Below are 223,647 nucleotides of genomic sequence, written 5' to 3' on the forward strand. Positions count from 1 at the left end.
AACACTTGAGTTCAGGAGAAGAGCCCAGACCTACCTGTGCCAGGTAACCATGTTCATTGGCATTGAAGTGCCAGTGTGGGACTCGGAGGCCATTACTTTTTATTCTCAAGGTTCCAAAAGTCATGTGTGACTTCTGCCTGTTGAGGCTGGTGCCAAAGGCCTCTTCTTCAACACTGAGGTAGTCCTTGAGGTTATTCCGGTATCGTGCCCATTGGATGGCACCACCTGGCAACTCAAATACCTAGAAAAGCATGACAAAGGGAATGTTGTCAGGAGGGAGAGTATACTGCTTGAGCTTCAGAGCCATTGCAGAACTGATGCTTGCAAGGGGCAGTGAAGATGAGAGGCCAAGGCAATTAAGAAAAATTCCTAAATACATATTATTCTTTCTAAGGCAGTGCTAGGCTAAGGAGAGTCCAACACTCTAAAGGGTCTGTGAACTCAATGATGGGAGTATTCTCTCCTCTGGTGCAGCTTACAATCCAACTGTGCCTGTCAAATCTTGTGCAATTCCCCTCCATGTCCTCAAAGTCACATGTGCACAAAGTCACCACAAAGAGCCACCCAGGACCCTGCGCTCAAGACCTTCCCTCAATTCTTCTGGCCTTGCAAAGATATCAGTGGGGAAAACAATGCAGTTATTGCCCTCAAGAAACTTATCATCTAATTCAAAGACAAGTAGTTGTTCAGTTGTGTCTGATTCTTCATGACCTCATTGATCATAGTTCACCAGGCCCTTCTGTCCTCCACTCTCACCCAGAGTCTGTCTAAACTTTGCTTGTTACTTCTAGGATATTATCTATCATCTCACTCTCTGTTGTAACTTTATCCTTTGCCTTCAAATTTTCCTGACATTGGGGTCTTTTCCAATGAGTCCTGTCTTCTCATGTCACTAAATTATTTCAGTTTCAGTATTTGACCTTCTAGTGAATTAAGATGAGTTAAATATAGACTGATTTGACCTCGTACTGCCCAAGGGACTGGCAAAAGTCTTCTCCAGCTCCACAATTTGGAACTATGGCACTCAGCTTTTCATAAAGTCCAACACTCAATCATACATTGCTTCTGGAAAAACAATTTATGTTGTTGTCATGTCTGACACTTCCTGACACCATTTTAGATTTTCTTAGGACAGATACTGGAGTGGTTTGCCATTTTCTTCTCCAGTGAATTAAGGCAAACAGAGATTAAATGACTTGCCTGGGATCACAAAACTCAGAGACAAAAGTATCTGAGGCAGGATTTGAACTCAGGTCTTTCTGATTCCAGGGCCAATACCCTAGCCACTGAACTACTTTACTGCCTCAGAAAAACAAAAACAAAAACATAACTTTGACTACATAGACCTTGGTTTGGCAAGACGATATCTCTGCTTTTTAGTACCCTGACCAAATTTGCCACAGCTTTCCTTCCAAGGAGTGTATTTTGTCACCATCCACAGAGATCTTTGAGTCCAAGTATATAAAATCTAACACTGCCTCTATTCCTTCTCTGTTTGCCAAGATCTTGGTGTTAAGATTGATGTTAAACTTTTATATTCTCATGTACCCAAAATACTTTAATTAAGATAGAATATAATGAGAGCAGTGGGGGGCCCCAAAGCGCAGTAATAAGTTAGAGCAGGAAGAGATCACTTTTAGTTAGGTTGATCAGTTATAATACATAGAACAGGCAGCAGCTGGTTTTAACCTTAATTACAGAGAAGGATTTCAACAAGCTAAGATCAAAGGAGAGTTCATTCCAGACAGGGTGTGTGGAGGGACAGGATGAGAAGAGAGAACAACTAGGAGAGCAGGTTTATTGAAACAAGATTAAATAAAGGGGCACAATTGGCAAGGAAGAAGGCAGCCAGTTTATCTTATGGGTAATAGGGAGTAATTTTTAACAACAGTCAGACTTAAATATCAGATACTTATTTTCACAGCTATGGGAAAGGTAAATTGCAGAAAGGGGAAGCTGAAGGCAAGACAACTAGTCAAAAGATTTACACAATAATTTCCATAGTCCAGGAAAAAGATAACAAGGACTGAACTACAGTAATGCTATTTGATTGAAGAGAGCAGATGTGAGAGACCTGGCTGTAGAAAAAGTGCGTTAACTTCAAAGAAGAAAATTTTGTAGGAGATAGTGACAGAGCTAGAGTGTTTCTCAAACTCATTTGTGTTCTCAGAAAGAGGGAGACTGAGGCTTAGCAGAAGTTGTTACAGATCAGCTGTAGCTTTGCTGCAAGCTACTTCTTCAGCACAAATTGTTCTTTTTTAAAAATTTTATTTATTTAAAGCAATAGGGTTAAATGGATTGCCCAAGGTCACCCAGCTAGGCAATTATTAAGTGTCTGAGGCCAGATTTAATATTATTTTTTATTTTTTGGCAAGTCAATGGGGTTAAGTGACTTGCCTGAGTCTCACAGGTAATTATTATTAAGTGTCTGAGGTCGGATTTGAATTCAAGTCCTTCTGATTCCAGGGCTGGTGCTACATCCACTTCACCACCTAGTTGCCCACACAAATTGTTCTTATCATACGCCTAAAAGGAAGTCCAGGGGTGACAGCTGCTCACATACCCTCAGGACTGTCCCTGTGCTTCTTAACTTTGCTAGCTTCTCTGGCCTGGACCATTCCATCTGATTGCCAAGGAGAGAAGGCATTTATGGGGGGGCGGGTAGACAGCTTTGATCTGCCCCTCCCCCCAAACCACAGTCCCAGACATCCCTGTCCCTGTTTTCTTCCTGATGTTAATTCTGGCTGACAACACAGCAGAACAAGGCTGGCCTCAAATGCCTCTCTGGCCAGTAGCCTGCAACCTGGAGTGGATAATGTAACAGCAACAATCTACCCTCTAAGGGTTACACAACATTACACAACCCGGTGAGGAAGCTTCAGTTATTATCCCCATTTTATAGATTAAGAAACTGAAGAATAGAGATAGAGAGATTATGACTGACTGGAATTTGCTTAGGTCACATAGCTAGTAAATATATTAAGGCTGGAGTTGAACTCAGGTCTTCTTAGCTCCTGGGTCATGGCTCTATTTACTGCACTTCCTAATCAATGTTGACCCACCTTACCCTTCTTGTTCAGGTAGGGCCCCAGCTGTTGCCTCCTATTATCCAGAAAGACTCATTTATTGAAATGTTTAATAAAAACCCAAGTTGTCTGTTTAGTAGAGTGATGCTTAATAACATGTAATTCCTACCTTGGATTTATGCAAATGATTAAGAAATTGGAATTTAAAATCAACAGGATTTTCACCCTTTGGGTCACTGGGAGTTTCTGGTGTTTGTGAAAGGTGGAGGTGATGATCCGCATGTGGCTGGATGTCGGAAATGTAAACCAAAGAGAGTATCAGCACACCTATCGCTGTTGTAATAACACAGGCCAGTAGACACACCAGGAAGATATTCATCAAAGACCAGGGGCTCTTCTTTTCCTATGAGAAATTATGAAGCCATGATTTTTTTACTTGTAAAGAATCTGGAAAATCCTTCTTCTTAAATTAAATTTCCTCTTTTCCTTTACCCAAAAGAACTTTAATCTTATTTTTATTAAACACTTTTCCCAAGAGATGGAGATGGATAGATAGACAAATGAATAATAGATGAATAAATACATTAATAAGTGGATAAATAAATAAATGAATAAATAAATGAAAAACTAAATAAATAGACAAGTAGATAATAAACAAATGTGAAATAAAAAACAACTATATGTATCCTCTGGGACAATTGAGAAATTTTAATACTTTATTAACCCAATTGTAACTACAGAAATGTCCTTTAATCTCCCTTTGTATAAGTTCCCATAGCTTGGAAATGAAGGTGTTAGCTCTCTTCCAGCTCTGAAAGTACATGTATGTCTATGTAGACAAAAACAGGGGGCAGCTAGGTGGTGTAGTGGATAGAGCACCAACCCTGGAGTCAGGAGTACCTGAGTTCAAATCTGGTCTCAGACACTTAATAATGACCTAGCTGTGTGGCCTTGGGCAAGCCACTTAACCCCATTTCCTTGCAAAAAAACAAACAAAAAAAAAAGACAAGAACGGGAAAGAACAAGTATATATCAGCTCCAGGAAAGAACAATTTTTGCTCTAATATTTAGCATAATGTCTGATGAGAAGGAAGGAAGAAGGGAAGGAGGGAGAGAAGAAAGAAAAGGAAAGAGAGAAGGATGCATATAAATATTTATTAATGCAAATCCCTGGAAAGTAGGTCCCATTATTGTGTTCTTTTTATAGTTGAAGAAATTTGAGCAAACAAAACTTTAATGGCCTTTCCAGGATCATTCCACTAGTCTAAGGACAAATTTGAATTCTTGACTCCAGGATTATTGCTCTATCATTAGACCACCTAGATCCACAGCTACCACTGAGTAGAAACTTTAAAAATGCTTGTTGACTTAACTTGTTATTATCCCTATTTTAGAGAGGTTCTTAGAGGTTGATATGCGCAGGGTCACAGAGTTCATGTCAGAAGCAGTGTTTGAACCATCTTCCTAAGATGTCAGTAGGTGGTGGAGTGGATAGATTGCCATCCCTGGAGTCAGATGGTCCTGGATTCAAATATTACCTCAGAGGCTTTCTAGCTACATTACCCTACCTGGGGCAAGTCATTTAAGTTCCTCTTCTGTAAAATCAGAGGAAGAAGGAAATGGCAAACCTCTTCAGTATCTTTGCCAAGAAAACACCAAATGGAGTCACACAACTGAAATGACTTAGCAACATGACAATGCCTTATAGAAGCAAATAAAAAAGATAACTTTCTGTCCTACAGATAGAATGTAGGGTAGATGTAGCATATTGATTATTTTTGATGCAGGTTGTTTTGTTTTGCTGGGGGAGAAAAGAAGTCAAGTGCTTAACACTAAGTGCTTAAAATATGAATAGGAGAGATATTTCCAAATTTGGGGCACTAAAAAGAAACCACCAATTTCACAATTTGGCCAAGGGCTACAGAGACAACTTTGTCCCCTAAGGTAAGAACCAAAGTAGGGACTGCTTATTTTATTTACAATTAATGAATGCATTTGTGCATATATGTCTTGCATGATATCTTTGTAATGGGATTCTTTTCATTCATGAAGAATGAAATCTCTAATACAGCATTTTAGGGACTTGTCTGAGGCACAAAGGGTAACTTAACAGCTTATAAGTGTCAGGAGTGGGGATTTTAATCTTATAGTTACTTAGCTAATTCCAAGTCCATATTCCCTATTAATACTAACAGATTCTATGTCAGATTATATCACCTTATTCAATATGTGCTCAATATGTGGATAGTTTAGTCAATCACTTATTTAAGGGTGGATCTGGCAACAATATGCTAGATTCTGTCAATGTTAGTATTCTAGGGAGTTTTTTATTGTTCTATAATACGTGTGTGTGTGTGTGTGTGTGTGTGTGTGTGTGTGTGTGTGTGTATTTGCAAGGCAATGGGGTTAAGTGACTTGTTCAAGGCCACACAGCTAGGTCATTATTAAGTGTCTGAGGCTGGATTTGAACTCAGGTCCTCCTGACTTCAGGGTTGGTGCTCTATCCACTGCACCACCTAGCCGTCCCATTCTATAATACATTAATCAATTTCAATGAAAAAAGACTCCAGAAAATATGATTGCATTAGAAAATGTCTTCTAGAAAAGTAGATATTCTAAATTACTGCTTTAAAATCAATATATTTAACTTGTTAAATTATTATCATTTTTATAAATTGTCAGCAATAGTAAATTGTCAGCAAGTGACTTGCCCCTTCAAGGATATATAAATAAAAATTGGAATTCTGCTGATGAGGAAACTCAGGGGAGAGAAATAAGTGACTTGCCCATAAGTGACAATCAGCCAATGGAAGAGCCAGGTCATTGGACTCCTAATCCAATATTCTTTCCTATTTTACCAACTGACACTCTTAATATATTTTAGACATTATTATAATTATTATGTTTTGTTTTATAACTATTATATAATTAAATCTAGTTATTGAAACACAAACAATTTTGAAGGGGGAAAGCCTTTTGGGGGAAGAAAAGGCTCTTAAGCCATTGATACTCATTAACCTTACATTACAGTATTGACATTAACCTTTACTGACAGATAGCTGGTCCCTGGTAGAACTAGATTAAGAACACCAAGACAACAGAGAATCAAGAATGACCCAAAGTATGGGAGAGGAGAAATTGACTCAATTCAATTCCATATTTTTCTTGCCCTGAAAGCTAGGATCAGGGTAAAAACAGTAGCCGTCTGAAAATTTATTCTAATTATTTATAGGCCTATTTTTAAAGAAGGATATGTAGTTCTTTTGAGAACAAGAAAAAGAAATGTTTCTGAATTACTCTGTATATTATATATACATGGTTATCTATACATATATTCTTCACTTGAATACTAACATTATGTATAATTACTATTATAACTGCTTTATTGCTTGCAAAAATAATTCTTTACATTTTGCTAGATACACAAAACTTCTATATCACATAGATCTATAAGCTTTCCATTCTTTAGACGGATAGTTTAGCTCCACAGCTAGGTGGAGCCATAGTGCAGAGTGGCTGGCTTGGAGTCAGCTGTGTGACTCCGAACAAGTCTCTTAACCTTGCTAGCCACAGTTGCCTCATCTGTAAAATGGGGCGGGGGGAGGAAATGGCAAATCACTCCAGTATCTTTGCCAAGAAAACCCCATAACCATCATGAAGAGTCAGGCATGACTGAAAAATGAAACATCATCAGCATCATTTTGGATTGATCATGTTATATATTATCCAAGTTCAACCCAACTCAGGATCCTACTCTAGAATCAGAAAAATCTGAGCTTTCATCAAGAGATTTTGAATCCTATTTCCTCATTAGGTCAAAGTAGATGTGATTTCTAAAGTCCCTAACAATTCATTAAGTTCATACTGGAATGAAAAAATAATAAAATAATAAAAACTCTTAACAAATAGCTTACCACCTCAAAAGAAGTGTTCACCTTTTCCTTAGATGGGGTAGAGGAAAAGGCATTTTCATGCATTTCAAATGCTGAATTTTCCATTGGCCAAAAGATGTGGATTGGATGAATCAATAGAAAACAAAACCACTGGGTTTGTAAGTGGATCAAAAGGCTCTCTGAGAGGAGAATGTTAGTATTCCAGTGAAGCAACCTTTTATAGCCAAAAGACAAGGAAATAAGTGATTTGCTCATCTCTAGCTCAGAGATAAAACCCTTTGAAATAGCCAGCAAATAAGAATTGTAAAAATACTTCCTTTGCCCACATAACTTTAGTAACTTGTGGGAAGGATCTGCCTATTTCTCAATTTGACTTTGAAGTGAACAAATTGCACTGTGTACCCATTCACTCCCACCCCCACTCCACCCCTCCTCTGTCTCAATCTCTCTATCTCTGTCTCTCTTATACTCTGTCTCTCTGACTCTGTCATACTGTCTCTGTCTCTCTCTGTCTCTGTCATACTCTCTGTCTCTGTCATACTCTATCTCTCACTCTTTCTGCCTTGTCTGTCATACTCTCTCATATTCTATTGTCTCTGTCTCACTCTCTGTCTCTGTCATACTCTGTCTCTCTGTCTCTGTCTCTGTCATATTCTATCTCTGTCTCTCTGATCATACTCTCTCTTTCATATATAAAGAGACAGACATAGACAGAACAAGATATTTGGAGAAGCTATGAAAATATTGTTGATGGTGGGCAGATCACATAAACTTAGTATCATCATTATCAAAGAGTGTGAGGAATGACTGTAGTGAGATGTCCATGTGAGTTCCAAGGAAATGTGGTTCATTTTTTTACTACCTCTTCCTTCAGAAATTACATTTTATTGATATATTTTGTTTTTAACGTTCCTAAGTTTCTTCCAGTATCCCTCCCTCAACAAAGAATATTTTTAAAGAAAAAAGAGATAAGCATCAGCACAATCAATTAATACAGCAAAAAAAGGGCTAATAATAAATGTAATGTACCACACCCACATATCTCCTACTTCTTCAAAAGAATGGGAGGTGTTTTCTCCTTTTTTCTTTGGAGTCATATTTTGTAGTTATCATTCTTGCCATTAATATTGTAATCATCATGTATATTGTTTTCTTGGCTCTACCTATTTCAACTTGTAAATCTCTGCTTCTCCATATGCATAATTTTCATTTCTATTTTCCATTTATGTACCACAATTTGTTTAGCCATTTTCAAATCAGTAAGCATCAGTTTTATTTCCTTTTTTTCCTATTACCAAAGGTGTTAATATAAATATTATGGTGTAAATGGGGAATTTATTGTTATCAATATCCTCCTTGGAGTATATTGACTCTGGGTCAAAGAGTATGAGTCCATTAGTCGCTATTTGCATAATTCTAGGTTGTTTTCTCAAATGGTTATACTAATTCACAGCCCTGCCAATAACTGTTTTAGTGTAAGTATCTTCCCACAAGGTCTACATGTATGGGAAGTGAAAATCTAGGATCATTTTTATTTGCATTTCTCTTTTTATTTTGGAGCATTCTTTCATATGGTTATTAATCATTTGGGATTCTTCATTTGAGAGCTGTTCATTTTATTGCTTTTCAATTGAGAGTTGTTCATTATACTTTTGTGTATTTGGTTAATGTGGAACTATTCTACTAATGAAAGGAAAAACAATAGATAATACAGAAAACATATATACTTCATTGTTCAGTTGTTTTTCAGTCCTACTCTGCATAACCTCATATGAAGTTTTTCCCTCAGCAAAGATACTGGAGTGATTTGCCATTTCCTTTCCCCCTTATTTTACAGATGAGGAAGTGAGGCAAACAGGATTAAGTGACTTGCCCAGGGTCTCACAGTTAGTAATTGTCTGAGACCAGATTTGAATTGAGGAAAATGAGTCTTCCTGACTCCAGGCCTGCCATTCTATCCCCGGAGCCACCTTGCTGCCTCTATGCAGCATGTGATTCACATGAAATGCACATGTTTTATGGGACTCAGTTTCTTCCAAGGTAAAATGAGGGAAGAAGTTAAACTAAATCATTCGAGATCCATTAATTACTGGTAATGAGATATTAGACAAGCAATTTTACCTCAGTTTCCTCATTTTTAAAAAGAGCATAGTGGACTAAATGGTCTAAATGGTCTCTAAGACTATTTCCAGTTCTAAATTAAAGATCTTATGATCTTCAATCCTGGAATATCTATCAGCTTTTCTAGTTCCAATGTCTTTTGATTCTCTTGGACCAACCTACCTTTCTTCCTGGTGTTACTGTATGGAAATAGAATGAGGGGCAGGGATGCTGGATAGAACAGAAGAAAGGAAATAGAGCAAGGTCCAATTAAACCATATATTCTCTCCACAATCAGGAAATCAAACTAGTACCCTGTACTTTGCCCATAGAATATTTCTTTTGTCATAGTATGATGTTCAGTAGTTTCAGTTGTCTGACTCTAGGTGATCTTATTTGGTGTTTTCTTGGCAAAGTATTGGATGATTTGTCATTTCCTTCCCTAGTTTCTTTTACAGATAAAGAAACTGAGACAAATAGGATTAAATGACTTGCCCTGGTAAAGCTAATAAGTATCTGAGACCAGATTTGAACTGAGAAAGAAGAGCCTTCCAGACTCCAGACCTGGTGCTCTATGCACTGCACCATCTAACTATGCCAAAATGACAAAGTAGGCTCATTTTTGCATGTGTGGGGGTGTTTCACATTTTCTTTTTTGTCATTAGAATATGATCATAGTATTCCCTTCATTGAATGTTCACATGAAATAGTTGCAGTTAATGTAATTAATACATTCTTATGGAAGCAATCAACCAGAATTTTTCCCTCATTGAGACTTTAAAAATAATCTAGACCAGTATCTTTATTTTATAAATAAGGAAACTGAGACCCAGAGAGTTTAAAAACTTTATCCATGACTATTCATAAAGGCACTGGCAGAGCTAGGATGAGAGCACTAACTCTTGGGAAAATCCTACTACATTATGTTGCTGACTACAAGTAAAAACATATACAGGTATGTGTATATATATATATACATATATAATATGTATATATATATATATGCATATGTATGGATATGAATTTTATAAAAAAGTATCTATGTGACCTCTCTGCTAATCATTTAGCTTTTATCACATCTATCAAAAATGGTCATAAGTTTAGATTCCAACCCCCTAGGAAAGGCCTTTTGCAGACCACATGTACTGCCATGGGAGTGTTCTGGGCCTATACTCATGCGCCTACCATCTGCCAAGCACTGGAAATACAAATACAAAATGAAATAGCCCCTGTCCTCAAAGAGTTTCCATTCTTTGGAGTTGTCAATGGCTATATAAATATAAGAACATACAGAATAAATACAATGATATATTTTAGAAGCAGTTCAATGTAGAGCTATTGCCAATGAGCCATGGGACCCCAGGTGAGTTAACACCACCTGCAACTTGAAGGAACTGGATTAGAGGTAAGGTCGTTGAGAACAGGGAATAGGGGCAACTAGGTGGCCCAGTGGATAGAGCACCGGCCCTGGAGTCAGGAGTACCTGAGTTCAAATCCGGCCTCACACACTTAATAATTACCTAGTTGTATGGCCCTGAGCAAGCCATTTAACCCCATATGCCTTGCAAAAACCTTAAAAAAGAGAGAGAGAGAACAAGGAATATATATAAAGGGTTTATCTTTGTATCCCCAGTGGCAACTCAGTGCTTTGCAAAGGAACACTTTATTAAATATTGCATTGGGGTTGGATTGGAAGTTCCTTCCAGCTCTAAATTCTATTACCTATTATTATCTATTGCTGAATTCTGAGTCTAATTAAACTTTAATTGTTGATGTGCAATCATTTTCAGTTGTTTCTGATTCTTTATAAATCTATTTGGATTTTTCATGGCAAAGATACTAGAATGATTTGCCTTTTTCTTTTCTAACTCATTTAAAATGAGGAAAATGAGGCAAATAGGGTTAAGTGATTTGTCCAGAGTCCCATCCTAATAAGTGTCTGAGGCCAGATTTTAACTCAGGAAGATGAGTCTTCCTGATTCCAGACCTGGGAGTCCACTTACTGTGCTACCCAGTTGTTCCAAAAGAAGGTTTATTTTGTTTAAGAGATACAGTTAGTAATTGTAAAGGCCAAAGATACATTTTGGCGATTCTGCTTCTCGCTCTGGCTTTGGTTCATTTGAGCACCAAGGTTTTCCTGGTCTCTTTTTTTCTCTATGGAAACAACTCTCAAGTCAAAGCAAATATAGCCAGAATGGAGTAGAGAATCTCTCAAGTCTGAGAATGCAGAAATATGCCTCAATGTTTTGTTTTGTTTTTGTGTTTAATAGGATTGGAGGAATGTTAGGGACAATGTCACCATTACTAAACTTTCTGTTACACATGTAACAATACATTCCAAGTGCCTATCATGACAAGGCTGTTGTCCATCCTAATTTCCAGTGGTTTGTAGTTTTATTTATGCTACAGCCTAGGGACAGTTGCACTGAAAATTATTCTAACTCCATTGTATTCTAGTGGACTTTTATCTTGAAAATCTATGTTTCCCATGGCATACTCCCTCCATGGTTAGGTATATTGGCCTAGAGCCTACTATAATTATATGAACATATCAACTCCCAAATCCATAGTAATGTTCAATGCCATTTTTATAATAAATAGTTAGCATGTGCTAAATGATTTACAAGTGATTATTATTTCATTTGATCCTCACAGCTTCCCTGAGAAGCAGGTGATCTTATTATCTTCATTTTATAATCAATTGGATTTGAGGTCTTCCGGACTCTAGTCCGACTGCTCTAGCTAGCCATTGCTATCTGTTAGGATCGATTGAAAGAATTCCGGATATATGGCTTAGAGAGGACAAGGAGGGTCCATTCTAGCAGCCTCAGACATTTCAAGAGCTATCACATGGATAAAGAATTGGCCTTGAAGGGAAGCACTAGGATTTATAGATGTTAGTTGTAGAGGTAAATTTTGATTCTGTTTAAGAAAAACATTTCTAAGAATTGGAGTCAAAACTGGAACGAGCTGTCCCTGATAGTCTTGATGCAGAGACTTTTAGCCATTTGTTGGAAATGTCATTAAGAGGTGATTTTTCAAGGGTGTGTCCTAGATAAGATGACCAGCTTTCTTATTCTGAGATTCTGTGCAAATATTATCATACCTGGTTTATTGATGAAGAAATAGATCCAGAAAGGTGAAATAACTTGCCCATGACTATACTACTGGGAAGTCATCAGAGCTGGGATTTGAAGCCAGATATCCTGACTATAAATTTGGCATTTTTTCCACATATGTTTAATGTTCCTAAAGACAGACTTCTCATAGAAAGACTTAAAAGAACTGAAGCAAAATGAAGTGAGCAGAACCAGGAGAACCTACAATGACAGTGATGTAAATAGAAAGAACAACCACAAAACCTGAAGACTGCAAGATTATAATGAACAAGCTTGCTTCCCCCCCCCTCAAAAAAAATAGATGAGAAAATGTATTTCCCTCCATCCTTTGAAGAGGTAGGAATTACAAGTATGGAACACTGAATGTAATGTCAGATTCTGTTAATATTTTAGTAGCTGAACTACTTTTTCCTCCTCTTAGTCTTTACTCTGTTTCAGAACTGGTTCTCTGAGAAGGAGAGGTGGTAGGTAAGACACTCATCCACTAAACCTTTCTACACTTCCTTGGCTCCTAGTAAGCCTGCTTCCCCACTGGTAGCTCTACTTGGGGAGAGTCCCAGGGCAGTCTTCAGAAAGCATAGAGCTAGGACCTGCTGGGAGTTGGACCACCAGCTATATGAATGATCCAGCAAGAACATCCCTCCCCAGATCCCCAGCCCTCCAATCCCACACCAGAACTACAAGCCCAAATATGTCAAAAAATTTATAAAGTAATTTATGAGTAAATTTAATCTTCATTCAATAGCTCTCCCCAAAACTGTAGAAACAAATTTTCAAAAACTTTAATATATCTCTTTTCTATGTTTATCTCCTTTACCAGGGTAATTTATGACTATTACAGGAGATAGTTCCTGTATTGACAAAGAAAGGAAATTTAAGCCAGAACAGAAATTAAATACATATGGAAGTTGTTATATCAGGGAACATTGAACCACATAACTACTCCCAAGGAAATAAATGTAACTCAGATTTGTTACCTATTTAACTTTGATCTATGACACTCATTTCCACTGCCAAAATGTCACAGGAACAAGCCCCTGAAATATTGATGCTCGATGATTATCACATTCAACTACCTGAGGCTCCAGTGAAAAGAACCTGCCCCAAAGTAATTAAATTGTCACTTTTAAGAATGATGGGTTTCTTTTAAATTGCGGATATTGAATTGGGCCCAGACACAGATGAGACACATTAATACAATATCTACAAGAGGCATGTAGTACCACTAAGGAAAAGCTAGGCCAGAAGTATTGGTGATCTGGTGGCTGAAGGGTCAGCCTTGTAGCCAGGAAGCCCTGAGTTCAAGAGTTGACTCTTACATATGTTAAGTATATAACTGAAAAGTTAGTTCAGTGCCACCATAGTAATGAACTCACAGGTCTGGTCCCAAAATAAATTAATCACTTTTTGTACTATCCAACATTCTTCAATATTGTACTAGAAATGTTAGCTTTAACTGGAATCAGGAGAACCTGAGTTCAACTCCTGGCCGCAGACTAACTTTGTGACTCAGGCAAGTCACTAAACCTGACTGCTTTGCAAAAAAAAAAAAAAAAAGGAAAAGAAAAAAAAAAAAGAAAAAGAAAAAGGAAAAAGGAAAAAAAGGAGAAATGTTATCTTTAACAATGAGAAGAAAAAGAAATTGAAAGGGGTGGCTAGGTGGCGTAGTGGATAGAGTACCAGCCCTGGAGTCAGGAGTACCTGAGTTCAAATCCAACCTCAGACACTTAATAATTACTAGCTGTGTGACCTTGGGCAAGCTAACCCCATTTGCCTTGCAAAAACATAAAAAAAGAAATTGAAAAAATTACTATAGGCAATGAGGAAGCAAGACTATCAGTCATTTGTAGATATATTTAAAGAATCAACTAAAAAGCTACTTGAAATAAATAACAAATTTGACAAACGTTTCAGAATATAAATAAACCCACAAAAATCATCCTCATTTTTATATATTTCCAACAAAGCCCATCAACAAGAGACAACAAGAGAAATTCCACTTAAAAATAACTGTAGACAATATAAAATGTCTGGGAGGCTACCTGCCAAGAACTATGTGATCACAATTACACAACACTTTTCACACAAATAAAGTCAATTGGAAAATTCATGGGTTGGGGCGGGGGTTGCTTAGCTAAGACTCTTTTTCACTTTATAAAAATATAGAGAAGGGATAGAAATCTATTTTTAAATAAAATCTAATCTGCCTTTTTTTGTGTGTCCATGGCCGCTACCATCCCTGGCTATGTTGTGCAACTGATTTTGGGATCTTCCTGTTCTGTTCATCCTAAGCAAAAGCATTCCATCCCATTTCCTCCAACAGATTGCCCCCTCTCATTCCACTTTTTTACTTATTTTCAATGTCTCTCAAGCTAGTGGTCCTGTCCTTCTGTCTACTGAAAAGTTGAAAACAAATGACCAAAAAGTCACAGAGGTTATGCAACCATAGTTCACTTTAACTGGCACACTTGGTTAGAGTTGTGGAATATTAATTCTTCTATATTAAGTTGATTGTTAGCACAGAATGGATTAACTGTATTTGAGTATTTATGTCCTTGTCTATGTGCATTGTTTTGCCTTTTATAGTGTACTTGTATTGTGAGTGATGTTAGCTAAATGGTGTTATTATCTTTTAGTGTATACTTTTAAAATGGGGCAGTCGAGTGGTAAAGTTGAAAGGAAGTTACAACAAGTCCTACTTGCAAGCCCCCAGAAATTATATGAGACAGCCTCTTGAGGGGCACAGCTATGGCAAAAGGTATTCAGAGGCAAGGAAAAGAAAGATATAGGTCTGAATTAGAATCAGTGAAGGAAAAGATGAAATCTTGTGAAAACCTAAGAATCCCCAAGCCCCCTTATCTAAAAGAAATCCACCCTTACCAAAAACTTCTATCAGCTTCTCATTTTCTATGCTCCCTGTCAAGTGGTAAGATCAGAACCTGTGGTTTCAAATCCCAGCAGATGATTACCAGGCACGGGGGGGGGGGGAATCAATCCCACAGGAGGGTCCCAACTCATCCTGTGTTTTACAGACCTAAGGATCTGTATCTGCATCAACTCAAGACTGTTTGTCTTAAGAAAGTGGAGACTAGAAGTTGGTGCCAGAAAGCAACCCAGGAAGGGTCTAAGGACCCTCCTTGAAATCTGTCACTCAGCATGACTAGGCTTCAAGGAGAGCTGGAAAGAGGGGTGACAAAAAGAGGGGGTAACATAGGTCATGTCCATTATCTCTTTGCTCATACAGGAGCAAAAGGTGTCTGCTCCAGTTGACACCAGCGCCACACTCTTAGTTGTTGTTGTTGTTTTTGTTTTGGGGGGGGGGTTAGGTTTTTGTCTAGGCAATGGGGTTAAGTGGCTTGCCCAAGGCCACAAAGCGAGGTAATTATTAAGTGTCTGAGGCCGAATTTGAACTCAGCTACTCTATCCACTGTGCCACCTAGCTGCCCCTAAAAGAAGCAATTTAAATATCAAGGAACCACAATCGGAATTACACGGTACTTAATTCCAACATTAAAATTATCAGAGGGTCTGGAATATGATATTCCACAGGGCAAAGTACCTTATATTACAACCAAGATTTAACTAACCTGCAAAATTCAGCATGTTCTTTCAGGGGAAAAGATGGATTTTCTTTTTTTTTTTGTCAAATGTTTATTGGGTAAATGGGGAAGGCAGGCAGGGACCAGGTTTAATCCTTCTTGGCTGCAGCCTTCCTCATGGCAGCCAGGACATTGCTGAGCTCCTCTCTCTTCCTCTTGGCACGGATGTGAGTTCCCACCCTTTTTTTGATGAACTTAAGGGCTCGCTTATCCTTGGAGACCTTTAACAATTCCATGACCCGCCTCTCATAAGGGGCAAACCCACACACCTCCCGGATCATGTCTCTCACGAATTTGGTGTGTTTGGTCCAACGCCCACGGCGGCGGCAGTGTCGCGGCTTCGCCACGTTTTTGGTAACTTTGTGGCCCTTGTTGAGGCCCACGGCCATGGGGTATCGGATGGCCATGGCTGCGGCGCAAGCATAGCCCCAGCGGCAGCCACAGCAGAAGGCGAAAAGATGGATTTTCAATGAAGTCGAGGACTTACAAAATTTTCTGATAAAAAGACCATAACCAGAGAATTCAATCTTCAAATACAAGACTCAAGAGATGCATAATAATAAGTCATAAAAAGATGTTGATTTACAAGGGTTGTATTTTCTATTGGGGCAGAGGGAGAGAAAGTACTTGGAAGGTCTGTGCATAATTAAATCATAAAGTGATCTTTAATAGATACTTTAGTTAACAAGGGATGTAGTGCTATAATTGGAGTACTTAAAGGGACAGAGGGAGGGACTGGACATAGACCATGAAGTGATTTTGCTTTATTTGATGCTTTAATGACAATTAAAGGGAGTGTACTTAGAGTGGAGGGTATAAATGGTTCATGAAATGATTTTTGTTTTACATGATACTTGAGCTCATGACATGTGAAGGAAGATACTATCTATATCCAGATAAATAGAAATACCTGTAGAATGGTTTTGTATATATATCTGGTAGGAGAGAAAAAAGAATTTTACATAACTATTATAAATTGAAAAACAATAGCAAATTATACATAATAGATTTCCAGTTGTGTGTGAAATCATTTTTATTATTATGCAGTTATGATAATACTTGTTTTAATTCATAAATTAAATATAAAATAAAACAAAAAATAAACTTATCCTTTCCTAGGATGGAACACCTTCATTCATTCAATCACTGGGCACTTGATAAGCAGATAGAGTTGGCTCAAAAATATTGGTGGGGGAATATTCACAGGGCAACTTCACTGCACGTGAAATGTTTCCCAAGCACAAGGCATCCAAAGCCAGCTCGACTCCTAGAGATAGATGCCTTTTGAACCTCAACAGAATGACTTCATTCAACTGCCACTTGGTAACAAATATATTTTGGTTATAGTCTGTGTTTTCTCAGTGGATGGAAAGAAGTCTCTGGAGAAAAACCCTCTTAAGAAAAATCCTTCCATTATAGGGTGCTCCTAAAGAACTGCATAGTGACAATGGTACCTATTTCATAGGAGCTTCATTAGCTAAGTTGTTTTCATCCTGGGAATTTACTCAGCAGCACTTTCATTGTGTCTATCACCCCCAGTCATCAGAAATGGTTGAAAGAATTAATGGGACATTTAAGACCTCCCTTGCTAAATTATCTGAGGATCTAGGAATCCCACTGCTGCCAAGATCCAGGAAGTAGAGTCCTGGATCCACTGGATACATTTTGAAAGAATAATACAAACTTCTTGGATTGTGGTGCCCACAGGGAACCTGACCCTGAAAATCAAATGGAGTCCAAAGCAGCAGATATCTGGTAAACCATGGACCCAAGAAACCAGTCATGGACTCAGGTTTCTGATTACTTCAACTATGAATGAAGACTTTCTTCCTCCATGATAGAAGTAGCAATTTTTTTCTAAACATACACTTAAGCTTTAAGTTTAACTTTAGGTTTCACTTAAGTTTTTACTATTTAAGGAGAAATTCCTGGAACTGTAAGTTGTTTTGAATTTTGATTATCAGGATGTTTGTCTGAACTGATATTAAGTCAGTAATAGAGAATGGCATGTCTGGCAATCTGAGGACTACTAAAGTGGATATCTGAACAAAGATTATAGAACAACATAATTGGCTGTCCACATAAGGCTCATGCTTGGAATCAGAGCTAAGAGAGTTTTTCTCTTGACCTATGAGAACTATTGCCCCTCTTTTTCCTTTTATAGCAAATTTTTATAATCAAGTTTTGTAAATCTGCATCATATCTATTAGGCAATTGACAAAGGGGGTACAATGAGTAGAGACTGTGGAGTCAGGAGGACGGGAATTCGAATCCTGTCTCAGGTTTCACATTACTAGCTTTGTGACGCTGTTCAAGTCACTTAACCCTGATTGCCTGGCATCCAGTCATCCTGCTCTATATCTGGCCACTGGGACCAGATGACTCTGAAAGAGAAAGTGAGACTGGTGACTTAGCACAGCCCCTCTCAATCCATGTACTTGTCATGGCATCACCTCCTGATGTCATGGTTCTTAGAGAAAAGACAAATATCATCATCAGAATAAAAAATCTTCAATCTATAAGGGGCTCTACCCTTCATGACTGAAAGGAGGGAATTTCAAAAGTTATGATTTTATATTGATTGGTATTATATATATATATGTTAATAATAATAATTTGGTTTCTAGAGATCCTTTTTACTGACACGCTCTGGGCTGGGAAAATAGAACAGAAGTGTTCCTTTAATCATAACAGGTCCTGCCCTAAACTGTGCTTGCCTATGTTAAGGGAAGTATCTCAGTATTGTAACCCTAAAACTATACAATCAACCCAGCTGTTCACCCAGGACTCTGACGTGGATGGTCACAAGTGATATAATTGTTTTATTGTCCTTCATGGTGGGCTTGTCCTGGGAAGGTCACTCAAGCCCCAGATCTGATTGTTCTATATCTACTAGCCTACTTATGATTATGGATAAATATCTAGCTCCACACTGGCAATGTGGTGCTCCAAGGAATGGAGTAATCCCATGATTTGCAAATTGGTTCCTTACAAAGAAAGTAATGAATAAACCTCTACTGATTTCTCTCTCTCTGGTGAGCTTTATCATGACCAGGTTAGGGACAGTTCAGTAAAATTAGATGAACAATTCAGGATAGCGTTTCATGACTAGAACATGGGTCTTGCAGGTGCTTGACAGAGCTCAGGACCACCTGGGGTTGGTGTGAAACAATCCTGGGATTTTGCTGTGGCAGAGTTCAGCCAGAGGGTGAGCACCAAGAATTATGGATATACCAAGCTCAGGACACAGTTGCTTGCTGGGCCTTAGCCCTGGAAAACAAGCGTTACTCCTAATAGTAAAAGGAGGGGTGGTCTTAATGTTATCCATGCCTCCCTCATCCAGAAAACAGCCTCACTTGATTCCTCCAACCCCACTATCCTGTATCTTTTACGTCCTTTATACTTTAAATCCATGACAAAAAAAGGTTTTTTTACAGGAGATACTATTTCTTCTCTTGGTCTCTTCTTAGTCCCTCAATCTGACTTCTGGGTTTATGATCCCACTGAAACTCTCTCTCCAAAGTTCCTCTTCCAATGATTGTCTTTTATCAATCCTCATTCTCCTTCACCTTCCTGTGCACTTTGCCATTGCTGATCCCTCTCTCCCCCTTGATTGATGCTCCCTTTTCTTTGGGCTTTCAAGAAGCTTCTCTCTTCTTGTTTTCCTCTATCCAACCACCCATTCCTTTGGCTTCCCATTAGCTCCTCTTCTAGAGCATGCTCTGTAATCATAAGTATCAGGATCGCTGTTCTGCTCTTCTCTTCTCCCTCTATGCTACTTTCCTTGGTGATCTCATCTTCTCCCATTGAGTTAATCACCATCTCTATGCTGACTGATCCTCAGGTCTTCCTATCCTGTCCCAAACCCTATTGACCTCCAGTCTCACATCTCCAACGGCTTTTCTGACATCTCCAAGTGGATGTGCAGCAGATATCTTAAACTCTGCATCTAAAACCAAACTTGTTTTCTTTCCCCTTAATCCTTTCCTTCCCTCCTCCTCTCACCTCCTTTTATGTAGCAGGCAATACCATTCCTCCTAGTCCCTCAGGTTCACAACCTAGAGGTTATTTTGGACTCCTCACTATCTCTCGCTATCCCCCATAGCCAACCTGTTTCCAAGACCTGTCGATTTCACCTTTTGATAGCTCTTCAATACCCCTCCCTCTTCTCTTCTGACGCTGCCACCCCTTCAGGGCAGACTCCCATCACCTCACACTTGCCTTATTACATCAGCCTGCTAGTGGCTCTGCCAGCCTTAAGCACTGTGCCCTCAATCCTGTCCATCCTCCATTTAGCCACTAATGTGATTTTCCTCCAGCAGAAATTTGACCAGGTTATCATTCTGCCCATTACCTCCTGTTCCTATGGTAAATGTCAAAAAAATATGCTCTTTGGCATTCAAAGCCCTTCAAGACCTAATCCCTCCCTACCTTTCTAGCCTTCTTACACCTTACTCTCTGATACATCCTCTTTTATCCATGAATAAGATGCTCCATTTCTTGGCACTGGGCATTTCCTCAGCCCTGGAATCCTCTCCCTCTTCCACTCCACCTATTCATTTCTCTAGTTTCCTTTAAGTCCCAAGTCCTTTCCTTGCTCCTTTAATTCCAGTGCCTTCACTCCCATTAATTATTTCCTGTTAATCCTATGTAGCTTGCCTTGTATATATTTGTTAGTATGTTGTTTCCTGGGTTAGGTTGTAAGCTCCTTGGGGACAGGGATTATCTTTTGTCTTTTTTCATATCCCTTGTGCTTGGTAGTAGGTACTTAATTAATAAATGTGTATTGATTGAGATTCTGTGTTTCTTTTTTTAGATTTTTCCTTTCATTGAGCCTAAATATTTCTCTTTCTAAATTACAGTAATTAGCTGACATTTGCAAAACACCTTAAAAACTACCTCATTTCATCTTTACAACAATCCTGTGAAGCAGATGCTATTACTATACTAGGAGGGGTTATGTGCCTTGCCCAGCTAGTAAGTGTCAGAAGGAGGATTTGAAATGAGGGCTTCTGCTTCTAAGAACAGGACTTTACTTGCTAGAGTTCCTGAGTTTCCATTGCTCCTTCTTCCAGGGGAAACTGAAGGATCTAGAAAGGGAAAAGTGGAGTGTCACCAATTTTGTTCTTTGCTGCAGTTTCTCCTGAGTAAGCTTTGGATGACTTCCATGTGACTTAGGCCTTCATTGTGATAGTAGCAGTAGTGATGGCAACAGTAGTGATGTCTAGTATTGGGTCCATAATAGCTCCATTCATCTCTCACCTCTGTCTTCTCTCAAGCATCTTGTTTGTATTTTTTCAGCTATTATAGAACCTCCTTAAATTACCAATTCTACTTTGAGATCCCTCTTTTCACTTCTGAACACTGTCATCAGTGACCTTCTACAAAAGTTATTTTTCAATTGGGATTCTTTGCCCCTAGTAATCCAGGAAACACTAGCCCAACAAGCATAAGGACACATGATGGAAGCAAAGATATTAAAAATACAGACATTCCTGGTAAAGTATGACCTCAATATGATTCAGAGTTTATAGGTCACTCCTGATTATGAATCGCTTAACAGTGATCTCATTTTTAAAGTGATTTTGCTTTCCCCTCAAACCTTTCCTAGATTGCTAGGATGGTTACATGTTCACCACAGACCAAGCCTTTTCACCTTCTGTAAAAGTATAGGAAATACTTTGATTGCACTGCTAAAAAATCTAAGTAAAATGTAAAATAAACTAATGATTATTTATCTTTATTTTTATCTAAATTAAATGTGCATATAAACATGTACAAATAGTAAATATACATAGATCTAATAGCCTGGAAGTTCTATGAGGGCAGATCTTATATATATTTTTATCTACTCAAATGCCTATGTATACATAGGAACTAAATGTTCATTGAATTTCAATTTGTGGACTCACTCACTCATTCAACAAGTATTTTCATGTTTCTTAAGTGCCAGGGATGAGGTGATATGTGGGAAGAAGGACAACCTGGTAGTAAGGGGACCAAACACCTGATCAGAAATAGATTCTATTGGATCTGATGATAGCACTGGATATAGGATCGGGCTCCATTGCTCATTATTCACTTCCAGGGCAGAGAGGAGCAGCTAGACTTTTGAGAAAGCAGGGGCATCTCCTGGGTAAGAACCAGACCTCAGACAAGGAGAATAGGAACCAGACTTCACTGTATCACATCACTTTATTTATTATTTTATTATTATTATTATTGTTATATAAATATTTTATTTGTTTTCCAATTATATACAATGGTAGTTTCTATCATTTTTTAAGATTTTGAATTTTACAAATTTCCCCCCCTTCCATCCCTTCTCCCCCCCACAGAAAGCAATCTGATAATATTTTCATTGTTCCCATGCTATGCTTTGATCAAAATTGAATGTGTTGAGAGAAAACTTATCCTTGAGGAAGAAAAAAATATTAGAGATAGCAAAATTATGTTGCAGATAACACCACCTTTTTTAAAAAATTGAAGGTAGTAGTCTGATCTTTTTGCAAACTCCACAATTCTTTCTCTGGATTCAGATGGTATTCTCCATTGTAGATAGCCCAAAATTGTCCCTGATTGTTGCACTGATGGAACGAGCAAGTCCATCAAGGTTGATCATCACCCCCATGTTGCTGTTATGGTGTATAATGTTCTTCTGGTTCTGCTCATCTCACCCAACATCAATTCATGCAAGTCTTTCCAGGCTTCTCTGAAATCCCATCCCTCTTGATTTCTAATAGAACAATAGTGTTCCATAACATACATATACCACAATTTGTTCAGCCATTCCCCAATTGATGTACAATCCCTCAATTTCCAATTCTTTGCCGCCACAAACAAAGCTGCTATGAACATTTTTGAACAAGTATCACAGCACTTTAAAAGACCAGGCTAGACATTGCTCCCCCTAAGCCCAAAGGTGAGCAGAGTCTAACTCTTAAAATCACGTTCAAAGTCAAGAAATAGGCTGGAAAAAATGAACAAACAACAAAAAAGAACCTTACCATAAAGTCTATTAAGGTGATAAGAGTGAAGCTCAATATAAATTTAGATGACAATGATTTGAAAACATCTGCAAGCAAAGCCTCAAAGGGAGAAGTACAGATTGGACACAAGTCCAACAATTCTTAAAATAGCTAAAGAAAATTTTTTTTAAAAAAAAAGAGTAAAACTTTATTTTTAAAAATCAAATAAACCTTAGAAGAAAAATTAGGGGGAAAATGACAAATTAGTAAAAGAGGCACTGTAGAAGGAAATGGCAAACCATTCTAGTATCTTTACCAAGAAAATGCCAAAAAGGGTCATGAAGAGTTGGGCACAACTGGAAATAACTAACCAAAAACAAACAAAAAATAATGAATATCTTCTTAAAATCAGAATTGGTCAGGTAGAAGCTCATGATTCCACAAGACATCAAGCAACATTAATACAAAGTCTAAAGACTAAAAAAATAGAAGAAAATATGAAATATAGGGAAAAAACTGACCTGTAAAATGAATTGAAGAGAGATATTTTAAGAATTACTGGACTACCTAGAAACCACAATCAAAAGAAGACCTTAGACATCCTATTTCAAGAAATTTTAAAGGAAAACTGCCCAGATATATTAGAACCAAAGGGAAAAATAGGTATTAAAAGAATGCCTATTTCCTGAGATCTCAAAATGAAAACTCCCAGGAATATTACAGCCAAATTCTAGATATCAAGAATCAAGAAGAAAATACTACAAGCAGCCAGAAAGAAAGAATCCAAAAGCTGTAAAAAATGCTTCTATAAATCATCAAAAATAATTAACCTTTTTAAAAAAACATCAAATATATATTGCTTTGTAGTAACACTATTCAGACCAGAGCATTTCAATATGTTCTAGCAGCAAATTCATTTCTAAAGTATTTTTGCTTCAATAATAAGCCTCCAGGTCAAAGAATTGGTATTTCATCTCTAAAATATCTGGATAATGTAACTTGATGTATTTTTATTTCTTCTATCTCAATCATACAAGGGTTAATAATTAATTTTGTCAATCACAAGTCTTATTGTCACTTCAGAAAATAATTTTGTTATTCTGTGAATAGTTTTGAATCTAAAAGTAAGGATCTTTATGATAGTTTTCAAGAACTCCTTGTAAAGTTTTTGCGCAATTACCAGATTCAATTTTCATTCAGTTCAGTTCAGTAAGTAAAGTTTAGTAATTCCTATTGCTTTCAGGATATAATATAAATTCCCCCATGAGTCACAACCTTCCTTTAATTTCCACTACCAGACTTATAATGTTATGTGACTTTCTATCTCCATTTATACTCAAAAGTCCTACATGCCTTGAATGCACTCCTTCATACTGGGCTTTTAGAAATACCTATTTTCTTTAATAGTCAACTTGATAAAATGGAATATATATATATGTATATATATATATATATATATATATACATACATACACACACATATGTCAGCTTGATATAATGATATAACTGGCTCTGGAGACAAAAGGACTTGGTTTCAAATCCTCCTTTGAATACTTATTTTGTGAATATTTATCATATGCAAAGCACATACTGTCACAAACATTATTAAGCTTGGCACCAATCTAAGCACTGGTGATATAAGCATGTGCAGAAAGACAGTCTTTTCCCTCAGGGAGCTTATGTTCTAATAGAGACAACATATAAAAATGGGACCATAAAGGGGGAGGGAAGGGAAAAGAAAGGGAAGGTATCTGATATCATTATATGGAGGGGAGGGAAGGAAAGAACATTATAAAGAAAACATTATAAAGACTAACAAAATATGTACTGTTGAGGTTTATGTCAGGTCTCTTTTTAATGAGTGATCATTATAGCTACAAAGAGGGAAAACAGAAGGTTGTGGTCCATATATATTTTAAAACAATAATAATAATTTTAGAAGTCCCACAAATTAAGAAAAGATAAAAAGATGATTTTATATATATATATATATATATATATATATATATATATATATATATATATATATATATATATGATGTATATGATGTTCCAAACATGTTTAGCAATTTTTAAGCCAACAACAAGGACAATAAAATTAAAACTGCATCAACACTTTTGGGACACTTTTATTTCACAACTTTGACTAGGGGGAGAATTCTTATCTAAATAGAGTTGATTAAAAAAAATATTGTGGACAGTTCTGAATTCACCAAATAAAACAGCTTATATTGAACCAAAAAATGTAGCTAGAAGTAAGGAAACAATTGGAGAATTCATAGCAAATTTACCTGACAAATATCAAATATACAAGATATGTAAGGAATTAACCTAATAAGTCTTCGATACTTTTTAGAGAAATCGGGCTCTTAATCTATTACTTTATCTGATTATTCAGAATTTGTACCTTGACATTCCCAGAATTCATATTCCCTACTTTTCAATCATTTTGATAGCATTTATTTTCAAGAGCTTCTAAATTAAATATTAATAGTTGATTCCAACAAACCAGCCATCAGTGGTTTCAACTTATATTAAAAAACATTACAAAAAAATCTGTGAGACTAATTCTACAAAGAATTTTTATTACAAATTTTATATTCACTTACAAAAATAAGCATACAAAACAAGGAATAAAATCTTCCAAAAACTCTTAGTATTTAAGGTGGAACCAATAAATTCCATCAATCAAAAAGCATTTATTAAGTATCTGGTATGTGCTCTGCAGACACTGAGAATATAAATACAAACAATGAAGTCATCTTTACTTTCAAGACACATCAGACAAAAAAATAAACAAGATGTTCTTGCATAGCATCACATCAGAGATAACTGATATGCACTAGGTAGAGCTGGGTCTAGGATCAGGAAGACCTGAGTTCAAATTTCTACTTCATATTGGCATGACCCTGGGCAAGTAATTTAACCTGTGTGCCTCAGTTTTCTCAATGGAAAAGACACCTACTTTCTAGGATTGTTGTTTATTAAAAGGACTAAGCACCTACTAGGCTTACTCCCTTTCCCCTTTCCCTTCCAGGTATCTTAGCTTCTATTGCTTCTAAATTTATTTTTTTAAATATAGATGTAGTCAATATATACAGTTACAATTTTTCTGATCTCATTGCATCATTTGTATAGATATTTCTATATTTCCTGGTATGTATCATGTTTATAGTTTTTTATACTACTGCAATAAACTAATAGATTAACATCATAATTTTATTTACCCATCTCCACTTGTTGGATTGTTTTCCTAATTTTTTGTGATTATAAGAACCAGGTATATTGTATACAAATGAGTCTTTTTCTCTTTGTAATCAAACTGGAATACCTGGATCCAAAGGTGTTATTAGTTTTAGGACTTAATTTTGTTTTTCAAAATGTATGTTTGTACCAGGCTAGTCATCATTGTATTAGTATGCCTATTTTCCCACCGTCCTAAACACACTAGATTTGATAATTTTTTGCTAATTTTCTCCATTCAAATGAGTAGAAATTGGCATCTTAAATTTTTCTTGGCTTCAATTTCTCTATTAAAGATTTGCATATCTTTTCAGGTTTGTATTTTCTCATTCACGAATAGACTACCCTTCCCTTTGGCCATTTTCCCAACAGGCAGAATGAATTGTCAGTTTTATGGATAAGTATCATCTCCTTACAGATTCTAAATGTAAATACCTGCATCTAATATATTTACTGCTACTATTATTTCTAACCTATTTCTTTTCATTTCAGAGACTGGTTTTTTGTGTGCTAAATTTTTGGGGGGATAGTAAAAGCATAAAATTTTTCTCCAATTTCTATTTGTTTGATAAAAATGTTCTTACTCAGATTTTATACTGAGATTCCCTGTTCTAATTTGTGTGTGTGTGAATTTTGTGAGGTATAGTTTCAAAACTATTTTTCTAGTTATATGACTACTCAATTTTCTTAGTTTTTAAGTGATTTAATTTAACCAATCCCAAGTGTTTTAAAAAAAAAATTATTTAAAAAAAACACCTTTTATTCAGATTGGCTTCCATCTCCAGGTTCCCTAGCTTAGTTTCATTAATCTATTTTCTCTATTCTTTTCCCATTACCAACAGTTTTTAAAACAAATTTAAATTTTATTTATTTATTTTGAATCGTGCAATTTTTCCCCTAATCTCACTTCCTTCCTCCCCCCCCCCAGAAGGCAGTCTGTTAGTCTTTACATTGTTTCCATAGTATACATTGATCTACATTGAATGTGATTACCCTAAGGAAAAAAAAATAAAGTATAAGAGAGAGAGCAAAATTACATAATAAGATAAGGGTTTTTTAAAATTAAAGGTAATAGTCTTTAGTTTTTGTTCAAACCCCACTATTCCTTCTCTGTATACAAAAGGTATTCTCCATCACAGATACTCCAAAATTGTGCCTGATTGTACACTGATGGAATGAGCAAGTCCATTAAGGTTGATCTTCACTCCCATGTTGCTGTTAGAGTATACAGTGTTTTTCTGGTTCTGCTCATCTCGGTCAGCATCAGTTCATCCAAATCATTCCAGGCTCCCCTGAATTCTCATCCCTCCTGGTTTCTAAAAGAACAAGTGTTCCATAACATACACATAACACAATTTGTTCAGCCATTCCCCAATTGATGGACATTCACTCATTTTCCAATTCTTTGCCACCCCAGAGCTACTATGAATATTCTTGTACAAGTGATGTTTTTACACTTTTTCATGATCTCTTCAGGGTATAGACCCAGTAGTGGCATTGCTGGATCAAAGGATATGCACATTTTTGTTATCCTTTGGGCGTAATTCCAAATTGCTCTCCAGAAAGGTTGGATGAGTTCACAGCTCCACCAACAATGCATTAGTGTTACAGATTTCCCACATCCCTTCCAACACTGATCATTGTCCTTTCTGGTCATATAGGTCAGTCTGAGAGGAGCAAGGTGGTACCTCAGAGATGCTTTAATTTACATTTCTCTAATAAATAGTGATTTTGAGCAATTTTTCATGTGACTATGGATCACTTTGATTTCCTCATCTGTAAATTGCCTTTGCATATCCTTTGATCATTTGTAAATTGGAGAGTGGCTTGTTTTTTAAAAAACTTGACTCAGGGGCGGCTAGGTGACTTAGTGGATAAAGCACAGGCCTTGGAGTCAGGAGTACCTGGGTTCAAATCCGGTTTCGGACACTTAATAATTACCTAGCTGTGTGGCCTTGGGCAAGCCACTTAACCCCATCTGCCTTACAAAAATCTAAAAAAAAAAAAAACAATTTTACTCAGTTCTCTGTATACTTTAGAAATGAGTCCTTTGTCAGAAATACTAGTTGTAAAAATTGTTTCCCAATTTACCACATTTCTTTTGATCTTGGTTACAGGGGTATTGTTTGTGCAAAAGTTTTTGTAATTTAACATAATTGAAATTATCTACTTTGTTTTTAATTGTGTTCTTGTCTTCTTTGGTCATAAACTACTTCCCTTTCTATAGATCTATTCCTTGATCTCCTAGCTTGTTTTTTTTATCTAGATCCTATATCCATTTTGATCTTATCTTGGTATAGGGTGTAAGGTGTTGGTCTAATCCAAGTTTCTGCCATACTAACTTCCAATTTTCCCAACAGTTTTTGTCACAGAGATTTTTTTAATCCCAAAAGCTGGATTCTTTGGGTTTATCAACAACAGATTACTATAATCCTTTCCTGCTATTGCACCTAGTCTATTCACTGATCCACAACTCTATTTCTTTACCAGTACCAGAAAGTTTTGATGACTGATGCTTTATAATATAATTTTAGATCTGGTAGGGCTAAGCCACCTTCTTTTGTGCTTTTTTTCATTAAATCCCTGGAAATTCTCATCTTTTTTTTTTCTCCATATTAATTTACTTACTTTTTTCTAACTCATTAATTTTTTGGAATTTTGATTGGTAGGGCACTAAATAAGTTGTTTAATTTAGGTAGGATTGTCATTTTTATTATATTAGCTCAGCCTACCCATGAGCAGTTATTTTCCCAGTTATTTAAATCTAATTTTATTTGTATGAGAAATATTTTGTAATTGTTTTCAAAAAGTTTCTGAGTCTGCTTTGGCAGGTAGACTCCCAAGTATTTTATATTGTCTGATGTACTTTGAATGGGATTTCTCTTTTTAGCTCTTTCTGCTGCATTTTTCTAGTCATATATATATATATATATATATATATATAGAGAGAGAGAGAGAGAGAGAGAGAGAGAGAGAGAGAGAGAGAGAAATGTTGAGGATTTATGAGGGTTTATTTTATATCCTGCAACTTTGCTAAAGTTAGTAATTATTTCTAGTAGATTTTAGATGATTTTGGGGGATTCTCTAGGTATACCATCATGTCTTCTGCAAAGAGTGAGAGTTTTGTCTCTTCCTTCCCAATTCTAATTCCTTCCATTTCTTTTTCTTCTCTTGTTGTTGAAGCTAACATTTCTAATACAATATTGAATAGTAGTGGTGATAATGGGCATCCTTGTTTCACTCCTGGTCTTATTGGGACTGCCTCTAGCCTGTCCCCATTGCATATAATGCTTATTTGATGGTTTCAGATAGATACTGCTTATTATTATTATAAGGAACAATCCATTTATTCCTATGCTTTCTAGTGTTTTTAGTAGGAATGGGTGCTGTATTTTGTCAAAAGTTTTTTCAACATCTGTTAATATAATCATATGATTTCTGATATGCTTATTGTTGATATAATTAATTATAGTAACAGTTTCCTAATATTGAACCAACCCTGCATTCATGAGATAAATGCTACTTTGTCAAAATGTATTATCCTAGGGGCTGCTAGGTGGCGCAGTGGATAAAGCACCGGCCCTGGAGTCAGGAGTACCTGGGTTCAAATCCAGTCTCAAACACTTAATAATTACCTAGCTGTGTGAGCTGTGTGGCCTTGGGCAAGCCACTTAACTCCATTTGCCTTGCAAAAAACCCCTAAAAAAACAAAAAAAAAATATTATCCTAGTGATAACTTGTAATCATTTTTTTTTAGGTTTTTGCAAGGCAAAGGGGGTTAAATGGCTTGCCCAAGGCCACACAGCTCACACAGCTAGGTAATTATTAAGTATTTGAGATCGGATTTGAACCCAGGTACTCCTGATTCCAGGGCCGGTGCTTTATCCACTGCGCCACCTAGCCGCCCCAACTTGTAATCATTTTACTAAGATTTTATTGAAGATTTTTGCATCTATATTCATCAGGGAGAGAGGTCTATAATTTTCCTTCTCTGTTTTAACTCTTCCTAGTTTAGGTATCAGCACCATATTGGTTTCATAGAAAGAGTTAGGCAGAGTTCCATCTTCAACTATTTTTCCAAAGAGTTTATATAGAATTGAAACCAACTGTTCCTTAAATGTTTGGTAGAATTCACTTGTGAATCCAACAGGCCCTGGAGATTTTTTCTTAGGGAGTTCAATGATAGCTTGTTAAATTTCTTTTTCTGAGATAGGATTATTTAAGTATTTAATCTCCTCTTCATTTAACCTGGGCAACTTATATTTTTGTAAATACTCATCTATTTCACTTAGGTTATCAAATTTATTGGCATAGAGTTGGGCAAAATAATTCCAAATTATTACTTTAATTTCCTCCTCATTGGTAGTGAGTTCACCTTTTTCATTTATGATACTAGCAATTTGGTTTTCTTCTTTTTTAATCAAATTAACCCGAGGTTTATCACTTTTATTGTTTTTTTATAAAAACCAACTCTTGTTTTATTAGTTCAATAGTTTTCTTCCTTTCGATTATATTAATTTCTCCTTTAATTTTTAGAATTTCTAATTTGATATTTAATGGGGGGGTTAATTTGTTCTTTCTTTAATTTTTTAGTTGCATGTTTAGTTCATTGATTACCTCTTTCTCTAATTTATTCATATAAGCATTTAAAGATATAATATATCCCTTGACAGCTGCCTTGGCTATAACCCATAAGTTTTGGTTTGTTGTTTCATTATTGTCATTATCTAGGATGAAATAATTTTCTATAATTTGTTGTTTGATCCACTCATTCTTTAGAATGAAGCTAGTTTCTAATTGGTTTTGGGTCTATTTCTCCCTGGCCCAATACTGTGTGTGATTTTTATTGCGTTATGATCTGAGAAAGATGTATTCACTATTTCTGTCTTCCTGCAATTGATCATTAGATTTTTATGTCCTATTACATGGTCAATTTTTGTGTAAGTACCATGTATTGCAGAAAAAAGTATATTTATTTCTATCCCCATTCAGTTTCCTCCACAGGTCTATCATGTCTAGGTTTTCTAATAATCTATTTACCTCTTTAACTTCCTTCTTGTTTATTTTATGGTTAGATTTATCAAAATCTGAGAGTGGGAGATTGAGGTCTTCCACCAGTAGAGTTTTGCTGTCTAAGTCTTCCCGTAACTCCTTCAACTTCTCTAGAATTTGTATGCTATACCATTGGGTGCATATATATTTACTATTGAATTACTTTATTATCTATGGTACCTTTTGGGAAGATATAGTTTCCTTCCTTATCTCTTTTAACAAGATCTATTTTTGCAGCTGCTTTATCTGAGATAAGGATTGCCACCCTGCTTTTTTTCACTTCAGCTGAAGCAAAATAGATTTTGCTCCAACCTTTTACCTTTACTTTATATGTATCTCTCTGTTTCAAATGAGTTTCTTCTAAGCAGCATATTATAGGATTCTGGTTTTTAATTCACTCTGGTATTCACTTACATTTTAAGGAGGAGTTCATCCCATTCACATTCAAAGTTATAATTATTAGCTCTTTATTGCCTTCCATGCTATCTTCCCTCTGTAGTTTCCCCCCTTTTTTTCACTTTATCCATATTCCCCAGTATTTTGTTTCTGAATACCACCACTTTCAGTGTGTTTGTCCCCCTATATCCAATCGCCCCTCCCTTTTCTTTCCCTTTTTCCCTATGCCCCTTCTTCCTTTTGTTAGTTCCTCTTTTCCTCCCCCTCCCCTTTTCCCCTTTCCCCTTTTTAAATACTTGAAAGGTAAGATAAGTTTCTTAACTGAGTGTATGTATGTATGTTAACTTTAAGCCATATCTGCTGTAAGATTCAGGGAGTTCTCACAATGTCTGCCTTCTCTCCACCATCTTGGCCAGAAGTCTCCAACAGTTTTAATAAATACTGCTTTGCCTAGTGTTAAAACTCACAAGGTTGTCTTCTTTTCAAATGTTAGTCTTTTCAGTTTTCTCATGTGAATTTTGTCATTACTTTATTCTATGAAGGAACCCATTATTTTGTTTTATATTGTGGTAAGTCATTATTATCTTAGGAAGTATTTACAAGGAACTATTTGAATAAGGAATATAGTCAAAGAAAATCTTTTGAACAAAAAATACCATTTTGATAAGTTATGAAGATATTGTCTTTATGTGAATACTTCTATAAAATGTTATTAAAAATTAAATTAAATTTTAAAAATTCACTTATTCCTATATAACTTGCTTGGTTTAGCTAGATCGTTGATCCAAATACCCAGAGATAGAAAGGAACTTACAGATATGCTATATTCAAATACAGTTAGAGCCAACATATGGGATTGTAAAGCACTTTGAATATGACTATTAAGGAACTAACAATACATTTTTTTGAGTTCTACATTTCCAAATTCCTCAATTTGTTTTTGTTTGCAAATACATCAAACCCTTAATATGTGTTTTGTGCAAACAAAAAAGATTATGTATCTTGTGTACAGAGTAGGAGTAAGCTTTCATTATAACAATTTTACATCACCTTAGACATTTTTATAATTTTCCAAGCACACTGAAATAGGATTCTGTTTTTTGTAAGCAGTCTTCAAGAGAGAGATAATAAACTTGTCGAGGTAATAAAAGAGAAGAATAGAATATCGCAAAAAAATCATAAAGATCTTGAAGGAAAGAACAGAAATTATCATCTAATGACTTAAACATTTACTAGTCTTAAAACAGGTAGGTTAGACTTTATGATACACCTCCAATTCTATTATTATGATACAGTATGAAGTTAAGGTACAAAACAATTCAATTTTAAGAATTTTATTTTAAGGAGGCAGAATGATTTATGATAATTACTATGAAATAATAAAAAAATCCATTTTAGTCCATTTGTGAATATGTTTTAAAAATCTCAATTTCTGTTGGTTAGAAAATTTTTTGTCTCTTCAGTTTTCCGTGATTCTATTAGAGATGATTTGCCACAAGTATCCTCAACTAGTTCTCTCAGACGGGACAAATGGTACAAAGCCCTTTTTGAAAAAAAAAATATATATATATAATAAGTAGAACACAGTGAATATTCAGTACATAGAGGATATTCTTATATAAAAAGAAATAACTAGATAATAAGTTTGATTACTCTATTTTGAACATATTCCCCTCAAATGAATTTCTTGTTTGTTTTTAAACTTAATTCTTTAAAAATGCATTTGAACCCTATTTGGGACTAATAAATAATTTATTTTATTTTCTATAAATGTTGTGAATGATTCCAAGGACATAAACATATGTTATATATATGATAAGTGTTATTATCTGCTGTTTAAGAAGTATACTTTTATATAACTTCAACAAATAAAATTCTTTGGTGTGAGACAAAATATTGTAATTCCATGTCCTTAGTTTCTGCCTCTTTAGTAAAAGAAATGAAATAATGAGTCCCTTCTCTACTAAGCAAGAATATACCGAAGATATTTTTAAAAATAAAAAAATACTGTGTACTCCTCAAAAGAAAGATAATATAGAAAAATAATAAAACTTATGTGGATATTCTTATCGAACTTCTAATTTCCTGGGCTTCCATTTTTTAAATTAATGAATGGTAGCATGCATTCAATTATATGAAAATATATCATACTTTCTAAGGCATATCTATGATACTTACCTAATGTGTAGAAATCCTAGGTCTCTAGGACATTCTCCCAATGAGAGTGACTTCAGAACTTGATTTAAAAACTTCTCCTTCCCAAACCTTCCATCTTCTTCACTGATTTCAATATTTATACTGAATACTCTAGATTGACAGTTCATTACCTCTCACCACTCACGGTCTCCATCTCCACTATATTTCATCTGCCCCTAATGGTAATGCATTAAATCTCAATATCACCCCAAACCACTCCACCTATTTTCTACTTTGCTTTCATAAAATTCTATCTTATCATATAGTCATTTTTCTCCTCCCAAACTTCATTGATAGTTCCAAATAATTTTGGTTTGAGCACTCAAAGGAATAGTGAATAAAAATAGGACAACCAATTATCCTTTCCAGAAGTGATGATAGGATTGTTTTGATAAGATGTCTAAATAAAATGGGTTAGGTGAGTTTGTACTCATTCACTCACCAATAATAATATTTCAGTCTTAGGGAGAATAAATGACAATTGACATTGAGGGATAAACTGCCAAAAAAAAAGCAAATTATAAAAAATAAACAGGCAAAAACTTAAAAATCATAGTTGTTGGGAATTATTTTGCACAGGGACAAGTTGCTTGAAACACCTCAATATCTACTGAAGATTATCATCCTATTATAGCACAGCATAATAAGTGATATTAATAATGATGACCAGAATCATTAAGAAAATGATCTATTATTTTATAAGTAATATTACCTATATGGTAAAAACTTGTGAAATACAATGTTTTAAATTTTTCTTTTTTAAATAAGTCATTAGAATTTTTTAAAGTTATTTCAGTATTTATATAGAGAGAGCTCAGTTTAGTGGATAGAACACTGACCTCAAAGTTAGAATCACTCTGCCCCTAGGCATAACTTCTTAGTTTCTTAAAACTATAAATTGCAGAGAAGGTATCAAACTACATGATAGAGGGAATTCTAGAGTTCCCTACATCAGTTAAATCCCATATTTGTTCACTATCCTCTATCCTACTTAAATCCTTAAATATAATTACTTATTTCAATAATTAGAATTTTGTCATTATTTAAAAAGTTATCAGATTATAATCTGTGCGTAAAGTCTCTCTGGGAAAAACAAAACAAAACAATGAATCTTAAAAGTTGAAAAATGCCAATGGAATCCTTAAAATGTTTCAAACCTTCTCCAAGGTTATCATAACAAGTGCTTTTCTTCCTTATTCCTTAACTTTCTAACATCCATTGGGAGAAAATGTCTGTGATTTAGTGAGAAACAGAATGAAACTAAAAAAAAAAAAAAGATTGCCTTGCATGATGTAGAACTGTAATCCCCACTACTGAGGGATGCTGAGGCTGTCCCTAATTCTGGGCTCTAAGTTGAGCTAAAACTCATTAGGTGCCTGTAAAAAGTCAAACATCAATATGATGAGCGCCTGAGAGCAGGGATCCCCAGGCTGTGGAGGAAAAGGAAGATTGGTCTCCTTTAGAAACTGAAAAGTAGTGGATTAAATCCATAAGGAACCACCATTTCACTTCTAGATTGAGTGAAATAGGAAAACTCAGTTTTTCTTCACTGTTCTCCCCATCCAATTCCTTATTTCTACTCAGTGTCTACTTTAGTTCAGCCTTTCGACACATCTCCTTTAAACTATTTCAATGGCTTTCTAATTGGTCTTCCTGATTAAATCCCTTTTCAATCCAATCCAGCCTCCAGAAATGACAAAAGGATTTTCTTTATGCATGTTAAAAAAAAAATTCTACACTCCAATTCAATAAACTCCAAGGCTCTCTAACCATTAGGGGAAAATAAAAGCTCCCTCATTTAGTTTTTAAAGGTCTTCACAATCTGGCTCCAAACTAACTTTCCAGCCTTGTTGTATATTACCCCGCTTTCCACACTATGTTTCAGTCAAATTGATCTGGCTGTTCCTCATACATGTCACTCCATCTCCCATCTCTGTACCTTTGCACTGAATATTTCTAATGTCTGAATGGGAGACCTTCCCCTCCTCCCACAGCATTCTTTCCTTCCAATTGCTTGTGTCTTCTCTTCTGAATTTGTATTGATGTATTTGTATTTATATGTACTATGTAGATGCTTTTATATATATATATATGTATGTATGTATGTTGTCTCTCCCATTAAAACATAGACTCTTTCAAAATAGGGATTGTTCTATTCACTGTATTAGTATTGCTGCCTTTGATATAGTCGGTACTTCATAAATATTTGGTGATTTATTGATAGCTCTCTAAGACTATGAATTAGAAGACTTGCTTCATTAAAAGAGAAAATTTCCATATAGATGAAATTATAAATCTGTATCCAAAAAAATCACTAAACCAAGAAGTCATCCTGGTTTTTAAAATCATTAAATGCTATTGATGTTAATACTCAATAATTTGTGAACAGAAAAGGACCATATATATACATTAGTGTCTAGGGACAATTTAGAAAAAGAGCTGTGTGCTTGCCCTGAAAATCTCAACAGGTTCATTTCTAGAGTTTGCATTTGTATTTTCCTTTACTATGCATATCAAATAGTATTTGAAAAATCCAATCTGCTAGCTGAACACAATGAGAAAAAAAATTGTTAGTGTTCAATTAATTCTTCTTGGCAAAATCCCTTTGCTGTCCACAAAAAACCTAAAAACTACATGGATAGTTTGTGCATTTGACTCAAGACAGTTAATGGACAAAAACCAACACCTAATCAAGGTTTGATATAATTAATGTAATGGCACAACAAATGATCAGGACAGAATTCCATCACCCCCTAAGGAAAGGGTTGTGGCAACCCTTTTGGTTCAGTATATGTATATTTGGGATGAATAGGTTGTAAAGACTTAGGGTTTGTTCACTTTTATGTGAACATAAGCTTAAGTACCTTAGACTAAAAGTATCGTCTTTGAAATTTGATCATCTAGGAGCAGCTAGGTGGTGCAGTGCATAGAGCACTAGCCCTGGAGTCAGGAGGTGAGTTCAAATCCGAACTCAGACACTTAATAATTACCAAGCTGTGAGACCTTGGGCAAGCCACTTTAACCCCACTGACTTGCAAAAGTTCCCCCCTCCCAAAAAAAAAAACTGTCTGAAATTTGATTAGCTAGTTCATTTGACTAAGAATTGGGATACTCTAAGAATTCTATATCTCTGTGATCCAGAATTTCCTTTTTAGACAAACTTAGCCCTTAGCAGTATCAGCGATCTAGTATAATATCTAAGAGTGGTTCCAAAAGGGCTCAATCAGCTAATTATGGACCAATTTAAATCCTAAGACTCAAAAGTACAATATATTCAATGAATCGGTCTTGTCCCTTCTTGTGAACTGTCAATATATTTGGCAAATTATTTTGATAAGTGGAATACAAAGTGAAACTTTGGGGGAAAAGTAATTTAAACTTTCCTATTCCCATTTCTAATACTGCTATGGTGTGAAAATGATCTAAATAGTCTACAATGCCCTCCCTGTAATTCAAGGCTTCTTAACCTGGGTCCATGAACTTGTTTTAAAAAATGATTTTTTATTTATTTCAAACACTATTATATATTATTAGCTTTTGCATTTAAAACATCATTTAGAAAAGAGGTCTATAGGCTTCAGCACACAGTCAATGGGATTCATGATTTAAAAAAAGGCTAAAAATTTCTGTCGTAACATTTATGCTTGGAAAAACACTGCAAAAATAGAACTCAAATTTGTAAGCAGAATGAAACCTCATCCTAGACCATAAAATAAGGTTCTTTGCCTTAATATATCCTTGAAAACTATCATTATGATGTTTCTGAAATCCACTAAGTATAGAGTATTATACCAAATACTGTGGTGCAAAAAAATGTCAGACATGGGGCAGCTAGGTGGCGCAGTGGATAGAGCACCAGCCCTGGAGTCGGGAGTACCTGAGTTCAAATTCAGCCTCAGACACATAAAAATTACCTACCTGTGTGGACTTGGGCAAGACACTTAACCCCATTGCCTTGCAAAAAAAAAAATGTCAGACATGGTTCCTTGTCTTTATTACATGCATCTCAGAGCCATCTTTGACTTTTCCTCGTATCATACTATCCTTTACTCAAGTTCTTTTGCCAAAATGCATTGGTTCTCTCTGAACAAGATTTCTCACAAGAATTTCACTATTCTATTTACATTACTACCAGCCTAGTTCAGACTATGATGGGCTACTAATTCTTTTCTCTGCCTACAGTCTTATCCTTCTCTAATACATCCTTCACAAAGCTGCAAAATGACCTTCTTCGTATATAGCAGGAATTTCATAAAAATATGACTCACTGAATTTGTTAAGGATTATCCTATTTCATTCCCTTGTTCCATACTGCTTCTAAGATGAAATACAGACACCTAAGTCTAATATTTAAAGCCCATCACAATCTTTCCAGCCATTATCATTGCTTCCCATTCATATACATTATGTTCCAGCCAAAACAGATTTTGAGCTGTTCCTAGACTCAATATATGATTCAAACATTCATTCATAGAAGTCATGTGGGGAACCTAAAATGCAATCTCATCTTTACATTTTAGAATCTTTATCTCCCTTCAAGCTTCAGCTCAGCTGAGCACTGATCTTGAAGTCAGGAGGATTGAGTTTGAATCCATCCTCAGGCACTTGACACTTACTAGCTGTGTGGCACTTGGGAAAGTCACTTAACCCTGATTGCCTGGCATCTAGGACCATCTCCAGGTGTACTGATTCATATCTGTCATCTGGAGGAGAAAGTGAGGATGGTGACCTAGCACAGCACCCCCCTCACTCAAATCCAATTCATGTCCTTGTCATAGTATCACCTCCCTAATGTCATGGTCTTCTTTGAGAACAAAAGACAAACATCAAGTGTTCTGCCTCTTCTCAAATTTCCCTGGAGAACTTAAGTCTGGATCTACCTATTACATTCTACATCTTATATTTTTCTATGTGCATGCCCAATCTTCATCCTTCTCAGTAAAATATAAGGTTCTTAAAGTAAGTGACTATCTTCAAAAAAAAACTTTTCTATATTTGGTAGAAAGGACAGAAAAGTGTCTTAACAAATATTTGCTGAATTAGGAGGAATATATATATATATATATATATATATATATATATATATATACATATGTGTGTGTGTGTATAATGCATAAATTACAGCTAGGTCCCAATTAGTACAAAAAGTGAATTTTATGAAGTGGTCTCATTATTCAACTTTTTAATATTATGTGTATATATATATATATATATATATATATATATATATATATATATATGTATGTATGTATGTAAATTGTCCTTACATATACAAAAATGCCATCGGAAAAAAATCTGTTTAGGGGAGGCTAGGTTGCACAGTGGATAGAGCACCAGCCTTGGAGTCAGGAGTATCTGAGTTCAAATGTGACCTCAGACACCTAATAATTATCTAGCCATGTGGCCTTGGGCAAGCCACTTAACCCCAATGCCTTGAAAAAATCTAAAAAAATAAATAAGAAAATAAGAAAACAATCCATATAATAGAATTTGAAATGATAGATTTAAAAGATTTTTCATGGAGAAATGTGCCCCAAGAATTATTAATAGTTTGTCCCTAAAGTAAACTCCATTAAATTATTAATTAGACATGAGTATCCAAACAGATTTAAATAAACAAGACAGGTTTCTTGAAAATGTTCAACAATGTTACATTTAGAAACTTCTAATGTCTTTTTAGGCAAAGGAATAGCTGAAGTTAACTGCCAATATTCTCATTAAATATTTTAATGAACATTTATATTCATAATTAAGAATATACTTACTTTTGAAGAGATTTAGCAATAGGAATTATATCTTCCTTTATAGAACCTTCATCCTCTGGAAACTTAATAAAAATAGTACAGGTTAAGTAGTAAAATATATAATATATAAATACTATACACATGTATACATATGTAAATATATAAGTATCCATATATATATATTTACATATAAACATGGTAAAAATTACAATGGGTATAAACTAAAAAATGTGGCATATAAAATTTTGAGCAAACAGAACCTTCCAAAACATCTTCTGATATTTTGAAATTATATCCACAAATGAAGTTCAAGAAAAAGAATGTTTTTAGCTTATTCATCTTTTAATGATCTTTAGACATTTCAATGAATATTTGTGTTCAATCTGATTACACTTACAGATTCATAATTTTATAATACAGCTGTATAATTACCAATCTAAGCAAAATTATTCTATTAGAATTAATAGTTATAAGGGGCGGCTAGGTGGCATTAGGGGCGGCTAGGTGGCGTAGTGGATAAAGCACCGGCCTTGGAGTCAGGAGTACCTGGGTTCAAATCCGGTCTCAGACACTTAATAATTACCTAGCTGGGTGGCCTTGTGTAAGCCACTTAACCCCATTTGCCTTGAAAAAACCTAAAAAAAAAAAAAAAGAATTAATAGTTATAAATAAAGAAAATGTGTTTCAAAGTAAATAAACTATACAATTTGAATTCTTTATTGATCCAAATATTGTCCATAATTGGACAGCTTGTTCATAAAACTATAATCTTGGACAAGAGACCTAAGTCATATGATCAAAGGAAGTGAATACTTATTTTTTTCAAATTTTCCCAATTTTTTGAGAATGTCAAATATGGAATAATTACTGCTGAATTCACAAGTTGAGAAGTTAAAGAACAATGGAGGGAAAAGCCTCACAAAACAATTCAAGAAACTAAAATTTTAACTCTTAAACTCTTACTCTTCAACCTCACAATCAAGTGCGGGGACAGAACTAGTTTGATCAGTCTCCCAGGCTTGTTTTCATATCCTAACTGTACAGAGTCTGCTAAATTTCCCAATGTCAAAGATTCATTTTAAGTTCCCTTTTTCCCAGTCCACAAGAGCTTAAAAATATTGATGATGCTCAAACCATGGGAGAGTGGGCTGGAGAGGGGAGAGGTGAAGAAGCTAAAGCATTGTAGAGCTAGCTAGACATGAAGGGATTTTTCATGTGAAAGGGAAATGAGACCAGAAACCAAGGATCAGAACTTTACCCTGGGCAAGGATCCAATCTGGTCCCATGCCCCAACACCTGAGGAAGCTGAGGACACCTCCTTCAGATTCAGAAGTCTGCATGGGAGAAAGTACATCAGAGAAATAAATAAGAAAAGTAAAAGAGGAAGAAAGAGTATTTGAGATAATCTATTCTGAATAGGAAGAAAAAGGCTAAGGGACAAAAAGTCCAAGAGAAAAAGATGGGACTAAGTATAGCTCCAGAACAGATAAAACAACAGTGAGATTCAAAGACAAGAAAAATTATTAAAAACAAGCAAACAGGGGTGGCTAGGGCACAGTGGATAAAGCACTGGCCCTGGAGTCAGGAGTACCTAAGTTCAAATCCCATCTCAGACACTTAATAATTACCTAGCTGTGTGGCCTTGGGCAAGCCACTTAACCCCATTTGCCTTGCAAAAACCTAAAAAAACAAAAACAAAAAACAAAAAACAAGCAAACAAAAAAGACCATAAACACTGAACAAGTATTAAAGAAAGCATCAAATAAAAACAAACCAAATATGCAAAATAAAACAAATTCTACAGATTTCTCAGGGATCACAGAATAAGCAAGAAACTCCAGAACTGTTCAAAAGAGAAATCAAATATTTAAACAAAGGTATTAGAGTAGTAATTAGATAGTAGAACAAAGTTCTCAATTCAGAATTACAACAATACAAACAGGAAAGCAGAGAACCTAAAGTAATAATGGAGAAAGAATATTCTCTAAGTTGTGGAAGCTATGAAAAATAAATGACATATTAAGAACTTTTCCACAAAAGTGGAAAGTAAACAATAACTTTGATCAAACTAATTCTGTATAAATCAAAGTGACTGACCTTAACAAACGGTTAAAGAGAAGTGACTTTAAGACACACAGACTTTCCAAAAACATAAAAAGAATTGAATACCATAAATACAGGACCAATTTGAGAAAACCATCCATAACTATTAAATATAGATTTCAAAATACCAATGGATCAAAATAGTATCTACAGATTATCAACAGAGAAAAACCCACACTTGAAGCTCCAAGTCATGTAATTAGTTATATTTAAGAATTTCAATTCTAAAAAGCAAAATTTATAAACAGCCAGGAAAAGGGTCTTTAGTTATTTGAAATAATTTGGAAGGATTCTGTAGCCAGAAGATATCAGAAGAATAAAATAGGATATTCCAAATACCAAAGGAGAAGAAGAATTGCCAAAAAGAAAAACAAGGCGGGCGGAGTAGGATAGAGTAAGGGACATTTTAAGCAAATGCCCAGAAGACAACAGAAGGGAGACAAGAAAGTAGGACAGCTTTAAAAGCTATATGTTGAATTTATTAAATAACTGAAGGAAAAGCAAGCTGTACATAAATGTCATGTTTTCCTGTAAAAAAATCATAGTAATTCGAGTTGCAATCCTAAATAAAATATTCTCCAAAGCTAAGCCTAATCATCACCAAAAAAAAAATGAATCTTCAACAAAATTGATTTGTTGTTACTCAATTGTTTCAGTTGTGTCTGACTCTTTGTAATCCCATCTGGAATTTTCTTGACCAAAATATTGGATGATTTTCCATTTCCTTCTCCAGTTCCTTTTACAGATGAGGAACTGAGGCAAATAAGGTTAAGTGATAGCAAGTGGAATAAGAAATACAATAGATACATTTCTCAAAAATAAAAATAGACATTTGACTTGCATACAGGACAGCTAGTAAGAGATACGCACAGGGACCTAGACAAAGAGAAAGGGAAACAACAGATATAATGAGAGAGAGAGAGAGAGAAACAAGAAACATAAATGTAAATAAGATAAGCAATTAAATAAATTGTCTTGTTTATGGGCAATTATTATCCCCAAAATGAAAAAAAAGTTTGTTAAGAGGTTACAAAAAATCAAGAGACAAAATGAATGTATATGTCTAAAGATTTAAAAGAATCTTAAATATCCCAAGGGAAAGATTAAGAGCAGTGGACAAACTTCATGCTCCCCTACAAGTTAACTGATAGTTTCTCAAAAAGTGTATGGGGGTTGGGGGCTTTTCTAAGTAGAGTAAAACTTATGAAGAAAAAGATCAGAAAGCGGGGTTAGAGAATAAATCTCATGCGAGAAGAGAAAATAAAACTTCAATGTTCCCAAGGCAATGGCTAGTGGGAGGAAAATTGTTTTTCTGTGATAAGAGTGAAGGGTTTTATAATGAATTTTACACAGGAAGAATAGCCACAACATAAAACTATTTTCTGTAAGGGTTGTATTACTTAGGAAAAGGTATTTACATGTTCCAAGAATCAGCATGCAACACCAAGATGACAAAGAGACAGAAACTTGTTCTAAAATATTTATTGTATAATGTATGATGATTCTTATGAAGTTTAATTTTTTCATGAATGAGAAAGACCACTCCCAAAATGATGGGCCCATCAAAAACTAAATGAAGGATCTATAAAACAGAAATATATAAATGGGAATTAAAATTTTTTATCCTAGAAGTTCCATCTCTTATGCATAAAATAAATAAGAAATGAATACACTTAAAAAGTGGAAGAACAGGTCTTAGAATCAAGAAGAGGAAAGAAATAAAAAGTAAATAAAAACTTTTTTTGAAGAACGTATCACAGTCTCTAATATTTCTCCTTTATCATAAGAATCATCATACGTTATACAATAAATATTTTAGAACAAGTGTTCTTAACCCTTTGGGGTTGATATTTCTAACAATATGAACTCCTCAGAATTGTTTTAAATTCAAAAAAGTAAAATACATATAATTATAAAAGAAAATGATTATAATTAGAGTTAGAAAACGTTCATGTATTTCCCTGAAATCTATCCTCAGGCTCCTGTTTAAAAGATGCCCCAGTTAATGATAACACTAACATAAAGGTACAAATGTTATGACATCTAAATTCATAAAATAAAAGTTAATTAAATTCAAAAAGACATTGACAATAACAGAGTAACTAGGTACTTTTTTTTAGGTTTTTTTTTTTTGCAAGGCAAATGGGGTTAGGTGGTTAAGTGGCTTGCCCAAGGCCACACAGCTAGGTAATTATTAAGTGTCTGAGACCAGATTTGAACCCAGGTACTCCTGACTCCACTACGCCACCTAGCCATCCTAACTAGGTACTTTCAAAGTTCATTTTTTTTCAGAATTAGATGAATCTAAAAAGGACAAACAAAAATAAAAATGCATAACTGAATGCACTGCTGGAAAAATCCTATTTGAAAAATTTATAGTCTTCTAAATGAGAAGATTAAAAAATGCATATATATATATTTTCAGAATTACATAGTACCTTTGCAAAAATAGACCATGAATAAGTACACAAAGATTAGAAATAAATATTAAAAAATTAAAATAATATTAAAAGATTATGTATGGATTTAATACATTAAAATGAATAATTAGCAATAATTAATTATAAATTGGATAATTATTAATTGTGATATGAAATAATCATAATATAAGGATTACAAACAAAAAATTCCATTTCAGTTATAAATGGAGAGTTAAGAAATCCTGAATTTTTGTAAGAAAGTCAAAGAACAATTTATAGGAAAAATTAACAACTATATGATTTTTAAAAAATCAACAGTAAGACAACATAACAACATTTTAGGGATGCAACTGATGCTATCCTTAGAGCAACAATTCTCTCTCTGAAAAAGTAACAATATAGGAAATGAGAAAATTAATTCTTTCAATATACCACTTAAAAACTAGAGAACAAGCAACAAAAAAGCACAAAATATTGAAAGGTCAAGGAGAAACAAAATGACAAAAATACTTGTAAAATTATAAACAATTAAAAACCTGATCTTTAAAGACTAAAAAACAGTTGCCCTAAAAGAAGAAAATCAAATTATATAAAAAGAACAACAAGAAATAAAAAGAATTAACAATCCGATATACACTATTATAGGCTAGTCTTGAAGAAAATTTAAAGGAAATTAATGTTTACCCTCAAAAATATAAAATACCCAAATTAAAGGAGTATGAAATAGAGCTATTAATCCAGTCCTACAAAGTGAAGCTGAATAAGTCATTATAAGGGGAAAGGTAATATCTATGAACTGGCATGCAGGGTTTATAGTTGATTTCTCTCAAAATCAGTTTATCCCTGTGATACACAAAATCTTCTAAGTGTTTTTTTTAAAGCTACCAAATTCCTTTTATAAGACAAATATAGTTCTTATAACTAAAAAAAAGAGGGATAAAGCAAAGGAAAAACTATAGACTAATGTTACTAATGGATATTGAAAAATTTTTAAATAAGATCCTAGCAAAAAACCTACAGAAACATAATTATTTATTATTTTGAAATTGGATTTATTCTAGGAATGAAATGATAATTGAACATTTATAAAGCAATTAACATAATTATATTAAAAACAAAACCAATTATATTTATAGTAATATTCATAGACAATAAGATCCTTTAGAATTTATAGCACTCATTTATGCCAAAAATTCTAAAAAGTTTACATGGTGCTATTGTAATTAATATAATTTTTATTTTAATATCACTTTAATATGATTAACGTGATTATTCTTAATGTGATCAAAAGCATGTAACTAAAACCAATAGCAGCATTATTATCAAAGAAGAAACACTTTAAGGGATAAAACAAGGATGCATCTTAACTGTATCATTATTTTATATATATATATATATATATATATATATATATATCTAGAAATGCTATCTATAAGATCAAGACAAGAAAAAAAAAGAAATTAAAGGCATAAAAAGGAGACAAAATTACCTCTAATTGCAATGACATGATAGTTTACTTAGAAAATTCCAGATAGTCATAAAGAAACCAAAACTCTTAATGGTTTTATCAAAGTAGGAGGTAATAAAAAAACTATAAAAATTAGCTTTTTATATAACAATAACAAAATTCAGAAGACAATAACAGAAGAAAACTTCTATTCAAAATAAGAGGAAAAAGCAAAAAATACCTAAAAGTTAATTTATTTACCATCTACACATTCAAGTCATATAAATGCCATCATGTAAAAAAAATACTTTTTAAAGACAATTAGAAAATCAGATAGAGATATACTCATTATTCATGATTAGGCTAAAATATAACAAAAATTATTATATGACATAAGTTAATTTACAGGTTTAGTGCCGTAATGAAGCAAACAACCAATGGATTACTTTATAGAGTTAGTTTTTTTTAAATCCTTTAGAAGAATAAAGGGGTAGATAAAGCACCGGCCCTGGAGTCAAGAGTACCTGGGTTCAAATCCGGTCTCAGACACTTAATAATTACCTAGCTGTGTGGCCTTGGGCAAACAACTTAACCCCATTGCCTAGCAAAAAAAAAAAAAAAAAAAACTAAAAAAAAGAAGAAGAAAGGATATAGAATCTTAATGGGAATAACTAATAAAGGGAAAAGATTGAAAAGGCAGAAGCACTTCCAGAAATTACACTATATTATAAACCAAACCTATGTGACATTAGTCAAAATAACCAGAATTATTTAAGTTTAGTAAACCAAAGAGCATAAACCAACTGGAGAAGAGCTCTCTTTAATCAGAACTTCTGGAGACACTGGAAATCAAATTGATTAAAAATTTATTTGGACAAGCATTCTATACCACACTTTGGAATCAGTAGCCTAAGCTTTTCCTGTGGTGCTTCTAAAGAGCTTGACATCACTGTGAAGGTGTATGGGTAAATTGAGTATTGCTAACCTAAAGAAAAAAAGCAGGAGAATATTTTTTCTTATAAGAAAATATGATCTCTTCAGAATAATATAAGTTCTTGTACTATTTGCTGTTATAAATATTTCTTAATTATTTTACCTTTCTTAAAACATCTTAGCAATTTCTCCTCCCAGATCTCTTGAAGTACAATGATTCTACTTGGATATTTAATACTATTTTGTATAATTTCTAAATTTCTATTCATCTCCTATATCTTTACACTTCCAGTAATTTTGTCTAACTTACTGGGGTTTTTTTCCTCCTAACTGATTAAAACACTTTAGTATTGTGAGTTAGATAAGAATCGTCTCCATGGTACTCCTTTCTGTTTGCAGAGTTTTTATGAGGATCCAAGAAGGCAGTATTTGTAAAGTGCTTAGTAAAGTACCCAGCACACACAGAACATACTGTATAAATGATTATCTCTGTCCATCCCTCTGTCCCATAAACAATAAAGTTCAATTTTGATTAAGTGGAAATTTCTGTGTTCTGGGTTAGTATGTTGATAAGTTCCAAATGGATACAGGATTTAATTATAAAGGATCAAAACAAAATAATTGGAGGAAAATTGATGGAAGCACTTTTCATGACTAGCTAAGGGAAGAATTATTAGCCAAATAAGAGAGAGAGAGAGAGAGAGAGAGAGAGAATAAAGGATAAAAGAGAAGATTTCAATTACATTGAATTGAAAAGCTTTTTATGCATAAAAATAATATAGTTAGGATAAGAAGAAAAACTTTCAACTGAGAAAATATTTGCATCAAGTATCTTTGGTTAGGTCAGTTATCCAAGATAGATTTTTGTGTTAATTCCCTATATAAGTAAGTGGTAAAAAATATATGATAGGTCTTCTGGGTTATTTTTTTTCTTAACCCCTTGACCTCTCCAACTTCTCCAAGAAAGAAATTATGTACCACAGATAAAAGCGATTTTAATTGTCTGCATGATGTAAGACACCCAGAAATCCAAAATAAATTTGAAAAAATCCAAGAAACTAAGAACTGAGTCCTGACTTCCTATCTGTAGGGGAGAGCCTAGAATGAATGGATACCTTGTAAAATTTGATTCCTTGAGGAATACAGAGAATAAAGAGATACTAGATAATTATTAAGGTTCATGGATCAAAGAATGAGGGTCTAGTTTAGAAAGAAAGAAAAAATTCGTAAGGAAGAAAGTGAGAGGAACCCTCTCTGGAAAGAGGAACAAAAAGTAGAATTTTTAAGAACAGGATTAATTAAAAAAGAAAAAAGGAAGAGTCAAAGAGTCTACTTGACTGAGAGGAAAAAGTGGAAGAGGAAGAATTAAATAATCAGATAAAAAGCAAGAAAGAACACCAAAGTCAGTTATTAACTTATTAAATATTCCAAATGCTAGCATTCAAATTTATAAGGGATATATTGATGTAGAAAATAAAACAACAGTGATAGATTTTATTATCCCTCTTTCAGTTTTGTATAGATCTAAGAAAGGTCAACAAAAGAGATAATACAAAACTGAAAAAATTGCTGGAGAAACTAAAATTGAAAGAGTTATGTGATTTCTAAATGGACTGGCAAAAGATTATACATATTTAGCTCTATCACCACTTAGAACTTTTACAAAAATTGGCCTGTATAGGGGCGGCTAGGTGGCGTAGTGGATAAAGCACCGGCCTTGGAGTCAGGAGTACCTGGGTTCAAATCTGGTCTCAGACACTTAATAATTACCTAGCTGTGTGACCTTGGGCAAGCCACTTAACCCCATTTGCTTTACAAAAAAAAAAATGGCCTGTATAGAGCACAGAGCACAGATGTATTGAAAACAAAAACAAAAAAAAAAGCAAAAAAAGTTAATCCATCCATTATAGACAATAATAAATAATTAAAACTATTATTAGTTCAGTGACCAGAAATAAAAAAAATAGATCCAAATGGAGAAATGGAGACTTAATAACAAAATCATAAATACCAAATGGGGTCAAAGAAAAAACACAGCAATGATTAATAAGTATGTGAAAGAATATGATGAGTAAACAACATACAAAAATTTCTGAGAAGCAGCTAAAGCAGGCCTCAGGGGAAAAACTCCTACAATCAAAGAAAAAAAGAGAAGATTGAATAATTGAACATAAATTTTAAAAATTAGAAAACCAACAAATAAAGGAACCTAAAATAAGCACAAAAGAAGAGATATCGAAAATTAGAGAATAGAAAAATTGGAAACAAAAAATTGAAATAATTAAAACAAAAAGCTGGTACTTTGAAAAGAATAGGGCAGAAAATTAAATGAAAAAGTTATAAATCAACAAGGTTTAAATCAAAATAAAAAACAATAATTAGAGCACCTTATGTACTATTACTAAGAAAATTGCAATTACAAAATAGAGGAATATCTTCACAAAACCCCAAAAAGCTAACATTATCAGAAGACAGATTGATATCTTAATAACTCAATCTTAAGGAAAAAAAAGAAAGAAATAGATCTAGCTGTAAAGGAACTACTAAAGAAAAAATTCCTGGTCCTGATGAATTCAAAGGAGAATTCTATCAAAATTTTAAAGAACAATTAATACCAATACTTCACAAATCATTCTTAAAAATTAAGAAAGAACACATTCCACCAAAATCCTTTTATGATATAAATGATGTAAATATAGTCCAAATATCTAAAATAGGGAAAGAAAAAACAGTGAAGGGAAAAAAGTCAGTATCATAAATGAAAATTTACTCAAAAAATTTATATCCTGTCAGGTTATAAAAATTTATCCAAGGAATCATTCATTATGACCAAATGGGATCAAGGATGCAAAGGGTAGTTTTGATAGTAGTATATGTATATGTATATATATATATATATATATATATATATATATATACAGAATTACTGATGATTTAAAAATTTTGATCCTGTTACTTCGTGAAGCTAATATCATTATTAGATTTTTTACAATTATTATATCATCTGCAAATGAGAAAATTGTCTCTTCTTTCCTGTGCTGATTCTTTAAATATCTTCCTAGTTAAATTTAATAGTAGACACAATTTAGCATTATTTCCAGTTTTAATGGAAAAGTTTCCATTGTTTCTCCAAGTCAAGAAACATTTATTAGGCATCTACCAAACTATGCTAAGAACTGGGCATATTTTTTTTAAAAAAAAAGGCAAAAACAGTGCCTGCTCTCAAGGAGTTCACAGTCTAATAGGGGACATGGATTAGAATCAACCATGTACAAACAAAATTCTCTATATGTGTGCATATACATCCATACACACAAATACACACACACACACACACACACACATATGTATGAGATAACTTGGCAATATCAACAGAGGGAAGATACTAAGATGAAAGAAGATAAAGAGACCTAGAAAAGGCTTTTTGTGAAAACTGAGATTTTAGCTGAGTCTTGAAGGAAACTAGGAAAGGCAAGAGGAAGAAGTGAGGAAGGAGAGAATTTCATTCATGAGTGTCAACTGGGGAAAATACATGAGTACAGAGATGGAGTACCCCATATGAGGAACAGCATGGAAGTCAATGTCACTGGATCAAAAGGTATTTTCCTATTCAAATTGCAGGAAGGGGCAAGTTATGGAGGGCTTTATAAGCCAAACTAAGGTTTTTATATTTTATCCTAGAGGTAACAGGAAGCCACTGGATATGAGAAAAAGGGAAAGACATGGTCAGATCCTTTGCTTTAGGAAGACCATATTGATAAGTAAGGGAGAGACCTGAGGCAAGGCAGCAAAGTTTGTGGAATAGTCCATATGTGAGGTGACAAAAGCCTACATAAGAGTGGTGGCAATGTCAAGCCAGAGAAAGGATTGTAAATGTTCTCCACCATAAATGATGTTAACTCTTGATTATAGGTTAGATGCTTTGATCATATTAAAGAATAGTAAATTTAGTGTTTTAAACTAACAAGTGATGGGGTTTTTATAGGGTTTTTTTCTGCCTCTATTTGACAAAATCATGTAGTTTTTTACTACTTATCACACAAAAGTGGGGGAAATTTTCCTACAGTTGGAAAAATCATTCCTGGTAAAAATCCAAACTAGCAAAATATTTTTTTTTTAGTTTTTGCATGGCAATGGGGTTAAGTGGCTTACCCAAGATCACACAGCTAGATAATCAAGTGTCTGAGGCCAGATTTGAACTCCTGACTCCAAGGTCAGTGTTCTATCCACTGCACCACCTAGTCACCCCAAAAATATAGCTTTTAATGTTCTTTGTTAATTTAGTTCATATTTTTCCATCAATATTTATTAGTGATATTAATCTATACTTCTTTCTCTTGTGTAACCCTCTCTGTTTGAGGTAATAATCATATTTACCCCTCAAATAAGGAATTTGGAAAGTACTTTCTTTCTCTATTTTTTTAATGACTTTGTATCAGGGTTAATTTTTCTTCAACTATCTGATAATCAAAGATTTCTATTTTAAATCCATCTGGTCCAGGTTGTTAAGGTTTTCCATTTCCTCTTACTATTTTATACGTCCATATTTCTCCATTTCAGTGTCATAAAATCAGAATTAGGTTCAAGGTTTCCCTACTCACACATATACTGGTTACAGGGCCTCAAGCTTCTCCATGATCTCTACTTAACCTCTCAGTGTTCCAGGCTATTCTCTAAAACTTTAACTTGCAGAGAAAGGAGCATACCTTCAATAGTAGAGAAAGTTTCCTCATCTAGGAGTTCTCTATACTAATGGAATCACAAATGCAATCCATTCTCTCTACCTTTTTCTCTACCTTTTCCTGCCCTCTCAGAAATCAGTCCTCCAACTACTTGTTCTAGCCCAGTCTTAGATATATTACTGTCACTACTTTTTTTCCTTGTTTAACTTACACTTGCCTGGCTAGATAAATGTGAGGAGTAGGAGAGCCTCATTTCTAGCTCTGTGTTGAAAAAGCTTTTTCCAAGTTGAAGAAATAAGTTCCTCTTTTCTTCTCTCCTAAGACATTTCTTTATGGGTTCAAAAATCTGTCTCCCATTGTTTTTTATTGACATCAAAAAGCATGTTCTCCTTTTAGATTTTATGTCAATAGATCAAAACACTGAACTTTTAAATTTTTCAAATTTATTTTTCATTTTCTAAATATTTATTTTATTTTTTATTTTTTCCAATTACATATTAAGATTCATTTTTTGTAAAATTTTGAGTTCCACATTTTTCTCCCTTCCTCCCTTCTGTCCCCGTCCCAAGATGGCAAGAGATCTGTCATGTACAATCATATTAAATATATTTCCATATAAGTTATGTGGTAAAAGAAGAATCACAACAATCGAGAATTAAGATTAAGAAAAAAACAAAAAAATTTAAAAAGTCAAAATGGTATACTTTGGTCTGTATTCAAATTCCACAGTTATTTTTCTGTATGTGGATACCATTTTCCATCACAAGTCTTTTGGAATTGTCTTTGGTCACTGCATTGTTGAGAAGAGCTAAGTCTATCATAGTCAATCATTAAACAATGCTGTTGTTATTGCATATTCTCTTGTTACTGTATACAATATGCTCACTTCACTTAGCTTCAGTTCATGTATTTCCAGGTTTTTTGAAATCCAGCTGATAATTTCCTATAGAACAATAGTATTCCATCACATTCATATACCACAACTAGTTCAATCATTCTCCAAATGATGGGCATCCCCTCATTTTCCAATTCTTTGCCACAAAAGAGGTGTATAAATATTTTTTGTACATGGATCCTTTTCTCATTCTTATGATCTCTTTGGGATATAGACCTTGTAGTGTAGTATTATTGGGTCAAAGGGAATGCACAGATTTATAGCCCTTTGGTGAGAGTTCCAAATTGTTCTCCAGAATGGTTAGATCAATTCACAGCTCTACCAACAGTACATTAGTGTCCCAGTTTTCCCACATCCCCTCCAACATTTATCATTTTCTTTTTCTATCATATTAGCCAATCTGATAGATGATATCTCAGTCATTTTAATTGGCTAATCTATAGTGATTTAAAGCATTTTTTTAGATACTATAGGTAACTTATTTTCTTCCTCTCAAAATTGCTTGTTCATATACTTTAATCATTTATCAATTGGGGAATGACTTGTATTCTTATAAATTTGACTCAGTTCTTTATATATTTTATGAATAAGATCTTTATCAGAAACACTGTTTGTAAAAATTATTTCCTAGCTTTCTCCTTTTCTTCAGGTCTTGGTTGCAATAGTTGTGTTTGTGTGAATACTTCTTATTTAATGTAATCAAAATTATCCATTTTGCATTTCATAATCTATCTCTTCTTTGGTCATAAATTCTTCCCCTCTCCATAGATCTGAAAGATAAACTATTCCTTGTTCTCCTAACTGGCTTATGTATCACCCTTTATGTCTAAATTATTTACCAATTCAATCTAATCTTGGTATAAGGTGTGAGATGTTGGTCTATGCCTAGTTTCTGCTGTACTATTTTGCAGTTTGCCCAGAACTTGCCAAATAGTGAATTCTTATCCCAGAAGCTGAAGTCTTTGGATTTATGAAACCATAGATTACTATAGCAAATTACTACTGTTTCTTTTGTACCTAACCTATTCTACTGATCCATTACTTTATTTCTTAGCCAATACTAAACAGCTTTTTATGACTGCTGCTTTATAATATAGTTTTAGATCTGGAATAGCTAGGCCACCTTCTTTTGCATTTTTTTCCTGAATTCCCCTGATACTCTTGACTTTTTCTTCCTCAGTTAAATTTTACTACTATTTTTTCTAGCTCTATAAAATAACTTTTGGTAGCTTGATTGGTATGACACTAAGTAGATTAATTTAGGTAGAATTGTCATTATATCAGCTTAGCCTAACATGAGCACCTGACATTTTTCCAATTGTTTAGAACTGACCTTATCTGTGTAAAAAGTGTTTTGCAATTGTGTTCATATGGTTCCTGGTTTTGTCTTGGAATGTAAGACTTTCAAGTATTTTATGTTGTCTACAATTACTTTAACTGAAATTTCTTGCTGCTGGGCTTTGTTGGTAATATATAGAAATGCTGATAATTTATGTATGTATTATGCTGATAATATTATGTAATATATAGAAATGCTGATAATTATGTATAATTTATTTTATACCCTGCAACTTTGCTAAAGTTGTGAATCGTTTCAAGTAGTTTTTTAAGTAAATTTTCTAAGATTCTCTAAGTATACATCAGTATACATCATATTAGGGGGTGCTTAGGTGCTGCAATGGACAGACAGAGCACCAGCCCTGGAGTCAAGACCTGAGTTCAAATCCAGCCTCAGACATGGAATAATTACCTAGCTGTGTGACCTTGGGAAAGTCACTTAAGTCCACTGCCTTGAAAAAACAAAAACAAACCAAAAAAAAAGGTTTACATCATGTCATGAGCAAAATGTGTTGTTTCTTCTTTGTCTATTCTAATTCTTTCAATTTCTTTTTCTTCTCTCATTGCTATAGCCAACATTTCTAATACAATATTGAATAATAGTGGTGATAAAAGGAATCTTTGTTTCATCCCTAATCTTACTGGTAATGCTTATATCTTATTGCCATTGCATAAATGCTTGCTGATTGTTTTAGATAAGTATTGCTTATCAATTAAAGGAAACTCCATTTATTCCTAAGCTCTAAGGAATGATTATTGTTTCTCAAAATCTTTTTCAGCATTTATTGATTTAATCATATAATTTCTGTTAATTTTGTTATTGATGTAGCCATTAATGCTGATTGTTTTCCTAAAATTGAACCATCCCTGTATTCCTGGTGTAAATCCTCCCTGAACAAATGAATTATCCTAGTGTTAAGTTGTAGTAATCTCTTTGCTAATATTTTATGTAAATCTTTTGCAAGCAATATTCATTAGGAAATTGGTCTATAATTTTCTTTCTCTGTTTTTGGTTCTTCCTGCTTTATTTCTCATTCTTAAATTTCTTTTGTTTTTCTAAAATTTCCCACTTCTTAGTTTTCCCAATAGGAATGCTTGAAAATCATCAATTCCTTTAACAATCCTTCCTTTTAGGATATGTTATTTTTGGGATATAAATAATTTACCTTTTCTTTTCAATTTACCATATTCCAATTATATTTCCTTGCTATATAATTCTGCACAATTCTAGATGAGATTTTATGATTCTATTTTTTTCTTTGATAAAACTTAGGAACTTGACAAACACATCCATAGGTATCATGACTAAGCTTTCCTTTCTCTCCAGTGATGACATATGTAATTCTATTAAACTTTGAATTCTTTTTCTTTGAAATTTTCTTATGATTTCTCCAAATAGAATTTTCTTCTTTTCTGACTATCCCACTACTATACTAAGATTTTCCACAATCTCTTCTAAGTCATCAATTCTCCTTGTGCTTCATTAATAGTTCTCATTATATTTTTATTTCTTCTTTGATTATTTTAATTAGGCCATTTGACATATCTGAGAAAGATCATTTCTTTCTCTTTTTTCAGGTTCCAGTTTCAAGTAGATGTAGATCACAGGGTGTGATGTCAATTGTATTCCTATTTGAAATGTAGGAAATCCTGGGAACTCTATTACCTATAAATTGGCAGTTAAGTCTGAGGAAATGACCTGAAGTGTTGAGAAGTTAAATGACTTTCCCACTGTGATAGAACTAGCATCTACTAAAGTCCCTGCCATATGGACTGGACTAATGGTTTCCTAAAAGACAAGAAAGCTGTCCACAACTTTTGATTAGTTCAGTGTACTAGGTTAATGCTGCTGAAGTGACTTTCTGGTCTCCTGAGGCATGCAAAGACCTGCCTATGGGGACTTTTAGAGTTGAAGGATGTTCCACTGCTATGGAAGTTAACATGCTCTTCTGATCAGACTAATTTTTTCCTTTATAGAGACAAAGAGACCTGATTCAACACCGTGTTCTTGTTGAATATTTCTCCTTCACTTTGGCTAAGTAAACCTCAAATTGAATCATTTTCTTTTCTAATCCTGAACATGAACCAGCAAACTAATCTAAGTCAGTTTTGGTCTACAATTGATTATAATTAGTAGGATTCAATTACAACAAACTTGTAGTTCTCAAAGTGAAGCAATAAAATGAGGAAGAAGCAAAATCACAGGTGAAAGTATGGCCTAATTCAGTAACTTGTAGGTCTTGCAGGTAAGCCCTAACAATAGAGTAGAAAGCTACTCTCTCCCAACTAGCGTACTGGATACTAAAAGAAGCTGAGAGAGGATAAAGATATCTTGAGAGGAAGAATTCCATAATTACTTGATGATGACTCTAGAAAATTAGATGGTCCAAATAAGAAAAATGAAATTTATCTATGCAGAAACCAGACACTAAAGACAGAAACCTTAAAGACATCAGCTTCTGCACTATTTGACAAAACTTGCTGGAGGAAACTAAAAAACAGCATGACAAAAATGAGGCAAAGACCCACATCTCACATCCTATACCAAAATAAGGTCAAAATGGGTACAGAATTTAGACAAAAAGGATCAATTAACAGATCAAGAACTACTCCATCTGTTGGATCTGTGGAAAAAGGAGAAATTTATGATTAAACAAGAAATTAGAGAATGTTATAAATGCAAAATGGATGATTTTGACTACATTAAATTAAAAATGTTTTATTATTTTTATTTTATTATTATTATTTTATTATTTATTATTATTTTTATTATACTAATAAAAATAATGCAGTAAGAGATTAGATTGAAAGCAGAAAGCTGGGAAACAATTTTCACAGCTAAGAGCTCTGATAAAGGTTTCATTTATAAAATATATAGAGAATTGAATCAAATTTATAAGGTTATAAGTAATTCTCCAACTGAAAAATGGTCAAATGAAGAAAACAAAACTATGAAAAAGTGCTCAAATTATTAATGATTACAGAAACACAAATTAAAAAAACCATAAGTTACCACATCACACCTATCAGATTAGCTAAGATGACTAAAAGGGAAATGATCAATGTAGGAGAGGTTATGGGAAGATTAGGACATTAATGCACTGTTGGTAGAGGTTGTGAACTGATCCAACCATTCTGGAGAGCAATATGGAACTAAACCCAAAGAGCAATAAAATTGATCATATTCTTTGATCTAGCAATATCACTATGGGGCCTCCAGCTAAAAGAAATTTTAAAAAACGGGAAAAGTCCCCCATGTTCAAAAGCACACACACATACACACACACACACACACACACACACAGAGAAATATATATCAGCTCTATTTATAGTGGCATCAACTAGGGAATGGTTGAACAAGTTGTAGTATATGAATGTTATGGGATACTATTGCTCTATTGCTCTGGATTTTACAGAAGCATGGAAAGAATTACACAATCTGATGATGAGCAAAGGGGGCAGAACCAAGAGAACATTGATCACATTAAGAATGTTGTGAGTTGACCAACTATGATAGATGAAGCTCTTCTCAGCAGTTCAGAGATCTAGGACAATCCTGATAGATGAACAAGGCCATCCTCTTCCAGAGGAAAACAAAAAACAAATACAGAATCTGAATGGATACCATGCTGATTTCTTTAAAAAAATTTCTTTTAAATTTTTCCCCCAGCTACCTGCAAAAAGCAAGTTTTAACAATTACTTCCAAAAAACCTTGAGTTCTAAATTTTCCCTTCTTCCCACCCTACTTCCCCCACTGAGAAAGCAAGTGTACGGTAAAAATGTGTAGCAATGAAAAACATTACTATTATAATCATGTTGTAAAAGTAAACATAATTCCCCACCCCCACAAATAGAAACCTCAAGAAAAATAAAGTGAGAAAAAAGTATGCTTCAGTCTATATTCAGTCACCATCAGCTCTGTCTTTGGGATAGATAGCATTCTTTGTCATAAGTCCATCAGAGAAACTGCTTCAATAATTTTTCCCACAGTTGCTATTTTTAGCTGTATTTCCCTCCATCCTATCCCCCCACCCCCATTTATTTTATTCTCTCTCTACTTTGACCCTGTCCCTCTTCAAAGATGTGTTGCATCTGACTACCCCCTCCCATGATCTTCAATCTCTTTTTGTTTCTGTTGTTTTTCACAAGGTAATGGGGTTAAGTGACTTGCCCAAGGTCACAACACTAGGTAATTATTAAGTCTCTGAGGTCAGATTTGAACTCAGGTCCTCCTGACTCCAAGGCCAGTGCTCTCTTCACTGCTCCACCTAGCAGCCCCCTTGAATCTTTTTTTTAATCACCTATTCGGGGGGGGCCCCCTCCCTTCCCCCTTTCCCTTTTCTCCCATCCCTTATCTCTCCTATTTCCCTCTAGGGTAAGATAGATCTCTATATCCAACTGAATGTATATTATTCCCTTTCTGAGCCACTTCCTATGAGAGTAAAAAACACTCACTCACCCTCACTTCTCCCTCTTCCACTCCATTGCAAAAGCTTTTTTTGCCTCTTTTAAGTGAAATAACTTACCCTATTCTACCTCTTTTCCCTTTCTCCCAATACATTTTCTCCCCTAATTAACTCTATCTTTTTAATATATTATACCTTCAAATTCAACTCCCTCCTATGCTTTGACTATATATACTCCTTCCAACTGCCCTAATAAATGAGATGGTTCATAGGAGTTATTGGTATCATCTTCCCATGCAAGAATCCATCAAATCCTTCATGATTTGCCCTTCCTGCCCACCCTCTTTATGCTTCACCTGAGTCATGTACTTGAAGTTCAAACTTTCTATTCAGTTCTAGTCATTTCATCTGGAAAGTTTGAAAGTCCCCTATTTCATTGAATGTCCATCTTTCTCCTGAAAGAGTATATGCAATTGATTATTGGTTGTTATACAAACTTTTTTTTTGCTTCTAGAATATCAAATTCCAATTGCTACAAGACCTTTTTGCAGAAGCTGCTAAATCTCATATTATCCTGACTGCAGTTTATAATATTTAAATTATTTCTTTCTGATTTCTTGTATTATTTTCTCCTTGACTTGGAAGTTCTGAAATTTGACTCCTAGCAGTTTTTATTTGGGGATCCCTTTCAGGAGGTGATTGGGAGATTCTTTCAATTTCTATTTTGTCCTTCTGCTTCTAGGATATAGTACTGTTTTCCTGGAGAGTTTCTTGAAAAATGGTGTTAAGCTCTTTTTTTTTTTGGTCATTACCTTCAGGTAGTCCAAAAATTTTAAAAATTATCTCTAATAGACCTGTTTTCTAGGTCAGTTGTTTTTCCAATGAGATATTTCACATTTTCTTCTAGTTTTTAATCTTTTGGTTTTGTTTTATTATTTCTTGATTCTCACAAACTCATCGGCTTCCTTTAGCTCCATTCTACATTTTAAGGAATTATTTTCTTCAGAGAGCTTTTACATCTCCTTTTCCATAACATCAATTCTGTTTTTATAAGGCATTCTTCTCCTCAATAGCCTTTAGAACTGCTTTTTCCAATTGATCAAAACTGGTTTTTAAAATGTTATTTTCCTTTTTTTTTTTAGCCTTTTGCAAGGCAAATGGGGTTAAGTGGCTTGCCCAAGGCCACACAGCTAGGTAATTATTAAGTGTTTGAGACCGGATTTGAACCCAGGTACTCCTGACGCCAGGACCAGTGCTTTATCCACTGCGCCACCTAGCTGCCCCAAAATGTTATTTTCTTTAGTTTTTTTTTATCTCCTTCAACAAGTTGCTGACTTGGTTTCCATGATTTTCCTGGATCACTCTCATTTTGCTTCCCAATTTTTTCTCTACCTCCTTTACTTGCTTTTCAAAATCTTTTTTGAACTTTTCCATATCCTGGGATCAATTCACATTTTTCTTGGAGGCCTTGGATACAGAAGCTTTCACACTGTTAGTTTCTGATTGTGAATTTTGACCTTCCACACAACAAAAGTAATTGTCAATAGTTGACTTTTTTCCTTGTTATTTGTTCATTTCTCTAGCCTATAACTTGATTTTAAGCCTCCATTAAGGTGGAGCTCTGCTTCCAGGGAGGATACACTGTCCCAAGCTTTTGAGGGTTTTTGCAGATGTTTTCAGGGACATCCCCCAGGAACCCTCTCAATTCTTCCAAGGTTTTATGAGAGACTATGACTTCTTTCCTCCTGTGCTCTATCTGTGGATGATCACAAACATTCCTTTCTTCCCTGGAATTGTGACCCAGATCTGTACATAGGTAAAGCAACAGAGTCCTGCCTCAGGAATAGCAAAGACAACTGTGCAGTCTCCCCTGACTACCTTATCATCTGTGGGTTGAGGGCTCTGGAAGCAGGTGCCAAGTGACTTGCTGCCAGGTGGCTCCCCAGGCCTGCTACTAGCCCCCTGGATCCCAGTCTATCCTGAGGCCTATGTTGGACTGGGTTCCAATCTCACCTGGTGTTGCAGTTTTCCTGCTGACCTTCCAAGTTATTTTTGGCAATCCCTAGGCTGAGAGGTCTGGAAAGTGCCATTGCTGCCTCAGGCCCAGGTGCCCCCTGGGGTCAGGTGCCTTGTGGTCTGTTCCTGAGTGGCTGAAGTTGGTTTGCTCCTGTGCATGCCTCAGCTGCATTGTGGAGCCTTTCTAACCACAGTGTAACAGACCCTTCCCATGGATCTTCCAAGTTGTCTTAGGCTAGAAAATTGTTTCACTTAGTCTTTTTGTGGGTTCTTTCACTCTAGAATTTGGTTAGAGTCATTATTTAAAGGTATTTGGAGTGGTTTGAGGGAGAACTCGTGGGAGTCACAACCTTTATTCTGCCATCCTGGCTCTGTCCCATTATGTTCACTTTTTAAAAAACTTCTCTTATGTTTTCCCTTCCTATTACATGGTTTTTTTTCTTTTCCCTTAGTCCAATTTCCTCATAAACAAAATGACTAATATGTAAATATGTTGAACATAAATGACTGCTGCTTAGGGGAGGTGGGTGGATGGGAAGGGAGAGTGGTAAAAACATGTGTAACTAATAAATATGCAAATGGATGAATTTGAAAAAAAATTTCATAATATGTAATTAGAAAAAATAAAATTAAAAAATCAATAATAAAAGAGAAAATAATAGAAAAGAAGCTATTAGACCTGGAAATCCTTAATGGTGATAAGAAAGTCTAAAGCTTAACCATTTTCTATCATCACTGCTTCCCTCCACCCCCACTTCCACCAACATGATTTCTACACAGAGGGACTGGATAGTTAAATGAGCTTTTAATACCAATGAACTTTAATACCAATGAGCAACTGCGGAAGTTTGAATAATCTGATTGGTTAATAGAACAATAGTTGCTGAGAATGTGGTCTGAAGAAGACAATACATCAGTGTAATATCAAATTAGGGAATTTACAAGAACTGGCTTTTGCACCAGTGTCAAAGGTCCACAATGTGGACCATCCTTTGTCTCTTTTTAGGTAGCTAAAATGGAAAGCAATGCATACTTGGACCCATAAAAATGATTTCCTTTTGTAGCTGATTCCCCAGTAGGGCTCCCAGGGAGAAGATACCTTGAGTGGTGGATTGAAGAACAGTGAAGGAAGGGTGGTACAAGGCAAATGTCAGAATATTACCTGGTAAAGGGTCAGTCTACATTCAAAAGAGGAATTAGTTCTTAGCTACCCTTATTAAAGACCTGTAATGAGAACTGGTGATTATGTCAGAAGTATATTCATCAGTACTAACTATATTCATCAGTACTAACACTTTACAAAGGAATACTAAAAGAAGTTGTATCTACCTATACAAGAACTGTATTCATGATGTCTATCTTTTACATGCTATAGCTAAGTAAATCTTCTTTTGTTAAAAAAAAATGAGAGAAATCTATCTGTGTGTTGTAGTTTGTGTTTTGTTCTGGAAGAGGACCATGACTTTAGGGATATGATGGCATGCAAGTGGATTTGGTTTTAAGAAGAGGGAGAGAGGGAGAGGGCTGTGCAATCACCAGCCTCAATTTCTCCCCTGGAGCCAAATACATACAATGGCCAGATATGGATCAGGATGACTAGAGATGACTATGGATGCAGTGGGAAAACAACCTTTTTAAACTAAAGTCTTTTTTTTTAGGTTTTTGCAAGGCAAACAGGGTTAAGTGGCTTGCCCAAGGCCACACAGCTAGATAATTATTAAGTGTCTGAGACCAGATTTGAACCCAGGTATTCCTGACTCCAAGACCAGTGCTTTATCCACTACACCACCTAGCCGCCCCTTAAACTAAAGTCTTTAACAGCCTCAGTTTGACTGAGGAAATACCCATTTAATGATAAAAGCACAGAAATGAGGCAAATATTGGCCTCTTTTGCTGTCAAAAAAAAAAATCAATCTGGGAGGGAAAGACCCTCAGGGTTTCTGGATAAAACAAAGAATTATTTGCATCCACTCTGTGTATATTCAGAAACTAGACACTATTTTTGCTTTTTTAGCACTGTGGGCTAAAGGCAGGGAATGGCTAATAGATTTAATAGTAATAACAAAAATAAAAACGGGTAATATTGATAGGAGACGGAAATGGGGGCCATCAATGGCAAGAAGGAAGTATGGTCCCCAAACCAGAGACTGGACTGGAAAATAAATTCTAATGAAATCAATTCAAAAAGAGAATAGCAAATTCACATTTATTAAGAACCTACTATGTGTGCCGCATGCTGCTGAGGATACAAAGAAAGATCAAAAACAATGTTTTCTCTCAAGGAACTCACAGTTTAATCAGGAAAACAACATGCAAACCAATTATATACAAACAAGATAAAGAGTCAAGATAAATTGGGTGCAATCTTGAAGGGGGTGGGGTTGAAAAGAGCTCTTTGCAAGCCTTGAGACCTGAAGAAAGCCAAGGAAGCTGGAAGGCAGAAATTTTTAAAGAGAGTGTCTCAGAACTAGGGAAAAGTCAGGAGATAGTGATGTGAGCAAACAACAGTGTCACTGGATTGAAGAATGCAGAGGACAGTTAGATGTTAACAACACTGGCAAGATAGGAAGAAATGAGATTATGAGGAGACAGGGAGCCTCTGTAGTTTGTGAAGTGTGTGTGTATGTATGTGTGTGTGTGAATGAGATTGTCAAACTTGTATTTTAGGAAGATCAATTTGATAGATGAATATCCGATGATAAATGAATGTTGATCTGGGTTAGGTTGGGCTTGTCCCACAACAATCAGTGAGTATCATACAACTAGTTTTAGAATCAGAATTTAACACAAAGATTTATGTATTCTATCCTTTATGTCCTTACGCCTCTTTAATTATAGTCATTGTAGAATTATTTTCAAATACCAATACTACAAAAAAATTACCTTAAAAAATACAATAGGCTATCTACCAAACTTCTTTCATGAGACAAATACAGTCCTAATTCCAAAGCAGGAAAAGAAAAAACAAAGAGAAAAGCAACAATGCCACATGACTAGAAGGAAAAACGATTAAATCAAATATTTTCATGAAGACCAAAAAAATATTTAAAAATTCACAAAACTAAGTTGAAATCATACTAGGGGTGCAAACATAATGAAGTTTTAGGAAAGTGATTTTTTAAATTATTATTATGTAATGTTAATAATTATATACTCATGTAAACAACAAAAGTCATGTTACTACTTTAACAGATGTATGTAGGAATTTTTTGACAATACAGAAATCGTGTATGCTAAAAATAATTGGCAGAGAGGGCCCCTCTTTAATGTGATCATAAGCATATATCTAAAACGAAGAGCTAACACTGTTTGCAATTCAGAAACATTAGAAACTGCCCTAGTACAAATGGTATAAAGGATGTCCCATTCCCTACTATTTTACATAGTTTTATAAATGCCAGCTATACTTAGTACATCCTACAGAATCAATGCGAAATTAATTAAGATGATTAGTAGTTTCAGTAAAAGGTGCAGAATACAAAATAAAATTACAAAAATAATTGACAGTGGAAAAAGTGCACGACCTGGAGTCAGAAAGACTCATTTTTGTGAATTCAAATCTGGCCTCAGAGACTTGCAATGTGACCTTGAATAAATCACTTAACCCCATTTACCTCAGTTTCCTCATCTATAAAATGAACTATAAAAGGAAGCAAAGCTCTCCAATAGCTTTACTAGGAAAATTTCAAATGAGGTCACAAAGAGTCTGGCACGATGATAAAACAACACAATAGGTTCAAATGTGTTTGCTTCCTATATAGTCTGATTATAACTCTACTGCTTAAAAAGTTACTGTGTTACTGAAACTCCTTTTATCTCGAATACAAATCTTTGCAACATTTACAACTGAGTCTTGGGGAAATATAAGATTTGGAGAGAGAATTAGTATGCTTTGATTTAAGAAGTAGCTCTATAAAGAAGCCCAAGGTTACTGAAGTTTAATAGTTCATTAACTTAATTATTTCAAAGCATAATATGGCAGCTAAAAAAAATTCAGTTTTACACTTTGGTAAGAGAAGAACTTAAAGATTCATGATGAGTCTAAGAAGGCTGCACCATATAGTCAATGCTAGTTTACTCCCCCCTCAAAAACTGAGGTAAAAAAAATCAGTCAGAAAATAAAGAAAGAGGGGAGCCTAGGTGGTGCAGTGGATAGAGCACTGGCCGGCCCTGCAGTCAGGAGTACCTGAGTTCAAATCTGACCTCACGCACTTAATAATTACCTAGCTGTGTGGCCTTGGGCAAGTCACTTAACCCCACTGCCTAAAAAAAAAAAGAAAGAAGATGGCTTAGTCATATAGTAAAAGTGAGAAATAATAGAGGCCACAATGGCTATTTGAAGGACTCTCCTATGAAGGAAGTATTAGACTTGTTTTCCTTGATCCCAGAAAGCAGTATTAAGAATAATGAATAGAAATTGAAAGACTTAAAATTGATATAAGGAAAAACTTTCTAACAATTAGAAACATTAAAAATTAGTACAGTTGCCTAAGAAAATCTTTTAAACAGAGCTGGATAGCTTTTTGAAGATGTTGCTGTGGGGTTTCCTGCTCAAATATAGGTTGATTTAGATGACTTCTTAAGATTCCTTTTAATTCTGAAAATCTATGAAGATGAAGAGATGGCAGGCTTGTAGTTAATTGTAATCAATTGTCTTTTAGACTTCCTAATACAGTCCTTTACTTAGGTACCAACTTCACATCATCAATATCATAAATCCAATTGACTAATATTAAAAATCCTATGAAGAGAGAGTCAACCATATTCCTCACATGACCATCATGTCAGTCTCTTCCACCCAACCTTCCAGATGTTGGGCTCTTTCATGATATAGATTACAGACTGGGTCTTATGTAGCCACCATCTGTGGCTTTGCTAACATTTTCTATCTGTTCAGGCAATGAGGTTTGAACACTTACAGGCTATTTTATGGAGTACTTTCTATTTATCCCAAGAGTATAAATATTGTTTTAATTATCAACAAGTTAATATCAAATGGAAATATGTCACATGTATAAACTTTTTGCTATATATTTCCATTAAAATACTTTAGGTATTGTAGAATAAACTTAAAGCTAGGTTTCCTTGTACTCATATTTTTTTTTTAACAAGCTCACAGATCTTTAAATAAAAGTCAAATATTTGCTTACTTGTTTCATCTCTTCATCTTGTTCAGCATATTTATCTCGATTAAAACTTTCTTGCACTGCTTGAAGGTTAAACAACATTTGTTTCAGAGCTTCCACAGGACCATGATGTTTACCTCCAGACAGTGTACTTCTCTAAAATCAAAGCATATTGTTGACCTTCCAAAGTTATATGACATTAATTTTGTGGGGTTTTTTTTTGCTTTGGGGTTTTTTTTTTTTATTTTTGCAAGGCAGTGGGGTTAAGTGAGTTGCCCAAGGTCACACAGCTAGGTAATTATTAAGTGTCTGAGGTCAGATTTGAACTCAGGTCCTCCTGACGCCAGGGCTGGTGCTCTATCCACTGCACCAGCTAGCTGCCCCATATAGCAATAATATTAAAAAATTCACCCCCTATTCATAGTCATAGGATTTTAGAGCTGGAGTAGAACTGCAAAAATCACCTAGTTCAACTTTCTTATTTTACCACTATTTATTATCATTAATAATAACAGCATATACTTAAATAATGCTTTATAATAATAAAAGTGTACATAATCTGATCTTCACAACTACCTTGTGAGGAAGCTAGGCAAAATATTATTATTGACTTAGAGATAAGGAAACTGAAGTTCAAGGTCACATAACTTGTTAGTAGCAGTAAGGACTTGAACATGGGTCTTCTGACTTTCATCTGGTCTATTATATTAATATGCCTGGATAAGACTTGTGTAAATAATATTTTGAAATCCATTCATTTAATGCTGCATAAAAATACACATGCCCCAATTCTCACTGTCTTTACTAATGTTAAAAATAAGATAGTTACAAAACAAGATTGTCTCTGCAATCTTGGAATCTTTCATAAATTACTTTTAAAAGTTTCTGATAATGATCAAGTTATGATTTTCTTATTTCCAATGGAAGTTCTTAAGTGCTCTAAAAGGCTAGCTCCATCAACAAAATATTGAACAGAACAAGTAGAAATGAAAGATCAAGAATGACTTATCAGCTTCTTTACTCTCAGGCAGAATTTAGGTAGATTACTGAATAACTGCCCTTTTGACTTTTAATAAATTAAGGAAGTATACAAAGTAAGGAAAAGAAACACCAAAGTCATCCCTTACTTTCAAAAATATTTTGGGGTGGGAAAAATCATCAACATTCATTGTGCACCTACTATAGTACTTTGAGCCTAATTTTAATGGAAAAATTTTTGAATGATTCTGCAAAAACTTATCAAAAGGAAGATGAAGAAGAAATGCTAGGCAGAAAGCAAAGGGTACAAAAACAGCAAATCTGTACTTTTCTCTGCTGACTTTCTGCCAGCAAAAGCCCATCTTGTATAACTTAAAGGAATGGGGTTTTTTAAATTTGGTTGTTTTCTTGGTTTGTATTAACATCTCTGGAAAAATTTGTTCATCCTTGGATCAATAACAACTATTTCACATACTCTGTATCTGATCAGAAATTTTCACAATATATCATGTACTCTGTATCTTATAAAATTCCCATATATCAAGTCAAAACCATCTTGTCCCAGACAGGACTACTTGGTTCTGGAAGGGAGACTGAGATACACTAAGAATGCTGAGATAACAAAATATTATTCAGTAATCAGCTAATTGTCCTCGACTATTTCTGATGTGATTCCCAAAACCACAGTTATGCAGAAGATATAGAACTAGTACTTCTCTATCACTCCCTAAACCCTCCCCTCCTAACTCACCCCCTCCCTTACTTGGCATTCCCTTTAAAAATTTCTACCCATTCATCTCCAAGTTCCTAGTTCCTTTCTAGATCTACTTGCAGAAGCATAATAAACTTATATGTCCCTCACATCTCTGAGTTATTAAATCTCCTGCTTGAAACCTGAAATCCCTCAGGGAGGGTTTCAATACAAACCTCATTAAAGTTTAGAAGCCCAAATCTCCAAATAGTCCCTTTTAATTTGAATAGTAAGCCTAATGTGTCAAGAGATTGTGAATTTTTATAATCAATGTATATTTGCAATGGCTAGCACAGTTGCACATTGTCAAGTTTATCAAAGCTTTATTTTCATCATACAGTCACTGTGGTATATTTATAATTATTTCATAGACTTGATACACAATTTATGATTTGAAATTATTATAAAAATTTAAAGAAATATTTCAGAAACATCTATAATTTAAATGATGCTGAGTCCTTGGTCAGAAATATAATTCCCTAATGTTTATAACACTGTGACCATTCAAAAAAAATTCATTTTTCTAAGATTCATTTTCTAACACTTTTTCTAGGAATTCAGTAATAAAATTCAGTCTGTTAATAGAGTTACAGTCACAGTTCTTACACATTTTTATAATGTTAAGCAATCTTATTAAGTTGGAATGTTTTGCTCACTTTTAAAATAACAATTGATTACTCAAGAGAAACTCATCCCAAACAAAATATTGATATTTGTCACAAACTCTTTTCAAATAAACAAAAATTCATCTTTACTTACTGAATTATCCTTATTTAAGCAATCCTCAAGAAATTCATGAACATGCTTCACTTTAACAGTTTGTTGAGGTCTTTCACCACAATCCACAGGCACAGGTGATTTGCTAAATAGAAATACAGGGTAAACAAATAATACTGACATCAAGGAGTATAATTTTATTAGTCACAAATTATGGTAGAGCCTTACTCATTTCAAACTAGAAACAATGATATATAATATTGAAAAATATAAATTAGGCAAGGCCATTTTTAAGAAGAAACACAATTTTATTATTTTTTAAAGATAAATGGTAGTTTATACTAAGCTGACAAATCTTTGTAGAAATTCTAACATGCTAATTAGATAATACCTAATGATCTTTTAAACAGCACTTCAGAAACCAAGTTTGCACAATTAACATACACTACGAAATTGGAGCTGCTTTAAGTAAAGTAATTTTATCAAAAAGAGTACAGGTTGAATTAATGAGTACATCTGTTATTGAAGGTCAGTGAATATGGAATGAGATTGGAAAATCATAAAAAAGGTTGATTTTTTCATATAATTAAAAATTATAGCTTTCAAATTCTCAAGGTATAAACACAAAGCAAATATAGTGATTTGATCTCTGGCATCTTGAGATGATAGGCTATTGAACTTGAATCTTGGAAGACCTGGATAATACACATGCAGCCCTGAGCAAGTTGATGATAATAATAATTAATATTTATAAATATCATATGGCACATAAAATGTAAACATATTAAGAATATAAAAATACATATATATATATATATATATATATGTGTGTGTTGTAGGGGTTGTATATAGGTAACAACTGATGATTCTGTATAGAGGTGTAACTGTTATCTCATTTGATCCTCACAAAAGTCTTGGGAATTAGGAGCTAAAATTATCCCCATTATATAGATGAGGAAACAAGCTGAGAAGTTAGTTTAGCCTCTACATTCCTTAGCTTCTACATCTTTAAAATGAGAGGGTTAAAATCAATGGCATCTAAGGCTTTATCTAAATTCTTAATCTATAATTATATATTTCTATGTGAACAGAAAAACAAATTCATCATTTTATTGTCACATAGTTCATGTAAAGAAATTAAGTCAAAATTCTAAAGAGCACTTAAAACCTGCAGTAGTCTCTGAAATCAAACATCTAAACTCTGGCCATTCGGAGAAATATATTTTAACTGTAGATGTTAATACCAAATTTTAACTGTAGATGTCAATACCAAATCTGTTAGATGCAAACTGAGACCTTCTCCATATCAGCCCCCATTCCCTATAGCACAATGGGTTAATTTCCCAAATATATTTTCTTGCCAGCTAGGCCAATTTCTTTGGTCAACATGAAAGCTGTTCTTTTCATAAAATTCCAAAGTCAACAGGGACTTCAAAAGGTAACTTGAAGTCAACCTCCTGCTTTCACATACTTCAATTAACAAATCATCCCCTCTGTTTTCAAGGCAATCATTCCATACTTCTTTAGCCTTTATTTTAAAAATCACACTGGCATTTATGGAGTAACTACTAATTGCTTAGCACTATTCTAGGTCATGAATTAACCCTACAGTCAGAATGACTGGCCTACTTTCTATTCCTTCTCTCTGAAAACAGTTCTTGAACTTTTCCCTCCAATATTTGCCTACATGGTTTCCATTTTCTAGAATGCCCACCTCTCATCTATTCTACCCATTCTTTTCTTTTTTTAAAATTTTATTTATTTTGAGTTTTACAATTTTTCCCTAATCTTACTTCCCCTACCCCCACAGAAGGCAATTTGTCAGTCTTTACATTGTTTCCATGGTATACAATGATCCAAACTGAAGGTAATGAGAGAGAAATCATATCCTTAAGGAAGAAACATAAAGTATAAGAGATAGCAAGATCAGACAATAAGATATCAGGTTTTTTTCCTAAATTAAAGTTAACAGGCCTTGGTCTTTGTTCAAACTCCACAGTTATTTCTCTGGATACAGAGGGTATTCTCCATTGAAGAAAACCCCAAATTGTCCGATTGTTGCACTGATGGAATGAGCAAGTCCATCAAGGTTGATCATCGCCCCCATGTTGCTGTTTATAGTGTACAGTGTTTTTTTTGGTTCTGCTCATCTCACCCAGCATCAGTTCATGCAAATCCCTCCAGGCTTCCCTGAACTCCCATCCCTCCTGGTTTCTAATAGAACAATAGTGTTCCATGACATACAAATACCACCGTTTGCTAAGCCATTCCCCAATTGAAAGACATTTACTTGATTTCCAATTCTTTGCCACAACAAACAGGACTGCTATGAATATTTCTGTACAAGTGATGTTTTTACCCTTTTTTTTAATCATCTCTTCAGGATATAGACCCAGTAGTGGTACTGTTGGATCAAAAGGTATGCACATTTTTGTTGTCCTTTGTATTCTACCCATTCTTAAAGGTCTGGTTCAAATCTCACCTTCAAAAAGTTTTCTCTTACTCCAAACCAATAATAATCCCTCTTCTCTGCAATCTCTTCATTCCTTATCCATATCACTTTTCTTTTTCTATGTAATAGCTCTCTTTAAATTGTAAACTCCTTGAACATCACTAAAAACAAACTAGATGATTTCTATTACATTAAATTAAAGCTTTTGCACAGACAAAATCACTGTAACCAAGATCAAAAGAAATGCAGTAAACTGGGAAACAATCTTTACATCTAATGTTTCTGACAAAGGACTCATTTCTAAAATATACAAAGAACAAATTTTTTTTAAAAAGTCATTCCCCAGTTGACAAATGGTCAAAGGATATGCAAAGGCAATTTACAGATAAGGAGATCAAATCAATCCATAGTCATATGAAAAATTGCTCTAAATCATTAATTATTAGAGAAATGCAAATTAAAGCTTCTCTGAGGTACCACCTCACACTTCTCAGACTGACCAATATGACCAAAAAAGATAATGATCATTGTTGGAAGGGTTATGGGAAATCTGGAACAGTATTACAACTCATCCAACATTTCTGGAGAGAAATTTGGAACTATACCCAAAGGGCAACAAAAATGTGCATACCCTTTGATCCAGCAGTACCGCTACTGGGTCTATACCCTGAAGAGATGATAAAAAAAAAGGTTAAAACATCACTTCTACAGAAATATTCATAACAGTCCTGTTTGTGGTGGCAAAGAATTGGAAATCAAGTAAATGTCTTTCAATTGGGGAATGGCTTAGCAAACTGTGGTATATGTATGTCATGGAACACTATTGTTCTATTAGAAACCAGGAGGGATGGGAGTTCAGGAAAGCCTGGAGGGATTTACATGAACTGATGCTGGGTGAGATGAGCAGAACCAGAAAAACACTGTACACCCTAACAGCAACATGGGGGCAATGATCAACCTTGATGGAATCGCTCATTCCATCAGTGCAAAAATCAGGGACAATTCGGGGTTCTCTGCAATGGAGAATACCATCTGTATGCAGAGAAAGAACTATGGAGTTTGAATAAAGACCAAGGACTATTAACTTTAATTTAGGATAAAGCCTGATATTTTATTGTCTGATCTTGCTATCTCTTATACTTTATGTTTCTTCCTTAAGGATATGATTTCTCTCTCATCACATTCACTTTGGATCAATGTATACCATGGAAACAATGTAAAGACTGACAAATTGCCTTCTGTGGGGTATGGGAGGAGGGAAGTAAGATGGGGGGGGGGAAATTGTAAAACTCAAAGTAAGGGATCTAGTCTTAGGAGCTCTCTGTTAAAAACTCATAAACTAAGGACTCTAACTAAACTTTCGAGAGACAGAACCCACAAAGGGACCCAGTGAGGCAGTTTTCCTACTCAAGGTAACCTGGAAAAGAGCAGAAAGGCTCTGCTCCCCGGGGTCAGAGGGGCGGCCTGCCAGAGGGGCGGCCCGCCAGAGCCAAAGAACTTCAGCCTCGCAGAGGCAGCCCCAGGGCGCTGGGAGTCTCAGCTCACAGCAGCGGGGGAGTCTCCTGAGCTGCACCCCGGTGAGCACCGGGCACAAAGTGGGGGAACAGCAGGGAACCTCTGACAGATGAGCACGTGGAGCCCAGCCCTCAGGGCACACAGCCAGCAGCTTGGTCTTTCTGCAGCCCAAATCCAGGAAACAGAAGCAGGCAGAGCCTGTAAGCAGGAGCCCCCAGGGCATGAGCCCATTGAGCTGAGGGAGGGGAGTGAAGAGAGAGAGAGACTGCCGAGCTCTGTCCTCTGCCCCTGGAACAGGACTCTGGGGCTCTGACCACATTCAGATCCTGATCCCAGTCTAGCCCCACCCCACCTCAGCCCCATGGCAGAGGGGGGTGTTTATGGTCATTCACAGACCAGGAGGGAGGACAGAACCTCACACACTGAGACCCTTGTGGGAGTGTCCCAAAAGCTCAGGAAGCATCCCAAAAAACAGGCTTAGGCTGGGAAAATGAACAAGCAAAGAAATAAGAGGAAGACCATTGAGAAATATTTTGCAAATGAGCCCAAGAAGCATCAAAATACTCAGTTTGAAGATGAGGAAGCACAAGCTCCTACATCTAAAGACTCCAAGAAAAACAGAAATTGGGCTCAGGCTATGATAGAGCTCAAAAAAGACTTTGAAAATCAAATGAGGGAGTTGGAAGAAAAACTGGGAAAAGAAAGGAGAGAGATGCAGGAAAAACATGAAAATGAAGTCATCAGCTTAGTCAAGGAAATCCAAAAAAAATGCTGAAGTAAATAGCATGCTAAAAAACAGCTTAGGTCAAATGGATAAAACAGTTCAAAAAGTTATTGAGGAGAAGAATGCTTTAAAAGCAAAATTGGCCAGATGGAAAAAGATATAAGAAAACTCTCTGAGGAGAATAAATCCTTCAGACAAAGAATAGAATTCAGGGAGATTGATGAATTTACCAGAAATCAGGAATCAATACTTCAAAACCAAAAAAATGAAAAATTAGAAGAAAATGTGAAATATCTCATTGAAAAAACAACTGATATGGAAAACAGACTTAGGAAAGATAATTTGAAAATTATTGGAATACCTGAAAGTCATGATCAGGAAAAGAGCTTTGACATCATTTTCAAAGAATTACTACAGGAAAATTGCCCTGATATTCTAGAAGCAGAGGGCAAAATAGAAATGGAGAGAATCCACTGATTCCCCCCAAGAAAGAGATCCCAAAAAAACAACCCCTAGGAATATTATAGCCAAGTTCCAGAACTCCCAAGTCAAAGAGAAAATATTACAAGCAGCCAGAAGGACACAGTTCAAATATCATGGAGCTGCAGTCAGGATCACACAGGACTTATCAGCATCTACATTGGAAGCTCATAGGGCTTGGAATACAATATACTGGAAGGCAAAAGAGCTTAGAATGCAGCCAAGAATGAACTACCCAGCAAGGCTGAATGTCCTCTTCCAGGGAAAAAAGATGGACTTTCAATGAACCAGGGGAATTTCAAATGTTCCTTTTGGAATGGCCAGAGCTGAACAGAAGGTTTGATCTTCAGATACAGGACTCAGGTGAAGCATGGAGATTGGAGGAGAGGGGGGAAATATAGGGACTTAATGAGGATGAACTGCATGTATAGAAAAATGATACTGATGATATTCATATGAACCATCTCAGTTAATAGAGCAGGTAGAGGGAGCTTTTATAGTTGAAGCACAGGAGAAAGCTGAATTTGAAGATAAAATATGGTGTAAAAATGGAGTCAATAGGAAAAAAGGGAAATGGAAAGGGAGAAAGAAAAAGGAGAGGGGGAATAGTCCAAGATATTTCACATTATAAGATTTTTTTTATTACAATGAGCTATTGCAATGATATGGAAGGGGGAGGCAAGGGGGAATGAGGGAACCTTTGCTCTCATCAGAGATGGCTAGGAGAGGAAACAGCAAATATACTCAATGGGGTATAGACATCTGGAGTAAGAAGGAGGGGGGAGCAGGGGGAAGGGGTGGGGATGTGAATAAAGGAGGAGAGGATGGACCATGGGGGGACAGTGTTCAGATATAACACATTTTTTCTTTTTTACTTCTTGCAAGGGGCTGGGATTGGATGGCCTGCCCAGGACCATAGGGCCAGGTGGATGCTGGGCCTAAGGGGTAGTATGGGGGCTCAGGGCTTCTTGGCCCCAGGACCAGGGATCTGTCTGCTGCGCCACTCAGCGACCCTACAGCAGAGTCAGAGTGAAAGGAGAGAGAAAATATAGTACACGGTAGTGGAGAAATAAGAAAGGAGGGAGTTGTGATCAGCAATGGCAATGTTGGAAAAATATGGAAGTAACTTTTGTGATGGACTTATAAAGAATGTGATCCACTCACGACAGAGTTGATGGTGTTGGAACAAAGACTGAAGCACATTTTTTGTTATTATTACTTGGGGGAGGGTGCAGGGCAAGTGGGGCCAGGTGGCCTGCCTGGAGCCACATAGCAGAATGATCTTTGGGTGTCTGAGGCCGGATTCGGACCCAGGTGCTCCTGGCTCAAGGGCCAATGCTCTGTCTGCCACCCAGCCACCCCTACTATTATTACTATTTTATTTTATTTTGGGTCTTTTTTTTTCTTTCTTCTTTTTGGTTTTTGCAGGGCAGTGGGGATCAGGTGGCTTGCATGTCACATGGCTGGGTGATTATTGGGTTTACGAGGTTGGATATGGACTCAGGTGCTCGTGGCTCCAGGGCTGGTGCTTCATCCATTGCGCCACCTGGCCATACCTACAATTATTACTATTATTTTTTTTATTTTAATTTTTTTTCTCTCCCCTTTACTTTTTCGCCCAAGCAAGTCTATCTATATTCATGGGGGGAGGGGTATTTTGTTTACTTGTAAACAAGTATATTTTATTAATGTAAAAAAAAACATTTGTACGAAATGAGAATTAAAAAATTAGAAAAGAAAAAAAAGAAAAAATAAATTGTAAATTCCTTGATAGCCATAATTTTACATCTCCTACACCATCTAACAAAGTTCCAATAGAAAGGTACTACCCCAAAATTGATACTCACCAAAAGGGAATTATATTGTTTGATGTGTTCCTAACTGAGGGGACATGAACTTATGTTTAAAAACCATTTGGATAACTGTATTTCAATACAAAGGGTTCCCTTTGTGATCCTAAGTATTTCATTTTATACATTTAAAACCATTCTGCTGAGGAGTCCACCTGATTTATTATTTTACAAAACAGGTCAAGAGAAGATCAACAAAACAGAGAACTAAGTAGGAATCAGTAACCTTAAGTATTTGTCTGTCAAGCACTAAGTCATATGGGGCCTCAGAGAAGTAATTCTTTACCCGCCCTTCCATATGAGTAAGAGAACTAAAAGTCTATAATTTGTGAAAGTAGCATCTTACATATTTTCAGTCATAGTCCTTCACAATTAAACACTTTGTTATTTTATGCAATACAGACTTAGAGATTTTTCAACTTATTATCATTTACTGAGGGATTAGATCTATGCTTAACCCTATGATTTTCCTTTCTATTCCCAGCAGCCTTGTTGGGAAACAACATCCTTTCCTATTCAGATTAACAAAGATTTCTTCCTTTCTCTATTTCCTTCATTAATATTTTAATACTCATAGAGAATAGGAGAATATATAATAAAATTGCCCATTATAAGTTCTAAGTAAACAAGAAAGGAAATGAAGAACAAAGAGGTTAGAGAAGTACAGATCAGAGCTAGAAGTGCTCTTTCTGCAGTTATGATTGTTTCTCCACTTATTGTTATAAATAAGTCCCACTATTCTTTATACCCAATATAATCTCTTCATACCCTTGATAATACATGAAATGTTATATAAAGCATCTATAAAATAAAGTCTTTTGATTACTCCTTCAAAATAAGAAATAACTGGATTATTTTGATACCTTCTGGAATAAAGAAGAGTAAAAAAGCAGCAATCTTGTTATATGGAATTATAAGACTTTATAAGAAACAAAACATCACCTTGTAGTACAAATAAGAATCAAATTTTAAGCTATGGAAGACTTAGGACTAATTGTATACAATTACCATTTTGTGTTTATATACGGGGTGTCCTAAAAGTATTAAGACTTTTGGGTCATTCTGCACAATGTCCTTTATCTAAAAAAATAGCTCCCAAGGCAAATTTCCTTAAGTGCAAATCTGATCATTTGACTTCCCTGCTGATTACAATGGCTTCTTATTGCCTCTATAATAAAAATCCTCTCTTTAGCTTTTAAATCCCTTCACAACCCTCCTCCCTCTCAGAAATTCAGTTACAGTGACCTGTGGTTCAATAAACAAGGTACACTCCACTCCACCTCCCAGTCCCAGGTGTTTGCCTCAGGATGCCATCCATGCTCATGCCCAGAATCCACTTCTCACTTCCACCTCAGAGAGATTCTCTTTCCCTTTAAGATGGAACCTAGGTCCTGGCTTCTGAAGTTTTACTAATGCCCCTGACCCTCTCTCAAATTAACACATATTTAACTTCTTTCTCTATGTAGACATATCCATTAATCTTATATTTATGCTATAGATATACTTGTATCCCCCATTAGAAAGGCATTGTGAATATGGACTATATTCAGTCTTTATGCTTATGGATTAATTTCTAAATTTTCCCATCCCCAAAACACATTCCAAGAATCATTATTGCTTACTCACAAAGTAACTGGAATATTTTCCCATGATCTTTCTGCTTCTAATTTATCTAACGAAGAGGAACTAACATCATTTATCATGGTACTTGATAAACCTTCAGGAGAATGCTCTAGACTTCTTTCGGCCTTCAGGATAAGTAATTCAATTTTGTCATCTATTTTTTTTTGAAAAACAAAATAAGATATTTAAGAAAAATGAAACAAAATTTTTATTGCAGAAAGATAAAATGTCACTCAGATCACAGATTCACATGATTTGAATTAAAGGCAATGTTAAATCACAAGAAACAAAAAAGAAAAATGCATTCAAAAGAATATGTAAATTGAATTCCATAAAGGGAAAAATAAAAAAAGTTCTTAAATGTAAATATAGCTTGTTATTAAATGTACTTAGTTATTAAATTTTAGCAAAACTATAAAGAAAAAAGTTACCACTGAATGGATTTTTGGATTCCTCTGAGAAAGATACACCAGCATATGGAAGCTGACCAAGTTCACAACTGGGTTTACAATTAACTAATACTTTTTTACTTGTGGAGTCTGAAATGCTGCAGTGTTGAAGTGAATGTTCATGACAATCCAATTTATGAGCAAACTGAGTTTTCCTTTTCTCCATATAAATGTGTTGTCCTTTTTTTTGCATCTGAGAACTACTTTGACTGGAGGAATCAGGTAACAGATCTTGATCATGTAGCCAAACTGGATAACTATAATCAGGAATACTAGTTATCCCTGACACGTTAAGGTCAGACTTCTGGCAAGTAAGCCATCTTGGGTAATTTTTTCTAATGTAGTGCTTTGAATTTTCTTTGGGAAAAGGCATCTCTGAAGAATATGCTGATGATGCAGACATATATTTGCAATGCTTATTTGAAGTTTTTTTAATCGCACCATGTTTTTCATTAGTTTCTGAGAATAGAACAGGACCGAGTAGGTCCTCATTTTCCACAGGTTTGAAAGGAGCTAGAAAATGGGGATTCCTTTCATTTTCTGATGAAGCCTTTTTAAGTAATTTTCTGTCCTGTTTGTTATTTTTATGTAGTGATCCAATATAAGAATTGGTAGGCAGTGATCCATCTGGTGGAAAATGTACTAGATCATCAGTTGTTAGGCTAATTGTGTCCATATCACTAATCCCATGGTTTCTACAAGACAATAACTTTGTTGTTCTGCAGTCTTGAAAACCTAAAAGAAAAAAAAAAGCATAATTTGGGCTTATTCTTATAAATCACATGTGAATATAATTACAAAACTAGTTGTGAAAAAATACATTTTCTCCTCCTATCCTCCTCCAAAGCACTTCACAAGTAAAAATAAAATTATCTATGGGCCTCAATGACATTTTACCTCCTCAGTGTTGTGGGCCATCGGTCACTGTCATTCTCTTGCCTAGTACGTTTCCTTTTCCCTAGGTTTCTTTCTGTTTCTAGACATTCTATTGGGCCTTTTTTTCTTTCACTCTCTGTCTTAAAGCTTGAGTATAAAGTCTCCCAACCTTAAAATGCCCTCTTCCTGTCTCCTGCCTGTGTCAAATGAAAAAATTAGTACTTTTGATTTTTCTGGAAGAGACAAGGATCAGGATAAGGATTTGGAATAGCAAAATTTTTAATAACAGTAAAACATTATGGATTAATCGAGTACTTAATTTTTATTTTAGCAAAACTGGTATGAGAGAATGGGGGGGAAAGACATAAAATTGCGGCAGCTAGGTGGCACAGTGGATAGAGCACCAGCCTTGAAGTCAGGAAGACCTGAGTTCAAATCCATCCTCAGACACTTATAATTAACTAGCTGTATGATCTTGGGTAAGTCACTTATCCCCACTGCCTTGAAAAAAAAAAGTATAAAACCAAGGAACTACTGAACTAGAAAGGAATCAGAGATCATGTAATCCAAACTGTTTTTAATAGATGAGGAAACCAGGACCAAAAAAAGTAGGTTAAGTAATTTGTTCAAGGTTATTAATGAACAGGCCAACAACAAAATCTATTTCTAGGTCAGAATTCTTTCCTATACACAGCAGGAAGGTAATAAAATATGACTTACTCTTTTAAACTACCGAATACACCTTATAGCTTCCTCTTTCCACTATCAATGAAAATGTCATTATGAAAAATAACAGAAATGTCAAAATTCACAAAAATATCATAATGATAGTTATAATGAACTTAAAAAAGAATATCTAACTGAAAAAGTTTAGGAACCAAATTACATAATGACTTTATGTAAAATCAGATTTTGTAAAATAATTCTTATCTAGCCTCTTCTCTCCACAAATATTAATCTTCCAAAAATACAATGCATCAAATTATCATACACAGTTAAAAACACAGCAAAGTATAATGAAAGCATACCATTTGGGGATTTAGAAAGAAATCTGGAGAACTTGGAAATCTGAGAAAGCTTAAATTTTCTACTGCTTTTATCCTGAGACATACAATTTTGCTCAAAATCATCAATGTAGGCCTGTAATGCCTGAGAAGCAGAATTGTAAAGCTTGTCTTTATACTTTATAGAGGCACTGAAGTTAGAGGAATTACTGTTGTTCAAGCTGCAACTTGCTAGAAGAGAAGACGCTGTAGCTTTGGGAGAATAAACAGTGCATTTTTTAATTGACTTTGCCATGATTTTCTCAAAGTGAGTTCTTCTTTAATCTTTAAAAACAAAAACAGTAAACACACAAAAAAATGATACATGAGATTTGAATTCAAATAACATATGTAGCTACATTAATATAAACTATAAATGTGTTGTTATTCCTTTAAAGCAGGAGTTCTTAATCTTTGTGTCACAGATCCCTTTGGCAGTCTGGTGAAACCAAAGGACCTATTATCAGTAATATTTTTAAATGGATAAAAATGAAAAAAAGGAATCATTATTAAAATAGTTATCAAAATATTAAAAAGGCAAGTTCATGGACCTCAAAGTATAATTCCTGCCTTTAAGGATGAAACATTTATCCTTATTAAGATTCTCTCTCGGGGCAGCTAGGTGGCGTAGTGGATAAAGCACCGTAGTGGATAAAGCACCGGCCTTGGAGTCAGGAGTACCTGGGTTCAAATCTGGTCTCAGATACTTAATGATTACCTAGTTGTGTGGCCTTGGGCAAGCCACTTAACCCCATTTGCCTTGCAAAAAACCTAAAAAAACAAACAAAAAAGATTCTCTCTCAATTCTTATACAGGATGTTCCAAAAGACATTTAAGATACCCCCATATATGGTAGCCACTCAATAAATGCTTAACTTTATTGGTAGGGTTATGGATTTTGATATATTTACAATAACTATACTTTATTAAGTTACTAGAACTTGAATCTTTAGTTATCTTTATATAACATATTATGTAACATATATGCTGTCTCAGGAATCATCAGGCAAGGATGGAGAAAAGGTTGTCAAGTAAAAATTATGGTGAAAGCAGAAGTGAACCATTGAAATTTGGGAAGTTGGGTGAACTAACAAGAGCCCAAATGGAAGCTGGGGTCAGATAGGGTGAGGAAAGTCTCCCAGATATCTCCTTCTTTTTTATACAAAATATAGGTGAGAGTATCAGTCCTATGGCACCAGCATATTGATCAAAGGGTCAATCAAACTTTCTGCCTGAATACAATATGACAGGATTCGGATGCCTATTTGCTATCATATTACTCAGTTTAAAAGGTTTAAAGTCTTAATCAATGTATACTGAAAAACAGTGTTAATTTAATTCAATACATAAAAGGAGAGTACCAGACAGTACTCACTTTTTTAAGATCCTACAAATACAAATGGATGTTCTGTTGTATTTTCATAGTGATGCAGTCTATGACATCACATTAGAAAGTATTCCCTTCCAGCAGTATTTTCCAACCTTTAAACATTCCTTTAGAGGAAAAAAAATGGAAGTTGAGAAGGGAAAAGGAGTAAAGAAAGAAAGATGGTTAAATGATGGAGAGAAAACAGAAATCAGATTCTATCTACTTGGCACATAATCATAAAATCCTGATTTTTAAATAATGTGGGGTAACACTCTGAGCAAGTCACTCAACTTTTGTTTCCATTTTCTTAATTTTATTAGTGATCACTGAGAAAGAAAAAAAATAGGGAGATAGAATATCAGTTTCAACATTTATTCTGAAGCGAGTTGAACCAAGATACTTAGAAAATGAAAAGTATTTTTATATTATTACCCAAGCATAACAAATTGCCACCATTTAAAAATTCTTTAATGTGCAAACATACCACAATCTGCTCTTTTTAAACTTAAAGAATTATAATAAAACACAGCCTGCATATCTGTAGTAACTGTGGAAACAATTAATCACCCGTTACATAAACCAACTATGAAAAATATTTTTATAAATGACCTTGTTTCTTTCTAGTTGTCAGTCAGTAAACAAAACTTTGTTAAGTTCTCACATTTGTGCCAAGGACTGTGTTAATCATTGGAAATGAAGAGATATGGTTTCAGCCTTCAAGAAGCTCACATTAGAAGGTAGCATAAAAATAACAATATATACAGAGTGGATGGAGGCAATCTCAGCAGGCACTAGTACTAAGACTATTCCCTTAGGTATCCTCTTAATCAATATGAATTACTCCGTTTTTTTTTTTTAATTTCAATAATGTTGATGTTGCCTACTTTCCATCAAATATGTTAAGGATTTTAGAAATAAACTCATTTAATTCTATTCCATTAGTAAAATGAAGAGATGATCCCTGTTATCTTACAGTACTAAAAGTTCTTTTGGTACATAATAAAAAGGCTTAATATGCCACTCTTATTCTAACATGGTAATAACTGTTATTATTACTATTATTCTAACATGGTAATAATCTGTTGTAAAAATGCAAAGGAACTTAATTTTTAGCATTTACCACATTTCTTGAAAATTTGGGGGTCTAAAATTTGGTGGTCTTATACAGTGGATTTTTTTTACTTGCATTTCCTGCTTTTTTGTACTTAATATCTTTGAGCTCATCATTTTGCATTTGTTACTGGTATAGGTTATGTTTTGCCACATTCTGCCCAGAAATGGCAAATTATCATACAGTGCTGAATTCAAGTACAAAGTGATCCAGTTTGCAAAAGTGAATGGAAATCATACTACTGAGTTTCAGTTTGGCCCTCCTCCAACTGAGAAAACAATCAGAGACTGGCTGTGGGAAGAAGAAACCCTCCTGAAAACAGGAACAACAGAAGAAGGCCATGAGAGGCAAGTCAGCCAAATGGCCTGATTTAGAGATGGAACTGAAGAGATGTATTGAACAAAGGCCAAGTGGAAATCTTGTGTCCACCAAGATAGTTCAGCATGAAGTCAGAAGAATAGCTGATGAAAAAGAAGTGAGTGATTTCAAAGGTCATACTTGGTGCTTCAGGTTCATAAAATGGAATGGACTAAGCATGTGTCCATATACCAGAGTTGTCCAGAAGATGTCTGAAAATTATGAGCTTTGAATTTCATGTTGAATAAAATTTGAGTTCAATAACTTCATGTAAAACATTTTTTTCAAATTTCAGGTCCCAAAATTAAGGTGCATCTTATACATGGGGAAATGTGGTTACATATATTTGTAGTGTTGTAAAATTAAAACTTTTATCACTTATTAGCTAAAATGTTTCTTATGAACCTAATCTTACACAAAACGATATTAATAACCATTTGCTTTTTTTTATTTTTATATGTCCCAAGTTCTGTAAGAGATAGGGGGAAAAGCAAAATGTAGCTTCCTTCAAGTCAAAGATTATGGATGTGACTGGCCATTAACGTGGCAGGGACCAAGAGAAGGATAAAATGAATATAAGCTATTATTCTTATAATTGTTCTGTTGTCTTCTATGAGCGGAGGGTAGCGATATAGCAAGTTCCTTGACCTCCCTTCTTCCCAGCATATTCTCCCACTGACACACAAGCTTGAATCTACTGTTTCTGAAAGTGCTGCTTCCACATACAAGAGTTGCAAGTGAGAAGCATCATCAAATGTTCTTTCCTGGAGGGTCTGAAGCAGGCAGCGAGCTCACCAGATATCAAAGCACCTACTTAAAAAAACAACAACAATCTTAGCTGATGAACAGGGAAAGGCCCAAGGAATGAAATAAAAACAGAGTTCCAAATATTCCTTCACACTTTGGTTTCAGAAAATTGTTTTTAACGCATTTTCTCTTTTCCACAAAGTGCAAAGATGTGCAGAGGCTCGCTACAGCAACAGTATTAATTGATTATTAAACAACGGGGACAAAAACAAGCCTGTGCTCGGTCTACCTTTCCCTGGTTCTTCCTGATCTCCAGGGCATCTCCAAGACTCACACCTGCGACCCCTGCCCCTTTCCTCTCCCACAGAACTTGGCTTATTAAATATATTTTTCTTTTAAGAACCTCTCCCTTGGGGCGGCTAGGTGGCACGGTGGATAGAGCATAGGCTTGGAGTCAGGAGGACCTGAGTTCAAATCCGGCCTCGGACACTTAATAATGACCTAGCTGTGTGGCTTTGGGCAAGCCACTTAATGCCACTGCCTTGCAAAAACTAAAAAAATAAAAGTAAAAAAGAGCCACTCCCTGGGCGGCAGGGCCGTCCTCACACCCCCATCCTCACACCCTCTCCCCAGCCCGGGGCACCCCGGGCCCCTCAGGGTCCTTTCCTCCCGGAAGGCCCGGCGAGGTCCATCTGGGGCCCCCCCTGGCCGGGCGCCGGACGGACGACCCCAAACGGGACCCACTTCCGCGACTCCCTCCAGAAGCTCGGTGCGTTCCCGGGGCCGGCCCGCGGCCGCCCTCCGCCTGGGCCCTCGCATGCCCTTCAGGCCCAGCCGAAAGCCGCACGGCGCCCGCCCTTTCTTTCAAACCGACTTCCAATGGGAGCTCGGGCTGCGCGCGTGCGCGCGGCGAGAGGGCGGGCTGTGGGCGAGCGGAGGTCGGCCGGGCGCGGCGCCTTCTGGGAGTTGTAGTCTTCCCGCCCACCCTCCAGCCCAGTCTCTCTCCCAGAGGCAGGGGCTCTCTGGACCACCACCACCTCCTCCGCTCTCCTCCCCTCCTCCCCTCATTCGCCGCTCTCTCTCTCAGTCACCGCGGCCCTTCATCCCGCTGCAGGCCTTTCCTTCTGCCCTGGCTCAGCCCTGGGTGAAAGGAAGAGGGAGCGACCCCGGGGCTCTGCATCTGCCGCCGCCGCCCTCCAGGTGAGCCTCAGTTTCCTCCTTAGCCGATCCCCCTCCCAGAAAAAAAGACCCCTTCAACGAATGGAGGGAGACCCCCACCCGCTGCCACGCCCCTCGCTTCCGCGGGATGCCCAGAGGTGCCCATCTTCCCCTCCTCCGCCTCCCCGCTCATCCCGCCCTTTCCCAGCCATCCGGCCACAGCTCGCCTGACTAGGCAGAGCCGGGACCCATGGACAGGGGCTGGTGCTGAATTGTCTCCGAGCGCTTCGGGGAAGCCGAGTGCCAAGGAAGGATGGCACCACCCAGGCTCAGAGCGGAGGCGAAGGGGTTGCAGAAGGGGGGGTCTTAAATGCTGATTCAAAAACAAAAACTGTTTATGAGTATCTTGCATAGTAAAGAGGGGAAATGCGGGAGAAGTGCCTAGTTTTAAATGGTGTGGATATTAAAAAAAAGATATCTCACTAAATGTGGAAATATTATCCTTAATTTTTAATAGATTTGTGAGTTTCAGCTAATCTGACATCATACCACTAAGTAAAAATATAATTAAGTTTTAACCCTCCTCTCCTCTGACCAGTAAAAGAATCAAAAATTTAAAAAGAATTTTAGCTCTATTTTCTCTTTGACAGATCTCTAAAAGCCTAAGCTGTAAAACTAGGCCACCTCTTTATCTGATGATTTCTATATCAATATTCAGGATATATATATATATATATATATATATATTATTAAACAACTAACATATATATACTATATATATGTATACTATTAGATGTATGTCTATATAGAGTTGTACCTTTTATCACATATATACATCTATATCTATATATATTTATGTGTATAAATAGATATATGCACAATCCAAGACAACCACAAACTAATTTTCAAAAACCAGATTATCAAATATGTGAAAATAGAAAATAAAGATCAATGATGTGATTTTGAGAAGCTTATTTTGTTCCAACTTCAAATAACTTTTTAAAGAGATTGTATTCAGCATTTAAAAATCTTTCCTGGAAATTTAATTTAAAACTTTTCCCATACACTGTCTTTTTTAGAGTTCTTGATAAGATAGTTTGTCATTTAATTTTGTTATCAGTGTCAACAGGTTCATTTTAAATATATGTTAATGTCCCCTGACTATGGTTGAAGTTGTCAGTAATGGAATATTTTCCTTTATTTTAGAAATACAGAGTATAAAAGAAATTGTCAAATATACTAACAATTCATCAAAATGTATTTTATTTTTAGTTTAGAGAAAGATGGCAGAGATTCATAATATATATCTCAATAACATTGGAAATTTAATAAAGCAAACATTTATTAAACACCTACTATATGCAAAGCTCTACATCAGGCATACTGGAAGTGGAAAGAGTTTAGACAATTCTTGATCTCTTAAGTCTCCATTCTAGCGAGGATTAAGATACAAATGCAGACAACTATAATATGTAACAATATAACATTATAAGTATGTCAGAGAAGTACAAAACAAAGTCCAAGATTAAAAATAAAGCTATTACTAACAAAAGAAGTGAAGACATTTCAACTGGGCTTTACAGATGAGGTAGTAAATTCATCAGACCAAGAAGGACATTCCAAACAGGGAAAAACTTGAACCAAGATATGCAGGGATGAAAGCTCAAGGATGGATTGAGGGACAGAGAATTGTCCGATATGGCTGCACCAACAAAGAATACATAAAAGGTAATATTATAAGATAAGATTAGAAAGATAAGGTGACAACAGAGAGTAGTACCTTGAGTACTGGACAAAGGAATTTAAACTATATAGACATTAGAGAACCCCTGAAACTTTAGAGACCTAATGTGATGCAGACAAAAGAAAAATTATTCCAGCACTGATAGGAAGGATGGCTTTGATAGGGCAGACAGTAAAGGAAGAAGATCAGTTAGGATTTTGAAGTTGGGGCAAACAGATGATACTGAGGTTTTGCCTGCAATGATCCGGTGAGAATCAAGATGAAGGAAAAGATGCAAGAGAAGTTTCTGAGATGCAATCAAAAGAACTTGGTATCTGATTAGTTTTGAAAGATGAGCATGAATCCAGGAGACAAGAGTGTTCATGTTTTGCTACAGAGAGTTGTCAGAACTAGTAACAGTTCTTGAGGAACACCTCTAGAAGCATTGCATTTGAGGAACTGGTAGGATATTTAGAATGTAGGGAGTTGGAGTTGTGGGTCCAGATCTCAGGAAAAAGGTCAGGACTAGAATGAAATGTGGGAGTATTCTTCAGAGACTGGAAGAGTGAATGAGATTGGCAGGAGAGAATGAAGAAGGAAAAGAGGGATGAGGACAGATTTTTAGGGAACATCTTCATTATAGATTCAAATAAAAGGCAACATAGTTGTTTAAGAGAGAGGCATAGTACCAGGAGAGTAATGTCTGAAGATAATGGATGAGAGAATATAAGGGAAAAGGAGTGGTCAAAAGCTTCATATGGGTTGAATAGGATAAAAATTGAAAAGAGAGGATTAAAAAGTCTTTTGTGACATTTGACAGGGCAGTTTCAGAAAAGTGCTAGGTGTAAAAGCCAGATTGCAAATGATTTGAAAAGAAATTAAGTAGTGAGGAAGTAAAGAAAGCAAGAAACTTCCCCAGAAGGTTAGAAGTGAAAGGAAGGTGAAAGATAGAAGGGTCTAAGGCAAGGGAAGACGTTTTTATTTTAACTCCCTCTTCCTCCCTTTATTTTCTTTCCTTTTCCTTTTGTTATTTCTTCTTTATTTCTATCCTTCCTTCCTTCTTTTTTCCTTTTCTTTTTAGGATTGGGAAGAGGGAATATGTAGGCAAGTGGGAAATATCCATTTGATAAGTAGAAGAAATGACAGGCAGAAAAATCTTAAAAGAGTCAGAAGGGAATGGAATGAGGGGAGAAGTAGAAGGATCCTACTTCTATGAATGAAGAGGAGGGAGAAAGAGTGGACGGTGCTGTCAAGAAGGTTAGAAAAATAGAGGAGGAAAACTAGATTATACTTTTCTTGGAAGACCACAAGAAGTTAAGGGGAGCAATAAGAGAAGAGGAAATGTTTAAAAACGTTGCTGTGAGGAATAATATAAGAAGTCAATATACCAGTATCAGATTGTTGAGCAGAAGCAAGTTATATACACCATGATTTTGTAATGGGTAAAATCAGGTCAATTTTTGGACTTTCCCTAGTGACATTCATGATCCCTAGAGCATCTATAGATGAGGATTTGAAGGCCAAGAAATGAGAAAAGTCTGAGGCAAAGGGAGGAGCTAGATTAACTAATTGTCAAAGGCCAAATGTAGAGGCAAGTTAGACAGTGTAATTATTTTAAATGGAATTGCTCTCATCATTATTTCTTGTTTTTAGTAGAACTGTACATGTCAAACCTATTTTGCACATTTTTGCATTCATTCATATGTTCAAATACATGCATATATTGGATGGCATGTCCATATATTTATGTACACATTTTCATTGCAGGATTCAGGTATGCACTATAAATATATAATTATGTATATATATATATATATGTGTGTGTGTGTGTGTGTGTGTGTGTATGTGTGATTATTTAATACAACTATACACATGCATGTTTATGTTTGTATATGTGTATATACATAAATGTTCACATATTGATAAAATTATTATTATAATTCATAAATAATGTTTGACAACATAACATGCATAAAATTTTCACTTGTTTTAGTGACCCTTACTAAAATCTGCTTTATCTTTTCTCTAATAATATGATTTAAAAGGGGGGGAAGAATAATACATAACTGCAATATAATGCATATTTGTCTTTATCAAGGTAGAAATGCACGTGATATTTCAATTAAGCACCTATTTTGTGCCAGACACTGCCCTAGGGGCTGCGGATACATTTACAAAGAATGATACTATCCCTATGTACAACAATAGAGGAGAAAACAAGTACATATAAGAATATATACAGAGAATATAGAAAATAAAGTAAATATACAAACACACACACACACACAAATTAGTTAAACTCAAAGTGGTCTAGAGGGAGAGAATTAGGAATAGGGGGATCAGGAAAGACTTCATGCAAAAATGCCTTACCTCAAATATCTGGAAAGGTGCTTTGCATATGGTAGGAGCTCAATAGATGTTCAGTATTTATGATGAATAAATTCATGATTACTGACATTGGTAAAAAAAAAAAGCACCCAAAAACATATTTTTAGCATTATTTTAGCATGTATTTGAAGGCCAATGGATTTTATTTAAAGAAATTGCCAACAAGCAGCTAGGTGGTGCAGTGGGTAAAGCACCGGCCCTAGAGTCAGGAGTGTACCTGGGTTCAAATCCGGTCTCAGACACTTGATAATTGTTTAAATAAATAGCTGTGTGACCTTGGGCAAGTCACTTAACCCCATTTGCCTTGCAAAAACCTTAAAAAAAATAAAGAACTTGCCATTTCTAATAATTTACCCCATCTTATTTTTTTTCTGCTACTAGACAATATGTTGTTCATCAAAAGCTAGCAATTTTTAGATAATTAAATTATAAAGATTTTGTTCAAGCCCATGCCAGGTATGTGTATATATATATATATATATGAACTTGCTGAGGTTAAAATGCTTTTTGAACCCACATTCCATTTCTTAAAATCATCAAAAGTTGTGCATTTACAAGAAAAGAAAGGCTTGTGAGGGAAAGACTAGAAAACCAGAACCTGGAATGAGGTATAGAATTATTGTCTGTGAAATACTGCATGTTTAAGGTAAAGAAAGGGAAAATTATAGTTAAATATGCTTAGATTGTTTTAGCTATCCATGAATACGTGACTGGAACTGAACTGAACTGAACTGAATTCCTAAGAACATCATATAAGACTGGCATGGCTATCTTGGACAGGAAATATATAGCCAAAGGGCAGCATGACTATAATATTCAAAACTATGGATTAATAAGGAGCAGCGTGCCAAAGTGCAACATAACTGTGGAATATTTTCATTTTTTGCATATGAGTTTCTTCTACCAATCATTTGTTTTTAAAACTTTGCAGATAGATGGACTTTAAAAAACTTGCTGATGAAGTCTCCCAAGAGGTTTTAGCATTCAGCCGAGATACATCGGGCTGGAAAGTGACTAAAACTTCAGTAAGAAAACCAGTTACTATGTTTCAAGAGATTTTATGATATACAAATTCATCGTAAAGACATTTAAAAATTTTTTTCTAGTAACAAACAGATATTTGTTTTGTGTTTTTTTATTTTTTATTTTATTTTTGCACCTGACAGCTAATTTATTTTGTGGATTTTTATTCCCCTTTGAGAAAAAGATAACAGTTTCCTGGAAGCCTTCTAGAAATTACGATGGACATTTGTGAGTACTCCAATTATCTATTTGCAATAATGAAATTTGCAGTTTTAAAAATGTAATGGCAGTGATATAAGTGGAATCCATAGGTGTTTTGTAAATATGTCATATGATGGAGGTCAGAAGGTTAAAAAGTTAATTATAAAATTACTATTTTTAAAAAAGACACTAAAAATATATACTAAAATCATATTCTCTAGCCTTTTATTTTCAAATTTGAAGATAAAAAGGAGAAACTCTGAGAATTTTTAGTTTGAAAAATATTTATTGCACACAGTTAATATTTTAATATTTGTTTTTTTTTCCTGGAGTTAGACTCCTACTCTCATCCAGTAGTTTTGTTTTTTTATCTTTATTGGCTTTATGGATGCCTCTGATCTTCCATTATATGATGTATTGGAAAAGAAAACTGGATGTCCTGAAATTATTTTTATATAAACTGTTTTTCGGGCAAATTGTATTATTTGAGTTCTCTTTTTTGTTTGTTTGTTTGTTTGTTTTTTTGAAAGGCAATGGGGGTTAAGTGGCTTGCCCAAGGCCACACAGCTGGGTAATTATTAAGTGTCTGAGGCCAGATTTGAACTCAGGTACTCCTGACTCCAGGGCCAGTGCTCTATCTACTGTGCCACCTAGCCATTTGATCAATGATTTCAACACAAGGATTCCAAGGAAGTGGTCAGACTTAGCATTTTTCAACCATATAGTTAGAGTTTCTAATTAATCATACTTATTACAAACAGTACCATATAACTATACCACATTAACATAGGTTCAAATTTTAAAATTAAGTAGGTTAGGTTTGTATTCATTCACTTCTTTCTTCCTTTTGAAGCTTTATCCTTTTTCAACTTATATTTTGTCCCTAGTTTTTGCCTTTTATTCTTTATCAGACACCCTCTGCTCCACTGATATTTATCTGTCCTATTTCTTGTTCCCTTTGTTAATTTTGGATTATCAATTAGCTGGCCTAGGTACATTTATTTTAACTGTGGTCTTTTAGAGATGATAGTTCCAGAGGCAGCATGATGTTGCAAAAACAATACAAAACAAAAAACACAGAACAAGAAACCACCAAATTTGGAAAAGTTTGCATCTCAGAGTTTTAATAGGGTGAAATCTCTTTGTCCCTGCCATGCAACTTTTCTTTATCCTAGGATCAATCCAGACTTCTTGTTTCCTCAGATTGTGGTATGGCATGAAAATAACATTCCATCTAGGACAGCTAGGTGATGCAGTGGATAAAGCTTGGGTCTGGAGTCAGGATGACCTGAGTTCAAATCTATATTCCACATTTAGTAGCTCTGTGACCCTGGACAAGTCACTTAATTCTGTTTGCCTCAGTTTCCTTATCTGTAATATGAACTGGAGATGGAAATAGCAAGGTACTTCAGTATCTTTTGCCAGTAAAACCCCAAATGGGGTCACAAAGAATCAGACATGATTGAAATGACTGAAAAACAACATAATAAGTTATAGTGATGATGATGATGATGATGATGATGATGATAGCTAGAAAATGTCGGCTTGCTAGCTAAGGTATTGAGGGCATGCACTGTTTCATTTGTATCTTTAGATCCCCAGCACCTAGCATGTTGTCTTGCACATATTTATTTAGCACTTTAAGGTTTGCTTAGCACTTTACAAATATTATCTCATCTGTTTTTCACAGTCATCGTGGGAGGGAAGATGCTATCTTTGTGCCAATTTTACAGACAAGACAGCAGAGGTAGACAAGGGTTAATGACTTGACTAGAGTTACACTACTATTATGTGTCTGAAACTGTACTTAAACTCATGTGTTCTAGACTCCAGACCCAATGTTCTATCTACCACATCATAAAACTTTACTAGAAGGATACTGGTATTAAAAAAAGATTGACTTTTGTTTCAGAGGAAAGCTTGAGATTATTGAATGTCCATTATGGCAGAGACAATGCAGCTAACTCTCTTCCTCCTATTCAGTTTTGACTCCATTTCATTTTCCATCTATAATGTCTGTCCAAAATATTAATGGATGAAAACTATGAGCAGCTCAAACACCTGTGTATGATAGTCTGGGAAATAGGTACCACTCACTCTCTTATTTTTGCCTTATGAATTCTTTTTTTTCTTTATTTTTTTGTGAGGCAGTAAGGGTTAGGTGACTTGCCCAGGGTCACACAGCTAGTGAACGTCAGGGGTCTGATTTGAACTGACTCCAGGGCTGGTGCCCTTTCACTGGGTCACCCTGTTCCCCACATCTAAACTCTTTTAAGCAATGATGGCTCTCATATAAGAAGTTCTGTGTCATTCTGGGTCTTGCTGCAATCAGCACAATGAAATTATCTATAGCAAGAAATATCTCTACCTATATTCTTTTCCATAAGGTCTCAACACTGGACCTATAACAACAACCATTACAGTAGCAAACCTTTGGCAAGTATATATTTCCCCATCATATGCTTCACTTATTATCAATAATCTGCAGATCATTGAACAGCTCTGTTGTTAACTCTGTCAAAGATTCTTTTATGAACTAACATTCTTGAGGAAACTCCCTTGGAGGGGAACCTTTAATATTGCATTTTACTCAACCAAATCAAATTCTTTTTGCTCAATAGGCTGAAAAGAGCTGCTCCCTCTACCTGGAGTAAACTTCCTCCTCATTTCTACATCTCAGAACTGCTGTCTTTCCTCATGGTTCATCTCAGATATCACCTTCTTCATGAATTTTCATTCTCTCCTTCAGATGTCTTTGTTCTTCAAATTTACTTGTCCTTGACTTAGTTATACAGATATGTTGTATCCCTCCAACCCATAATAGAATAGAGAATAGAAACTCGTTGAGGGCATGTTTCTTCCTTTATATCTTTACCCCTCCAGCACCTAGCACATTGCCTTTCATATAGTGGGCACTTAATAAGTGTTAATAAGTTGAATTAAAGATTTTGAGTTACCTTCCTTACATGAGGCTAAGCTACCAAGGTAGTTCTTTTAAACCAAAGCACTTACTGATAATTACCTTCATTCCTCCAAAAGACCATGAATAAGAGTATAAATCAAGAACTTAACCCTAACATAGTCCAGGATATTTCTTTGTCTGAGTATGGGAAATCTGCTCCTTTTCTTCATAGTGAAATAAGGAAGAAGACATAGAAGTTGTGCTTTCCAACTCCTCAATCAGGACCTCACACTTTCGTTCCACAAATTATCCAGGTAGTCAGATAAATGCATATTCAAGTGTAGTAAAAATAAAGCTTGGTGACTAAATATGAAATTGATTCTAAGTCCTGATGCTTTTTTGGATTATCCCTTGATATCTAAGCTACTGTTTTCCTTATTTAGCATGAATAATTGGCAGTTGACAGTCTCCTTAACTTTGGATGCAACAATATCTGGCAGAGAAAACACTTCTATTCAGGGAACAAAAATTTGAATTCTAATTTAAGCTCTATCACTGATTCTGTTTATGCATAAGTTTCCGCATATACAAAATTAGACTTTTATTTTTCTCTAAACTGCCTCCATGGAGTTATGAGAATTAGTTATATGTAATAAAGATTCAGGTATCTCTTATACCAAACACTGAAATATGAGAATAAGCTTTTCTAAGCTTTCCCATTGTATAATAAAAGGGCCCTGTGTTTGGCATCAGAGGGAATTGTGTTCTAATCCTGGTTCCACTGCTTATTACCTGACTGACCTTGAAAATCCTTCTGGAGCCTCAGTTTCTTCATCTGTAAAATGAATAATTTTGACTAGATAATCTTTACAATACTATTTGACTTTAGACCTTATGATTTCTGGGATCCCCCAAAATGCCTGGTGAGTGTCCCTGCTTATAAGGCGGAAAGGGTCATTTTGGGGGTTGTAAGTAGCACCAACAAACACCAAGGTCATTTTATATTCTCTCACTCATAATCCTCTGGAGATAAGTCTGTTGCAGATGCTAAGTTGGCTAGTTATTCATCTGGTAGTTATTGTTCTCCTCTCTTCTATGACCTGTGGGCATGTCTAGTAGGGAAATGTTCTCTTCATGTCCCTTCAGTTCTAAGTCAGCCATCCCCCCCAACCCCACCTTTCTTAAATATTGCCACCATCATTCTCTTGTACCCCATGCCATGACCCCAGGAAATTAAAAAAATAGTTGGGGCACTGATCTATTGGCCTGGATAACCTGTAAATAGGATGCTGACAGAGATAGCTGCCATCCCAGCTGAACTGGCCATGTTCTTCCAACTAAGGGACAGTCCAGTAAGCTACTGAGTTATCCTTGTGATACCTGCCAGCATTTTGGCAACTTGAAATAAAAGTCTTTGAAAACTACCTTCTGAGGGGGTGGCTGGGTGGCACAGTGGATAGAGCACTGGCCATGGAGTCAGGAGTACTTGAGTTCAAATCTGGCTTCAGACACTTAATAATTACCTAGCTGTGTGACCTTGGGCAAGCCACTTAACCCTGCCTTGCAAAAACCTAAAAACAAACAAACAAAAAAAACCCCTACCTTCTGGAGAGGGGGAAAACAGTAATTTTTCTAATCAAGCTTCATTGTCTTTTACAATTTAAAACACAAAGACTTTTTTCCAGTTGGTTTCAAATGTATGGAAAGCACAACATCCCTGACAGGGATGTTTCTGCTAGATTTCAGATATGCACCACCTCCCTCTAGTGGCAAAACACAACACTACAAGATCCCCAATTCTGTACTGAAACAAAGTTTTGTCAGAGGCCTGCAGGAGGTTCAGAGCTTAGCAACATCCTCCAAAAAACGGATATAATACCCCATTTTTTTAGTGTTTGTGCTTATCTCATCAGCAAGGTACTTATGGGTATTATGAACCCCTAAAAAAAGGAAATGGGGTCAAAAGGATATATGTTGGGGAAGCTAGGTGGAACAGTGAGTAGAGTATAGGAAGACCAGAATTCAAATCCAATCTCAGACACAATAATTACCTTGCTGTGTGACTTGGCAAGTCACTTAACCCTATTGCCTTACAAAAAAAAGAAAAAAAGAATTCTGTCTCCTGCTTTAAAGGAAATCAGTTCTTTAGATGAATGGGTTCTTAACATTTTTTATATCCTGTACCCCACTGGCTATCTGGTGAAGCCTGTGGACTTCTCAGAATAATGTTTTTAAATTCATAAAATGAAATACATAGGTCTGTATAGAAAATCAATTACATCGAAATAATTATCAAAAATTTTTTTAGAAAATTTGCAGAGCCCAGGATAAGAAACTCTGCTTTAGATAGATTAGGTAGAGTGACAGACTCAGGGAATGGAAATATAAAGAACTAAAAAGGGAGTGTGTTTTTTAATCTTATTTATTTTTAAAATTAATTTCAGAGAGGAAAGGACATTTGGCTAAACAGATATTTATGTTTGCTCTTTCTTTCAATTTACTAAGTTATCTCATACTAAATTTACTAGTACCTCACTATGATGCTGTGACAGGGGTTCTTGCATTAGGAATATGTAATAAGTGCAGCTGTATTGTGATGAGTTCCTCTGACATATTCAATCATCTTTCATGGAGTTGGCCCTTGGGGTACTGGACCAGAGGAAAACTTGAGTTCTTATTCAGGCTTAGACATTTAATAGTAGAAGTATCTTGGACAAATCACTTAACTTTATTTGCCTCTATTTGCTTATCTGTCAAATGGGTTTGAGAAAAACCATCTACCTCCCAGGGTTAATGTGAAGATTAAATAATATATGTAAAACAAACTTTGCAAACCTTAGGGAATTATATAGATGCTAGTTGTTGTTTTTCCAAGTGATCCTTGAATGTAGAAGTGTGTCCTAAGTATAGAGCCCTCTTCAGTAGCTAGGTATGTGTAATTCTAAGCCTCTATTGATTACTTAACATAGAACTTGCAATGTCTGCTGCCACATGGGTTGCAGTAACCTCCATGATACCTGAGTCTTTAAAAGCAGTGCAATGGAGCTCTTTGCTCCTTTTCCACCTTTAGGCAGTTAGCTCATAGCTGTTGCAGCAAAAAGTACTTGTTCCCACATCTGTTGCAGAGTTAGGGTAATAAGCTAGAAATTTCCATCTTTTAAAGTTACATCACACTTTTGTTAGTGACTTTCTGCTCCTGGGCAGCTAGGTGGTACAATGGATGGAGCACTTACCTTAAGAGTCAGGAGGACAGAATTCCAATCCAGTTTCAGATACTTGCCACCTACTAGCTGTGTGACCCCGGGCAAATCACTCAACCCTAACAATCTCACATCCAGGGCCATCTCCAGTCCTCCTGATTCATATCTAGCCACTGGACCCAGATGGCTCCGGAGGAGAAAGTGAGGCACAGCACCCCTCACTCAAATCCAATTCATGCTCTTTTCATGGCATCACCTCCTGATGTCATGGTCTTCAAAAATGAAGGACAAAACATTATTCTGTTCCTAGTTGTGACTATTCACTTGGATACCAGCTCTCAGCATAATGAAAAAACGTAATTTCTTAACTATTGCTGTAAAATAAGATAGTTTAGATCCTTTTAAGCATCAAATGTTTGCTACCAGTGAAAACTTTATCCCTAAAGACTTTCAGGCTGTCATCAGTCACAGATAGCTGGAAAAGTTGGTCTATACCTTCCTTACAAATAAACTTATGAAAAACCTCAGTTGTTAAGTAATTCAATGATGTAAGAAGCACCCATTCTTTTGTAAAGCAGAATTTGAGGTTCAAACCAGGACCTTTACACCCACTTCTGTGTTACACAAGTATAGAGTTCAGAAGCTCTGCCAACAGGAGTAATTCTGGCTAATGATTCATACTGGGTGTGGGAGGAGGAAAATAATCTCACAAATTAATAAATACCAATTGAAAAGGGAAAATATGAGCAGAGCAAAGTTATGTTAACAAAAAATAATTGCAAAAGGCCAGATAATACCTTGGTTCTCCCTAAACACTCAGAATTCCTATATACTGTGATATAGGAAGACAAATTTATTTTTTTTAGGTTTTTTTGCAAGGCAAATGGGGTTAAGTGGCTTGCCCAAGGCCACACAGCTAGGTAATTATTAAGTGTCTTGAGACCGGATTTGAACCCAGGTACTCCTGACTCCAGGGCTGGTGCTCTATCCACTGCACCACCTAGCCACCCCAGGAAGACAAATTTAAATGTCATTTTCACTAGGTGGGGGGAAGCCCTTTAATAACTATCTTATCTTATTAACATTACAAAATTAACTCAGAGCTTAGATCCCTTGAAATCATTAAAATCTTAAGGGTTTTAGGTTATGTAACCCTGACAACACTCCACAAATTATGAATGCCAGTTTTACAATGTCCTCATATTTGTATACTGCCTCCTCCCCTCACCCAGTCTTATGCTGCCCCACATACTTCCTTTACCTCTAACCCAACTATAAGGGATGTTAGTTCTTGCACATGCCAAATAAACAGTTACTAATCCTAGAATTTATAACTGGAAAAGATCTAGAATTTATAATTGGAAGAGTTCAGAGATCAACAGATCACTATTCCAAATGCAGCATTCTTTGCTTCATACTTTTAAAGGGTCACAAGGGTCATAGTTAACAGAAAGCTCCAAGGACTCACAACCTGGCCTGAAGACAGGAACATGTTCAAGTCATGTTTGTACATGAAGCTAATAGGGGACTGAACGAAGAGTCAGAGTTGTTAGAATAGTTTCAGTTTGCTCTGAGCTCACTTAATTATCACCAGGTTTAATTACAGTTATTAAGATCCTATCTAGTTGAAAGAGAATTGTATGTTGAAATCTTTTTGAGTTGCTATGTTAAAAGATAATGTTTTTTTAGGCTCCAGAGTGTCAAAATTTTCATCTCCACAGTGTCAATCATAGACACAATAAGTGCTCAGTAAATCCTGACTGACTGACTGCTTCATTCATTTTAGGGCACAAGTCTATTATAATTGGGATGATTGAAGGGGCAGAGCAGAGCAGCTCAAGGTGCCCTTTTTAGAGGGAATACTATAATAGGCACCATTGGTTGCCCCAACTCTACTACTAAAGTAAAATTCCAGCACTATAAGATTGCCAAATACATAAATGTCAAAATTCTAAAGGTGTGTGGGTATGAGGAAAGGACTCATGTATAGCTTTTTCCTCCATCTTATTTGTCTTCTCCCATCCTTTTCTTGAAAGAGGGTTGGAGAGAAAGTAGAGCTGGAGAGAGTAGATTGGATAAACCTAGATTGATCAAACCTTTATGGAGATGCTGAGATTCCTAGCCTTTCCAAATTATTCCTAACAAACAGCTTAATTCAAGAATCTACAACCTTCCAGACTTATGTTAAAGTTAGGTGGGAGTTTGTTTTCATTGTCATAAAGCTTCTAAGGCAAAGTTGCAAAATAAACAAAATTTATCTTCAACTCTTCTCCAAGCAACAGGTTTTTATCTCCCTTCTACCTTTTGCAATCTGTTTTCTGACCCTAGCCAGGCTTTTCCAAACTCCCTAATCCACATAGATTTTCCCTACTTCTCCACAATAACCTCTTCTACTTTCCTCTTCCAATCAAAATGTTTATTTCAAGAATGCTGTTGATTTCATCTATACATTGATCCAGTATCAGTTATGATCACTGCTATATACTGCTGGGAGACTTCTAAAATAAAATGAATCTTGAGTTGGTTCAATGTATATGGGATTGTTTTTTAATCAGGAAGCTCCTCTTGCCATTTTTATGCCCCTGTTACCTCTCATGTCAAAAATTAAAATTCATAAAATCATCATTGCATTTCTGAATCATTCTCTCTCCTCCCTCCCTTTCCCTTCAACTAATATTATAATTGGTTCTGACCTCTAAAGGCCTCAGTTAAACAAGGACCATCCCTTGGGGAGAGAATATAGGTAATCATAACTGAAGATTAAAAACTTTCAGAAGTCTGTGTTCTTTAATGCACAGTATCTCCTGTATTGTTTATTGAACTGTTTGCTTCTCCAGTCATTTAAAAATTATCTTCCCCAATCTCATAAAGGTGACAAATATGTCTTTGCTTAAATTAATTGTAGAAACTCTGGTAAATAGGAAGGTATAGATATCTAGGAATTTAAACTTTAGGGTTATGTAAGTCTTTTAAGGAAATTATGTTTAATAATTGTGACTTTTTAGAAGCCAAAAGAATAAAGGGAGGGGGGGAAGACCTATAAAGGCAGATACAACTATCTAACCTGGGAAAAAAGAGATTCCAAACTTTGACTTTCTAAAACCTAAAAGTTTTCTATTTATATAAGGGGATATCTTTAACTATTGAAGTTTTAGCAGGATCAGGACCATGGTCAGGTTACAGTCACAGATTACAGATGGAGTTGCCATTTCATGTTGGGCAAGGTCAAAGTTGAAACCAGGTCATAGGAATCTTTCCAGGCAAAGATGGAGAGTCAGATGAAATTTTCAGCAAGACTCCTCTAGAGTTAACTCTAGAGAACTGTCAGATTCAGTTACATGATCAGTAACATGGGAAAGGAAAATCTGACTGATGTGTGATGTTTGCCTGTGGAATAATGCCCCATTATTACATGTGAGCACTGCCCACACACATTCTTATTTCTTTAGGTCCTTTGTAGACTGATGAGACAGTCCCCCCAGGATTCTTGACCCAGTGTCAGGGTTTGTGGGATAGATATATTACCTCATGAAGTCACAAACCATGTCTAGAATATAGAGGTTTCTAATTATTTCTCATCAATGTTCATCTAGCCAATAGCTTTCTCAAGTCTATGAAGCTTGCCACACCTTGAAGCTAGAAGACCACTCTTTGAGAATTTATCATATCCAACTAACATCACTGCAGGCAGTTACATTGCCAAAAGGAAGAGTTCTCAACAATTATGAGCCTAAGAAATTGATGATAACCCCATGAACTTTTACCTGGAAAGCCACCTAACAATTCCATTAAGATGTGTCTGACACCTAGTTTCTAGGAATGTTACTGGCATGGAGATTCTAAAATGACAGACCTAGTAGTCACTGACCCACAGAGATTGGAGGGAGGGGATAATTATTGGAAGCCCACTTGTATGTGGCCTTATTTCAAACTGGACCTTAACTTATGACCCAGAAAGAGCTTAGTGAACCACTGAGTTGTACCCCTGTTAGAGCTTCCAGATCTATTTGTTATTTCAACAAAGTATGTCCTCTGAAATTAATTTCTTGAAGTCTTCCAGGTAGGGGTCTCTAATATATTAAATACCATTGCCCATTTACAGTTCATATACAGATGAAAAGAGAGATCACAAATATAGTCTTCACTTGGTAGCAAAGTTGTAGAGCCAAGGTTTAAAAAATAGAATATTCTACACAAGATAACCACATAATTCTATTTTTCAGCCTATACATTTTTTTCCTTATCAAGCTGATAGGAGACTATAATGAATGCTCTAGTGCTATTACCATCTGGGCCCAGGGGTTGGTATTTTCAATTTGAAGATATTGTCAGCTCTGTAGATCAGTGTTGCAGAGCCTAAGGGGGAAAAAAGCCCTGGACTTTTGTCTTCATCTGGCCAGAGGATTTGAAAATATAGTCTAAGGGAGCAAACTAAATGTTGACCCTTTATAGCAAGTGTGTCAGGCATTAGCAGATGGGCCTTGTGACATTTGTTTTTGTCTTCATTAGTAGTATGGTTTGCATTATATTCATGAATGGGTATTGAATTCTGTATGTGACTCTTAAGGGTTTTTTTGGTTGGGCCATGTGACCCAGAAGAGCTAAAAGGTTAGATACCCCTACTATATAGGAAATGGTCATAGGTTGACAGCAATTGCAGGTCTCCAAATGGACAGTTCTCAATGAGGCAATGGATAGAGCAAGTGACCCTTGAGTCTTGAAGACCCGAGTTTAGATTTGGCCTCAGATACTTGACCTTTACTAGCTCTGCAACCTTAGGCAAATTCACTTAACCCTGATTGCCTCACATCCAATGGCCCTCTCCAGTCCATCTTCATCATCTGATTCCTATTCTGACCACTGGACCCAGATGGCTCCAGAGGAGAAAGTGAAACTGGTGACTTTGCACGGCACTCCCTCACTCAAATCCAATTCATTTGCTTGTCATGGCATCACCTCCCTGATGTCAAGATTTTCTTCAGGAATAAAGGACAAACATCACTCCCGCCCCTTGAATCTATAATTCTATGGATGCCTTTCAGTTGTTGCAATGTGATAGGACCTAAACAATGACATCCTCAAAATACTCTCTAAGCAATTATTTTTTCATTCATTCAAAAAAATATCTATTAGATACCTTTTGTATGCAAGCTACTGAACTAGACACAGAGAGAAAGGAAGATATAGTTCCGTTCCTCAACTAGAGTGTAGGGTTTTATGTAACTTATAATCTACAAAGGAATAATAAATGCATGTAAATAAAGAGAATCAGAAATTCCTGAACATTTTAGTCCTTCAATCAGAAAGAAATGGTTGTTGACATGGTAGTCATTTAGGCATCACCTGCAGTGTCAGTCATATCAATGGTGCAGAAGTCACAAATTCAAAGCAAATTAGAAGAATCAAGGTAAGGATGCACTATGCAATAGCAACAGTACTATTTTTTTTTAGGTTTTTGAAAGGAAAATGGGGTTAAGTAGCTTGCCCAAGGCCACACAGCTAAGTAATTATTAAGTGTCTGAGCCTGGATTTGAACCCAGGTACTCCTGACTCCAGGGCCAGTGCTTTATCCACTGCACCACCTAGCTGCCCCCCAACAGTACTATTTTATTTTGTTTTTGTTTTGGGGTTTTTTTTTTAGATTTTTCAAGGTAATTGTGTTAAGTGCCCAAGTAGCTTGCCCAAGGCCACATGACTAGGTAATTAATAAATCTGAGGTCGGATTTGAACCCAGGTACTCCTGACTCCAAGGCCGGTGCTCTATTCACTGCGCCACCTAGCCGCCCCTCCAACAGTATTATTTTAAAAGACTGGCCTTATCAATTTTCCATTTTGCAAAGTCAAGATGTGGATTCTGATTATTCCATACCTTACAGAGGTTTAATTGATGTAAATTAGTCTCCAAAAATAGGCAAAAGAGTCTATAAACATTTGATATTCTTTCTATAAACATTTGATATTCTCCATTTGATGTGGAAAAATAAGACAGGCAAGGGCAACACAGATTTAGAATACAAACTCGATGGCAGAATATTACCAAAGAAAATTAACAGAAGACTGTATCACCTCACAAAAGAATAAAAATAAGTGAAAAAGAAAATGAGACTGTAGAAAGTCAGATAGAAATCATTGATACTAAAAGTAAAACAATAAATAGATATGAAATGGAACTATAAATATCATTGATTCTGGGTTCAAATCTCTCTGAAATTTACTACCTGTAAAATCTTGGGGAAGTCACTTGACCTCAAGTTCGGCCTCATTTTCCAGATGTAATATGACAGTGGACTCTGACCTTTGAGGTTCCTTCAAGTTCCAGATCCATGACCTTCCAGAATTTATAGTGATTTATGTTCATCATCATCAATGGCAGTAGTCCTTCTATATTTAACTTCTAACAATTCAGTGCTTGCTGAATCATTTTAGGAAGTAGAAATGGCACTTAGGAAGAAATTGCTGATACATTGTTGAGAACTAATCAAGTAAATCATACACAGGAAATTTCTATTAATGGCTGTGTAGTTTTTGAAGGAACTTGGGAGATCAATTTTCAAAATTCCAAAAGGGATAGAAAAGATCACAGATAATATTACCAAAACTTTTTTTAAAAATTGAGAAGACACTAACTGCAAATCTATATGCCTAATTTTTCATGTCTATAAATCTTGAGAATGCTTTAAGTACTCATCAAGAACATCATAGAAAAGTTTATTTTTTAGAAAATTAACAAGCTCTTGCATAAATATTTGGTATAAATATGTGGAGTATCAATACCTTGGACAGGTCATGCTTTTCTGTAGGCTTCCTATCTATAAAATAAGAAAAATTTCTATCTTCCTTATTTATAAGACAAGTATTCTTCCAGCTCTAAATCTATAAACCTATAAGATGGCTCTTTAGAACAAATCACATCTTTACAACAGATCATTATCTTATGAATGAAAAGTGGAACAGCTAAGATCCCACTGTGCTAATTATTTTTTAAAAATTATTATTATAAAAAAACAAAATCACATAAGAAAACAAAACATTTGATTTGGTAGGGCAAAAAGAGCCTTGAAGATTCTCACCCAAGATGTTTCTTTTGCACAGGTTGAAACCATCCCGTTCCACCTTCTCAAAGGTTCAATGAGAGAACAAAATTAAGAGGGTCAGTGTCAAATAATAAATACCTCAGAGAAAAAGAACAGGGGAAACTTACTATTTCTTAGCATTTGGATATCTACTCAAATAAATATTGGAAATCTATTAAAATGCATTTAGTATGACTAGCTTAAATTAATCAAGGATATAATGATAGTTCAACATTCCTAAAACTGTATTTATACATATTATGTAAACCATATACATAAAATACCTGATTTTATTAATATATGCATCTCTTCAAAATCATGCTAAAAACATTAAAAAGTATCTTTTGTTTTACAAAAATCCAAGAACTAGCATTATCTGTAAGAAAGAAGCATTAGAAACCTTCCTATTGAGATCATTGACAAGGAAAGATAGCTATTTTCTCTCACATTTTTGACACTTTAGTAGAAATGCTAATTATATAAAATTATTTGAAAAAAACTGAAAATGCAAAAAGAAAGTAAAATAATTTCTATTTTAAAATCTCAGAAAATCAATAAAATATTAATCAAGATAATAGTTTCTGTTAAAATTGGCAGGATACAAAAACACGTTCACAAAAATCATCTGCCTATTTCTATATATATATTATTTATCTAGATATAAATATATAATTATAAATTTCTATATGGTCACATATATTTGTGTATTTTTATACAAGAATATGTAGTGTGCTATTGTGTTTTTGTCCTTCATTCATGAAGGACATCTCCCTGACATCAGGGAGATGATGCCATAACATGAATTAGATTTGAATAAGGAGGTGCTATGCTAAGGCACCAGCCTCACTTTCTCCTTCAGAGCTGTCTGGATCAGCAGCCAGATATAAACCAGGATGACCGGAGATGCTACTAGATGCAAGGCAATCAGGGTTAAATGATTTCTCGATACTCTTCCAGTTCAAAATCCATAAATCCATAAGATGGTTCTTTACAACAGATCGCATCTTTACAATAGATCATTGTCTTATGAATGAAAAGTGGAGCTGTTAAGATCACACAAGTCATATAGGTCCTCCGTAGTTGTCCCCAGGAGCTCATTATAATACAGTCAATTTTAGTGCAAAACTTCTGAGCTCCAGCTATGCTCCAGTTTAGCCTCTCTGGTGGCATGGATTATAAGTATATGCCACTATACTCAACCAATTTCAATATTAGTAAGAGACCTATGAGAAAGATTTAGAAAGAGAAGTTTCATCCACAATAGTCATATAATAAACCATAGAAATAAAAAACATAATTGTAAAGTTAGTTGTTAATTGCTAGCTTCCACCCATATAATAAAAATGATGATCCTACCTAAGTTAGCTATTGATTTTAATGTTGACAAAAGATAACTTTACAGAATTAGGTAAATAACATTCATCCAAAGAGGCAAAAAAATTTAAAAATTTCAAGGTCAATCACAGAAAAATAGCAATAAAGGAGTAAGCCAAGTAAGATTATCATCTGATGTCAAAGAATAAACTTTTCATATCAGTTAAAATATAAAATTAGATCAAAACAGACTGAATAAGAAGGAAAACTGTAAAACTTGTTTGGCAGAAAATAGTTGAACCTGGCATTTCATACTACATACCACAATAAACTTCAATTAGTTAGGCATCTAAAATGGAGAGGGAAGAGGTAAAAGGGAAAGAGAGTAGCAAATGGATGTTAGTGCCATGTACAATTATGATTAGGGATAGCATTCATAATTAGCAAGCAGTGGATATCACAAGAGAGAAAATTTTGATTAGTTAAAAAGCCTTTTCACAAACAAAATTAATATAACTAGAAGGAAACATTATGAGAAAAATCCTTGCATTAAACATCTCTAATAACTGATATTTAAGAAAAGAGATTTAAACAAACATGAGGTTGAGTTATTACAACTTTCAATAGAAGAAATATAAGCAACTGTGAAAACTATATCAAGTGGTCTATTCTTGAACCAAATACAAATTAAAAGAACTTTGGGGTATTACCCCCCCACAACCCTCAAATTGATAATGATAAAGGAAAAAATAATGTTGAAGCTTAAAACAATCTAAAATTATATAAGCAAAACTATTCTATTGTATATTTGTTTTGACCCATCGATCTTACTTTGGACATATGCCTCAAGGAGCTTACTAACTGAAAGAAGGCACTGTACAAATCAGGATATTTAGAGCATCACTTTTTATAGTAGCAAATAATGAGAATGATTATAAAATGGTTGTACAACCATTAACATAATTAGATACTATTACACCATAGAAGCAACAAACAATTATTTCAAAGAAAACATGATATGTTTGAATTGATGTAGGACCTAGGGAACAAAACAAGATAGGCTAATAATATGCAATAGCTACAATAATGTAAATGAAGTGCATTAAAAGGAAACAAATTAGATATGCCAGGTGTGGTGGCTTATTCCTTTAATCCCTGGTACTGGAGAAGACTGGAGCTGGCTAGGGAATCTCTTGAGCTTGGAAGTTCTGAGCCACAGATCTGTTGACTGCATTAAGTTGCTGGTACCAATATGGGGAACCTCCTAACTGACTTATGGGGAGAACTGATCCATGTTGGAAATGGACCAGATCTAAGCTCCCTTGCTGATCAGTGGAGAATGTCTATTTAACTTCTAGCCTATGAGAAATATCAACAGCTTAGTTTCCAAAAATATAAAAGAAATTAGATGTCCAATTATCAGTTAAAAAGACTGATAATTGATCATACTTCTTAGTTAAGAGAGGTTGTGGTCCACAGGAATATAGTATTTGCTAAAAACCATGATTATTGATTGTTGATTAGGGAAATTTATTGGGAAGTTGTTTTATCTAAAAATGAAAGTATCAAAACCATTTTCAAAATTAAAAGATAAAAGGTGAAAAAAGAATACTTAGAGGCAGATAAAGGTTAGAAGATATTACAAAAGACTGTGCTAAGAGATCTAGCAAGTTTAAGTATTATGAAAATTTTTTTTTAATTTCTTAAAGACAGTCTGAAGAAAGTATAAAGGAATCATTAACTGAAACAGACTGTTCTTATTAAAGGGTTAAAATAGTAAGCATTCTACATATTGCCAAGACATGAACATTGCATACAACTGTTTTTACATGTCTCTCATTCGTCTAAGACATCCAACACCATTATAGAAATCTTTCTTACCTAGAGAAAAATAGAAAAGGGATGGAAGAAAAAGGACAGGGGGAAGGGAGGGGATGTAAGTGATAGAAGAAAGATCAAGGGAGAGGTTAGTCAGATACAATGCACTTTTGAGGAGGGGCATGGTGAAAGGAGAGAGAGAGAGAGAGAGAGAGAGAGAGAGAGAGAGAGAGAGAGAGAGAGAGAATAGAATAGAATAATGGGAGTCGGGGTGGAATACAACTAGCAATAGCAACTGGGGGGGGATTGAAGCAATTTTTCTGATGGAGACATTTTGAGAAAATTTATGATAATGCTATCCATCCCAAAGACCAAACTGATGTGATGGTATCAGAATACAGACTGAAGCACACTTTCTTTTCTCTCGCTTTATTTTTTTTTTGAGGTTTCTCTTTCTTTGCAGGGGGTGGGGATTATGTTTACTTTTACAAGACTATTGTAGTAATATGAAAAAAATTAATTTAATTTAAAAATGACATCCAACACCAGTTGTTGACTGAGAATACATTCTGTAAGATGAGTAGGATAAAGTAGTAGCAGCAGTTAAGCAGCTGTAACTTTTAAATATCCCTGAAATGCCAAACCTTTAAATTGGCAAAGATATATCATAGGAGATACTCTTAGAGAAATTCAAATGTTACATTTGAAGATGTAATTTTTTTTACTTTTGAACAAATGCTATCCAAAAAAAATCTTATATTTTTAGCTAGAAGGAAACACTGAAATCAGTTAAACCCCCTGTAATCTTATAGATCAAGAAACTGTGACCTACAGATGTTAACATTTACAAGACCACAGCAACAGAGAAAGGATTTGTGTGGGTACTTAAGACTCCAAATCCAGTGATTGTTCCACTAACATTTTGACAAGTGCCATCCTATTACTTACAAATTTATAAGCTCCTCATGTGTGTGTGTTTTCTGCTCTGTTAAGAACTCCACCACTTTTAGAGCTTTTAGACTTCCTGCATGCTACAGCTATGATTTGATGGAAACAATAATAGTTTTGAATCTAATACATAATACTCAAACACAGTTTATGTCAAAATTCTTGGGAAGACCAATACTGAATTCTCAACAGAATCCAAGCTGTTGGTAAACCAACATTCAGAAATGAATTTGGTAGAGATGAAATGTCTTTGAAATTGTTTGCTGCTAGCTTGAAAATGCTGCTTGACTTGAAAATACAGAATCAGTATTAACACTTCCTTTTGCCTTTTGAGAGTGATTGTTTGATAGCGCCATCCTGATGCTCTATCAAAGCCTCAGCTACTCACGGACTGGCCTAGACTTGAACCTTGATAAGGACATATGATTCTACAGTGTTCATTGGTCACAGGCCATGATAGATGACTTGCAGTTTGAGAAAGTACTGCAGTCTACCTAACTCAGACCCTAACATCAAGAGCATGGATAGAGAATGGACCAGAAGAGGCAAAGTCAGCTATATTAGTTTTGGCCAACACTTTACAATGTTGCCCATAAAAATCATAAAGTGTTCAGCTCTGTAGTGCTGCTCAAAAGAAGCTACAAATGAATGTTAATCCATAATAAAGTACAAAAATCATAAACTTGTCATCAACAAGAAAGAACCAAGTGCAAAATCTTCCCATATAGTCACAAGACAAATATTTGCATCCATAGCCAAATAAAGTCCCTACTCTGTGCTAGGCACGGTGCTAAGTACTTTACTAGATTATCTTGAGCTTCCTAACAACCCTGAGAGGTAGGTGATAATATTATCCCCACTTTACATTTGAGGAAACTAAAGCAAACAGACATTAAATGACCTGCCCAAGGTCACACAGCCTCTGAGTACCTGAGGCTAGATTGAACCCAGGGCTTTTTGATTCCGGATCTATATCAGTCTATTCACTGTGCCTCTAGCTGCTTCAAATGTGAGAATGGCTCATATTTATAAAATGCTTTTCAAATTATTTTCTTCACAACATGAAATAGTGAAAACATTAATCCTATTTTGCAGAAGAAACTTCAATAAAGTTACTTTACCAAGACTACATGACTAGTAAATGGCAGAGCAGAAAATTATACCTGATCTTCAAACTCCAGTCCAGTACTCTTTTTTCATTCTACCTCGTGGCTTCTCTAATACTAGAGGCAATTTGAAAAGGGTTAGGTAGGTTAGCTAGTAAGAGCCAGGATTTGAACTGCTGAGTTCATAGCATGGTGCCACTATTTTTAATTATAGAAAAAATATTTTCTCCCTTAAAAGCCAAAAAAAACCCTTTTTTTCTACATTCCCTTCACATGCTCTAAAGAAATGGGTTAGTACAATTTGATCCATATTTGTCAGACTTTCTTTTAAAGCTGTCCAGTTTTTTATAAGTATGATCACATTTTCTCTACAACATCCTTATTTTATAATAGGTGACTGGAGTCATCATATTGGGTAATGTGTACAAGGACATACAGTAACCAGTCCAGGAACTTGTACTAAAATTCAGGTTTCTAATTCAGTACAAATGCTTTTCCCACTTAAAATACATACATCCTTTAAGAATTGGGATTGAACACTAAACTGTTCATATAAGTGTTCCTCCGATTCATTTATGTCTTTAATAAAATGATTAGAAGTAGACTTGAATAATTTTGATATATTTTAAGTAAATTGAAACTGAATTTAATTAAGATGGGGATCTATTCAAGTGAATCTGTGATCTCATTTGGGAGCTCTCTGCATTGAGGCAGATAAACCATTCAAACTGAAAACATTCCTTATTGGTCAGTATAATTACACAGAGGGGCAGCCAGGTGGTACAGTGGATAGAGCACCAGCCATGGAGTCATAAGGACCTGAGTCCTCACACACACTTATTACCCAGCTGTGTGGCCTTGGACAAGTCACTTAACCCCATTGTCCTGTAAAACCAAAAAAAAGGAGAACTATAGTATAATTATATAGAAAATGTATTTTTAAAATATTTTTGTAAAGAAAACTAAAATGAAATAGGTTTCTAATTGTATATGTTTGCTATTTGTGACATCTGCACATTTTCAGTATGATTCCATGCAATGAACTGCTGCTTTTGCATTTTAGTAAAGTTGATTGCCTTTAGTTGATTTAAGGTACAACTTTTTTTGGTTTTCTTTTCTTTATCAACTATAGATATCGAGCAGAAGGAATTATACCAGAGACTCCAGCTAAACTCATTCAGTTTATGTGTCTTCCTGAATTCAGAAGCAAGTGGGATAAATCATTAAATACATACAGAATATTACACAGGATTGATTTGGTAATTCATTGTTTAATGTAGAAATTTTACTGCATAATTTAAATATTTGGTGTTTTGATTGCCTGATAAAATGAATTTAGCTTTGTCTTGAACTTGATTTCATTATGTGCACATACACTATTAAAAGAATTCAAAATGATTTAACTTTTTAATATAGAAAAAACTCTTTAAGGTTTCACTATTATGATAGTTCTTGATTCCTATCACTTAGTGTTGCTAAAATGACCAATGTCAGGGATTCTTTTGCTAAATGCATTACTTAGCTTTCATTCCCTAGCTGTCTTAGCCCCCAGCATTACCCAACTATCTTGCAGATGTGTGCCTTTTATAACAAGAATGCAGAGTGAATATGCGTGCAATTCCACCCCAACTTCTTACAAAACAACCCATAGTATGTTTCCTCCTGATGAGTCAATACAGTCATTGTACCTGATAACCTGCCAGTTATCAACACAGTGATTATTAGTTATTACAAGATAGAAGGAAATTTTTAAGAGTAGAAAGCAGGACAGAGATGAGAAAATAGCATGGAATAAGAAATGTTTGCAAGAGAAAATAGCAGTTATCTCTTGCATAGGAAGACAATAACAAAGTCAGGGGAAGATGATGTGTGACTAGAGGTGGGAAAAGGGACACTGAACTTTGGAGAAAGATACTGTGTACCTTTAATTTCTCATTAAAGCAACTACAAAAGTTAGGTCTGATGCCTGTGACATTAAGAGGAAAGCAAGTTGAGCTTTTCAAAAATTCTGTCTCACTTATCTTTTTGCCTGTTTTATATATTTATGTTGTAGATAGATGGTAGTATTTTGATAAAAATTTGTGTTTGTGGGAAAATTTTGATAGTATCTATAGGCAAATGTCTGCAGCCTTTTAATTCAGTGATAGATATTATAAACCGGAACTGTGATGTTAAATGTGGGTTGTATCAAATAGAATTTTTGGAAGCCCAGTCAATTGTTCATATTAATATTGCAAACTGTTTCCAGAACATTTTTTTTCACTTTCTTGACCCTCTATACCCCACATTTGTCCCAGCTCAAAAAAATTCATTTTGACATGGTTGCCACCATAATGCAAAAAGTTCCATAGCTGGAATAAAATAAAAATTATGATAGAGGTCAACCAGCTTATAGACCCTGTACTTTCCTTATCACCACTGACAAAATATAATTTCCCTAGACCCCCTTAGGACACTTCAGTCCTTGTGGATCCCAGTTTCTTATCTGAGGAAAATTCCCCACTCCTCCATTTGAAAAACAGCACAAAATTTATGGTTCTCTTGATCATTCTACTTATGAGCATTTTAAGGAGTTCCACTATCAATTTAATCTCAATATTAATGGGCTTATTTTTAACTATGTACTTGGAATATAAAGGGGGAAATGACAGCAAGAGGTTAAAAACAAACCGGTAACTATCCAATTTGTACTGATATGTATTGCCTTTTTACGACTGATTTTTCTACTAGATACTCCTTTGTAAGTACTAGTTAGAATCTGAAGTAGAATTTTTCTTTCAGTCTGTTTAATAAAAAGAGTAACTTAATTGGTCTGACTCTTAGCTTTCCTAATGAAATAAAACCTCATGGTGACACGTTGAATAAATTTTACAAGGGGGTGGGGGAGGAAATAGAATTATTCTACTTCCTTACTAGTTTCTCTTTTCTCTACCAAAACAGGAAAACAGAAAACAGAAAACAGCTTCTGGACCTATGCAAATCATTCATCCCTCTCCTTGGAGACATGTCTTTTAGGGGCATATGAGAAAATCTCCTGTGTTTAGGTTTCTAGATGACAAGGAAACAAGTTGCTTACATGTTTGAAGCAGAGACTAGAGGGGAAGGGAAGGGAAGAAAGAAAGATTTTTTTTTATTGGGGGATTTTAGGGAGTCCAGTCCCAAGAAATTTTCCTGTGTGCAGGAAGAGAATGAGGTTCTATATATTTATGACTAGATCTAATAAGATCCCTTGGACAAGTATGAAATATGATTTGGTAATTTCCTGTGCAATTTTCAAACTATTTTTCTTTCAAAGAAAATTTAATTTTGGAGAATAAAGTTATTTTGGGAACACACAAAAAAATCAAATTTTTACATAACAGCTGCAATTTTATCTATTTTTGTTACAGGACACGTTTATATTGCACACCATTACAAATAGTTTTGCCATGGGCTCAATTGCCCCCAGAGACTTTGTTGACTTAGTACATATCAAGTACTATGAAGGGGATAAAGTGATTGTCAGTTGTAAGTTGAAACATTTTGGTTAATTTTTGATATAGATTATCATTTGTTTTTTTTGTCCTACCAAGAATATATTTTCAAACAAATTTGGCTTCTGTTTTCATAAAGACAAAAATAAATAAGACTATTGAAATAGCCTCATTGGTCTCCCTTAATTCAGTTATTTCTCTCTCCAATGCATCCTTTAAAAAGCTATCAAAATCTTCCCCACTCCCTTGCTTATAAAACTTCAGCAATTCCTTGGTTATCTCTAGGATAAAATTCAAACTCTTTGGCCATACATTTAAGGACCCTCACTACCTACCTTTTCAGTCTTCACATAACTACCTCTTTGTGCACTAAATGTTCCTGACAAACTATATATTCTATTTACTTTCCAAATTCAATATTCATGGAAGTTTATCACCCCTTTGGGATACCATCTTTTAGAAAGCTCAATGCAAATGACCTTAGTAACACTGTTTCAACTAGCTCTGCTGTTGAAATTTCTTATTTCCCCACATTCAAATTAGGCCCTGTGGCTAAAGATTCTTAGGATTTCATCATCTCCCTTCTTATGATCAGCAACTACATCTTGTCCACTTCCCCTTCCCTTTCCATTCACTAAGCTGAACTACAGACATGCACTAGGGTCAATAGACATGGATCCTTCCATTTTCCAACACCATTGCTTGTATCACCTTCATAGAATGCTTACTTTGTAAGCTCCTGGTTCCACTGTGATTAGAAAGTGTTTAGTCTGTACATATGTAGTATATGTTATTGTTTCTTATCTCTGCTCCCAAAAATTTTTTCCAAAATCCCATCATCAATACTAATACCTTACCTTTATTTGATGCTTTAAGGTTTTAAAAACAACCTTGTAAATTGAGTAATATATTGTCTCCATTTTACAAATAAAGAAACTGAAGCTAAGAGGTAAAGTTCCTTATCCATGCTCTTAAGTGGCCAGATCTTCTGGTAAATTTGGTCCATCCCATTGTATGGCCATATATTTGGCTTTCTAGAACATGTAGGTTCAAATAAAAGCAACAGAAAGGCAGGGTATAGTTGCTCTACAAAAGGGGAGAGAGAGGAAATAGAGAGCCTTAAGCATTGTTAAAGGGAGAAGGGCACAGTATATAACTAAGATTAATTCCTAATACTACTTGCCACACACACACACACACACCAAAATACCAAACAGCCAAGGTATTGTAGAAGCAGCTTACTTGATGCTTGATAGAGTGGATTTGAAATATTGAGTGTAAATCACACTTTTGCCATTCATATCTAATTTTAATCTATTAGGGGAGGTCAGTATTTTAAGTGTCTGTAATTAATCATTTGGGAAAGTATGCTCTTCCATGAGAACAGTTGCCCATTAGTGTTTTACATTTCCTTATTCTTATATGCTGTTTTTTTAAAACTGCTAATATAGTGAGATGTTCTTGAATTAACTGCCTGTTAATCTCAAAATACATAAACAGATATTACCCTATTATCTAAACTTTGGTAACAATTTCTATTTAAATCCAAACTTCAGCCTTAAAAAATATCAAAGGAGGGGCAGCTAGGTGGCGTAGTGGATAAAGCACCGGCCTTGGAGTCAGGAGTACCTGGGTTCAAATGCAGTCTCAGACACTTAATAATTACCTAGCTGTGTGGCCTTGGGCAAGCCACTTAACCCCATTTGCCTTGCAAAAACCTGAAAAAAATAGCAAAGGAAGCCCTAGCATCTAGAAAATTGTTATATAATACCCTATTAACTTTTATGTTTTTATTTCATTTGGTTTTCACAACCGCCCTGTAATTGGCATTATTTTTCAGTTTTACATATGGAAAAATGAACCCAAAAAGTATTTATTCAAATGATTTTTTGTTTTGCTTTTCAACATGTCTGTTTGAAGAAAGATATCCTTTATCTTTCAGCAGAACTAAGAATATTTACAATGTGCTTTCCAAATGATGGTAACCTAAAAGGGAGATAAACTTGAGGGAGGCTGTCTCCTCTGGATAGTGTTGTGTATAGTTTGACAGGAATGTTGAGGAAACAAAGAGTATAATTTAAGTGAAGACTGGAAATGTATGTTCGAGCCAGGTAGTGAGGTGCCTTTCTAGGAAGATGACATTATATTTTTTGTTATAATTGTGAAATGGAATGGAATAATGAGAAGGAACCTAAGACCCAATAGCAGAGGTTGCCTTTTTTATCTTCAGCATTTAGCATAGCAAAATGTTTGACACATAGTGAGGATATAATAAATGCTTTTCCATTTATTCAAAATTTCCATTATAATCACTTCTACATCTAGGAGCAATTAACTTGATACTTAAGATACTACCAAACTTTTTTTTTCCCTCTGCCATTTTTATTGAATAATCAGAAGTAACCTTGGAAAACAAAGGGGAAAAAATGACTTGCACATGAGCTGCAGCTCTGTATTAACAAGCATCTTTTCTTAAAAAAAAAAAAAAACCTAACATTTTATTTTCGAAGTTGTTCTTCTTATCAGTGATTCCTATTGACCTTTGTTCTATGTTCTATTGACTGATTTTTTTTAAATGAAAAGATATTCTGACAAATTTTTAATTGTTGAGTCATCTAAAACATAGAACACAACCTTACTTTGACAACAATAGTAGGCTGAAAGCAACGCAGAATAAACATGTGTGATCATTCATTTAGCAAACCTTTACTGTTACTCACTGTTAGTCTAAATAAGGGCATTCTTGCTCCCGTGAAGTTTATAGTTTAGGTTGTGAAAACAATTTTTAGATAGACTCATCAAGAATTCAGTATCTACCAAACTCAGTGATTTTTCCTCATAAAACTTAGTTTATATAGGAATTACCTAAAAAAATCTTTAGATATTTGACTAACTCATCTTTGTTCCTAAAGATAAAAAAATGAAAAATCTCTTACTGCCCTCATGGAACTTTCATAAACTCATATTCTTAATGACATTTAAAGTTTTTTTTTTTAATTTTATCCCTAAGAACACAAATTTTACCCCTAAGGATACAATAATTAGAAATGTCGAAGATTCTGAGAGTCCAGAGTGTATATGCCTAAGAATATCTATCCCTAAAGACGAATGAAGGCAAAGATTCAGTAAAACTGAATGCTGCTTATATATTTTCTTAAGAGAATATATTGCTGTATTATGTATTTGTCAAGTTTGTGAAAAAGTTTTCATTAAAATGCCTTTCTTTTTTAAACTACTTAGCTGTTAGTGTGGAATATCCTCAATGTCCTCCAACTTCAAGTTATATCCGTGGTTACAATAATCCTTGTGGCTACGTATGTTCACCACTTCCAGAGTAAGTAATTGGTGTTCATTTAAAAAAAAATCAACTTTGTTCAATTTATAAAATATAAAATACAAACTGCCAAATGGAAAACAAATGCATTGTAGTAAGATTTGCTGTGAAACTGCTAAATAAATGCTATCTTGTCTATTGGCTTCTATATAAAATTAGAGATGCACTTTGTTGGGAAAAACTTTGGTTCTTAGGTTTAAAGTCATTCTTAAGCATAAGTAAACCAGGAAATAACTCAAAAGTTTTCTGTTCACAAAAATATTACTTTACTAGCTTGTCAGGTTTTACTTTTCTCCAATATAGATTCATTCTTTTGTAACATTAAGTAATTGTCCCTGGTTTTAAAAAGAATGCATAGAGCCATGAATAGATAATGTATTATGTCTTAAGAAGAATATCTTACCATTAATGAATTTTTCAAATCACATCCATCTAAAAGATTACTGGGGGAATTCCCTGCAGAAGCAAGCATATAAGAATGAATCTGTTTGATAAAAATGGGAAAGGGCCAAACCTTGGATCAAAGCAATCCTCAGATAAAGTAGGCCTGAGAAGGGTATGATAACAACCTAGGAAGTAACAGGACAGCATGAGGAAACTAGGTGCCTGGAAAAAGGCAAAAATTTTACCTGTTATAGTTTTATCCAATTTTAATCAAACCTGCCTGGATATAACATCATCACAGAAATGTAGCAATTTTTTAAAAAATCATATATTTACAGAAAACCCTCAAAAAATTAAAAGACAATTATAGTACTTAGAAGTATTACTAGTACTACACTATTCTCAAATTACAGAAAAAATATTTAAAAGTTATGTGCAATACTAGAAACATTGTCAATATATTTCACATAAGACTTTCTTAAATTAGATTTGAATTATTTAAACTTTAGATGAAATTTCAATCAAGTGAGAGATATCTGAATATGAAAAAACCTACTCTTTAAATTAAATCTTTTGTATATATATTCACCATCAACTTTATAATGCCAAGAATCTTAATAGTAATATTTCTGCAAACAAAAAAGTCTTAAAATACTGTAAAATTTGAAAAAAGGTATTCCAATAGTTTGTCTACAAGGAAGGATCTATGGTAATATCATATGATAACTTATTTTAAGGAATGTAAAATAAAGTTGAATTAGAAAACCACGTTTCTTGATGCATTTTGTTGTAATTTAGCTCTGTTGATCATTTATATTAGTTTAAAGAATCACTGGTTTTAGATAAGTGATATGTCAGGTATCCTGGAACTCTGACGCTGGCATACCCCAGAAAGGGTTAAGACTCTTGACTTAACTCAGAAAGACTAAGAGTGAAGGCATCCTCAGCAGTTGCTGGCCTGGTGCTTATGGCCAATCAGCCCTTTGGTAGATTTCTTAGACCTATACTGCTGACAGCATTAGCTTGTGCATGGGAGAAAAGGCTATTTCATAGCAACTTGCTACCTTTACATGTTGCTTTTACAAAGCCATCTCAGGCCAGAGCTCATTATGGCTCTTCGTAGCAACTATTAACTTCCTGACTAATGTATGTCTTCCTGATTAGATGAACATTTTGTTAATTATCAACTTAGCTAACTTTCCATGGCAGGGAAAATGGCCTAGAATTTGCTATGGCACAGAGTTGCTGGGGCAGGGATTGGGAAGCTAATTTCTAGAAAGTTGCACTCTATCTGATCATCCTCCTAGTTAAATCTTCATTGCTAATGCAAAGAGAAGGGGAAACATCACTGGTCAAATAGACAGGATGGAAAATTATTTTATCTTAATTTATATTATTATTTTATCATGTATTAGGGCCTTCCTATGGATATATATTATATCCATACAAGAAATTTTATAGAGAACAGGGATGCTTGGCATAGTGGATAAAGCACCGGCCTTGGAGTCAGGAGTACCTGGGTTCAAATCCAGTCTCAGACACTTAATAATTACCTAGTTGTGTGGCCTTGGGCAAGCCACTTAACCCCATTTGCCTTGCAAAAACCTAAAAAAAAACAAGCAAAAAACAGGGATGCTTAAAAAAAATAGTTCTTTAAATTCTGTGTCTTCCAAACCATTTCCACATAAGAAGTGAGGACTATATATAGACTAAACACCTAGTAACACTGATGAGTCAGGTTCCAAGTTATATATACACATTCCAAAAAACAATAGCTAATTGTACTAAGGAATGTGCTTTCCTTAGTCAAGAATCTGAAACTAGAATTCTAACCAACATTCTTAACTCTAGTAATTAAGAAAAGATACCCAGAATTCCTAACATAGTCATTCTGGAGCTCCATAAATGTCAATAAATCCCCAAGTACTTCAGATAGCAGACGCCTTTTCCTCATTTCTCAAATTGTACATATTAAAATATCACCAAACTTTTTAAATGCCTAATACAAGTATAACAGAATTACAAAATAAAATTATAGCAATAATAACTTTGACTAATTTAAGTAGAACAAACAGATTGAGTAAATCCAATAATTACTTTATTTTTTTTTCTTCCCTTCTTGCAGGAACCCTGGCCACTCAAAACTGGTGATGTACGTACAACCAGAACTGCGAGGAAATTTATCCCGGGCTGTAGTTGAGGCAACAATGCCTACCAACTTACTGAATTTGATCCATGATGCAAAAGATGGAATAAAGGCACAAAAGGCTCATGCAGCACAGTCATCCCCAAAAGGCCATTCATCATCACTACTTCCTAAGAAATAAAATGGCTGTACAGCTTTTGAATCCATGCACTTTCTTCAGGCCTCTTCTAACAGTCAATGTGGAACATGCCATTACATTATTTTCTCATGCACATCAACAGGGTTCTTAAGGAAACTAAAAACTCAGTTATAAAAGGATCAACATTAAATATCGCTTTATCTCAAAAACAATATTATCAAGAGCACCACTTGTATCTTGCTTTCTTCTGAGAAATGCTATTGATAAAAATAGAATCAAGAAAATAAGTGCAAGTATAGTGAGCATTCAGTATAAACTAAAACTAAGAAAATACTTTTTTCTTTCATTTAATTGTTCAAACTTGATAAATGTAATGAGAATAAAAATCCACTTATATACTAAATAAAATATAAAATTTAAGATTGGAGTGACAAATCACAAAACAGAAAAGCTATCATACATTGCACACATTTCTATTTAAACAATTTTGATATTTCATTAGCTTGTATGTTACTAACACTATGTTTTTCTGGATTGGGAATTTAGTCAGGATTCCTGAACTTTGTAAATCACTATGCTTTCTATGGAGATAAATCTCCAAACCAGTATCTATGTCTCTTGAAAAATCTTACATCACTATTCCATGTATCCACTGAACAACTGTGTACCATTCTGAATGGTACACAATTTCTGAATTTTTCCTTCAATAACGATGATCAGAATATAAATGTGATAAGTCAAAGTGTCAGGAGGACACAGCTCCCCAAAGGAAAGTCACTCTGGTGATCAAATTTTCCAGAAGACATATTCCTCTAGGTCTGTAGTAGGAAAAGTAGAAAAGGAAAGATTCATAAGGAAAGAATGGAATCACTGTGACCTAAGAGCACAGGTCAATCACAGGGAGAACCTATCAACTCCAACTCTCTTGGTGTTGGTTACTCCTCCTAATAATTGCTGGATTCTCTGTTCTCTCTAGTTAAAATATTCAAAAGAAAATTATTAACAAAGAAATCATAATGCTATAGTTTGGAATGCATCATATTTTGTAATCATGCCAGCCTTAACTGCATTCTAAATAAACTTTGTTTTTAAAGGCAACTATTCCAAGAAAAAGAATTTTACACATCATCCTTGTAATTCTCTCTTGTAATATGAAGGTGAAAATATTCTCATTTTGCATTAGTATAAAGATTGTAAATTTAGTGACTTCTATAGAATATGAAGTTAAAGATAGGAGAAAAGATTAGAATATCTTTTGATTCTTCTTGACCTCCCCTGCTTGCTTTCTTTTATAGTATTTAAAATTTCTAAAAGATTAAAGATTTCCTGGATGGCCAAGACCTATATTGGTTAACTGTAAGAAAACTGCATATCACGATTTTTAAGATGAGTAGTAATGATATACAAATAATAAAGACATATTTTGTATTTACTATGATCTATCTATGAACAATTCTAAATTTATTGCAGTCTCTCCTTTATTTTGGTTGGTTTGCCCTATATAATTTTTCTGATATTCTGAAAACTGTATAAACTCTGCCTTAATAATCTTATAATTCCCATACCAAAAATATTTTCTTACATTCTCACTCCCTAATACCCATGATAGACTGGCTCTCACTGTGCCATTCATAATTAGAGAAAATTAAAATATTAATCTGCTGCATAGTAAAGGACTCTGGCATGATTAAACCTGTAACCTTATAACAATTGACTTTTTTTGTCATTAAATCTGATTCTTTTTAACCCTGTGGATATTTTAACATTTTACAAATAAAGTACTGTTTATTTTGATTAAATCAACTTCAAATGGAAGCTTGTAGGATTCTAGTGATTACATGAACTCCTTACTTTTTTTTTAATTAAAAAAAATGAAAGTTTTTAGTTGGATAGTTAAAAACATTTTACAAACTGGCTAAATATTATGGTCTTAAAAAGAATTTCGATAATCATTTCAATTGGAATACAAAATAACTTTGTAGTTTTCTATAGATGTTTTTAAGCCCATTATGTATTTTTTGAACTTTTGTCGAAGTTCCAACACATGCTATTCAGAGAAGCAAAAAAATGTAGATTATTGATCCTCAAAATTATGTGAAAATTTAATGTTTGTATTAATTTAGATAACAATATATAGCAAAGGCATCATGGTCTTGCTAAATTAATGGCTATTAAAATGAGTTTAATTTATATATCAAAAGATACATTCTAATCTTTCATTAATAGACACTGTTGAAAAGTAAAGGTAGGAATGTAAAAAGCAGATAATACCATATGGCTATGGGACTGTGTTAGTAAGTAAAAAAATAGGTAATTAAAAATAAAATGAAATGTTGAGATTCACCAAGAAACATTAGTTGCTGGGATTTGGTCATTTGTTAAATAAGGGGGAAAAAAACTGATAAAAGGTTCCCTTGCTCTTCAATGCCTTTTTCAATAGTCAAAGGACATCCATATGTTCAATTTTCCTTATAATACATATTATATATATGAATGATTATTGAATAGACAAATAGAAAAGAAAGCTAATTACGTTTCATGTTACTTGAAGGTCCAAGAGGGATGGATAGTGGTAAATGATATTTTGTGAAGAAAGTTTTTGTAGCTTGCTCAATCTGTCTTAATATTCAGTATTATTCATAAATTGGTAATACAAAAAAAAGTCCTCCAGATGTTCTTTTGGAATAGAAAAATGGGAATTTAATTTCTACTGCCTTTTCCAGATCAAAGTGCATATGGTAAAATTATGTCAAGACGAAGGCCACAAATCAACATTCATCCTCATCTAAGGATCTGGTTAACTAATTCTTTTCAATTTTAGACTTCCCCAGCAACTAGAAATTGATGCCAGAGGACTAACCTGGCCAGATAAAAACGACATGGACTACTATTCTCTCTAGTATTTCACTTTTTGTTCTGTATAATTGATAAGATCCCTCTGAGTTCTTCATTGCCCTTCACTAAAATTAAGAAAAGTCTTTCAAAATGAAGATGTACCTTTGGGAAATGATCTTTTCCCAAATATGACTATCGCCATGATTTTAAAAATGAAATTCAATGCCTGTGTTGTGTGTGTGTGTGTGTGTGTGTGTATACAAGAGTACCACCTGAACCAATGTTTCTCTCTCCATGTTCTGTAAAAGAATTAAAACATTTTACATTATTGAGTTCAGTTTATCAGCTAAAGTGTCTTACTACAATAAAACACCATACCTATACCTCCTGACCATGCCACTGCTCCTACTTCTTTCATATTGGTGAATGACCAAACCACTGAAGTCATTTGATGCAATGTGGTACAATGCAAAATTACTGATACTAACCAAGAGAATATTTTGTGTTTAACTGATAGCTTTGGCACTCACTAGCTGTGGGACTGTAGGTGAGTGACTTTACTTCTCTATGCCTCAGTAAAAATTTGCAAAATAAAAATAATTTGTAATAACCATGTTACAGGTTATGAAAAAAGGAAATTTACAAAATTTTTTTGTTTTTTAGAAGTTAACTTATTGGGGCAGCTAGGTGGCGTAGTAGATAAAGCACCGGCCTTGGAGTTAAGAGTACTTGGGTTCAAATCCGGTCTCAGACACTTAATAATTTACCTAGCTGTGTGGCCTTGGGCAAGCCACTTAACCCCATTTGCCTTGCAAAAAAAAAAAAAAAAGAAACCTAAAAACAGTTAACTTATTAAATAGTATCTTTCCTAGACTCAAAACACTCATGCACTCATGGGATTTAGATATGGAAGAAATCTTAAAGTTTCTAACGCAAATATCCCTCTTCAGAGATGAGAAAATTATAGCTCCAAGAGGCTGTGAGTGGTATGAGGTGACTTAGTGGTATGTATGCAGTAGACATGGTATTCAAATTCATGTATTTTGAGACAAAATTTAATGTTCTTTCAAAACTCTTTAACTAGTTGTGGTATCTGAAAATATTTTGAAAAAAAAAGGTATCAAACACAGAGAACTACCTGAGGTTACATCAGCATCATGTAAAAATCTTTGCATCTTCAGTGCCTAGCACAGTGCCTTTATTGCATTGATTGAAACAATTTCATTTTGAATAGTAGTGTAGAAAAAAAGACAGTTAAGTAAAACTACTGTTCAGGAACAAGACAAACTTCTCAGGCTGAAAAATTGTAAATATTTTGAGAAAGGGGGTGTCTAAAAGATATAAATGCTAAAAATCTTATTTTCTCTAACTTCCTTTTAAGGGTTTTCAAAACCATATTGTATAAAGTCACATGTATCCCTAAAAAGATTTCTTTTCTAAATCTAGTCATGGCCTATTTGTTCTTTAACTCTTTTTTACCTATTCCAAAGCCATGTGTAAAGCTAATTCTATTCAACATGACATGATTGACTAACATTTGATAACATTTGATCAGTCAAGTACATCTCATATGTTATCATTTATGTCATAGCTAATATACTTCTAGATAGTTTAACTATGTGGGTAAACTCTGAAATTATTTATGGTGACAAATTATATAAATTTCAAAATGTTTGTCCTCATCAGCCTCTCAGATGAGTTAACTTTATAGAACTTTTGGTATTTGGAAAATTAAAAATTTTTAAGGATAACTCTAATAAACCTCCAAATAGTTATGTAATATTGATAAGCCTTTTTCATTCCTGTTATAAATTTCATATTAGCTGACTTCAAAAATATTTGTGCTATAATTTTCCTTTGGATTATAAAGGGAAAAGGCCCTCAGTAACTGACTCCTTAAAATTCTAAGGAATCCAAACACAAAGTTATGGTCTCTTAAATAGAATAAGATATTAGGAGTCTTTCTTGTACTCACTTCTATGCATATAGCCATGTGGACATTTTCAAGTTTTTTTTCATGTTTACAGATTATTTCCATATAGACTATAAATTTCTTAATGCTTATTAATTCTTCTGTATCTCCTCCATATCCTTAAAAAGCATACTGTTTCCTACCCAGTCCTCCAGGATACTCTGATGTGCTACAAAGGATGTGCTACAAAGATTACTTATATCGCAATCATGGGGTATCCTGGGGGATAGTTGGAGATGGTAAAAACTGAGATGAAAATACTAATTTTTCCTCCTCTTTGATGGCAAGGTTCATCTCCAAATATGCTGTATAAATATCACATCTATTTCCCATAATCCTGTGTAAAAAATGACAAGCTAAAATTTCCCTTACCATGTGTATCAAAACAACCTCACCTTGTATATTTAAGTCCTAATGGCAGTATTATAATTTTTTCCTATGGAGTCTTCACCTTCTGGCACCCACTTAACCCCTCCTAATAAAAGCAATTTGAACAATGTTTGAACACAAAATGACTGAAACCATCCATTAAACCTGAATATTTTGTTGTCATCCTCCATTATGGAATAGATGTTAAGTTACTTCAGGCAAAATCTATGTAAGTTGGCTGAAACTAAGATTTTTCATATTTTCAAACCTCTCAGTGACCTGATGTTCTTGGATTGTTTCAAATTTCAAAAAGTAAAGATTTATTGCCATTCTTTAACTTCCTATAGCTCAGTAGTATGTGGATATTTTAAATTTACACAAGCATGCATTCATTTCCCAAATTTATAGAATATGTTGGAATAATGCTGACCATGATATTTTTATTGAAAAATCTTCAATATAAAATAACCTTAAAATGAGAGGAAGATAATATTTTACATTATTACTTCAGATATGAACATTTTTATGCTTTATGTAAGAGTTTGCCTCCCTTATGGTGTTCATGCTTTATCTAGAATGTTTCATATTAGTCAGATTTCTACATTATTGAATACCTAATAAACAGTTTAATATCAAACACCTTAATAAGCTGTTAGACTGAGGGGAACATAATGTTGTTGCTATTTGCTTGGCATATTTTTATATTTTTTTCCATCATGCTTATTCGTGTATAGTTTGGAAAGAGGATCCTGTTCTTTTCCACTCAGCCAAAAGTTCTTTTTGAACATCCTCTGGTAATTCAAAAAAAACTGCAGGGTCAATACCAGAAGGAAAAGTAATTTCCTCCTCTGCAGATTCTTGCTCTCTGTTTTCTGTAAGACTGAGATGCTGAGAAACTGAGCTTGTAACCTGCTTATGGCTATCTGCAGTGTGATTTTTGGAAAAGAGTTGCTGGCTTTGCAAGTTTGGAAAAGAATGAAATATAGACACAGCAGGGTTTGTATTTGAAAAATGGAATCCTTGGGATTCTTTAGGTCCTTGGCTCATTCTTTCATCTCTCAGTTCACTATCTAAATAGTGAGGAGAATCCTTTCGGCTAAACAGGCAAGTAGAACCAGTGCTACTTAAACCTGATGTACCTGGTTCACTGGTAGATATAGAGGTTAACTGTTTGTTACTGGATAAATGATCTCTGGGATTTGAAACAATGTCATACATTTGTTTTGAAGAAAAGAAAGATAACACTCCTTTAGAGGCATGTAATGGACAACTCAAACTTCCCTTTCCTTGAATTTTTTCTCTAGTTTTGCCAGAAAGTATCTCTTCTTGAATATCTACTGGAAGCTGCTTAAAGACTTCATGGTCAATACCCTCAGGAAGCGAGTGAAATGGAATATCATGCATTTCTTTTTCTTTAGTAAAATTTGCACTATCTAATGGAGACTCTCCAGTTCTTATGCTTTCAATTCTTCCACTTGGTAGAAAATCCCAGTTTATTTCCTTGTCTTGCGAAAATTCTTCCATATGAGTATCTTTCATTTTCTACAACACAAAAAATTTAAATATAAATATATGATCTCATAGATAAACTTCCCATGAGATGAGACATCCAGGCTGATGCCAGAATGTATCTTCCATGTTAAGATATGATTTAATACATTAATCCAGATATAAATCTTGGAGCATGTATTTTTTTCTTCAATAGACTTCAAAACCTTCTGTGGTTAGTTTCAAGTGCTAATAATAATAAAATCATAGGAATATACCTCTAACATCATGTGGTCGACCCTCACTAACTCTCCCTCATGACCCATCAACCCAGAGAGATGAAATATTAATGAGTTACAAACTAAATATGCCTGGCTAAACCAAAATTTTAGAGCTGGAAGGAGCCTTAAGAGATCACTAAGTCTTACTCCATTTTCTAGAAAGGGAAGTTGACACTCATGGAATTAAATGATTTTTCCAAGGTCACAGGGCAATTAAAGACAACTATTTGAGAAAAATTACTACTTGAAGACAAACAGAAATATAAGAGAAGAAAAACCAATACTATGATATTTATCAAACACCATTATCAATACATAAAGATAATTTCAAAAAATAATATTCTATGTAACTTAAAGCTAAGCAATTTTTATCTTAAAAGTTATCTATATATCTGAATTAATTTTATTTGTCTCAAGCACCATAACGGAACATAAGCAACTAGATATTATTTATGTAACTTATTTTTTAAAATTAAAAGCCTACTTAAATTTTTAACAGTCATAATTAAACAAAATATTAATAAATGAGTCTTTAGCATTCTAATTAGATGTTTGTTTTCATTGTAAAACTGTATTTTTAAAATTAGAAATTAATATTTAAAAATAGTTTTAGTGACATATTGCAATGAACAATAAATCACTACAAATTAAGAAGTGAACTGACAGCCTCATAGATTGAGTCATATAGTTTAAGATAGTGTTTTTGTTAATCACTCTATTTTTGACTGTCATAGTTAAGGTCCAACAAATTGTTATTGTCTTTTTTTAATCATCAGGAAAATATCACTGACTTTTGCCTGCTTTTACTATTGTCTGCTTTTTTACAAGAATGTCATTCAAGGGGGCGGCTAGGTGGTGCAGTGGATAGAGCACTGGCCTTGGAGTCAGGAGTACCTGAGTTCAAATCCGGCCTCAGATATTTAATTATTACCTAGCCGTGTGGCCTTGGGCAAGCCACTTAACCCCATTGGCCTTGAAAAAACTTAAAAAAAAAAGAATGTCATTCAGTAGGCAGTCTTTATGAATATTAGGGAAGCTAAGTGGCACAGTGTATTAAACACTGATCTTGAAGTCAGGCAGAAAGGAACTCAAATCCAGATTCAGATATTTAATAACTGTGTGAACTAGGGCAAGTCACTTAACATGATTGTCTTGCATCCAGGGTCATCTCCAGTTGTCCTGATTCATATCTGGTCACTGGATCTTAGATGACTCTGGAGAAGAAAGTAAGGCTGGTGACTCAGCACAGCATCCCCTCACTCAAATCCAATTCATGTGCTTGTCATGGCATCACCTCCCTGATGTTATGGTCTTTGAGAATAAAGGACAAAAAGCATTATATATAAATGCTTGCTGTTAGAGCTCAATAAAAGGTCAGGGTAAAGTATAAATGATTTAAGAATTTTAATAAAATTCATTTGCCTTCTGCTAATACTAAATGGATGTCTATAGAAAATTAAAAAGGTCCTGCTTTTTAATCCCTTTTCATAATGTCAGTACTATCTGAAAGCTTACTTCTACTTCCAAGATTATCCAACTTTCTTTACTGTTTATATTACATAATATATATGGATTAACAAAGGAAATCATTCAGCTGATTTAATAAGTATTCAAGTTCTAGATTAGAAGAATGTTTATTGTCAAAAATTATATGCACAAGTCTTAAATAAGACAATAACATCTGGGAATATAAATGAATAAAAAATAACCCACAAAAAAGCAGACCACAGCACCAGAGCTGAACTCTCATGATCTTATATACACAATCTAAACAACATAGTATATTTCCCCAAACCCTGTACTTACATAAGTACGCTTGCCAGAGTGTGAAGTTGATGATGATGATGGTGTCAAATAAAATTCAATGGATCCTTTCTTAGAAGTAGGAAGTGATTTAAGATTGGAGAAGCACACACTTAGAAGGGTGAGGTGAAATGGCATCTTCACATTTACCATATTTCGAAATAGTTTCATAAGTATATCAACCATTGGGGTCATAACATCATAATTTCCTAAATGGATAATATAAAAGATGTAAGAAAAATAAATGCTTTTACATAAATAATTAGATCAAAAGCTTAAATATGAATAAAATAGATTTAAAGCATGGATAAAATCAATAAAATAGAACCTGGGATATATATATAATTGAGATATCTCACAATTACATGGAAAATCAAATGACTTAAAAGTAGTATTTAATCCTAAAATAGCCAAGAACTTCAACATGTTTAATAAAAGAAAAAAAAAGGATATTTGTTGCTTTTAGAACAAAACTTATTGACTACAATAGAAATTAGAAGCAATACAATGCCAAAGAACAAACAAATCTGACCCCTCTGAATTGGGAAAGCCTTTTTAACTGCCCTGTGTTTAAGTTTCATTGTCTGAAAAAGAGAAAATCATTAGTTTGACATTTTCTAGTGAAAAGTGGGCTACTGGCACAACTCCCACTCTTCAATTTCAGTCAATCACTTAAGATTTTCTGAACCTTGGGTTTCTTCCATATAAGCCGATGACAATGCCTTTGGTGTTTAACTCATAGGGTTGTTGTGAGACTCAAAAGAAATAATGCATATATAAAAGAATTATGCAAAACTATAAAATACAAAAAAGTCATAGGGGAGAGTGATAATTTCCTCATCTTTATAACAATTGTTCACCTTGCCATGATTTCCCACTGGTTCCATTGCTATTTTTATAATGATCACCTTGAGCACATAACAACCCCAAAATCTAAAGATGACAACAGGAAAACTAATAAATAAGACTTATCATTAAGTCCTTCTAAGACATTTGAAAGGTAAAAAGGTCTCAGGGGAGTATATGGAAGGCCTAAAGAGTTGTTGGATAATTTTCATACATAATATTATTGTTAAAAAAACACACAATTTGTATAGGATTTAAGATTTATAAACTGCTTTCCTCACAATCATGTCCCAACCTCATGATCCCCGATAGGTAAGCAACAATTATAATTATTCCAGTTTTTCAGGTAAAGAAAAAGCAAAGCTTTGACCAGTGAAGCTACTGGCCTAGGGTCATTAAGACTTCATTCATTGCCAAGATTTGAATCCAGATCTCCTAACTGCAAGTCCAATGTTCTTTGCATCAGAGAGTATTTTCTTTAACATTTGCCTTACTCTAGAGAATCCTAAAATGAAAGTTTAGTTAGCCTACAAGTTCTACACATTGGAAAACAGTCTTCCTATCCTCTAGCATAAGTTATACCTGAACAGGGTTGCCCTCAATCACTGTCCAAAACTCTCCTCTATAATCTACTACTACAAAAACATTTGATACTTTGGAGTGAACTTCTTGAGTGATGAACTGACCAACAGTCAGTCAAACAAATATTTACTGCTATAGGAGGTCCATGAGGGATAGAAGTTCTTAGTTTAATTTTTTTTTAAACATAGGAAGTCCTTAGTTTAATTTTTTTAATATAGGAAATTACCCTTTTTAACTACTTTTTTAAAAAATTATTTCATCTTTAAGGATAATTGCTAATTATAATTTAAAGAAAAAGTGTTTCACCTGGATCTCTCTTTCAGTTGTGGAACCACAAAGGAATAGCAACAGGTTGTGCTTCTAGCATCTCATTATGTACCTCAATATTTAATTGTTAAAAATTCAAGTGGCATTTTGTACTACTGAATTTCTCAATATAGAAAAAAATTAAACTGATGCAAAAATCTATTGACAACAAAAAAGGGATTGATGAAGTCAATAAAATGAACACATACCTGTCCCTAACTTCTGAATTACATGAGATGGGATTGGACACTGACGGCTCTCACGGTTAAAATGTCGGTCAGATGAAAACCGACGGATGATTAATCTTATTGTATGTGGCTTCCTCCCATCTTTGCATACTCTGAAAATAATGAATCATAATACTTAAGAATTTTTAAATAAGGCATAATAGTACCTCATTTAACTTTGATGTCTTTTATCTATGAAAGTACAACTGTCTACAAAATAACTAAAGAACCAGGAAATTAAAAAGACTATAGAGCAACAAAAATAATCAAGCTCTCACTTAGAATCTATTAGTCTTAATTTAAACCCAATAATTCTAACAAGCTTATATACTTTCCTAAACCTACAGAAAATCAGAAGCAAAAGAGTCAAGGAGCACTCCCATTGGCATGCACTGAAAGAGAAGTGACAGAGAAAAAAGTACCTTCTGAGGAAGGAAGGAAAGGGAATTTTTTTATAAACAGATATACAAAAAAACATACTATTTTAAGGCCAGTTAAAGATTATGTAAATAGCCTATATACTTAAGGAGCACTGCTACAGAAACAGAATATATTAGTAATGGCTCTGACTCATAAATAAAAACATTAAACTAAGTTTAATATGCTCAATTTAAGAAAGTAGGTAAGTATAAAATGGGTTTAGATTTCTACTAAAAATGGTCATAACAAAAAAGCTTTGAAACTTAGAGGGATATATTTCAATTTATTCCTAAGGGGAAAAAATCCTATTAATGATTTTTTTCTTTCTTCTTTATAGAGCATAAATTATAATTTCTGATATATTTTCTAGAATTGAGAAGCAAATCACATTGAATAAATAGAATTCACTTTTTTAAAGGACATATATGTGTGTACGAAACACCAATGGGGTTAAGTCATTTTCCCAAGGTCACACAGCTAGGGAATTATTAAGTGTCTGAGGCTAGATTTGAACTCAGGTACTCCTGATTCCAGGGCCAGTGCTCTATCCACTGTACCACCTAGCTACTCCCAATTTATCTTTGATAGTTTTTCCACTGAACTTCCTTATGACTTTGTTTACTCATAGTGGAATAACAATCATTTTATTTTCTTCTGTAAATATATCAATGATAAAAAATATTATGTTGCTGGGTGAACCTGGACCAGTTACCTAACCCTGATTGCTTTACTAAAAAAAATAATAATGATGATGATACCTTACATTTAAATATGTTCTAATAAAACAAACTACTTATAATAATAATCTGTGTATTTGCGGAAAGAAGAAATTTTAAACTATTCAGGTACACAAAGTGCTGAAAAACATGATGCTGTAAAAAAAATTCTAATTCTTGAAAGACAGATGAAATATTAGATGATTTTAAATTTCCATTTACATAGTATTTATAACCAGTACTTCAGCATTTTAGAAAGCACTAGATTCCAGGATTAAAAGAAGAAAATCCATTATTTTAAGAAATTTAACAAGATTTTCCCCCTTTAAGTGAAGCACAGGAAACTTGTGAATTTTCAACATACTTCTTTAATTACCTACAATGAAACTATTTGCTGATCTTTACATAAAAGATTTGTAGTTCCATGTACCATCCTCTCCTTCTGTTCCACAATGAATATGGAAATTTTTATTTTATTAGATTTCTGTTCAAAGTTCAGGAAGAAAAATGAAATTCTTTGGATGACTGGATGGGTAAGCATCTTCACATGGTCAAGAGGTGCAAACCAGTCCTGTGGAAATGGCCAATGGCTAGTTCAGTGAGTTAGCAGACAATAGGAAAGTTATATTTCTGTGGTTTCCCTACCACATACAATTGCTCATAAAAGTCAGGGATTTAATAACTTCATTGGATACAATGATAGCATGACCTAATTCCACAGAAGTTTTCCCAGGAACAGCCTGAGCCATACTAATCTGTCCTTATCTGACTAGCTCTATAAGCTGCATGGTTATACTTAACAGACGAGAACCTTGCTTCAAGTCATGGGGAAAATTAGAGAAATTCAACTTCAGGGTCTCAGCCAACCCTCAACTGTCTCTGAAATCACAGGATCTCTGCCTGTACCTACAGGATTTTTTGGTACTGGATTCTCCCTTCATTCCAAAGGTGGTTACCCCCATAGTTTATACCCTAACAAACCTCTAGTAGAACTATCAGGGAGTTTGTGATTGTAGTGGGAAACAAACAATTTTCTAGAGAATGTAAGGAAGTGGATATGGTAGCAAAAGAGTCAGATGGCTGAATATTACTTGCCAAGCCTATGTTCTCAGAAGCAACTCATGAATTCATATTTTTTTTTTAGATTTTTTCAGGGCAAATTGGGTTAAGTGACTTGGCCAAGGCCACACAGCTAGGTAATTATTAAGTGTCTGAGACTGGATTTGAACTCAGGTACTCCTGACTCCAGGGCCGGTGCTCTATCCACTGCACCACTTAGCCACCCCATAAATTCATATTTTTTATATAACCTTAATTCATAGTTAGCTATTTCCTTCTTTTATCATACTTTAATAATGTTAACAGTTTGAGAAAAGGTAGGAAAGGACTATAAACTACAATAAGTTTAAAAGTAGTGTATATTCATCTCCTTTATTCTTCTTTAACAAGAATGAACATACTTCTTTCAAGAGAGATTTAGAAAAAGACTCTGCTAGATTATGGAGGGCTCAATGACCTGACTTTCCTACCTGGTTTCCATGCACCCCTTTCCCTTTTTCTGAAGCAAAAGCAAATTAGGGATATTTGAGTTTGGGGAAGAGGAAGGCAAAGCAGTAGTCACAGAAAAAAAAAAAAACTTCAAGTTCTTCCTTACTGTAAAATAGTAGATAAAGGGAGCGTTCTGGAGAAGAGATTACTGCCAGTCCTTTTAAAAGCCCTGGTATAGACATTAAGACACTAAATTCCAAGTGATATAAGAGAAAGGAAAAAGGAAAAACCCATTATAAAAATGGATATTGCATTCTTTTAGTAAATTGTAGAGATTATATATTTCATTTATCTTTTAATTTTTAGGATACAACTTATAAAAGAGGATCAATCATTCTTTCAATGCATAGTATTTAGATTACAAAATAAGATAACTCAACAAGAAGGCAAATCACCTGTTCAAAAGACTAGCAAGTAGTTCCTCGATTTTTTTTTTAGCGTCCACTTCTGATGAGCACTTTTTAAAGGAATCTTCTTCACTAAAGGACTACCAAAATATACACAAATGTTAAATGATTATTTCACACTCTGATAAACAACTTTTACGCTAAGAATACATGTCAGACTTCCTAATAGCAGATTCTTCATTTGTAAAATAAGGGATTGATCTTTATGGTCTATGAGTTATCTTTCAGCTATAACTCTGGGATTCTATTTCTAAATAAGGATATTATACAAATACTAATATCTATCTCACTTTACTTTTTAAATATTTAATTACTTATGTTTAGTTTTATTCTTTACATTGTCTTTTGAACCCAATTAGTCTATTTAATAATATGCTCTTATGCAAAGCATTCTGGAATTGAAGTTAAAAAAACTGACTGATCTGATTATGTGCTAGAATATCAGCCTTTTAGAAGCTTAGAACTTCAACAAAGCTCTGCTTTAATTTCAATAAAATGATGACATTGTCCCCTTTTACCTCATATCAGGCTGGTGTGAAATAAAATAAGTTGATTCAAGAAAGACTTAAGTGCTTACTAAACAGAAAGCAGAGTATGAGGGAGATTAGGGCAATAAATACAGGGCCCATAATCAGAAGTTTAAAATCTAACAAGGGAGGGGGCAGCTAGGTGGCACAGTGAGAAGGACCTGAGTTCAAATCCAGCCTCAGACACTTAATAATTACCTAGCTGTGTGACCTTGGGCAAGTCATTTAACCCCATTGACTTGGAAAACAGAAAAAAGAAAAAAATTAAATCTAGCAGGGGAGACAAAGGTATGCACATAAATAACTCTGAGATTAAAAAGAAGATTGCAGGAAAGTGAGCAAGGTGATAGGCTGGAACCACTTTGTGGAAGGACTTGAGTGTCTGACAACAAGGTACAGAATGTAATCCACAGGTAAAAGGAGCCCATTGAAGGACTTTGAGCAGTAATGATAATAACAGCCTTTATAGTTTATAAAGCACTCTATTTTATGTATTTAAAAACCTGAGCTCTCTATGAGTGTTTAATGATATGCATACAGTCAAATGGCTAGTAAATGGCAGGCAGGACACAGATCCAAGAACATTATGGTTTGAGGTTTTTTGATTTTTTTTTTCTCCCATTATGTCATGTTACTTCTGTGTGTAGTGTGACACAATCACTTTTGTATAAGAAGATTGATCTGAACTAGTGAATAGAAAGAATTACACGAGGAAGAAATCATAGCTGGGATGACCAGTTTAGTAACTTTTGAAAGAGACGACATAAGATGATCTGGACGCAGACTGTAATGATGACAAATCAGGATGGTCTCAAGAGCTATTTCAGTGCTAGAAGCCCTAGAATCACAACTTGTAGAGCATAAGCTCCTTGGAATTAGCAATTGTCTTGTTTTACGTTTGCATTCCCAATGCTTTGCACATAACAGAAGAAGTTTACAGAGCTGAACTGAATGAACATGAAAGGTATAGGGGAAGGGGGAAGTGGAGGGGAAGTCATTTCAGGAAGAAGAGTAGATCTGGAGGTGAAGATAATGAGTTTTATAAGAATTTATTCTATGAGTAGTCAATGAATTAGATAATCTTTAAGGCTTTTTCCAATGCTATGATTCTTTGAGTCTCACACGTTGGACGTATTGAATTTTAAACAGAAAATTGGAAACTGAAGGCTAAAGATTGAGCTTACAGATTTGGAAAGCATTCATTGGATTTGATGTTACCATAGCCCCAAGGCTTGGGAATACTGTTAAATATAATAGTGAGACAAAGGACAACATGAAAGGTTGTTGGATTTGGCAATTAAAAGGTCAACAACAACTTAAGAAGCTCTTGTAGAGTAGTGAGAAATGAAGCAGTTAAGTGAGGCAACTGGTAGCTGATTATCATCGGAGGATGGCACTAGAGGTATGCACAAAGTGAGTGTGATCAGTGTGAAGAAAGAAAGAAGGGGGGCACTAAGTAACTGAAGGAGCTAAGAAAATTATGAGGAAAAATTAGGGGAAAACCTAAGCAAGTAAAAGGGACAGAGTCAGTGGGTAAAAGAAATTTAAAATGCATTAAAGAGTATGGATGGTAAAGAAAGGTCCTGAAGGTGGGAAGAAAGAGGAAGAGATGGAAAAGAATATGAAGAAAGGGAATTTCAAAATAGATGGTCTTGGTCTTCATATCAGTAAAGTGATATCTGTCCTTCATTCTCAAAAAAGATCATGTTGTCAGGAAGGTGATGACATGACAAACACATGAATTAGATTTGAGTGAGGGGGTGCTGTGCTAAATCACTAGTCTCACTTTCTCTTCCAGAGCCATCTGGGTCCAGTGACCAGATATGAATCAGGACGACTGGAGATGGCCCTGGATATGAGGCAGTCAGGGTCAAATGACTTGCCCAGGATCACATAGCTAGTGAAGTTGGATTTGAATTACCATCCTCCTGATTCCAAGGTCAGTGCACTATCTACTGCACCACCTAGCTGCCAACTCAGTAGAGTGTAGATGTCAGAAATTGGTTACAGATGTGGAAGAGAGTAAAATAAAGTTTATAATAGCACTTTAGTGACTATAATATGGAGTTAATTACTGGTGAATAAAGATTGCCACACAACAAAAGATAAATAATTGTAGAATGTTTAAATATTTAAAAAGAGCCTGATTAAGCCAGTTGAGTCACCCTCAAAAAAAAGGAATTTACCCAAGGATTTCATCATCTAAATGGTTGAAAAGATTAAAAATTAAAATAGTTTTTCCAACTATCCATGCTCTTGACATTTACATTAGGCTTCTCATAATTTAATCTTCATAGTATATCAGATGTTTTCCCCCGAATTATTTTTGTCTTTTCAATTTGGCAAATGTGTACTTCATCCTTTCAATTTCCTTTAGGACATTAAAATTAGTGTTTAATTTGTCTATCAATAGAATTCATTCAATTATAACAAAAATTCTCTCTTATATCTCCTTTTATGATGTCAAAAACAAGAAGTTAAAATAAATGTCTATATCTAGCAACATTTATATTTATAGAATACTAATACTGAGGAGTCAACATTTATATAGCGCTTAATCTGTACCAGGCACTATACTTAAATGTTTTACAATTACCATTTCATTTTATAAATGTATCAATTTATCAACACTTCGATCTCCCTTCATCATAATTCCCATCTTCCTAAGAAACTTCTTACCTCCTAGGCATATCTATTATAAAACACTAAATCTTCATAAAATTATTTTAGATCATTTAAAAATATGGTGTTTGATATCTATCAACAATGCACAGTATAAGTAAGCAAAACTATAATAAAAGAATAGAAATTCAAAACTTAATTTTGTCTTCTGTGAACATGAAAACTGATTGATTTTATTCAAACTAGTTATGTAAAAAATAGTAAACCATTTTCTAAACTATCTCTGATTTTCAGACAATCATTGTTCTAATGTAATAAATCATAATTTTATGAAGGATTGTTGCATTAACTAACCAAATTTGAAGATTAGTTGTGACATAACAGAAATCTTAAAATTTGAACTGATTATAAATATAGTATTCAAAATTGTTTCTTGCATTCTAAAAGCTACATAACTTTTTTTCCTGTTTACTTGGAACATTCACCTGAGGTGGTCCTGAAGGAGTCACAGGAGAGTTATCTTCTCCAAAGCTGAGCTTTTGTATACGCTGGGCAACTGAAATTCCTAGTTCTTTTTCTAATATTTCAGGCGAAAAAGTTTGGAGATCATGGACGCTATTGATACCCAATGATTCAAGACGTTTGGTAGTTTTATAGCCAATACCTAGATAATAAGAAAAAGATGGAAGTAATGGAATATTTCACATACAGATAAAAATTAACAAGGATTACATAATTAGCTAAGCTTTTTAATTTAGTGCAGAAATTTCCAAGGACCAAATGCATTCTAAATTAGCCTGCAGTTCTGAAGAATAGGGACTACATATTTTTGTTTCCTTGCCAGAACTCAGCACAGTACTATCAAAATTATTATTTTTAAATGTTTGTTAGGATGAAATAAAATTTTCATCTTATCTTAAGTAACAGTAAAGATGTCAGCGATTCACAGGTATTTTTCAATTTTTCTCTTGCTGGTTTAGTTGTATCTGACCCTTCATGACCCCATGGCCCAAAGATTTCTCTTGGCAAAGATAATAGAATGGTTTTCCTTTTCCAGTGGATCCAGGGGAACATTTTGTTAGGCAATAAAACTTTAAGTAATTTGCTCAGAGACACACACAGTTAAGGAAGTGAACTGAGGTTAGATTTGAAGTAGATCTTCCTAAATCCAGGTCGTGTCATATCCTCCAAGCCACAAACTGCCTCTATCACCCCCCCCAGTTTTCAATAGAGAATTTAACATTAGAGAATAGAATATATCTGATCCAAATAACTCAAGTTTTAAAAAAGAGCACTGATACAGTTTATCCAAATTTATACATTTGATTTTCATAATAAACCTGAGAAAGAGGTATTGAATATTTTTAACTATTTTGTTGATGCAATAAAAGTCTCTGAGTTTAGACACCAGAACTTATAGCAGAACTTTGCCACAACTAAACTTTTCTAATTTGGATAGTTAACCAAACAACTTTTCTTCATAAAATTAGATTTGTTGCATTAGATAAATAAAATCAAAGACAATTCAGTAAAGGGTTTGCTAGTTTACATAACCTGTTTGAATAAAATGCAACAAACTTTCAGGTGCACAAAAGACAAAAAAAGCATTGAGTGAGGGTACAATCCCACATTTATTTCCAAGTCACTACCATAACTGCTTTCACGTGAATAAGAACGAAATGTATTTATCCACTACAATTACTAAGTACAGTAATACCTCACTTGAAAACCAACAAGGAATAATGGAAAAGAACATTGTAATGTAATTAAAGCAATTGGTATTGAATTCCAGTCCAGTCATTTAGATAGCTAAATTATCCTTCACCCTGCAAGAATCTTAATTTTCTTAAGTGAGGTTTCATTATATTGGTGAGTCTCAATATTTTTTTTTAACTCAAGACCCCTTTAACACTCTTAAAAATTACTGAGTACTTTAAAGAACTTTTCTTTCTGTGTGTTATATGTAGCAATGTTTATCATTTTAGATATTAAAACTTTTAATTTAGAATACTTAATAATTCACTTAAAACAAACCCACTTCATCTTAATATAAATAGCATTTTTTATGAAAAATAGCCAAATTTTTTAAAACAAATAATTTAATGAGAATGGCATTATTTTGTATATTTTTGAATGTGTGACTTAATAGAAAACATTTGCATTTTCTTATCTGCTCCTGCATTGAATCTGAGGGAAAATGATGCTTTCATGGAAGTTTGTGGGGGGAAAAAACTCTGGCCTCACAAAGATATGTGAATGAAAAAGGGAGAAATATTTTAGAAGAAAAATAACGTTAGTAGTATTATTGTGAAAAAGTTTTAACCTCAAGGATCCCATGGAAGGGACTCAAGCAATCCCCATGGTTGTTGAACCACATTTTGACAACCACTACCTACATGAGATTGTTGAAATTCTTTTCCAATCTAATTATATGATCCTATATCATATAATTGGCAGTCTTAAATATCCAGAGGGAAACAGGGGATACAGCTGATAGAACGCTGGCCTGGAAGCCTCAGGAAGACTTTTTTCCTGAATTCAAAATTGGCCTCAGACAAGTCACTTCACCCTGTTTGCCTCAGTTCCTCCTTTGTAAAATGAGTTGGAGAAGGAAATAGCAAATCACTCCAGTATCTTTGCCAAGAAAACCCCACATGGGATCACTAAGAGTTAGACATTTCCAAAAATGACTGAGGAAGAAAAATTATCTAAAAAATCTTTATAACCTCTAGCAAATAAACAAAAAAGACCTTAGAGAAGAGTCAGGGAGCTTCCAGCATGCATAAAATCATGTGATTTGGTGCTGCCAAGGCAACCACAAGTAGGACTCAAAATTCAATAAATCTAAAAGCTTTTTTAGGGATGAATTAGCAGGCTATTTTTTTTTAAGTTTTGGTTCTTGGCAGAAAAAAGGTTCCTCACCTGTCTTACAGTAAATAAAATAAATTCCCGAGCTGAAACTCTGAAGCTTGTTCACTTTATTTCAAGAAAAATACCTTCTGCCCTTAACTTAGAATCTTACTTTTATTTTAAGCAAAATTTTTATAAGCAAAAAGAGCTAGTGAATTAAAAAAAAGGAAGGCTGCTGGGAACACACACAAGCTGCAAATACAGTAACAGGTGACCAGTTAACAATAACAAAAGACACAAAAAATATAAAAAGCAAATCTAAGAATTCAAAAAATGTATCACACTGTAGTCATTTAATTTGGGACTTTGAGACCACTTAAATAAACCCTAAGGCTGTCCTATATTCTGATCATTCTTATAATGAAGATAGGGAGAGGAAAGGAATAAGCATTTACAGAATACCAACTATGTACCAAGCACTGTGCTGAATACTTTACAGATATTTTTCTCATTTGATCCTCACCTAGTAAAAATGCTAAGAACAGTTTAAATTGTGTGAATCTGAAGACAGAGAAGGGTTTATTAGAATAATTTTCATCAAAAAATCTTTTAAACTAAATTTCCAAAAATGTCAGATAAATGTGGTATTACTACAACCATCATGTAGTGTTATTATTGCTAAGTAATTCTAAATGATTCAACTTAACTGGAGAAAAATCAGAGCAAAGTAGAGTCAAGAAAACATAGTCTTCCTACTTCATTATATTATATTTTCTAAGGGAATAGGTAAGAGCCTAGAAGAAGTGATTAAATTTAATCAAATTATTGTGCTTCTTATTGCAATGAATTTTATGATAATATTTTATTGACCCTATAAAAGTATACATAGAAATCATTTTGAAATTATCTCAATATTTACTATGTATTTAATATAGGCTGAAATTGAAGGGTAACTTATTTTTTTTCCAAATAAGTATATCAAGTGAACAAGAATCCTAGTATAAGCACGAAATACACTGAAGATTCAAAGACAATAAAATACAAATAAAATAAATAACTTTAAAAGTCCATCTTTCTTACCAGGCATTTGTTTTATGTGGTCCAAACTATCAATGAGATCTTGACAACTTTCAGGCATTAAAACTGTTTGTTGATTTGGTTTAAAGGTACCAGAGACTAATTTGGACAACAATTTATTTGAAGCCACTCCAGCGCAGCCTGTGAGACCCAGCTGATTAAATATGGCTTCTCTCATCTCTGCTGCAATCTGAGATCCAATGAGCAACCTCACATGCAAAATGTCATTTAGGTTTACAGCTGTAAAAACAAGATACATGGTTAAATGTTAAATAAATATCTAGGGGATGGGGAATACATTTCCCTTATTGAGTCTATACTTTTACCCCCTCAAACTACCTCTCATTTTGTCTTATTTTTCTCTGTTGCTCACAGGGTTGTTATAAACCAAACCTCATTTTAAGCACCTATAACATTGTTAATATACTCTGTGGATAGTCAATAAAAAAATTATTGAGATAAATCTTTAGTTAATGTTTTTAAAAAAAAGGAGAGAAGAAAACCAAATCATAAGTATCAAAAATGAAAAGGGTGAATATACCACTAATGAAAAATGAAGTTTAAATAATTATTAGGAGTTATTTTGCCCAAGTATATGCCAATAAATTTAACAAATTTAGTGGAATGTAAAAATACTCAAAAAATATAAACTGCTTAGGTTAACAGAAGAGGAAACAGACTAAGTCTATTTTAGAAAAAAGAAACTGAACAATAAATGAACAATAAAAGAAAAAAGTATCAGGAGCACATGTGAAATCTATCAAACATTTAAAGATCAATTCCAATTATTATCCAATATATAATATTATCCAATTAATTCCAATATCAAGTAAATTATTTGAATAGGCAAAGAAGAAGTCCTACCAAGTTCCTTTTATGAAACAAATATGCTGCTGATACCTTAACCAGGAAGAGCAACAGAGAAAGAAAATTATACATCAATTTCACTAATGAATATGAATGCAAAAATGGTAAATAATATACTGGCTAGGAGACTACAACAATATATCACAAAGATTAATGAAGGAATGATTTACCATAAAGAAAACTATTAACCCAATTGATTACATCAATCACAAAATTAATAGAAATCATGATTACATCAACAGATGATGAAAAGTTTTTGTCCTAATACAATACTTGTTTGTATTAAAAATACTTGAAAGTAGGGGCAGTTAGGTGGCACAGTGGATAGAGCACCTGGCCCTGGAGTCAGGAGTACCTGAGTTCAAATCGGGCCTCAGACACTTAATAATTACCTAGCTGTGTGGCCCTGGGCAAGCCACTTAACCTCATTTGTCTTGCAAAAACCTTTAAAAGGGGGGGGGGGGGGAATACTTGAAAGAATGGGTATAAAAGGGATTTTTCCTTAATAATAAGAAGTATTTCCCTAAAGTCATAAGCAAGCATTATCTGTAATGAGGGATAAGCTGGAAGCCTTCCCAATAAAATATGGATGTGAAACAAGGATGGCCATTGTCTCCAGTATTATTTAATATTGTATTAGAAATGTTTGTAATAGTAACAAGAGAAAAAAGAAACTAAAAGAATCAGAAGGGGCAATTAGGCAATAAAACTATCTCTTTTTGCATATATGATGATATACTTGGAAAATTCTAGAAATTAAACTAAAAAGTTAGCAGATGCAATTAATCTTTTTTTTAAGATTTTTTAAGATTTTTAAGATTTTAAGATTTTGATTAAGATTAAGATTAAGATCCTGACTCCAGGGCCAGTGCTCTATCCACTGCGCCACCTAGCTGCCCCCAATGCAATTAAATTTAGCAAAATAATCAGATAGAAAAAAAATCTATATTGCATTTCTATATCTAAGAAAAACCCTGCAAGAAGAGATAGTAATAATCATAACATAAAATCACAGCATAAAATACATGGGAGTATACCTAAAATAATCCAGGAACTACATGAACATAATTATAAAACATTTCTTAATCAAATAAAGTCAAATTTAAACAGTTGGAGAAATATTAAATTCCTTAATGGGTAGACAGATATTAAAAATGACAATTCTAACTAAAATAATACATTTGTTCAATGCCGTCCCAATTAAATGATCAAAAAATTATTTTGAGTAAGAAAAAAATCATAACAAATTCATTAAGGAAGAACAGAAGGTCAAAAATATCAAAGAATCAATGGGAAAAAGTGTAAAAGAAAAAGGTTTAGAAGTAACAGATCTTGGGGCTGCTAGGTGGCGCAGTGGATAAAGCACCAGCCCTGAAGTCAGGAGTATATCTGGGTTCAAATCCGGTCTCAGACACTTAATAATTACCTAGCTGTGTGGCCTTGGGCAAGCCACTTAACCCCATTTACCTTGCAAAAACCTAAAAAAAAAAACCACTAACAAATCTTAAACTCTATTATATAAGGCTGTAATTATCAAAACTATCTGGTACTAGTTAAGAAAATGAAAGGTGAATCAGCAGGAAAAACAAAGCCACACATTAGACAGTAGTAAATGATTACTGTGCTTGACAAATTAAGAATATTACCTTTTGGGATAAGAATTTCTATTTGGTAAAAAAATTATTGGGAAAACTGGAAAGCAGTCTAACAGAAAATGGTGCAGACCTGAATCTTATACCATTTACCAACACAAGATCAAAAATGGATACATGACAGATATAAAGGGAAATATCATAAATAAATTAAAAGAACATGGAACATTTTACTTATCAAATTTATGGATAGATGAAGAACTTATTAATATATGGACTTAAGAACAGATAGAAAGCATTGTGAGATGGAAAATGAATAATTTTGATTATATTAAAATTAAAAAGGGGTAGTACATATAAAACCAATGTAGCCAAGATTAGAGGGAAGACAACTGGGGAAGAAATTTAAGGACAGTTTCTTGAGGGAAACGCTTCCTTGTTTCAAAAATATAGGGAATTTTGGCAAATTTCTAAAATTACAAACCATTTCCCAAATAATAAAGGGTCAAAGGATAGGAACAGGTAGTTTAATATTGAAATCAAAGTTATAGGTCATATTGATTAAAATGAAAGACAAATGATAGAAGATGAGAAACAATTGGGTCATTAATACAATGCTGGTGGACTTGTAAACTGAGCCAACCATTTTGAAGTGCAATCCAGAATTATGCCCGAGTTTTAAAATTGTTTATAACACTTTGAGCCAGCAACACCACTCTTAAGTCTGTTTCACAAGGTAATCAGGGAAAAAGGAAAAGAACCTGAACATTCTAAAATATATATAGTAGCTTTCTTTGTAGTAAAAAAGAACTGGAAAGGGAGGGGATGACCATCAATTACAGAATGGCTATATACAAGTTGTGGTATATGATTATGATGGAATACTACAATGCTGTAAAAAAAAATGTTAACTTGATTGATAATAACTGCAGTTCTTTTCAAAATTTTCTAAACCAGACATAGGAAAACTGAGCTTTACAGTAAACAGAATAAATCAAAATATGCAAAAAGCATCTGATAAATTCTTGCCTTTGAAAAGTCTTTTCAGAATATAAAAAAAAAATTAAGATTACTGCTACTCTACCTTAATGATGAAGAAAAATAATAACTGATTAATGAAAAAGAAGTGAAAATACTGGGAGAAGCTGACCTCATAACAATTAGGAAAAGAAATACTAGGCATAGGAAATCAAATTTCAGAAAGTTCAAAGAAAAGAAAGGTAAAATTATAAAGCCAAAATTTCTAATAAGAAGTTTCCAAAATAAAGATAATTAGCTATATAGACAATAAAGTTATGATATTACAATTACAAACATGCTAATAAAGAGACAAAAGGAGTTTAAAGAGACTAACTTAATTGTAAAAGGAAAATCAATCTTGAGTTTAAATATGAAAAAATAAATGCATAAAAAACAATAAGAGGGTTACATAAAACCAGAACAAATATTAAAAACTGGCATGGCCCTATAAAATTAATGTCAGGAGGGTTAGCCCCAAAATGAACTTAGCCTTGTAAGAAATACTAAAAATAGCTTTTTAGTAGCTATGGTATTTCAGACAACTAATGAGGAAGTTCTAGGTCTTTCTCAAGGGTGAGATTTCCCTTTATCAAAGGTGAGACAAGAGGAAGCAGAACTACTTGACCCTTTATTCTGTTTGTTTCTTCATCAACCAGGAAAAGGTAAAAATAAATGTGACTGAAAGGTAACTGAAACAAAGAGAGACCACCCAGGCACTTTAAATTAATTTGAACTGCCAGGCAGAGAAAAACATATCCTAATGGATTAAAAGACTTTTCAGATGTGATTCCAGAGCAATTTTTCATAATTTTTGAGTGATGGAAGAACATGGGAATGCCACATAAGCAACTATTTTGAATAAGAAAAAAAATGGAGTCCTAAAACAAAAGTTTAGTGTCAGCAGCAAAATTTGAGAAAAATTGTGAACACTTAAAAAAGAAAACAGAACTACTATGTGGTCACAAAGAACAAGTAATATCAAGCTTAACTAATTTTTAATGATAACTATAACTGTAGATCAAAACAGTGCACATACAATCTAGGTCTCAGGAATAAAAACAATAATAATGATAATAAAGACTAATCTGAAAGTTTATCCTTGTGGAAAAGATTAATAAATATAACCTATTTTATCTAACTTTGTCCTTCTATTAGAGCCAGTCATGCCTCTCTATGCAGGAAAGGGAGAGGGGATTTCTGAAGCTGATAGGGCTGGGTGATACTTAGGTAGATTCACAACTAAGTATAAGAGGCAACTAGGGGGCTCAACGACAGAGTCAGGAAAACCTGAGTTCAAATCCAGCCTCAGATACTTACTAGCTATGTGGCCCTGGGCAAGTCAATTTAACTTCTATTTGCCCTAATCCACTTGAGAAGAAAATGGTAAACAACTTCAGTATCTTTGCCAAGAAAATCCCATGGACAAGAATGATTCATGAAGTCATGAAGTACTGATGCAACTGAACAACGGGAAACTGACCTGTCAAAAACATATTATTGTTCACCAGTTAAAGATGACAGAAATCTAAGACTAATAACAAATAACAAGATTCATAAAGATTACAACAATTTAGAAGTGCTAAACTAACAAGATGAAAAGTCAATTAAAATGTAAAAATGATTAAAATGATTAGATGTAAAATTTTGCTATTGCGTTCAAAAGCAGAATGGGAAATACTATGTTTAAGTCTATATGTAAAGTATCTAGGGCTTTTAGTTGACTACAAAGTAAATATGAAACAGTATAAATTACTTTCAAAAACCTAATACAATTTGAAACTATATTAACATAGAATATAGTAACAAGAACAAAGGAAGTTTCACATAACAGCAGAGTTGGAAAGTACCTCAAGGGTCATTCAGGTTCTTGGCCAAGACCCTTACTAATGATAAATGCAACTTCTGAGACCACCCACTTTAGTGGATGGCTGTTTTTCCTTATGTGGAGTCAAGTTCATCTTTCATCTTCTACGCTTTGCTCCTAATCCCGTCTTCTAAGGTCACTCTTGAAAAAGTCTAATGATATGATAGCCCTTCAGATACTTAAAAGACTTCTAAAATATTCTTCTGCATGGAAGAGAGACTGAAATGAACTGCTGTTAAAATGCAGAGTAATTATCAGAAACATGAAAGAACAAGTAATCTAGAGAAGAGGGAAGTATTGGGAACCTGGAGAGAGTCACAAAAAGTAAAGTAGAAGGAAACCAAAGACAACTTAATATCCTTGGAAATTCTGACTTTAGACAGGCCTGATGTGGGAACAATATAGTGAGGGGAAATGGGAAAAAAGCCCCCCCCCCAAAAAAAAAACTGTCCTTAAGAAAAGAATGTTAGCATGTTAACTCTTTTCAAATTGGTACAGAGAAGCAGTAGTTGACTTTTGAAAACAGTACTGAAAAGATAATAGTGGTAGGGTTGTCATGATGAGGTAGATTGGATTGACTATCCCATATATCAGCAATATTTGCTAGTTTTCCAATTTTTATCTTAGGGATTAAATACCCCAGAAAGATTCTTAACTGTGCAGATAACCTTAACTACAAGAGTAATAGTGCCCTCACATGGCAGAAAGTTTCAAAAGTTACAAAATACTGTCAATAGTAATTAAATAGGGAAATAAAAACTCACACTGATTATTGTAAACATGACCAGAAACAGCTACTACAGAAGAGTCATCACTTTGTAGCTGATGTAGTCTCTTCTCAACCATCTGGGTTATATCCACAAAATTTTCATCAAATCCCAGTCTTTCAACAGTTGAACTGAATTCTTCCAATAACTCTAAAAGGAAATAATATTAGATGCATATATAAACTAAAATTATATCTAAGGTTAAAATTTTAACAGCACAGTGAATATTTTGTTTACCAAAAAAGTAAATTGTTTCAAAATGCTGTAGTAAAACAAGCTATATGAAAACTTTGAGAAATTTTAAAAATAGTCAATAAAAGAAAGTTTACTACAGGGATTTAGTAATAAAAGTAATTTCAAGGGTAGATCTTGAGATCAGAACATATTTAACCCAATCTATTATTCTTCTAAATTTAAATAAGATTGAGGTAACTGAAAAATTAAGTTGTTTATCAAATCAGGCAATTTTTTTATTTTAGAAAAGATTTCCAATAGAGTTGAAAGGGATTTTTTTAGTTAGCTCTGAGCTAACCTACAAAGTTGAAGAAACAAAGTGGACATTATTCAAGTATTTCAGATAGTCAAGTTTTATTGCACATCAAAATGATAAATCCAAAAGAACTATCAGATTTGATTTAAGATAAAAATCAGTATATATATAACACTAATATAAGATTGCATAATCAAATGTATTGAACAGAAATTTTCACTTTTCTGCAGTCATCCTATGTTAGAAATAGTTGGACATTAGAAAGATAAATTGTTAGCCAATGACAGAGTGACAATTCCTAGGTTCTTTGTGTTCAGTCATCTACTCATAATATTACTTCATCAACACACTCACCTTTTACCATAAAAAAGTCAATCAATATATAAATGACAAAATGAGGAACAAGATTTTATACATGAAGAAGGAAGTCTAAAGATCAAAGAATACATCTTTTTTGGTTTTATGATTAAGAGTATGTAGTCTTGGGGGTCAGTTAGATGGTGCAGTGGCTACAGCTCTAGCCCTGGAATCAGGAGGACCTGAATTGAAATCCAGCCTCAGACACTTAGCAATTACCCAATTATGTGACTTTGGCCAAGTCACTTAATCCCACTGCCATGCCCCCCCCTGCAAAAAAAGAGTAGACTCAAAAAATTCCTCACACACAGTAAATCTCTTACATTCTAAAACTCAGCACCCAAGTGATATCTCCCTATACCTGGTAATGGATCAGAAGCTGATTGTGATAATTTTCCACATAAGGTCTTGACTTTTATCTCCATTTTCTCAGAACGATGGACTTAATTTCAAACCATTTTTCTACGGAGCTGAGGCTACCCTGGTGTATCAATAGTTCAGGGGAGGGGAAAAGACAGAAATGAAAAAGGGAGAAAAAAAGCAGGCAGCCATGAAGGAGTGAATACTGTTTTGTTTTCTCCAAATAATGGCTGCCACCTCAATCTATTCTGATAATTACAAAGTACTTTATTTTGAAAGTCTCTGAAATTATTATTTCAAAGTAAAAATGTTAAAAAGCAGAAGAATGGGAAATGCATGAGGAAAATAGTTTCTTTCCAAAATGTGAGTTATGAAAACATGAATAAATACAGTAGACTTTGGCACCTTGTGCTTTAGGTTCTCTCAATCTCTCTTCAATAAACTAAAATACCACCAGTTCAACTTTAATTGTGTGCTAGTTTTGGCTGCATAAAATTAGATTAGGTACAAATTTAAAATCCTTAGAAATTGATACTTATTTTATTTCAATGATTTTCAAAAATCAGTGAAGTTAATCATCATTTGCAAATTATTTTAAAGTACTGTCTGTAATACCATAAATATTTTTATGGATAATTTAAAAATACATATTTTATTTATAACTCAAAATATTTAACTCTAAGTTTACTGTTTATTCTTTAAGTTGTTTTATTTGGCATTGTTTTACTAATATTGTAAAGAAACAATAAGGAAAATTTCAATTAAAATTACTGACAAAATTTTTATTACATAAATGCCAGTCTATCTTCAACATTTAGTAATCTCTTTCTATACAAAACTAGCATGATCTAAAATGAAATTTTATATATATTTATGTGTGTGTGTGTGTATGTGTGTAAAATAAAGCTAAAATTATTATCATTTTACAAGTCTTTGAAGAATCATCCTTGTTTTACCTGTAACCTTGTATGATATTTCTCTATACCGAGTCAGGTCTTCTCCATTAACTAGCACCAGTTGTGGACACTTTTCTTTTGCATCTCTCACAGACATCAGTTTTTTAACTCCAAGCTTCCTGGCCTCATAGTTACAGGTAACAACCAAATATTTTTGCTGAACACCTATGAGGAAAATAGTATTGGGGTTAACTCAACAAGATGGAAGGGAATCACCTGTTAAAATTATATTTTTAAAAAATATATATTTTTGTCATACATTAGAATGCAAGACATTTTGGTAACAAAAATATCAATTTAGAGTTCACTTTATAACTACTACCTATTTTCATTAATAAAGTTATAAGAAGCAGAAACAATGGTATCTCAAACTATTACCTATTCAAAAAGGTTTTTAAGGTACCAAAATATTTCAACAATACTCTATATTATATGTCTAAAGTGAATTATTATTAGCTAATCATAACTTTTGGGCAATTTGTTGCAGAGAATATTGGAGCTTGAGTCAGATAAAACTTAGAAGTTTTCAAGAATTACTGAGGGACATGAATTGGATCTGTCACTTCACTGGTACAGAAAACACAAAGATGAAGAAACTACCTCTACTGTGTATATCAGCACCTTTTCTCTCATAACTCAAGTTGTCTTAGCATTGAGAATTTTAATGATTTTCACAGGATTACACAGACAGTACCATTTAGACATAAGTGTTCCTGGCTTCAAAGACCCTACCCATTTCACTATACTGTCTCTCCTCAGATATTATGAGATACTTACTAAAATAATGGAAGATGTACCATATTCACATGCATTTTAATATAAATGATTAAATACTACTAGGTAGACCAGTTTCATAGGTGTTCTATATTGGGAGGTTTCTTAACCTATGACCAAAAACTAGCTTCTTCTGTTTTCTCTGGTGAAATATGAATAAAATATCTCTAATTTAATTTTCACATATAGGATAGAGATGGAGTTAACTTTACTTTTAATTAATAATATGCTCTATTAAAAAATTTTGAGAACTGGAAGAACTGTCAAACAAAATTAATTGCTAGTTGCTGCTAGTAAAAATTCACTTTCATCTTCTGAACATTCTGACACTGAATAAGGGAGTGTTCTATTTCAAGTACTAGCTTGTCATAATAATTAGGGCTACCCGATTACTAAATTCGCTTCTTTGTTGGCCTACACAGCAAATGTAAGGTATTCAAGAAAAATTACAGGTCAAGGGGAGACAAACGCATGATCCACAGCATAACATAATTAAAAACTCAGCTTTATCAATTTTTGAAGGCTGTTGAAGTTTTATATGAAATGTTTTTAGCCAGAGTACTATCTTCAGAAATCACTTATGGTTTAGAAGACCATTAGAGCTAAATTATTCCTAAACTTTAAATGATAAAAACAAACTAATTTGTTTTTACAACTTAAAAAAGATTAAAGTAGTATGAAGCAAAGAAATTTAAAGCTAAACATATTTTTTAATTCCTTTATTTTCCCCAAGAGTAATGACTAATCATTCTTCAGCTTCGAAAGTTCACTACAAGGTTCTTAAGAACTTTTGTTTAAATCAATTTGCTTGAGGACCACAAGAAAAATATAAGACAACTGCTTCATATTTTAACATGCATCTTTTTATGATTTAAAATATAATTTAACAGTTAAAAGTACGTTTCCCTAGAATATGTTTATGGAATTCCACAAGTTCCACTTTTGAAGAACTCATTCTTATTCATGAATTTAACAAATATTCATTAAACACCTTATATGAGTAAAGTACTTTTCAAAATCCAGCAGCTTCTATTCAAATATTAAGTAACAATTTGGCTGATATACAAGACGCAGCTGGTAGCTCAGTAGAATTCTGGGCCTGAATTTAGAAAGATATAAATTCAAATCTAGCTTCGGAGACGTATTAGCTGTGTCACCCTGGGCAAGTCATTTAGCCTCTGCCTAACAGTTTTCACCAGTGTAAAATGGGGATCAAATGAAAGATTTATAAAGCATTTAGCACAGTGCCTGACACACTGTAGGTGCTATTAAAAAAAAAACCTCCACTCCCCACCCCATGAATGGTTCTGCATGGCCTCTATCTTTCACAAAGTTCCCACCCTACTTCTTTAGAGCTTTTTGTCTACTCAGTAAACTTAGAATCATACTGTATCAGAGCCAAATTTTTTTAAAGATCAGTTCCTCTAAGTGTGGTCATGTGAACTCTGGAGATCAGATCCTTCAGGGGATCCATGAAGTCAAAATGATTCTCATAATATCTGATTCTTTCCATTTTTAATACAGTATCAATAGATAATACCCCATAAAACTATTTGGGATCTTCAATAATTTTTAAAAGTATGAAGGGATCCTAAGACCAAAAAGTCTGAGAACTGCTGGCTCAATTCTAACCTTCTTGAATGAAGTAATTAAGGGTCCTGAGAAAATAACATAAGGAATGTCACAGGTAGTGAATGGCAGTCAAAAATCTGAATCAAATTCTCCTGGTTTCAAGTACAGTGGTCACCTTCCTATATCATACTATGTAATCTTATGTTTATCTATTTCACTAATTCAATGCTACCTGTGTTGTTAGTTTTTAAAACTACAAATGTCCTGACATCAAGAACAAGGACTGTGTTTTATAGCCTGAATGACTAGCACAAGACCCAGTTCATAGAAGATGATGTTTGTCCTTCGTTCCTGAAGAAGACATTGACCTTGGGGAAGTGACACCTTGACAAGCACATGAACTGAATTTGAGTGGGCGGGGAGGGGGTTGCTGTGCTAAGTCATCAGCCTCACTTTCTCCTCCACAGTCATCTGGGTCCAGTGGCCAGAATATGAATCAAGACAAATGGATGGTCCTAGATGGGAGGCAAGTAGGGTTAAATGACTTGTCCAAGGTCATACAGCTAGTAAGGGTCAAGTATCTGAGATCTAATTCTAACTCTGGTCCTCTTGCCTCAAAGACCAGTGCTCCACTATGCCACCTAGCTGCCCTTTAAAGGGTTGGTCAATAAATGACTTTGACATGGTAAGAAATTTCATTCCTTATCTCCAAATTCATTTTTAAAAATCATTTAAATAAACTTCCAGTGAATATTGTAGGATGGTATAAGAACTGATTAATTCTGATTATCCTCTATCTTCCCCTTTCAGTCAATCTAGAAAAAAAGGGTATCTATATTTAGGGCAAAGGGTCATTTTATATTTTTGACTATTGCTGAAGTTTCCATGACCAAAAAACGAACCACTTGGAGACCAATCTTCTGGTAATGAGAAAAGTAGCAACAATATCTGGTATTTAACATGAGGAATTATTTCTTCTACATAAGAAATTCAAAAAGCCTGCTTTTTTTTATGTTTTTAATCTCTCCTAGTACCCATCAATGCATTATACACATAAGGCAGTTAATAAAAATTTGTTGAATGATAATAGTTTCTTTCAACCTTAAAAGTGGTAGTAGTTATTCTCAATTTGGGTATAGGGAAACAAATTTAGATAATTTGCTTACAAAAGCAAATAGAAAGCTGTGAAACCAGCTAGGCCTGAAAGTCAATCCAGAAATAAAATTACGCTACTTATTGGTTTTGCACTGACAAATTTATGTACCCATATCTAAACTTCTTACTGTCTTTGCTTTGGATGATCCATTTATAAAATGATTATAAAATCCATATCCCCTCATTACTATTAATTACAATACAGGAACCACTTTTAAAGTTTTATAATACTGAGCTGAGTAAAAGGAAATGGAATAAAATAACAACAAAAAAAGCAATTCTAACAATTTTAATCCTTAAATATAAAAAAGGGAAAGAAAATATATAAGTCCGGAAATACCTAAAGGTTTGCCTTTTAATTCTGGATGAGAGATCATTTCTACTTGTGCATAAAAGCAATCCAGATCCACGTGTACTATGACTCTGTAGGAAGCACTTCCTGCCGGCACAACTTGGCCATGAACTGCTGCATCACATGCAAAGAAATGCAAAATATTTTCAGACTTTTTACCCTAAGCTAACATGATAGGGTGGTGGTAAATGATGGTAAATGACCAAAGTGGGCTCTGTCAGGTATATTAGTTTTTTCATCTTTCCCTGACTTATCCCAGCAGCTAAGTTATAGAATTGAGAATACTCCAATGGATACAAAAAAAACCTCAAACACCTATTTTTCAATATTTTCTATTTTTCAGCTTCTGAAAAAAAAAATTCAACCTGATGCTAGCCAAAGATGAAAAAGCAGGTTAACTACCACCTAGACTTAACAATGGGAAAAAAAATCAATATACTCTTGGAAGGAATATTAAGTGATCCAAACAATAATCCCCATGAAACTAAGTGAACCTGACTCCTTACAAGGCCCACGTGGTAACACCAGAGCCCAAATTGGCGGAGGAACAAAAGCTGAGTATTTACAGAACTTGACCTCCTTGCTGCTTCGTCCCCCAGCCTTGCTGAGATGAAGGCTCTTCTTCATGGGGCAGCTGCACCTGCTCTTTGGATGAGGCCAATGCTCACCTGCTCAGGCCTCTGGAGCCAGTCTTCACAAGGCCGGGCGAGCAGAGCCCTGGGTGGGGGTTAGTTGGCTGGGAAGGAGCTCCCCGGGGTCGGGAGCCCCAGGCACGGCCCCTCCCCAAGCTGCCACCCGTTGGACCCACTCCGACCCGGGGCCAAGCCGGCGGCGGGCCAAGTCCGGCGTGGAAGGCGGAGGAAGGGCTCCCGACTTCACAGTTTGTAAAACTTTGAACTCTGGGGGAGGTCCTTTTGTGTCTTAGTTTGTTTGATTTAAACAACTTTAAAAAAAAAAAAGTGATTGTGGAAACGCGCCCTCGCTGGCCTAGCACGTGGAGGGAGGAAGGGGAAGATGACCCCTAACCTTAAGGGGCGCGGGCTGGGGTCAGGGCGAGCCGGGCGTGGCCTGGAACCGGAACCGGGTGAGGAGCGGACTCCGCCCCCAGGGCGGGGCTACTTCCTCCTCCCCTCCCCCCAGCTTCGGGTCGCGGAGGCCCCCTCCCCCCTCCCCGCGATCGCTCTCATTTCATTTACACGGAGCGAGGCGGCCGGCCTCCACGGGCTCCACGGCGCTCCGGGAACCTCCTGCCGCCCCCCGGAGCTGAGGATCCATCTTGTCCTCCTCTTCCTCGTCTTCCTCCTCCTCTTCCTCCGGCCCCACCCCCACCAGGTCCATCCCTCCGGCCAACCGCAGCTCGGGCTCGCCGCCGCCTCCGCCCCCGTCACCCGGGGAAACCGCGGGCTCCCCGGCCCCGCCCCTTGAGCGCCTCTCGCGCTCCGCGTCGGGGCGGAAGGCCCAGGCCCCGGCAGGTTGGCGGCAGGACGCCGGTCTGCGCCTGCGCCTGTTCCACCCGCCCACGTGCGCTAAGTGGAAACGAGAGCCGGCCCGACCCGGCCGAGCTGCCGCAGTTCCTCTGCGGCCGAAGTCCCTCGGGGCCCGCCGGGCCGGGGCGAAAGTCCCCGCGGGACAGACCGAAACCCCCGGCCCGCCGCGGTCCGCAGACGGGGCCGCCGCGCCCGCGCGCTCCGCCCTTCCCGGGGGCTCCGGGCGGGAGCCAAGCGGTGCGGTGCCCCACGGAGCCCTGGGAGCAGAGGAAGAGCGCTGCCAAGTCAAACGGGATTTTAGTATCAGCACATAGTAGAAAGCCTTGTTTTGGAGAGGGTTGTGCCTGGGGGTTCCCCTGAAGCCTGCCCCTCCAACAGGTTTCGTAGGTAATGACTTTTTTTTAACAGCAATATTGTAGATTTTACTTGAGTTGTACAATTCCCCCCCATCTTACTTCCCTCCCCCCACCCCCACAGAAGGCAGTCTGTTACATTGTTTCCATTGTTGTACCTTGAGCCAAATCGAATGTGATGAGAGATCATGTTCTTAAGGAACATAAAGTATAAGAGATAACAAGATCAGACAATAAGATAGCAGTTTAGGTAATGATTGTTAATAATGCCATCTACAAATAAGCCAAAAATTTTAACTGAACGAACAGAATTTAGAGTTAGAATATAGGGGCGGCTAGGTGGCGCAGTGGATAAAGCACCGACCTTGGAGTCAGGAGTACCTGGGTTCAAATCTGGTCTCAGACACTTAATAATTACCTAGCATTGTGGCCTTGAGCAAGCCACTTAACCCCATTGCCTTGCAAAAACCTAAAAAAACAAAAAAGGGGAACATATATATATATATATATATGTATATATATGTATGTATGTATGTATATAGGAGCCATTAAGTAACTTGTCCAAGGCCTTGGGCCTCTACATGAAATTGCTAGTGAAAAAAGGCACGGATGGGGCAGCTAGGTGGCACAATGGATAGAGCACCGGCCCAGGAGTAGCCAGTTCAAATCCATCCTCAGACACTTAATAATTACCTAGCTGTGTGGCCTTCGGAAAGCCACTTAGCCCCATTGCCTTGCAAAAAAAAAAAAATAGAAAAAAGAAAAAGGCATGATGCCTTGATTGCTACCAAATAACAGAACTTATGTATTAATACTGAAGACAATTTTATAAAATGTATTTCAGAAAAACTACAGCCCTTGGACAAGTTCACAGCCAGAGAATCTTGAGAAATTTATGCAAGGGAATTAATGATGCTGTTATGATTAGAGGAAGGTAAAAACAGACTTCTTAAAGAAGTTGGTACTAAGAATCTTAGATGCCACTAGGATAGAATTTTATTGAAAAGTAGTCATTTAGACTTTACTAGAAAAATTCCAGTTAACTGATATCTTATTGTTTGCTCTTACTATCTCTTATACTTTGTTTCTTCCTTAAGGATATGATTTCTCTCTCATCACATTCGACTTAGATCATTGCATACCATGGAAACAATGTAAAGACTAACAAACTGCCTTCTGTGGGGCGTGGGGGGAGGGAAGTAAGATTAGGGGAAAAATTGTAAAACTCAAAATAAATACAATCTTAAAGAAAAATTGCAATTAGAGTGAAGCTATTATAGAATCACAATTAAATAATTGGAGAGAAATTCAGAGGTTATTAAATCTGAAAGAACTACTCATTTAACATATTAGACTAGTGATCATTCAACCTTTGATTGAGGACCTTCAATGATGATAATCCTATTCTGCTCAAAATAGTCTATTTCACTCTTTGGATATTTCTATTAGACTTTTTCTTTCCATCAAGCCTAAATTTGCCTCAGCTATTTCTATTAATTACTGCCTGTTCTATAGTCTGAGTCCAAACAAAAAGTGAATCATTACTCTTCCCCATGATAATCCTTCAAATGGGGTGACTAGGTGGGGCAGTGGCTAGAACAGGAGTCAGAAGGACCTGAATTCAAATGTCACCTCAGACACTTGACACTAGCTGTGTGGCCTTGGGCAAATCACTTAACCCTGACTGTTTGGAGTCCAGGGCTGATTTCAGTTCTTCCTGAATCATATCTGGCCCCTGCATCCAGAAGACTCTCTAGAAGAAAGTGAGACTAATGACTTAGCACAACATCCCTTCATGGCATCACTGCCCTGATGTCATGGTCTTCCTTGAGAATGAAGGACAAACACCAACAATCCTTCAGATATTGGACCTTGTGTGTTAACCACTTGTAGTTTTGTGTAGTCTACACATTAAGATGCATTCATATATGTACCTTTATCTAATTCACTGATAAAAAAAAAAATGTCAAACAACCCAGGGACAAAAAAGATCCTGGTGGCACACTCCATTAAAAACTCCAGAGTTTTTTCCCCAAGTTCACAAAAGTCATAGATTTAGAACCAGAAGAAATCTTAGAGGCTATGAAGTTCAACTTCCTTATTTTACAGATGAAGAAACTGAGACACAAATGGTTGAGTAACTTGTTCAGGGTGATGACTAGTAAGGGATTGAGTCAAGATTTGAACTGAGGTCTTATTGAGACCAAAATGAGCACTCTGAACATCAGATCACTTAATTACTCCATCAAACTGATAATCTCTCCTTTTTGGGTCTAACCATTCAATGAGTTCCTCAAAGCATATAATTCACAAGGCAAACTGTTTCACTATCAAGTTATTCTAATTGAAAAAAATTAAAAATAAAATTATAACAAAAAAATTTGTTTAAGTTATTTGAATGTTGTTTGACTTTGTTTTGTTCATGTATGCTTCTTTACAATATCTACCTAGGCTTATAGTGCAGACCTCTAGAATCAAACAGAAGTCTAATGCCTCTTCCTTATGACAATCCTTCAAATACCAGAAGACAGCTTTAAAATTTCCTCAACAAATCTTTTCTTTTCCAGGTTATATATTCCCATTCTTTCAATGGATCATCATATGGTTTGATCTCAGTTTCATTCATCATTCTGATCATCATACATTGGACAATTTCCAGTTTTTCAGAGTTCTTACTAAAATGTGGAGCCCAGAACTGAAACCAACACTATATATGTGGTCTGACCAGGGTAATAAGCCACAGACTTAGCAGGGAATGCATATTTCTTAATACAGCCCAAGATCTCATTTTCCCACAATCACCTTGACAGAATTTTTAGAATCAGACAGGGACTCAATGATTACCCAGTCTTACACGTACTGAAAAGTGGTTATCCTGTCTTTTCCTGCAAATGCAGACCCTAGTGAGGGAGACACTTATGAGGTGGATATTTCCCTTTTTGAACAGTTCTAATCTCAAATTCTTGGGATCAAACCTAAATAGGATTCTTTGCATCTTTCACCCATTCTAATTCTGTCTTCTGAGGCCAAACAGATCAAGTCTAATTCTTCTGTCATCTCAGAGCTCTTCAGATACTTGAAGACAGCTATCATAAGCCCCTTCATTATTCTTTTAACAGGCTAAACAACACCAAATTCTCATACAACACTTGAGGCTCTCCATCTTCCTGTTTGCTTTCCTCTGGATACTCTCCTGCTTACTAAGGCCTTTATTGTCCTCAGCAATAATCATAAAAATCCTGGTATGATATGACCATGTCAGTATGTTGAAAGGGGTCAAAGTTTTTATTCCTGGAATCTATGTATCTCGTAATGAGGCAGCCAGGTGGCACAGTGGATAGAGCATTGGGCTTGAAGTCAGGAAAATCTGAATTCAAATACAGTCTCAGACACTTAGTAGATATGTGATTTTGCACAAGTCATTAAACTTTGTCTCAGTTTTTTCATTTGAAAAATGAAGTTAATAATAGTAACTATCACCTAAAGTTGATGTGAGAATCAAATAAGATATTTGTAAAGCACATGTCACAGTGCCTGGCACATAACAGAAGTTACAGAAATACTAGTTGTTCTTATTATTTTTATTATGTGACTCAAGATCATATTTTCATTTCTTTTCTGCTGTTACATCTCACTTGACTCATTTTGAACTAACTTCAATGACTTTCATACAGATTACTGTAAAAATGGCTTACCCATTCTATACTTGTAAAGTTGATTTGTTTAAACCTAGTTGCAAAATTTTCACATTTGTATCTATTGAATTTCATCTTATTAGATTCATCCCAAACCTCTAGATTGGCATGATTCTTTTGTATGCTGTCACCCATTGTGTTAGCTATTTCACCCAGTTTTCTGTTATGTGCGATTTTGATAATCAGGTCTTTTTTGCCTTTATTTAAATAAAATAAATACAATTATACAAGGCCAATCTCAGGTCCCTTTGTCACCCCATGGAGATCTTTAGTCAAAGTGACATTAAAGACTACTGTTTGGGGCTGCTAGGTGGCGCAATGGATAGAGCACTGGCCCTGGAGTCAGGAGGACCTGAGTTCAAATGTGACCTCAAACACTTAATATTATTTAGCTGTGCAACCTTTGGCAAGTCACTTAACCTTGTTATCTTGCAAAAACAAAAATAAAAGTCTCTTTGAGACTAACCCTCTAATTCCAAATCTGTGTAATGATAATGTTATCTCATCTTCTATACTCCAGATTTTCCCACAAAAATAATATGAAGTACTTCATAAAATGTTATGCTAAAATCTAGTTGTGAACTATAACTCCAGAATTTTCCTAATCAACTAGCTTAATAACTATAAACAAGGAAGTAAAATTATTCTGTCATGACCTGTTCTTCATGAAAATGAAGGTATTTTGTAATTACCACTTCCTTTTCTAGATGTTCACTAACTCTTTAATGATTTATTTTAGAACTTACAGTCCAAGAAAGCCACCAGATCTTTTTTAGACAATCTCTTGTCTAATCATATTTTTCCTTTCTGACTTGGGATATTGATTTTTTTATCCAAGTCTAAGTTTTTACATTTATCCCTAGGAAATTCCATTTTGTTATGTATCATTCATTAATACAATCTATTGATTTGTTTTTAGATCCTTAATATTGGTCAGCATGTTAGCTATTCCTCTTTCCATCATATTCAAATTTGATAGGCATCTCATTTATTCCTTTACTAACTTGATTATCCCTATGTCCTCATATTTGATATCCTTGATTCCAGTTCTTCCCTCTCCAATTCATCCTCCATATAACTGGAGAATTAGAGTTCCTAAGATATAGATTTAGCTATGTCACTCCCCTGTTCAAAAATTATCAGTGGCTCTAGGATAAATACAAGTTCCTAAAAAAAAAAACTGACACTGAAAGCTTGTCACAGTTTCCTATCTACTTTTCCAGATTTATTTTATAATACTCAAATAATATTTAAATACTTTACATTCTAGACAAAATAACTTAGTAGTAGTTCCTGGAACTCAGCATCTCACTCCCCGGTATGTGCCTTTACACAGGCTTTCCCTTGCAACTAGTTCCTTTTCATCTTAGCTTCTTAGAATTTCAGGTTGTTTTTAAGACTCTACTCAGGTGTCACATCCTATAGGAAGTCTTTCCTGTCCCCTCCCCCAGTTATTAGTGCTTTCTATGTCTTTGTATTAGCTTATATGTTTATCTAAATAGATAGATATAGATACAAATAGATAAATTAAGTGCTTCCTATATGGGGCCAGGGTAAAACTATTTTTTTTTTGCATCCCTCGTTCTTAGCACAGTGCCTGGAACAAAATGTATATTGATTGATTGGGCTATGTATCTTTTATTAAATACATGTTGGGGGGCAGCTAGGTGGCATAGTGGATAAAGCACCAGCCTTGGAGTCAGGAGTACCTGGCTTCAAATCCAGTCTCAGACACTTAATAATTACCTAGCTGTGTGGCCTTGGGCAAGCCACTTAACCCCATCTGCCTTGCAAAAAATACATGTTGGACTCCTCATTAGATTGTTATCTTCTTGGGTACAGGGACTATTTCATTTTTTTGTATGCCTATAACTTAAAGCAATGTCTTTCTTACACATGGGCACTAAATAAATGCTTGTTGGGTATTGATTAAGAATGGGAAATGAAATGTTAATATCTACATTTCTCTAGAAAGGAAAATTCATAGATGATCATTATTAATATAGAATGGAAAAGTTGATTTTATTATTACTTGTCACCATTGCTCTGATTTCGGAAAACATAGAGTGGAGAAGAACTAATGACCCTCCAAATATGAAAACAGATATAATCAATTTGGCTAACACAGCTTTTATTCTGAATTTCCTTAACTTAATAATCTCAGGAATAAATATTTGAGCCATAAAGATAATTTAGCACATAGGAGAGATGAGAAAAATACAAGAGGGTTAAATAAGCATTGTTTTTAATTAAATTTAATTTGAACTAACACAATTCAATATTAGAACTTTGGAGAGAAAAATTTCCTTCTACTGCCTCACACTGCCTCTCATGCCCATCTTATCTTACTCAGAAAAAAAAAATCAAACAGAATAGAAACATTACTATAGCAAGCTTTCAGGCAATCGTGCCCTTAGTAAAGAATGAGGGGAGAAGTAGTAAAAGTCTGGTGGTAGTGGAGAGGAAAGGAGGCAGAACAGTATTTGAAAGTGTTATTTATAACAAATTTGGAAAAACTCTTGGAAGCCTAGAGAGATTAGTGTTGGTATCATTCTAATAAAAACTAGTTTTCTTAAGAGGACTGCCCAGTTCTTAAGAACACTTCCAGTTCAAATGAAATAAAAGTTTCCAGATATTTGTGTAGCTCTTCTTTATTTTAAGTAGTCAAATCAAATTACTAATATCAAAAAACAAAGTACTACTATCAAAAAAAGAAAAACAAAAATTCATACCAAATGATGAAAAAAATAAATTACTAGAAAAGTTTTGCCTAACTATATATGCAAATAAAACTGAGTTTAAATGGATGAATATTTTGATTAATATGAAATCTCCAAATTAACAGAATAAGAAGTAAAGAATTCAAATAACTCCATAATGGAAAAAGGAATTGAATAATAAATAATTCATTCAGGACCCAGGACCAAATGGAATTAAAAGTGAATTTTATCAAAGAAAAAATAATTCTGATATTTCATAAACTGAAAAAATAGGAAAATAAGGTATCCTACCAAATTCCTTCCCTAATAGAAATATGATCTTGATACCTAAACCAGGGAGAATTCATACAAAGACATTTTGAACATTGATGCAAAAATTTGAAATAAGATATTAGCAAATTTCATATAGCACTATGGTCAGATAGGATTAAGAGTAGGAATACAGGAACTGGGTTATTTATAAGAACAGTAAAAAGCATATGAACATATCAACAATTACAGAAGGATCTTTGACAAGCTATAATGCCCAATCCCACTAAAACACTGGCTAATACAGGAATTAAAAAAAAAAAAAACTTTGCCATGATAAGATAAAACCAAGAACCAGCTATGTATATAATGGGGATAAACTAGAGACTTTTCCAATAAGGTCATAGATAAAGCAGGGGTGTCCACTATCACTATTTTTATTTGATATAATGCTAAAAATGCTAAGGATAGAAATTTTACAAAAAAAAATTGAGGGAATAATTAAAGGCAAAGAAGAACCAAAATTGTTGCTTTTTTTGTAGATAACATGATAATTTCCTTGGGAGACTCTTAGATAATTAAGCACACATTCATTGGAAACAATTATAAATGTCAATCATTTCTGTATGTTACAAAGTCCAAACCCCAGAAGAAAGAGAAATTTCATTAAAGTACAAAATATATAAAATATATGGGAACCATCTTACCTACCCCCCAAACAGGAACAATGTTGTTTACATAAATAAATACAGATTTAAGTAATTGGAGAAATATTAATTGCTAATTAATAGACTGAGTAAAAAATAGTAAAAATTACAATATAACTTAAATTTATTTATCCAGTGCTGTAACAAAGGATCACTTTAGGAAAAAAAAAATTCATCTGAAGTAATAAAAGATTAAAAATTTCAAGTGAAATTAGGAAAAATAAGGAACCTAGCTATACCAGATGTGAAGCTATACTACAAAATATTAATCACCATGATTATTTAGTATATTAAGAATTAGAGCTGATCAGTGGAACAAATTAAGGACAGAAAAAAACAGCAGCAAAAAAAAAACACTGTAGCCCAGTGTCTGATAAAAAAAAAAAAATAAAACCTTCAGTTATTGGAGTAAGAACTCCCTATTCAAAAAAAAAAAAAAGACTGCCAGAAAAACTAGAAAGTAGGCTGGCCAAAATTAGATATAGAACATCTCACATAGCACACCAAGATGAGGTCCAATTTATTAGACATAAAAGGTGACAATATAAACAAATTTGAGAAACAAGGAAGAAATTATCTTTTAAATCTATCACGACCAAACAAATGAAAAAGAATTTCACAGAAGATAAAATGAACAATTTTCAAACATAAAAACATAAAACATAAAAACATAAAAATATTTTACAGAAGCAAACTAATGATGCTAAAATTAGAAGGTATTCAAGAAGAATCAAATCTCTCTGAGAAAAGTACACACATACATGCGCATACACATGCATGCACATACATACACATACACATATGTATGTGAAAGAAATTTTGAACTATTCCCCCAAAAGTTACTAAACTTCAAATACCTTTGATTGATATCTTTATTAGGCCTATATCCCAAAGAAATAGGAGAGAGTCCCATAATTCTAGAACCTCTTTTGAAGTGAGAAAGAATAGAAAACTAAAAGGGTATTCATTAGTTGGTAGAATGACTAAACAAATCATGAAAAATGAATGTAATGGATTATTTTTCTGCTACAAAAATGATGAAAGAGATGATAGCAGAGAAAACTAAGGGGATCTAAATTAATTGATACAGTTAAGTGAACAAGAACAGGAGAATAATTTATTCAGTAATAACATTGTAAATACAAAGAACTTTCAAAGACTTACTAACTCTGATGTATGCTAAAGCCAACCATAATTCCAAAGAACTAAGCCGTTGATTGACTTTTTTTTTTGGTACATAGACAGTGAGGGGATTCGTTTTGCTTGACTACATGGATTTTCAAGGATTTTGTTTTTCTCCCCCTTTCTTTATATCCCTCCATAGGAAATCTATTTTCTCTTCCTTCTGTCTTCCCTGGTGAGTTGGGGAAGGTGAAAGGAAGAGAAAAATAGGTTTTTGATAGGAAAAAATAAAATATAACTAAAATATATATTTTAAATAAACCATTTAGGGCATGAGGATGTGGAAGGTAGAGGAAGAATGGGTTTCTTTTGTAGCCCATTCATTGTGCTAATATTATACCACTTTGGTCTAAAAATAAATGGAGTACATTTGATTTTAAAAAAAGATATCTTGTCTTTTAACAGGAACATTAGCACTTTTATGGGGTTGCAAGTTACCTCTAGGGGAAAAGATTAATGAGTCAGAAATGATTTATGAGGGTTGGAAGTTAAAAGCATAAAACTCGGAAAGGATTAGGTGGCTAAAATCAAACTATAATTATGATACCTTATAGCAGCAAGGTGCATACATGTATACTCAGTATTGGTCTAATATTTTATGTCTAAGGGTTTTAGTCCCTTACAAAAGTCTGTCAATGTGTAACATGCCTTTTTAAAGGAAGTACTTTTCATTGTCTTTTTATTGTTAGAACATTAACTATCATTATTCTATGTTGTATGAGCAACATAATAGCTGCAGTTGAAAAGCTTTTTATTGTTACCAAAAAGATATTCTGCATATAATATACTTGGTGCTGAGAGAGGGTGTGGTACCATAATGGAGTTTTTATAACAGCTTTTCTTTGACTTCAATAGATATCTGATAAAAGGGTTTCAAAATCATTTTAGTAATGAAATTTTAAGTGTTGCTGGCCAAACTTCATTTGAAGAGATTATCCTGTCATTTTGTAGGATGTGGTAGCATAAAAGACTAAACCTTGATTATAAACTAGAATAATTTAAATTTCTGCGTAATATGAATTGTTTCCCTTCATTCTGTTATACAAGGATTGTTTGTTTTGTCCAAACCTAGAATGAGACTTGTCCATTCTATTTCTTGAAAAAAAAGGAACAATTTATATTACATTGAAACTACTATTAAGGAAGGCATTTTCCCCTTAAGTACTAAACTTACAATTATCTAATGTCAGTCTATTATGTTTTTTTGTTTCTATACAGGTAGCAAGTCAATATTCTTAAACCCAGTTGATATTCTTCTGACTGGCCTTAAAGACCCTTCTCCATCTAATCTCTTATCTTCAATTCACATAGGCCAGTTTCCTTATTTTACCTTATGTAACATGGTACAAGGGCATTGAAACAGATGTTAGGAAATCTCACAGGTCTTGAACCAATTGATTTGCAACCTTAGGTAATATACTTTCCTCCCTTCAAAAAAATAATTGAACATTATCTAAGAAAACTATTAAGTTTTTTATTTTATATTCCTATGATATCTAGTTAGTAGAAAATAGGAAATGATAAAAGTTATTTATAATTAAAGTATGTATTATTTTAAGCATTATGGCAAAATGGAAAGATCTAGAACTTTTGAGTTAGGAAATCTGGGTTTTCATTCTATGTACCCATGTATACTTAACCTGTCAAAAACTCATTTTATCTATCTATTAAATGGAGATGATAAAACTCATCCTACTTATTCAAAGTATCATTGTGAAGAAAGTATTTTAAAATCAAAATTCTATTCAAATGGAAGTCATATAATTTCATTCTAAGAGTAAAAGAAAGAAGTGGATAGTTACTATTCCTGATGTCTATTTTTAATAGGCTTATTCAGAAAAGGATGAAGACAGAAGAATAATTATAATCTAACATGTCCCAATCACCCCTGAGAGTTTTGTACCCTAATATAGAATTTGACTCACAGCAGGCCTTCAGATCACTCAGTTCATAATGGTTTCAGAATATCTTATGTTATTAGGTATGCTATTTTTGTCCATTTTTGAAGGGTGATTGCAGGGTGATGTCTTAACTTGCTCATCTCCACTAGAGGAGACCCCAAGGAATATGATTGAGCCTGAAGAAATTTCCCAAGAAGTTATTCTTGCTTCTTCTAGTAGCAACCCCCCTCCAATATCTGTATAAGCATTGTCTTTACTAGATTAAAATAGTCACTTGTTGATAAATTTAAAAGTTTTGTGCTAAAATAGTTGTATGACCCTGGGTAACTTATTTAACCTCTGTCTACTTCAGTTTCCTCAACTCTAAAACAGGGATGATGTTCTAGCTCTAATAACTACAAGTGCCTAGAAGATTTTTTTTAAGTAATACAGTTGTTTTGCATCTATAATTATTACATTTTGTAATTAATATCAAAAATTTTATAGAGATAGGGGACTTAGAAATCACAATGAAATTTTATTTGCATATATATAGAGAGAAAATGTGGCATATCAACTGTATAATGTTAATATTCTTTAAATTCCTCATACCAAAAAAATTAAAAATAATTCTAGATCTCAGCTTTTGAGTTAAAATTATAACAATGAATACTTTAAAATCCGTAAAAAATTTGATAACTTTAGGTTTTAAGGCCCACTTAATGGTTGCATTATAAATAAATGGTTACTACTATTAAATACAAAGTTTCAGTATCAATAACTGAGCTTTGAAGTGAGCTTGATCTTTGTTCTGTATAAGTACTTGGCCACTTGAATAAAACTCAGAAAGACTATGAAAAATTAATACTGTATAAGTGAGCTCTTTATAACCTTTCAGATTTACCAAAAGTATTAAAAATGGAATGCTAATGCAAATCTCTGATTTGACTGCTAACTAGCCAAAAAACAGTTGATGCAACTAAATAATTTATTTTTATTTAGGCAGATAGGCAATCAGAATTACTCTGGTAAACTATATTCCACAATAATTTTAGTTGTAACAAAATAATAAGTGAATTAAGCTAGAAATATTCTATAGCTTGTGTTTCACTTTAGAACAGATTCTTATAGAAATATCACCACACATCAACATATGAATTATCGAAAGGTCCAATATCAACTTTCAAAAATTAAGCATCTATCTTTCTTGAAAAGATGACATTTGACTCTTTTTCTGCAAGCTTTGGAATTATTGACCATTTATCTCCTTTAATCTAAATATTATGAGTATTTATTTCAACACTCCTAAAATCATTCTTTAGAACCTATATAATGTTTCAAATTTGAGCCTTTCATTTTAGTGATTCAATAAGCTGGTAGAGTAATTAAGTATCCTGGAACTTTGCTGAAATGCCCAAGTCAGTTAGTTTGTGGTGCATTAGTTTGAGTACTGATCTTGCAGTCAAGTATAGGGTTCAAATACAATCTCAGACACAACTGTATGAACCTGCATAAGTTATTTAAACTCTGCTTCAGTTTTCTCAACTCTAAAATAGATTTAATAATAATAACATCTACCTTACGGGACTGATGTAAAGATCAAATGAAGTAATATTTGCAAAGAAAGCTTTGCACCTAATAGGTATTGTATAAATGCTTATTCCCTTCTTCCTTCTCATTGCAAGTTCTATTTGTAAGGTCACCTTTTAGATAAGATATTCTTTTTTTCAGTTGATATTTTATTTTTCCAATTACAGGTTATTAAAATTTTTTCAGCATTTATCCACATGAATATGCATATTTTTAAGTTACAAAATTTCCTTCCACCCTCCTTCCCCATTCCCCACTCCTCAGCGGCAAAGCAGTCTGTTTTGTATTGTATATTGTACATACAATTGTGTTTAACAATTCATCATTTTCTAGGACTAAGGGATAAGAAAGAAAACCATAAATTTTTTTTAAAGTGAACGTAGTGTTCACTCAGATTCTGTAGGGATTTTGTTTTGTTTTTCTTCCTCTGGATGTGGATAGCATTATCCATAATTGATCTCCGAGGGTTGTCCTAGTTCTCTGAACTGAGAGAAGCTGCTTTCATCAATGTTGATCAACTCACAATATTGTTAATGTGTTCTCTTGGTTCTCTGCTCTCTCCTCTCAGCATCAGTTGCTATAATTCATTCCATGCTTCTGTAGATTCCTTCCAACCATTCATGGGTTTCTTATAAAACAATAGTACTCCATAAAATCCGTAACTGAGTCTCTCATTTTCACAGCAGAAGTAAATAAATCCTTCTACTCCAATCTTACAGAACATACCTATGTCGCACAATAAATTTCTTCAATTATTTAGTTTAACCTTCTTGTACATTATAGATATTTCAATCAAATCCAATAAATACATATTAAATGTTTATTATGTTCAGGCATTTTGCCAAATAATGAAAATGAAAAGATGAAATAAAACATATTGTTCCCTGATGTCAAGCAGTTTGCAAGCTAATTTGAGATTTGAAATGTTCATAAGAACTGCATATCTAGAAAATTATTCTTAAATTTTTAATCATTAAAAATCTTTCCTCTCCTGACCTCTCCACCTGATGGGAAAAAAAACCCTGTTGCAAGCATGTATAAATTAGAAAAGAAAATTTCCACATTAGCCATGTTCTATATGTAATATATTAGTACATATATGTAAATATATCTATATATTTCTCTCTTTTGGTGTACATGCCTATAATATGTATGCATATTCTTTGTAATATGTGTGTGTTTCTTTTTTTTTTTAGTTTTTTTTGCAAGGCAAATGGAGTTAAGTGGCTTGCCCAAGACCACACAGCTAGGTAATTATTAAGTGTCTGAGGTCAGATTTGAACTCAGGTACTCCTGATTCCAGGGCCAGTGTTCTATCCACTGTGTCACCTAGCTGCCCCTATTTCTTATTTTTTGCCTTCTAACTTCCACCTCTCTATTGTGAAGTGGGTATCCTGTTTCTTCATGAGTCCTCCGGAATCATAGTTGGTCAGTATGCTAATCAGAATGCCTAAATCTTTCATAGTTTGTCTTTACATTATGGTTGTCTTTATATAAATTGTCCTGGTTTTACCTACTTTACTATCAGTTCATGCAAAACGTCTCTGAAGTTTTCCCTGAAACTATCTTTTTCATAATTTCTCATAGCAGAATATTATTCCATAACATTTACATGATAGATTGTTTGGTCATTCTTCAATCAATAGACATCCCCTCATTATACAATTCTTTGCCCCCCAAAGAAAGAACATAAATATTTTTGTACAATCTTAGAATTTGTTTTACTTAGAACTAATGTCACTAATCTATTCCTTAATCTTGCTGTACTCTAATTTTCCCTTATTCATTTTCCCCTTTTCCTTCTATTTCTCTGTTGAGTGAAATATATTCATGTACAATCTTCATGTGCATATTCTTTCCTCCTTTGATCAGTTCAGATAAGAATAATGTTCAAGTATAAGTTCTTAATATCCTTTTCTCCTTGTTTTCACACCCTGATTATATGTAACATTTTCCTCTTATCTTCCTCTCTCTTTCCTTCATTTAACATATTGTTTCTTAACATCTCTTTCTATTCTTCTTCAAGATATATTAGAATCACTCTCAGGCCTTTTGCCTGAGAGATGGCCTCCTCTATGGCTCTCCTGATGAAAAATAGCATTCAGAAAGGCAATATTGCTGTTTGGTCCAGGCAAGCTAGACCTCTGCCCCAGTCTCTAGATCCCCTATACTTCATAGGGCCCTCCTCTCTGACTTTGGAGGCTGTGCTTATCATAGGCACAAAAAATTATTAAGATAAAAATTAAAAGAGCAAAATAAAGCAAAATAATTTTGAATGACCTGAACAATCAAGCGAATGTTACCTTACTTATGTGTGAAATGTTGTATGGGATGGGGGGTCCTGGATTATATGGCGAAAAGGCAGTGTGAGACTCTGTACATGGGACAAGTTTGTCTCCACACCAATGAGGATGAATACATAGGGCTTATATAGAGAGTTTAATTCATTGGCCTCCACAGTCTCTGCCACAGCAACCTGGAATTGGAAAGGGTGGGAATAGTGAACATCTGACATGCTTCAGAAACCCTAGCCCAAGACTGGAGTGGACTTAGGTCCCAGTGAGTGTTTTCTACAAATGTACCAAGTGTGGTACTCAAGAAGGAGCTAAGACCTAGAGCAGAACTAAAAGATGGAACTAGGTTATGGACACTGCCTTAGCACGACTCTTCTGATTGTTCCTGGAGTTCTTTATATTTTCCTGGAGTTTCCTTGGATAAATGAAAATCTACAGGATTTGCAAAGTCCTCTGTATGGTAACCAAAAAAACCTGATGCCACCCAAAAGTATCATTGTCTTCTCCCCAATAGTAAAATGAGGCTGGTAAATGCAAAAGTGGTCCATCAATTTCATGTTCTTGCTCCTATTAGCTCTGTTCTACCTACCCCCCCCAAAGTCCATGGTACAAGTATATTTTAGAGAGATAATAATCAGAAGAAAAGGCTCATTTCTAGGTTTCAAGTTGACTTGATTGTGAGAATGGGGGAAACTAGGTGGCATAGTGGATAGAGCAGCAGCCCTGGAGTCAGGAACACCTGAGATCAAATTCAGCCTCAGAAACTTAATAATTGCTTAGCTATGTGACCTTGGGTAAGTCACTTAATCCCATTGCCCTAAATAACTAAAAACTAAAAAAAAAATAAAAGAAATAAGAGAATCTAAACAGGCTTATGTTAGGTCTATATTATCAAGTAAAAAAAATCTATGTGATTGTGAAAATGATGATGTCATCAACAGACATAGAAAGATTAGGAAGAAGGACACATTAGGGAGTAGAAATGTCTTCTTAAATTTTGGACATGTTAGAGGTACTAATGTGATAATATCCAGCAAGCTATTTGAATTGTGGGATAGAAGCTCAATGATGAGGTAAGTACTAGAAATAAATCTGAATGTCAGCACAAAGGTAATTACTGAAACCAGGGGAGGAATTACTGAGTCAGGATAACCAAGTACTAATTCTAGGGCATGCTCTTATTTAAGGAATAGAAAAATAAAGAAACATCAGTGGAGGGAAAAGAAGAAATAGAAAGGTCTTGTTAAAAGAAAAAAGCTATAAATAATGCATATTGCTTTTTTTTATTTTGACTAAATGTGATTTAATCATGTATTGGACACACAATTGTGAGAAACAAGTTTAAACCCATCCCTTTATCAGATGAACAAGTTTCTGTCTGTATTACAAAACTGTACTATTTATTAAAGTACAAGAACATCAAAGTGTCTTTTAAATACAATCTACCTGAGAAAGAAAAGTTATATTCAGGCTCTGTGTTAAAGCAGGGAAAAGTAACTTCACTAAAGTGTTTTTAGAAAAAAATAGAGAGTAGTATATACTATATTTGAAAGAGTTTTGCTATCACTGCTGTGGATTTTGCCAAGACACTGAGGTAAATTCCTATGTCTTACTAGACAGATCTTCTGTGAAAAGAGTCAATGAACAGTGATCAATCTTCCCCCCCCATTTTATTTTTTCCAATTACATATAAAATAGTTTTCAACATTCATTTTTATAAAATTTTGAGTTCCAAATTTTTCTCCTTCTCTTCCTTTCCTGCCCTCCCACAGGATAACAAGCAATCTGATATAGGTTATACAAGTACAATCATGTGAAACATATTTCTACATTAGTCATGTTGTGAAAAAAGAAACAGAACAAGCAAGAAACCTCCAAGAAAGAAAAACCAAAAAAGTGAAAATGGTATGCTTTGATCTGCATTCAAACTCCAATTTCTTTTTCCAGATATGGATAGCATTTTCTATCATGTCTTCTGAAACTGTCTTGGATCAATTTATTGTTGAGAGGAGCTAAATATATCATAACAAATCATCAACCAGAGGTGCTTTTAGGTGTACAATGATCTACTGGTTCTGCTCACTTCCCTCACAATCAGTTCATGTAAGATTTTTCTGGGTTTTTCTGAAATCTGCCTGCTCATCTTTTCTTACAGTATTATATTACATTCATATACCACAACTTATTTAGCCATTCCTTCATTAAATAGCAGCTCCTTGATTTCCAATTCTTTGCCATCACAAAAAAAGGACTACTATAAATATTTCTGTATATATGGGTCATTTTTCCTTTTTTTTAATCTCTTTGGGATACAGACCTAGTAGTGGTATTGCTGCATCAAAGATCATGCACAACTTTATAGCCCTTGGATATAGTTCTAAATTGCTCCCCAGAATGGTTGGATTAGTAATTTTCCCACATCCTCTTCAATATTTATCACTTCTTTTCCTGTCATATTAGTCAATCTGATATGTATGAGTTTGTACCTTAGAGTTGTTTTAATTTGCATTTTTCCAATCAGTTGTGCTTTAGAGCATTTTTTTCCATAGGACTATAGATAGTCTTTATTTCTTTATCTGAAAACTGCCTGTTCTATCCTTTTTGAGCATTCATCTATTGGGGAATGACTTATATTACTATAAATTTGACTTAGTTTTCTACATATTTTAGAAATGAAATCTTTATCAGAAATACTGTTTTCGAACTTTCTGTTTCCTTTTAACTCATTGCATTAGTTTTTTGTGTGTAAAACCCTTTTAATTTAATGTAATCAAAATTATCCATTTTGCATTTCAAAATATCTATCTCTTTTTTGGTCATCTTCCCTTCTACACAGATCTGACTGGCAAATTATTCCTTGCTCTCCTAATTTACTTAGGGTATCACTCTATATGTCTAAATCTTGCACCTGTGGCCTACTTTAAGGTAGTTTATTTCCCTGTTTTTATTATGATGGTATTAAGATGACAGATATAGATTCTACTTATAGGTCTTTAAGAACCTAGGTCATCTCCACATCATTTTAGAAAATCTAAGAACTGGTGATGGACTTTATATTACTGTCATATGATGAGCATATAGCTCAATACACTGAGATGTTGGTGTCAGGAATCTTCCCACACCATTCAAATCATGGATCTCTGGAATTATATTGCACAAATGCAGAAAATATGTTTATGTATGCATTTTCTATTGTCTTAAAGTTTTAATGTCTAAAGTATTAATCTGGTGTACTGGATTCTTAAAGGGTATGCCACTAGAACACAAGCTCTGCCAGATGCTACAAGTTAAAAAAGTTTTAAATATTAGCCTAGAAACAGATTAAATTTTATTATAAGGTTTTAGAGATCAAAGGGACCATAGAGATCATTGAGTATTTTGTGAGGAAAGCAGCCCAGATGATCAGTCCCATGAATTCAATTATCATCTTGCTCAGATTAATTTATTCAACCTTAACTTTTCTCTTGATCTCTAGTGTTACATTTCCAATTGTCTCTTAGACATATCAAGCTGGATGTCCATAGACATTTTAAATTCAACATGTCCAAAACTGAACTCATTATCTTTCCAACAAAATCTTGATTTTTCCTAATGTCCTTACTCATTTTGAGGGTACTCCCATTTTCTCAGTCACCCAGGCTTGTAAATTAAGTGTCATCCTTGACTCTTCAGTCTCTCTCATTCCATATCCAATCTGTTGACAATTTTTGCCAATTTTACTTTTATAATATCTCTTATATACTTCCTCCATCTAATATTACCAACATGTTTATCAGTTCATACCTGTACTATTGCACTAGTCTCCTGTATCTCCCTTCCTCAAGTTTCTCTCTCTAATCCAATCCATCCTTCACTGAACTGTTAAATTGATCTTCTTAAGGCAGAGGTCTATGTCTCCTCATATTCGATGAACTTCAGTCATTCTTTATTACATCCAGCATCAAATATAAAATCCTTTACATGTTTAAAACCCTTAATAACTTTTCCCCTTCTTATTTTTTCAGTCTTCTTACTTCCCTTCATGTACTTTATGTGCCAATGACACTGGTCTCCTTTTGCCTCACATAATACACTCCTTCTACTGCTACAGTGCTTTTTCACTAACTGTCTCTGTCTGTGAGGTTCTCTCTCATGGCTTCTCTGACTTCAGATCATAGTTAAAATCCTACCTGCTGGAAATATCCTTTATCAATATCCTTTAATATTAATGCATCAATTCTAATTTATGCTTTATTTCATTTTTGCATGAATTCTTTGCATGGTGTCTCTTGCAGTTAAATGTGAGATTAGGGACTTTTTTTGCCCTTTTTGTCTTATTTTATTTTTTTAGGGAACACAAGATATTACTACATTTTTTATTTGTTGATTACAAAAAATAATTTGAAGTATTAGAATAGAATGCAATCTCAAAGACAATCCTCCCAGCAAAAATCTTTCCCACACATATACTAAGATCATAAAGGACTCTTTAATAGGTGTGATTATAGAGATAACTTCGCTCTAAGATTCTCTGATTATCTTTTTTTTTAAAAAAAATGTTTTTATAATCAGTCAAGAGTTGTTTTTTCACCTCTTCCCCAACCTCCAAATTCACTATATGCATAGTCAATCAAAACAAATGTCCATGTCTCAAAATAATTTGTTTCATTCTACAATCTGAGTCCTTCACCTTTCTATCAAAAGGTGGATAGTATGTTCCATCATTAGTCCTTTGGAATGATCCTGCAGTTAGTTGGTCATTACTTTGATAAAAATTCAAACTAATGTATATATGTATATATGCTGTTGCATGTCCTTTGTATTTGAAAAGGACCAATGACATCATGATATTGGAGTCAGGTTACAGCGTGTTCAACTGTGATCAGGCTAATATGAGCTCATAAAGCCCTTACTCAGATTGGACACAAGTAGTCTATCTGAGCATCTGAGAGAGATTTCCTTTGTACTACTGTACTCTGTCTTACTTATAGAACACAGCACCTTCTTTGAAATGGGTATGTCCTGCTGGGCAGTCTTGTGCTATCATCTCCCATGTCTCAAAAGCCATACTAAAGTTCTCATTGTACCACTTTTTTTTTGACTAACATGGAGTGTTACCCTTGTACAAGTTCTCCCTCACTTAAATCCACTTCACTTACAAGACATAGCATCACTTTCTTGATATCTCTAGTATTATTCAAGAATGAAGGCAGATAATAACAACACATATGGAAGTATGGTGTTGGCTGGTGGAGAACCTCTGTTCATAGATGTATGTTTATGTACATACACAAAACCATGCGTATATTTGTGCATCTCTCTAATGTGTGTATATCTATCTATCTATCTATCTATCTATCTATCTATCTGTCTATCTATATACACATACCCCTATATACACACATTATATATGTACTCTGGTTTTTTGAGCTCCAAGGGATTTTCAACCAGGTTGCAACCTAGTTCTTGTTCCATCTCCAACATTCTTTCAACTAAGAACAAGAAATAATGAAACATAAGAGAGAGAAAAAAACAGCCAAGTTGTGTACTCATAACTTCATGAATGTATGTTTGTATACCAAGCTATTAATTTTTCTTTTCATAATTCTTTTTCATCATTCTCATTTTAACCCATTTTTTTACTTTACCCCTCATCTTTCTTTTTACAACTCCACTGAGAATTCTTGTTGAGCTTGGGTCTAATTTGCATTTTCTTTGAGGTTTTGTTTATAGCTTTTTTTCACATTATTGTCCTGTATGCTTCTGTCTTTGTTTTCCCTGCCATTTTTGTGCTTTCTAAGGCAAATACTTTTTTATTGTTTGCTCAGTTTTCCAGCCTCTTTCTTGATTTTGAATTTTATATTAAATTTAGGGTCTATTCCAGGGTGGGGATGGGAAGATGGTATCCCAATCTTCAGACTTTTTCATGCTATTGCTTACTGGCCACATGCAAGCTTTTGGTATTTCTCACATGGTGTTGTTCAGCACTCTGGTTTTTATCCAGAAAGGGCTCCTGCTCCCCTGTTATAAGTGGTAGCCCTCTTCTTGTCTCTAGAACTCAGGTTCCCTGAATCCTTATAGCTGATCACAAGCACTCTTTTCTGCCATGGAAATGTGATGCAGAAATACATATAATCAGTAGATTTTTCAAATCTATCCCAGAATCTACATCCAGTGCCAGCAAAGAATCCCCTATAATTCCTTTACAGTCTTCTCAGTAAAATCTTCTGAAGCTGTGCTGCAACTACCTCCAAAGTCCACCACTAGTGTTGCCATTGCTGAGCATGCACACCAGACCATCCCCACAATCTTATTACAGACATCTCCTTTCAACCTACTAAACTGTTTTGGGTTTGATCTTTGTTGACTGTCTTTACAGAATTTTATTAGAGGTATTATTTAAAACTGCTTATAAAGGAATATTGGGAGAATTCTCCTGGATTGCTGCTTCTATTAAATCATCCTAAATCAACCTTTGAAATTTAATTTAGATTACTCTTGCAGAGGAAGGGATCCACTGGGAAATTTTTGACTACTTTAGGTTATTTCAGTGACCTGGAGGATTTTGGTATGCTCTGTGTAGAAGATTTTTGGAGATTTTTGTCCAGGCTTCTAGTTCTATTCCCAATGTGTTTCAGGGATCTCTGTAGGGTGTAGGGTGAATGCAAGGAAGACTAGTACCTTGGTGTGAGCCAAGCCCTTTTTTAGGACTGCTTTCCACCTATGATGTCCACCTGAGCCACCCAACTGTCACTTGTGGCTCCAAGAAACTGTAGCATGCACAGTGGCCAAACCCTGGGAAACCATTTCAGATGGTGGGTTAAACCCAGGGTAAACTGAGGGTAATTGAGGGAGTCTCAGACTCATTGGTGAGTCTTGGGGAGAAGGGGGTTTACTCCAAATATGTGAAGTCTTCCACTGGTGGAATGGGCAGAAGAAAACAATTTGTTCCCATGTCCATGAAGTCAGCTAAAGCAAGTTCTGTCAAGTGCTTAGAGCTTGGTTAGACAAAGAAGACACCAAGGTCATCCACTACATCTAGAGCCATCAGTAGTGTCTTGATTCTGTCATTCTACGCTAGATTATGATGACTTTGGACTCTACTTCATTTAAATTCAATTTACACATGCAACAAAAGACATCACTCATAACCAGGCCTGTGGCAACAGGCAAGTGCCAAAGCAGCAGGTGCAGGTACACTGGGAGCTGTAGTCATAACCCTTTACACTGATGGCCCAGGCCATAGGTTTTGTAGCCCTTTGGGCATAGTTCCAAATTGCTCTACAGAATTATTGAATCATTTCACAACTCCTCCAACAGTGTATCAATGTCTTAGTTTCCCTATATCCCTTCCAAAATTTTCATTTTCTCCTGTCTGTTCTATTAGCCAGTCCAATAGGTATAAGTTTGTACCTCAGAATTCTCTCTTTCCTTTCACCTTGTTTTTCCACAAAAGTGTTTTGCATCTGACTCCCCCTCCCACAATCTTCCCTCCCTTCTATCAACCACCCCCACCCCCTTTCTCTCATCCCTTTCCTCTTCTACTTTCCTCTAGGATAAGATAGATTTCCATACCCAATTGAGTGTATATTACCCTATCTGAGTCAATTCTGATGAGAATGAGGCTTATTCACTTTGCTACTCTACTGTAAAAAAAATTTTTCTTGCTCCTTTTATGTGAAATAACTTACCTCATTCTACCTCTCTTTCCCTTTCTTCCAGTATATTCCTCTCTGGCCCATTATATCCATATATATATATATATATATATATATACATACATATATATATATATATACATATATATATATATATGTATATATATATATATATTATCCCTTCAAATTCAATTCCCACCTGTGCCTTGTCTATATCTGCTCCTTCTATATGTCCTAATAAATGAGAACATTCATTTGAGTTATCAGTATCATCTTCTCACTTAGGGATATATGATGTTTAACATCATTAGTTTCTTATGATTTGCCTTTTCTGTTTACCTTTTTTTATGCTTGAGTCTTGTATATGAAGATCAAATTTTCTGTTCATCTCTGGTCATTTCATAAGGAAATTGGATGTCCATCTTTCCCCCTGAAAAAGTATGTTCGGTTTTGTACAGTAGTTGATTCTTAGTTGTAATCCAAGGTGGGGGGGTGCCTTCTGGAATATCATATTCTAAACCCTATGAACCCTTAATGAAACATTTATCTAGTGCCAGGCACTATGTTAAGCACTGAGGCTATAAATGGAAGTAAGTAAGATAGTTAAAAAAATAAGCTGTCATTTATTTTTAAGGCTACTTATTCTCTTTGTTTTTAAATTTTTAATTAACTAATGTTTAACATTGTTTTTTGAATTTTGGGTTTCAGATTCTCTCCTTCCCTGTCATCTTGCCCCCCCCCCAATTGAAAGGCAAACAATATACCAATTGAGCATATGAAATCATACAAAACATTACCAACTTAGCCATATCCCCCCCCAAAAAAAACCAAGTATGCTTCAATTTGCACTAAGAATTCATCAGTTCTCTCTCTCTGGGGGTGGATTAACAATTTTTCATTATAAATCTTTTGGAAATGACTTGGATCACTGTATTGATCAGAAGTATTGTCTTTCATAGTCGATCATCATTACAACATGACTGTTATTGTGCACAATGATATTTTGGTTCTTATTGATTTAATTTGCATCAGTTCATATAGATCTTACTATATTTTTTCCTGAAACCACTCTCCTTGTCATTTATCATAGATCAACACTTCTCCATCATAAACATATTCCACAATAACCTGTTAAACCATTTCCCAGTTGATGGGCATTTCCTTGATTTCCAATTCTTTGTGACCACAAAAAGATCTGCTATAAATGATATTGCTGGATCAAAAGTTTTCACAGTTTTATAGTATTTTGTATACAGTTCCAGATTGTCCTCTATCTAGATGGACTAGATCAGTTCATTACTTCACTAATATATCTCTTTTCTCTCATTCCCTCCAGAAATTTCTGAGAGGTGATACCTCAGAGTTATTTTAATTACATTTTTCTAATAAATAGTGATTTAGTGCATTTTTATATGACTATAGATAGCATTTATTTCTTCTTCTTTATACCAACTGTTCATATCTTTTGATTATTTACCAGTTGGGGAATGGCTTTTATTTTTATAAATTTGACTCAGTTTCCTATATTCTTGAAAAATAAGGCCTTTATCAAAGATACTTGGCTTAATTTTTTTATATTACTTCATTGTCCATGATACATTTTAGCAAAATGTACAGACTATCTCTTTCAATTAGTTCTGTTTTTCCTTTGGCTTTGTCTAAGATTGTGAATGCCATCCCTGCTCTCTTCAAATAAATTGAAGCATATAATAGATTCTGTTCCAGTCCTCCATTTCAATTCAATGTGTATCTCTTGTACACAATATTGTTGAAATCTGGTTTCCAATCCATTCTGCTATTTACTTCTATTCTATGGGTTAGTCCATTCAAGTCACATTCAGTTAGGATCACAATCTGTACATTTCCTTCCATGCCATTATTCCATTATTCTCTCTCTCTCTCTCTCTCTCTCTCTCTCTCTCTCTCTCTCTCTCTCTCTCTGAAATCAGAATTAAGTGACTTGCCCATGGTCACATAACTAGTAAGGGTCTGAGGTCAGATTTGCAGATTTGAACTCAGGTCCTCCTGACTCCAGGGCCAGTGCTCTATCTACTCTACCACTTAACTGCACCGCTTTCTCTCTTTTTATTCTGTTCCTCCTCAAAAGTTTCCCCCAATCTATCCTCCTTATCCTCCCTCCCCATATCTCTTATCCCCTTCCCCTCTTATCTACCTATTGGATAATATAGATTTTTATACCCAATAGAGTGTGTATAAGTATGTGTGTGTCTATTTCCTCTTTGAACGAATTGCAAAGAGAATGAGTCTGACATTGCTAATTTCCTCTCTCCCCTCCTCATTTTCCATCCCCCCCCCGGGAGTTTATATTTTAATAGGGAAAGAAACTGGAAAGCTGGAGGTGGAGAATGAAAAGAAAGTCAGGAAATGATGTGGAGTCTACACAGCAGTAAGATAAGGCAAAAGTTCTCCAATCATGATTGGGGGCTTAGAATGTTGCCTTTTAACATGACTCTTGGATTTTATTCTGGTACTTTTTTTTAATCTTTTGCTTTAGACAGTACTTACCATATCTAATTCTTCCTCTCTATGACCTAAATTTTGGCTATTTTAAAAACTAAAGTTTAAAAAGAGAGATTAAAAGAAGAAGAGATCTGAGCTATCCACTGAATAGATGGGATGATGATTATAGATGAGGGTAAGGAAAGGACTGACTACTATAATCTTATATGTCTTTTGTTTTCATTTTTAAGAAGACTATTGTTTTTATTGGGAAAGCAGGAATGCGTGGAAGTGTAAGATTAAGTGAGGAATAGATGGCTTCTGGAAGCTCAGTGAGTCAGTTAGCAGATATTGCAGCTCTGCATCCTACAGTACTGGGGCATGAATGGGGAGGAGGAAAAACCTGACCTGGTGTGCTTTGAGATGGGAGAAGAATCTCAGAAAAGCAAAAGGGAAAATATCCAATTTTCAAAATAGGAAGAGTGTCTATTACTGTCTATTATTAAACCTAGTAATTAAATATCTGCCATATATATTAGACACTGCACTAACCCTGGAGATTCAAAGAATAGTAAAAAATAGTTCCTTCCCTCAAAGAACTTCCACTCTAATGGAGGAGACAAAATTCTAACAAATATACACAAAATAAGTCATAAACAGGCTTATAAATAGGAAATCTTCAACAAAAGAAAAGTATTAAAATTATGAAAAATTGGAAAAAGTTTCCTGTAGAATATGAAATTTTAGTTGGGACCACAAGAAAACCAAGGATATCAGGAGGCAAAAATGAGGAAGAAGACCCCTCCAGATGTGGGAAATAGCCAGAGAAAATGCCCAGGAGCCAAGATAAGGAAGGTCTTGTTTAAGGAATAGCCAGGAGGTTATTGTTACTAAATCAATGAATACATAAGGATAAGGGATTATAAGGTATAAGAAAACTAAAGTAGTGTGAGTGTGTGTGTGTATGTGTGTGTGTATGTGTGTGTGTGTGTTTATGTGAGAAGGATGTAATATGGAGACTAGTATATGAAAGATTTTGAATGTCAAACAAAGGACTTTATATTTAATTCTGAAGGTAATAAAGAGCTATTGAAGTTTGAGTAGGAAAAGCAACTTTGTCAGTGTGGTGTCTGCAACCTTATAAACCCATAAATTTTATTTTTATTCATGGCAAAATTCTGGAATTCACTATAAAGAGAATTTATAAGTTCTTAGAATTAGAATCAGTAATTGTTTTAAATCCCTATGGATTCCAGAACTTGCCAGGGCTTCACTTCATGGAGGGCATGCCAGACTACGCTCATTTCATATTGACAGGATAAATAGATTGGTGGATCAAAGGAACGTTGTAGACTGAGAATGTAAGCGGGGGAAAAGATGATAAATGTGGAAAATGTTATGAAAGAGGAACTGACAGGTATTGTCATTGTATTTGGTACTTATAGGTAATGGAGGAAAGGCAAAGAATAAAAATAACAGACTTTGAATCCAGGAGACTGTGAGTATTGTGATATTGTTTATAGATATAAAGAAATTGGAAACAAAAAAATTACCTCTAATGAATCTTTTTAGTCTTTGACAATATTTCTACCACTCCTATGCCTTTTTCTTATCTAATTAGTATTTATAACATTTTCAATAGCAACATCTTAAACATATTATAGCATATCTATGTTTTCAATGCATCTTACTAACTCAGTTTCTTTACACATCTTAAAATAATGTGAATCATCCCCTCTGGGCTCCTTCCTCAGACTTGCATTGGCACTGGCAGGTTGAGCTCCCCCAGAGGTATGGCTACTAATCTCAGTGTTCTGTGGGAAGCTGTTGCCTAACACTTTAGCTCACAATCTTTCACTAGGTGATTCCCTTCAACAATCAATTACTGCTTAGCAAACACATTTATTCAGATGGAATGACAAGAACATATAATTCTTGTTAGTTACAACACATTTTCCAATTTAAAAAAATTCTCTATCCCCAATGCCACACAGAATAGGAAGAAGAGTGGGAACAAATTTATAGTAGAAAGAAAGTGATGCACATGTATAAAGAATTGAAATAGCCAAAGCAACTTATAATAGAGAACTCGGGGGCCTTGATGTCTTTTCTCATGAGATCTCCTGGACACACAGTTTTGGTGATGGATGATTCATCCTGGAGCACATGGGTCATGGCATCTCAAATGGATGGGTCAATTCACGCTGGAGTGGTACAGATTACTCAGCCGAAGAGCTGCTTCCTCACCAGGCTCAGGTACTATTGGACTGAGCTGCTCAGGTCACTTAGGTACTGCTGAAAGAATGGACTAGGTAAGCTGATTGACTGCTGTGCTGGGTAGATTTTTTTCAGCCAATGGGTTTTTCATAGGATACAGCATCTCTGATGGATAAATCAATGTTCTGGAATCCCTGGGTTCACCCTTTGACAGGTAGTTCAAATCTTTAATATCTCCTTCCTCTGGTTTGGTTGAGTTTCCCAGTATTGGAGTGCTACTATACTCTTTTAACAAGGGTAATTCCCTTATTTTAGGATTAGGAAAAGCCTCTCCTCTCCTCTTTGATTCCTCAGGTCTTTATCTCAAGTTTTTCATCGCCAAGCTGGAAGCAGAAGAGATCTAGCCCCTCAGGTTTGACAATCCTCCCTGATCCACAGGTGGCATCCCTCATTGAGGAACTCCATCTTTATTTATAATGATTATTTCAGATACACTTCCCTGATTACTATTGGATTTGATGCAGATGAATGGTTGGGGACAATGGGGGCAGTTTGTACTTTCAGATAACATATGAGTCATTTAGGACAGCCTCAGATTTTTTCTAAGGTCTGAAGCAATTCCCTTTTTTCATTTCAAAAATTTGGTTTGCAGTAAAAAATAGTTTTAACCACTTAAAATTGTCAACCTGTTGAAGTCTTAATGAAACATACTATTACAAGTATAATTGCTATTACTCTGAGAATATTACCTAAATAACTGGTTCTATTCTTTTCCTCTGTCTATATTTTGGTGACCTCATCAGCACCAGTGGGTTTAATTATCATCTCCATGCAGATGACTCACAGATTCATGTAAGTATTTGAAGTCTCTCTCCTGAGAGTCATTAGCAGTTACCATCCATCATCAGCAGTTACCTTCTGAATATTTCATAACGGCATATCCTAGAGGTAACACAGACTCAAACTGCTAAAACAGAATTCATTATCTTTCTCCCTAAAATCACCCCTTTACTAAATATGCTGATTACTTTTGATGATGTTACTGTTCTTCTAGTATTCCAGGCTTGTAACTTTGGCATTATCCAGAACTCTTCATATCCCACATGTCCAATCAGTTACCAAATTTTGCCATCTCTGCTTCCATTAAAAATCTCTTGTTTCTGGTCCCTTTCTTTACTCACACAGCAGTGCACTTTAGTTTAGGCTCTCAGTATCTCCTGCCTAACAAGAGTCTCATAATTGATCTTGACTCAAATCTCTTTTCATTCTAGTGGTCTACTATTCCTCTAAATTAAAATATAAACTCATCCATTTGACTTTTTAATCCCTTCATAACTGAACCTCTCTCTATCTTTCCCCTTTAGGTTGTGTTTCTCTTTCCAGAATCTATCACCATCACTCAGCTATTTTCTCATCCTGGAACTTCCCTTAGTGACTGGGACAGTCTCAAAATAATATTCTTCTGCCACAAAGACCCCCATTCTCTCATTGATGTTCTTGGGGAAGCCATTTGAGGGATGGGCCTACATCAGCCATGCTTCATTCCCCTCCCAGTTGTGCTTCTGACTCTGCTAACCTATCCCCATTATTAACTTTTCAGCTCTTTTTTATGTATTGTCTTCTTTCATTATTCATTAGAGAGTAATTTCTTTGAAGTCAGGAACTACCTTTCATCTGAGTTGCATTTGTAGCCCCAGCACTTAAGAAGACAATGCCCCAACACTTAGGAGGACATGATAGATGCTTAATTGAATGTTTATTGCCTGCTTACTTTGTTATTTTAATTTGTGTTTCCAGCCTCATTATACTTTCCTCCCCTTCTCTAGCCCTGCAGTCCAGTCAAGCAATCCTACAATCTATTCCTCACACACAACACTCTACCTCATCACTGGTCTTTGCACTGGCTATTCCCTAAATTTGAAAGTCACTCCTTTCTGACACTCACTTACAGAATCCTTCTTTTCCTCCAAAATGTAGTTCAGGCACCATCTTCTATGGAAAGTCTTTTCCTGATTCCTCCAACTACTCATGCCCTCTTTCCCCATCTTGTATATACAAAAATCCCAAGTTTTTTAACTTTAACAGCTTAAATTAAAACTGCACTAAAACAAAAATGAGCCTTAGTTCTTTCACTTCTGTAGTTATAGTTGAAGGATGACAGAAGAGTGAAGTTCTTAAATCTTCTGTAAAAACTTATTTAGCAGTCAGTACTTTACCTGTAATCAAGAGATCAATGAATTAAATGTTACTGCAGGAATTGAATTGTATAGATATTATTAATTTTCTTACTATGAATAAAACCAAGAAACAAAGGGAAGTTGCATTCAAATGGAAGAATGGCTCACAGTTTCACCCTTAAGCGGCAAATCATGGAAATGGCAAAAGTTGTTTTTTTGTTGTGTATCTAATATCAACAAGAAATTGAGTTCATGGAACATGTATTCATCTTGTATTAAAGTATTTTAGAAGACCTCTATGGATGCAATTGCAGTTTCCATCATCTCTTTCAGGATATGAAGGAACTCAGAAATTCTGTGAACTCAGTGAGACCCTCCAATCCATTCTCAATTCATTTGTCAAAGAGATTTTCCTAAAGAATAGTTCTATTTTACCCCACTACTCAAATCAGTTCCCATGGTTCCTTAGCAACATCAGGATCAAATATAAAAATCTCTGTTAGGCAACAAAACACTTCATAACCTGTCTTGCCAACCATTCCAGTCTTCTTAAACCTTACAACCCTTCCACCTTCCATGTACTCTATGATTCAGTGACACCAGCCTCCTTGCTATTCAACAAAACAGTCTCATCACTCTAGGTAATATTACTAACTGTCCTGTTTGGCTGGAATGCTCTTCCTCATCTATGCCTTCCAGTTTCTCTGGCTTCTTTCAATTCCCAGCAAAAAAGTCCCATCTCTCACAGGAAGACTTTCCAGTGCTGTTTATATTTGATCATATTTGCATATTATCTCCTCTATTAGATTGTGAGCTCCATGAGATTAGGTACTATCTTTTACTTTTCTTTTGCACCCCCCAGTGCTCATTATACAGTCTTTCAGATGTGTCTAACTCTTCATGACCCCATAGACTATATCATACCAATATTGTCCATGGAGTTTTCTTGATAAGAATTTTGTAATGGTTTGCTATTTCCTTCTCCAGAGACAATCAGGGATTAAGTGACTTGCCCAGAGTCACACAAGCTAGGAAGCGTCTGAGGCTAGATTTGAACTCCAGCCATCCTGACTATAGCCCCATTACTTGATCAATTGAGCCATCTAGCTGCCTCTGCCTGGTACTTAATAAATGTTTATTGACTGATTATTGTATTACTCCAAATTAATTCTTTCAATAGTCTGACTTAATGCAAAGGAGGACAATGAGGAAGAGTGATGAAAAGTATAGTGGAAAACATGGTTCAGGAACATAGTTAAAGGATTTTAGACACTACAAAGGTTGAAGGATTAAAGGATTAAAGGATTTTAAACAATAAAGAGATTAAAGATTGAAGGAGGTTAAAGCATTTTAGAGATAATGTAAAAGCACATCTCAGTAAGAATATATTTTCTTTGGAACTTGTACATGTTATTCAAATTGAGCTTGAATAATATCTCAAAAATAGCATTGATTATATATTAAGAAACAGTAAACACCTGCATATTAATGACTCATTTTAGAATTAGTTGTCTGTTTGTAAATCAGACCAACAACTTATTAGAACCAAGTTCAAAATATCCAAATAGAAGGAAAATAAATATAAGGAAAGACATGGACTTGAAGTAAGCTGATTTATTTAAATGTTATTGATGCATCCAAATGAGAAGTAAATAAAGGTACAAACATTGTCAAAGATTATTACTACTTTCTAAGGAATTGTAGTTGATGGACACCAGTTGCTATAGCAAGTAGACAAATGGTAATTTATAATGGAATATAAATTCATTTGTAAAATTTTATGGAGGAATTTGGTAGAAAATTATGAGCATCATATCAAAGTAGAGCAAGAAATTTAAATAGGCATACAAATTTTTAGAAAACTTAGCAAAGGCTCAATTAAACCAGATCATTTTAGAAGGATTTAGGGTAAAACTGTAGGGAGAACAACAGAAATAAAAAAAAAAATGAAACAATCTGGCAAGACTTCTATACCAACATTTTTTTTTTATTTAAATAACTGATTACCATACTTGAACTCTGGTGTGTTTCCTGAGGAAGTAGAAACAGCAGGGGAGGCTAGGTGGTGTAGTGGATAAAGCACCAGCCTTGGAGTCAGGAATACCTGGGTTCAAATCCGGTCTCAGACACTTAATAATTACCTAGCTGTGTGACCTTGGGCAAGCCACTTAACCACATTTGCCTTGCAAAGAAACAAAACAAAACAAACAAATAGTTACCTAGCTATGTGGCATTGGGCAAGTCACTTAACCCCATTTGCCTTGTAAAAAGCTAAAAAAAAACTGAGTTGCAAAGAGTAACTGAAGTACATGTAGAGGAGATCTCAAGATGACACAATTTTAAAGATACTGAGGGATTAATTCCCAAGAAATATGAGGATGTAGTTGACTACAGTGGGAAAAAAATGTTGGATTTGTAATCAGAAGACCTGGGTTCAAATTCCTCTGACTGTCTAAAATTAGAAAAATCACTTAACTTTCTTGAGCCTTAGTTTCTCAATCTGTAAAATGAAAGAATTTTACTTACCTTAAAGTGCTTTCCAGTTATAACTTTATGACAACAAGCTTAAGGAAAAGCCACAGATTTTTTTAGTTTCAAAAAGAAAAGTGAGAATATACTTATCCCAATAGTTACTTTTCTACCCTTTACCTTTAATAAGAATAATTATGCACACAATATGGATATTTTTAAGAATAAGGTTTGAGAAGAAAGCAGAGAATCCTGCTTTTAAAAATACTTTGTGAGCCGGCCAAGATGGCGGAGAGAAGACAGGCACAGTTCTAAAGTCTCCTGGTCTCTTCCCCATCTATCACATGAAACAAACCTCTTAAAAGAAATCCGACCCACAAAACCCAGAAAGAAAAGGCAGGAGAAAGAACATCTATCTCAGGATTTGTCTCCTGCAGCAGCTTTGGCTGAATTCGGGTGGGTGAGTCTGGGCTCAGAGGGAGGATCAGCCCCGGATCAGCCAGATTAACAGCTGAATTGGAACCAGGAGTCTGAGGGCTGGAGAGCTGGACCTGCTGGATGAGCGGTGGGGCTGGATGAAAGGGGCTTGGGTCCACGGGGAAGCAGAGGCGCTGGTGTTGGTGCTGTCCCCCTGGAGCTTGGGGACCAGGCTGGGGGGAGAGTTCTGGTGCAGGAGAGCTGCGGACACCATCCCTAGGCTCCTTGGGTCTGAAAAACTCTTGAGTCCACACCTCCATTGCACAGAGGCCTCTTCCCAAACAAAAAAAAATGCAAACTACTTCTGCCTCAGGCCCAGGTATGTGAGCAGAAGAACCAGCCCAGCTGAGGAATGACCTCAGACCAGGGTAAAGTCCACCATTGGTTGAAGGCAAAAGAATTCAATAGTTCCAACTCCTCCCTTCTGGCAAAGGGAGAAGGCCTCTCAACCAAGGTCACAGACACTCCAGAGAGGGCAACCAGCACCTCCTACTGGCCAGCCAGAGAAACTGCACTCAGTAAAGCCTTTAGCGATCCCAAGCCCAGGTGAACCAGCGCCCCCCCCCCCCAACTCAAGGTCTCAAGGTCTTAGCATAATGAGGAAAGGTCAGCGGAAAGTGGATCCATAGAAAAATTCCTGGAAGAGAAAGACCCCAACTCAGAGAGACCTGGTACCTCTGAGGAGAATACAATCTGGTCTCCAGCATAGAAAGACTTCCTTGAAGAAATAAGGAAGGAGCTTAAAAATTTGGGAGAGACAATTAATACCTTGCAACAAGAAAATAAAACCTTAGAAAGTGCAATTGGACAAACACAAAAGGAGAATAAATCTCTCAGATCATCGATTGAACAATTACAAAATGAGAATAATTCTCTCAGATCCTCAAATGAGCAAATGCAAAAAGAAATTAATTCTCTCAAAACCTCAACTGGTCAAATGGAAAGCTCTTTCAAAAGTTGAATTGACCAGTTGCAAAAGGTTAATGAAGAAAACTCCACCCCCCAAAAAAGAATGGAGTCTACAGAAACTAATGACTCCACGAGACAGCAAGAGTCAGTTAAACAAAATCAAAAAATAGAAAAAATAGAAGAAAATGTAAAATACCTCATCAACAAAACCACTGACCTCAAGAAAAGATAGATGAGGGGCAACCTGAAAATTATAGGACTTCCTGAAAACACTGAAAAGAAAAAAAACCTGGACTTAATATTATAGGATCTAGTGATGGAAAACTGCCCTGACATCATGGAATCAGAGGGAAAAGTAGTTATTGAAAGAATACATCGATCCCCTCCAGAAAAAGATCCTAAAATGAAAACACCAAGGAATGTTGTGGCCAAACTCCAGAACTATCAGATAAAAGAGAAAATCCTGCAAGCAGCCAGAAAGAAACAATTTAAATATCAAGGAGCCACAGTAAGGATCACGCAGGACCTGGCTGCATCAACTGTAAGGAATCGAAGGGCCTGGAACAAGATATTTCGAAGAGCACAGGAGCTTGGAATGCAACCAAGAATCTACTTTCCTGCAAAGCTATGCCTTCTCTTCCAGGGAAAAAGATGGACATTTAACAAAATGGAAGAATTCCAAAAATTTCTGATGAAAAGACCAGAGCTAAACAGAAAATTTGGACATCAAACGGGAGATTCAAGAGACACATGAAAAGGTAGAAAAGGGGGGGGGGGGGGTAAAAGGAAAAAAAAATGTAATCCAGTAATTTGAAACTGGCTATATCCCAGCATGGGGGTAAAAAAAGATTCTCATAAACTTTGAGAAATGTAACTCTAACAGAGAGAATACACCTAGCCAGAAATAATGGGCATTCATGACCTATCCATGAGACTACTATATAATGGCTTTACTATATAACTGGCTTTAACCCCACTTAGGAGAAAGACTCTAATAACTCCCAGGAATTTTGACTCTATTCGACAGAATATACAGAACTAGAAGGGACAGACACTCAGAATTTTCTATGACTTAGATAGAATGATCTAAAAAAAAACACTGCCTCCCTTAAAAGGGGGACAGGAAAGAGACGGGAGGAGGGAGGGGATTGAATGGGGTAAATCTCATTACACTAAGAGGTACAAAAAACCTATGGTAATAGTGGGGAAGAAGGGAGCAGAGGAGAAACACCTGAATCTTCTTCTCATCAGACTTGGCTTAAAGTCAACCTACACATACTCAGTTATCTTATAAAACATCTAACCTTTCAAGTGTTAAAAGGGGAAAAGGGGAGGGGGGAATGGAGAAAGGGAAGGGGAGTGGGGGGGGAAATAAGGGGGAAATAACAAAAGGAAGGGAAGGGAAAAGGGAAAAAGGGAAAGGGGAAATAAAGGGGAGGGTGTAATATAGGAGGGCAAACACACTGAAGGGGGTGTTTTTCAGAAAGAAAAGACTTGGGAATATGGATAGAAGGGGGGAAAGGGGGAAAATACAAACAGAAGGAAGATAGCACAGAGGGCAATAAAGAATTAGTAATCATAACCTTGAATGTGAATGGGATGAACTCTCCCTTAAAATGTAAGCAAATAGCAGAGTGGATTAAAAACCAGAATCCTACAATATGCTGCTTACAAGGAACTCATTTGAAATAGAGAGATACATATAGAGTAAAGGTAAAAGGTTGGAGCAAAATCTATTTTGCTTCATCTGAAGTAAAAAAAGCAGGGGTAGCAATCCTTATCTCAGACAAAGCAGCAGCAAAAATAGATAGCATTAAACGAGATAAGGAAGGAAACTTTATCCTCCTAAAAGTTACCATAGACAATAATGTCATTTCAATATTGAATATATATGCACCCAGTGGGACAGCACTCAAATTCTTAGAGGAGAAGCTGAAAGAACTACAGGAAGACATAGACCCCAAAACTCTACTAGTAGGAGACCTCAACCTCCCACTCTCAGATCTAGATAAATCAAATCATAAAACAAACAAGAAAGAAATTAGGGAGGTAAATTGATTGTTAGAAAAATTAGATATGGTAGAGTTATGGAGGAAACTGAATGGGGATAGAAGGGAATATACCTTTTTCTCTGCAGTACATGGAAATTATACAAAAATTGACCATATACTAGGACATAAAAACCTAATGATCAACTGCAGAAAGGCAGAAATAGTGAATACATCTTTCTCAGATCACAATGCAGTAAAAGTCATATGCAATACTGGGCCAAGGAGATATAGACCCAGAACAAATTGGAAACTGAATAACCTCATTTTAAAAAATTAGTGGACCAAAAAACAAATTATAGAAATAATTAACCATTTTATCCTACATAATGATAATAATGAAACAACATACCAAAACCTATGGGATTCATTCAAAGCGACTCTCAGGGGACATATTATAGCTCTAAATGCTTATATGAATAAATTGGAGAAAGAGGAAATCAATGAACTAAACATGCAACTAAAAAAATTAGGGAAAGAAGAAATCAAAAATCCCCAATTAAATACCAAATTAGAAATTCTAAAAATTAAAGGAGAAATTAATAAAATCAAAAGCAAAAAAACTATTGAATTAATAAATAAAACCAACAGTTGATATTTTGAAAAAACCAATAAAATTGATAAACCTCTGGTCAATTTGATAAAAAAAAAGAAAGAAGAAAACCAAATTGCTAGTATCATAAATGAAAAAGGTGAACTCACCACCAATGAGGAGGAAATTAAAGTAATAATTCAAAATTATTTTGCCCAACTCTATGCCAATAAATTTGATAATCTAAGTGAAATGGATGAATATTTACAAAAATATAAATTGACAGTGTTAAATGAAGAAGAGATTAAATGCCTAAACAACCCTATCTCAGAAAAAGAAATTCAACAAGCCATTACTGAACTCCCTAAAAAAAAATCTCCAGGGCCTTATGGATTCACAAGTGAATTCTATCAAACATTTAAGGAACAATTGGTTTCAATCCTATAAAAATACTTTGTATTTTATGGAGACTATGTCTTTACAATCACACAACTGAAAAGTACAGGGAAAACAAAGTTGTTGTTTTTTACTGTTAACTATAAAAAATTTAATCTGGTAAAGCAAAATGTTTTAAAAGTTATTCAATGAGAAAACATTGGTATGAAAATAGATATAAAGATACATATATATTTCCCCTACAATAAAACAAAGAAACAGTTCTGCAGTTGCATTTTAATGGAAGATGTAGAAGAAATGTATACATTTAAGCAAAGTACTCACTAAGCTTAACTGATTTTCCAAATGTGTTCTATACCCAACAAATGGTTCTAGCCAATTGTACTGTCCAGTGTCATTGTCACATCCTGGAATTGATAGGCAGTCCTAGTATGAGTCTGATATCATAACCTCATCATTTCTTAATGTTTGTTAAATTGAATTGCTTGCTTTCCACAGTGTTACTGTACCAGTGATAATATGAGGCATGACTCCAACCAACACTAAGACCTGTAAATACTTCCCACCTACCACAGTGATGACACACAGGAAGCTACTCATGAACAAAGTTATAAGTCCTGAAACATGCTTCTTAGCAGCCTTTGAGGTCTCTCCAACTCCCACTCTGTTGTAAATTTTGTATATCAAACATTTATTTTTCTTGTATAATTTTGTATGTACCTTTACAGATGTGCATATTGTCTACTGGCTGGACATAAGCTCCTTGAGGGCAGGAATTGTTTTGCCTTTGCTATTGTTCCCTAGGACCTGCCACATAGTAGGCACTTATTGAATGCTTGATTCAATAAATAACCACTGATTCTGTCTTCACCAAATTAGTCATACAATAGTAACATTCTGTTTCTTGGCACTTCTAAGTGTCTTTTGGGAAGCTTAGATAGGCAATGTCAGCCATTATCTTTGTTAGCTACTCCCATTGAGGCAGGTGTTAGAAAAATAACTTTTCTCCATCCTTCAAATAACAGACTCTTTTAGCTTCAATTTCCTAATACTTATTGGTACTTCATCTCTCAAGTCTATCTTTCCATTTCTAAAAAAAAGAGGTAAGAGAAGTCAGCCTACATGCCCCACAGGATGTCAAATAGCATTTTCAAGGACTTTTTCTTGCGTAGTTTCAAATGTGCTAACTAATCTTATGCTTAGGGGATTAAGACAAAGTTCTACTGTATTTCCTCAGTGAGTTTTTGCCCCAAACTGCCTAAATTTAGTATTCCTATTTGCCAGGATTTCTTCTTCTGGTCAGCATGAAAGGACTCTCAGAAGCTTCTTCCTAAGGGATGGGAAGAGGGATCCAAGTTATTTTTTTCCATACTCAGATTTTAATTTGAACTTCATCTTGAAGCTCCACTCTCCTGAAGTCAGATTCCTTATGCAATGGTGTAATATCAGAAGGGGTTACAATCCCTCTGACAGTGGACAGTAGACAGAAATGGAATTTGGAATCAGGAAATCTGTATTTCAGTCCCACTGCAGAACAATATTTACTGGCTATGCAACCATGGGCAAGTCACTTTTGCCCTTAAAAGCACAATTTCCTCATCTTTAAAATTGGTATAAAAATATTTGTATTGCCAAACTCACAGGGTCCTTAAGAGAAAACTAATTAGCAAATTATGTATGTAAAGATGATTTGCTATTATCTAGGGAAGGTACATTGCCGAAGTCTCCCATTGAGATGGAGTTAGTTCTTTTTAAAGCTTTGATTGTAATAGACAACCACATGAAAATTATGGGTCAAAACTTAGAAAAGTCATCAATAAGCATTTTGTTATATGCTTATAATGTTATCAGGCAGTGTACTAAGCCTTGGGAAGAAAAAAATAAAAAATAAATAGCTCCTGTCCTAAAGTAGTTTATATGCTCATGTATAAGTAGACGTAAATAATAAATATGAAATAATTTTAGAGAGGAAAAGCATCCAAAGAACTTATGTAGAGGATAGGAATTAAGTGAACTGAATTTTCAGTGCAAAGACACAGAGATGGGAGAGTGATTGTTGTGTGTAAAGAATAGAGAGATTAGTGTCACTGAACTATAGAGTATGTGAAGGGAATAATAGATAATAAATTCAAAAAGGAGATTAGTATCAGTTTACTGAGCATCTTAAATGCAAAATAGAGTAACTTGCATTCTATCCAAAGGGAAATATTACTTTCTCTGAAATTCTTGAGAAGAAGAACTGACTTGGATCTTTTGCTTTTATATTTTGCTTTTCTTTGTATCCCTAGAACTTAACATTGACCTGGCTCATAGAGGATTTTTAATAAATGCTTGCTGATTGATTTTCATGCCATCTATTCCTATGAAAAAATATACTTTGTATTCACCGTAGTTTCTGATCTCTTTGTTCCTCAGTACTTTTTTTGCAGGCCAGCATTTGCTCTATTAACATTCTTCTCCTTAGAGAAAACAGTTCAACTATACTATCCTCTACTATCCTCTACTAATTTATCCCTTGCTCCCTGGCCAATATTGTTAGTATACTCCCACCCCAACCTACTCTCCTCATCTCATTGATCTGAGATCCTAGCTTTCATTGCATTAACTCTGTTTCAAGTCTCCCACTGTTTACTTTCTTATGACCTCCCTGAGTCACCAATGTTCTTTTCTTGATATACTCATCATCTATCACTGTGCTCTCTGGAATACTTATTCTATAGATAACAAGTTTTGTGACCACCTTCCTTCTTTAAGATTCATTCAATTCATTTTTATTACCCAAACAATTTTTTGGAAAACTGTCATCTAGCAACTCCCAGGATATCTTCCTTCTTTCTTCAATGAATTCAATGTCCAGCTCTCTGCCTTTCTCTAGTTCCCAACTTTTGTCTTCACACTAAAGGATTTGGACATACATAAGGATAGTCCCTCGAGCACACTAACTCCCCAGTTTCTCAGTAGAGTCATTTCCTATATCTTTCATTCCACCCCAGCTACATAGAGATGATCATTCCCTTAATCTACAAGCATTCTATTTCCATGTTCATGAACTCTGAAATTCCTTTATCTGACACTAGTCTTTTATCATTGTACTTTTCTCTCTGCTTATGACTACAAACCCTAGTCTTTGTCTTCATGATGACTTCCTGGACATTACCCCTGAACCTGGGACAGCTGGCAGGGGCAGTGAGTAGATCACCAGTCCTGAAGTCAGGAGGGCCTAAGTTGAAGTCTAGCCTCAGACACTTGACACTTACTAGCTGTGTGACCTTGGGTAAGTCATTTAACCTGATTACTTTGCACCCTGGGTCATCTCCAGTCATCTTAATCCTATCTAGAACCAGTTGACTCTCTAGGAGAAAGTAAGGCTGGTGACTTAGCACAGGACTCCTTCACTCAAATCCAGTTCATATACTAGTCATGATGTCATCTCCTTGATGCTGTGATTTTCTTTGAGGACAAAGGACAAACAACATCATCATCATCATCATCATCATCATCATCATCACCCCCCCCCCTACACTGAATCCACTTTCCTCCTCTCCTAATCTTGATCCCTTGGCAAAGTATTCCAACTCTATTCTTCCCTCTGGCTTCCTTCAAGTGACAACTAAAATCCTACCTTCTACATTGAGTCTTTCATAGTTCCATTCAATACTAGTGCTCTCCCTTTGAGATTACCTGCAATTTATATTGTATAAGAGGCAATCAAGGGGCGGCTAGGTGGTGCAGTGAATAGAGCACAGGCCTTGGAGTCAGGAGTACCTGGGTTCAAATCTGACCTCAGACACTTAATAATTACTTAGCTGTGTAGCCTTGGGCAAGCCACTTAAACCCATTGCCTTGAAAAAAATCTAAAAAAAAATAAAAAAAGAGGCACTCAAAAATGATTGGTCAGTTAGCCAAAGAAAGTTTACTTAACATTAACACATCAAGAATATATAACAAGGATTTAATGACATTTAGTTTCTATAGATATTTCTTCTTGTTTCCATATAGCAATGCATCTAATTAGTAGGCTAAAGACATGAACCCTGGATGTTCACCAAGTCTTAAGGTCCATCCAATTTGACAGTAGTTATAATGTTTTTTAAAAGTCAATGGCAGCAAGGAAGTCAACCATGCTGGCCCAGGCTTTGACTTTATGTTAGATAATTTCAAATGGATCTTTGCTAAAGCAAGACAACCCTTTTGTTCCTCTCTGGTCAATTGTCTATTCCACTCACCACAGTGTCAGCTTTCAAACTCTCTTTCTCAGCCTCAGCCTTCCATTGCATCCCCTTTCAGGCACTGAGCCCACTTAAGACTTCCCCAAAAGAATCATGGTCTTTAGGCCGTGAGCTCAGTTTTCTGTCCTTTTCATTTCAGTCTCCCTGATATTATTTCCTCCTTTACTCCAGTGTCTGGGGAAGAAGTTATTTTTCTTCTCATCAAACCAAATACTTCAATATATATATATATATATATATATATATATATATATATATATATATATATACACTCTTAATTCTATTTAGAATTCTTAGCCCTTAAGAAATGATTAAAGGTAGATTTCAGAAGAAAAAAAATCTGTAAAGATTTAGCTGAAGTAATGCAAAATGAAGTTTATAGTAACAGCAATATTTGGTGTTGGTCAACCATACAATGATCCAAAACAATTCCAAGACTCATGATGGATTTTGCTATTCACATCCAGAGAAACAACAGAGGGAGTCTGAATACAATCAAAGCATACTATTTTCACTGTTTTTGTAATTTTTTCCATTCTATTTCTTCTTTTATATGACTAATATGGAAATTTTTACATGATTGCATCCATATAACCTATATCAAATTGCTTACCACCTTAGGAAGAAGGGAGGCTAAGGAGAGAGATAAATTGGAATTAAAATTTTACTCTAAAATGAATGTTGAAAATTGCCTTTATATGTAATTGGAAAATATAAAATAAAATTTGAAAGAAAAAAAAGAAGCCTTAGTTCTTTGAAGACTGAGCTTCAATATGATCTTTTAAAGGAACCATTTCCGTGTTCTCCCAACTACTTGTGCCTTTATCCTAAGCTTACCTTGGAACCTGACAGGAGGGATAGAGTCAGCAAAATGAGTTGAGTCAACAAGTGGGTAAAGGCAGGAGCAGGTTGACTGACTGTCAGCTGCTTGGATTTATTTTTATAGTCTCAGAATCATGTATGTTTCAAGCAAGCAAGCTAAGATCATTTCCTTGGTTACCAAAGTATACAATTTTCATCATCAATCATATAGTTCATATGGTTACAAGTTTTAATCATGTTATTACAAGTTTAAGTAATAATCATATAGTTAATTGATTTCTTATCCCTACTCAGACCATGATGACCTCAACCTGTCTTTTACCTTATTTATTACTACTTTGTACAATTGTTAATTCATTTAAAGTTATTAATTAAGCAATTCTTTTAATGGAAAGTTTTTTATATTTTTTTCTGTAAGTAATGTTTTTTTGATACACTTCCTTAACAATCTATAGTGAGGGTCTTTATGCTTGTCCACCCATCCGTTAACTCTTACAATAACCAATTTTTCTTTCAGGCCTTGTTGGTAGAAGCCACAGTTTCTGTGACCTTTTTGTTCTTTCCCATGAAACTAAGGCTGCTGGAGTTCACATATCGGTCACCTGTGCTAACTATTTTCTCACCATCTTTTTCATATATTCCTATGTATGGTAAGGGGGGCAAAACTATTAATTTCCCTGGAATTCTATCTGACCCATCTTGTATCTGTTTTCCCTTGTATATATATTCTGACATCTCCTTGGAATTCCCAATGTTGGGTTTTCCAGATATTTCATAATGTTGAAACCTTTTGTATGCCTCAGGGAGAGGCAGTCCTGTTAAATTTGGACAGAGTTTACAATCTGTTTTATTCAAGGAATTTTTATGAAATCCTTCCTTTATAGTCATTCCAGTATTAGGGTGAGTAAATATTGCAATAAACCTATAAATATTTGTATGCATGAAATCCCTATATATATTGAAGAAGGAAATGTTGTTCCATCAGGCAGTCTGACTGTCTTGAGTCTTCTTTTTTTTTTTTAGGTTTTTGCAAGGCAAATGGGGTTAAGTGGCTTGCCCAAGGCCACACAACTAGGTAATTATTAAGTGTGTGAGACCGGATTTGAACCCAGGTACTCCTGACTCCAAGGCCGGTGCTTTATCCACTACGCCACCTAGCCACCCTGCCTTGAGTCTTCTTGCTGTGACTGTGTCAAACAGCTTAGAGAACCTGGCTCCCAACAATTTCTATACATATTGTACAAGTTGTAAGTTAAAATATAACTTCCTTGAAATCATGGACTATTTTAACTTTTTTTTCCTATGCCAATAATTAGCATAGCAACTGACACAGAGTAAGGGAGAATGAGGAATGGAAAATTACTTTGATATTACCAATCTGGATGCCTGAAGGGACAGATAGAGAGGGGAAAGAAGACTTCTGTGGGGGGGGGGGCATGAAGCTAGCATGATCCTGAAGCTTTCCCCTACACAACATTAAATTAAATCTCTAAAGAGATCTTTAAGCTACACATCCCACCAAAAATAAAAAAGATCAAAATTAATTCTCAATACTAGACACCATGGAAGATCTTCAGTAGAGGTCTCATCAGGGGAAAAGGGGAAGTAAAACCCAGCTAGTCCGGAGAGTGAGAAAGTCAGTGGGCTTCTAGGAATAGTATAGCTAGACAGCAACTCAGGTCCAGGCAGCTAGATAGCAGCCTAGGTACCCACTCAGCTGGATAGCAGGCCAGCAGGGAAAGTCCCAATCCCAGAAAAAGTCTGAGCCCTGGGAACACTGGAATAACAGACTGGACTGGGTAAGGAACATACCACTTCATAGACAAAGCCAGGACATAAAGGAAGAAATAATCTTCTGCATAGCTAATGCCTGGACTCAATAAGCACAGCTTGGAAAGTGATAAGCCAGGGACCAGATCCCTGCCCCAGCATAAAAAGCTTGGGTCTATGCTCCCTAAACCCCAGGAACTCAGCTCAGCTCTCAAAATGAGCAACAAAATAAAAAGCTACTAAAGCTACCAAAAAAGCTACTATTCAGATAGAGATGATAAAAAATGTCATCTCAGAAGAAGAAAGTAGTGATAAATTACCTACATGGGAAGTTTCGAGGATGTTTCTGAATTGATCTCAAATCCAAAACTTCTTAGTTTTAGCTTAAAATAGATTTTAAAAAACGAAGAAGAAAGGAAGAAAAATTAAAAAAAAAAACAAATGAGAGTCATTCAGGAGAATTATGAAAAATTGACCAGGAAAACAACTCCTTTAAAAGTAAAAATAACCACTGGAAAAAGAATGTAGCTCATTAAAAAATAAAATTGTCCACCTGGAAAAGGAAAACCATTTAAAAGTAAAATTAATCAACTGGAAAAGGAAACACAAAAGCTAACTAAAGAAAATAAAACCCTAAAACTTAGAATTAGACAAATAGAAACTAATGACCCTATGAGACACCAAGATTCCATCAAGCAAAATAAAAAAGCTAAAAAATTGAAGAAAATGTAAAGTGCCTTTTAGAAAAAAAAACCAAACAACCTGGAAAATAGATTCAGGAGAGATAATCTATGAATTTTTGATCTACTGAAAAAAGCCAAGATTAAAAAAACCCTAGAAAATATCTTTCAGGAAATTATCATGGAAAACTGTCCTATTATACAAGATCAAGAAGATAAAACAGTACTGCAAAGACTATATATACATAACATCTCTATAAAGAGACCCCAGCATAAAAACTCCAAGGACTATTAAAACTAAATTTCAGAATTTTCAACACAATTTTCAACAGAGGAAAAAATACTACAAGCATTCAAAAGGAAGGAATTTAAATACAAAGGAAGCACAATCAGAATCACAGAGGACTTATCAGCTTCCACATTAAAGAATTGGAAGGCCTGAAATATATTTTGGAGAGTAAAGGACCTTGGATTATAACCAAGAATTAACTACCTTGAAAAATTCAGCAAATTTTGTCAGAGGAAAAGAAGGATTTTTTGAAATAGAGGACTTCCAAAATTTTCTGATAAAAAAACAGAACTGATCAGAAAATTCGATCTTCAAATATAAGACTCAAGAGATGCACGAAAAGGTAAATGAAAAGGAGAAATGAAAAAAACCAGCATTAGTCAAGAACATTAAACTGTAAGATTCCTACAAGGAAAGATAACACTTTTAATTCTTGAGAACTGTATTTCTCTTAGGATAGTTAAAGGGTTGAATATAGTTGAAGGGATTGTACTTAGAGGATATGAGTATGATTGATTCTTGTCCTTTAATATCAAAAAAGACCAAAATGACATTACTATGCTTGAGACAAATTACAGAGTGTCTGACTGTGCCTGATCATACCAATATGAGCTTAGAATGCTCTATCACAGGTCAGGCAAAAATAGAACATGTGAATACCTAGGGTGTTTTCTCTAAACTTGTGTATCTCATATTTCCTTTGAACTGCTTCAATTCTTCCTTACTTACAAAGTTTAGTACCTCTCTTATGAGGCCATGGCATTATGGGGAAGGGGGTCCTATGCCGATGTCTAGCATGCTTAACAAGTAATTCCAGGGTTCTTAAGAGAGACCTTCAGGGAACTTAGAGTACTTAGAGGCTCTATACATAATACATAATGATCTTACTTTACTCGATACTTTAGTTAAGGGGGGTTGCACTATAATAGGAACAGAATGTGGAAACATACTTAGAAGGGTCAAACATAAAACAGGTTGCAAAGTTTTCTTGCTTTAAACCATAATTTAGTTAACAAGGATCATAGCACCATGGTTGGAGTATATTTATGTTTATTTACTCTCTCACCAGGGAAGTACTGGACATGAAAACATCATGAAGTGATTTTTCTTTGCTTGATGCTTTGGTTACAATTGGAGATAGTGTCCTTGGGTGTGTGGATGAGAGAGGGGGTGGTGGGAGGTATAAACTGCCCATGGAATGATTCAGCTTTGCATGATGTTTTGTCTCATGAGGACTGTGTATCCATAGAGGATCCTTGAAAAGAGGTGGTGGTATATAAATCAATTGTAATTTGATAAGAGTTAAGATTCTTGAAAAGTGTGTTTTTAATGAGAAATAAGAAGGGAGGGGACTTAGTAACTATGAGGCAATTCTGTCTTTCAGTCATTCAGTCTTTGAGAATGGTACTTCTATCAAGACAGATAAAAGGAGTAGATTTTGACAAAGGGGTTGTAGGTACAAGATAGGGATAAAATCATAAAGACATAAAAAGAAGGACTTATAATAGAAGACTAGGCATTTATAGAAAAAATAATACCAGGTAAAGAGACACAAAGACTTGTTATAGTAGAGGAAAAGAAGGGAGGATCTGAACACTGAGTAAATCCTACTCTTAATAGATATGATCCAGAGAGATAGCAACATACATTCCCAACTGGGTTTAAAAATCTATCCTACCCTAGGATGGGGGGTGGAAAAGAAAGGGGGAAGAAGAGACTGATAAAAGGGAAGTGAAGGTTAAACTAAAAGTTGAAACCTTAAAGAAAAGTTAAAGGGAAAAGGGAGAGAAACATTGGTGAGGAGGAATAAGAGAAAAGGAAAGAGAAAAGTATAAATGGTAAAAGCATGGAGGGAAATATAGAATTAGTAATAATAATTGTAAATGTTAATGGAATGAACTCCCCCAAAATGGAAGCAGATAGCAGAATGGATTAAAAAATAGAATCCTACAATATGTTGTTTACAAGAAACACATTTGAAGAAGAGAGCTACACACAGGGTAAAGGTAAAAGGCTGGAGCAAAATATATTATGCTTCAGCAGAAGTAAAAAAAATAATCAGGGGTAGTAATCCTGATCTCAGACAAAAGAAAAGCAAAAATAGATCTTGTTAAAAGGGATGAGGAAGGAAATTACATCTTCTTAAAAGGTATCAAAGGCAATGAAATTATATCATTATTAAACACATATGCAACAAGTAGTATAGCATCCAAGTTCTTAATGGGAGAAGCTGAACAAATTACAAGAAGACATAAGACAGAAAAACTATCATAGTGGGCGACTTCAACCTCCTTCTCTCAAAATTAGATAAATCTAACCAGAAAGAAGTTAAGAAGAATTAAAAACCTTTGATACGATAGACTTCTAGGGAAAATTGAATGGGAATAGAATACCCCCCTTACCCCTCTTTTCTCTGCAGAACATAGCATCTATATCACAACTGACCTTGTACTGGGGCATAAAAACCTTACAGTCAAATGCATAAAAGCAGAAATAAAAAATACATACCTTTTAGATCAAGATGCAATAAAAATTACATGTAATAAAGGGCTTTTGGAAGATAAAACAAAAATTAATTGGAATAACCTAATAAACAACCTAATTTTAAAGCATTAGATCATACAACAATCATAGAAATAATCAGCCATTTCATCCAAGAAAATGACCTCAATGAGATATCTTGCCAAAATGTATGGTATACAACGAAAGCACTTTTTAGGGGCAATTTTATGTCTCTAAATACTTATATGAATAAAAATAGAGAAAGAGGAGACAATGAATTGGCCATACAACTTTTAAAAATTTAAAAAAAGAACAAATTAAAGATGCCCAAATAAATATCAGATTAGAAATTCTAAAAATCAAAGGAGCGATTAATACAAGTGAAAGCAAGAAAATCATTGAGCTAATAAATAAAACTAAGAGTTGGTTTTATGAAAAGACCCAATAAAATAGATAAATCTTGGATAACCTAATTTTTTTTAAAAAATAACAAATTACCAGTATCAAAAATGAAAAGAGTGAATTCATCACCAATGAGAAGGAAATTAAAGAGATAATTCAGAGCTAATTTGCCTGTTTACGAACAAATTTGACAACCTGAAGGAAATGGCTGAATATTTACAAATATATAAGCTATCTAGATTAACAGAAAGGGAAATAAAATACTTAAATAACACCATTTCAGAAAAAAGAAATTGAAGAAGGACATCTAGGTGGCACAGTGGATAGATCACTGGCCCTGGAGTCAGGAGGACCTGAGTTCAAATCCAGCCTCAAACACTTAATAATTACCTAGCTGTGTGACCTTCTGCAAGTCACTTAACTCCACTGCCTTGCAAAAACCCCCTCAAATAAAAAGAAATTGAAGAAAACCATCAATAATCTCCCTAATAAAAAAAGTCCCCAGGTTCAGATGGATTTACAAGTCAATTCTACCAATATTTAAGGAACAATTGATTCCAATTTTGTATAAACCTTTAAAAAACAGGAGAAGGAGCTATGCCAGATTTCTTTTATGACACCAAAATAGATGCATAAAACAGGAAAAGAAAAACAGATGAAGGAAAGTATAGACCAATCTCCCAAATGAACATTGATGCAAAAATCTTAAAAATTTTAGCAAAGAGATTACAACAAGTTATTAATGGGATAATATATTGCAATATTAGGAAAATAATCAGCCTAATTTAACAAAAAGAAATCAAATGATTAACTCAATGGATCTTGAAAAAGTCTTTGACAAAATACAACAGCTATTCCTATTAAAAACACTAGAGAGTATAGGAATAAATGGAGTTTTCTTTAAAATAAGCAGTATCTATCTGAAACCATCAACAAACATTATATATAATGGGGTTAAAACAGGAACATTTTCAATAAGATCAGAGAGTGAAATGAGGATAGTCATTCTCACTTGTATTTTTCAATATAGTATTAGAAATCTTAGCTTTAGCAATAAGAGAAGAAAAAGAAATGAAGGAAATTAGAACAGACAACAAGAAAGCAAAACTTTTGCTTTTTGCAGATGATATGATGATATACTTAGAGAGCTCTAGAAAATCAACTAAAAAACTAATTGAAACAATAACTTCAACAAAGTAGCAGGATATAAAATAAACCCACATAGATCATCAACATTTCTATAAATGAACAATGTAGCCCAAGGGAAGGAGATAGAAAGGGAAATTATATTTTAAATAATTGTAAGGGGGCAACTGGAGCACCAGCCCTGGAAGCAGAAGAACCAGAGTTCAAATCCAACCTCTAGCTGTGTGACATTGGGCAAGTCACTTAACTCTACTGCCTTGCCCAAAACAAAAAAAAAAAAATAAAGTAACTATAGACTAAATATTTGAGAATCTACTCCCCAGACAAACGCAGAAATTGTATGAACACAATTTTTCACACAAATAAAGTCAGACCTAAACAAATGGAAAAATGTAAAAGTGCTTATGGTTAAGTCAAACTGATATAATAAAAATGACAATTCTACCCAAATTAAATTAATTATTTAGTGTCAAACCAATTAAAATATCAAAAAATTATTTTAAAGAGCTAGGGGGAAAAGTAGCAAAATTCATCTGGAGCAATAAAAGATTGAGAATATCAAAGGAATTGATGAAATGAAATGCAAAGGAAGGTGGTCTTGCTGTACCAGATCTAAAACTATACTATAAAGTAGAAGTCATAAAAACTACTTGATACAGCTTAAGAAATAGAGTAATGGACCAGGGGATTAGAATAGGCTTAAAAGATATCATAGTAAATGACTATATTGCTTGACAAAACCAAAGACATTAGTTTCTGGGATAAGATAATTATTCAAAGAAAAAACTATAGGAAAACTAGAAAATAGTATTTCAAAAACTAGGTATGGGCCCACATCTCACACTCTATATCAAAATAAGGTCAAAATGGGTACAGGAATTAGAAATAAACAGCGATAACATAGACTTATTAATAGATCAAAAAATAATCTGCCAGATCTATGGAAAGGGAAGAAATTTATGACCAAACAAGAAATAGAGTACATTATAAATTGCAAAATGGTTGATTTTTTTCTATATTAAATTGAAACATTTTTATATTAATAAAACTAATGTAAGCCAAGATTAGAAGGAAAACAGAAACCTGGGAAACAATTATCACAGCTAGAGTTCTGATAAAGGTCTCATTTCTTTTTTAGGTTTTTACAATGCAAACGGGGTTAAGTGGCTTGCCCAAGGCCTCATGGCTAGGTAATTATTAAGTGTCTGAGACCAGATTTGAACCCAGGTATTCCTGACTCCAGGGCTTGTGCTTTATCCACTATGCCACCTAGCTGCCCAATGCCACCTAGCCACCCTCATTTCTAAAATATATATATATATATAGAATTGAACCAACTTTATAGGTTACAAAATGGAAAATAGTCAAAGGATATGAACAGGCAGTTTTCAGTTGAAGAAAATAAGATATATATATATATATATATATATATATATATAGAGAGAGAGAGAGAGAGAGAGAGAGAGAGAGATAGATAGATAGATAGATAGATATAAAACCATATGAAAAAAGACTCTAAATCATTAGTGATTAGAGAAATGCAAATTAGATCCCCTATGAGATACCACTTCACATCTATCCGATTGGCTAAGATGACTAAAAAAGGAAAATGATCAATGTTAGAGAGGTTGTGGGAAGATTGGGACATTAATGCACTGTTGGGGGAGTTGTGAAGTAATGCTGCCATTCTTGAGAGCAATATGGAACTATGCTCAAAGAACAATAAAACTGATTATACCCTTTGTCCCAACAATACCAATACTAAGCCTATATGAGAGATGACTTTCAGTGAAGTTTCTTCATGAATATGCCCTTATATTTGTTTTTTCACTTTGCAAGCAAGGAAGGTCAGTCTCATTTCTCTACCAGATTTACCAGAAAAATGAGGTAATGATTTACCAGAAAATGAGGTAATTACAAGGAGAACTGGATTAGCTTCCATCCTAATTGAATGCCCCCACATTTAATCAAAGGAAATGTATAATGAAACTTTGTAAAGCATTTCTTTTAATAGGGCATAGATTAGTTATGAATAAAATATGGTAATAAGGAATTGAAAACTATAGCTTTCTAATAGGATGGAGATTAGTTATAAATAATTAATATAATGACGATTGAAATGGCTTTATGCTGGTTGGTTAGTACTGGTAAAAAGATTGTCTTACTAGCCAATGGTGGGATAAAACAGAATTTAGAGGAAGGATTACTATTAGGATAAAGGAAGCCTTCAAGCTGCTATTTTTGACACTCCCTGGCTGATGCTATTTGAACAACAGGGGCTGGGTCCTTTCTGAAGAAATAAAGATCTTTTCTGCTCTCCAATTCAGACTGAACTTTTGATCCTGGTGGTTGTCATCCCACACAGCCTATATCCTAAAGAAATCATAAAAAATGGAAAAATGTCCCATATGTTCAAAAATATTTATAGCAGCTCTTTCTGAAATGGCAAAGAATTGGAAATTGAGTCTATAATATTGGTCTTTAAGAGACCATGGATGGTTGGACTTTAGAGAAGCATGGAAAGAATTAAAAGAATTGATACTAAGCGAAGGGAGTAGAACCAAGAGAACATTGTACACATTAACAACAACAACAACAACAACATTGTGAATTAACTATGATGGATGCAGCTTTTATCAGCAATTCAGAGATCTAGGACAGCCCTGGAAGAACTGTAATGGACAACACCATCCATATTCAGAGGAAAACAAAATGCAACAATCCCCCCCCAAAAAAAAAACTTAATGGATGCTATGTTTACTTTTTAAAAACTTATAATTTTCCTTCCTATCCCATGGTTTTCTTCTTTTCTCTTAGCTCTAACTCCTCATATACAAAATGACTAATATGTAAACATGGCAAACACAAAAGAACATGTACAACTTTTACTAGACTATTCATATTGAGGAAAGGGGGATGGGAAGGGAGAATGGTAGAAAAAAATCTGTAATTTATAAATAGGCAAGTGAATGAAAGCTGAAAAACTTTTATAACACGTAATTAGAAAAAAAGAAACTATCAAAAAGAAAAGGGGAGGAAAAGAAAGCTAGCATTTAGTAAGCAGTTTCTAGTTGTGTGCCTATTTCTAGTTGAATTCCTCCAAGTAGAAGGCATTCACTACCATCTGAGGTGGACACTGTGTGACAACTGTCATTCTTAAGCAGCTCCTCCTATCATCAAGCCTGATTTGACTTCCTTGCAGCTTCTACTCATTATTCCTGCTTCTATCCTCTTTGATTTCTTGTAGAATTTAAGTAGTTCAAAGGAAACACTAGATGACCAAGTTTAGAGAATCCACTTCAGTGTTCACATGTCTTATTTGTGCCTGTACCATGGTAGAGCACATTCATGTCCTGTTCATCTGATCAGTCACAGTTGTACACACTATAAATCTAACATAGTGATTTCGTTTTGGTTCTCTTTGAGAACAAAGAACAATCACCATAACCATAATCATAACTTCTGATTCCACCCTTTCTTTGGTCAAATAAAACAATTTAATCTCACTTCTTCATAATTCCCTAGATGTTTGAAGGAGGCTAGCTTGTCCTCTCTGAATCTTATGCATTTTAAATATGCTAATCTAATCAGAATATGTGATTTGAATTTAAGGTTCCTCATCATTCTAGTTGCTCTCTTCTGGATGCTTTTCAACTTATCAATGTCTTTCTTAAATTGTGTCACTCAGAAGTGACATTTAAAAGTTGGTCCAACTAGGGCAGAATAAAAGGGGACTCTCATTTTCCTATACCTTTAAAGTACATATGCATAATATGATTAAGATCACTTTTAGGGGAAGGCAGGGTCTGCCACATTACAAATGCTGTTGACTCACATTAAGCTTAGAATTCACTAAAATCCACAGATTTTCAGTCTAATTATGTATCCTGTACTTGTAAAATTGATTTTTTTATAAGTCTTTGTTTCACTTTACTAGATTTGTCTCATTTCTTTTGAAATTCTTAAACTGGAGTCTATGAATTTTTTTAAAACTATTTTTAAAACTATTTCTACAGAATTCGGGTTTTTTTGTAATCCTTATGCATTTAAGGCATTCTGAATAGAGGCCCATAGTTTTAGTTAGACTGTCAACAGGTCCATGATACAACAAAGGATAGGAATTCCTCCTATAGCCTATTAATATCTTTTGGAATTTTCACTCTTATACAGTGTATTACCTATATTTTCTAGTTTTGTGCCATCTAGAAATTTGATAAGAATGCTGACTATACCTCTATTCAAATCATTGATAGGGGACAACTAGTATTAGCAAGGGAGGAAAATGATTGAATCATAGTTTAAAAAAACTGGATCAAGAAGATCTGGGGATAATTATATGGAATAATAGTTGAGAAAATTTGTCTTTAATAAGTCTTGTAGAAAACAATGACGAAGGATGAAGGAAGACAGAGACACTTTTTTGTGACAACCTGACAAAGTTTTATGAAACACTGCTTAAAGATTTTGTTCCTAATCTGAAAATGGTCCCATGGGAAATTACTGAAAGATCCAAAGAGGGAAAAAAACCCAATCAAAGCAATAGACTTCAGAAAAGAATATTTTGGCAAAGTGTTAATAATCACCTGGACATACTGATGAAAGCTATCTGGTGAAAAAGTTTTTGCGTTAGTCTAGACAAGAGCAGATCTCTGTCTTGGCAAATGAAGAAAGGTTGCATCAAAGTAATTCAATCAGCTAGAACCTTTTGTCTACATAGCATAATTAACTGTTTTTTTTCCCAGACAAAGGTTTGAAAATTTTTGTAGTCATAACTGCCCAGCTTTTCTTAAATAATCTTGTTTAATCACAAAAACAAGCTCACCAGACAAATCTACAAATCAATGCTCTTTGGATGCAGGGTAAATTTGATTCAATCAAGTTTTCCCCTAGGAGTTGCTTCTCTACATACAATCAAGAATTAGTTGGTGCTTTCTATGCTACTCAACAAACTACTGGAGAAGAGAAGGACCAATTATAGCTGCAGAAAGAATGAAGCCTCTGTGCCAAAACTGAAAGGAAATTTAGCTGCAGATGTGGCAAAAGGAAAACTTGATGCTATAAAAATCAATCTTGCCTAGGAACCTGGAATCTATGATCTCTGATCCATATGGATCTATGAACCAAGATAAGCTAGATGTTGTCAAATAGGAGATAGAAAGATTAAACACTGACATCTTGGGTGTCAATGAATTTAGATGGAAAGGAATAGTTGAATTTAATTCAAGAGATCACTGTATATTTACTACTATAGACAAGACTCTCTAAGAAGAAATGGAGTAGTCCTCTTAGCTAATAAAAGGATAAGAAAAGAAGTACTGGGGTAAAATCTCAAAAATGACAAAATGATGCATATTTGAACTTCCCAGAAACCAATCAACATCACAGTAATACAATTCAATTTTTCAACTGATGATGCTGAAAAAAGTCAAAATTATTTCATTCTATGAAACCCTACAACATCTAGAAATAACATCAAAAAAAGATGTCACATAGGAGATTGAAACACAAAATTAAGAATTCATAATGTAATTGGAGTAACAGGCAAGTTTGACTTGGAGTACAAAATGAGGTAGGGCAGAGACTAATACAGTTTTGTCAAAATAACTCACAGATCATAGCAAATACTTTTTCAACAACACAAAATGTGTCTCTTTATATGGGCATTACCAGATGGTCGACAGAGAAATCAAATTGATTATATGTTTTTACAGCTAAAGGAGGAGAAGCTCTATTGGCACAGTCAATGATGATGTGGAGTTGATTGTGGCTCAGATCATGAGCTTCTTGTTGCAAAATTCAGATTTAAATTGAAGAAAATAGGGGGAAACTATCAGACTATATTGGTAGAACCTAAATAATAACCATTATGAATATGAAATCAAAGTAATGAGTAGATTTAAAGGAGTATATCTGGTAGATAGAGTGCCTGAAGAATTATGGCAGAGATTCACAACATTGTGTAGGAGGCAGCAATAAAAAAAATATCCCAAAGAAAAAGAAGAGCATGAAAGCAAAATGGCTACTTGATGAGGTTTTACAAATAGCTGAGGAAAGAAGGAAAGAAAAAGGGAAAGGAGAAAGGGAAAGTTATATACAACAGAATACAGTAGTAAACTTAAGTAACATATGAACCAAAAATTACCAGAAATGCAGACTGATTTTCAAAGAGCTTGAAGAACTAGAAACCAAATCAACACCATTTTTGGATTATGGAAAAAGTAAGGGAAGTTCCAGGAAAAGATCTACTGCTTCCTTGACTGCACCAAAGTTTTTGGTAAGTGCTAAATTCTCAACGTGATAGTGGTACCAGATCATCTTATTTGTCTCTTGAGGAACCTGGATGTTGGTCAAGACATACAGTTAGACATGGAACAATTGACTGACTGAAGATTCAGAAACAAAGTTGTATGTTGTTACCTTAATTATTTCACTTGTATGCAGAGTACATCATGTGACATGACAGACTAGACTAAGCAAAAGCCAGAATTAAGATTACCAGTAAAAATATCAACAATATCAGATATAAAGGTGGTATAGAAAGTGAAGGAGAATTAAAAACTCTGATGAAATTAAAATAAAAGATTGTAAAAGCTGGTTTGAAACTTAACACTGAAAAAAAACTAACCTCATGGCTATGGTCCCATCACTTCCTGTCAAATAGAGAGAAAAAAATAAAGATAGGATCAGATATTGTTTTCTTGAGTTCAAAAATCACCACAGATGGTAACTGTAGTCATGACATTAAAAGATGTTTGCTCCTCAGAAAGAAAGCTATAGCAAATCTGGACAGTATACTAAAAATACAAAGCTACTTAGCAATAATACTTAAATATATTCAGACTATTCCTTGGAAGGATAAGTACTGAAGCTGAAGTTTACATACTTTGATCACAAATAAGATGAGATTCACTAGAATAGAAAAGACCTTGTTGTTGGGAAAGACTGAAGTGAACAGGAAAGGATAAGATGGATAGATAAGGTCTTAGAAGCAAAGAACATGAATGTGGATAGACTTTAGGACATAATGGAGAAGAGAAAGCATGAAGTCAGACTGAAGAAATGAACCACAAACTCCTTTGTGCCCTGTATTGTGGTCCCTACCAATCTAGGAGGCTACACAAGGATTAGTAGTCCCCATCAATTAATAAACATTTTTAAGTACCTACTGGGTACCACACCCAAAGCTTGCATCTCTATGAAGTGACAATACAACATACATTAGACCACAAGAAAAATGAAACATGGAAATATGCAGGGTCTTTTCTCTTATTAGTGTATTGTAGTTATCCAATATGAAGACACTTAGATCCATTGTAATGCTTCCCATTCCTCTGCATTTGGAAAATTTTAATCATAGGTAGGCACACCCTCCCTTCTACATTTATCAAACAGAAAATTCTTACATTCTCATAGGTCAACATAAGAGCCATACGGGGCCTCAAATTTCAAAGTACGTTCAGATAATATTCCCTTATCTCAACAGTTTTATGATAAACTATGGTTAGCCAAGGGGGAAAAAAAAACCATGGTGAACAAAAGCTACATTTCCTTTCGGATTACATTACTGACTCATTCCTCCCTTCCCCTATGATGATGAAATTTCAGGATTTTGAAATTCCTCTGAATTATGTCTGACACAGTGGATAAAGTATTAGATCAGTAGTCAAGAAGACTTCAGACATTTACTAGCTCTGTGTTCCTGGGCAAGTCAATTAATTTCTGTCTGCCTCAATTGCTTCATTTGAAAGATGAGACAATATCACCATATCACACATTTTTCTGTGAAAATAAAATGATATAATAATTATAAAGCCTACTGCAAGTTTTAATAACATGAATGTTAAAACTTTTCAATGTAATTGGGAAACCTATTAAAAGAATATTTCTATTTTGTAATAAACACATTAAACTATCTTTAAATGTATTTTTAAAAATAAAAATAATCAATGCAATCAATTTATAACTGTGAGACAGCGTATTACAGAAATGTAAAGTTGAAAGAGACTACAGAGACCTTCTCCAAGACAAAGAATCGCTTCAATGATATCCCAATGAAGTGGTCATTCTTCCTCCAAGACTTCCAGTAATTGGGAATTCACTATGACCAAAGGCAGCTCATCTCATTTCTGGATACCTCTAATTTTAAGAATTTTTTCCCCTTAGAATTGAGCTGATTTCTTCTCTTAACAGTTTCTAAATTCTCTCCTCTGGGGCCAAGCAGAACAGTTCTAATAATCATTTTTTTTCTCAAAACAAATGCTTTCATGTTCTTCCTAAGGCTTCTCTTTTACAGAATAAATAGTTCATCCAAGGGACATCTAGTAGTACAGCGGATACAGTACCTGTCCTGGAGACAGGAAGACTTGAATTCAAATCTGGCCTCAGACACTTGACACTATTAGCTATGTGACTTTGGGTACTTAACCCGGATTGCCTCATATCCAGTGCCATTTCCAGTCATTCTGATTCATATTGGGCTGCTAGACCTAGATTGCTCTGGAGGCAAAAGATGACTTAGTGCAGTACCCCCTCAATCAAATCCATTTCATGTGCATGTTATAGCATTACTTCCTTGAGGTCATGGTCTTTTTCAGAACAAAAGACAAACACCAGTTCATGCAAACAGTAGCTGTTTTGAATGTTTGACTGTGATCTTACTATATTAGTTAGGATTTTATAGAATCCCTTCAACACAGAGATATGTTTTCTAACATGAAACACCCAGAACTGAACATACTTTTCCAGATGTATATGACCAATTTATACTACAGCAAGATGATCACCTCCACAGATGTTATGGTAAATCAAGTCTTCATTTGTAGCCGGTTTCTCAGTTGTAAAAGTTCACACTGAAGTTTGACAACTAGTTCTAGAGAGTCCAATCCAGAATATATTTATCACCATCTTTGTTCAGACCATTTTACCTTTATCAGTTGGCCTAAAATAGTCATTAGTTTTTTTATGCTGTTATGTGCCACTGTTGACTCATACTAAGATTGCAGCATAGTAATATTCTCAGATCTTTTATATACAAATTGTTTTCGAAATGCATTTCCCACTTCCTGTTCTTAGCTGGTTTTTTAAAGCTAAGAATTTTAGAAAAAATACATTATCCTAACCTAATGCTTATAAATTCATTTTTATTATGTTTGGTTCACTGTTCTAGATTGCTGAGACATTTTGGGATTCTATACTGGTATCCTAGTGTTGTAGGTATTTCTCCTAGTTTTGTATTATCTGCAAATTTGAAAAGCATGTCATTTGTTTTCATTCAAGTCATGTAAAAAAAAGCAGGATTAAGAACAGATCCCTGAGAAATATCTCTTTCATTAATTATTATTTCTGTGGCTTGTTATTCACTCCTGGATCCATTTAATCATATTATTATCTAGTCCACACCTTTCTATCTTGCCTACAAAGTTGACCACAGAGTCTTTGTCAAATGCCTTGCTGAAATCCAAGCCTACTCTGTCTCTGGCATTTTCCTAATCTTATAGTCTAGTAATCCTATCAAAAGACCAAGGAGAAATGTTAGTATTTAATATGTGCTAAGTACACATTTTTTTAAAATAGTCCCTGTTTTTTAAGGAGCTTCCTTGCATTCTAATCGGGAAGACTTTATATAAAACAGAAATGAAAGTATGGAGAGAAAGGGCTAGGTATACCAGTTTGGTTTGGAGGTTTAGAAGCCAGGAGCAGGGCCAGGAGAAAAATGAAAACTGACTTGGGCCTCTATATAATATGGAAGCCCCAGTAGAAGCTTGATAGTAGAAGAATGGCAAAGGACAGAAATAATCCAGGGTAAGAAGACCACAAACAATTGTATATTCCAGAACAAGAAGGCCCCAAAGGCTGAAAGAAGTTCCAGGATGAGACAATGATAGGAACATAGTTTTGAAGTCTGGAAGCCAGTAATATTATTGGAAAGAAAATGAAGGTGACCTGGGTCCTTCTATAAAATAGAGGTCTCAGGAGAAACTCATCAACAAAAGAAGGAAAATCTTACAGGAGGGATATTCCAAGTCAATAAGGGATAATTTGTTTTTCCAGGATGAGGAGGACACAGGCACTAGAGAGAAGTTCCAGAGTGAGATAGTAGCTGCAATCAATCACCAAATATTTATTAAGCACCTATTTTGCCTTAAGCGCTATGCTAAAGGCCAGTAACACAAACACAAAAGTGAGATAATCCATGCCCTCAAGAATATTAGGTTCTACTGGAGAGTTAGTATGACCTGTTCTTTTTGTAATAATGCAGGGTTTTAGTTGTAACCCTCCTCTTTGTATCCCTATCTTAAATATTTAGAAGTCATTCTTTTATTAACATGATCCAAAATTTTACTAGGAATAGAATTCAAACTGAGTTATAGTTTGCAGATGTCAACATTTTTTTTTCATTTTGGAAAAAAAGCAGAACATGACCTCTACATTCTCCATGACCTTTCAAAAAAATCACTGATCATGATCCATAAATCATGCCTACCAATTTTTTCATGAAGGAAATGTTTTTTTCAGGCAAGCACTTAGTGTATATGGCAGGGATTTGTGTTAACCGTTCCAATCAGAAGTTCAGTTCTACCTCACTTGTCACCCCCATCACACAGATATCTGCCTCATATCACATATCTAGGGTTTCAACTCTTTATGAACAATTTTTGTTTTGAGTCAACATGATATAATGGAAAGAGCATTGATTTTGTTATAGTAGACATGAGATCCATGATTCCATAACCTAACAAAGCACTCACCCAGCTAGTAACCTGACCTTGGTAATGTGCCTACTGCTGTCACATGGCTCATGTCAACAATCAAAAGACTATTACAAAGCTAAAATGTATTTCAGAGCCATTTACTTTCAATACGTTGGTTTAGACAGTTTCTTCTCTAGTTTTGACAATTCTAATAACTCCCCACCCACTTCTGGTGATTCATCTGAGAACAAATCATTATACTAGAAGAAAATTGAAAAATATTAATAAGAATTACTAAGTTCTGGGTAGGAAACTGAAAACAATTTAAAGTAATACATAGATATTATTTTCATTACCACTGATGACTAAAAGTATGGGCTTCAAAGGAGCAGGACAGATTTGGGAAGAGGGTATCTAGGTAAGAAAGTGGTATTTGAGAGAGGGATTTGGATTTACTGCATCACACCTTAAGTTATAGGTATAATATTTTATTGACCAGGGATAGTGTGTCTAAAGACAGCAGTTAAGAATATATCTGCCAAAAGACATAAATATCACCAAGGCCTTTAAGCTAAAATGTTAAAGAAGGAAGAAAATATAAAAGTCTTATCAAACTGGAAACCAAAAAGAGTAGCAGGAGAAGACCCACTAATCACAATCAATTAATTAACAAGCATTAATTGTTTATCTACTATAGGTTTATTTCTTAGACATAAATATTGACTTTACTAGTAAGATCTTCCAATCAGATTGCAAATAAACTCCAGATTGACCTAGAAAAGATAAAGGCAATTTTCCCATATTCAATAAAGTAAAGATCATTAGTAGGCATATACTATAACCAAATATTATCCAAATTGGATAAATAAATTAAGATGATTGGACAAGAACTGATGTTCAATGGTTTTCTTTGTTAGTGTCTCAATAAATATTATCTGATTAAATCATTCAACAAATGTAGCTGCTACTAACTAGATAGCTATCATTTATATAATGCATTAGTGTTTATTAAATAATTTACAATAATTTTCATTTTATTCTCACAACAATTCCAAGGAGGTAGATGTTATCGTTATTACCCATTTTATAGACTTGCCCATGGTCATAAAGCTAGTAAGTGTCTGAAGTTGGATTTGAAATTGTCTGCCTGACTCCAGATTCAGTATTATAAATTGTGCTGCATAGTTGTCAGTCTCTAGGGGTGACTTGCTCAGGGGTCAAGCTGCTATGAAATGTCTGAGGTGATATTTGAACTCAGGAAGATGAGCTTTCCTGACTCTAGACCTAACTGTCTACTGCACCACCCAACCACCTGGAAGGCAACTAGATGACTCAGTGATTAAGAGCACTGACTTTGGAGTCAGGAGAATGAGAGCTCCTATCTAGCCTTAGATATTTATTAGCTCTGTGACCTTGGATAAGTCACTTAATCCTGATTGCCTAGCATTCAGGGACATCTCCAGTTGTTCTGATTCATATTTGGTCACTGGATTCAGGTGGTTCTGGAAGAGAAAGTGACACTGATGACTTAGCACAACCTCCCTCACTCAAATCCAATTCTTTTTTTTTTTTTAGGTTTTTGCAAGGCAAACAGGGTTAAGTGGCTTGCCCAAGGCCACACAACTAGGTAATTATTAAGTGTCTGAGACCAGATTTGAACCCAGGTACTCCTGACTCCAGGGCCGGTGCTTTATCCACTATGCCACCTAGCTACCCCCTTCAAATCCAATTCTTGTGTTTGTCAAGGCATCACCTCCCTGATGTTGTGGTCTTCAGGAATGAAGAACAAAATCATTATCAGTCTCTATATCATATCTCTTAGAGATTCAAAAATGAGATAGTCCCTACCTTTAAGGAGTTAACAGTCCAATGGGAAGTACATATATATATATATAGTTAATACACATATTAAATAAACATTAATTACTATGATTTTAATAATAGTAGGTAATATTAATATAACTAAAATAAGATATATAAAAGTAAAAGATCCTATATTTAGAAGCAAGGAATCTGAGAGGTCATTATTTAATTCAGTTCCCTTTCTATAGTTGAGCTCACTGATTAGCCTCTGTCTTTAACTTTTTGAAGGTATTCTGTTGTAGTTACTTTTACTGGCAACAGTGCTTATTTTGTGGCTGGTGCTGTCTGGAAAAATTATAATGGTCAAGCAATGATATATAGTATTAGCGATGATGGGAATACTACAATCATTCAGTCTCACAGAGACTGTGGATAATTTTGTCAGTATGTAATCAATTTAATATTCTTTCTCAGTGAGTTAAAAATCATAATTTTTTAAACTTTTCTTTCTCTGAATAGTTTATAATCTCTTTTAGTTTCACCCATGTATCCTTCTCATCTTTTGGAACATGAGAATCTGTTTTATCAGATTATCCAACTCCCTCTTTGGAAAGAACCCTATACTTATAAAGCATGTAATTCCCTTCTCTACCAAGTTGAGGTTCCCTGGAGAATGAATATCCCATGTATTCTATTAAATGTTATTCATAGCTTCAGTCCTCTTTGATGAGTTTTTTAAACACTTGGCTGTAATGTGTCATCAGAGACCACAATTACAAATATTTAGTGATCCAAGTAGTACTGGATTTATATTAGTACATTTTCCCCAAAGCAAGGGTGCACTGTTAGCTATGACAAAAGCTGTGCTTGAGGACCCCAGGAAGGGTAATTTACAAATGCCAATGCTGCTGGTTTCCTGATATCTTCTCCTAATCTTTTTATCCTACTCTTTGATAGAATGAGACTCCTCTGCTTGGCCAGTTTCCACTCTTTCTATTGCTGATTCACTAAAATTTTTGTGCAGGACATCACTAGACTCTTTCAGACCATTGCCCTAGGATTAATGGGAAGTCTCCCCAGTTCTGTTCTCTCAAAATCTCAGCAGAAATCCTGCACTACTCTACTCTACAAGTTACTACTCTAGTCACTGAGATCTTTTCTTCCATAATCATTCACTAGGGTTGTTTTCTGCTTTGAAAATTCCTAAAAAAAAACCTTATGCCTAAGTGAAAATTCATTATTTCTATAACTCATTGGTCAATTTCATGACCCTTCCAAATATCTATGGGCCATTTCAAATCATTTGCCCTTCATGAGCTGCAAATGAACCCTTAAAGTCTAATAGCCTTACAATAATAAAAATAATAACAGTAGCTAACATTTATATAGAGTGCTTACCATGTACCAGGTAAGTACCTTACAATTTTTATCTCATTTGATCCTGATAACAACTCTGGTTATTTTACAGATGAAGAAACTGAGGCAAACAGAGGTAAGTGACTTATTCAGGGTCACAGAGCTAGCAAGTGTTCGAGACAGGATTGGAACTCAGGTTTTCCTGATTCCAGGTCCAATACTCTTTCAACTGCATCACCTAGATGCCTGACAACTAAAAAAACTAATACTTGACTCAAAAAAAGTTCAGTAATTCTTCTTCCCTTATTTCTGATGATCATATTCTTCCTTTATCCAGTGTTATTACAAACGTTAGTAGATCTCTGTCTCTTCATATTCTTTACCCTCTCCTGCCTCACTTTAAGTATTTCCTTCATAATATCAAATTCTTCCTTTCAAGTTGTGCAAATAGAGTATAGCAATATTGTTTGGATCTGTGTGAGTGGATAAAAAAAGGAGTTTTTATATAAGCAATTAACTTAGAGATAAATAAACCAAATTATGCCATGAACGTTTCCATGAGTTACAACACAGGGCAGCCAGTTTTGTAGACAGTTTTCTTCCTTTTCCACAATTTTAACTTAATAGCATCTAAATCTAGACCCAGACTTAAAGAATTATAACATTCTTCCCATTTCCAATAAGCTATAAAGAATATTCTAATACTTTTTCATTGAACAAAAGCATCTCCAGTGATAATCCTTGCATAATCCTATCTGGATTATGACTTGGTCCTATGGATCACTGAATCTTATCATCTATCCTGTCTCTGTACCATTCAGATCCCCAGGCATTACTATCTACCTCACTACTGAAACTTAAGAACCTCTGGCCCTTTCTATTTTGTCCAGTAATTATAAATCTTTTATTTATTCCAAGTGGAAGATAAGAGAACTAGCTTGTATTTCTTTCTGTACTCTTAGCACTCTGATTGGCATATAATTTCTCCATATAAGCTTTTCTCAGGGCTTCTAGGTGGCACAATGGATAGAGTCCTGGCCCTGGAGTCAGAAGGACCTGAGTTCAAATTTGACCTCAAACACTTAATAATTACCTAGCTGTGTGACCTTGCAAGTCACTTAACCCTGCTTCCCAGCAAAAACAAAACAAAGCTTTTCTCTTCAGTTTCTAGAAAAGTGACCTGATGGTCATGCTGTTCGTTGTTTATGGTTCTTGTTCTTCATCATCAAAGAAGACCAAAATGACATTACTATGTTTGAGACAAATTACAGTGTGTCTGCCTGTGATTGATCAGACCAATGCAAGCAATGCAGCCATAGGGCTGGGTACAAATAGTCCATGTGAACACCTAGATGCTTACTCTAAACTTATGTATGTCATGTTTTCTTTGAATTGCTTCAATTCTGCTTTCCTCAAAGAGTGTAGAACCCTCATTGATGAAGGCACACCATGTTCAATTGTCCTGTACTATCATCTCCCATGTCATACAATCAGTTCTAAAGTTCTTTTTTTTTTTTAGGTTTTTGCAAGGCAAATGGGGTTAAGTGGCTTGCCAAAGGCCACACAGCTAGGTAATTATTAAGTGTCTGAGACCAGATTTGAACCCAGGTACTCCTGACTCCAAGGCCGGTACTTTATCCACTATGCCACCTAGCTGCCCCAATTCTAAAGTTCTTAAGAGACACCTTCAGGGTGTCCCAGTATTACTTCTTCTGGTCCCCTTGTGAGCACTTGTCCTGTATGAGTTCTCCATAAAACTGTTTTTGGCAAGTGTACTTCTGGCTTTCTAACAATATGTCCAGTCCATTGTAGTTGCACTGTCTGTAGTAATATTGGAATGCAAGGCAGTTTAACTTGAGAAAGGATCTCAGTGTCTAGTTTCTTCTGCCAGGTGATCTTCAGAATCTTTCTAAGATAATTTAAATGGAAACAACTCATTTTGTAGATCTGACTAAGGCCTTTGTTACTGGTTGACATGAGGACTTATGGAAAATAATGTCAAAATATGGTTGCCTAGAGAAGTTCATTAGTATTGTACGTCAATTTCATTATGGCTGTGCACGGCCCAGGTTCTGTATAGTGGACAATGCACTTGAGATTTCCCAGTTACCAATGGAGTGAAACAAGGATGTGTCCTTGCTCCCATGTTTTTTAGCAAGATGTTCTCAGTCATGTTATCAAGTTTTTTCACTGAGAATGAACACTGAATCAAAGTCAGCTGCTGCACTGATGATAAATGCTTCAATTTGAAAAGGCTACAAGCCAAGATCAAAGAGGAGGAAGTATTGGTGCGTGATCTTCTGTTTGCAGATGTTTAGACACTTGATGCATCCTCTGAAGTTGAGATGCACAAAGGATGGATTGGTTATCTACTGCTTGTGACAATTTTGGTCTAACAATTAAACACCAAGAAAACACAGGTGCTTCATCAGCCAGCACCACACCATCCATATGTGTAACCATCAATTATAGTAAATGAAGTTTTGAGTACTGTGGACAAGTTCACTTACCCTGTGGTATCCTTTCCAGGGAGGTACATGTTAACAATGAGGTTGACACACATATTGCCAGGTCTAGCTCGGTATTTGGGAGGCTCCTAAAGAAAGTGTGGAAGAGAAGAAATATTATACTGACTACCAAACTGAAGGTTTACAGAGCTGTTGTACAGATCTCATTGTTTTATGCCTGCGAAACCTGGACAACCTATCAGCACCATGTCAAGAAATTGATATCATGGTAATTAATTTCCATAGGATATTGGATTAGTACGCCCTATTAAAAAAAGTTCAATACAATGTTGAACATCATTAATAATATTTTAAAAAACACTAAAATATTTTTACTTCTAAGGTCTCTTCTAGCTCTATGACTTTAGGAATTTTCATTTTGATAAAACAATGCCAATCTACACTTAGCTTAAAATCATGATAGAAATAGAACATTTCCAGAAAAGGGTAACTGAAATGGTTAAATAAATCAAAGAGCTGTTATATTAAGGACAAACTAAAAAGATTAGAACTTGGAAAAATGAAGGTTTAGGAGACAGAATTGTAGCAATAAATAACTTTGGGGAAAGGGCATATTATTCAATTTTTAAGAGATAAGGAAAACTTTTGAAAGAATATAATTTAGGAAAGATAAAACCAAATCCTAAAAATTGTGTGTAATAAATTTGTGGATCTTATTCCCTTCCTTTTTCCTTCTTCTTTCTCTTTCCCCACCAAAAGATAGAACTTTTAGGAGAAAGAGATGATTCCAAAAGGATCTGGACAAATTTGTGCATGATAGTACCATAAATGACTACTAAGAAGAGTTGAATCTTACTTGATTTTTTACTTTTACATTTCACTTTTACATTAAAATTTGTTCTGGTCCTGGGTAAAACAACTTGTTGGTTCACCTTACAGTTGCAAGATATCCCAATTTAAAACTCAAATTGAAGTCTGCAAAAGAGAGTTAAGAGTTAAATCCAAAATTCTAGCCATGAAGAAACTTTGGCATCTCTTTTCTTTGTACAAGTTCATGACCACCTGTGCAGAGGAATTTTTCTCAGAAGTTAAGCCAAGCCCATGAAAAGTAGGATCCTATCTTTATGAGAACAAGCCCAGAGTCTGCTTTGAGATGAGTCAGCCTCTCCCTACTAGTTTTTCCTTCCTTTTCCCTCTCAAATACTAAGAAGGCTCAAACCTTCTCAAACAATTACAAGGCTCAAAACACCAAAGCATAGATCTGGAAGTGAAGGAAACTTGCAGCACCTTGCTTTTCTATGAATCACCATCCTTGAACCCCCAGGAAGGAAAGTAATATTATTAAAATGTCAGGGATGGCAATTTTCCCTTTACAAAAAGAAAAAATAGGAAGTCATCTTCAGCACTGCATATCCCCCACACCCCCAACCTTGACAATAACTGAGGACCATATTATTTGTACCCTTTCCAGTTATAAAGAATATCCTTTATAAAATTATCTTGAATATGTAAACCTATGTATGTTTTTTCTTTCCCCCTTCCTTTTGGTGGACATTAATTTATCACATAATTGTTCATTTTGAAAGGCCTATGAAGCCAAATGAATAAGTTGAAACAAGTGGGAGAAACAGATCAATTTTCTTAATTTCAAACTCTCACAATTCACACAAACTTCCTCCATTCAAACTACTGCAGTGAATAGCCCAAAATCACCTCCTTTGGCAAATTCCTTGGACTGGATGACTCAACTTGGCAATTCCATTGCCCCTATCTATATAAGGTGAGTATAAAGTAATATGAATTAAAAACCTATATATAAAGCAGAAGTTGTACACTCAAATAAGTGGCATTCCTTTCAAAATAATCATTTTTAAGGTTATATGTTTATTCTAGAGATTCTGTCATTATTCAGAACATTTTGAGTATCTTTTGATCATCATGGATATTTACTTCACCTATGCAGACTGTCACCTCTAGATGCCTGTGTGAATGAATGTGTCAATAAAAGATGGGTTAGCAAATTGGATTGTATCTCAGGTTACAAATTAGTATAGCTATAAAGAAGTTCTTAACTAACAATCTATGACCTTGTCACAGATAGTGACTGGAGCCAAAATATAATGAATTAGTTTAAGTGTTCCTAAAATAATAGGTTGAAGGCAGGGATATGCTCAATTTACTCTGCATCATACATACGAGTCTTCCTAGATTTCTCTGAAATGATTTTTTTGGGTCATTTCTTATAGCAAATGATATTACATTCATATGCCATAATTTATTTGGTCACTCCCCAACTGATGGGCAATTTCTTAGTATCCAGTTCATTGAAAACAGTAACAATTTCAAAAAGAGCTATTCTAAATATATTTAACAGATAAGATCTTTTCCTCCTTTTTTGAACTCTTTGAGGTATAAGCTAATATTGTCAGAAAACTGATGATGAAAATTTCTAGTCTCTACCCTATAAAGACATAATGAACTGAAAAAGTACCAGGACATGTAAACTTTTGGACATTGTCAATATATGAATTTGTTCTGCTTTAGTATATATATTTGTTACAAGGAATTTTTTTGGGGGGGAGGGAGAAAATAGCAAGAGGTAAGAAAAATACTTGTTAATTAAAAATATTTAAAAATAAATTTTATTTTAAAAGAAAGCATTGGCATATCTGTGTTGAAGTAAGAACATGATTTCAAAATTTTGAAGTATGACAGCAATTTAGATGATGTTATTTTTGCTTTTGCACAGACAAATGTATATATACAATGTATATATACACATATTTACCCACATATTTCCTGCCTCATCATTTTACAGTTTGAAATTACAGTGGAATAAAAGAACAATAAAAAGAGTATCTTCACTCTTTATTCAGGAAGTAAGATTTCTTATATAAAAGGAAAGATAGAAGTCAACTTTTTATGGAGTTAATTTGAGTTGATGAAAAACTACATATGTTAAAAAAACAAAATAGTGAAAATTCTGCAACAAAAGAACATGCTTGCAAGTCAAACAGAACAGCTGTTAATACAAGTCCATGGGAACCAAGCTTAATTCTCTTGTGAAAAGGGGAGTTATTACTCATATTCTGGAGGCACATGAAGTCTCTTTAAAATTCTAGAGTCCATTTAATAAACGCTTTACTTTTTGAGACCATTAGGTGGTATGGTCTAAAATACAACCTTTACTTTTCTTCCTAGTATCAAACCTTTTGTTTCTAGGTAATTAAACCAAATAAACCTCCATCTTGTCTTTTTTCCCCTCTTTAAAGCATGTATCTCTGTTCAGCTCCTACTTAGTTAACTGGCTAACATGCACAAAGGTTCCAGGCATTGAAACTTAAAATTTTTCCTTAGTTTACTTCTCTTTCCCTAGTTTTCTCTGCCTTTCAACTAGTAAATTCTCTTTTTCATGTGAACTTAGTGCAAAATTCCTCTGTAGTCTCTCCAAGTAGAAGGTAATAAAATCTTTATTTAACCTTTAAGTATTTGAAAGTATCATTCTGCCTCCTGATAGGCAGTGCCAACAGCATTTAATTTTAGTTGGAAGTTGGGCGAATAGTAGTTGAGCCAATTTAGGTGAATCATATGACTATACTAATTACAACTTTAAAGCTGTTTAGCTCAGTTCAAGTTCCTCTTTAGTGTTTTTGATAAATTCAGCCTTCAGTTTAGATTCAAGATAGGAAACAATGCATAATTCTGAATGGAAGGAGGTATTTTCTGACAGCAACATATTTATTGATGAACAATGAGAAGATTTTCATATATTAGTTCAATTATCATGATGCTTGAATTCTGGGTGACTGTAAAAATGAAACTAATGCCCAAACTTTGAACATAAAATGGAACTTTTATTTGAACTCAAACAAAGCATTGGTTTTAAAATAGGAAAAGTGCTATACTGGAAGTAAGGAAAACTTGAGTTCAAATCCTATCTTTGACACTGTAGTTTTGTGACCATGAGTAAGTCACTTAACCTTTTTGCACCTTAGTTGCCTCATTCACAAAATGAAGTGTTTGAGCTTGATAGCCTCTAAGGTATTATCCAGTTTTAAATTTATGATCCTCTCTTCCCATGAAATATATATTGGTGTGGGGAGGAGGGATTTGCTCAACTTGGAAAATCTAATATGCACATATACTATATACACATTTTCTAATATTAATATTTTATCACAATCCAAATAAAGTTCAATTATAGATTTCATGCTTATCAACAAAATAATTTTGTGAAATGATGTCTCTAAAGACCCTTTAAACATTGATTCTATGAATTTCTTCTCTCCCCCCCCCCCCAATAAAAGTCCAAATAATCACTTACTTTTTTGAAATGAAGATTCCTTTCAGTTTCATGACCTTAGTAAAGGCTTTTCTGGAAAATGGAATGAACATCACAATAAAAAAAAACCATATCTTTCAAGAGGTGACAGTTGGCTTTTCAGCATCTGCTTTTTCACACCTGTTAAGTAAGAGATCATATAGCCTGTTCAGTTTCCATTGTTTACTTGACTGGCTGATTTCACACAAAACCCTTTCTTGTTCCAACTTTTTACTTTGATGCAAAGACCAAACAAGCAGCACCTTTTAAAATGTCAATCTAAGAAAACTGGACACAGCTTAATTCCTTTAGGAAACAATGTTGCTGTGCTTCTGAAGGCATCTTAATATATATAATAATTATTCCTATTACAAAAGGTTTATTTGTAAAGGGTTTTGAGGAAAAAGGAAAAAAAGTACTTTTAAAATACAAAGTGTCTACACTTGTTGCTTTCAACATTATCTTTCTAATTGAAAGAGGAATTTAACCTGTCACAGTCAGACTGTTTTGCTCACCTAATGGGAAAATAAAGTAGTTCTCTTTTGTTTTTTTCTTTTTTCTTTTTGTAAGGCAATGGGGTTAAGTGGCTTGCCCAAGGCCACACAGCTTGGTAATTAAGTGTCTGAGGTCACATTTGAACTCAGGTATTCCTGACTCCAGGGCCGGTACTCTATCCACTGTAAACCTAGCCGCCCCTAGTTCTCTTTTCTGTCCCTTGATTCATAATATAAGAATAGAAATATTTAAATATTACAGAAATTGCTCCTGAAACATCTAAATAATCTCCCCTTTCCTCACAATTTCTATTGAGGTTGGGTCTGCAGGGAACTACCAGATAGTATAAGAAGTAAAAATGGAATTTAATCAGGTCAACCTGCCCCATGTATATGATTAAATGGTAATTTATACTTCCATAAGCCCTCAAATAGTATGTACTGTAACCCAAATAAATCAGAAATTATTTGCTGTTTGAACTTTCAAGCTACTGAAATATTCTGGCTTTCATTATCATTAGTATTAGTATTAGTATAATAATAGTAATAGGAGTTTATATGTATATGCAACAAAAGCTTGCTGAATTGAATTAGTGGGAATAGTCATGGTTATAATAATGATGGTAGAAATGTGAGTAATTGGAGCATCTCACATCTATATAATTGTTTTGTTTTTAAAACTGCTTTTATATTAGTCAACTCTTTACAGCTATCAATAAAATAATAAATCAAACTGATTTGTAGCAGTTGTAGATTTCTGAAGTTTAAATGTTCACATTGAAAATTTTTACAATCAGCCCTAGAATTAGTTTGAGCTGGTTCTAGTACACTCCTGGTAAGGTGAATGATATAAGATGGGCTTTCTCCTCTATAATCTTCTTATCTGCTATTCCCATGTTTCAAAGTCTTTTGCTGGCCCAACTTGACTAGGTTTTCTCCTTAACTTGGGCAAATTTATAGGAGCTCTGGGATGACATTCTTTCCTTATAGTTCAGGAACCTTGTTGCTTCCCTTTCTACTTAATCTTGAATTATCTCTGGTTCTATATTATGTTGAAGTATTTTTTCATACTGCTTATTCACAGTATAATTTAAATCATCATGAGAAAGGATCAGAAAATGAATTACATTTTTAAAATGTAAATCATTATAATAAAAAGTCAATATTCTTTCTACCTACCCTAGAATATTTGACACACTGTATTTGATTTCTGACAAATGTTCATTAGTTCTACATACCCACTGGGTGAATTTGAATGCAAACTCTGGGGGTTTGCTTTCACTTTTGACAGCTAGTACATAGTTTCAAAATCTCCCTTTGCTTACTCTTCTACTTCTTTGCCTTATTTCTTCTTTTTCTCCCTTTTGCTTTCCTATTCTTAGTAGCTTCTCTATTTCATTCTCACTATGCTTTTCTCTAAATTTGAAATAGCAGGAGGGTTTGCCAAGAGTTGGAAGTTACAGGGGGCCACTGACAGTGTTAATATTGGAGATAGAGAAAAAATTATTTGAGCTTCTTCTTTTCCTTGCTTCCTGTACTGTTTATACCTACATTAAAACATCTAGTTAAAGCTACATTTTCAGAATGTACACTTTAATTTGACTAATAGTTGATCTTTAATTCTTAAAATTTTGCTTCAAGGATTCTTAATTTTGTTGGTGCAGATCTACCTTCCTGCTACATATCATAACCCCTTTATGTATCAGTAGATTTTCTTGGGTTAGGTTTTACAACCCAAGAATTCATCACCCTGTGGCCAATGTGGTGATAATCACACTGCACTCAGGCAACTTGGTTCATAAATAACAAATTCCTGGGCCTCTCTACTCAAAGCTTCTTTATTGATGGAAAATTTCAAGTATCCAGGATTACCTCAATTTCACCAGGAGGCAGAAAGTTTTAAAGTTTTAAAAAGTTGAGTTGTTAAAAGAGTTCATTTGAAAGATATTGCCAATTTAATAAACTATTAGCTAATATACCTCTTAATTACAATAAGGGAGTAAGGCAGCCCACTACTGCTCTCTTGATTTTGTCATTTACTACAGGTTTAGTTTTGGACAAATTATCTAATTTCAGTGGTTCTTAGCATACCCCTTTTATAAAATGACTGGTCTGTATTAACATGATTTGTAAGGTCCCTTCCATTTCCAAATCTATGATCCTATAAGATAATGGGACATAATTTGAATTAATGCTTGTTAACAGAGTAATTTTAAAATAAGCAATATATTTTTGGGTCCTATTGCTTCTCCTAGCCCATTATGTAATATTCTGGCTAAAAAAATTATCATAAATGTATGACTCTTGATTAACCACAAATGACTTAAGTATTTACTTTTTTGTTTATCTGTATACACCAGGAGACTACTTCCTCACTGATAATATGCCGTGTTCCAAGTTCCAGTCTATAGATAAGTTTGGGAAAAAATAAAGGCCAGGAGGAGAGAAAGGTGAAGAAGCATAATATTTTTGTATATGAAAGACTATATTTGACTAATGCAGTGGATTGAACTTGAATTGACCTGAATTTTGAAACATTTTTATTTCCCATGGCACATTTTTATATGACATTTAAAGAAAATGCAAATGAATCAAACAAATGAGCATAACACTATCTTCTAAAACATTTACTTTTATCACGTCTTTAGAATGCTGTTTTGGGTTAAGGTTTTGATAGTATCAAACTTCAAGAGCATTTGACTGTGGGTAAAAGGGATCATTCAATATTAAGTAGAATTCATGAGACAAAAGCCATTTAGGTTATAATTTGAATCTAGTTTGGGGAAAGGTTTTATGAGATCTAAGTCAACTCTGGAAGTAGGTTCTGCCACAATTGAGGTTCTGAAAATAATACAGGAGAGCTGGAATGAAACCTTTTACCAAAAAATGCATGGAATAGTAAGAAAAGCACTGAACATATAGTCATATGATAAGACCATCCAATGGAAAAAGAAGAGAGCCAGAGGAGCCACCCTCTTTCTGTCTAGTGGTCTGTAAAGGAGTTGCTTCATCTCGAATTCAGGCAGTTTAGCACTGAGTCACACATGGTTGAAAGTAGCTAGGGGCTGGTTATCTCCAAAGAATTCAAATTTTGAGTCACACATATGGTTGGCCAGAAGCAGGAAGAATAACTTTGTCCTTGATTCATGGGATGATCCCATTACAGGGAGAATTACCAGGGTTCTTCTCAGCTCCTTAATTTACTTCAATATGGCTAAGCAAATCATTTAATCTCCTTCTCTCAGTTTCTTATCTGTAAAATGGGGATAAGAACATTTATCTTTTACAATGTCTGGAATATAGCTGTTGTTTCCTTTCTTCATTTTCAAAGAGGACCAATGACATAACCTGTGATAGTTTGACTCTTAGATTTAAGTGAGACAGAGTTGCACAAAATTGTCAACCTCGCTGTCTCCTGTAGTCATAGAAGTTCAGTGACAAAAGACAGAATGATTGGCAACAGGATGGATGGAATGTCTGACCAATCTGTAAGCATTCCACTGTGCCTGCTTCAACCACTCTCTTGGCTACTGGAACAAGTTGTTCTCAGTCCCATTACACCCTGGGGGAGTCTTTACATGCTTGGAGTAGACAGCCCCCTCCCTACCTAACCCCTGTATGGGTCTGAGGCCTGTTGGTAACCCTCAACCTGGTTTAGCCAGTCTGCCCAGACAGTTTTGCTAGGGTGTGGCCATGCTCTAACTCCTTGGAGGCACAGTTTGAGAGCTGAATGACAAACACTACAGAAGGCTCACAGTAGCCCTCTCACTGGGGGTGCTCGTCCTCCCTGAACACCTGATACATACCTGAAAGGGAGCAAGTAAGTTGTCTAGAAATACTAGTTAATATATTCCTACCTAGCCTGTATGTTAAAAACACCAAACTTTGAGGTACTATAGTGGAAGTACTCTGGGGTCCTTAGCTCCTGAGTACTTAAAGATAACAACATGCCCCAGATCCAGAGTGAGATGATCTCTGGCCATCTTCTTTCCATAATTCCACATGTGTTTCTTTCTTTTCTTTTCTTCCCCCCACCCCCATCTGTCTAGCTTGGGAACAATAATGGAACTCACACTATCATTCCTGGAAAAAGACCAGTCAAAATCGTCGTCCTATGA

At 34.7% G+C, this 223,647-nt stretch overlaps 5 protein-coding genes and 2 long non-coding RNA genes across 18 annotated transcripts in view; 2 read left to right on the plus strand and 5 right to left on the minus strand.

Annotated features, from left to right (window-relative positions):
* Positions 1-7,074, minus strand: part of LOC141502402 (oxalate decarboxylase OxdD-like) — an 18,808-nt gene extending 11,734 nt beyond the window's left edge. The window contains exons 1-3 of the mRNA XM_074207125.1: positions 6,941-7,074; positions 3,196-3,429; positions 35-241 (exon numbers count right to left, since the gene is read on the minus strand). Of these exons, the coding sequence (XP_074063226.1) occupies positions 35-241; positions 3,196-3,429; positions 6,941-7,024 (525 nt within the window). The 5' untranslated portion in view covers positions 7,025-7,074. The remainder of the gene's footprint in view (positions 1-34; positions 242-3,195; positions 3,430-6,940) is intronic.
* An 8,696-nt stretch (positions 7,075-15,770) lies between these two features.
* Positions 15,771-16,203, minus strand: LOC141498447 (large ribosomal subunit protein eL36-like). The gene has a single exon (XM_074201640.1). The coding sequence runs from the start codon at positions 16,142-16,144 to the stop codon at positions 15,827-15,829; it is 318 nt and encodes a 105-aa protein (XP_074057741.1). The 5' UTR covers positions 16,145-16,203; the 3' UTR covers positions 15,771-15,826.
* A 16,511-nt stretch (positions 16,204-32,714) lies between these two features.
* Positions 32,715-82,629, minus strand: CXH18orf54 (chromosome X C18orf54 homolog). Of its 3 annotated transcripts, XM_074207907.1 has the most exons (10): positions 82,490-82,629; positions 81,725-81,808; positions 79,537-79,655; positions 78,147-78,446; positions 76,225-76,977; positions 75,797-75,947; positions 67,192-67,294; positions 64,728-64,859; positions 39,358-39,419; positions 32,715-32,939 (listed from the first exon to the last, which is right to left on the minus strand). In XM_074207907.1, exons 4-10 carry the CDS (start codon positions 78,415-78,417, stop codon positions 32,822-32,824), a joined length of 1,590 nt encoding a protein of 529 aa, XP_074064008.1. In that variant the 5' UTR covers positions 78,418-78,446; positions 79,537-79,655; positions 81,725-81,808; positions 82,490-82,629; the 3' UTR covers positions 32,715-32,821. The 3 variants fall into 3 exon arrangements, with proteins under 3 accessions (XP_074064008.1, XP_074064009.1, XP_074064007.1); XM_074207908.1 differs by lacking the exon at positions 81,725-81,808 and having other exon boundaries at positions 76,324-76,977; XM_074207906.1 differs by lacking the exon at positions 81,725-81,808.
* Positions 82,630-82,861: 232 nt separating this feature from the next.
* Positions 82,862-116,449, plus strand: STARD6 (StAR related lipid transfer domain containing 6). Of its 2 annotated transcripts, XM_074207909.1 has the most exons (7): positions 82,862-82,945; positions 87,946-88,038; positions 88,164-88,265; positions 107,732-107,858; positions 109,989-110,106; positions 113,313-113,406; positions 115,916-116,449. In XM_074207909.1, exons 2-7 carry the CDS (start codon positions 87,950-87,952, stop codon positions 116,115-116,117), a joined length of 732 nt encoding a protein of 243 aa, XP_074064010.1. In that variant the 5' UTR covers positions 82,862-82,945; positions 87,946-87,949; the 3' UTR covers positions 116,118-116,449. The 2 variants fall into 2 exon arrangements, 1 of the variants encoding a protein (XP_074064010.1); XR_012472717.1 differs by lacking the exons at positions 82,862-82,945; positions 87,946-88,038; positions 88,164-88,265; positions 113,313-113,406; positions 115,916-116,449 and having other exon boundaries at positions 107,780-107,858; positions 109,540-110,511.
* A 5,225-nt stretch (positions 116,450-121,674) lies between these two features.
* POLI (DNA polymerase iota) lies at positions 121,675-150,449 on the minus strand. Of its 8 annotated transcripts, none has more exons than XM_074207898.1 (10): positions 150,274-150,449; positions 149,066-149,188; positions 145,225-145,389; positions 143,059-143,211; positions 136,955-137,191; positions 133,510-133,688; positions 129,864-129,955; positions 126,767-126,897; positions 124,827-125,032; positions 121,675-122,793 (listed from the first exon to the last, which is right to left on the minus strand). In XM_074207898.1, exons 1-10 carry the CDS (start codon positions 150,413-150,415, stop codon positions 121,972-121,974), a joined length of 2,250 nt encoding a protein of 749 aa, XP_074063999.1. In that variant the 5' UTR covers positions 150,416-150,449; the 3' UTR covers positions 121,675-121,971. The 8 variants fall into 8 exon arrangements, with proteins under 8 accessions (XP_074063999.1, XP_074063998.1, XP_074064001.1 ...); XM_074207897.1 differs by having other exon boundaries at positions 149,066-149,191; XM_074207900.1 differs by lacking the exon at positions 150,274-150,449 and adding an exon at positions 149,746-150,155 and having other exon boundaries at positions 149,066-149,191.
* Positions 150,450-176,592: 26,143 nt separating this feature from the next.
* On the plus strand, positions 176,593-178,088 carry LOC141498566 (uncharacterized). Of its 2 annotated transcripts, none has more exons than XR_012471690.1 (3): positions 176,593-176,692; positions 176,777-176,829; positions 177,450-178,088. It is a non-coding gene; the product is annotated as an uncharacterized LOC141498566 (long non-coding RNA). The 2 variants fall into 2 exon arrangements; XR_012471691.1 differs by having other exon boundaries at positions 177,467-178,088.
* A 36,674-nt stretch (positions 178,089-214,762) lies between these two features.
* On the minus strand, positions 214,763-219,166 carry LOC141498545 (uncharacterized). The gene is made up of 3 exons (XR_012471680.1): positions 219,039-219,166; positions 215,571-215,689; positions 214,763-214,842 (listed from the first exon to the last, which is right to left on the minus strand). It is a non-coding gene; the product is annotated as an uncharacterized LOC141498545 (long non-coding RNA).
* Positions 219,167-223,647: the final 4,481 nt, after the last annotated feature.

This window comes from Macrotis lagotis, chromosome X (genome assembly GCF_037893015.1).
Source record: "Macrotis lagotis isolate mMagLag1 chromosome X, bilby.v1.9.chrom.fasta, whole genome shotgun sequence".
In the NCBI taxonomy this organism is placed as follows: Eukaryota; Metazoa; Chordata; class Mammalia; order Peramelemorphia; family Peramelidae; genus Macrotis; species Macrotis lagotis.

Bases quoted from the DNA above. Each gene is read 5' to 3' on its own strand.
- CXH18orf54 (XM_074207906.1), bottom strand. From the start codon at position 78,417: ATGGCAAAGTCAATTAAAAAATGCACTGTTTATTCTCCCAAAGCTACA. The intron at 76,978-78,146 runs GTATGCTTTCAT...TTTTTCTTTTAG, and splicing joins TCTTTCTAAATCCCCAAATG to GTTTTCAAGACTGCAGAACA. The intron at 64,860-67,191 runs GTAAGTAAAGAT...CTTTGATTTTAG, and splicing joins GCTTAAATAAGGATAATTCA to AGAAGTACACTGTCTGGAGG.
- POLI (XM_074207897.1), bottom strand. From the start codon at position 150,415: ATGGACCTGGTGGGGGTGGGGCCGGAGGAAGAGGAGGAGGAAGACGAG. The intron at 145,390-149,065 runs GTATTTCCGGAC...TTTTCCTCATAG, and splicing joins ATTAAAAGGCAAACCTTTAG to GTGTTCAGCAAAAATATTTG. The intron at 129,956-133,509 runs GTGAATGTTCCA...ATATTTTGGTAG, and splicing joins CTCCTTCAGGACCACCTCAG to TCCTTTAGTGAAGAAGATTC.
- STARD6 (XM_074207909.1), top strand. From the start codon at position 87,950: ATGGACTTTAAAAAACTTGCTGATGAAGTCTCCCAAGAGGTTTTAGCA. The intron at 107,859-109,988 runs GTAATTCATTGT...TTTTTGTTACAG, and splicing joins TATTACACAGGATTGATTTG to GACACGTTTATATTGCACAC. The intron at 113,407-115,915 runs GTAAGTAATTGG...CCCTTCTTGCAG, and splicing joins GTATGTTCACCACTTCCAGA to GAACCCTGGCCACTCAAAAC.
- LOC141498447 (XM_074201640.1), bottom strand. From the start codon at position 16,144: ATGGCCATCCGATACCCCATGGCCGTGGGCCTCAACAAGGGCCACAAA.